Source organism: Marmota monax, unplaced genomic scaffold (genome assembly GCF_021218885.2).
Source record: "Marmota monax isolate L192 unplaced genomic scaffold, Marmota_monax_Labrador192_F-V1.1 WCK01_AAM20220418_F8-fsc00031, whole genome shotgun sequence".
In the NCBI taxonomy this organism is placed as follows: Eukaryota; Metazoa; Chordata; class Mammalia; order Rodentia; family Sciuridae; genus Marmota; species Marmota monax.
In genome coordinates, this window is record NW_026695197.1 from 6,324,380 (window position 1) to 6,612,244 (window position 287,865).

General features: G+C 39.2%; 5 protein-coding genes and 1 long non-coding RNA gene across 14 annotated transcripts; 5 read left to right on the plus strand and 1 right to left on the minus strand.

Moving 5' to 3' along the window:
* The first annotated feature begins 4,431 nt into the window (after positions 1 to 4,431).
* Mapre2 (microtubule associated protein RP/EB family member 2) lies at positions 4,432 to 163,949 on the plus strand. 4 transcript variants are annotated; one of them, XM_046428357.2, is made up of 8 exons: positions 4,432 to 4,494; positions 31,955 to 32,016; positions 95,309 to 95,436; positions 122,393 to 122,538; positions 125,817 to 126,030; positions 150,360 to 150,499; positions 155,172 to 155,330; positions 163,731 to 163,949. In XM_046428357.2, exons 3-8 carry the CDS (start codon positions 95,316 to 95,318, stop codon positions 163,803 to 163,805), a joined length of 855 nt encoding a protein of 284 aa, XP_046284313.1. In that variant the 5' UTR covers positions 4,432 to 4,494; positions 31,955 to 32,016; positions 95,309 to 95,315; the 3' UTR covers positions 163,806 to 163,949. The 4 variants fall into 4 exon arrangements, with proteins under 4 accessions (XP_046284313.1, XP_046284312.1, XP_046284311.1 ...); XM_046428356.2 differs by lacking the exon at positions 4,432 to 4,494 and adding an exon at positions 5,853 to 5,981; XM_046428355.2 differs by lacking the exons at positions 4,432 to 4,494; positions 31,955 to 32,016 and adding an exon at positions 70,301 to 70,554.
* A 24,662-nt stretch (positions 163,950 to 188,611) lies between these two features.
* On the plus strand, positions 188,612 to 189,455 carry LOC124081944 (rRNA-processing protein FCF1 homolog). Its single transcript, XM_046428359.2, has one exon. It carries the CDS (start codon positions 188,656 to 188,658, stop codon positions 189,250 to 189,252), a length of 597 nt encoding a protein of 198 aa, XP_046284315.1. The 5' UTR covers positions 188,612 to 188,655; the 3' UTR covers positions 189,253 to 189,455.
* A 48,382-nt stretch (positions 189,456 to 237,837) lies between these two features.
* On the plus strand, positions 237,838 to 245,430 carry Znf397 (zinc finger protein 397). The gene is made up of 4 exons (XM_046428389.2): positions 237,838 to 237,969; positions 239,649 to 240,143; positions 240,342 to 240,483; positions 242,041 to 245,430. The coding sequence occupies exons 2-4, from the start codon at positions 239,730 to 239,732 to the stop codon at positions 243,087 to 243,089; spliced, it is 1,605 nt and encodes a 534-aa protein (XP_046284345.1). The 5' UTR covers positions 237,838 to 237,969; positions 239,649 to 239,729; the 3' UTR covers positions 243,090 to 245,430.
* Positions 245,431 to 246,978: 1,548 nt separating this feature from the next.
* Positions 246,979 to 262,266, minus strand: Zscan30 (zinc finger and SCAN domain containing 30). 2 transcript variants are annotated; one of them, XM_046428388.2, is made up of 4 exons: positions 261,955 to 262,266; positions 255,605 to 256,115; positions 255,191 to 255,329; positions 246,979 to 249,937 (listed from the first exon to the last, which is right to left on the minus strand). In XM_046428388.2, exons 2-4 carry the CDS (start codon positions 256,010 to 256,012, stop codon positions 249,006 to 249,008), a joined length of 1,479 nt encoding a protein of 492 aa, XP_046284344.1. In that variant the 5' UTR covers positions 256,013 to 256,115; positions 261,955 to 262,266; the 3' UTR covers positions 246,979 to 249,005. The 2 variants fall into 2 exon arrangements, with proteins under 2 accessions (XP_046284344.1, XP_046284342.1); XM_046428386.2 differs by lacking the exon at positions 261,955 to 262,266 and having other exon boundaries at positions 255,605 to 256,666.
* LOC131423581 (uncharacterized) lies at positions 255,885 to 259,090 on the plus strand. The gene is made up of 3 exons (XR_009225310.1): positions 255,885 to 255,982; positions 256,418 to 256,521; positions 256,617 to 259,090. It is a non-coding gene; the product is annotated as an uncharacterized LOC131423581 (long non-coding RNA).
* Positions 262,267 to 273,051: 10,785 nt separating the features above from the next.
* Positions 273,052 to 282,904, plus strand: LOC124081954 (zinc finger protein 271). 5 transcript variants are annotated; one of them, XM_046428384.2, is made up of 3 exons: positions 273,052 to 273,134; positions 273,731 to 273,955; positions 279,651 to 282,904. In XM_046428384.2, the coding sequence occupies exons 2-3, from the start codon at positions 273,907 to 273,909 to the stop codon at positions 281,393 to 281,395; spliced, it is 1,794 nt and encodes a 597-aa protein (XP_046284340.1). In that variant the 5' UTR covers positions 273,052 to 273,134; positions 273,731 to 273,906; the 3' UTR covers positions 281,396 to 282,904. The 5 variants fall into 5 exon arrangements, with proteins under 5 accessions (XP_046284340.1, XP_046284338.1, XP_046284339.1 ...); XM_046428382.2 differs by having other exon boundaries at positions 273,088 to 273,169; XM_046428383.1 differs by having other exon boundaries at positions 273,110 to 273,210.
* The last annotated feature ends 4,961 nt before the right edge of the window (positions 282,905 to 287,865 follow it).

Consider the following 287,865-nt stretch of genomic DNA (forward strand, 5'->3'; position numbering starts at 1 on the left):
CAAGGGGCAGATACTGTATAGATATATAGATATAGATACAGATAGTTGTCTTACTATATCATAATATAATAGTAAATGGGGGGAAATGGCATGGCATGATATCATGGCATGGCAAAATATCAAACCAAAAGACACACTCCCAGTGACCTACTTCCTCCAGCCACACCCTATCTGCCTACAGTTACCACCCAGTTAATCCCTATTAGTGGATTAAACTATAGATGAGGTTAGACCTCTCATATCCTAATCATTTCACCTACGAATGTTCTTGCATTGTCTCACACATGAGCTTGTGGGGAATACCTCATATCTAAACCATCACAATGGCATTCTAGATTTATAGCATTTATCAATACTTTATCTCTTTTAAGTATGTCAAATGTTAGGAGATGTACATAGCAAGTAGAGTTGACATAACCTCAGCCCTTTGGAAAAAGCTCCCAGTTGATTGAAGATTTTATTTTTTTTCACATTGTTATCAGTAATAGCTCCCCTTGTTTGTGGACTGATTTTTACTCACAAAGAAATATTTCAATGTTCTCATGAATATGAAAAGAAATTTCTGTCAAGGGTATAATTCAGATAATGATGAGAAAGCATGAAACAATTTGCTTCTGCTGAATGATTTCATTCTGTCTATGGCCATACCACCCTCAAAGCTTTTGATGTCTTCTCAAAGATTTTGTTCTTTGTATACACACATTCACTCCTCAAATAGAGAATGACCACCAATGTCTTTAAAATTAGAACATTTTCTTTTCTTTTTTTGGAGGGGTACCAGGGATTGAACTCAGAAGCATTTAACCACTGAGCCATGTACCCAGCCCTTTTGTTATATTTTAGTTAGAGACGGGGTCTCGTAAAGTTGTTTTGGGGCTAAGTTGCTGAGGGTGGCTTTGAACTCACAATTCTCCTGCCTCAGCCTCCCCAGCCACCAAGATTACAGGCATGTGCCACCATGCGCAGCAAAATGGAGAACATTTTCTTATGTTGCTATACCCTTTCTTGTTTAACGCTTGGTGTGTTCCCCAGAGAATAATAAAATGGAAGACCTTTCCCAGCAGCTATATCATAGAAGAGCTCAAAGGATCAGGAGTAAACTGAGCTTGGATAAGTCATAAAATGACCCTGACAAATTGAAATTTTTTTGCTTTTAAGTGTTTTCTTAATAATATTGCATAATAACAACATTAATGTTTCCCCAAAGATAATACCACCACATGTAATGGTGCATTCCTTGAACTGGTAGTCTATGCTTGTCTTTTAATATAGCTAGACAGTTTTCAGTTTAATTTTATCCCTATCCTTCCTACATAAAATGGATCCCTCTGGAAGACATTATTCACACTCACCAAGATTTCTACTTTCCCATTCCTTCTAAGTACATACTCGTTAGACAATGATCCGGTGACTTCCTTTGACCATTGAAATGTGAAAAGTGAACTGTGTCCCTTGTGGGTGGAAGCACTTATGTTTGGTGAGCATTTCTCCATACTCTCTTCCCCTGCAATAGTGCTTCTGTTAGTCAGCTTTTCATTGCTGTGCCCCAAATACCTGACATAAATAAATTAAAGGAGGAAAAATTTATTTTGATGCATGGTCTCAGAAGTTTTAGACCATGGTTGACAGGCAACACTGCTTTGGGCCTGAGATGAACATAACACCATGGCAGGAGGGAAAAGAGTGAGGAAGGTTGCTCAGCCCATGGTGGCCAGGAATCAGAGCGTAAATAAGGAACCAGAAACAAGATATAGTCCCCAAGAGCATACCCCCAGTGACCAACTCCCTTCAGCCATGCCCCACCTGCCTATAGTTTTTATCTCCTCCCAGTGGTCCATTCAAATTAATCCATCAAATGGATTAATCCACCGATGAGGTAAGAATCCTCATGATCCAATCTCTTCCCAAAAGTTTCACCCCTGGACTGTGCTACCCTGGGAACCCAGACTTCAACATATGGACCTTTGGGAGAACATTCCAGATATAAACCATAACAGTATTCAAGGAGATGTCACAGGAATGAAGCAGGTGAGAATGAGGAGTTCCCTGGAGATTTTACATGAGCAGAAAATTAACTTGGTTGTATTAAGTCACTGATATTTTCATGGCATTTGTTACTGTGGCATAATTTAGCCTATCCTGACCAATATAATCTCTTACTCAATTCACACTGATCACCATTATGCAGCAGCCCACAGCTGCAGAGGGTGACTGTTATACCAGTAAATCATGTTGATACATGGTTGACTCCAGTCACCAAGGATCGAAGTATTAAAGAAATACTTGAGAATAGCAGGAAGGCAGCTGGGATAAATCATACTGTGTATCCACACTCTTGCCAGGTCCTGGGATTAGCTTGAAGGCCTACCCACAGTCATCTTGGTTTATCACCAAGGAAATATCAGTTTTATGGGAGGAGGGAGTTTAAATAAGACACAGTAAAGGCTAATGGGAAATTCAGTGGAAATGCATAGAAAGTAATTGAAAATGCAAAAAAAAAAAAAATGGGACTTGAAAGCAGGTTAAGAAACTGGTATGGATTCAGAAATAATCTGCACTTACTTTAAAGTTGAACATAAAACATTAATAAGATTTCTGAGGCAAAAAAAGCACAGAGGAAAAAATACAAGAAATGAACTTCAGAAAACACCTGTATTTGGGGGATAAAGAAAGGAGGAAAAGCAAGAAAGGAAGAGATGGAAACTCTAATGACAACACCCATTCATTTTGAGAGCTAATAATATCATATCTTCATTAATAAATTCATTTAAATTTAAATTTCAAGGTTTTTAATGAGGATAAAAAATGTCCTATTCCTTAACAATCCATTTACTCTCTGATATTAAAATGGATTGCCCATCCAGCAGGCAGCTGGACATTATCTGTAATAAAAAGCAAAATGATTTTTAATTCAATGCCTCAGAACCAATTTATCAAGATTTCAAGTAGAAACTGAAGAACTTTTTGGACACATATGATTTTCTCTGCATTACTGTCATGCATTTATTCAACAAATTTGTCCTCTGTGCCTGGCATGCTGTAGGGATTCAGTGTTGCTCTTGTGCTAGCTATCTCAGGCCTGTACCCACTTCACACCCTGCTCCCCTAACAGGCACTTGGGCTTTATGCCAGCTTTGTCCCTTCAAGGACAACCTTGAGAATTCATTAGCCAATATCTTCTGAACCTGGTAAGTGCACCGGCCACTTCACTAGGCACTGTATATGGGTGTTTTCATTTAATCTTAAAGACAATCCTATGAAGTGGGCGTTAGTATCATCCTGATTTTACAGCTTGGGAAGCTTCAAGGTTAAGAAACTTGCCAAAGGTCACACAGCTAGCAAGTGGTGTAGTCATGACTCAAAATAGGGAACCAATGCCAAAGTCTGCTCCCAGCTTTGCTACTGAAAGTTCCAATCCTGGAACTAGCAGCACTGACATTACTCAGGTGTTTGCTGGAAATACAGAATCTCAGGCCTAACCCCAGAGGCACTCAATCAGAATTTGGTTTTAACAAGATCCCCAGGGGATCCCTGTGTAAAGTTTGGGAAGCACCGTGCTAAATCACTCCACTATGAAGACTACAGTTTAATAAATACTAGGGGAGATACATCTTTCCCCCTGAGTAGTAATTTTGGGGAAAAGGTAAATACATGCTCTCCAAGGGCTAAAGGAAAGATTCAGAAAACAATGTCTTGTTGTTTCAAACACTGGAGAGTATTAAGAGCAGCAAGGGTCGGGATCACTTCCAAAAGCCGCAGATACTGAGCTGGAGTTTGAAGCCAGAACATTTTCTCAATTCATTTCATTAAAAATAGGTGCTGTTCCAAATGGACAAGTGCCCACATCAGTAATCTTCCGGAGTTAGCTTATCCAGCCCGGATTTTATTTTCTGAATAGAATCCAAATATCAACAGCATCAACAAGCAGATTTGAAAATTCAATAAAAATATACTATTATTAAATCTTCAATCGTGTTATTTAGCTTAGAATTGCTTAGTTTAATTAATGATGTTCACGATATAGCAGTTTGCCCCTCATTATCAGTTCTGCCCCAGATACAAGCGCAAACAGTTGGTGTAAAGAGCAGCTGCACTCCGTTTGGTGTGTGGACCCCGGTATGGCACAGCCTTCGCAAGCCCTCTCGGCAAGCCACGCCGGCCTCCTGGCTCAAGATCAGCCCAGTTCTTTTCACCACTGACACTTTCTTCCCTGTCACCAGTTCAATCTGGCTTCCTAGGGCCTGAACCAGCACTTTGCAGCGAGTCATCTTGGACCTGCGGGTCCTTCCCCAGCTGGGGTCTCCACCTGCACCCACGCCCCAGGGAGGGGGGCAGGGGGCGCTGGCTGGACTCTCAAGTGGACTAGCCTGGCCGCGGTGGTGGCAGACGGCTAGTCACGTGCGGCGGTTGGGGCGGAGCGCGCCCGGCCGAGTGGGTGGAGAAAACAAAGCCCCCAGCTGTCAGCAGGAGAAGGAGGCGACCGCGCCGGAGCAGGTGAGTCAAGTGCATTTAAAGCGGTACCGCCCTGGCGCACCCAAACACCCTTTGCCCTGGCTCAGTCCCTCCCAAGCTGGGCTCTAGCCGCAGCACCTCCTACCGCCGCCTGGGTCAGCAGCCTGCGGGTTGCACAGCGAGCGGAACTGGGGGTCCCCGAGACCAGAAAGAAGTTGTGCAGGCGTCAGTGTCTTCCCTTCCCGGGTGCACCCGCGGCGCTCCCGCCGGCGGTCTCTCTTTTGGGGCCCCAGCGCCCCGCACCCCAAGAAAGGGGATGGAATCGGGGCTGCCACGCTGGCAGAAGGAAAGTGGACTAGCTGAGGGGTGAGGGCTGGGGCAGTCCAGGATTGGGGGAGCTGGCGTCGGTGAAGGAGGGGATCCTGCAGGTGCGAGCACGCAGTGAACAGCTGGACAGTTGAGGCGCCGGAGCTGAGAGCTGCAGGGGACGCTGGCAGAATCTGCGCACTTTGGGACACACCAGGAAGTGCAGCACACTGGTGCTGGTCGGCTGGGGAGCAACCCCTAGCCCCCGATTCTGCTGTCGCCCCCAGTGTTTCCCTCCGGACGACAAAAGTCCCATCACTTCTCCGATAGGAGTTCTCGCTCCTGGCACCGGAGACTCAAAGAGCCCTGGTGGGTGGAAAAGGGAGCGGATTATTATTTTGCGGCTAAGTGGTTCTTTTGCAGGGAACACCCCGAGTTAGGGGTGAAACCCACGCTGCTTTGGTAAGAAATTCTTCGGTCTACATTTACAGGGGCTGCGCCAAAGCCAGAAGTCCCACAAAGGGCCAGAAGGAGGGGTGGACGCATAAAGACCCTCCCCCTCAAAACCTGAAGCGTTTGATAATGCAGACTTTTGAGACACCAAAAGAGCTAGTGGTATCTAGTCACCCCATGAGTTACTTTGCCAGTCCAGGGCCGGGGGACGTGGGCGCGGGGTGGGCAGAGCTGAAACCTCGCAGGAAGGGGCGCTGCAGCCATTTGATCAGGAGGAGCCTTTGTCTTAACCTCCAGTCCCCTTCTGCTAGTCCTCGCCCGGCCAGTAGCGCGGTGGAGTAATTAATATTCCGAACATTAGCTGTCCCATCACCTCCGCACCAGCCACCACTGCGGTCGTCCCTTCCCTGCGGGTCTTCTCCATCACTTGCTCATGTCCGATCCTTTTCCAAAAAAGAAAAGAAAGTGGTCCAGACCCACTAGGAAAAAGAGGTCACTGAAAGCACTATAATGCATTCAATGCAAAAGTAAGGGTTAAGTGTTCAAACCCGGGCCCGCCTGCGCGTGAGGAGTCGGAAGAACTTTCTTGATTAGCATAGTATCTGCCCTGGAGCTGTGCTGCTAGGCGGAGGTTCGGTCCCAGACCAGGTGAAGCGTGCAGTCTTGTCTCGATTGAGGTCGGAGTAGCAACTGCTTCTAGACAGAGGACCCGTGGTTTACAGTTTTGCGGAGCAGGACACTGTGGGATGAAACAAAACAGAGATCAAAAGGTAACCGAAGAATAGTAACATTTGGTATGCTTTCTTGGACTCTAAATTTGAGGTAGGTTTTAGCAAGCCAATGGGGGGGTTTAGCAAGCAAAAGGAGGAGCCCTTGCTCTTGAGAGTGTCCCTCGTGGAAATGCTCCCTTGGGTTGCTACCTTTCTGGTCTTCCAAACTAAGACATCAGTTAGGGGCTATTGTCAGTAGAGCTTTAAGACAGGAAGGAGTCATGAGCCCATGCAAGGGTTCTTAGACTAAATTGACATGTTTCAATTTATGAGAAAGGCAGTGGTTCTCCAAACCACTGGTTCCCAAACTTTGCTGTATATTAGAATCACTTGGGGAATTTTGAAAAATCCTGGCGTCTATATCAGCTCTCAAACCATTTAGATCAGACTGGGGGTGAGAATTAAGCATTGGAGAGGGGGGGGGAAGAGAGAGAGAAGGCCAAAACATTTTAAAACTCCAGGTGATTCCATTGTAACCCAGTTCCATGTAGCACACTTTGGGAACCATTGTTGCAAAGGCAGAGTTCAATGGCCAGCAGCAGCAAGCATTGCAAGATGCCAGTTTAACTACTTGAGTGGGTGAGAGAGAAGCAATGAAACTAGGGTGCTGATGAGTAACACCCTGGGACAGGAGACTGTCATCAGGCAGCCTGACTGGTGGTGACACCTACCACATCATTTTTCCCTTACCCACCTAGAGTCTGGTTGTTGTTGGAAAGATCCAAGTTCACTGTCAATGCATGGTTTCTGTGCTGTTGTTAGGGAACCAGTTAGAAACTTTCATTCCTGTGATGACTCATGTGTAGCAGGCAGCAGGGAAACCCAGCAGAAACAAACCCAGAGCAGCCTGGTGAGTCAGCAGGCTGCAATCCAAAGCCAGCCCGGTGAATAGGAAGCAATTACAGCAAGTTGCTTATTGACACGCACACATGCTGCACTCCATTGAAAGCACATTTTAGTGTCTGATCAGAATCTGCTTGTAAAAACTGCTCCCTTTTTCAACACCCAATCCTCCCTGCTTCATCTAATGCTCTCTGCTTTTAAGAGGAAGATTCAAGCCAAGCCAACTAGACATCTTGTAATTTCCTTTGAGGAAGGCACATTAAAAAATGAAGAAAATGTAAACTGGTTTGGGTTATTTCAGTTATGTGAAGTAGAAAGGGAGAATTTGTAACACATTTTAATACAAAAAAAATCAAATATTCTTTGTATGTTCATAGGTGATTTAATGGAGCTATTCAACTAGAAAATGGTTATAAAACATTGCATATGAAATTAGTTTGCTATTGACCAAAGGTTTCTTGATTTAAAAAAAAAACTTGTTTAAAGATTCAGTTGAATAAACTTATTATTTTTCCTATTTTTATTACTTTCAGCTTCTTTATCTCTTCCGCTCTTCATTACCATCACTGTATCATTGCTTAAATGCTTTCTTCTGTATCTTTAGCAGTTTTAAAAGAGAACAACAGTGCCTGACACATAGCAAGCTCTCAATATTGTCTGCTATTGAACTTCATTTGAACCTATCTTATAGCACCTATTTGGAATTCTATTATCTACTAGGGGCCTTTATGTCTGTGTCCCCATAGAACCATGCACAAGACCCCTTGTGATATATATGTTGCTTGTGTGTACTGAAGATTATTCAAAAGAGAGGAGAAACATTGGAAAACAAAGCCTTCTAAGTACATTCAGTTTTATAATTTTCAGACATCCATTCTGGATATGAAGAAAGCAAAATCCTGTTATAATTCTTAAGTGTTATAAAATGATAGTTAATTTAGACTTCTATTTTACACAAACTTAGCATTTTGAGTATAACTGATATTTGTTATAACATTTAATCATGCCCTCATGATCAAGGATTCACTTCACAGAACTTCTTTCTCATTATGGAAAAAGTACATATCCCAACTATGGGTGCCTTGAGGAATTTAGTAGTTTAGGAGTGTTATTGCAGAATAGGTTAATAGTTAAACTGCTTTTATTGGCATCTTCTTTCTGCTCTTATTAAAACAGGACAAGTAGGGACTAGGGAGATAGATCAATGGTAGAGCACTTGCCTAGCATGTGCAAGGCCTTGGATTCAATCCCCAGACAACATCAATAACAATTAAAAAAAGAAAGTACATTTCAATAACCAGCATATTAAAAAGTGGCAAGTTGGAAGTTAGAAGTTGGCTGTTTCTTGACAAAAAAATAATAATAATAATAAATGTTAATAAGAATTCCCAGAGGAGAAAAAAATAACAATGTAAATGTATCCATTCTCACTTCTGTACAGCTTAGAAAACAGACTGGGGGTACACATCTAAAGTTGTTACCCCTTTTGGAGAGGTCTAAGATTTGAAAGGTTAGGTGCAGTCTGGAAAAACAGGACTGGTAAGATAAATGCGTATCAGTCAGAAGCTCTCCATCAGAGGATGATATGTGCCTAATTCTGTGATATTTACAAATAGCCCAAAGGGGTGGGGCAGAAAGAAAGGGTGTTATCTCAATTTTAGAAGCTCTGAAGTTTTTGAGAACAGATGAGAACCACCCAGTCTCATTACCTTCAATTAATAGAGCCCTTTGGTCTAAACAACTGGGTAAATGATATTCCAAGATAACATAGGGAATCTAGAAAGTGAAGTGACCAACCAAAGTGGCAATACTATGGTTAGAACACTAGATTATTGACTTCTTCTCCCATGTCTGTTAATTATATGGGTTTATGTTGTGTCACTTAGAGGTTTTGGCTAGACAAGATCCGTTCTAATTATCTCCTCTTTCCTTAAAATAAGAAAAACTATTCGCATATGTCATGTGATTACTGACTTTACTCATAAATAACCTCTGGATTAGGACAACCCCAGTCTGAAACATCTTTAGCTTCTTATCTAGATAACCAAGGTAATATGTTCTTAAATCTTTCCCCAAGTTATAGAAGCATAAACTCTTTTGTTTTAGGGACCCCTAAAGGTTAGTCCCACCATCCAGTGAAATTTAAATGCCTTGTGCAATATCTTCTCTAAGGAGTATTCCAATTTATGCTTGAATATTTCCCTGTAAACACATTCCAGTCATGGGACATCTCTGCAGAACTTTACTGTTGGAACCTTTTGGAACCGCAAAGAACAATCCAATTCTTCTCCACAATTTACCTGCAAACATCTGAAACATTGAAAGGGTTGTATCTGAGCTCAGTGGAGGAGTACTCATCTGGCATGCTTGAGGCCCTGGGTTCAACCCCAGCTCTGCAAAAAATAAATGTATTCTTCTTAATCTGAAATTTAAAAAAAAATCTATAGGATTTCAAATCTTAAATCCACAAAATGTTTGAGGAGTATTCAGAATTATGGTTTGTTATATAAGAGCTTCATAAGATGGAATTACTGGAAAATTTCTTTCCCCAAAATTACTGCTGATGAATTTGATACACAAACATTGACCTTGTATTGAACTGAAACCCAGGGTTTCATCTGTTTCAGGGGTCACCAAACTATGGCCCACCATCTATTTTCATGTGGCTCTCTAGGTAAGGCAGGGTTTTATATTGTTTTAGTCATTAAAAAGAAAATCCAAAGAAAAATATTTGGGGACACTTGAAAATTATATGAAATTCAAATTTCTGAGTCCACAATAAACGTTGATTGGGCCACAACCATATTTATTTCTTTACACCTTATCTATGACTGTTTTTGTGCAACTGCAGCAGAATGGAATAGTTGCACCAAAGATTGTTGATCCACAAAGCCTAAAATATTTGCTGAATATTTATGAAAAACTTTGCAGGCTTCTAAGTTACTGTGACTCAACATGTTCTGATTTAATATAAGCATTTGCTCACCATTTTTTCCCCTTTAGTGAAGATAAATTTCTTACCAAAGAAATCAACTAAGCACTTATCTTCATCTTCTTCTTGTATATTTACTTAGCAAAACCAGAACATTTCAAAGTAGAATATGGAGTTTAGTGATTTGGTCAACTATAAAACTTCTGAACAAGAACAACCTAGTCATGGTTTCCAGAGTTCTAGAAAATGTGAAAATACATCCTTAAGTGAACATTTAGCAAAAGACACTTCCTATTTCTGCAACCCATGAGGGCATTTGTACACTTACTTATTGTGGTGTGTTAAGGCAATAACTGGGAGATATCTTCAAATTTAGAAATTTTTCATTGTCACTTTATACACTAAAATCACAAAAAAACTTGCTTATTTTTAGAAATAGTGCTATTTTTAAAAAATATATATATATATTTATTTATTTATTTTAGTTGTAGTTGGACACAATACCTTTATTTAATTTATTTATATGTGATGCTAAGGATCAAACCCAGGGCCTCACACATGCTAAGCAAGTGCTCTACTGCTGAGCCACAACCTCAGCCCATAGCACTACTTTTCTTTTTTTTTCTTTATTAAATTATTTATTTATTCTAATTTATTGTACACAATGGCAGAATGCAATTCATTTCATATTACACATATAAAGCACAACTTTTCAAGTCACTGGTTGTATACAAAGTATTTTCACTCCATTCATATCTTCATACATGTACTTAGGATAATGATGTCTAACTCATTCCATTGTCATTCCAACCCCCTTGCCCTCTCCCTTCACTCCCTCCCCTTTACCCTACCCAAAGTTTCTGGATTCCTCCCATGCTCCCCCCCCATCACTGTTATGAGTCGGCATCCTCATATCAAAGAAAACATTCAGCCTTTGGTTTTGGGGGATTGGCTTAGTTCACTTAGCATTATATTCTCCAACTCCATCCATTTACCTGCAAATGCCATGATTTTATTCTCTTTTAATGCTGAGTAATGTTCCATTGTGTGTATATATACCAAAGTTTCTGTATCCATTCATCTACTGAAGGGCATCTGGGTTGGTTCCACAAATTAGCTATTGTGAATTGTGCTGCTATAAACATTGATATGGCTGCATAGTACTACTTTTCTAAAATATACATTAAACATATATAAGAAGATCTACATATAGTCACTAACATACTACAGGTTAACAGTATGTCATGGACAACTTAGTTTAAAATTCCCAAATTCAAAAGTAGAAATTCAAATGATAATCTCAAGACTGAAACAATTACTATTAATTAACATTCCAGAAAAATATTTTAAGGAATAACTATTTTTATTTATTTTAAGTTGTAGATGGACACTGCCTTTATTTTATGTATTTATTTTTATGCAGGGCTGAGGATCAAACCCAGTGTCTCACATGTGCTAGGCAAGTACTCTACCATTGAGCTCCATCCCCAGCCTCAAAGAGTGACTATTGATAGGAGCTTTTCTTAATTTTTTATTCTAAGTATCACCTGTCATAAAAGTTCCTTCAGTTAAGAGAACTTCTTTTGATGACTTGTTAATGTCATGACTGGGAGTTTGCAAATAAGTTTCACTTAACCTAATAGGGCAATTTCAAGGATCATCTGGTGTCCCTGTAATCCCTTCCAGACTCAGCTCACCTGCAATTTAGAGACTGAAAAAGTGAAAAAAGTTCTTTTTCACTAAATTAAACACATGTTGTTAATGTGTGTTTTGAGGTACCTGATGTTGGCTTAATCATTTCTAAAAACAACCATAAATGTATATAATCCCATTTTAGGACTACTGATAGAATGACATGTAAATGACTAACTCCTGAGGTAACAACCCACTAGCTTTCCTTGATGAGTAACTGAGGGAGGAGAGAAACTCCTGTGCTGATGGGTAAGGAACCAGTCCACATGAAGTAATCTAGATCTCCCATTTTTACCAAAAACATTTTGTTTAATAGACTTATGCCATACATGTAGTTTTCTCCAAATTAGTTTCTAAATTGAGGAAATAATTCCATTGACTATTTTTATTAAAGTGGGAACTTCATAATTGTCAATTGCTTTCCACAGTCTTATAAATACCATGGCAAGAATAACTATTAGTATTTGAAGGAGGTAGAAGAAAAGAGAATTAGCAAGAAAATGAAGCCATCCATCCCTTTTAATTTTACTAAAGACTCTGAAACTATTAATTTGGATGGCATAGATGAAAATGAAATCAGGACTAGTTTATTCTGTTTTAAAATCTGGTGAATTAGCAACTGATAAGCTAGAGATGAGAAAGCACCACAACCACCTTTCCTCCTTTCAGAGATCATCTCAAATCTGATCAACTGTAATATTAAGAAAAATAATAGGACTGAAGATGTAGCTCAGTGGTAGAGCACTTGTCTAGCATGCACAAGGACTTGGGTTCAATCCCTAGCACTGCAAAAGGAAAAAATAATTCTCATGATTCCAACCAAGAAACCATTATCTTCTTTTTCTCCAAGTTTCTTCAGTTCTCCATAAAGTGGAATAGAGGGCACTCAAATAGAAGTTTCCTTCTTTGCTCCACCTGCCCCTCCCTGAGAACAACCTGTTGGTATAAGTAAGGTTCTCTGTTGGTTTCACTCTCAGCTTGCCTTCTATTCATTTTTTCCCCCAGTGCTGGGGATCAAACCCAAGGCCTTGAATGTGACAAATATAACTTTGTAAAAGACTCATATGAGACTAATTTGACAGCCTATCATAAACAGCACTCTGGGTTGTCCCTGATTAATAACCTATAAATTAGGTGGATCACACTTCCTGGTTTGCAGATCACCAGCTTTGTGCTTCTTTATATTTTATAACAAAATATTTATATGATAAAGCGTATAAATATTGCATCTCTCCATAACTCTAAAACTGGACAACAACTGTCCAGTTTGAGCCTCTGGCAAATTGCAAATTACATTTGTGAAATTTACTTTTTAAATATTTATTTTGCAGGGGGTTACTAGGGATTGAACCCAGGGGCACTTAACCACTGAGCTATACTCCCAGCCCCATTTTTTATTTTTTATTTCAAGACAGGGTCTTGCTAAGTTGCTTAGGACCTCACTAAATTGCTAAGGATCATCTTGACTTGTGATTCTCCTGCCTCAGTCGCCCAAGTCTCTAGGATTATAGGTGTATGTACTGCCATGCCAAGTTTGAATACTTTTTTTAAAGTAATAGATCATTCTTTCTGAGTTTAAACTCTTATTTCTTTATGCCTGCCTGCCTGGGGGTTTTATAGTATTGTATTGTAGAAAGAATCCTAGAATTGGAGCAAGGTCTTCAAATACACTGAGTTTTTCAAGCTGGTTCTATAGCCAACTGAGTGATTTGAGAGGCATTACTTAACATCCTTCACCCACATCCTTCAAACTGAGTTACCTGTCTCAAAGGTCAGATAGCGGCAATAGAATCGTTGTCTTGAGAGGCGCTTTTCAGGATCAAATTATATAATGTGTTCATGACATGATCATCAAGTCATTTAGTGATCTGCTTCACATAGAGCTGGTAGTTGACTAAATATTAATGGATGTAACATGCCTAATATGGAAGAAAGGTGATATACATCTTAACAGTTGCATCTGTGCACTGGGACAGAATGATAGGGCAGGGCTGGAGGTGTAGCTCAGTGGTAGAGCACTTGCCTAGCACATGTGAAGCCCTGGGCCCGAGCAACACAAATCAAGCAAACAAAAAATATATCTTGCAGGCATGTAGCTCCTGAGAAACTTCAGGTTCTTCCTATAACTGGGGAACAGTGACATGCTCCAGAGCACCAAGCAATGAACTACTTATCAGTTATCAAAAGACACAGTATGTTTTGTTTTCTGTCAGAATTCTATACAAACACTCCTGCACTCTTTTCTAAGTTTATTAGCAAGAAAAAATAAAATAGCCTTAAAAACACATTTTTAGGTAGCTTTTATGACCACATGATTATATAATTGGAATTAATCATTAAGTAGTATTTTTATCTTATCCAATCATATGCCCTCAAATTCGACTTGGCTGGGTGGTCATTTATTTATTTAAAATACCCCAGCACACAGAAGAGAAATTCATTTCTTTCTTTCTTTTTTTTTTTTTTTTTTTTTTGCTGTGGGGGATACTGGGGATTAAAGTCAGGGGCACTCGACCATCAAGCCACATCCCTAGCCCTATTTTGTATTTTATTCAGAGACAGGGTCTCACTGAGTTGTTTAGTGCCTCCCCTTTACTGAGGTTAGCTTTGAACTCAAGATCCTCCTGTCTCAGCCTCCCAAGCTGCTGGGATTACAGACATGTGCCACCATGTTGCCTTTTTGTTGTTTTAATAAACAAAAAATCAGTGAAAGTCTGAAAAAGGTGGAAAAGAGGTGTGAGGGGAAGCTCTGCAATCTTACCACCCTCATGTAACTATTACAGAACGTGTCTTCACGTTTATGTAGAGCTCTTATTGTCTACATCCACAACAATATTTCACTTAAATGTTCCCTTAGCATTTTAAACATTTCTGTATTCAGCATAGGGTTTCTATGTCTTTCCTGTGGCTTTGCTAGCTCTTCTGCCTGGGATGACTTTCTTGGTTAATACAAACTCAGGCTGGCTCTTATCTCAGCTGTTATTTCCCCTAGGTTCTTGCTACTCAGGAAGTGTGGTCCAGAGACTAATGGCATGAGCTCCACCTGGAGATCTCAAAAATGCAGGATCTGAGGCTCCTACCCAGGCATCCTCAATCTGAATCTTGGTTCTGTTATCAGAGTTAACATTGAGAAAGGCTGGCTCTGAAAAGCCCTTCCTAACCATTGGTCTGCCCACTGGGCAGGCCCACCCTAACCCATATATAATAGGATACCAGGGACGTTTTCTTTTGTCTTTCACACATTGGTTGCAGGATGTGGTCTTCTCAGTTCCACATCCCCTAGCCTAAGAACAGTACTTGAGAGGTAAGAGTTCGGTTTGGGGAATTGTTTCCTCATTTTCCCACCTCCTGTTTTGTAGATGAATTGTAAATGAAGAGTCCGCTCCTGCTCTAGAACATGGGGTGCTGGAGTTAGAGTGCAGTTCCTTAGATGTGTGCCCTTCCATTGCTGTTTTTACTATGGAAAATATATATGCCTCTCTGCAGATAATATCTGAAAATTCACTGCTAAAACTTTATCACTTCTGCTTGAAATATTTATGCCTGTTAAAATACCAATACCTCTGGGAGGAATTTCACTTTAGGCTTGGTGTGAAGTTTGATCAGTTGGCAGATTTGAGTAAGTGTTTAGGGGAGGAGATAATGGTTATTTCTGTGCCACCTGACAGGAGAAGGTAAAGAACACTAGAAAAAGAAAAATGGCAGAATGCCTGGAAAAAAACTGACAGATGTTAGCTATTTTTGTCTTGAATCATAATATAGTCCCTTTTTCATTTAAGAAAAGTAAACTATGTTTTATATTTGTAAAATCTCAGGACATGACTTTGTCACCATGTCCTGACTCTTATCTATAACATTTTATCTAGCCCTGCATTCAATGTGAACCACACTTGGCAATTTTTTTCCCAAATATTTGTTTTCAAATTCTAGGCAATCACACCAATTAAAGAAAAAAGTTAATTTAAAAAATTTTAAGTAAAATCATCAGTAACCTGCATTAAAAATAAAAATTTTAGGCAGCCAAAATTGACATTTCTAAACTAATATTAAAGCTGAGGCTGGGGATATAGCTCAGTTGATAGAGGGCTTGCCTCACATGCCCAAGGCCCTGGGTTCAATCCCCAGCACCACCACCACCAAAAAAAAAAAAAAAAAAAAGCATGCCTGTAATCCCAGTGGCTTGGGAGGCTGAGGCAAGAGGATTGCAAGTTCAAAGCCAGCCTCAGCAACTTAGCAAGGCCCTAAGCAACTCAGACACACCCTGTCTCTAAATTAAAAAAATATATATATATATATACACATATATATGTATATATATATATACATATATGTATGTATATATATACATATATGTATGTATATATATACATATATGTGTATATATATACACATATATATGTATATATATATACATATATGTATGTGTATATATGTATATATATATACATATATGTATGTATATATATATATATATATATGTATATATATATATATATATATATATATATATATATATAAAGGGATGGCTAAGCCCCTTGGATTCAATCCCTGCTATCCACCCCCATACACACACACCACCTGAGACATAGGGAATTAATCTTTTTATTGTGGAAGGAATGTTCTGTGAACTTGAGGACAATGAGGGAGGAAGGGAGGCTCAGCTCCTTAGCCCCTGTTTTGAAGTAGTAAGAGGCGGATTAAAGTTTTGGAATTAAGTTGTGCCCAGAAACAAGAAACGTCTGTCTGTCCGACAGGGCTATTGTTTGCCTTCTTTGAAAGGAACGAGAGGCTCCTGGTACTGCTCCCTAACAGCTCCCACAATCAGCCACACAGACTGCAAGACTAAAAGGAGTGTAATTATATTCAAGAATGTGTGGCCTTCTTCCCCCTTTTGGAGTCTAGTGCAGCGCTTGCCCATCACCATGGACACCAGCTGCAGCCGACTTGTGAATGTGAGTGAGGTTCATGTCTTTTGTGGAAGAGTGTATTAGGTTGCCTTCTGCCCTAAACTGTTTTATCTGAGTGTCTATCTGCAAAGATACCATGCATGGTAATTTGCCCAGAGCTGGAACCTCAGGTGGGGTTTGTAAGAGTCATCTTGACACCTTTAGAGCAATCTGACGCAAGTGAGGCAGGATGGGCAGAGCAGTCATTGTGTTCTATGCCCTTGTAACATCAAGCTGAGCTCCATTTAAGTCATATTTTCCTGTGGGGATTGTAGCCTATCCCAGTGGAAAGAATTTTTAACAATATATTTCTGTGGGGCTTAGTGCTGTTGCAGGGGTTGCTTTTGCAATCTGAAAGCTATGTAAATTTTTTGTTTTTAAATCTTAAAGAATGGCTAATAACCTTGCTTTGTTACTAGCCTGTTTATTATTACCTAGTTAATAATTTTATATGCCTTTGGTGGAGAGACTTTGCACCTTGATTTCTCCATCTGAAAACATATGCAAATGTTTGTTACTAATGATCATGAGTAGGGACTCTAGAGATTTAAAACTTAACACAGCAGATGAGGGTTGAAGAAATGACAGGGAAAGAGAAAGAAGCAATATGTACCAAAACTTTCAGAAGAAAACAGGAGTTAAGATCAAGAGTGGCTGTCCCTAACTACCCTGCTTAGACCAATTTCAAATTTTACTTCTAAACAATGAGTCTCACTCAAAACCTTTTGCAAGTTAGGCATAACATTCTTATTGTCTTATTATTCACAATAAGGCAATTTTGAACGAATTGTCAGAAGACCTGGGGGCTCTAGTTTGTGCTGTGCAAAAAGTGCCATTCAATACAACTTGGTTCACCTTTGGCCTCCAGTCTCATGACTAGAATGAGGCTATCATAACTTTACTCTCTCCACAAAATATCTCAGTACTCTGAAAGGTAGTTGTTCATTCATCTTATAATAAAATAGAATAGAAAATGCAATGGAAACTATACATTTTTTTCCTTTGGAGAATCCATAAATTTCTTTGTATGCATGAGACAAATATGTAGTTTTTGATAATCCACTAGAACATTGAATTATTTGGTTAAATTGGAATAGGCAGGGGTACTCACAAGTTTAAATGTCCATTTAACAAATGGAGATTGTCATTACAGCTCCTTAAAATCTGAATCAGTGTGATTTCTGGCAAAGCAGATACATTCTTTAATAGTATCTACTCAGAAACCTTCCTGGGCTCATGCTTTCCTGTCTACATGGTAGTTAACATGGTTCCTATTTCCATTAGTCAGTCCGGGTTGAGAAATGAGGTCATATATGCTGGAGGTAATGGAAGACAAGGAAATTGCAGAGCCAGGTCCAGCTTTATGTTGTATGGTGCTGCCTCAAAATACAGGTGGAGGTGAGAGGTTCTGCTTCCCGTGGTTTCCTGTTGCTTCACAGTCACTGGACATCAGAGCTTGCAGAGACAGACAGAAAATATATGTAAGACACAGGGATAAACCAACCTTAGCAAAGCTTTTCTTTTAACCTAATACAAAGACAGTTGTCGTTTTCAATATTGGCCAGAAGTAGGACTCACTGCTTCTCTTACTGTCCTCCTCCCTACTACTTATGTCCAGTGGCACACCAGGAGGGGATTGTGATAAGCAACTGCCTGGGCCATAGTATCCTAGCACTCTGAGCTCTGCTGACACACCTCTTTGACACCTTTCTGCTCATGGCAGGAATGATCAGAGCTAGCTGTGTTCCACCTGCCTTGAATACCTGAACCAGTGTGTTCTGACAGAGGATCTCATGAAGTCCCTACATCATTCTCAGATATATGCCTTTCGTAATTTATACCAAGTAGAATGAATGTGGTTTAGAGCTGCAGACAACCTTGAAGATCATCTCACTTATTCCTATTATTTTCTAGATTAAAAAAAAAAGGCGTGGAACTACTATATATATCACTATACCATCTATACCATTTCTCAGTATTTACCCTGAAGAATTTAAGTCATCTTACTCTACATGCATACTCGTGTTTATAGCAGCACAATTCACAAATGACCAAACTATGGAATCAGCCAAAGTGTCCATCAGCAGATGAATAGATAAAGAAAACGTGGTGTGTATATGTATATATGCACCACAGTGTCTCTCTCTGTGTGTGTGTGTACATACACACCTACAATGAAGTTTTATTTAGCCCTAAAGAAAAATTAAGTTCTAGCATTTGCAGGAAAATGGATGGAACTAGAGACCATCATGTTAAGTGAAATAAGTCAATCTCAAAAAGTTAAGGTCATATGTTTTCTCTCATATGCAGAAGCTAAAAAGGAAGAGGGAAACAAAGGTGGGGGTGGGGGGTGGATATCATAAAAATCAAAGGGATATCAGTAGAGGAAAGAGACCCAGGGGTTGGAGGAATGGAGCGGGGAAATGCTAGGGAGTGATGTTGGCCAAATTATGTTGTTGTTATTGTGTGCATGTATGCATCAATATGTGCAACTATAATTCACCAATCAAAGAAGTGGGAAAAATAAAAAATACAAGAAGAATCAGGAACTCCACACTTAAAAAAAAACAACCTTGGAGATTTTCCTACAAAATCTACCTAGTAATTACAAAAGTTTTCAAGTTTTTAGATCGTCATTTGTTTTTGGTAGTGTTTGGCAACCCATTTGAGCTTCCTCTTGGCTCTCAAGTTTGTTTGATGAGGATGACCAGGGGATGTGTTGGGGATGACAAGGGAAGGTGTCAATCATCCCCATGAGGAGCAAAAAAGGATCACCTTGTGGGTTGGGGAAGAGCAAAATATCAAGACAGCAGAAAATCCAGTTTCTCTAGGGTCCAAAATAATCAATAGAAATAAGTTAAACACTGTTAAGTGGAGTGATATCTTCAAAGCATACAATCCCTACAGCGATGTTATGAATTCTTGTGAGCTATCAGTCAACAAAAAGCTAAAATGAGAAGTTTCACTTGAGTTCAAAAGATGAAGTGTTGGTTTGGGGGTTCTGGTTTTGTTTATTGCTAGACTGCCAACCTTAGATGGCGAAATGGTGGCTAAACTGTGGTTTACCAAGGCATCACATGCTATAGGAGGGGCAGCAAAACATCCACAGAGGCCAGTGAAAATCCTGCCCCAGGAACACACTAGGGCCTTTTTCCTCAAGGCTATGTCTTCAAGACCTCTGAAAATAAGAATTCCCTCCCATTCTAACTGGGTTTTCCCTGAAGTTGATTATATTTTATTCCTGACCCTTTGACATTCTGTTCCAGTTGCCCAAGGCAATGGGTTCAAATTCAACTGTGTAATTATAATAATAATAATAATGTATTTTCCATTTATGTAGAAATTTAGAATTGCTAAAGAATTTTGATTCTCTACAAATAAAATTTTACTGGAAACGATCAAAACTGGAGCCCAGGATTGAAATAGCATGTCCACAGTCACATCATTGGGAAAATCTCAAACATAGGGAATTTTACTGTAGGTCCAATGCTGTTTATACCAGGCAGGTTTACAAATGATAGTTAGATTCACAGGGTGGTCTTCAAAGGTCCTTGTAACCCATAAGGATACTAAATTACATCAGGATCTTAACCTCTAACTACTTCATGTTTCCTATGGAAAGATGCATAATATTTCAAAAATGAGTTGATAAATAAAATTTGGGGACATAACTCACCACATCTGAAGATTTCTGTCCTTCATAGTCACTTCTTTTCTCTCTGGAAATAGGAAATGCACCCAAAGAGGAAATGGTGAATTGTTTAGGAATGTGGTTAGAAAGTGCAGGCAATCTTATAAGTCACTTTGAACCTGGAACTTTTAAGCAGAGTGATGGTCCAAGTACGCTGTACTGTTATGGAAACTGTAATGCAAAGTTTCTAAGTTCTTAGTTTATTATTTGCTTCTCACATTTTGAGTCATCTGAACATCCTCCTATCTCAATACACTGGATATGTGTGTGATGGCTTCAGCTGACACAGTTGTCTACAAAAAGGAATATCACAGTGGCTTCACTTAGGGTGCTCATGTAACAAGATTCAGAACCTGCCATTCAGGTCAGCAGAAAGTATATATTTTTTTTATAACAAAACAAAATTTTGTTATAAGCACATCTCTAATGAATTTACACAGAGTAGTTAATTAAGTTCATATTACCTTGGAAAGAAGAGAACCATTCCTCAGGATCTTGAGATTTGGCTGAGGGGTTAGATGTAAAGAGAGAGGAGAGGCCATAAAACTTTAGGTAACCCAAAGATGGACGTTACCTCCTTAATTTTGATGTGGGCCATCACTGTTTGCAAGGTCTGAGCTGTAACTGAGTTTATTTGATTTGAGATCAGCTGAATGGGCCATTTAAGTGCATATTAAGTTGCCAAAGTAGCAATTTTTTAAAGAGCTCTGATGTAGAAATCAACTCAAGGTGTGGTCCCTAGACCAGCAGCATCAGCATCAGAGGTTTTTAAAAAGGCAGAATCTCAGGCCCCACCCCAGCCCTACTGATCACAATCTGCATTTTAACAAGATTCCCAAGCGAGTCATAAAGTCTGAAGAGCACTGCAATAGAGGAACCTGAGAAGTAAAATGCTTATTTTCTTTTAATTTTTGGAGTGAGAAAAACATAAATGACTTTCAAACTCTGCATACCACCCAGGATAGTGGCAATCATAAATCCCTTTTGTTCTTCTCTCCCTGTCACTGTGTCATTGCATCCACAAACCCGGGGTGTAATTATTAACATATGTGCTGTCACCCAACTAGACTTGAAGCTTCTTGATGGCTGCACTGTGTCCCATTCACCCTTACAGCCTCAGCATCTGTCATGGTGGTTGGCATTTGACAGGTGTATAAGATGGTGGTACTAAGAGTTCCAGCTGCAAAGTCTGGCAAACCCAAGTTTGAATCCCAGTCCTGCCTGCAGCCTCAGTTCATGCATCTATAAGACAGAAATGGCTGGGAGTGGGTAGTAAATGGGCCAGTGTTTGATGTACTTATCCCAGCACTTGATGCATATCAGCTGTTCATAAGTGATAGCAATTGTTCTTATGTGCTCAGTGAATGGTGAACAAATAGACAAATAGAAACCTCATATAAAAACTTGTAAGAAGTTTTAGCCATAAAGAAAGAAGATCAAAACATGGTATCCTGTTGCTTTAAATATATGAAATTGAGTTTTAATAATATGCAAAGGAAGGCTGATCTACAAAAGAGAAGGAAAAAGTAGAATGGGTCAGAATGGATTTTTCACAAATTTTTTGGTACGTGTTATACAGAATGATGGGTATCATTGTGATATATTTTTGCATACATAAAAAATGTAATTTGATCAATTTCATTTCCTAGTACCCCACTATCCTCTCTTCTTTCCTCTAATTCTTTTCCTTCATCCTATTGGTCTCTCTCTTAATTTCATTGAGTCCCCTTTTTAACAATATTTTTCTTTCCTGAGTCTGATTTATTCAGCTTAAAATTATGATCTCTAGTTCCACCCGTCTTCTAGTAAATAGCATAATTTCATAATTTATGACTGAATAAAACTCCATTGTATACATATATCACATCTTTAATCCATTTATCTGTTGATGGACAATTAGGCTGTTCTATAACTTGGTTATTGTGAATTGTGCTGTAATATGTATATTATATGCATATATCTCAAAAAATATGCTGAGTTTATTTCTTTTGAATAAATAACAAAGAATGGTATAGCTGGATCATCTGGGAGATTTATTTTTTAGCTTTTGGAGGAATCTCCATACTGATTTCCATTGTTACTATGCTGATTGACATTCCCAGCAACAGAGTGTGAGTTCCTTTTACGCTACATCCCTTGCCAGCATTTATTGTTATCATATTCTTTATATGCTTTCCACTTTCACTGGAGTGAGATGGATTCCTGGTGTTGTTTCGAGTTGCATTTCCCTGATGGCTAAAGTTACCGAAAATGCTTTTCACACAATCATTGGTCATTTGTACTTCCTCTTTTGAGAAATGTCTGTTCAGTTCTTTTGCCCATTTATCTTTTTTTTTTTTAACATATTGAGTTTTCTGGGTTCTTTATATAGTCTGGATATTAATCTTTGGTTGGAGTTCTCTTCTGGCAAAGATTTTCTCCTGTTCTGTTGGGTTTTTTTTTTTTTCTCTTTACTCTGTTAATTCTTTCCTTTGCTATGCAGAAGCTTTTTAATTGGATGCCATCCCATTTATTCTTTCCTTTATTTCCTGAGCTCTAGGGATCTTATTCAGGAAGTCTTTGGACCTCTATGTTGAAGTATTTCCCCAATTTTTTTCAGAATGGATTTATAGGAAGAGCATGTGATTTGGAATTGGAAGATCAGTGTCTGGGTCCCAGTTCTGTTCTTCGATAGCTGAATGATCTCCCTGAGCCTCAGTTTTTTCACCTAAAGGGGGGGGATTGATAATCCTCTTTATTTTGTGGAGTTGTACAGAAAATCGTTTTACAGCTTGATGTGTAGGAAGGCCTGTGCTATTCATGTTTGGATCTTTACCTCTTAGAACAGTGCCTGACTTGTAGGAGGTGCTCAATGATGCTGGTTTGTCCTGCAGGATTAGAGCATGCACTTCCAGATGGGGATGAAAAGTGGCTATTGCAATGGTTTGCGGCCCTCCAAAGCTCCATCCTAACAGATAAAAATCTCATTCCTTGACATTTCATTTCCTGAGAGTGGGATGACAAGGGGGAAGGCATTAAAAAGGGGGGTGGGTAAGAGAGAAAGTGATGAAAAAAGGTTTGAAAATTTCTGAATTCAAGGTATGGATCTGCAACTCGGTACCCGTGAGAGTTCCTAAGGAAAAATCATAACAGAAACACAAGCAGAGCAAACCTCTAATAGAAGTAGCAAAAGAATCAAAATTTTGAGATCTGCGTGAGCTGATATATATACAAGAAGTCTACAAAGTTCAGAACAACAGTCATACATAATTATGGAAAGAAAAACATTGAATAAATATTTTCAAATTGGTTATCTTAATCAGATTTCCAATAATGTGTTGATTCCCACCCCCCAAACCTTTCAGAAGTGGTAAAGCTCTTAGCAGGGACCACAAAAGCAATGTCACTTGTTACATCAGAGTTCTGGGGTCATCATGTGGCTCAAACAGGCAAAAGCTATGCAAACATGCCTACGCCTTTTTTACGAGTTCAGTCCACTTAATATACTTTCAGTAGACTGCTGAAGATTGTCGCGACCCCTTGCCCGCAAGGAATACGCAACTCGAGAATCTTCTTTCAACAGTTTATTCAGGTCCCTGGATATTTCTTCTTCTTCCTCTCGGGTGCCCCTCCCAGCCTTAATAAAGCATCCCAAGCCCCAATGCAAAGCTGCCGCGTGGAACTTTCTCACAGGGTGATGAAAATTCATGTGCCAACTTTCCCAGATAAGAAGTTGTTTGTCACAGACCACAGCGGAGCCAGCGCCATCTTGTAATGGCGACCATAATCTGCAGAAACTGCAGAAGCGGCTCACCACAAAGATGATAAATAAGAGTATGAAATGATTTTCACAGAGCATAACACTAAAGGAGGAGGGTCATCTGTCTTTTGAGGGAGGTCATGAGGTCATAGCCACCCTCAACACAGTGCCCTAAAACCTTCTTACCATAGTCAAAACTTTATTTTCACCTTTTTAGTATGTTACTGTGTTCCTTCTTTGTATGGCCAAAGGAATAACAGACTACCAAGACAGGACACATGGACAGCAAGGTTTTAGTTTCTACTCTGACCCAAACACTAAATTTGAATCCTGAGCTCTGAAATTGAACCTGAAATTGAACCTCTCTGTACTACTTTCCTGCTACATAAGCATTCTGCTACATTTCAATATCAATCACACACAAGGAAAGGACTATTCTATTTCTCCTGCACTATTTTCAAAGACACATGGTTAAAAATGGATAAAAGGCTAAGCATGATGTATTTTTAAAGTCCACAGAAATATAATGTACATGGTATTATATGTAGTTTGCCTCATGTCATTTTTTTAAAAAGGATCTTTTATCTTTAACATTACACTTTTTTCTTAATATTAGAAAGGGCAATCTTGAGGTTACAGAGATAGCTCAGTGGTAGATCCTTCCCTACCATGTGTAAGACCGTGGGTTCAGTCCTCAGCACCACACACAAAAGGGCGGGGGGGGGGGCGGGGGGGCAATATTAAAAATTATTTTGATTCTGGTTCACATGAGAAGTAGAAGATAGATAAATGAGGATTCCAAGAAAAGAGGGTTAAGCCATGCTTATAGAAAAAGAACTTAATTTATTTTTTATTGTAGATATCATTTTAGGTAGTTTCTTGGGATTATCTTTTATATTTACAGAAACCCAGATCACACAATGGTAAGTTTATAACATAATTATCATTCTCAACATATATCACCCAAATCCTTTTATCAGCAAGCAGTTTTTTAAAAGCCCTTAAATATACAACACGTGTCATTTGGTAATTTGTCTTTCTTAAGGAGAATGAGTCATACCAGACTCAATATCCAAGATTCAGTGTAACTTGACCTCGTTTGCCTGCCAGATACTCTCAGCTGGCTTTGGTTTCCCTGGTGTGCTGCTCAGCTCCATGCTTCCCGGCAGCCAGGCCCTGGGTGTCCTTCCGCTGCCCCTGGGGAAGGCCGGGAGCCCAACCCAACACCACTAATTGACACAGAGCGCTGGAGGCAGGGCTTTCTTGATGGCTGATGTGAGTAGGATCAGCTTCAGGATTAATAGCCCACAACCTTCTGTTAATGCCCATAAGCAGATTTATTCCTAGAAAGCCCAGACCTCCCACGTTATACAATATGATCTACAACTGGAGCAGTCCAATACCATGAGGAGTTTGGACTTCAGAATTCAGCTCATTTTGAACATCCAAAGATAGTTAACTCCTGAGAGGCAAACCAGGCACAGGGCCAGCAGTGCTCCCTTCTGTGAAGGGTTGGGGAGGTGGTAATGCTGTCCCTTTGTGAAGACCGAGCTCTAACCTTGTATTGATTAGAAACCTTGTCACCTAGCTACGCCTCAGTGAAGCCAGACTGAGATGTTCTTTCAATAGCATAGCAGGACTAGAAATATTTTTATCACCATTTTTTTCATTCTGATATATCTTTTATGACCCTGTGGTTTTTATGGCTAGACATAGAAGGAACAATCACTTTGGAGGGACTCTCTAGCTAGGGCAGGTATCCAGCTTCAGTGCCTTGGACATGGGATGCAAGAATTCTGGATTTGTTCATAGAGAATTTGAAATTTTTTAGAGGATGGACTTTTGTAGAAAAAGATTGTGCTTCATCAAAGACTTCAACCATGTCCTGACTCTTATCATAATAAAGATATTTGGTCTTTTCAATGAAAACAAAAACGAGTCATAAAAAGCAGCTGGCTTATGGCAGCTCATCTCTGAGGAGCTGCCTAATGCTCAAAACAGCAAAAGATTACAAGTCAGCATGAAGGGACACTATGCAGACTCCTCTTGTTGTGTTGGTGTTAAAGGTTATGTCTTTATTTATGTGTGTTACAGTTTTTATTTTTGTTAAAATAAAAAAAACCTTAAAGGAGAAAATTCTATTTCTGTGTAAATTATGGAAATTTCTGGGTAGTGTGAACCTGACAATTTTTTGTTTAAAAAATGCAGGGTGTATCAAATTTCTGACTTTGAATTTGAATCAGTATTTTGAATTTTGAGGAAGGGGGGGTGTGGTAAATACAGGAGAAAAATTATTCCAGCAGAGAAGATTCCAAGATAGGTCAGATTGGACAGTGCTGTGTAGTCATTGTTGACAGTAATTTCTGATTGCTAAAATCTCAGGTTAAGATATTTTTCCTTGAATGTGTGCAAAGTGGAACAAGTTCCTGATCCTGTCTTGTCCACTGCCCTGGGGTTTTTGTTTTTGTCTGGAAAAAAAAATAAGAAAATAGAAATGCAGTATCTTTCTCAATTCTAGTAGGTATGCAATCTCTTGATTTAAAAAAAATTATTACATTAACATGTATATTAATATGTAGTTATGAGAAATATTAAGAGCCTATATATTCTTTATCCAGCATCTCCCACCATCACCATGGTAATCTCTTACAAAACTATAATACAAATTCACAATCAGTATATTGACACTGATACCTTTAAGGATCGAACTGTTTCCATCACCATGAGGAACCCTTATATAACCATGCTCACTTCCTCCAACCTCACCCTCTTTGTCCTCTGGACACCACTTATCTGTGATGCATTTCTATAGTTTCTTGTTGCAAGAATTTATAATATATAACCTTTGGGGATTGGCTTTGTTCACACAGCATAATTCTCTGGAGGTGCATCCAGATTGTTGTTCCTGTCAATAGTTGAAGCCTAAAATTTCACCCATAGCATTTCAAGGCACTTTAAGTGGTCACTAACATTCTCCTTGATGTCCACTGCTCAATTTCAAAATCGTCACCATGTTTTCGGTCTTTGTAATGGCAGTTCTCACTTTCAGGTATCAAAATTGATATGAGTAACCTGTTCTGGCTTAATAAATCACTCCAAAATATGGTGGTTGGAAAATGAAAGGGGGCAGGAGTTGAAGCCATTTTATTAGAGTGGTATTCCATGTGTCTTAGTTCATTTTGTGCTGTCCTAACAATACCTGAGACTGGAGATTTATTTCACATGGTTCTGGAAGCAAGGAAGCCCAAGATTCAGGAGCCCACACCTGGCAAGGACCTTGGTGCTGCATAATCTCTGGTAGAGAGCAGAAGGATGAGAGATCGTGTGTGTGTGTGTCTGTCTGTCTGTCTGTCTGTCTGTCTAAGACAGACACACAAACATAGGCCAAACTCATTCTTTTATGAGGAACCAATAACCTCTTCCCAAGATATGGCATAATACATTCATGAAGCAATTGAATATTCAGGTTTTTTTGGTTTTGTCTTTAGAAAGCACCACACTTTTTTTTTTTTAAAGTAGCTGTACTGTTTTACATTCTCACAAGCAAGATGTGAGTTATATAGTTTCATTGAATCTTTATCAGCATTTTGTGGTGTTACTATTTTTTAATCTATTTTGATAAATATAGTGATGTCTTAACAGTAGTTTAAACTTTCATTGACCTAATATTTAATGCTGTTGAATGTCATTTTATGTATTTATCTGCTGTCTGCATATCCTAAAACAATTATTTTTTTAAATGTCATTTGAAACTATTTTCTCCTAGTCTCTATTTTGTATTCATATTACTTCACTTGGGCAAAAGTTCTTAATCTTGAAGGAAATCCAATTTATCAGTTTCCCCTTTTACAGATTATGTTCTGGGTATGAAAAACACTTTGCTGTGCCCTGGATTCCTAAGATTTTTCTCCTTATTTTGTTGTTTTCTAAAACATTATAATTTTATAGTTTACATTTAGGTCATGATTCATTTTCAGTTAATTTTTATATCAAAGGGTCAGATTTACAGATAATAGTTGCTGTATTTCTGCCAAGCACCACAGGAAGAAAACTACTGCCTCCCCCAACCCCATCCACTACCACCTGTAAAAGGCTGAATGGGAAGCCTAGACTTCCATCCTTGCAAAGGTGGCATGATGTGGCCAAGAGAGCAAGTGCTAGGGTCTGAGACTCAGTTAAAGCCTGTCACTTTCTAGCTGCATGATATGGGTAAATTGCTCCATTTCTCAGATGCTCAGGTTCTTCATTTATAAGAAGATGGGTTTTTAAAATTTTTATTTATTTTAATTAGGGATATAGAACAGCAGAATGCATTTTGATTCATTGTACACAATTGCAGCACAACTTTTCATTTCTTTGATTGTACATGATGTAATGACAGACCATATGTGCAGCCATACATGTACCTAGGGTAATAATGTTCATCTCATTTCACCATTTCCTGCCCCATAACCCTCCCCTCTCTTCTTACCCCTTTGCCCAAAGTTCCTCCATTTTTTCCCATGCCCTGCCCAGCCATTATGGATCAGCATCTGCTTATCAGAGAAACCATTCAGCCTTTGGTTTTGGGGGATTGGCTTACTTCACTTAGCATGATATTCTTCAGCTCCATCCATTTACCTGCAAATGCCATGATTTTATTCTCCTTTAATGCTGAGCAATATTCCATTGCATACATATACCACGGTTTCTTTATCCATTCATCTGTTGAAGGGCATTTAGGTTGCTTCCACAGTTTAGCTATTGTGAATTGAGCTGCTATGAACATTGATGTGGCTGTGTTACTATGGTATGCTGATTTTAAGTCCTTTAGGTATAGACCAAGGAGTGGGATAGATGGGTCAAATGGTGGTTCCATTCCAAGTTTTCTGAGGCATCACTATACTGCTTTCCAGATTGGTTGTACCAATTTACAGTCCCACCAGCAATGTATGAGTGTAGCTTTTCCCCCAGATCCTCGCCAACAATTTTTCTTGCTTGTTTTCTTGATAACTGCCATTCTGACTGAGATGAATGGCGTGAGATGAAATCTTAGAGTAGTTCTAATTTGCATTTCTCTAATTACTAGAGATGTTGAACATTTTTTCATACATTTGATAATCGAATGTATATCTCCTGAGAAGAGTCCGTTCAGCTCCTTAGCCCATTTATTGACTGGGTTGTTTGTTTTTTCGGTGTTAAGTTTTTTGAGTTCTTTATATATCTTGGAGATTGGTGCTCTATCTGACATGCGTGTGGCAAAAATTTGCTCTTAAAATGTAGACTTTCTGTTCACCTCATTGATTGTTTCTTTTGCTGAGAAGAAGCTTCTTAGTTTGAATCCATCTCATTTCTTGATTCTTGATTTTTATTTCTTGCATTTTAGGAGCCTTGTTAAAGAAATCAGGGTCTAATCCGACATGAAGAAGATTTGGGCCTACTTTTTCCTCTTTTAGGCACAGGGTCTCTGGTCTAATTCCTAGGTCCTTGACTCATTTTGAGTTGAGTTTTGTGCATAGTGAGAGAGATGGGTTTAGTTTCATTTTATCACATATGGATTTCCAGTTCTCCCAGCACCATTTGAGGAAGAGGCTATTTCTCCAATGTATGTTTTTGGTGCCTTTGTCTAGTATGAAATAACTATTTATGTGGGTTTGTCTCTGTGTTTTCTATTCTGTACCATTGGTCTACATGTCTATTTTGGAGCTAATACTATGCCATTTTTGTTACCATAGCTTTGTAGTAGTTTAAGGTCTGGTATTATGATGCCTCCTGCTTCACTCTTCTTGCTAAGGATTGCTTTGGCTATTCTGGGTAGATATATATAATAGATATATATAATATTCTGGTAAAATAAGAGTATTTTTCCCAATGAATTTCGTGATTGCTCTATTTCTATAAGGAATGATGTTGTGATTTTTGTAATAAGATGGCTTTGAGGATTAAGTTAAGTATATGCAATGACTGGTGCAAAAGATGTTCCATAAATGATCTAGCTCTTCTCCAAATATATCCATTGCAGTTGCTGAAAAATTAGCTATAGGCTATTGTGAGAAAACAAAGGGTAACTGCATACAGAAAAGCCTAAATCTTCTAAGGGTTAATTAACTGGTTTATCGAAAATCTAGGAACCTCATACTCCTAACTTGGCCTATACTTGGTGTAGTAACATAACTTCTGGGTACAACTTAAAGAAGGCAGATTCATTCAGTTAAAATTTCTGAAAGATTGGAACACTTAAGACTAGAAACTCATATGGATGGGAACTGAGTTTTTGAAATCTAATTTTTGGTTTATCAGATACCATTAAATTTTGGGAAGATATGAAATGCCCATAAAATTAAATTCTGGTATAAAATGTATAAAGAAATTCTACCTGTTTTGTCTAAATTTTAAAAAATGGAGTTAGTTTTTATAAATTTACTTCTTAGAACCATTTGTGTTAAATCTTCTGGTCTCTAAACAAGTCAAGATATATAAATTATTTCTGAATTCCTTAAATACTTACAGGTTGAGGATCCTTCATCTAAAATGTTTGGAAACAGGTGTTTGAAATTTAAAATTATTTGGAATATTTGGAATATCTGCATATACATAATGAGATATTTTAGCAATAGGACCCAAATCTAAACATGAAATTCATTTGTACTTCACATATACCTTATACACATAGCCCAAGGTTAATTTTATACAATATTTTAAATAAAATTGTGTGCATTAAAGTTTTATGGTATGTAAATTTCACTGTGGTATCATGTCAGCCCTCAGAGTTCTGTATTTTGGAGCTTTTTGGATTTGGGGCTTTTGAATTAGGGATGCTCAATCTGTATAATATTAACAATTCAGCTGTCACCTTTACTTTTATTCTCTCAACACTTAACCTTTTGTTGTTGTTGTTTTAACCATCTCTTCTTTCCCTTATTAAAAAAATATATAAAATGCCTCCTACTTCCCTTAAAAAAAAAAAAAAAACTTCTCCCAGCAACATTTCCAGAACTTTGTCCAGTATTAATCACATATAGCTCTGCCACAGATATTTTATTTTTATAACTGATTTTAAACTATATAAGGCATTTCTCAAGTGGTCGTAGACAGAAAATACAGAAGCACAATGTGCAGGATGAGGGCTCAGGTGGAAGGTGGGAAGGGATCATTTCTAATTTGTCTCTTGGGGTGGTGGGAAAGACAGTTAAGGCTCATGCACATATGCATATCAGGTCATTTTTAGCAGCATCTGATTGGACCATAAGCAGCCTCTCTGGTAACCATCCACCTTTCCTAACACTAGACCCTCAAAGTATAGAGCTCCTGCATATCTCAGCCTCCAGAATTACATTTTTCCTTCATCACTTTTATCATTAAGTCAGAAGATTTTTTTAAAAAGAGAATTTTTTTAATATTTAGTTTTTAGTTTTTTTCGGTGGACACAACATCTTTGTTTTTTTGTGGTGCTGAGGATCAAACCTGTGCCCCGCGCGTGCCAGGCGAGCACACTATCGCTTGAGCTAAATCCCCAGTCCCCAGAACATTTTTTGGAGAGAAATCGTTCATATAAAGAAAGTAAATTTTCTGTCTGTATGTTTATTTTGAAGTTAGATCCTGACAATTGTTTTTAATGCTTATCCTGTCAAAATAAAACAAGATCTTTTTTTTGACCAGATCAAGCCCATATTGATACTAAATATAAAACCTGCAAATTAAGTTGGGGAAGGCAATACTCTGATGTTGACATTTGATATCTCACTAGAGGCACTGCTTTCTGGGTTATCTGCTAATGTAAGTTTCAGCACCTCACCTCAAACTTTGGGGTGGGAGTGTTGAAGGTTAAGTATATATTTATTCACACACACACACACACACTATATATATATATATAAATGAAATTTCTCTCGTAAGACTTACATTACACTAAATCTTCACAAACTATCATTTGAATTGATCTAATGTAGGTTGTGAAAATAATTCTATTGTTTGACAACTTAATTGCTTTTATATGATAAAATCAATGGACTTTGGATATTTGGGGTGTGTTTTTTCTGTAATGTTCTTTTCCATTGCTAGCCACACCCAATGAACTGAATTATAACTCTGTTCCTATGTTTTTATCATATTAAATGATTTCTCTTATTCCTTGCATTTTTACTATCCCAGTGTCCCATTTCCCAGAGGAACCGTTCATCTCGACAGCCAGGGAGAGCGCCTGGATGCTCAAGGTAAGGTTTGAATATAAATTATTTTGCATGACTCCTTTTTGAAGGTTAAATTAAAGCCAGTAGTATTATTGCCTACATAACATTTATTTTCAAGTTTCTGGCATACAAATAGAGCCAATATTTGAGTAAATATGCCCCACTTAAATACTATTTTTCAAACTATATTCCACTTCGCAACTATACGAAGGGCTAATTAACCACTATTAGCAATTCCTCTTAAAAAATGGTCAAGCAAATTAAAGTTTAATTTTGGAGATCTTATTGGTGATAATCAGAGGGGAAGAATATCAAGATACAGTCAAATTGACCTCATGATATTTCTAATTATTAATGAAAAAATGATTTTTACTTGATTTTACTGAACAGCAAGGCAACCGCTTTGTTACCTGAGGAGATCATCTTGTGTCAGGGGTGAAGACCCAGAAAGCCCCCCCCCTTTTTTTTTTTTTTTCCAGTTTGGGATTTGTCTTTGGGAGACAATCATTTGACCTTCAGTTATTTCCCACTGGTACACTCGGTCTCTGTCTAAGAATGCCTTAAAGGTTCATCTCCAGGAGCTCTCCAGAACAAAGAAACAATTAACTGAAATTCCACCAGATGGCAATATTTGGAAAGCCATTCAGAGGGATTTCAAAGCTGGGAGCAATTATTGTTCATACAGAGATTAGCTTCATGAAGTCTAATGTCCTAGATTCCATCAAAGGTGCTCTAAACATCTTTCATTTTATTCTTCCTTCCACAACATTATTATTATTATTTAACTTTAAAGAATAAGGGTGGGGAGTATGTGTTGTTCTTTTGCTTCAAATTCTAGAATGCTAGAAACCTTGTTTTTAAATAATTCTCCAAACATCGTTAGTAAGTATTACAGTCTCAAATCAGTGGATAAGATAACATATTTGCTGTGGTGTGTCATTGTGAGAAATGCTATGGGTGATAGTTATTTAATAACTTGAGGAATCTAAAGTTCTTCCCCAAAGAGTAGCTTTTTAAGAAGTTGCCTTGATATTAAACCAAGAATAACTTGTGGGTACAAAATTCTTATTTGTATTGATTTAGAATGATTCAGGGTTATTTAAATAAGATAAGTAAACTCTTCCCCTTTTTGTTGAATAAAAGTAGAAATCCTAAGCCCTGCATCCTATCCAACAGCATTCTCCAGGGAGTCAGAGCAGGCTTTAGGGCCTGCTCCTCCCTGTCTTCAATGTTGGCATGTTTGAAGAAAAAGTAATAGGAAATAGCTCATCTACATAGGGTGTCCCTTTATAAGTCCCCTTGTATCTGTGGATACAGGATGAATACTTCTTTGTAAACATACAAATAGTAAATATTTCATGCCTTGCTGTCTGTAACAACTATTTAAATCAATGTAGGGTAAGAACATCCATAGACAATACATAAATGAATGGGCGTGGCTGGGTTCAACCATATTTTATTTGTAGAATCAGACAGTGGGCCATTTTTGGCCCATGGACCAGTTTGCAGACCCTCTCAGCTAATAATTGAGGTGGGTAGAAGATGGTAGAGAACCTAGAAGACATTCCTTTGTTACTTGCTCTCTTTTTTTGCATGTTTCTGCAGAGTTGTAGCTTTCTTTAACCCTCTCAGAAATTGTCCAAGTTGAGCACCACTTGGATGACATATGTGGAAACAGAAGCATTTTGGATTTCAGGTTTTTTTCAGATTTTGTAACATTTGCACACATAATAAAGAGATATTTGGGGGATAGAACTCAAGTCTAAACACATTTTTTTTATATACACCTTAACATAACCTGAAGGTATTTTTTATACAGTGTTTCTAGTGCCTGCATTTAGACTGTGTCTCATCATGTGAGTCAGGCTGGGAATCCTTGTAAATGTCACATCAGAACTCAAAAAGTTTCAGTTTTTGGAGCATTTCAGATTTTAGATTTTTTGGTTTAGAGATGTTCAGTCTGTTAGTTGGTACTGCCCCCAACGTGCACGGGTAGCTGAACTTAAGGTCACTCGTATGAATTTCCAGGGACACTTAATAAAATGCGGACATACTTTACCTTTAAACAGTTTCAAGATGGCTTCTCTGCTCTTGGCCTCAGGCTCCCCAAAAAGGAGAGCAAGAGAAAGTCATGAGAGGCTGGCGAGAGAGAGCAAGCATGTTTGGAAATGGGCTTTTATTGGGGGGACTCTTGTTCTATCCAAAAAAGTTCTATCCAAAAAAGACCAGAAGGGGTAGAGTTACAAGGGACAGGTGAGTGTAACTCAACCCCAAGGGTGACACCTATATCTGAAGTCATTCCTTTTTCTTTTCAAGCTGGGACAATGCCCAAGTCACCACCAAATGTAGTGATTGGTCAGAGCTTCTTGCTTCAGGACTGGAAGGCGTGGGTCATTCAGAGTGGCTCCCCACAAGTTGATAGTTTTCTTGAGTGGGTAATTCCCTCACCAGTTACGTAGTTCCTGAGATTTCTTTGCTGGGCCTAGCTACTTCTCATCTAAATCTGTTTCTGCACTGAGTAGCAAGTACCTATGCTTTATATCTTATGACGTATTTGGGTGTTGCCTGACTCCTGGGGTTAAATACTGAAGCAATAGCTAGTTATTAGGCAATTTAATTTTATGTTTTGGTCTTTTTAAACAACATAAGCATACTGAAGAAAAGTTACTGTTGACTATACCAATTTTTTTTTAAATTACATAATAAAGTTAAAGGGAACTTTTGGGGAAAATAATTTAAATATCACCATCCAAAATAATTTTTCTCCCATTTTTGCATATTTGCTTTTTCTATAAACATTCTATTTTTCCACAGTGGAAAAACATTTGTGAACTTTGGATATTACTTGGCATTAGTCACAGAGTCTTTCACTTTTGTGGGTCATCAGAACTATAATTAGAATAGTAAAGTAATATTTTATCTTATCAATGTACCAGAACATATACCTTAATTCTTACTATCTTACAAATTTTTACTACCAATTTCCATATAGGCTTTGCTGTTGTTTTAGTTGGTTTGATTCATGTCACTTTATCTATTTCCTAAGAACACAAACTCCCAGAGTATGGAGGACATGGCCACTGAGTTATTATGACTTTTAATCAAAGATAATGTATTTTTCCCAAAAGGAAAAATTTACAAGCATATGCAGTTCTAGGGTACGAGTGCCAACACAACTTTTATCACAAAGAGCATTTGATTTATTGAATAATACTTATTAGATTTCTACTCTCTGCAATGCACTATGCTGATTGTTTGGAAGTGTGTGTATGAGGGCATGACAATGTGCTCATTCCATATTTATTGTGTAATTACTATGAACTAGCTATTATCAGGTCTTGGTGGATACAGGATGAATACAGGAGCAAAAAATGGCTTTATTTGACTTTATTGGAGAGCTAAGATTTATATATATATAAAACATAGAAAATGAGATGCATCATGGAAGAAATAGTTAAAATATCATGGAAATTTGGGAGGACGGCTACCGCTCCCACCAGTGCTGACAACTGAGGTCTCTTGCACCAGCTACCGGGGGCGTGGCTACAGGAGGGCAAGCAAATTCGCTGGGGGATCTCAGCCCCAAGCTCTACAAACTTAGGGTCTGAGGGAGGCAAACAGGGAGAGTGAGCCCAGGTGTTCATGAAAACAGGGCTCCCAGGAGCAGCAGACCTGGCGTGTAGCCAGTATTGTGGTGAGCGCCACAGGTGAGCACGGCCTGGCTTGAGGAAACACAAGACAAGGCCCTAGACACTCAGGATTGGAGACCCGCCCAGTCTAGGAGAAAGGGCTGCTGCACAGTGAATGGTTCCCACCTATTGAGAGGAGAAGCTTGGCCCAGTGGGCACAGCTCCACCTACTGGAAGAGAAGTTAATAGAACTCTAGGACTGCATTTATTATTATTATTATTATCATTTTTTTTTCTTTTCTTTTTCTTTTTTTTCTTCTTTTTCTTTCATTTTCAATTTTTATTTGTTGTTGTTCTTTAATTTTTTTTCAATGTTTCTATTTTTTTAATTTTTTTTATTTTATTATTATTATTTTTTTTAATTTTAATTTTCATTTTTTATTATCACTATTATTTTTGTTAATTTTTTTTGTCTTTTCTTTCTTTCTTTATTATCTAATCTTTGTTATTCTTGTTTCTTTTGTCTTTTCATTTCTTTTCAATCTTCTTATTCCCCCTTCCTTGAATTCTACCTGCCTACTCTCATTCTCTTTAGTGACTTCTTCCCTTCCCTTCTAATATCTTTCCTCTCAAGCATCAAATAAATCTATAAGAGTAAACAGTAACTCAGCAGTCAAACAGAACAAGAAGTAACATGAGCAGCATAAAAAAGCAAGGAAGAAAAGGACTACAAACAATGAAGGACAGCCTAAATATTCAGGAGGACCTAGAGTCAGCAGAAAAATGGTCATATAAAGAACTCAAGGAATACCTTAGACAGATGGAATGGAACCTTAAAGAAGATACGAGACAGCAAATCCAAACAGTGAAAGAACACTTTGAAAATGAATTACATAGACAGATAAAAGAAGAAGTTAAGCATCTTTATCAGGAGATTGAGATTATAAAAAAAAACCAAACAATAATTCTAGAAATGAAGGAAACGATAAACCAAATTAAAAACTCAATTGAGAGTATCACTAACAGAGTGGAGCAAGTAGAAGCCAGAACATCAGATAATGAAGACAAAATATATCATCTTGAAAAGAGCCTAGCCAACTCAGAAAGGCTGGTTAAAAACCACGAGAAAAACATCCAAGAGATATGGGATAACATAAAGAAACCAAACCTACGAGTCATTGGGATAGAAGAAGGTACAGAGATTCAAACCAAGGGAATGAGTAACCTGCTGAAAGAAATAATTACAGAAAACTTTCCAGAAATAAAAAAGGAAACGGATATACAAATTGTAGATGCATACAGGACACCGAGCACACAAAATCACAGTAGACCAACGCCAAGACACATTGTTATGAAGATATCCAATATACAGAACAAAGAGAAAATACTAAAAGCTACAAGAGAAAGGAGGCAGATTACATTCAGGGGTAAACCAGTAAGGTTAACAACGGATTTTTCATCACAGACGCTGAAAGCGAGAAGATCCTGGAACAACGTATTTCAAACACTGAAAGACAATGGATGCCAACCAAGAATTCTGTATCCAGCAAAATTAAGCTTCAGGTACGATAACGACATAAAAATCTTTCATGATAAACAAAAGCTAAAAGAATTTGCAGCCAGAAAACCAGCATTGCAAAGCATCTTGAGCAAAACACTACACGAGGAAGAAATGAAAAACAATAACCAAAACCATCAGTGGGAAATGCCTCTATAAAGACAGAGGGTGGGGGGAAAGCTAACCATGGAGAAACAAACTAAATTAAAAAAAAAAAAAGAAGATAAATAATCAAACATGGCTGGAAGTACAAACCATACATCAATAGTAACTCTAAACATTAATGGCTTAAACTCTCCAATAAAGCGACATAGGCTGGTAACATGGATTAAAAAAACAAATCCAACAATATGCTGCCTCCAGGAGACACATCTGATTGGAAAAGACATACACAGGCTGAAGGTGAAAGGTTGGGAAAAAATATACCATGCACACGGTCCTCGTAAGCAAGCAGGGGTGGCCATCCTCATATCGAATAAAATTGACTTCAAGACTAAATTAATCAAAAGGGATAAGGAAGGACATTATATACTGTTAAAAGGAACCATTCACCAACAAGACATAACAATTATCAATATTTATGCACCAAATAATGGTGCTGCGACGTTCATAAAACAAATTCTCCTCAAGTTCAAGAATCAAATAGACCACAACACAATAATTATGGGTGACTTCAACACACCTCTCTCACAATTGGACAGATCCTCCAAACAAAAGCTGAATAAAGAAACTATAGAACTCAATATCACAATCAACAACCTAGACTTAACTGACATATATAGAATATATCAACCATCATCAAGTGGATATACTTTTTTTCTCAGCAGCACATGGATCCTCCTCAGAAATAGACCATATATTATGCCATAGGGCAACCCTCAGTAAATATACATGGGTGGAGATAATACCATGCATTTTATCTGATCATAATGGAATGAAACTGGAAATCAATGATAAAAGACGGAAGGAAAAATCCTACATCACATGGAAAATGAACAATATGTTACTGAATGATCAATGGGTTACAGAAGACATAAAGGAAGAAATCAAAAAATTCTTAGAGATAAATGAAAATACAGACACAACATATCGGAATCTATGGGACACAATGAAAGCAGTTTTAAGAGGGAAATTCATCGCTTGGAGGTCATTCCTCAAAAAAAGGAAAAACCAACAAATAAATGAGCTCACACTTCATCTCAAAGCCCTAGAAAAGGAAGAGCAAAACAACAGCAAATGTAGCAGAAGGCAAGAAATAATTAAAATCAGAGCGGAAATCAATGAAATTGAAACAAAAGAAACTATTGAAAAAATTAACAAAACTAAAAGTTGGTTCTTTGAAAAAATAAATAAGATCGACAGACCCTTAGCCATGCTAACGAAGAGAAGAAGAGAGAGAACTCAAATCACTAACATACGGGATGAAAAAGGCAATATCACAACAGACACTACAGAAATACAGAAGACAATTAGAAATTATTTTGAAAACCTATATTCCAATAAAATAGAAGATAGTGAAGACATTGATAAATTCCTTAAGTCATATGATTTGCCCAGACTGAGTCAGGAGGATACTCACAACTTAAACAGACCAATAACAATAGATGAAATAGAAGAAGCAATCAAAAGACTTCCAACCAAGAAAAGCCCAGGACCGGATGGGTATACAGCGGAGTTTTACAAAACCTTTAAGGAAGAATTAATACCAATACTTTTCAAGTTATTTCAGGAAATAGAAAAAGAAGGAGCTCTGCCAAATTCATTCTATGAGGCCAACATCACCCTGATTCCGAAACCAGACAAAGACACCTCAAAGAAAGAAAACTACAGACCAATATCTCTGATGAACATAGATGCAAAAATCCTCAATAAAATTCTGGCGAATCGGATACAAAGGCACATCAAAAAAATTGTGCACCATGATCAAGTAGGATTCATCCCTGGGATGCAAGGATGGTTCAATATACGGAAATCAATAAATGTTATTCACCACATCAATAGACTTAAAAATAAGAACCATATGATCATCTCAATAGACGCAGAAAAAGCATTCGACAAAGTACAGCATCCCTTTATGTTCAAAACATTAGAAAAACTAGGGATAACAGGAACTTACCTCGACATTGTAAAAGCTATCTATGCTAAGCCTCAGGCTAGCATCATTCTCAATGGAGAAAAATTGAAGGCATTCCCCCTAAAATCTGGAACAAGACAGGGATGCCCTCTATCACCACTTCTATTCAATATAGTTCTCGAAACACTGGCCAGAGCAATTAGACAGACGAAAGAAATTAAAGGCATAAAAATAGGAAAGGAAGAACTTAAATTATCACTATTTGCAGATGACATGATTCTATACCTAGAAGACCCAAAAGGGTCTACAAAAAAACTACTAGAACTAATAAATGAATTCAGCAAAGTGGCAGGATATAAAATCAACACGCATAAATCAAAGGCATTTCTGTATATCAGCGACAAAACTTCTGAAACGGAAATGAGGAAAAACACTCCATTCACAATATCCTCAAAAAAAATAAAATACTTGGGAATCAACCTAACAAAAGAGGTGAAAGAGTTATATAATGAAAACTACAAAACCCTAAAAAGAGAAGTAGAAGAAGATCTTAGAAGATGGAAAAATATACCCTGTTCATGGATAGGCAGAACTAACATCATCAAAATGGCGATATTACCAAAAGTTCTCTATAGGTTTAATGCAATGCCAATCAAAATCCCAACGGCATTTCTTGTAGAAATGGATAAAGCAATCATGAAATTCATATGGAAAAATAAAAGACCCAGAATAGCAAAAGCAATTCTAAGCAGGAAGTGTGAATCAGGCGGTATAGCGATACCAGACTTAAAACTATATTACAGAGCAATAGTAACAAAAACAGCATGGTACTGGTACCAAAACAGGAGGGTGGACCAATGGTACAGAATAGAGGACACAGAGACTAATCCACAAAGCTACAACTATCTTATATTTGATAAAGGAGCTAAAAGCATGCAATGGAGGGAGGATAGCATCTTCAACAAATGGTGCTGGGAAAACTGGAAATCCATATGCAACAAAATGAAACTGAATCCCCTCCTCTCGCCATGCACAAAAGTTAACTCAAAGTGGATCAAGGAGCTAGATATCAAATCGGAGACTCTGCGTCTGATAGAAGAAAAAGTTGGCTCCGATCTACATATTGTAGGGTCGGGCTCCAAATTCCTTAATAGGACACCCATAGCACAAAAGTTGATAACAAAAATCAACAAATGGGACTTACTTAAACTGAAAAGTTTTCTCTCAGCAAGAGAAACAATAAAAGAGGTAAATAGGGAGCCTACATCATGGGAACAAATTTTTACTCCTCACACTTCAGATAGAGCCCTAATATCCAGAGTATACAAAGAACTCAAAAAATTAAACAATAAGAAAACAAATAACCCAATCAACAAATGGGCCAAAGACCTGAACAGACACTTCTCAGAGGAGGACATACAATCAATCAACAAGTACATGAAAAAATGCTCACCATCTCTAGCAGTCAGAGAAATGCAAATCAAAACCACCCTAAGATACCATCTCACTCCAGTAAGATTGGCAGCCATTATGAAGTCAAATAACAACAAGTGCTGGAGAGGATGTGGGGAAAAGGGTACTCTTGTACATTGCTGGTGGGACTGCAAACTGGTGCGGCCAATCTGGAAAACAGTATGGAGACTCCTGGGAAAGCTGGGAATGGAACCACCATTTGACCCAGCTATTGCCCTCTTGGACTTTTCCCTGAAGACCTTAAAAGAGCGTACTACAGGGATACTGCTACATCGATGTTCATAGCAGCACAATTCACAATTGCTAGACTGTGGAACCAACCCAGATGCCCTTCAATAGATGAATGGATAAAAAAAGTGTGGCATTTATACACCATGGAGTATTACACAGCACTAAAAAATGACAAAATCATAGAATTTGCAGGGAAATGGATGGCACTAGAGAAGATTATGCTTAGTGAAGCTAGCCAATCCCTAAAAAACAAATACCAAATGTCTTCTTTGATATAATGAGAGCAACTAAGAACAGAGCAGGGAGGAAGAGCAGGAAGAAAAGATTAACATTAAACAGATACATGAGGTGGGATGGAAAGGGAGAGAAAAGGGAAATTGCATGGTAATGGAGGGAGACCCTCATTGTTATACAAAATTACATATAAGAGGTTGTGAGGGGAATGGGAAAATAAACAAGGAGAGATATGAATTACAGTGGATGGGGTAGAGAGAGAAGATGGGAGGGGAGGGAGGGGGGATGGTAGAGGATAGGAAAGGTAGCAGAATATAACAGTTACTAATAGGGCATTATGTAAAAATGTGGATGTGTAACCGATGTGATTCTGCAATCTGTATTTGGGGTAAAATTGGGAGTTCATAACCAACTTGAATCTAATGTATGAAATATGATATGTCAAGAGCTTTATAATGTTTTGAACAACCAATAAAAAAAATTAAAAAAAAAAGAAATTTGGGAGGAAGGAATTAAAATATTATGGAGAAGGGTAGAAGAGATGCCATTCACCTCAAATCATGAAGGTAAGTTGGTTTTGGATACTGAGGGTTGATGTTATTTGACCTTCACTCCATAAACACTGAGTGCCAACTGTTTGCCAAGTTCTTTGCTAAGAGCTGGAGATAGAAAGGTGAATAGGACAGAGCTCTTAGTGCATACTGTCCCCTGAAGCAGAGTCTGGAAAATAACTGTAGATGTGATAAGAAGGCTAGTGAGTCTGGCAGAGGACATATGGGGGTAGCCTGAAATGGGGATTTCCTTTAATGAAGTTCTTTGGCTGCTCGCTTTTGGCATAGTCTTCCTTATCAGGTATTGTCAAAATCTGTGGGAAGGCTGCTTCTGGAAGTGTGCAGGCTGTTGTAGTTAAAGTTGGGATGGCAGTGAGTCCCCTAGTAAGTTCCTTCCTGAGAGTGCACAAAGCTTAGACCCAGGATGAGCAAGACCTTCATGCTGGCCTCACCCACTGAGAACTAAAGCAAATCTCTAAGAATCGCAGAGTCTCGGTGTGTTTTGCTTTTCTAACAGTTGCAGTCTCAAATGACCATCTAATCCAAATCACTCATTTTAAAGATGAAACTCCTTGGGGAGGAGAGTTTGACCTTCCTGGGGTCAAACATTTGGTGACAGAGCCACAGTACAGAACCTTCAGATTGTGATTCTCATAGTTCTATGCTACTGGTTTAATTTTTTTTCTGCCTCATCTGTACCATACAGGTAATAAGAACCAGAAAGAGGACGAGCCTAAGCAATAACTTGTATTTTGCCCATCTCATAGTACAGCCAAAATTTTTAATCAAATTTTTAATTTAAATCGTGATGAATGGATAAGTGATGGGAAGAGAAGGAAACTTGGAACACATTCTTAGATCTGCTACTTACCTCCTTCAAAACCTGGGCAAATGGCTTGACCCCACTTTCCTCGTCTTCAGAATAGAGACATAATACATCTTGAGTTGTGAGAATAGAGGTAATATAAGTGCTGGATGTATCAGGGACACTCAGAAAATCTTTGTTCTTTCCACTTCCCTCCTCAGAGCTACCAGTTCTTCATAGAGTTCCATCTGTTTATTAGTGAGGATATCTGATAAAGATTTGAAATAAACAATGGCATGAGAGTGCATGTATAAAACTCTAGGGCAGAGCTTAATGTTCTTATGTCTGAATTCCATTAATTCTGCTTAGAGAGTCAGATGCTTTTGTTTATGGTTCCTTTCTCCTTCTGTAACTTATATTCTGTGGATGTGTTGGTAGGACTGAAGTATTTATTCGTTCATTTTATCTGTGGTTTAAAGTGATTTGTCAAGCATATATAGATGAATTTCTAAGTAAAGAAAATGGCTAAATATTAACAATCACTGAATGTAACTGAAGGATATGAATGTGTGCTATACTGTTATGCAATTTTTTTATATCCTGGATGTTCAAAATTCCCTAGGTCAAATTTTTTTTAAGAATTACATATTAAATATTAATGAAGCTTCTACCATGGTTCCCATTACAGTGCAGGGGGCAGAAGGCACATTGGAGGCTATTCAGGGTCTCAGCCTGCATGAAGCAGGGTTCACTGTAGGAAATATTAATGAATCAAGCAGTTCTATTGCCAGATGCTGAGTGCTGTGGAGGAGAAGGGCAGGATGCTGTGGGAGCCCTGTGCAGGGACAGCCAAGGAAGAATTGGTATGGGAAGGTCAGATGAGGCTTCTGGGTTCATGGACATCAGCTCTGAGACTGAAGGGAAGAAGGAGCTAGCCATGTAGTGGAGAGAGTATATTGCAGAGGAGAGGAAATCATGTGGGTAGAAAAAGCAGCCGCTTCAAAGATCTGGAGAGAAAATAGGAGAAGCATATGGTATGTTGATACAATGGAAAGAAGTTGGACAAAGAAATGAAGCAACCAGCAAGTGGTAAAAGATAGGGCTGGATGGACAGGAAGGTCCTTTAAGACCCCCTCTCGGGGATAGTGGGAAGCAGTCACCTGGAGCCCACGGGTTCAGTGACTCCCTAGGAGTTCCACCAGTGGCAGGACTGTGGTAGGCAGATCATTGTGCTGGGTGTCTGGCATGAGTGAGGTTTTTGCTGATATTATTTACTAAGATAGCAAACGTGGTGCCATTGATATCCAAGAGGCTGCCTATAGGGATTTGGGATATAAACCCTAAGAAGTGAAGTATGGTTTTTGGAGTCATCAGCATGTTAGCAGAATGTCACATGTACAGATAAGATTGCCCAAGGAAAGCATAAAATGAGAGTCCAGAGTCCATCCTAAGGATTGCCATCATTTAAATGATAAATTAAGAAAAACGTTCATAGCAGCACTGTTCACAGTAGCCAAAATGTGGAAGCAATCCAGGTGTCTATGGACAGATGAATGGATAAACAAAACATGGCACATACAACACTGGACTTTTACTCAGCCTTAAAAAGGAAGGGAATTCTGACGTATACTACTCTCAAAGTTCATTAATAGTGTAGCAAGTTACATGAAATAAGCCAATTACACACACACACACACAAAAAAATATATTCTGTGATTCCACTTTTATGAGGTACCTAGAGTAGTCAGATTTATAGAGACAGAAAAATGTTAGTTTCCATGGTCTTGTGGGAGGGGGAAATGGAGAGTAAACATTTAGTGTGTAGAGTTTCATTTTAGAAGAATGAGAACCTTCAAGATCTGGGCAGTGGTGGTTGCTTTATGTGGATGTACTTAATGCCATAGAATGTATACTTACAAATGGTTATGATGGTAAAATTTTATGTTATGTGTATTTTATCACAATTTGAGAGAGAGAGAGAATGAGACTGCTACAGATTAGCTAAAAACAGGAGAAGAACCAGTTGAGTACGTTATCATGGAAACTGAGGCAAAAGTGTATTGTAAGAATGAGCAAAGGGTCGATACATCCAAATGGTCCACTAAGGGAAAGTGAGGTAGTGATTTTGCTGAGGATAATTTCAGTGCCATGATCAGAGTAGAAGCCAGATACAAAATTGAGGGAGGGAGAAATTGAGATGAGGAAAAGGTATTTAGATAACCCTTTAAGGTATTTGATAAAAATGGAGGGCAGTAGGGACTTTGTGGGAGAAGAGCTGACTCAAGGCCAAAGAGACTAGAGGTCTTCAAATGCTGCTGGGGAGGAGTCAATAGAAAGGACATGTAAGGATCTGGCAGAAAGTTACAGACCAGGTCTCTGAGAAGGCTGTGGCAATAGGCAAGGACACACCCCTGCATTGCCACAAGCAGGAGAAGAGTAAGATGGCTGCCCTTCAGGTTAATTTGTAGGTTTGGGAGTGGGAGTTCAGGTTCTGTGCTCAGGACTTGAATAGCTTCTGTGAAGTCAGGGAGGCCATCTGCTAAGGGAGGAGAAGGTGATAGGGTTAGGGATAAAAGGAAATGGAAAAGTATTGAAATGGCTGGCTGATGAATAATGACAGCACCGACTGACCAGGGAAACAAAGATATGGAAGCATTGAGACCTGCCAGGTTTGGAGGCGTTGAATTTATAGTTGTGCTCTTCTTCCAGACAGCTATTTTTTTTCTCCCTTCCAGCCAGGCTCAGCAGTTCACATGAAATACACGTACCTGGCAGATGAAAACCATAAAAATTTCTTTTGGGGAAACGTGGAAATACATTTATTGTTTATAAAAAGGGCAAGACATTTATTCCAAAGTGGCCTGATTTGGGGGAAAAGCCAGCCAGCGTCTCATTGGGGTGTTCTTCTGCCCAGAGGAATCTAAGCAACCCTAAATCTTAATATCTCAAATAATTGACAAATAATAAAACACAAACACTCAGTAATATATTTACAAAAGCGAAGCCCCCTGATGGAGCTAGTCCACATGGGTTCTTGAACTAGACAAAAACAAAATGGCTCTGGTTTATTTATGGGGGCCCATCAAAGGCAGGGGTAAGGTTTCAAGGGCTGTCTTGTAGTCAGCAGGTTGACTGACATCTTGGCAGGTCACACCCATCTCAGGTGCTGTGTGGGGTCTTGGGCAGAGCTTGAGGGGGAAGTTCACCTGAATCAGGCATTCAATCCCTGTGGGGAGTGCCCCAAGGAGTCCCCAGTATCAGACTTATCTCCTCAGGAGGCTACTATGCACAACATAGTCCACACACAGCCCACAGACGGCTGATAACAGCCTAACACTTTATTCATCCTCTTCAAAATGTTCTAAGAGCCACAGGGCTGGGTTAAGAGTTGCTGACTTCTTGGTTTATAATGAAGTTAATACTTGTATAAGGATTATAAATAATTCACCTGAGTTTTCTGGCTATGTAAATTACTGAAGAGCAGCCTTAAAAATTTCTGAACAGTTTATTGAGTAGTCTGATGGCATTCTACTACCCCACACACTACCTTCTCACAAACTTGTATCACTTGTCATGGGTACTTGTGGCCCCAAAGGCAACTATTGTGTTGTATAGAGAAATAAAGGTTAAGTAAACCTTTGGTAAGTTTAATGCATCATATACCTCTATAGACTTCTGCCTTCCACATAGTATACCAGGATCCATGTAAGTAATTTTTGCTAGCAAGAATGCCACTAAAATTACTGCAGGTGAAATATCAAAATTTTTCTTTACAAGTGGGCTATGGTATGTTATTGAAGGCTCACAGACTGGTGCTGGAATGGTTGCATATTTTGAGGCCCCTAATCAATAAATGTTTTCATTTTCCTCACCACACTTCACTTTCTGGCTTTACTTTTCTGGTCTTGAGGATTAACAAGAATAATTCAAGAATAAACAAAGATGATAGTCACTAACCTTGTCATTCATTTTCCCCATTGGTACCCTAGACTTTCGAGCAGAGTGATTGAATAGGGCTTTCTATAATGATAAACATACTTCGTATCTGTGCCATCTCATTTGGTAGCCACTAGTCGCAGGTGCCCACTGAGGATACCAAATGTGGCTATGAAATCAAGGAATGGCATTTTACATTTTATTATAATTAAATTCAATGTAAACCACAGGAGGTCAGTGGTTTCTATATTGAACAGCCACTGTAGAAGCCAGATTATATAGAACTGGAATTTTGAGCATAGCTTTTGAATATACAATAGGACCACCCCAGGAAGCTCCCTCCAGTCTGATGTGCTCAGAAGTCTGGCCTGGTCCTGTGATCAGCAAGTTAGTAATGGTCGAGGGATTCTGATCAATGTGAGTTTGGAAGAAGGAGTCAACTTTATGCCATGGTGCATAACTTTATGCACCAACTTTAGCCATGGTGCATTCACCTTCGTTTCTTCCTAAACTAACCCCTGAGTCCTGTGCACAAAGGGGAAAATGTGGATGAACAAGCATTATTTGATGCCTACTGCATACTATGCATTTTGGTAGCAATTTTACATATCTTGTCTCATTAATTCTTCTATGTCCCATATGAAACTTGTTTATGCACCTTACAAATGAGGAAATTGACTTCCAGATAGGTTACTATCTTGTTGTTCAAGACACATAGCTGAGTAAGTTGTAGAATCAGATTAGAACCCAAGCAGGTGTTGGGTTGCTATCTGTACTACTGGTATTCTCAGCTAGATGCTCATACTTCGAACTGCTTAAGAAGTAGAAAACCCCCAGGGTTAGACTGGAGGTAGGGGACAGGTAGTGGAATGCAAATAATTTGCTTCTCTGAGTGTGTGTTTTAATTTGAGTTCTCTTAGAAGTTGAACTTGTATTCCTCTCTCCTCTCCCTACTGTCTTCCCTCCCTTCTCCACCACTTGAGTTGTGTTGACTATGTTATCCCTTCATGGAAATGCAATTGTTAATGCCATAGAAAATATACAATTGGGTTAAAATTGCTCAAAACACAAAGACACATTCTAGCATTTTGGTTGCCATGTAGGCAAAAATCTCAAACCACTTGGTACTTGGATGTGCTTATAATTTATGATAACTATATTTATCTGTAGCCATTTAATGAGACATGTCCCAGAATTCAAATGCTGCCCCTGTGCCTTCTCAATGTCTCTTACATGTGTGATATTTTCTTCTTCTTTAGTATTTTCAAATTTTTCACTATGAAAATTGTAGAAATTGTGAAAAGCTTACCATCCTATCCCAAGAAATCATTTGTTGTTGCTTATTGTTTTAATAAATTTTGTTTTGTATATTTAAGGTATACAATCTGATGTTATGGGATACATATAGGTAGTCAAAAATTAATATAGTGAAGCAAATCAACATACTTATTATCTCAGTTACCATTTTTTTTTTGTTTGTTCAATGCTCTTGCAACAAAATCTAGTTATTTAGCATGATTTCCATATATAGTACAATTTTATTACCTAAAGTCCTTTTTGTTTGTTTCAGGGATTGAACTCAGGGGCTCTTAAACACTGAGCCACATCACCAGCTCTTTTTTTCATATTTTATTTAGAGACAGGTAGTACTGTCTCTAAATAAAATATGAAAAAAAGAGCTGGTGATGAAGTATGAACTTTATATTTTAGACTTTATATTTTACTTAGGGCCTCACTAAAGTTGCTGAGGCTGGCTTTGAACTTGTGATCCTCCTGCCTCAGCCTCCCAAGCCTGTAGGATTACAGGCATGCACCATTGCACCCAGCACCTAAAGTCCTCTTGAACATTAGCTCTTTAGAGTTGTTTCCCCTACATATCTGCTACTTGGTATCCTGTTTTATTTTTTCTTTTTCCTTCTAATGCTCATTCATATAATTTTATGTAATTGTTACCAGACGGTGTACATTTTAGAACTTTGCTCTTTTATTTCATTTTATCTCGAGCAGTTTTCTATGCTGCTGTCTGTATTTGCAATTGTATTTTTAATGCCTGTAACATATCTATAAGGTTATATACCATTATGTATCCAACTTGCCATTGTTACTCTATGGAGTCTATTTCAAAACTAACTTTGGTATGTTTTTAACTTATGGGTTATAACTGACTAAATAATACCCCTGAGGGGTGGTCTGAGACCCATGTGTCTCCACATCCCCCTGTGAATGATTTTTCAAAACATTTATTTTTTAGTTGTAGGTGGACACAATACCTTTATTTTTATGTGGTGCTAAGGATCGAACCTAGTGCCTCACACATGCTAAGTCAGAGCTCTACCCTTGAGCCATCTCCCCAGCCCAGTTTTTATTATACTAAGGAATCCTTAATTGGGTATTACTTCCGATTTTTAAAGAAATTCTTCACAAGAGTAATTTTTATTTTCCAAATACAATGTTCTCAAAAGCAATGGATGATACATTCTATTTTAATTTCCTCTCAGACCGTTGGCATCATCTGATACATACTTTCTGTGTTCTGTATAGTCTGTAAAACCAGCATGGCATCAGGTTGCCTGGTTACTTGTTCTGGGAGTGACACAGATTATCAGCATCCTTTATCTCAAATATCATTCTGCTTAAAATGTGTGTGCTGACGTGTCTGCCTCTGTTCTAAAGTTAGCCATGCTTCATTTGTCAAGAAAGCAATTCAAATGAATCTAGATTATCAGGCTAATATTCAACTACACTAGGGAGCTTGAGTGGTAAAGGTCAAGATAAGCTTCCTAGTACCTCCCCAAAGGATTTGCTTCTAGGCCTGCAGATTTTTTAATCTTCCAGCCAAACTCCAAACCCTGCTCTAGATGCTGACTTGTTACTCAGTTTTGGTTTTTCAAGGAACAACTACACTCTGTGACTGCTTTTTAGAGTTTCTCCCAGGCACTCTTGAGTTCTCATCATTGTTTTTGCTCTTGGTGAGTGACACGTTTCAGGCCTGTGTGAGTTAATGCCCTTCATGCACCATTACTTTGGTTTATAATCTGAACTGAACCATTAGCATCCTCTTCCAGTGTTGGTTTTAGAGAAAAGGTTTCCTTGGTTTGTCCAAAAAAAAAAAAAAAGTTTTGAATGCTTAGAATATTGTGTAATGACATTATTGCCTCTAGCCAGAAGAACCCTATTTCTATAATAGCATCTTAGGATGAAAATATCCAACCACTCCTGCTTAAGGAAATATTTTCCCTACAATATAAAATGAAATAGTAGCACAGCTACTCACAGCTATATTTAAATAAATAAAGGCTGCATCTCAAAAAAATGTTTTTGATGTTTTACTGTATAGTGAGGTATCAAAACATGAAGCATTTGTTTTTAAATTTTAATTCCATTTATGTAAAATTATTTTGAATTACATAAGAATGATAGAGGAGAAAATTCTGTTTGGAAAAATTGTCAGTTCTGGTTCAAAGAACAGAATCATTTATCTGGTTGGTATTCACTAGATGCTTTTTTTTTTTCTTAAAATATTTTTAAAGTTGACCTTTATTTTGTTTATTTATATGTGGTGCTGAAAATCGAATCCAGTGCCTCACACATGCTAGGCAAGCACTCTACCACTGAGCCACAACCCCAACTCTCATTAGATGCTTTTAACTGACAGAATTTTGGATATTTTAAGATGGTCATAAAAGGCTTCAGAAGAAGTCAACTTTGAAAAGTCTACCTCTGTAAAATGGAAAGTTAAAAAAAGAGAGGACGTTCCAGGTAAAGAATGGAGCATAGACCTTCTTAAGGGATTAGGAAAAGATTGATTTTAATGTAAGCAATGGATGATTAGGAGAGAAAGATGAACAAGGGTCAAATTTTGCAGAGGCCCAAATACCAGATGAAATATGAACTTTATATTTTAGACCTTATATTTTAGGAAATACTGAATATGAGGCAATGTTCTCTAAAAAAAAAAAATCAGTGTATAAATGCCACTTTTTTTATCCATTCATCTATTGAAGGACATCTAGTGGGGTTCCATAGTCTAGCTATTGTGAATTGTGCTGCTATAAACATTGATGTGGCTGTGTCCCTGTAGTATGCTCTTTTTAGGTCTTTTGGGTATAGTCTGAGAAAGGAAATAGCTGGGTCAAATGGCAGTTCCATTCCCAGCTTTCCAAGGAATTTCCATACTGCTTTCCAAATTGGCTGCACCAATTTGCAGTTCCACCAGCAATGTACAAGTGTACCTTTTCCCCACATCCTCGCCAGCACTTGTTGTTGATCGACTTCATAATGGCTGCCATTCTTACTGGAGTGAGAAGGGCAGCAGAATAAAATAGACACTAGTATTGCTGTATGTATAAACGTGGCTATATAACCAATGTGATTCTGCAACCTGTACACTTGGAAAAATGAGAAATTATACCCCATTCAAATGTATGATATGTCAAGATCATTGTATTGTCATGAGCAACTAATGAAAAAGAAAAAAATCAGTGAGTTTTGGCAATCCAAACAGTTTTGCTACTACCTTCTCTAGTTCTTCAATTAGATTTGATTAGTTTGTACTATATTCATGTGTGGCAATACCTAACTGAGCCACATAAGCATGTATAATTAAGGCATGTTGGTAATAAAATATTTTTTAAAAAATAAAAAGGGAACCAATCTATGGCAGTTCTGGAAACCTCAATGGGGATCATAAACTAAAAAACTTCTAGGAGGGGTTGGGGATACAGCTCAGTTGGTAGAGTGTTTTGACTCGAATGCACAAGACCCTGGGTTTAATCCCTAGCAACACACACACACACACACACATATATTAAAAAAAACTAGTAAACTTCTAAAAGATGGAAAAGGGGTAAGATTATGTGATAAGTTTTAAAAAGAGCAAAAGAAGAACAAATATAGGAAGCAAAAAAAGGGAACAGCTCATATAGGTGAAATAAGAGAATAGAAGAAAATAAAAATTATAATGGTTTCCCTAAATAGATAATGTTTTGCATTCATTAAACTCTACTGCTCTTTCCCCCATCAAAATAAGTTGGTCAAAATAGGAAAGTATAAAAGTTCTTGCAAATTAAAAATGTAATTATCAAATTAAAAATCATTAGGACTTCCAGAGTATAAAGCAAAAGGTGAAAAAAATGGAAAATATGAGAAAATTATTAAGGGCACAGAAGAAATACCTAGAAGATCCAGCAGTCTTTAAAAATTATTAAAAGACATAGCAAAAAAAAGCAGAAAGATCAGATTAAAAGAGGCCATTAAATATGAAACAGGGTAAATTAAAAAAAAAAAAAAAACCATCTTCCTGGAATTCAAGAAGAGATCTTAGAGCTTCTGTGGTCGAGACCATGGAACTTCTTTCATAGTCCTGAGGGAAGTGAATAACTTATAGATGAACTCCAGAAAAATTTTTTTTTAAAAAAAGAAATAAAGGATAGTATCACTACCTATTAAACTATGAAACTATTGGAAGAATGCAGTTATATAAAAATATAAGAAATTCCAGCCTATAATGGAGAGTCAATGGCATTATTCCTTGGACTAAGTCAATAAATATAATTTTAAGAATGTCACTTAAAGTTGTAATGGTATGTCCCAACAGTAATACCAAAGGAATTAGTCCAAATGAGATAATAGGTTCCATGAAGAATGTCTTAAAAAATAGCCAAAGCTATTCTAAGCTCCGCCCCCCCCCCAAAAAAAGCAATGCTAGAGGCATCATGATACCTGAATTCAAATTGTACTACAGAGCTATAGTCACAAAAACTGCATGACACAGGCATTAAAAACAGACACAGACCACTGGTACAGAATAGAAGACACAGAGATAAACACACAGAGTCATTTGATCATTGACAAAGATACCAGAAACATACATAGGAAAAAGTGGTGTTGGGAAAATTGCTTATCCATATGGAGAAGAATGAAATTAGACCCTCATCTCATCCTGCACAAACTCAACTCAAAATGGATTAAAAACCTCAGAATTAGGTCAGAAACCATGCAACTCCTAGAAGAAAACATAGGGTCAATAACATATAGGCACAGGCAATGACTTTCTCAATAGGACCCCTGAAGCTCAGGAAATAATTCCAGTAGTTAATAAATGGGTGGTACCAAATTACAAAGCTTCTGCACCGCAAAGGATATAATTAAGAATGTGAAAAGAGAGCATGAGTATTTTTTATCATAAGATGATGATATATGTTTCTTCAGCCCCCCCCCCAAAAAAATAATAGTTAAAAGTTCTAGGAAAACGAAAATATATATGTCGAGATTCAGATTTACTTAAAATGAAGTGTGCTTTTAAATAATTAATGCCATATGGTACAAAGAATCTGTTTGACTTTGATGCTTTTATTATAATATTATTTTGCTTGTGAGACTTAAAATGATAGAATTTTTTCTTCTTTTTGGAAGGTAACACCACTTGATTCTTGAAAGAATAAGAAATTATGTAGTCATAAATGCTGTTTGCTAGATTTCACATTTAGAAGCAATCTATAGACAAAACAAAGACAACTGTAGTCATAGATCAGAATGTAAATGTTAATCCTTTTATAAAGGAAATACATATGCTAAAATCACACAAATTAAAAGTAGGGAAGCCTGGGAGGAAACATATAATGGAGAGTTAGTGGCACTGTTCCTTGGAATAAGTCGAGAAATTTTTAAAGAAAGTTTCTTAAAAATCGTAATGGTTTCAAAGCCAGTCTCAGCAACTCACTGAGGTCCTAAGCAACTTAGCGAGACCCTGTCTCAAAATAAAATAATAAAAAAAAAGGCCTGGTGATGTGGCTCAGAGACCCTCTCCTCTGCCCCCCCAAAAAACGTTGTAGTGGTAACTGCTTTAAGGACTAAAAATATTATCAATAAAAGTGAGAGAAATGGGAAGTAACAAAAGTATGTTAAATTTCTTTCATAATGGGAAATAGATACTATGTTAAAAAGTCAAGGATAGATTATATATGAATTTTTTTAAAGAAATGATTGTAATCATAGAAGAGCTATATACAGAAATAAAGCCCACTAATTCCATAAAATGAGATTGGGGTAAAGGAGACATTTATTTTTCATATTATATATTCTGCTCCTCAGTTTTTAAATATGTGCACATTACCTTTATAAACTACAAAAAATTTTTATATAGGATGACTCAAAAGAAAGGGAGAGCAGAGGCGGGGACTCTTGGAAGCTATTCTGCTTGCCTACATTTTAGGCATATGAGTATGGTGGAAACAAGGTTTGGGAGGATTGATTTGGAGGTTTGGTGATTGGATACTTGAACAGGATGAGTTTTGGGAGGGGAGGGGAGGGGGGATAGTAGAGGATAGGAAAGGTAGCAGAATACAACAGTTACTAATAGGGCATTATGTAAAAATGTGGGTGTGTAACCGATGTGATTCTGCAATCTGTATTTGGGGTAAAATTGGGAGTTCATAACCAACTTGAATCTAATGTATGAAATATGATATGTCAAGAGCTTTGTAATGTTTTGAACAACCAATAAAAAAAGAAAAGAAAGAAAGGAAATGGAGAAAGAAAAGTAAAACATGTATAATGAACCCCACATATCACAAGCTGAATGTTAATCAAGGTCAGAACAGACTTAATTCATCTGTTCCCCATTTCCTTTTTTTTTTCCTTGTATTTTAAAATAAAAAAAAAAAAAGAAAAGAAAGCAAAGCAGAGTAATTTTTCCAGACTTACTGACGGGGTGCTCTAAACTGAAGTTACTGACAAAATGATGCCCAGAATAATATATCTATTTTTAAGTTACTGATGCCTTACTGTTTCTTAGTAATATTTCTCCAGAAAGGCTGAAAAGTCAAAATGTAGCTAGTAATATTTATAATAATGTCAAACTTTTGTTACAAGAATATGATAGCCCAAATATTTTAATCTAATTACAAGTATTATATATCATAGTATTAATTCATTACACTAAACGTATTATACTAAAGAACCATCATAGGCCATAGTCAACAAGTTCAATAAGAACAAAATCATATCATCTTTGGTCAAAATTTTCATACATAAAACAAAGCATTGCTGCTTTAGGCTCACTCTGTCAGGTATCTTTCAGTAGTTTAATTTGTGACACAGGGAAAGTTTCTAGGTTGCATTAGAAGCACTCACAGGCCGGGTGCAGTTTTGCATGCATGCCTATAATCCCAGAGAGTCAGGAGGCTGAGGCAGGAGGATTGCAAGTTCAATGCCAGCCTTACCAACTTAGCAAGGCCCTAGGAAACTTAGTAAGACCCTGTCTAGAAATAAAATAATAATAATAATAATAATAATAATAATAATAATAATAATAATAAAAAATAATGAAGGGTGCCTGGTGATGTGACTCAGTGGTTAGATCTCCTTGAGTTCAATCTCTGGTAACCTTCCCTGACCCCCGCCCCCGCCCCCAAAAAAAGCAGCACTCACAATTCGAGGGCTATGAATATTTGTTTTCAGTTCCACCCTCCTCTGGTACCATCAGCTGGAATTTTTGTAAACTTCCTGGTCTTGGTAACTATTTACTAAAGGTTTTAAAATTCCTAATTTGAACCTGTGAAAAACATAGAGATCTTTTCCAACCCATTTGTAAGTTTCAAATTCTGTCCTTTTTCTTGCTTTTTTTTTTTTTTTTTTTGGTACCGGGAATTGAACCTGAACCCAGGGGCACTCTGTTGAGCTATATCCCCATCCCTTTTTGTTTTTTATTTTGAGACAGGGTCTTTCTGAGTTGCCTAGGACCTTGCTAAGGTCCTAGCTTACTGAGGCTGGCCTCAAACTTGCTATCCTTCTGCCTCAGCCTTTCGAGTCACTACAGATTACAGGTATGTACCATCACGCCCAGCCCTCTTCCTTTCATTCACATCCAAATCTCTTCCTCCTCTCATGGAATATCCATTGCAAATATTTGCTGAAAGCCTTTTGACTATAAATGCCATGTTTTCTAGAGTGAAACAGAACAAAGCATTTTTTTTACAAATAAAAATATTTCAATTCTACTGACAACTATATAACTTGCTTTTCTCCAGCAAACGGAAACAAGAACTCTGAGATTCATAAAACTTAACTAAGAGTATCTGCAGAACAGAATCCAAAAGTTCACTTAACCTCCATTTCCCATTTTAGAGAGATTATAATCATGCAGAAACTTGGCTCTCACATTTGCCTACTGATTTTCAAGGGGAATCAAAAAACATCTTTTAAGTAAATTCAGCATGTATCTTTATCCCATATGGATGGCAACATCTCTCTGCTATAGGGTAATGTCTTTTGCCAGCTAAGTCAATACTTAGAAACTGAGAGAACCAACTGATTCTTTTAGTTTGCTGTAACTGTTTTTTCCTTCATGTTGTGAATGATTACAGTGATGAATTTAAAGGATGGAAATAAATGATCCTTTTGCCTCAAGGAAGAGAAATGGGAAAAATAAAATATGAAAAGTGATGTGGGCTAAATATAAATCTTGGGACTGCATGATTAGGAGACACTAGGGAGTTATTCTTAAGTCGTTTTCGTGAAATCCAGCTTCTCACCTTGATCAGTACTAGCAAGCCATATTTCTTAATCGTAATGTGTCCTTCATAGAATATCTGTACAGTGCATGACATAAGCATGGATTTGCAGCTGTTTTATAACCGCTGTGAAGTTTTCTGGCTCTGCTCCATGGCACTGTGTCCAAGCTTCGGGAACTCTTCTCAAGTACTGTAGATGAGGGAGGAGGCCACTTGCACAATGATTTACTTTACCCAGAGTCGAGTGTTTTGCGTGCAGAATGTGAGGCTGCTGTTCCGCTGGTTATGTCCAAAGTGACCAGCCAAAGAAACGTTTTTTTGAATTTGTCATCCAGCCTCAGAACTTTCCCTCTGTGGAACTTTGGATGTTCTAATCATCAGTAGGAAATAGCAGCACTAGAATTCTTTATTTCTGCCACCTGATAATTCCCTATGAATCTTTAAACCATTTTAATTTCGCCTTTGATGGTATAATGTGATTGTAGTCAAAGCAGTTGTAAAGATGAGATGTGGTGATTGAATGTTCCAGACTCTCTGTCTTCATCCTGAAGGGACAGGGACTCTCAGGAAATAACTCATATCCCATTGCATTTATATTATCATCATTCATTTGACTACATTGCTGTCCTCTTCCTAGCTTTTTAATGAAGCAAGCTGAAGTTCTTTCTAAATGGTACTTAGAGGGTTAGCACTCTCACTGGACACCATCCAATAGGATATTGAGATGGACAATCTATCTCTGTAAAAACTTTTGTGAAGGATTCAAAATAGAGGAAGCCTTTGCTTATCCTGATACTTAGAAGGCAGAACTAATATTTTAGGTTGGGAGACAACCAAATGAAATCTCACACTTATGGTAGAGGTTAAATTTCTTAGATTGTATAGGGCTATGTTTTAATCAGCTTTTTTCACTGCTGTGACTAAAAGACCTGTCCAGAACAATTGTAGAGGAGGAAAAGTTCATTTGGGGACTCATGGTTTCAGAGGTCTCAGTCCATGGACAGCTGGCTCCATTCCTCAGGGCTCCAGGTGAGGCAGAACAACATGGTGGTAGAGTGTGTTGGAAGGAAGTGGCTCACAGGATGATCAGAAAGTAGAGACTCTGCTCACCAGATACCAACCATATACCCCAAAGGCATGTCCCCACCTTCTCCAGCCACACCTACCTAACTTCAGTTACCACTCAGTTAATCCTATCAGAGGATTCATTTACTGGTTGTGTTAAGGCCCCCATAACCCAATCAATTCTCCTCTAAACCTTCTTGCATTGTCTCAGACATGAGCTTTTAGGGGCACCTCACATCCAAACCATACAGGGTATAAGTACCAAAAGTGAAACTTGGAATTTTTATCCTGAAAGTGATAGGGAACCATTGAAGTATTCTGAAAAAGCAAGGAGAGAAGATAAATCTAGTAGTGAAATGTCAGATTCTTTGAGAAGCAGGAGAGGAAGAAGGAAACTTCTCTTGAGAGACTCCTGAGCTAGGTATGAGGAGGATGTCTGAAGTAGGCTGTGATCTGTGGGACAGGGAGGGGAGGGACATGCATGTTCAGAAAGAAAAGAACAGGTGTGGTGATTGAATCAAAAAGATGGCAGGGAGAGGGAACAGGGTTCTGAGGATTCAAAACTGAGTGCTGATTATGGGTCCAGCTCAAGTAGGAGATCTGGAAGGGGAGCCAAGTAGGGGAAGGCTTCCTTGTTAAATGTACTATTTATTGTCCTAATCAATGCCACCAATCTAGCTTCTGCCTCTGGCCTGCTTGTTGGGTAAGCTAGAGAATGTAGTGATGAATATAGACACCACACGACAGGCCCACATTTCTCCAAGATGCTTCTGGAAACCCAAATGGAGATTTGATGTTTTGAGTTGCTCTCATGCATCTCTCCCCAGGGCAACTGGCTTAGTCAGCCAGAAACATCTGCTGATATTTTTGTCCCTACCACATGGGGTCAGGTTTGTTCTTTCTGCCTCCCCAGAAATATTTAGTAGCTCTACAGAACCACTGGTGTTGTCCAAAAAGCCTTTCATTTGTGTCCCGCTATCCCTATGCCATAGTGGCCAGGAACCTCTTTGTGACTTTGGCCTCTAGATCTAAAAGGGAGCAGGCTCCCTCTACTCTCAAATTCCCAAGCTGACCGGGGGTATGGCTGGGGAATGAGGGAGAGAGCAGGGTCCCTCCTAGGGACACTTAACAGGCCCTGACACCAGTCTCCAACCAATCATGAAGTCTGAGTCTTTGAAGGATTTTAAGCTCTAGATACTTGAAAATCAGATTTTTGAGGCTCACAACTTTTTCTTCCTTGGGTTATTTATTCCCTGCCATGAACAGACTTGTAAAAGTCTGTTTTAAAACTCAATACCTGAATACTGAGTGTTTCCTTTTTCTCTTGTATTTCTGTTTAATCATGTTGAGGATGTGGGAATTGAGAGGGTAGATTAGTGTGTGTGTGTGTGTGTGTGTGTGTGTGTGTGTGTGTGTGTGTATTTTCTAAAGATGGCTTCCATAGGGTCTTCCATTCCACATGATTCTCTTACAATGTGAGACTGACATTCCTCCTATGTAGGATATAAAGAGGGTCAGTCTGGGTGAACCATTGTAGCTACCTTGATCAGAGATGTTGAAAGCAGTGCTCTGTGATTTCCAAGACTAAGTTTTAAAACTGCCATGCTCTTCTGCCCACTGTTTAGGGGCAATTATACTTGGAATGCAGTTGCCATTACTCTGAGGAAATCCAAGTCTCATGGAGAAGGTCTATACAGGTGTTCCAACCATAGCCCCAGCTAAGGTCCCAACCAGAAGATAACATCAGTCACCAGTTATGAGACTGAGGAGGCCTTTAAGATGACTTCAGCAGTAAGACTCCTTCAGACTACAGTGGCATGAGAGACACAAGTGAGAACCACCTAGCTGAGCCCAGTCAACCTCCAGAATGACAAGAGACAATAATAAACCAATTGCTCTTGTTTTAATCTGCTAAGTTTTGGGGTGATTCATTATGCAATAGAGAACTAACAGGGGGGTGTTGCTGTTATCAATTGCTGCCTAATGGACTACCTCAAACCTATTAACTTAAAATAAACCTTTTGTTGTATCTTTCGGTTTCATGGATCCAAGATTGAGCAAGGTCTTGACTGGGCAGTTATCTCTGATCTGTATAATGTCAACTATGATACTGGGGCTGCAGGAGGTTCTTCAATTGCATCTTTGGAACCTTGATGCTCAGTGTGATCTCTTTCCCTCGGCATGACATCTCATCCTCTAGGAACTTTCCACATGGCTCCTAGTTTTCCATAGCATGCTGGTCCCAGGCCAATCAGACTTCTCTCAAGCAGAATCTACCAGCCATTCATTTTAGGTTCTAGGCCAAGAACAGTCAGCATCATCTCTACCAAAATCTATTCTCAAAGCTGCTAGAGGGCCAGCCTAGATTCAAGGGAAAGAGAAATCCAATTTCTTGAAGGGATTGTGGCAAAAAAAAATGGTGACCACAGGGAACAAAGCAGAGCCTGCGTTTGTATCTTAAAATGTTACTTCCTAAATTTCACACCCCTATTCTATGGATGAAGAAGATGAAACTAAGTTGTATAGTTGACCAAGGTTCTACAACTTCTAAGTACCAGCACCTGAATTCAAATTCAAGTTTGTATCAATCTAAACTGTGAACTGTTTCTACTTTGCTTTTCTTCTGTGCAAAATATAGTAAGGATACACTTTACATTGTATTTTAATTCTAAATTACTGTTGTTAATAAGGAAGACTGGACCCTACCCTCTACCCCCAATACATACAAGTTGCAGCTCTAATTGTAGAAGATACTAAAGAGTTATTGGAAATGGCCTGGCTTGCGGGATAGGCCTAGCTCAAAATCAACCCTTAGGGCCAGAAGGATAGAATATTGTAATTGGCAAGCTCAGTTAGAAGCACGGGGTTTAAAAAAGCTATTCCATGAAGGAGGACCAGGAAAAATAATATTTACATGCTATTTACCCTGCATGTTGTTACTTCTCATTTATAATGATTCTGTTGCACCCTCGAAGGCTGAAAGGATCCTCCTTGAGATGATGGGAATTTGGGGTTGGGGAGATGGGTATGAAGACATTTACATGGCTCCCATCAGCCCATCTGCAGACTCACTCTGTCGCCATTATATGTTAAGGCTGAGGTCCCTTTGGATTTCCTAGGGGTCTGATTCCTTTATATAGAAAGCAAATGGAAGCTTCTCGAAGGTGGCACTATAAGTGAACCCTTCGTGCTCATATCTTACAGACGTTGAATAAATGGGAATTGAGAACATGAAAATACCTGGCATTCTGAGTGCTAATTAAAGTATTTCCAATGAGGAAACAAAATATAAGCTCTAATTAAAACTTTTTTTTTTTGATGGAAACTTAGTCTTTCTTCATGATTTCTAGTTGCATTCCTTTTTTTTCTTCCCATAATGAAGTAAGCTGCTTTAATTTTCTTTTTAAGAATTTTATTTGGATGAGGTCAGAAATGGAGGAATTTCTCTTCCGTTACTCACATGCCTTCCCAGCTGCTGGCCTCGTGTTCCCTCCACACACTCTAGGGGAGCCATCCGCCAGCCATAGCCCTGCTGTGGTGCACACCAGACTTGACAGAGAAGCCCTAGACTCTGGAAGCCCCTACTCGCTAGGGTCCCTGATGGCCTGGGTTCTAAGTGACACTGAAATTCTGGAGGATCCTGATCCCTGACAGAACAACATTTCTTCTGCCCTTTCCGGGCTTTGTGTTTGTATTAAGGAGTCTCTGCACTCAGTTTGGACTTTTCAATATCAAAGTCAGCACTAAAGCCCAGTGGTTTGGTTGATATTTGAGAACCCCTAAGGAAATCTCTTGGAAGCCTCTGAGTCTTCTGGAAGGTTATTGATCTGTTAATGGTACTTAGCGTCTTGTCTCTTCATTTTTCTTGCCACCCAACGGAGCCCAAGGTGCCTTTGATCCCTTTTTAGGTGTCCTATACCCAGTCACATCATCATGATGCAATTTTAACGTGGAAATAAAAGAGGAGAAGAAAGGAATTTCATAAATGTGGACACAGACACATTTTAGTGAGAGCAGTCAAATAGGCATGTCTGTAGCTGGATGGTTGAACTCCAGCAATCTTGGCATCATGTAAATGAAAACAGATTTTAGCTCTGACTACAAATACAAAAGAAAAAATGCCTGCATCCCTTCTTCTAGAAGGCATCAAAGAAATGGACCTCTCTAGCTGAGGCTGAGAAATAAAATTAATAATCACAGTAAACAAGGGTAAGAAAATTATCTATCACATATCCTGCTAACCCCAAATCCTTTTATTTCTTCCTTTTCCATCAACATAATTTATAATTCTCCCCTCTACATCTACTCCCTCACTCCGTGAAGATTGCTCTCCGGGCAGCCTCCTAACCCTCACTTCTTTCTGTTCCCTGCCTCTCAGCCTTTCCTGGCTTTACCGCCTTGCTCCCTACAGGGAATTGCCTTGGTGTTGTGGCCTCTGGCTTCTGTCCTGCCATCTCCTCTGCTGCCTCCCTACCCAGATTCTGCATTCCTCCTCCCAGGTTAATCAGACCCTAGGAAGGCAGGCTGACTAGCAGAGAATGAAGCCTTTGACATCTGGCAGGTGCGTTCATGCCCACTTCTGACACTTCCAGGCTAGTGACCTAGCCAAGTTACTTAACTAGTTACTGCCTCTGACAAATGGGACTTAGCATAGCCCCTTTCTCATACATTTCTTTGAGGACTGAGACACCTACTCATTGTAAAGCCTAGCACTGGACCCATAAAATGTACCCAAATATTAGGTGTTGCTCTTACTATGATTAGAGAATAGTTCACATCTGTGCCAACACTGCTAACGCTACTACAAATGAATGGTTTCTAACTTCGGTTTTCAGCCAAAGTCTTTACAATGTTTTCTTTCAAAGCCCTACACATTCCTGGTCCTTCTGTAATCTTTCTGACCTCAGCTCCTTCAGACTATCTCTCTGCCCCCTGCAGTGTGCATACATGCAACCCACTCTGCTGCAGACTTCCTTAAACAAGTCATGCTCCCACCTCAGGGCCTTTGAACTGGCTGTTGTCTCTGCCTGGAACATTCTTCTAATATCCACATGGCTGTTTGCTTCACCTCCCTCAGGTCATCGACTCAATTTCACTATTTCAGGAATGTTTACTCTGGCCACTCCATTGAAAATTATAACATCTTTCTGTACTCCTTGCCTCTCCCTTCCTCAGTTTATTTTTCCTGTAGAATTTGCCACCTTCTGACACACTGTATTTTTAAATTATTTTCTGCCTGTTTCTTCACCCTACTACATACACATGCTTGTATACTCGAGTGTAATGTCCCACAAAAGAAATGAATTGTCTGTTCACTTCTGCATCTCCAATGCCTAGAACTAGTTCCAACACATAGTAAGTGCTCAATAAATATTCACTAAATAAATGATAGAACCCTAATGCAAACATTATTACCATAGCGAATCTTTTCCGAGTTTCCCCAAGCATGGTTAATTTCTTTTCTGAATTCCTATGTACATTCTTCAATTATAGCATTTATCACGTTGTGTTTTTATGGAAAACATATTTAAAGCTCTTAAATTTAACCAGATGGTATAATTCAAAAGCACGTTTTTATTTCATAGACTGAACTTCACGTAGCCCAGATTTGATTGAATGATTACAAAAATCATAATGCTCAGTGTTTTTAAACTGTTTTTAAAATGCACTCACATTGTGTTCTCTGAGTTATTCCACAAAATTAAATCCAAGATTATGGAAATCTCTAAGAAAAAGCAAATTAGAAAATAAATTCCAACATACAGAGAATCTTACCTTATCCAATGGCATGGTCTGTGTTTTGACAAGACCCAAACCTTGCTATTTTGCTAGCATTTCAGGAGGAGACTTGCAAAACTCTGCCTCTGAACATATCAGCATAGCTATCTATGTGGCCGATAAAGAATCTCGAAAGTCAGGGAATGTCAAAAGTCAGTCCTGGAAGGATGTTCCTGTATAGATTTTTTTCTGAAGTGGGCCTTCTTCATCTGGGAAAAAAACATTATTCATCAATGTTTCTCAAATAAAATGCTATAAATGGAAGAAAGAAAGAAAAAAGCCAGGAAGCATATGTGTCCATAAAATTCTCATTAGATCCAGAGAAAGAACTAGAAAATCATCAGAGTCCTCTGGAATAAAGGTAGTGAGCAAGGATCAATATAAAAATAAATACATTTATATGACACAGATGTAATTTCAGAGCCAATATCATTGACTGGCCGATCATGTATTCATTCATTGCTGTCACGATCATGTATTCATTCATTGCTGTCATTTTGGGTGTGGTGCATATTTTAAACCATTGATTGATAGACTGTACCTGCCACTTCCCACTGGACATTATCTTAGGACATATGCATGGGGAAAGGACTTTTCCCAGGGGAACAGAACTGACTGCTAAGTGGAATCTTCTGTCTGTATTCCGAGGTGATAATGATCTAGGGAAACCCCCATCTGAGGTGGTGTGACAGCTGTGAATGCCTTTGACAGTGATTATAAGCTTCAGTGAATACACTGTAACCTGGGAAAGGCATTCTTGATGAGTAGGGGCTTCTGGGATGGAACCAGGATTAACATTCAGTCCTGGCTAGTAAATTTCATATCTTTTCTGCTATTATATTTGGATTTCTCCAACACAAGACAATGTAAAAAAAAAAAAAATCCCTTTCCTAGATGAACCTTATGTGTTGGAGAAGTAGAGAGAGAATTACTTCTGCTGACATGCGATTACTGGAGTTCTCTGGCCCAAGTTCTAGAGAAATGTGACTGTGCCATATGCCAGGAACTCTCAAAGTTTAAAATTTAGATTGGGGTCCAGTTTGGTCTTCCATGATTGGACCTATGTGCTGGGACCTGTTAATGGCTTCCTTTGGGGCTATAGGTCTCATACCTATGGCTCTGTGTCCTCTGGTCTGGTTTCAAAATCCTACTCTGCAAACATCCACTTAAAATATTTGTTTTTCTTTTTCTTTCTTTCCTTCCTTCCTTCCTTCCTTTTTTTTTTGTGTGTGTGTGTGTGTGTGTGTGCGCGCGTGTATTGGATCCTGACCCCACGAGAATAGGGACTCAAAGGTAGGATCAGTTTGTCTACTGCCTAACAGCTGCTTAGTAATTAACATGTTGGCCCCTTCTAATATTGCTGGGAGCATTCCAGTGCAAATACCTGTTGATTCCCATTCAACCATGTTTGATTTGATTCAAATTTTCATAGCAAAACTATGAAACCAGTATTAATACACCTACCTTATAGATGAAGAAACTAAATTTTTGAGATGCTGATTCTAGACATGTGACCCATGATTTAGTATCTCCCCCTTCCTTGAATATCTTTAGTCAAAAAGTCATGAATTTGCAAAGAATTGGTTTTCCTACTGTCAAGATTTCTTTATTTCTTTAGTGACTATCGATAGGTCTGATCTGAAATCAACCTCTTAAAAATATCTTTGAAAACAACTTACCAACATTGTATAAATACTTCTTTGTTCTTATCTAATTCAAATTTTCAGTGGCATTTGGTCCTAGAAACACCTTGCCCTCCACTGGTGCACATGCTCCCCCTCCCTCCCTGCTTCCCTCCTCCCTCTCCCTCTTTGTCTCTCTTTCTCTCTCTCCCTGAACCTGTTTCTGCCCTGGGTCCACTGAAACCACTCCTTCTTGTGACTTGTTCCCCTAATCAAAAATCTTTCACAGACTCCTTTTGTACATTTCTCTTTTGTCACTCAGCTATTAAAAATTCCATCCCAGGTCTTGTCTTTCTTCCTGAATGAGAGTAGCCACAGATTCAGTGATCAATTATGAGATAATTACCTCCAAATAATATATATCTCCAACACATCTCATAAGTTTAATGCCCCTGTATTTCCTTATTCAAGAAATACTTAATGATCGCTCACTACACATGAAGCCCATTGGCCACTAGGATTTCCTATTAGCATTTCTCTATGTCCCAAACACATGAGAACCGAAGTTCCGAAAGAACAATTCAATCTGTATTCCTAAGCTAAATAAATGGTACTATTATCTACTTGGTCACCCAAGCAATATACTTGGGATCCATTTAAGATACCACTTTCTCCTTCAGTACCCATGGTTAACTGCCACCCACTGCCATACCCACATGCAGTCAGTCCTAGCAGCTATACACTCTGACTATCTCAAATTTGTACTTTCTTCTTCACCCCCTTGACCTCCATTTGGTTTAGGTCTCCATCAGTTTTTGAGTTACTTTAATCTTCAATATTTTGTCCACACTGCTACCAGCATCAAACCTGATTGATACATAAATTTCACCATTAATTTCTCTTCCTGCAACACTTTTGTTTCTAGATCATCTTCAGAATTAAGGTCAAGTTCCTTAGCTTGGCCATAAGACCTTTCTCCCCAACATTGTTACTTACTGCATACTCTGCTTCCTGTCCATGCTGAACAGCCTACTGGTTCCAGTCACACCCTTTCCTACCTCTGTATCTGGGCATATTTGGTCTATCTTCCCTCTGCACTATCATTCCTCTTTAAAAGTGGCATTGTAGCCTAGGGGATAAACATGAAATTTGGGGGCAAGAATCTCTGATATCCAGTCTTGGACAAATTGCTTCTCTTCTTTAAGCTTTAATTTTATCCTTATGGTTGTTTAAAGAATCAAATCAGACATGGTTGAATAAATGAATGAATTATGTATTTATTTAATGCCTGCTATCTGCCAGGCCCTGCTCCAGTAACTGAAGATACAACAGTGAACAAAACCGTTGAAGCCCCTTCCCTAAGGGAATTTATATTCTATCTATTGCATAAGAAGTGAACAAGAAAGTTTACTGTTATTACTCATCCAAAGTGGTATCATCTATCTGGGGGAACATGTCAGACTAATCCCAATTTCCATTTGGATGTTGGCACTCATTTTCCATGGTCCTGTACTACCATATATGATATCATTATTATAGCATTTGTAATCGTTAGAATTGCCAGTTATTTTTACCTTACTCACCCACAACCCTGGAAGTGGTCAGAGCCTGAGATTATTTTTTTTTCTTGTTTTACTAGCTCTGAATACATAAGAAAGCCATTTATAAGTGTTAAGTAATGAATGAACATTTTTGGGTATGCCCAACATATTATTTTAAAATAATAACATCTACCACTAATGAGAATTTGCTGTGTGCCAGCTGCTGCTAAGAGCCTAAAATGCATTATGTAACTTACCCCACAGCAAAACTATGAAACCAGTATTAATACACCTACCTTATAGATGAAGAAACTAAATTTTTGAGATGCAACATAACTTGCCCAAATCACACAGTTAGGGAGTGGTGAGGTCAAGCCCAGGACCAGGGTCTATTTAAGTCCAGAGTTCCTACTTTAATCATGATACAATCATGGGCAATTGGAGATGTAAGACAGTGGCTTACAAACAATTTTTAAGTAAACCTGTGTGCATAAAACAAAGGTTGAAAACACAGACATACAATGACATTTTAGCTACCCCTTGGTCCCCACCATAATCTCTGTAACTTCTTCACCCTGCTGGTGGCTGGAGAAACAGAAGCAATTTGAAACTGTCCAGTTCTCAGTGTTACAGCCTCTTCCAATTTTATCCATCTTTGGATGAACCTTTGATGTCTGTCCTTTCCTAGCCCCTCTACAAGATGGTGTCTGGAGGACTGAATTGGGACTTGGGGCTTTTAGCAACACAAAAGGTGGGGGGGATTAGGGGCCTCCTAGTCTCATGCTGGTTCTTAGGTTTGCATTGTGAGTGTGCAGAAGAGGAGCTCTTCTGACCCCCTTCAGGGGCATTCTGTTGGGGCTCTGTGCTACACCCTTAAGCTGTAGTGTCTTCCTTCACAGGCCTAGCAGTGTATAACTTCCTCAGAGATTATTATTTCTCTTTTTTCAGCTCTGACTGCAAAGTTTCACCCTATGGACCTAGGTTAAAATATCCCTTTGCCTCTGTTGTAATGAAGCCCCTACTGCCACCACCACTGTCATAAACTCAGCTCTCTGATAGCACCATCCATTCAACCTCCTACTTATTCCCTGCTGGGCAGACAGAAACTTCTAGATACCTGCCACAGGTCATGCTTCTCCACTTCAGAGTCAAACTCAAACCTACTCTTTCCGCCATACCAAACCACCATGAACCTGTAATGTGATGAGACTGCACCTCTTTAGAGAAGGGAGATCTGTACTATGAGGGCTTTACCTCCTTAGGAAAGGTGTGTGTGTGTGGGGGGGTTCTTACTATGATGGGCTGCAGCTCACTTAGTGAGGGAGACAGTTGCTGATCCATTTTTTTCAAGGTGGTTGTTTCCTAGATTCTCAAATATGGAAATGAAGTAAAAGAAAGCCCTTAGTTTTGGCTTCGAATTCAGCATATTTTTCTGTTTTTTATCCCCAGCCCTATTTTGTATTTTTAGAGACAGGGTTTCACTGAGTTGCTTATTAGTGCCTTGCCATTGCAGGGGCTGGCTTTAAACTCTCGATCCTCCTGCCTCAACCTCCCCAGCCACTGGGATTAGAGGCATGCACCACCACGCCTGGCCCAGCCTGGTTTTTTTTTAATTTTTAATTTTTTAGTTGTAGATGAACACAGTGCCTTCATTTACTTATTTAAATGTGGTACTGAGGATCGAACCCCAGTGCTTCACACATGAGAGTAAAGCACTCTCCCACTGAGTTACAACCCCAGCCCGTCTTCAGCCTATTTAATGTCTCCCTTCTAAAGTAAGCCTGGTGGCCCGTAAATGGGAGAACACCACTCTTCCCTATCTTTATCTCATCCTTCTGTATACTCAGTTGAGTCTGGAAAGGATGGGATCCCTCCTCCCCTTTCCCGCCTTTTCTATGCTTTCTATATATCTACACCATCCTCCTTCCCATTCCCAAACTGGAATTTGCCCTCCTCTTTTCCCCTGGGCTGAACTTGAGAATGGCTGCCAGGTAACCTGATTTATGGGGAGAGGAATGAAAACACATCTGTTTAATATTTTCAAATTATTACCCCTGTTACCCCTGCATCTCTGAGGGTAATCACTGGTCTCTGGAGCTCTCTGGGTCCCTTTATAGTAGTGTGGCTCAGAGCAAGCATAGAGGAAGATTTACAAGGGCTCTTAGATACCTCCCTCACCTGACTTAATATCCCTCCCTTTCAGCCTATCAACCAGATTCTTGGCCATCATCTCTACTTTCATGAGCAGCCTAGAAACAAAGTGGGAGTATTCACTCCACAAAATTAGTGGGTATAATTAATGAACTATAATGAATTCTGACAGATTTAGTCCTTATGATAACATTAGTTATGTCCAACATATTACTTAAAAAGGTGATCATGGAAAAGTTAGCCGAAGATTCCTAATCGAGAAGCATACCCAAACATGTTGAATATTTGATTTGTAGACTGTGCCCTTCAACTTTAAACTGTCCCCCCAAAAGGGGAAGCTTTTGTGAAAGAGAACTAATTAATAAGGAAATTGACAACAGTGGTAACAGAAATAGTAAGAGGAAGCATGGTTCTCTGCAGCAGTGAGTGCATTCTGAGCCCCTTTAGCTCATTGTGCAATGTGAGACTTGGTATGTATCTCTTGTATTTAGATTTTTATTTGGGTACTTTGTTAAGTCTTAGGTCAGAACTGGATCCTGATTGTATGAGAAAGAAAAAAATTCTCATGTAAATGGGGATGTGCATGAAGGAATCAACTTGTGCACTGTGAACTAACTGGAGAAGCAGAATAAAATTATTAAAATAATAGCCTAAAAGGAGAGAATAAAATAGAAATAAAAGGGGCCCCCCTTGTTTGAAATTATCATTACCATCTGGTTTGTGAAACATTTGATTCCAATTCCAGAAGCTTGATACCAGAAATAACTTATAACCAGGGACATATGCTGGAGAATTGTCAGGAATGACAGAGTTTTTAATATCTGTATCACAAAATAATGAAGCTGATAAAAGTCTACAATATTGGGGAGGAATGAACCATACATATCCTAGGACTTTCTGCCATACGCATTCTTGCCGTGTCTTTCATACCCAAATTCTTCTTCCCTTTCCACCCCATGAAAGTTAAAAACCACTTCTGATAAGTAGATAATTCTTCAGACTCTCTTCTCTGGAGGAAAGTACTGGACATATTTGGGGTCTATACAAAATCTACAATCCATGGATTGTCTTTCACAGTGGTCATATTGGGTGTGATTCTTGATTCTTACCTCAATATATAATATTGGAGTAAACATTATAGACAGATCACTACTATTTAGTCCTATAAGATTAAAAAAAAAGCATGTCACTTTTAAGTTCCAGTTCACCCCTTCCTATATGACCTTCAGCAATTTACTTAAATCCCACTAGTTTATTCATTTTAAAAAATGGTTAATATTAATACTATCTCACTCATGGGCAATGTATTGGAAAACAACATTTCAATGACAGAGAGCAGCTTGAATGTTAAGAGCTTCCAAATACTAAATGAGGTGGTCGCTTATTTAATTCACATGGAAACAAAATAAATGGCACAGAATCAATGATCTGTATCAGAAGGCAGTCTAAAGATTTTTGAATTTGAGGGTTCTGGGTAACTGTGATCTTATAAAACAGTGGTTATTTTTAAAAACCCTCTTTAGGGATTCTTTATACAGAAAATCTCGTAATTTATGGTCTTTGATCCTCACATCATTAAAGGCTACATTGATTAGAAGGAAATACAGTTTATTAGGCTTTCAGATTTTTTGCTTGAGGAGGTTGCTGCTTTGAAGAGTAAGGGAGGAACCTAGACATTTTTTAACCCCTCTAGTCGGATACCTTTTCTCGAAGGTGGCCACTAGGCCTTTTTTGGATTTTTTCCTGAAACATGCCCAAGTTTAGTTCTGATGGCATAAGAACTTGGTATTGAAGGAGTTAAAGGGTCTCCCACACCCCTTTGCATGAATCCTTCTTTTGTGTACACAGCTGCAGTCGGAGCACGGGTCGGAAAGGAAATGGTTAGAGGAAGAGCTGGTTTTCAGACAAGGCGAGTCTGCAAGGGGGGCTGCGGGGTGGCCTGGGGTTTTACATGCCAGATGTAGGCCTGCCCGGTGCCTGCCTGGAGCGGCTGGCGTGGTCACGCCGCGGCCCTGTGTGAATTGAGGCGAGGTGATGAGTTAGCGGGTTGCTATGGCGACCGGCCAGTCACGTGACCCGGGTGCTGTGCCGGCGCTCTGACGTCAGCGGCCGGGAGGGCGGGACACAGGAGGGCGGGGCGGGGCGGGAGCTGAGCGGGGAGAAGCGGGCGAGCAGGCGGCAGGCACGGTCCGTGTGCTGAGCAGGCGAGCGAGCGGGAAGACGCAACCACCTTCCTCACCAGCCAGCCCACAGCGGTTTGTTCCCTTTCTTGGGAGTGCGCCAATGCCTGGGCCGACCCAAACCCTGTCCCCAAATGGCGAGAACAACAACGACATCATCCAGGATAACGGGACCATCATTCCTTTCCGGAAGCACACTGTGCGCGGGGAGCGTTCCTACAGGTAATGGGGCTGGCACCAGGGCAGCGCCGGGCTGGGGACCCTGGCTGGGGAGCAAGGAAATCCGGCCGTTATATAATGGAACAGATACTGCCCGCCACCCAGGCTGCAGACGTGCGTTTGTGAAGGCGGTTGCAATCATTTGGTATCTGTTTTCGTGTGTCATGTTGGGTATGCATCGAGGCTTCTCGATTGCAGATGGGAAGCATTTTGTGAATAGGTTGGCTGCCTGCAAGGGGTCTCCCTCCATCTCTTCCCTTCCACATTGATAAAAATGCATGCTATTTCCCCCTCCTCTCCAAAGGGAGACGGGCTGTAGCACTTCCTTTCCTCTTTCCCTTTTAGATTTTAAAGGAGCCATTAGGTAGCGGTGCCTAAAGGCAGAAAACAAATGGGTGGGTGTCGAGAGAAAAACGTTTGTGCTTAACCTGGAGAGTGTGCGGGAAAGATGGAATCCTCTAGATTAAGCTGCAGTCTGTGATGTTAAACCTCCAGATTGATGGAGCTTTGTAAGAATTCTGCTCGCTGATTGGTGCAAGGATTGACAGCAGAGGTCACAGTGTCAGACATTCACCAAAATTTTCTCCATGGAACCCTAGGTTTATTAGAAAGAGACTAGACTGCAATGAATCTGAAAAAACATTTGGGCACTGTTATGTATTTTCCTAGGAGTTTATGGCCTCCGCATGGGTGGGGGAGCCCTTCCTTCTTATTGACAGTAGAAAGGTAATTCCTGGTATTTTGCTGAGGTCTGATTTGAGGATGGGAATGATCTTGGTCATTGTATTGTGAGCCTTTTGATTAATGAGCTTGCCTGTATGGTTGGCATCGTTTTTACATTAACATATCTGGCAATATGTTCCCATAGATAAGCTCATTAAAATTGTTTGCATTGTTTGATAAGGATAACAATGTAATGGAGAATGCAGCTAGGGTCTTAGGCAGCTCAAGGCCAGACTTAAAGAGAGACTGATAGCTTCAGTCATATTTCCTCAGAAGTTCTTTTGTACTGGGTTAGTTATTTTTAAATGTTACCTTGATAACCGCAAACAATGCTTTTGCTTTGAAGCAGAGCACACATACCTCTAAAGCGCATCCTCTCAGCTAGTGAGCAACAGGAAATAACTCTTTTTTTTAAAGACTTCATCTAAACATTCAGATGGTTTTACAAATGGAATATTCTGTGTATTTAAACATTGTGTATCATAAAATAGGGTCAAAAGCACCCCAACTCCCTTTCTATTTTACCAAAGACACATACTGTTTGTTGACTCAAAGAAAAAATTATAAGCAACCTTTGCCCTGTCATCTCTGGCAGTTACATAAATACTTGGAGTTAATTTTGGCTGTGCCCATGAGGTCACCCAAATCCCATGCCTTATGGTTCCAATGAACGTGTTGACATGGTATCCTTACAGATTTCAAATGCTTGTTATTCTTTTATTGTAAACCAAAATTGGTCCAAAACTTCCAGGACTCTCCTTTTACAGACCCAGTAGTTGGAATGTTGGGCACCTTCTTACCTTTCTCCTCTGTGAATATCCCAAAGCCTAAAAATTGAATTTAAAAACAAAAACTTGAATGTGCTTTTAAAACACATTCATTTGAAGTTGCCTTATAAGTAATAAATTTGATGAAGCCCTCACTTTTTAAATGACTTAATTCCTGCTATGTTGGTAGCAGTTGCTTTTTAAGATGGAGTTCCAATTTTACCACGTGGGCCAAAGGAAGTTGCCTAGTTGGGTTTTATTACTCATATGAACTAACTTGAAGTGGCAATGGAAAATCACTTGACAGAAAGGTTAAATGTAACCTTCTTGTGATAAATTATTGCTTAATAATACAATTGCATTTACTTCTTTAATTCAATCTGTTAATGATTTCCATTTCTTGAATTATTTCCATTTTGCTTGATGTGTCCCAATAACAGTACCTGAGATTATATAAAAAACAAAACTAAATTTTGATTATGACTGATTGAACAAATTCTTAAATCAGAGCATCATTGCATTTGTCTTTTTTATAATAGGGTTACTGGATGCTATAGCAAGAGATGCTATAGGTTAAATGAAGATGGAAGCCTCAAAAATTGCATTTGTATTGTTATTTAAAGGGTGCGCTTGGAGACAAATACACTGGGTATTTTCCTTGGTCTGCTTCTCTTTCAAAGTGGATGACCAATGTAATATAACTACCACTTATTTTTTTGGAGAGTCATAGGGAAGGAAAAATGTGACACTTTTTTTTTTTTTTTTTTTTAATGAAGGAAGCATTCCATCATTATTTTGGCATCCCAAGACTGGAATAATATAGCCATTTATTTGCCGAGGAAACTTGGAAGGCAAATTGAAAACCATAGTAGAAATTTAACCAAATGAAAGTTTTACTTTAGCTATAGTCTTGGGATAGCACTCACCAATGAAATGTGCTTGGAAATTCTCTTTGGTGTTGCTTGGGGAACCTCGGGGAGCCCAGGGCCCTAGCGAGACCAGAAACAATTCGTTTCTTGGCTGCTTTACTAACTCCTAGGTAGGCTTCCAACAGGCCCTTTATCTTAGGCTTTTTTATCTACCTTTGCTTCTTACATATAAGGATATGCAATCCCATTCTTTGAGATGTTGTGAGGTTGACTTCAAATATTAGAAACAAAGAATCTCTTAAAAGAGCTATGTAAATAGGAAAAGAATGCTGTTATTACTGAGAAAGGGATTCTTCCAGGTACTCTTGGACAGGAACACACCTTACCTTGCTGGCAGCACAGATGAAAGGAAAGGAGAACAGGGCAGTGCCCCTGAGCCCTGATATTGGACTAGTGGTCACTCTTCTATTTTTATAGCATATGTACCAGATTGTTCACAGGTGAAAGTCGGATATGGTCCCTGACCCAGATCTTGGAACTCAGGTGTCAGTGTAAACAGAACCCATTTTCACAGCTTAGAGTAGAATAGGAGGCAAATCATTAAGGGAGCTAGTGTCCATTTGATGAGAAAAGCAAGTTTCCTTTATAGAATGACTCCTGAATTAGTAATTTCAATGGGAAAGAGCCAAGTGCCAAAATGGCTCAATCCAGTCATGTGCATGTTTTCCCGCTCATGTCCACTGTCGTGTTATCACCTTCTCTGCCCCGGCTTCCTCATTGTACTGAGGAGCATTAGAAAGCCTTATATTTTAAGAGTTGCTTAAAAAATAAATGTGGTGAGGGCCATCTGAGGCGACACTGTTGAATTCACAGAGCGAATGAGTCGTGCTCTGAGTCTCCCTGGAGAGGATCCTCCCCATAGCTCTGTTTCGTGCAGATGCTAGTTGAAAAGGAGATTTATTAACTGGCCCTCATGGCATCTTTGTTCACATATTCCAGGCTTTTGAGAATGCATGTGTAAGGCTAAAAAGGACTGTTTTAAAATGGGTGTTTGAACCTGTAACTACAATAGCATGTTTTCTGAGTACTTAAGGGGGAAAAAATAAAAAGATTACCTGGCCCCAGGGGATAGACTGTAAAGAATGGCAAAACTAAAATACAAGCTTAAAACGTTGACCTAAAACATCAGGCTATGCCAATAAGACAAAAAAATGAGCTGTTTCTAAGGAAGACAGAGAACTGTCATTTGTATAGACATATAAAAGATGGAGGCATGAAAATGTGTTCCACTCACTAGAAGCTATTGTAACGTGGCTTACTTTTACCAGAACATAGATTTCAGATCACGTTCGCCCAAACCAGTAGCTATAGACAGCCAAAGTCCAACTTCACATGCGTCCATTATGTACCTATTAGTACCATCTGCGTTTAATACTGCCAAAGGAGGTTTCGGAAAATATGATTTGGTGTTTAATATTTTTCTTAGTGTTTGTAAAAGTCAGAGAGTTACTTGATGTTTTGCTAGGTGCCCAACTTTGGAACTGCTTTTCAGGGTCCTCATCAGAGCTTTTGTGAATGGGATGGTCTTTGGTGCACTTGTCCTTGGGGAGAGGTCCACCCCTGCTCTGTAGCTTGTTGTCATAGTATCTGTTTACAGTGCATGATCTTAGCAGAGCAGTTGTGTGAGATTATACTCTGGAATTAGAAGGTTGATTTCCTTATGCAGCATCTTTTCTGTTTTTATAGGTCTCCTATTGAAGCTGAAGTAAGTCCTTAGGTTAATTAAGTGGACAGAAAATATCAGGTCTAATCTAAATATTCCATTTGGGTCAAAGAACTAATTCAGTAAATGTTTGAGAATATACTCTGGCCAAAGTCTATGCCAGATGTCCCTTAAGGACCTTGAATTCTAGCAAAGTCAGATATAAACAGCTCCTTTTGTGGCAAATTTACATTGCTGTCAATATTTTGCTTAGTCTGATAGCAAAAGTGGTTTGCATTTCCTGTGCTCACAGTGACTCAAAGTAAGTAAAGATATTCTCAAGGAGAGTATGTGGTACGAAGCTAAAAGTTGGTGTGGGAAAGCAAATATATTGGTGAAAAGAGCATAGGCTATGGAATCAGAGTTTTCTCATTGGCCTGGCCAGGTGCATGGTGGGCAATGGTGGGGAAAAAAGGCAGGAGCATTGAAAGATAGACTGGGTAGTGGGAGCCTAGAAATAGGAAACCACTACAAGTTTATTACCTGATGGATAGGATAATGGGGCAGAGGTGTGTTCTGGAATAGTCTGCTGTTTTGAAATGAGAGTTAAAAGGAAAGTGGAGTCTACCAGTGTTCATCCATTCAGAGAGGCCTGGAATTACTTAGGGAATAAGTAATTCTCACTGGTACTATGAGAGAATTCCAGACCCCTAGTGTGCAGGGATCAGGATAAGGTAGATAGATGGATGTTCCCTGGCTCAGGACATCTCTCCCTGTGTAGAAGGACTTCATAAAGGCACTGGTACTTAGGTCAGAAGTGGCTTTTAAGGGGTGGCTAGTGTGAAGTACTTACACTGTTCTGATCCTCCCAGACCCAGAATTAGGGTGTTTGGCACTTCACTGTGAAGGATCATGCCACAGGAGCTATAGATGAGGCTGGTGAAGCTGCTTAGAATGCTCCACGAGACCCTGGGCCAGTTCCTCACAGTTAGAAGGCATTACCTTGATGGCAGCTCCTGAAATGGACTGAGAGTTTACCCTGGGTCATATTGCTAAATTTTGTCAGTTTTACTTTAAATGGATTTGTCCTTCTCCTGTGAAAAGTGAAATATGTTAAAATATATGTTAGAATCTCTTTCATTCTTCCTAACTTCCGGGTATTTTTCAGTTATCTTCTTCTGGAACCCTAAATTGAGTGTCATACTCAGCCAATATGTTAAATGTTATTTCACTAAGCCCTTTAGCTTATACTCCATGAACAACCTATCGGCAACTACAATCCTATTTCTTAGCTCATTTTAAAATTCTGATTACTTATCTTAATGTTTCCGGCCCTTGGTGTTTGTTCATTGAGAGACTCCTTCCAAAATGCAAACCTACAATTCACATAGGGAAAAAAAAAAGTATGACTTTTGCCTTAATGAAGCAAATAGAGTTCTCTTAAGTGTTTTTGTGAAATGTATCTCCAAAGATATTAATTTATTTTGATGAAAAATAAATCATTAGTAAGGTAAAGATCAAGCAGTGTTTTATAGGCCACTAAGAAATAATTTCTTTATAGGTTACTTAAAAAAAAATACTTGTACATTTTCAGTTTCAAATCTCCCTAGACTAATCAGGCTTTTGCTCACTTGAATCAGGACAGACTTGCTTAAAGTATTATTTTGCTTTTGCTTTGTTGTGTTTTTAAAGGATATTGATGACAGATACCTAGAATGATGGAGCTGATGGCTGCTTTTAGTGATGGTATCCTTTAATGCTTAGCTAATGTAAGAGAAACTTGTTCAGCAAAACCTTAGTCTTTCTATTATTTCTAGGCCTTGCTTGGTTCTGGCAGGTAAAATGATTCTGCCCATCGAATCTGATTTTGGCCATGACTTTGGAACAGAGAAGGAACAGGCCAAGCGATCTAAGAAGGGAGAATACAGACATTGTGTGAGTGTGCACGTACACCTGTGCACTCGCTGGTGGAAGTCTATAAAATTGTGATCTTTTTCGAGCATGTCATTTTGATAGAGACACTGTACTTCCTAAAGGCATTGTGGCTCCCTATAGCATTTCATAAGGCAGACCTTGTGCAGATTTGAATTTTAACAGTGCACAGAGTCGATCCTGAAGTTAGTGGCCAGTTTTAGTTATTGCATAGGCTAAAAGGGCAGTGTTCTTCTTGGGAGGCACACTTTAGATTTCTGTAAAACCATTTCATTTTCTTAGGAGTAGTGTCTGTTTTGTTTTGTTTTGTTTTGCCTTAAAGACATTAATTCCTTGTTCTTAATTTAGTGTTGGCCTACCCTGGCAAAGCCCTGGGAGGTAATTCATCAGAAATGCCAAAGGCATTGACATCTCTGGGAGGCTTTCATGTTCACAGTTATTCTCTGATTATAAACAGTGGTATGCTTCATTTAAGAGCCCTCTGTGATTCCCAGCAAGGTTTGCATTTGGTGCCCCACAAATTGGGAGAAAATGGAACTACCGAAATAACAGGGTATACCCCTCCTCCTGCCTTCCATTTACTTCCTTTTCGAAATGACCAAACATGTTTCAGCTTGCTAAAAATGGGAATTTTAAAAAATTCCCACTGTTGGAGTTTAGACCATTATCGTTATATGTAAAATTCAGACCACAATTGTTCATTCAGCAAACTTAACCGAGTTTCTTCTGTATGCCAGTCCCCATGCTGGGCTCTTGGAATACAAAGAGAAATGCAGAGCCCTTCCTGGAAGGACCCTCTAGAGGCCTGGGTGTAAGGCAGAGAGTGCTGGTGGGAGGGGTCTGAGAGGTGGGGTGCCCACACCTGGCCAGACAGCACCCAGAGTCTGTCTGGTTTTTTTTTTGAGTATCGCTGTTGTTGATTCAGAAGTCTTCAGTTAGTGTTCACTTGTCATAATAAAGTAACTTTGTGATTACTGTGCCTATACTTGGTAAGGGCAAAATTATCCTCCTTTAATTTTTCCAAAACCTTTCAGAAACAAAGCAGGTAAGGATAAACTATGTTTGTGTTGTGCACCCTACCATGGCCTCCATATATGTTTTATTAATGTAGACTTGAGGCGCAAATTTGAGCATTTTTGAATGACTTTTGTAGCAGAAAGTTCACATCTCCCTTACAGAAAGTCACTTGAGGTAAAAATAAAAGACTTATCTATTTTGATCTCTCAATTTTTATGAGATGTGTATTGGCCACCACTAGGTTAAAAATAGTGCATTATTGTTTACTGACTTATGTGTAAATAGGAAAGTGAGACTATCTCCATATTCACTTGATGTACTGCCTAGAGAAACTGAAAACATAGAAACTTATAAAAATGGGAACTGGGCAAATTAGTTGCTAAGTGCCTTTTATGTGTTCTTTTTTTCTAAAAAGTTGAAGCTATATAAATGCATTGCCAAATCAATCAGTGACATGTCATTTAAGCACTTTAATAGCATGGATTTTAAATTTCAATGAGTTTGAATTTTAATGAGTTATACATGTTGAACTGTTAGAAAACATCTCAAACTATTCATGGACTTGGGAAATCACATGAAGGATAGTAAACGTTTGCCTAATGCAAGGACCATTCTTACATTAAAGCATCATAAGTCGCAGATGAACAGTGCTCTCCCAGCATCTGCCCCGTGCAGCCACTGAAGTTTCACACGTCCCTGGTCCACATTCTGTTTCCTTCTCCCCAGCTCACACACTGGAGCAGCCTCTGTTGTTTCTGGTGATGTGTCCAGCCTGCTTAGTATGCCCCGTGAATCCTGCTCTAACTGCAAAATAATCCTCTCTATTATTTAGAGAGGATTATTTTTCAATATCCTCTTTGCAGTTTTATTTTCTTCTCATTTATTGAGCACCTGCTGTTTGTCAGGTAACGTGCAGGGCCTCACCACAGTGAGATTACAGGTAATTGCTATTTTTTAGACACTCTTGACTGCAGCCCCTGCCTCCTGCAACTGGCCTAAGCTCCCTTCTTAGTGTAGTTAAGGAGTAGTATTTGCCCTTCGTGTAACCCCCACCCCCAGATCCTGTGATGATGGCCAGGAAACCAGCCATCTGCATTCACCATGCCTCCCCATGGCAGCCTCCTCACCCACCAGGCTGGTAAAGTCTGCATAGACCCCAGGGAGACTGACCAGTTAGGGAAAAACAAAGAGGAGGAGAGCTTCGCATACATTATCCTTATTGTAAGGACCTGCTCACAGCAACTGTGAAATAGAGACTTGTGACCTGAATGCCTCTTCTAGAAAAGGAGGAAGCAGAAGATGGGGTCCCTGTGAGGGTAGGAGGCAGGCACATGCTTCCTGCAAGAGAGTTTCTTGGGATGAATGTGCCAACCTCCCTTCTCCTCATCTCTCTCTTTCTCTTTGTTCCTGGGCAGAGTAAATCTGCCACTCTAACCCTTGTTCTTCACGGAAGGAAGAAAATGATAAGTGCTATGTGAGCCTAGGCAGGGATCTGGTGACAGGAGGAAATGGGACCAAAGAGGCCCTCCCCAGTCTCCTGCTGGGGCCTGGAATGCACAGGAAGCAGGTTTGGTGTTTGGAAAGCTGCTTTTTTTTTTCCTGGAAGTTGACAGAATTGTCATCCCACTGACTTTAAGGTGTTCATATTAATTGCTCTGTATGAAGAGCGTCTTCCTCTCACTCCTGTTCAAAGGTTGTTCTGGATGGAAAAGATGGCCTGGAGCATCCAGCACCTCCTTTGCTCTTTCACATGAATGACCTAAGATAAGCCTAATTTTCCTGCCGTGTATATGGAATAATAACAGCACCAACTTCACATGGTTCTTATGTGGATTAAATGAGATAGAATATAAAATACACCAAGTGGTGTCTGGGTACGAAAGAAATTCCTTAAAGAATGTTAGTATTATTGCTTGTAGTTTAAATTCTACTCTTTTACCCTGTCTTTATAGTCATCTATGATTTTTGTGTTTTAATTACCTGATATGATACCTGGCATATAACAAATGTTTATTAAATATCCAGGTCGAATCTGGAAAAATTCAAACCAGTTATATTGTAGTCTTCCCCTTATCAACTTTGTTAAGAACTGATGTCAGTATCGTAGTAATGCATCCATTTAAAGTGCATGATTCAATGAGTTTTGGTATTATATGCCCCCAAGTCATCACCAGTCAGGATATAGAATGTTTCCATCACTCCACCACCCCAAAATTCCTTGTAGCCTTTCTCTGTTCATATCTCCTCTTTCCATAGCCACAGAAACCACTGACCTGCTTTCTCCACAGGTTCGATTCAGTTTTTTTTTTTTAATAAATGAAATGCAAAGTTCATGACTGCTTTGACTTGGCTTAATGAGTTTGAGATTCAGCCATAGCAATTTTGTCTGCAGTCTGTTACTCTTTATCGCCGAGTAGTATTCCATCATATGGTAGTGCCATATTTTGTTTATCCATTCATCAGCTGATGAACATTTGAGTTGTTTCTAGTTTTGAGCAGTTATGAAGAAAGCCTCCATGAATATTCATGGATAAATCTTTGTGGGGACATGTTTTTGTTTCTCTGGGGTAAATGCCTGAGAGTAGAATGATCAGATGATATGGCTGGTGTTGAATTTAAGAAACTGCAAACAATTGTTCAAAGTGATTGCGCCATTTTAGAGAGTCCATTCCCTGTCTTTGGCAACACTTGGTATATCAGTATTTTGACTTTTGACTGTGTTTGTGGGTGTGTAGAGGTATCTCACTGAGATTTTAATTCATATTTTTCTGATGACTAATGATGTTAGTCACCTCTTTGGTGAAATGTTCAAACCTTTTGACTATTTTTTAAAAAAAGTTAGGTTGTCTTATTGTTATAAGAGGACTGTGAAAATATATTCTGAATGCTATAATATAGTTTTGAAGTAAATTTTAATATATCTGGGTCTTATATTCTGAACCTGAATATAAACCTCTCCAGAAAAAGGATAGTTAATTTCTACCTGGTCTTGTCCACAAAGACCTTTATAGCAAATAGGTCACGTCTACTAAGTTCCCTCGTCTGAAATGCTTGGGAACAAGAATGTTTCTGATTTGGGAATATTTCCATAGGCTTTCCTGGCAGAGCCCCTCTAATAGAAGATGTTTTGAGCATCATATCAATGTTCCAAAAATTGGATGCTTCCTCATTTTTAAATTCTGGAGCATTTCAGAGTTTAGGTTTGGGGATTAGGGATGTTCAATCTATACATACTAAACAATTGTAGTAAAATACACTGCAAAGTAGTAACAAAACAATTATTTTAACTCAGAAAAAAATTGTAAGTCCACTTTAAAAGTTTCATATGTAAGTTTTTAATATAGGACCTGGGTTTTCTTTGGGGTTTTGATAAATATGAAACACTCTTTTAATTTTGTGGAGAACACTATAATTATGTACATGCTCTTTTCTTATTTCATGTCTTGATGCTAGATCAAATGTCCCATTATTAAGTTTAAGAGGAAAATGTGTATAAAATTTTTTCTTTAAATGTGACAAGGAACAATTTTATGGATTTAAAATCTTACCCAGGATAACTAAGCATTGAATGCCCCCTCATTTTTAAATTCTGAGACAGACATGCCCCAAATCTACCTGACTGTTTGCATTCTGTTTAAGTTGGTGGGCTTTTTGTTCTTGCAAGACTCTCTTAGGAGGTTTACATGAAAGGATCTACTGAGGGTCCCTGTTATCTTGACAGAGTGGCCTACTTGTTTTCAGAATCTATTGGGAATCTCTCCAGCAAAATCCCAGTATCTTAACCACACGTTTCAAAAATCTAAAGATACTGTAAAATGTAAATTCATGTATGATTTCACAAACGGCCTGGACCTACTGAGTAGATTTTGTGCATGTAACTTATTTCCTTTATCATTTATTCATAATGACTGCAAAAACCTTCAGGCCAAATTTCAGGTGAATTACTACCTTCCCTGAAGGCAGCAGTCTCTTGCTCTCCAGACTGGTTGGTGATTTTCTGTGTTCTGGTTGGAACTGAGCAGGCCACAGCCACTTGAGGATCAGAGGAGAGTTGAGACTGTTTTTTTGCTTTAACTGAGGAGGTTCCATGAAAGGAAGCCAAATACTATTAGACAGGACATCCTGTGAGTCCCTTAGTTTACGATGTCCAAGGACGGGACTTTTTTAAAATAAGATGATTGCTTGCTTCCTTTCCTGTTAACTAGGGAGCCCCGACTGAGGATGTCCTTTTGGGATTTAGGCTCTCTAGCAAACAACTAACCCCCATAAAAATCACTTGAAGACTCATACATTGGAAAAATGTCCATGTGTTCATATATGAGCCAGTGATCATTTGGTCTGTTAGCATTTAAGCAACCACCAATCCTGTTGTCGTGAAGTAATAATCCAAAAGAAGGGACATGATCAAAGTAAAAGTTCTTGAAATTAACCATGCTAAAATAAAATTTGAGAGTTAGGTATATTGTGGCATGCCTACACAATTAAGTACAGTACAAACATGTGAAGAAGATATGAGAAATGTCCACAATAACAGAAACAATCTGATTGCTTCAAAAGTATGTATGGATTTTCTTGGTCTCCTAGAGCTTCTATGACAAATTTTACAAACTGGGTGGTTTAAAATGCATCCTCTCTGAGTGCAACTAGAAGTCTAAGACCCAAGGTATTGGCAGCACCATGCTCCCTCTGAGGGCTGGGGAAGAAGCCTGTCTCTTCCTGTTTCTGCTCGACCATGTGTTTCCTGGCTTGTGGTCCCAACGTTTCATTACCCCACACCTTCTTCCACTTGTGTTTTTACACGGCTGCCTTTGATTAGGACACCCACCCCCATCTAACATGATCTCATCATATAAGTACATCTCTAACAACCCTGTTTTCGAATAAGGTCCTATTCTGAGCTTCTAAGTAGACATGAATTTGGAGGAGATGCTCCTCAGCTCTGTGTATAGATATATGTGTATGTAATGGGTCCTTTTTTAATATGTGTATATAAAAAATACATTCATATACTTCCCTACCACACACACAGGAGAGGTTTACAAAGAAACAAATGTGTTTAGAATAGTGCAATAATATGGATATTTTTAATTTTTTTGTAGTTCTACTTTTCCTATAGTGAAAATGCATAATTTTTAATATAAAATCTATTTCTTAAAATAAAAAGTAGCACCTCAACATGTTTTTTATTTTTAATTTTTAAAAATTTTTTTGGTTGTAGATGGACACAATACATTTTGTGCTGGGCAAGCACTCGACCACTGAGCCACAACCCCAGTGTTTTCTGTTTACCAGAATCCCACCTTGAATTAGTTATTTCTTTGCCTTATCAAAGCATTATGGAGATAATTTAACCTTAATTTTAAGTAAGAATTAATCCTCTATAGCATATATGCACGTATAAATATATGTAATGAGTCAGTGGATGTTTTATGGTATTAAATAAACATTTATCATGCTTACCATTATGATAATTATAGTAATAGCTAAGCCTGAAATAACATAAAGTAAAATAGTATTTGAGACATTGAGTCAACCCGTGTGATATCAAGTTTTTAGTTTAAGTTCAGAAAGCCAAAAAATGGATATGACTGTTACTCAATTGCTGAATGGAAAGCTAATTACTATAATATGATTTAAATACTCTAAGTCAGATTAATCCTAGGAACCTAGAAACGAGACATGGCAACTGGATGGAGGCACTTTACCAGATTTATGAATTTCATCTGTTCAAATTGGCTCAAATACTGAGTACCTTTTAACACATATCCACTCTAGAACGGACTTCATCTGCTCCCTCTGTGTATTCTTGAGACAGTTTTGTCTGTAATATCATTTCTAGCTATGTAGTCAAAGATAGTCTTCTCATAAGTAATTTCCTTTCTCTTAATTATCTTTGAATGTTTTCTTGTCAATTATCGTCTATCTTTAAGAATCCCAAGTTTAATAAAGCACTGTCTTCAGTGGAGACCACTAATCCACCACGTGTTAACTACTGCAGTCCATTAAATGTCGTCCTCTGCTCCCTGAAGTCCTCACACCACAGAGCTGCAGAGTCAAAGGGAGGCTGCAGGGCCAGCTCCTCTCCTTCCACTCCTCCCCAAACCAAGGGTCTTACCGCATGTCCGCCCCACTGTGGTTTCTGTGCTTGATTCAGTTTGAACACAGCACAGTTCTTGAGTGTTCAGTTTCTGCACTTCCCTTTGAGAATTGTAGTGCTTGTACACTAATGCAGGAAGTGTAACTTTTGACCAGTAACAAGACAGTGGGGAGGAGAGCAGATAAGTACTGCAGCTTGAGGCTGTCTGCAAGTGTGCATGTGCACACATTTGTGTATAAACCAATGTTTGTCAGGGGCTGCTATATACTTAAGATGCAAAAATCTATCAGTCTCTATTCTTCATTCCAGCAAAGTAATAGGAAATGAGTGTATTGATTTTAAAAAAGAAAACAACTCTTCTTTCATTCTAGAATACAAAATGGCATCTGATTTCCTAAACAAGAGTACAAGGGAAACCTAGTGATGAGAAAAGAAGGATGAACTCTAACCCTGGGGTGAAATTGTAGAAAGTTAGGGGAAAATCTCTGGCTGAGATGAGAGAATCATCTGGGAAAGGAACTTTTGGCAATGATGCCTTGGGGAACTAGTTATGAAATAACGCTGCTGATTTTTGTTAGTATTTCCCCACAGCTATACCAGTTTGCCTGAGCATCACTAATCTTAGCTATAGCAATGACCAGAATTTCCATTTGCTATTCCTCAATATGTAAGAGAACCCATTTTGTAATTTGTTGATTGTTCCATGGGGGTTTGGTTCTTAGAAGATGATTCATACCTTGACAGCTAAAGGTAAGAGTTGAAAAGTTTAATGTTACACTATTCCCCAATTTGAAATTTTCCATTTTGGTTGCATATCAAGTCTACTGTGGAAAGAATTAAGCATAGAGAGGGTGTAGATAGGACTAGGGGGGGATATGGATGTATATTACCCAGTTTGGAGACAAAAGTCACTGGAATATTTTTTTAACACTGGCCTTCACTTACATCATTTATTAGTAGGTTTAATTTTATTGGTACTTCATTTCCACTTCAGAATGTCTTCATGAATTTTAAAGTGAATTTTACTACAATAAAAATACAGACCTTTGGATAGGCACCAGTCTCTAAGAGTAAGATGCCAGGGGATTTTTTTTTTTTCCTTTTTGAATGAAATAGATTGGTACATAAGTACCAATCTGAAGTCTTTTATTAGCTTTGAAAAAAATTGTAAGCTGTAATATATGTGGTCTCTGTCCACTTTGACTAATCTGCCACGAAAAGCAGATTGGGAGATTTGGGTCCAAAATATGCAGTAACTAGAAATGTAAAATGTGGTGATTCCTAAAATATTAGCATGGCTTATGTGTTACAGCTGGCAGCTTTTCTGGCCAAAAACTGTTCCCAGCAATGAACTGAGTAACTAGTCCCCCAAATCTCTACATTTTAGGCTTTTCTTCATGGAAACGTATGTTTAAAAATCATCTTGGTTAAAATGTAAAATGAAGCCTTGGTAAGAATTTAAAAAGGAAAAAATGGTTTTATGAGGGCCCACACCTGTGTCCTCATTTGGAGTTCTTTCTCTTTCAATTTACTGTCGTGATGTAATAAAGACAGAGATCAAGGAGGGATTTGGTTGACAGCAAGAATCCTAGAATCAATCCCATACCCAAATCCCATGTCTGCCACTTAATAATCTCAACTGGGCAAGTCATTAAATCTCTCTGACTCTATCTTTTCCTACATCATGGCCTAACATGCTAGCTATTGTGTTGACAAAATGAGACAAGGCATGTTAACTTGTTGACTCTTGTACCAGGTGTGTGGAAATTTCTCAGTGAATGCTGGCTACTGTGTCATCTAATCTAGTCCTTCTGCTTTACCACTGGAGACAAGGAGGTCTCAAAGAGTGGAGGCGCATGTGTGCAAGTAGACCCAACTGCGTGGTGGGAGCTTGGGAACTAGAAGCCAGTGCCCTGGATTCTTGGGGCAGAGCCCCCATGAAGCTGCACAGCAACTAGTGAGCCTCTCATATCTGGGTTCCAGTCATAAAAAATGCCACATTACTCACCTTTTTTTTTTTTTTTTTCCTAAATGAAGAAACAAAGTCCTTTAATCTACTCAACCCCCAATTTATTCCCTCTCTTAGCTCACATGGTGGTCGGGCATGTATTGACACTTGCCCCCATGGTATGACTTTAGGCACTCTGTCTTCTCCACACAAAACTCTCCCCAACTCACCTTCCTTTAGCACTGATTCAGTTTTGTGTGCCCACTGTGCCAGACATTGCCCTAGACCCAGGAGATATATAATAAATAAAATCCAGGTAAAGTACATGTGTTTCCTAGAGTTTGTATTCCAGGGGCTGGAGTGTGACTGCCCAGATAATAAATAAGGTAATCCCTGATGGTGTTGGTATGAGGAAGGAAAAGACAGTGTGCTGTAGGATAATCGGAGGAGGCCCTTCCTAGAGTGGGCAGAGAGGGCTTGCTGAGGAGTTGACATTAGAGCCGGACCTGAAGCCTGAGATCCCAATGTCAAGTGCCAGAAAGAGATCTTTTTCTTTGCATAAGCCCTGGAGCCCCCAGTTATCCCTAATGATTAAACTTGAAGCTGTCATCCATCATTTGTTTCTCATTATGAGAGCAGGAAGATGTTGAAGATGCTGAGTACCTGGGGGGAAGCCAGCACTGCCAAGAGCACAGAACCAGGAGCTGGGTCCACCCCAGGACTTTGCCTTGCAGCAGCCACACACTTTTCTGCTCTATCTTATGCACCTGGTTTTATGCAGTATGGACTAACAACTGAACATGGTCACCCACCATGGTGGCACAGTAGCACCCATGTCCTGAAGGGTTGACCTGGGGCCATTCTGGGCGTGGGTGACTTGGGGCCTGACTAGAACTGACTTGGGATCCTGGGAGAGGCTAAAGGTCAGAGTGAGAAGGAACAAGGCCAAGTAGGGCTGGGAAAGTAAACAGAAGGCATATGGTTGTGGAGAAGTGGATGTACTGCAAGCCAAGAGAGGTAGGCGGGGTGCTGAGCAGAAGTTGGTGCCCTGAGGAGACCAGCCAAGCCTTGTGGCATGGGAACAAGCTCCGGGTCATTGGAATTATTTTCAGAGCATGGATGAAGCCACCCACTGCTTGAAACAGATGGACATTTAGGCAAATATAATCAGCTGCATTTCTGACCATATGAAGGAAAATATGCCCATTTTGTGTGTGTGCTTGGAACCTTAGCCTTTTACACTCTCATTATGTTTCATTCATATCCAGGGGACATCATGAATGCCACAAAGAACTTTTTTAGAGTTCCAAAATTTCCTCAATTTGTGGATAAGAGCCAAGTTTTCATTTCATGAAAGGGCCTCAACTATTGACTTTATACTGAGTTAATAATCAAAACAAACAAAAAAATCCACCTATATTTGCTGTCCTGAAAGTTTTATTCTTTTTTACTGCATCAACAAGGAGCCAAACCAAGACTGCATTCAAGGACCCACCTTATGGAAGTACTTAATGAGGTTAATTTAGACTATTAAAATGGAGCTATTTAAAATGGGGTTAGATTTTCAAGTTTTGAAGGAAAATTTTGGAATCTCATTTTGTAGAAAGAAATCTGCATTTTAGTCATATTGTTACTTTTTAAAAATTGTATTAGAATGCTTGGTAATGTGGCAAGAACTTAATTTGTTTTAAAAAATAATAGCTAAGGCATCGTGAAAGAGTGGTATTTTTCTGTTTGTCTCTGGTGGGTGGCAGTTATTGAAACTAGGACTTCTGATTGTCAGACTAAATGGAATTTTGTATCTACATTAAAAGCATTATCATTAAGCATGGATGATAACAAAGTGCACATTAACACTGTAATGATAGGCAGTCTAGAAAAAAACCTGTCATAGAGCAGGCTGCCCAGCCCTCTGATAAAACTGAGGTTTATCTAATTTTTCTCAAAGCAACTAAGCATGAAAGTTCCTTACATTGTTTTTGTTCACTAGTTTTGAATTGCAGATGCTTAATTGTGAGTGAAAAAGTGTATTTTAAAGTCCATGTTTTAATAAAATGTGTATTTTCTCATGGGCAGTGTCCCAGTGTTTCTCTATCGTTCTTCTATGAAGTCCTTACTGTGTTCTGACCTCTGATTCCCCAGGAGGCCCTGCCCAGAGGAGTTAGTGTGGCATTGTCTGTCTAATCCTATCACAGAGCCATGGAGCCCTGTAAAAATAAAATAGATGCAAGTCCGCCCACAGCCGACTTATGTGTATTATTACCTGGAGACAAGATGACCTCTCAAATTCCCATCGCAGCCCTTGAATCCTTGCATATATCAATTAGTCCACAAGTGAAATGGAAGCTTTAATACATGAATTTAAATGAGACTTCCCTAGTTTCTATAATCTCTCCAGGGAAATTTTATCTTGAGAAGGTTTGTCTTTCAATGTTACCCCTTGGACTCTTTATTCCATCCCTGTCTGTCCTCAAGCACTTTCTGTCTGCCCCCACATTTGGGTCACAAATGAGAAAATGATCAATTGAGAATGGTCTGGCAATATTCTTGGCGAAATGTTTAAATCCCACCCCTCTTGGTATCGAGTTTAGAGAATGAATTATGCACAGATGAAAAGCGGGGAAGTTTCTGGTTCAGGGGACACATTTATACTGTCACTCCCTATGGATGCCCAGTTCATTATTAGGGAGGCCTTGGGAGATTGAACATAAGCCTTTTGTTAGAAGGAGGCAGGAAGGAGGCAGGACCTGTGTTGTTCCAAGGCTTTTCAGAGGAAAATTCTCATATATGAGTTAGACTGAAGCTCTTCATTACCCCTCAGGTTGACAACATATATTCTGAAGCAGAACTGGTCTTTTTGAGAGCAACTCTTGGGGTTTCTTCCTTTGACTCAGTATTTAATTTGTGGATATAAGTGTACTTTTTTTCCTTCAAAATATTTAGTTTTTAAATTATTTTAGGAAGATGTCACTTGTAAGATAGGAAATACCCTCTTTTAAATGCTTATAATATTTGTGAATACTTAGAAGTGCTTACAGAATGGCTGTTTCTATTAGAATAATGTAAAAACAGTTCTTTCTCAGTGAAAAACCATGTAGACAAGTACACCTGAAATAATGCACCTCCCCTTACCTCGTTAGTAGGAACTGGTCAGTTTTGATGATCATAAAACTTTAAACAAAGAACACTCTGTGAGGTGTGGGAATTAATAGTGTGGCCTTGACCTGGAGGTATGAGTCCAGCGGTTGGTAAAGGAAGGGGATTGCAGGTGCGTCTTCTGTCTTGGCGTATGTGAACCCATGGCATGAACAACTGAGATGCTTCAGAAGGAATTCTTGACACCTGGTCAGCCTAATATGGCTTCCAGTGAATCCCTGCTATTTTTAAAAAGAACTTAAGAAACCATGTGGGTTGTAGATTCTTAGAAAACCCTCACAAAGTCCAAGCTCAAAGAAGTGTCTCCCAAGTGAAGGAAAAATAATATTCCTTTGTATTTCTTTTCCAGTGTGCACTTTGTTTCATTTATGTGAAATTGAGTGAAAAGTGTATTGCATGAATTTTTCTTCAGCTGTTGGTGGTGGGTTACCTCTCCCAGTGATGGGAGAACATGCTGAAAATAGAGATTGTTATGAGAGAAGAAAGACAGTGATAAATATGGGTTTTGTCAGTGCAAAATATGTGAATGGAATATCTTGGCATAGAGTGGGCTAAATTTTCAGAACACTTCATATTTAACATGAAGTTTTCAGTTGAATATGGACTCCTTAAGAGAGTGACGTAAAGAAGGTAACTTAAGTCCAAACTGCCTTAAAGGTTCAACCTCAGACTGGTTTAAGGTAAATCTAAGCCGAATGGGGCCTGTGTCCAGAGCAACAGACAGGAGATAACCACACATGGGCTGTTCTTCTACAGATGGTCATGTCTAAACTTGGCAAGCCTAGCAGACTCAGACTTCAGTTGTTAAAAAAAAAAAAGTCAAAATCAAAATAGGTTCCACATGCCTCATTCCCAAAATTAATTTCTCAAAGCCTTTTTCTTATATCCACATACCCAAAACAGGTCCAGAGATAGGATCCTGGAATACCTGGCCTATCATCTGCCCTTCTAGGGGGAAAAAAACCCAAACACTGTATTATCTTCCAAAAGGAGTGATTAGTGAAAGTTTGAAGGAAGAAAATGAGGAAAAGGGGCCTCCTCCACTTTTGGACAGTTGTGATCATCTGTTTGTCTAGGTTAGAGTGGAAAGACAATGAATTACATAAGAAATCATTTCAGTTAGCACACACAGTGCTGGCTATGACATTTTACGTATTTATCTAATTTTGAAGAGACATTCCTCTGGTGTAAGTCATGAACATTGCCAATTTTTTTCCTTAGACAAAATTGTAGAATATTTGGCAATTGGGGATAAGGCCCAGGACTGGTAAGGCAGTAGGAGTCATGTTTTGGTTTCCACAGTTTGGGGCTTGCCAAACCCTTATCCAGGCTAACTTTGCTCAGTAGCCTAACTCAAGTCGCATTGACTCACATAAAATTCCTTTTGTTTTAGTAAGCAGAAATGCAATGTCTAATTTGCTCAATAATTGCTACAAAGCATAAATTTGCTGTGCCTCTCCACCCCACCACCAACAGATGTCGCATACAGGATGAAACTGAGCAAAATCAGCACGTTGGTCCTCAGCCTCAGCCTGTCTGAAGCCTGTCGGTGGTCACTATTTACACAGGCCAGAATTGTGACTTTGCTTGCTGGAGTTATGAAGAGATTTCTGGTTTTATTTCTCTCCCCGGTTTGCAAAAAAAACATATTGCCACCTTCCTAGAAAGGTATTCCAATAGTCACAAAAACTGTGTGTAAATATATTGCAATTTTTAGTTTTATTTTCAAGTAGGAATAATGAATGCCCATCCATTTTATAATGCAGTTTAAATACAATATTAAAATATGGTGACTTAGGAACCATAATGCTAAGAGTTTGTCACCCCATTTATTTACTTTGTGTCATTACTTTGTGTCATTACTCATCACATAATGATCTGGTTAAGATTCTGACCAAAAGCTACAGTGTGAGGACAGAGAAATATTTATGTACTGGAGGCCAGGTGGCAAGTCATTTAAAAGACACGCTGAACATTCAAACTTGAGAATAAGCCTTACATAGTGCAATGGCTCTTCATTCTGTAGCACTTGGTATCACCTTACTTTTCATAGCCATTCATTTTTCTTGCTTGAATCTTTGGAAATTAGTAAATTTAAAAATTAATATTTCAAATCATTATTCTGTTTACCTTCAGTAGGATGTCCAGGTGTTTGGAAGTTTTCTCGGGGACTAAGAATCCTGGACTAAAGTTGGGTCTTTTAATTAACTGATTATGTGACCTGTTAGGTCATACTCAGCATCCTTATTTGTAAGGGAAGAATATAATTCCTGTCCTGCTTTCCTCCCAGGATTCTTTCAAAGATCAAAATGGGAGCATGGGGGCTGAGCACAGTGGTACATGCCTAGAATCCCAGCCACTACTCCTGAGACTGAGGCAGGAAAATCCCAAGTTCAAGGCCAGTCTGGGCAATTTAATTTAGCAGGAGGTTGTCTTAATAAAAAATAAAAGGGATGGGGATATAACTCAGTACTAGAGTGTTTGCTTGGTATATGTGAGAACCTAGGTTGGATTCCCAGTACTGCCAAAAAAAAAAAAAAATCAAGGAATTCTATATCTATACTGTGATGTGAAAATTCCTTGTGTTATCCACACAGTGTTTCTGCAAACTCGGCATGGAGAGGTGCTGTTATCTTTATTTTGCCATACAGATTAAGACCTAAGAAATTATACTGAATTCTTAGGATTGTAGAGTGTGTTCATGGAAGGCTAGTGCTGTATTTATTCTCCCTTGCCTGAGTTTAATATTTGGAAAAGTATGTTAACTTCTTCGAGCTTTTTAGTCACCTGATAATTTAAATTTGAATATACTGAAAATTGTACCTGCATAGAAAGAGAGGGCTGAAGGAATTGCAAGGAGCAAGGACATGTGGCAGGCCAGGGACAGGATTCTCTTTACTCTCTGGCTGCCACCTGCCTTGTTGGAGGTTCAGAAGGGCCCTTCCCCTTCTGTGGAGAAGGCTTCAGACCCAGAGGCCTCAAATCACTAGGCCTGGCATGTTTGGATGGGCTAGCAAAACAGCCCCAAAGTCAAATGAATGTAGAAGTATCATGTTGAAACTCCGAGAAGATGGATTATTAGAATATTCTAATCAGCATGGGTGGTGAATAGAAATTAACTATATTGATCCCATAACTATTAATTTGAAGAAGGTACAAAGTCTGTTTATTGTGTTGCCAGTGTTTTGATTTAGGAAATGTTAATACTTGTTAATACTCCTGGCTTTCATTGGCTTACCCTTCTCTTGTTCTACCTTTTAACCTGGTTTTTCCCACAAGTCCCTACACATAGCGGTCCCCAGTGTGGGTCTCCCAGGGACTGCATCTGTTGACTGGAGCAGGCAGTGGTGGAGGTTAGAGTGGCAGTTCTGGTGACTTACTGACCTGAGTTCTGAAGCACAAATCCAGAGCTGTTTTCCTTGTTTGCCAGCTTTTCTTAATGAACTCCTTGAAGACATACAGTGCCCTTATCTGCCTTTATGAAAGGACAGTTGTCCTTAGGTGAATGTTATCAATAAGACCTGGAGGAACAGGTGATTCATTGACAGACTTCAGCCATTGACTTCTTTCTTCCTTGCTCTCTTGGAGTTTTAAACATTCCCATAACTCTTACACCTGTCCTTTTGTTGGATATTTTTCTACCCCTTTGTAGTCACAGAAGTTTTACTTGGATATAGATTATCTTTCTAAAATATATCTGAGTTTAGTTCTGCTTTTAAGTCATTATGAGCAAACATTTTCTTCTTGAAACTTAGTAGGAAAAACTTCACATCAGCTCCAGTGAAGCTCAGGGGGCAGGTTGGCTGGCAGAACAGGTTCCACTCAAAGCAAGCTTTGAGGAAGAGAGAAGATACTTTTCCCCCCCCTCAAATGTTCATCTTTAGGGACTGGAGTGGGAAGAAAGCTTTTATTAGGAGGTGGGCACAGTGGCACAGAAAAGCAGGAAATATGCATTGGTGAATGCAGTTTGGCTGTGTCAATCTGAAGCATGGCCCATTCTCAGTTCCCTAGAGCCCTTCAGGGTCAGGGGGCCCTTGGCCTTCATTCTCAGTATGAGGAGGTTCAGAAGTTAAAGCAATTTGGAACTTTTAATTTCAAAGGGGATCTGTTTCAAGCTCAATTTGGTTTGGTGCCATCTAACGTAATTCTGGGCCTTGACATCTCACCCTCCATCAGAACATTGCCTGGAAGTGCAAAAGGTTCTCATTACTGCACAACGAAGAAGAGATTAGAAAAGTACATCAACTGCTAGCAGTTATGCTGTAGATGAAAACGACATTAAACAATTCAAAATATTTTATGTTTTGAATTATTTCTCCTAAGGTTTTACATAATTTATATAGATGATAAAAAATTGATTGGATTTTCAAAAGCAAATGGTTTTATTTAATAAATGATAGACTTAGGAAAATGGTAGACATTATTAACCAAAAATATTTTAAAACCTTTAATAATGGTATGGAAAAGCAGTATTTATGGAATCACATTATCTGTGATTCCAGTGCTATGAAATTTTTCAGGTTTTCAGGAAAAGAGAATTTATAGATAAGGATGATCCTGAGGATGGGTAGATGGATGCTTATTTGTTTTCATATGTATTTATAATGAAATCTTCATTTAGCACTTTGAAGTAGAAGTCAGATTTCTATTGCTTTAATGAGAGTAAATAACTCCAAGCACAACTGTTTTATAAATATAATGATTTTTTTGTATGTAAAACTTAGTCTATAGATACTGATATCCTTTCTAGTCATGATTAAAAATATTACTTATGTCTCTAAATACTATTTGCCACTGCAAGGAAACAGAGCCCTTGGACAAATGACTGGTTCAAACTGAGGCAGGAAAGATACAAGTTCATTCTGCAAAATCTTGTCATACCAGAAAGCAAGAAAGTTATCAAAGACTCCTAGGATCTTGTCAAAAGAACTTAAAACCCAACCTGAATATGCTCTTGTAACCCTATATCAATAAAGATATAAATGGACTGAAACGTATCAAATAATTTTCAATCATAAGTTCTTAATTATACTTCAAAACATTAAAACCTCATTGGCCATGTTTGGAGAGTATTAGGGACTACCTCAGTGTTTTGAGAACTGGCAAATAAAGAGACAGGTGTCTACTCTTCTTTCCTATATAATCTGAACCTCAGGGTACTTAAGAGGGAAATTTCTCTTTATAGAATTATTCCAGCTAATAAATCAAGAATGAATGATATATTATCACTTTGAAGTTTCTAATGAACTATTGGATTGAGACAAATGCTAATGGCTTACAGTATAACAGAAAGTCAGATGTTGTGTGCCTTCTAATGGAAGTCCAGACTGTGCATGAAGCACTAGAGCTTGAGTCAGATCAAGTCTCTAGATTGTGTCAGCAGTTTATAGGAATGCAGAGGACAGAAGAACCTGTCAAGTAGCATGTTAAAGCACACTAGTGGTATGCAGTGAGTGAAGTCCCGATTTGGAAACTACCAAACAACCCAGTTTCTTCAACATAAAAAACGTTCCAAGGAAAGACTAGAAAGACTAAAGAAGAACCTATAGATAAAAGAAATTTTTAAAAAACATATCACAGAATAACAGAGTTGAACTTTGTTTGAATTCACATCCAAACAAACAGAAACAAAATTGTAATGCTTGTTTGATTGTATTAAATAATTATTTTAATTTTGGGTGTGATAATACTATAGAGGTTTGGTATTTTTAATGTCCTTGTCTTTTAGATTCACACACTGAAATATTTACAAGTGAAGTGATATGCTTGGCATTCATTCCAGAATAATTTGGCTTGAGCAGTCAGGGGTGAGATTGTCAGAGGGGAGTTAATGGGATCATAAATGAAACAAGATTGGTCAAGTATTGATGATTGTTGAAGCCAAGAAATAGATACAACTAGTTTGTTTTTCTATTTTTTCTTTTGTGCATATTTGGAATTTCCAAAATAAAAGTTAATGTATATGTGTCATATATATGTATATTTATGTACACACACGTATAATATATATGCACACACTTATATTCTACAAAATTAATGAAAACTGCAAAGTTGATTCAGGTTTAAATATTAAAAATACTTTGCCCATTCTAACAAATGTATAGTGGCAAACTCTGAGACACTTAACATTTGCAAGTACTTGTAGTGAAAATACTATGAAATATATTCAACTAAAAGATTACTTTGCTATACACTACTATAGACCTTATAACTTCTTAATGATTACACGTAGACTTAAGATCAAAAGTGAAACTTCAGATTGTGCTCTTAGTTAAGAATCTCAGATCCTAAAGACCTTTTATGTGTAGTTGGGGGAGATGTACAACAATATTGCATGAAAAAAATGTGAACTGTAATTCTAATATGGCAAATATGTAAACTGGAGAGAGAGAAAGCAAAGCTAAAGGGCTTAACCAAGGCAGGACTTTTACATTCCCTAAAGCTCCACTAGGGATCCTCTTCCTGAATAGCTAAGTGTCTTTTATGTTTCTCACTTAACTTTTTCCTTCTAGGTAAATAAACTTGTTTTTGTTTGTTTATTCCTAGTTGGGGAATGGCAGTCAATGTGTATTCTACCTCGATAACCCAAGAGACTATGAGCAGACATGACATCATTGCATGGGTTAATGACATAGTATCTTTAAACTACACAAAAGTGGAGCAGCTTTGTTCAGGTAAGAGAACATCTTTTAAGTATTTGCCTTAAATGTTTACTGTCTTATGGAATGTGATTTTATGAACCAAAAACGATACATTTGGGGTAGAAGAAATATCTATATCTACTAAAGGGAGGAAACTCAGGTATAGCTAAAGAACATATGGGAGAAAAATATTTATCAGCATCTAAAAGCATAGAACTACCCTGCTGAGTATCATGAGTAGTCTCTAGCTTGGTCTCTATAACAGCTTGCATTTCTGTGACCTACGTGCCTGACAAGAACAACTTAGAGCAAGGAACGTTCTTTGGAGATCACTATTTCAGAGGTATCTGTGTATAGTGGGCCAAGTCTATTGCTCTGGGCCCAAGGGAAGTGGAAGGGCATGGTGGAGGAAGGCTGCTCACTGTTCATCAGCCTGGTAGCTGAGGGAGAGAAGGGGAAAGGGGCCACAGGGAAGAATAAGCCTTCCAAGGGTGCCCCTTCGTGTACTTCCTTCAGCCATGCCCTACCCGCCTACAGTTACCACCCTGTCCCTTTAACCAGGATGGACTGATTAGGTTACAACTTTCACAGTCCAGTCATTTTACCTCCTAGCATTCTGCATTAACACAGAAGCTTTTGGGGGACATCTTGTATCCAAACCATAATAGTCTAATAGCCTCTTCTTCATCTTCTGCCTGCTACCACATTTACTGCTCCAAACAGAGTGAGTTTTGCAATAGCCTTCCTTAAAAATCTTCAGGGCTCCACACTGCCCTTCCCACAGGGTAAAATTCAGACTTCACATCACTGATAAAATCCTTTCCCTTCTGGCTGTGACGTACCCATCTTCTTAATTTCATCTATCACATCTTCCCCGCAAAACACTGTTTCACAAAACACTGTTTCCTAAAGACTCCTTTCGTTTGCTATTCAGGACTTTTTTCCATACTCCCTTTGTTAAGAAGGTCTTTCTCCTTCTTTTTGTTTGTGATAAAATCTTGTTCACACTTTAAAGTCCAGCTCACCTGCCACCCACTCTGAGAAGCAATGCCAGGCTCCACTGTGTTCCTGAAGCATTGTGCCCACCCCTCCAGAATAACACTTGCTGTGTTATAACATCTAACTCCTGCTCAGTCAAGGGAGTTCTTGAGGACAGGCCTGTCTTTTTGTCCAATGCCTGTGACATCCCTTATGCCTGATACCAAGTCAGTCTACAAGGAATTAACTGAGTTAAACTTATATGAAAAAAAAATAAAGATATAGTTTCAGTAAGTGGAATCCTGTTGTAAATTAAAGTGAAATTCCATGAGACAGATTAGATAACCAAGGAGTCATCAGTTTTAGCTGATGCACTGGTATTGGACATTCTCCTCTTTCCCAGTGGATCATGTTTTAAAAAAAGATTTCATGCAGTGTAATCAGAATTTGGAAAGCCCTCAGTAGTCACTTTCAGATGATATCTGAGTCCACCACCCACCAGTTTTTGTACTTTCCCTTCTCCAAGTCTGGATTTGATCAGAATACTCTAGAGGACTAACTTTCAGGACTCTTGACATCTCTTCCTCTTGATCATTATCCCAACCAGCAGGCAGTGAAGTTGGCTAGATCCTAGGGATTGCCTCACCCACCTATCTGCCTGCACCTCAAATATGAAGAAGCCCTGTGACTTATGAGGTTAGGAGTAGGGACAACTAATCAGTTCTCTGCCATTCAAAACAAGCTAGAGAAAAAGCAGACTTAGGATGATATACTAAGTAATTAGAGAAGAGGAGGGTAAAGAGGGAATCCATAATGGCAGGAGGGTTCCTGCCTCAGGTCCAGCTGCTGCAGTGGGTAATAGCCCATGCCACTTTTATATTGCAATTATTTGTGAAGGTGTTCCTTTCTCTGCAGTGCCTGACTTGTAGCATTCCCTCAGCAATGCTCAAGCTAGAGTGAATGAAAAGCAGTTTGCAACACTAGGAAGCAAAGACAAAAATGTGTATCCTACCCACAAAGTGGGTGTGTATACATGTGGATAAGGAGAATGGGTTTGGCTAAAGAGACATGAGAAGGAAGAGGCAATAAGGAAACGAGTTAGAAAATTTCTACTCATGGGCCTTAAATGTTAAAGGAACCCATAGGAGCTTCTGATAAAGAGTTCATTAGTAGCAAATGAAATGAGAACAAATAAGGTTTTTTTTTTTTTTCAGATACTGTAGTAAATGATTGTGACCAATATACATAATCTTTGCAGATCTTTAAAACTTCCCAGATGGCAAACTTAAAAGAATTTCAAAAAGCATGGATGCAAGATTCTTACACAGTTATCTTAGAGCGTTGGCAGACGTTTGTCACCCATTTGCAGCTGCATTGCTGCTGTCAAGTGTGGCTTGATGAAAACCTGAGGGCGCCATTTTGATCACTGTTGAACAGTTCGAATTTCCTTTGAGATGACCCGCCAGCTACCTAAAGTTACAAGGCTAATGGTTCAGAGAAACAAATTTAAAGCTTCTTTTCTACTCTGGAACATGTTTCTCACCATAAGAAATGTAAACAGATGAACAGGCATGTTCATCTCCAGAGCAGAGAGACCCAGGTCTTTATTTCAGGCAGTGGTTTTCTCAAAATATAAACTGTGGACCCAATGCACATATGGTCTTCTGGGGAGCTGCTGAAAATGTGGATTTTTGGGACTCTTGACCTTCTAAGTCAGTACCTCTTTCTTAGGCATGAAGCCTAGAAACTTGAATTTTCAAGAGCAACCCAAGGATTTTTGTCTGCAGCCAAGAGCTTGCAATACATTTTTGAGAAACCCCAAACTAAAAGTGAAGTTAAATTATCTAAAAGTTACCTGGCACAGTTCCCTTATTTATTATTTAATCTGTGACTTTTGTCTTCAGCAATGGCATTTAACAGGAGGAAGCTATTGTTCTATTTATTTATTTATGAATTTACTATTTATATCCTTCGTTGTTCTGGAAGACATTCAAGGCAGTGCTGTAAGACTAAGAACAAATCCATATATTGTTGACCTAAGTGATGTATTCTCATCTTACTTATGAATAGTCAATTTTGGGGGGGGGGGTAATATTTTTTTCTTCAGTTTATTTTAATTCCTTTTAACTTACTATATAGGATTTTATTTTAATAGTATGCTCTGGAAACACATTCACAAAATTCCTTCACATATGTAAACTGATTTTTTTTTCCTTGTTCAACATCATTTCATACCCTTTCCTAAAGATTTATGCTTCAATGATAGCTGATCCCTTTCGGCTGCTGTTGCATTGTACTATTCCCACCTCCCCACTTATTTTTTTTTTTTCCATTTCTAGTTAAGATATTTTTCCTCCAGCTCAATATTAAATTATCATCAGCTTTTCTTCTGTTCATAAAGAGCTGGAAAATACTGGCTTACATTGAGTTGTATTGTTTTCAGAATTTTCTGCCTTTATATAATTATCATTTGTTTCCACATAAGCATTTTTTAAAAACTCTTTAAAGGAAAGATGGTGTAACAAGGTAGAACACTTGGAAACATATTATCATAAGTTACAAAACAAGGAAAAGATATAACCTTATGAACATTTTCTTTGAACGTTAAATCTTGGTTATATTACATGCATATTTGGTCTGCATTTATTTCCCACGAAAAGGATCCATTAAATTTTGAGTAAAAGCATGGACTGTATAAATGGAGTTTAGAGTATCAGTGGATATATACATATCAGTTATATACAAATCATTGTGGATTCCCATCATGGAATGGAGGATAGAACCATATTATTTGCATTCAGTTGCTTAATAAAATTTATAGGGCTTGGGGGGGATGGGGACACAGATTTTTTTTTTTTTAAGTCCCAGCTCGAACCAGTTTAAGAGATGTTTTAGGACATAGTAAAGAGGGTGAATGCACAGTATGGTGCTAAAAGTCCTAAAAACAGCTTTAGCAACTTGAAACTCTGATTGTAGATGATAGAAAAGATAGCGGGCAGTATGGAGCAGAAGATGCAAAAGAAATGGAGACAGGAGCCTGATGGGATAGAAGGAAGGCGTCTTTCCCTTTCCTCACCCCTGCCCTCAAATACCAAGCCACCTTTGAAACTTCTTACTGACACCCATTTTTCTGTGTCTGTATCCTCTCCCCTAGGCTGGCTTTAAATAGGGGGATCAGGATTTGATTGGGTTTCAATTTGTGCTTCTCCAAATTGGTTCAAGCTTTGTCTTAGACCAAGTTTCTGGTATTTTCTTCTCCAGGAAAGCTTCTGAATCTAGCTGATGATAGAGTGACATTTATGGTTCTAGGTATGTGTGATGGCACTGTGTAAGCGGCTAGGAGGCTCGCACAGGTATGGCCATCAGGCATGCTATGACCTTGGGAACATAGTCCTCTGGGTTTTGTCCTGTTAGCAGTCATTGCTGAGCCCAGCAGAGTATTCTTTTGTGTCCATTTTTGGCTATAGATGTGTGCCTGTTAAATAGGTTGATCCCAGCCTAGCATGGTGTCCCCTGTGCCTCCTCTGTTCTGTCCGCAGAGACCTCTGTCAGGAGAACAGGTTAGTGATGAAATCAGCTCAGAGGCTAAATTTAGTAGAGCTGCTCCTGCTGGGTCTCTCATATTGAAACCAACTAAGGAATTCGGTCCATGTCTGTAAGCCTAAGAGTTTACTCAGCTTTATAAAACCATAGATGGTGATTTTTCTATAAGAAAGTTAAGCCTTCTCAAATTGTGTTACTGTTGTTAGAGAGGTAATGGCACTAGGTAGTTATTCAGACTTAGAGATACTATGTAGAAGGGTTTTGTTTTTGCTGACAACTTTTCTCCCTGATTTTATTTGAATTAAGCTAATTTTGAAATCAGTTTCCTTAGTCTCAGCAGACCAAGTAATTGGAAAAGAAGAGAGCCAAAAGTGAGTCTGGTGATGGCAGGAGGGTCCTGCCTCGGGTCCATGCGCTGCAGTGGGCAGCATATTCGGGTGTCCACAGGTGCACTGGCTGAAGGCAGGCAATTTTTTGAGCAGAATATAGGTGACTAAGGGTAATTTTCCTTATGAATTTATATATTTACATGTATATTGACACTTGGATACTGAAGATAAACATGAATTGGAGTTTTTATTGGGATTTTCTATTTACTACCTTTTGTAATGCTATACACCATACTAGGGGAAAGTGAGTATGCATTCACCTTCACTTACCAGACTGTCCCCACACATTGTGTCTTCCACACATGGATGATCCAACTTTGCAAACAGTCACACACGCCTTCACTCATTATTGTGTTCAGCTCTAATAACAAACATGTTTCAAGCCCTTCCTCCGGGTAGGCCTTGGGGACCAGATGATAAGTAAGATGTAGCCATTGTCCTGGAAGCCTTCACAGAACTCAAAGGAGGAAATAAGTGAAGGGAAGTGGGGACAGGGGTCAGTGAAAAAGGACTTTCATTCAGATTCTTGGGAGTGGCTTGGTACTCCTGGATGACAGAGTGCCAGCATTCAGGAGCCATCTCAGAAATGCTCTTCTTCCACTGGAGATAGCAAGTATGTAAAGAAAACGTGTTGGGTCTTGAGTTTCTTCTACTGATAGACACAAGTTAGTGTAGCCTTTGTCTTCAGACATGGGGACTCTAGTCGGTAACTAAGGCATTTGTTTTTGTAGATACAGCCCTTAGATAATACGAAGTTGTCTTTTCTAAGTGAAAGGGTTTTCCTGATGATCTCAGCAGAGTAGTATGTAAAAATTGATTTTATTCTACTTATTTGAAGCAACTATGCATACATGTGGGATATTCTCAGGAAACCATAGAACTGCTAACTTCTTTGAGAGGAATGCAACAGATATTTTAAATTCTGTTAACTGCTGGGGTCTCTTAACTGGGTAAGTGTCCTGTGACTGCATTAGCATTTAGGAACAGACTTACAGCTACAGCCCAAATCCTGTTCTCCCAGTTTCTGCAGGGGTTCTCCAGTGGTGCAATAAATACCATAAATGAGGGGAAATTATTATTTTTTTTTTTAAAAAAAAAGCAGGCTAGGGAAGCAAAACAGGGTAGGGAAAATAGATCACATGAAATGTAATGATTTTGTTAAAAGTTGGCAGTATATATACTTTTTTGATGTTGTTGTTTTAAATAGTAACACTTGACAGTACAATGATCATGACATATCATACATTTGAATCAAATGGGTTATAATTTCTCATTTTTCTGAGTGTACAGGTTGCAGAATCATATTGGTCATACAGTCACGTACATACATACAGCAATACTGGTGTCTATTTTATTCTGCTGTCCTTCCTATCCCCCCTTCCCCTCACCTCCCAAAATCAAGAACTCATAATCATAATGGACTTAATATAGTTAACAAGAACAAAGCAAATGGGTAACATTATGAGGCCATAAAATGTCGTTGCCTTTGTGTATTCTTAATAAGATTATAAAAATTAATAATTTTAGAAATGTATCCTGTATTTTCATCTCTTATTACTTTCCCTTATCTGGGAAAATTCCCAGAGGACATAGATAACCTGGGGGCTTTTGAATGTATCATGTTGCTAATTCACAAACTCTATGCTCTATCTGCCATAGTAAGTCCCTTGTATTTCTCCTGCCCCTAAACAATGAATGGATGTAATTGTGAGTTTAGAGATGAGAACTGTTGAAGTTTGGGATGGATCATCAAAAGAATGGGGTGGGGGTGCAGTTCAGATGAGGAGGGTTCAATGATGTGAGTATCTGAACCTCAGCAGCCCCAGAATGGACTCCTTAACTTCAGAACCTGCAGCTCTGACTCCAGGCTCCAGGGACCTTCCATGCTTCTAAGGTTTAAGACTCATCTGTAACTCAATTCTAATTACAGATACCATTAGAGCCCCTTCTCTTCTGATTTCATCTCTGTTTTATAAGATGCTTACTTTTAAAGCACATGATGGCATGCTTATTTTGAAATCATTATCCGAGATCTATAAAAGCTAGTTTCTCAGTAAGAAAAAAAAAATGTATGTTCTAACATATTGAAAGTTATTTTAATTTTTCTCAAGATGTCAGTTACTTCACATGATGGATATGTTCGTTACAAAACATTATTTTGAATTCATATTGCTAACTTTTCTTTTCCTTTCCTCCCTTTCAGTTCAAAACATCTAAAGTCTTTCACAGGAAGAGTGTAAATTTTGGGGAAAATAGTCACTTCCTTTTATAAATGAATTTATGATGACTTAAACACCTCATATGTTTGTCTGAGGAAAGACTTAAGAACTGGAAAAACCTTCAAATGTTTTCAACAGATAAATGAGGATCTTGGGAATGTATTCCTACCCTTCCTTTGCTAGGGAAGCTAAGGACCTCATTTTTTTCTTTGGGTCTTTGTCCCTTGAATCTAAAACATACATTTTGGAGATTTCACATTTCATCTGAAACAGTCCAAAAACCCAAACCCAAACCCACTTGTTTTTATAGCTCTGATTATTCTAACCAGGCACACAATACATTCCTTTACACTTTAGGGGCATAATGATGTCATAAAACCTCAGTTTTTATTTCTTTCTCTCCACCAACCACTTTCATTGTGCTCTTTATATGTGTTGTTTCTTTTAATTCTTAAAACAACCCTATAAGGAAGAAGAATAGGAATGATTTGTTCCTATTTTACGTATGAGGGCAAGAGCTCCCGGAGGCCAGGTGTTCCCAGCCTCGGCCTTGGAGTTCAACCTGTGCTCTCAGTTCCGTGTATGGCAGCATGCTTGGGGTAGAGGGCTCACTGTGTGTGCCCACATGGATGCATTTCTTATTGTTCTAAACCCATTTATCAGGAGTCCATTGAATAGAAGAAATAGAGAAGTCCTTGCCCCCATGCTTCACGTACTAATGGTAATTCTTCTAATGACAAGGTCTTGTCTTAATCCTGGTATTACCATACCAGGATTCTAGTTTGGATATGAAGTGTCCCCTAAAGACTCATGTCTCCAAGGCTTGGTCATCAGGACAGCAATGTTCATAGAGCTTTTAGGAAATGGATGGATCGTGAAAGCTTTAACCTCATCAGTGAATTAATCCATTTGATGGATTAATAATTTGAAGGACTCCTGGGAGGTGGTGCAAACCATAGGCAGATGGGATGTGGTTAGAGGAAGTGGGTTACAGGGGCCATGCCCCTGGGGGCTGTATCTGGTCCCTACCCTCACCCCACCGCTTTTTCCCTGCTGCCATAAGCTGGGCAGCTTTCCCTCTTGTACACCCTTCTGCCATGATGTTGCCTCACCTCAGGCCCAAAGCTATGGAGCCAGCACTCCATGGACTGAAATCTCTGAAACTGTGAGCCAAAATAAACCTCTCCTCCTTTATTTACGTCATGTATTTTGGTGACAGTGACGAAGATGACTAAGAACTCTCAAGATGAACTTGCTTACCGAAGGAAGACACACACTAGTAGAAATACATAGGTGTTGGTTTCTAGTCTTACAGAAATCCTCCTTGTTCCACCCACCATGAGTACAGTGGGAAAGAGCCACCCTTTCTCTCTGCCTACTCTCCTGGCTCCTGCTCCTGCTCCTGTTCTAACTCTAACCCCTTTTCCTCTAAACAAGATGAGGTGGCTCTGGGACTTTACCACTCACCTCAGAAGAACTTGTCATCTCTCAGAATTATTTCTTGCCACAAAGAATAACCAGGATAATGCATGTTCTCCTGGAGATCCACACATGCACATCAATATATGATCTACCACTTGTACCCCAGGAGTGAGGTCCTTATGCTAAACCCAGGCTTGCTCTAACAAATTTAAGAGGACTTCACATTCATATTTCCTCCTTTCTGTGCTATTTGGGAAAATAGAACATGTTCTAGAATAATTTTGGTACAAGATTGATCCCCCAGAGGATTTATTCATCAAGGTATCATTTGTTTTCCATGTATTTAATTCACTTCAGGAAACTTAAATTGCAGTAGCTATCTTAAAAGGCTCCACTAGCTTCTCTGGGCCCTTCTTTAATATGAAAAGTTGATGTTTTCTTAGTCTTATATATAAAAGGATGTGCTAATGCTGCTACATCTAAGAGAGTCACCCATTTTTCATCTATTTCTTTTTTAAAATATTTTTTAGTTGTCAATGGACCTTTATTTAATTTATTTATATGCAGTGCTGAGAATCAAACCCAGTGCTTCACACATGCTAGGCAAGTGCTCTACCACTGAGCCACAACCCCAGCCTGCCATTTCTTATCCATTTCTATCCTGTCATTTCCATAGCTTCAGGGTACCATGTTTAAACCTTTTTCACATAGGAATTCTAGAAATGCCAGTGGTTATAGTAGCAGACACTGGTAGCACAGTAGAAAGAGGAGTTGGGCACCATCTCTAGTTGTGTTAGTTAGCTTTCTGTCACTATAACAAAATACCTGAAATAATATATAAAGAGGAAAGGTTTATTTTGGCTCACAGTGTTAGAGGTTCCCAGTCCATGATCAGTTGGCTCTATTTCTTTTGGCCTGTGGCAAGGCAGCACATCCTAATAGGGGCATGTGGTAGAACAAAACTGTTCAATTCATGGCCAAGAAGCCAAAGAAAAGAGGACAAGGAATGGGCCAGGGTTCTGCCCTCAGAGGTATGCCCCAATCACCTAAGGACATACCATGAGGACCCAACCCAGAGGTTCTACTATTTCCCAATAGCACCACATTGGGGGCTAAAGCTTTAACATCTGGGTCTGTGGGGGACATTCAAGACCCAAACTGTAGTACCAGTCATCAAAACCTATTCACCAACAACCACAAGAACTAATTAGAATGCAAGTCAATCTGCTATTGAGCTCCCATAGTTGGTATAGTGATTCAGTTCTGTACTGGGAATAAGAAAAGCATCAGAAAGAAGGTGATGATTGGACTAAGCTTTAAAGAACAACAAGTTTCTATTCAAATGTAAAAGGCAACAAAAAGGACATTTTAGGTAGAAAAGTTTGATTAGGGCAGAGAGAAGGTGCAGTGTTTTATGCATGTTAAATGCATGTGTAAGGTGTCTATAATTTATATATGAGGATTCAAGGCAGCCAAAGAAAAATACTGGTGCTTCAAATTCTAAGTATTCGTAGTATTCAATGAAATGAAAGATTATTTCAGTCTAGAAAAAGCTCTTTGTCTTAGCCTTGTTTGGGCCTTTGGCCAAATAGCCATGCAGATTTAGTGAATGGTTAATAAATATCATGAAGTTGAACCCGAGATGTTATTCAAACTAGGTTTTTAATGAAGAGTAGGATTCAGGCTGAGAAGAGGAAGATGGTGATTTTAAATAAAGGCACCATTTAGACCATTTTTATGTTGTACACATTGCTTTACTTATCCCTGCAATCAGCAGATATTTACTGGGTACTTGGAATGTGTCAGAGGACCAGGAACTAAGGATCAGCAGTATGCATAAAGCAACACAGATCATACCCAGCTGGGACCTGTTCCTTCACTCCCAACGTTCTCATTGAGATGTCTCTATCCAGAACATTCAAATTCCCTTTTTTCAGCTTATGCAAGTACAAAGCAAAGGTAGAATAAGATCCCTGGACAAAAGTAGGCATTTAGCCTGTCTCACGGTTGGACGGTTTGTAACACTAATGAGCATGTGTGCTCAGGATTGTCTGAAATATTAGTAGACCTTTTCACTTCTATACAATAAAGATCATCAAGCTAGCAACGCAAAATTCTGTTGATCTTCAAAAGAAAACATTTACTCTGACCTACTTTTTTTCTGGACTGTTTTTAAATTCATAGTTTATCAGACATGTAGACACTATGTGGGGAAAAAGAAAGGAAGTGTCAGAAATCTCTGGCAAATGTTTGGGCATGTTGGAATCGCATACCTTAGAGTCACCATCACTCTGCAGATTGGGTTTTTCCCATCCTGAAACCATGACGTAATTCTGACAGATAGCAAGTTACCTCTCTTTATTTGTCCCCTCCCTTCCAAGGGTGTGTTCTTCCTCAAGTATTCACACTTAAGCTTTTATGACCAAATTATTTGACAATAAGAAGCATGTAAATATGCCACTAAAGCCAGCTCAATTTCCCAAAGTTTCTTTTCACATTCTTCAGGAGGATGATCATCCTCCACTTTAATTTTTTCTAGATTACATTTCACGACAATTCATGGAAGAAGTTTACAGAACTATAGAAGGAACCAAATTTTAATAAAAACATGTCTATCAACTTTAAAACTGTGTTAGAATCCACTGGTTTTTTTTTTGAAAACCTAAAGACCTTTCCCGCCTCTTTCTTTTTCCTAAATTATTCCATTCTTCTTTCATTTCTACAGTGTCATATGATTAAATCCCTGAAGCAAATACTGTGTGGTCCTTATACTAATTTGAATTCCTTCTCATACTAGAATTGTGCTTAGAAATCAAAGTGTTCTGGGATTCACCTGGTAAATATAGAGAAAGCATCTCATTACAGAACAGTATTCTGTTGTGTATCACAGTCTATGTGAATGTTTTGGGGTAGCTGTTCCCGAGTTCTCTTCTAGTTTTGGGGGGCTTCCTTTGGTTTGTGCCCTGTTCGCTGGACTTGCTTTGATCTTAGACCCACTCTCAGGGAGCAGTGGGGAAGGAATACCCTCCTTGGGAAGGAGGCATTTGGGGACATTGTTGGCATGGATAACAGCTTGTAGACTGGATTGGGAGCAGTGGCAAAAGTAAGATGTCCTCACCTGCAAGCCTGAGGGTGGGGGACAGTGAATCAGCTCTGGAGAGGAACCCTGAAGCTCCAGTCCCAGGGACAGTGACCTCTACCACAAAAAAGAAGAGACCTAAAAAAGGGGTTCCTTGTATAGAAGTGGACTGCAGGTTTGTGCTGGCCCATTCCTAACCTCTGTACCAAAAGCCTGTCCAGGATCTACCATACCTCAGTCCGTACAGCAGCCTGGTGTGTAGAAGTATTGATAGAATGATGTCAGGAGACATTCCCTAAGAACATGGGAAAAGTGTTTCTGCTTTAGGTTTCTTACCCTTAATTAAATTTGCCCCTAAAATAATTATGTCCTGAAAATTGCAGCTTAAAAATGGCATTGTGTGGAAACTCTTCTCAAAAGACACAGGTGCTCAGAAGTCAGCATGGGTTCCAAATTAAGCTAAGCTGCTTTTGCATTTGAGCAGTGAGCATGGCTGCAGCCACCTTCCCAGTGTCAACTCCCACAGCCTCCCTGCTTCCAGCCTCCACTTGCACAAATACACCTTACACAAGCAGAATGCCTCCTTTGAAGGCCATCTCAAATGCCGCTTCACCCTGTCTTCCTCCTCACCTTCAATAAGGTGTGAGCTCACCACCTTTTCAATTTGCAGAGCGTTACTGAGTCTTGGACTCACTGAGTACTCGTTTTAGGTCTTGAGTGTTAGGGTCAAGCTCCTTGAGGACCCTAACAATCAGGAAAGTTTAATTTGGCTTTATCTGTTTGATAATATCGATTACTCTTTCTTAGATTTTTCTTAGGCAACTCTCTGAACTAACTCCTTTAGTATGTGTCTCTGCCACATAGTTTAACGTTTACAGTTTTATTTTTCTGCTAGTTTTTTCATGTCTATTTCTCTGGCTTCTCAAAACTAAGACTTGGTTCTTTAAGTGTAATGTCATATTGATAAGGATTTGATGTTATTTCATTAATTAATAAAGTGACATCCCACTGTGCCACCTACAGAGAGCATTTCTTTGACCAGTAATCACAAAAATTAGATAGGGACTCTCATGTCCTTTCAGACTCAAGAATTTCTTAATTTAAATCTTCCTGTTTTACCTAGTCAATCATGTATTTCAGTACTTAGAAAAACTTTGTTCATTAAAGCAGAAACGTAATTCAAGCAAATGTGAAAATACACAAGAACCACACGGAGAGAAACTGCCTCCTGATGTCACAACTTTATAGAACTTTCTTTTCTCGTGGCCCTATCAAGAACCCTGAAACCCTTCAGAATGAGTTTCACGTGTACCTAACTTGTTTTTCATCTGTAATAAAGGCTTTTTCTGTCCCCTTTCCTCCTCTGTCTGGAATGCCAAATTCTAATTTTAGCTCTATTCTCGGACTCTGGCCTCTGGGACATCTTGCTACTAGTTTCAGTATCAGGCTCCCTGGAAGCCAGTGACATTTTGTCCTGTGTACCATGCCTCCCTTCTCCAGGGCCCCTCCCACTTCCTCTTTCTTGACTCCCTTGTAGAAGTCAAATCTAACCTGGGAGGCAGTGTCTGTTAGCTTGCTCAGGTAAAATCTGATGAGTATGAACCAAAGGGAAATCAGTGGTGTGGGAACTAGGGGTAAAGCTGAGCGCCTTAAACTTAGCAATGGACAGGAGACTTTCAAACCAGAGAGGTGACTCTTGTCCTGCCCCTTCTTCACTCCTTCACTTGTCTGAATCTTCTTCTCTATTATGAGGTTTGAAGTTTGTACTCTCTTCTGAAAACACTAAAACACAAGTGTAAGCACTACCACATTACAGGGTGATTACAATTTAGCTGAATAAAACAACTGTGACTAGACCAGTTACATTTCAGTGTTACTAGCAATGTTCTAGTTTTCAGGGCAGAGTTACAATCATTAATTTCTACGAAAATTATTCTCACAAACACCTCTTAAAATATCAACTCTCTGTACATATTGTAGATTTCTATCTGTTATCTCTGGTTTTTTCTTTAAAAATTATTTTTAATAAAAATATTAATTCCTTAATCTTCTTCAAAGGCTGTTTGGCAGTTGGGTTTTTACTTCGTTGAAATTTCCTTTTAAAAGAGGAAAATATTTTTTGTTTTTCCATGATGTTTCTGAGATGGACTTTTAATTCAGCTCAGTACATTGATCTTAATACCTGATTAGCTTGTTACTGCAGGTCTTTTACTGTTGTTCTGCAAGTCTCTATACAATTCTGATCCAAAGGCAACAACACATTTTTAAAAGTCTTCTTGGTTCTTGAAGGAAGATTGTAAACAGAGGATGCTGATACCAGTTTATTGCAGCCATATAAGATTCTTATAAAGGTTTTCTAGCATACAATTAGTTAAAAGCCCTCAGTTTGTTGTTGTTTTTTTAATCAGATGAAAGACAAATCACATGATTGGATAAGGCCTTTTAATTTATCTCCTGATACTCTTAAAAATTCATCTGCCTGAATAATAGTTGCTAGCTTATTGCATTTTCTGTAAAAGGAAAGAGAGGAGAATGTTCCTGGACAGCCCACTGCGTGTTGAAGGGGAATGGGTAGGGTGCTTTTTAACACTCTCAGCAATTCACCCAAGCCCCTCTGTCTGCCATTGGGTGTTGACATCTTCTTGCTGGTTATTGCTCCTTTTCCTCTATGTGGGACCATTTGGAACTCCACTTGTCTTGGGGAGCTTATTTGCAATAGGAATGAAAAGTTTCTGACATAACTTCAAGCCGTGGGATGAAGTGGGAAGCTCAGTTTAGGACCCTGGGAATTCAAAGGAAGAATCTCAGTTGAAACCAGATTTCTGAACTCTTGATCTTTATTTTTGCCTTTGTGACTCGGGGGCAGGTAAGGTAAACAGTGTCCTAAGTTCATGTTAACAGTGCGAAATAATACTGTGTGTACCTGAAGCTGTCAAGCTGCTGCTCAGTGCCAGGAATGTGAAAGATGCCTGGAAAAACAACCTGGAGCTCCTACTTATTTAATTATATTTTTGTTGGATTGTAGTGATAACAGCTGAACTTTGGAATTTTTAAAGTTCTTTAAAATGTTAATCTTTCAGAGCCATTAAACTCTTTGAAACCTTTGCTTTGTGAAGGTAGATGTCTGCTGATATGCTGGGAGTCTGTGACCCTGTGTATTTTGCAACCTCACTTTCCTCCTCAGTAAGCCTGATTCCCCAAAGGGGATACTGTCCTCCATGTGAGGTTTGGGCTTTGGCTACATGAGCTTCAGTTCTGCAGGAGCATCAGCACAGGCAATGACAAGGCTGAATGCAAAAGGAAAGCTGGAATGATTCAGTGATTATGGTGGAAAACAGTATTCTAATACAAAAGATACTTTGAATTGTTAATGTCCAGCTGTTGAAGATGCCAGAAAATATTTATGTCACTGACTATGTGAATGTCAGGAGCTCAAAGAGGAGTCAAGAAGATAAAGTGACCAGAACTGTAATTCGGAGAGCGAGTCCCTGGGACTGCACCTCAACTGCGGCAGCATGCTGGTGTCCCCTTTCATATTAACTGTGACAGAAGACGGTGATGGCTAGAATCGAGAGCCTGGCAAACATCTTAGTCATGAGGATGAAACGTCACTGTCTCCTAATTAGCAGAAACACTGAGGGGCCCTTAAAAGAGAAGTTGGTGACAGACTGAGAATTAGACTATAATCTAATTTTAGAGCTTGGAGCTCTATCTAACCCCGACGTTTTGCAGATGAGAGTACTGTTGACTAAGAAGAGTGTGATGACATGTCACAGCCATTCAAATGGTGAAGGCTCAGATCCAAAGGCCAGTACTCCAGTGATCCTCTCCCATCCTCATTGATATTAGCTGGAGAAAGCACATTTTTACAGGTTATTTACCTCTGATTCCTGTAATGAGGGCTATGACTGCACAGATGTATCTAGTAAATTAAAGTTGTCATCCTTTTCTTCTAATCCTTCATCAATACCAAATAAGAGGATGGAAAGTGGAAAGTTGTAACTAAATCCCTTGATGATATGGGCATCTTTGTATAATAGTTCCTTGGCCTGTGAGAAAATCAGATGGGCAATTTGAGTAGCTCTTCATGGCAGAACCCAATATGCCTTGATGGGTTCTCCATGGATTATATCGATTTCTGGAAAAGTACTGAGATTTGTTAGACAGTAGTAAGGTGTGTGACAGAGAGAATATACATATGAGCGGTGAAGTTATGTACAGAGAGATAAAATGCTTATTTTACATATATATACACACACATATATACATATACACATGTGAATATATATATGAAAAATGAGATTCATATTATATATGAAAAATGAGATTCATATATATATGAAAAATGAGATGTGTGTATATATACACACACATATATATTCATATATATATATATATATATATATATATATGAAAAATGGGATTCTTATAAGTATATACATACCAACACATTAAATCCTAACATTCAGGTAGATCTCTGCTGATATGCTGGGAGTCTGTGACCCTGTGACCCCGTGTATTTTGCAACCTCAGGTTAATGATCCAGACTGTACTATGAATGTATAAGATATAACCAACATCCTAACATCAGTCCAAAAGATTCATACGTCCTTTTTCAGTTTTCTTTGTAATTCCTTTTTGAATTATAATATGGAAAAATTTCCAAACTCTCATTAAATTTTGAGAATTTGAATTCTCACTTATATTTGCCCATAAGCAGCGCAGAGAAAAACAAAACCCTTTATAAAATTGAAGTTCAGGTCAGAGTTGAAAATCCACTCTCCTGATTATTACCTGGATGACTTTCTGAGCCTTCTTCCCAAGTTTTTAAAACAGGATAATGCAATAAAATTATCCTCCAAGGATATCATGGGGTCTAGAATGATAAAAATAGAAGTGAAAGCTCTAACAGATTTTATATGAATTTGAGTGTTTTTGTTTTTTTGCATTTCTCATATGTTCCATAAATTTATTATTGTTGAGTGATGTTTTCTTTTGTCTGAAAACTTAAAAATATTCACTTTCTGATATTCCTCTACTGTTAAAGTCCCAGAATCTAATGAAAATGAGTGTCATTTTGACTTTTTCATCATCTCTTAAACTGAAATCATGTACTCCCAAATCTGCTATGTGACATGTACTCCCAAATCTGCTGTGTGAGTGTTCATTTGAGCTCTGCCTCCCTCATACAGTTACCCCAACTGTTCATTGTGTTCCTGCCCCCAAACTTGTTAGCCCCATTGTGTCACTTTTGATGTGTACAAGTTCTTAGGGCTTTAGGCACAGACATAGCATGGCACTGTAGAACGAATAGCTTCCTGTTTTTCCCTGTGCTTATTTTCAGAATCTTGTCACTTTCATAACTACAGGAGTAGCACCTTGAGCTGATGAGCTCAGAGTGTAGCCCATCATAGTCAGCCTTCTTATAAACACAACATCTTCCCATTTGGATTGTTTTGAGTGCATTATCTTATATTGATCAGTCTTTTGAAGCTTGTCTCACATTTCTGCAGACTCAGGCTCCAGAGTGGTTCTTAGTTTAGGATTTTTGATTTTTAATTATACCCCTATCAAATCTTAAAAGAATTTATAGTAACTGTTCTTGTAATGCATCTTACTTGGGAGGTTTTTAACATTAGGGTTTGCTATTTACCAGCCCTTGTTGAGGTTCAGCTGCTACAACTGCTGACCTTCATTCATTAACCAGATATTTATTTATGCCAGGTACTATACTAAATGCTTAGGTACAAAGGGGACCAAGATAGATTGGGTGCAAGTACTCTTGAAACTCACATTCCATAGAAGATAAACCACAAACCAATATATGTATGAACAGTAAAATGCTAAACATGAAACAGAATGAGAAGGCAAGGAGAGACCGGAAGACCACTTCAGATGGCATGTTAAGGGAGGGCTTCTCTCAGGAAGTGGCAACTGAGCTTTGATCTGAATGGCAAGAAGGAAGTAACCACATGACATTCCAGATGAGACAGTGTGTAAAGGTCCTAATGCAGGAGCAGATCTGAAGTGTTCGGGCACAGCAGGGAAGCCAGTGTCAAAGGAGCTTCCTTGAGGGAAGTTGAGCAAGAGGCCTAATCACAGGGCATTGTAAACCAGGGAAGGAGTCTGAATTGTGTAGTGGTTTCACAGAAAATGACCATGGCGTTCTTAGCAGGAGAGTTACATGATCAGAGCGAAGGCAGCGTTAGCGCAGTATGATGAAAGTGGGATCCGTGCAAAACATAGATCACGTTATTCCCAGGATAATGAAATAACTCCAAAATTTGTATACTTACTGATGCACAATCTGATTTGTGACTGAGACTTCTTGGACAAAGGCAGTGCATCCTCAGTTTTCTAGTTAGTTGGTACCTATTTTGTCTGATTAAGGAAAAAATTGTGGAGTTTGAAGAATGAAGAAATGGTCAAAGGGCCAAATTCTAGGAAGACATTGAGTGAGATGAAGACAGAAAGTGGGTAATTTGATAACAGAGATGAGATGCTATGGATGACCTTGACCAGAATATGGTAAGGTGCATGACAATTGAATTGATATTGAATTGAGTTGGATGGCAGATGATGCAATGTAAGCAGGGGGACAGTTTTGTCCAGAAGCATTGCTGTGAAGAGGAGATAAATAGTATAAGAACTGAAGGATAATGAGGGGTTGAGGAAGGTATTTTTGTTTTACTTTGTCAGAGTCAAATGATACCATGGCATATTTGCAGGCTTTATGGATAGTCTATACAGAGGGAAATTCACATGATGAGAGAGTGAGGGCAATTGCAGGGATTGGTAATGAGAAGGTGAGAGGAGATGTGATCCAGAGGGTTGATAGCAACCCAGAATACTTTGATAACAACCAATCTTGTTCATTTTAAGCCCTGGTACAGTTTCTTGACCCAGTATTAACCCTTAAAGATAGCAGAAGTTAATTTCAAGGTACTGTTTTCATGATATATCTTAGACATTTCCCTTAAAAGATCTATGGAACCAGAAGCTGAAAATGCCCAAATGCACATACCCAGAAGCAATAGCAACAGGCCTTCAGCGTAGTCCCAAAGGTCAGTAGGATATTTCTTAAAAATTCTCAGGGACTTCTTTAACTCTAGAGAAGATGACATATACTACAACACTTAAATACATAATATGCCCTTCAATGGAAATGCCAATGTGATCTGCCCTTTCTGCATTGCTTCTTAAGTAATAGCTATGCGGTTTTAAATGAAAGTGTCACAGTTCAGATTTTAAACCTAAAGGAACCATGCTAAGAAAAAAATAGGACACAAAAATTAGGAGTCTTACTTATAAAAGAATCACAAAGTATTTATGAATCTGAACCAATTCTATAGTGAAAACTGAGCAAGCATCATAAAGTAGGACTTACTCCAGGAATCCAAAGAAGATTTAGAATTGGGACATCATGAATTTCACTGATCATATTAATAAATCAGAGGAGAAAAGCGTTTTTATTATCTCCACAGCTGTTGAAAGGATAATAAGATTCAGTATCCCTTCCTGATAAGAAAGACTCTTGGTAAAACATAAAAGACTATTTCCTTAGTATCAAAAATCCGTGGCCAATAACAGACTTAGAGGAAGAACACAATATTCTCATTAAAGAAAAGAAGTGTGAATATATAAATATACACATATACATATCATGTGCAACAGATACATCATTTTTTACATTATGATTTATCCCCCCAAAAAGAAAAAACATCTGAAAATTAATTAGAACTCATAAGTTATGAAATAAATGTTTAAAAAATCAGTTTACAGTAACCTAGATGAAATGGACAAATACCTAGAATGATGTAAACTGCTGAAATTGACTCAGTAAAAAAGAAATAAAAATTTGTAATAGACCTATATAACAAGAGATTGAATTAGTAGTTACAATAGTAACCACAGCCCGGTACAGTTGGTGCACACTTACAAACCCAGTGGCTCAGGAGGCTGAGGATCGAAAGTTCAAAGCCAGATGAGCCTCAGCAATTTAGTGAGGCCCTAAGCAACTTAACGAGACCCTTTCTCAACATAAAAAGCACTGGGGATGGGCCAGGCATGGATTCGGTACACCTATAATCCCAGCAGGGAGACTCAGGCAGGAAGATGGAGAATTCAAAGCCAGCCTCAGCAACAGCAAGGCACTAAGCAACTCAGTGAGACCCTGTCTCTAAATAAAATACAAAATAGGGCTGGAGATGTGGCTCAGCGGTCAAGTGCCCCTGAGTTCAATCCCTGGTACTACCCCACCACCACCACACACACACACACAAAAGGGCTGGGAATGTGGCTCAGTGGTGAAGTGCCCCTGGGTTCAATACCAAGTAAAAGTAACAACAGCTCTCCAAAAGAAAAGCTCAGGTCTAGAAGATAACTTGAATGGGTGAGTTGTACTTAGTATTAAAAGAAAATTTAATAACCAGTTCTTGAAAAACTTCCACAAATAGAAGCAAAGAGAATACCTTCCAGCTCATTCTGTGAATTCAGTAATGCTCTGATACACAACCAGAGATATCACAAGAAAACTACAAAGCAGTTATCTCTTATGAATATAGACCAAAAAATTTCTCAATGAATTATTAGCGGAATAATTCAGGAGCATCTACAACCTGATCAAATGGAATTAATGAAAGTTGGTTTGATGAAAATCAACCATCATAACACATTACATCTGTAGAATAAAGGACAGAAGCCACAGGACAATCTCAGATTCAGAAAAAACATTTGACTAAATCCAAATGCTAAAAACAATTAGCAATAGAAGAGAACTTTCTCAGTCTTATAAAGCTATGAAAAACCTACTATTAACAAAATACTTGGTGGTAAAAAATTAGATGCTTTTCCCCTTAAAACTAGGGAAAAGACAAGGACACCCACTTTTGCCACTTCAATTTATAATTGTACTGGAGTTTCTAGCCAGAGAAACTAGGCAAGGAAAAGAAGCAATACGCATTAGAACTAATGAGTTAATTAAGATTGCATGATATAAGATCAGTATCCAGAAACCAGTTGTATTTTCACATAATAAGGAACAATCTAAAAACAAAATTATGAATACACATCCACTTACAATAACATCAAAGAGAACAACACACAAGGACTGCATTTTAACAAGAGAAGATTATTTGTACACTGAAAACTATAAAGCATTGTTGAAAGAACAAATAGAAAGACATCCCACATTTATGGATTGAAAGACGATGTTTTTTAGATGGCAGTATTTGCCCCGATCTACAGATACAGTGAAATTCCTATCAAAAATCTTAGCTGCCCTTTTCATAGATATTGATGAGATTGTCCTAAGAGTCATATGAAAATGCAGGGGATCCAGACTAGCTGAAACAATCTCAAAGAAGGAGAACAAAGTTGAAGGATTAGTTTTCATTTCAAGACTTACTACAATGGCATAGCAATCAAGACAGTGGTAACTGGCATAAGGACAAGTAGTGAGAATTGAATTGAAATTCCAGAAAAAATATAGCTAATTGATTTTCAACAAGCGTGCCAAGATAATTAAAGGGAGATAGGATAGTCTTTAAAAAAAAAAAATGAGGGCTGGGGATGTAGTTCAAGGGGTGGCGCGCTCACCTGGCATGCACAGGGCGCTGGGTTCGATCCTCAGCACCACATAAAAATAAAATAAAGATGTTGTGTCCACCAAATATTAAAAAATAAATATTAAAAAAATTCTCTCTCTAAAAATAAAACATAAAAAATGATACTGAGAGAACAATACAAATATAGTAAGTATAAATAATATAAACATGATTAAATGGTATAATAAATATAAATAAGTGAAGTTGGACTCAATCTCATATCATATACAAGAGTTGACTGGAAATGGATCATAGACTTAAATATAAGAAATAAAACTGGGCTGGGGATGTGGCTCAAGCGGTAGCGCACTCGCCTGGCATGCGTGCGGCCCGGGTTTGATCCTCAGCACCACATACAAAGATGTTGTGTCCACCGAAAACTAAAAAAAAAAAAAAAATATTAAAAAATCCTCTCTCTCTCTCTTCAAAAAAAAAAAGAAAACTATACAATTTTTGGAAGATAGTGTAAGTGTATATCTTCACAACCTTGGATTAAGAAGTGGTTTCTTTCTAGATAGGGCAGAGGGGTGGAAGGGAAAGGAAGGGGACAGGGGATTAGCAAGGATGGTGGAATGTGATGGACATCATTATCTAAAGTACATGTATGGAAGGGCTGGGGATGTGGCTCAAGTGGTAGCACACTCGCCTGCATGCGGCCCGGGTTCGATCCTCAGCACCACATACAAATAAAGATGTGTCCACCGAAAACTAAAAAAAAAATAAACCTTAAAATTCTCATTCTCTCTCTCTCGCTCTCTCTCTCTCTAAAAAAAAGAATGGTTTACAAAGTACATGTATGAAGACACGAATTGGTGTCAACATACTTTATATACAACCAGAGACATGAAAAATTATGCTGTATAAGTATAATAAGAATTGTAATGCATTCCATTCTCAATTATTTTTTAAAAAATCAATTTAAAAAAAATCATTTTTTAAGAAATCAATTTCTTAGATATGACAATAAAAGTACAAGTGAGGGCTGGGGATATAGCTCAGTGGTAGAGTGCTTGCCTCACATGCACAAGGCCCTGGGTTTGATCCCCAGCACCACCAAAAAAAACAAACAAGCAAACAAAAAAAACAAAGCACAAGTGATAAAAGAAAAGATTAGGCAAATTGGATTGGATTTATTCAAAATTATCTTGGTCCTCAAAGGATACTATCAAGAAAGTGAATCCACAGGAGAGAATGAATATCTGTGAATCATATATTGAGAAGATATCTAGACTATAAAAAGAATTTTTATAACTCAATAATAAAAAGGCAATTCAATTTAAACATGGGCAAAGAATTTGCACAGACATTTCTCCAAAGAAGTTACACACTTGGCCAAAAAAGCACATGTAAAAGATACTCAGTATCATTACTCATTAAGGAAATCAATCTACAACAACAGTGAAATACCACTTCATATCCGCTAGGATCGCTAGAATAAAAATAACAGATGTCACAGCTGTGGAAAAATTGAAGTTCTCATACATTGCTGGTTGGAAAATAAAATAGTACACCTGCTTTAGGAAACAGTTTGGCAGTTCTTCAAAATGTTTAGTACAGAGGTATCATATGACCCAGCAGTACCCACTTCTAGGTATATGGCTGAGATATACCTACAAATTCCACCAAGAATTTATACATGAACGTTCATAATAGCATTACTTAAAATAGTCCAAAAGTGAAAGCTACCCAGATATCCATCCACTGATGAATAGATCAATAAATTCTGGGATATTTATGTAATGGAATCATTTATGCATTATTATTATTCAACTATAAAAAGAAATTTCTCTTCATGCCACAACATTCATAAACTCTGTTTTCTTTCCTGAGTGAAAGAAAGCAAATACAATGTCCACATATTATTCCATTTATATGAAATCTGTAGAATACGCAAATGTGTAGAGACAGGAAAGAGATTAGTGATTGCCAGGGCAGAAGGGAAGGAGAGAATATAGAGAGGCTGCTAATGGGCATGAAGTTTCTTTTAGTGGTAATGAAAAGCTTCTAGAATTAGACAGTGAGTAATGGATGTACAAGTCATTGAATATATTAAAATTCACTGAATTGTATACTTTTAAAGCTTGAACTTCACAGTTTATGGATTTCAGTAAAGCCGTTATTAAATAGCAAGCAAATTACTTATGTGTTTAAAAAACTATTATTTTCTGTGTGCCATGGATAACAAATTAAAGATTACAATGGAAAGAATAAATGTATGATGAAATTTAAGAAAGCCTTGAGAAAGAGGAGAAATTTATACTACAGATAGTAATACAACATATAGAATTTAAATAAGAGTTTAGAGCTATCACAGGAACATACCAAAAAACAGTCAAGAAAAAGTTCCAGTCTCACGTATTAGGAAAGTAATACATACAGAGCCACATCAATGTTTATAACAGTTCAATTCACAATAGCTAAGCTATGGAACCAACCCAAGATGCCCTTCAACAGATCAATGGATAAAGAAACTGTGGCATATATACACAATGGAATATTGCTCAGCATTAAAAGAGAATAAAATTATGGCATTTGAAGGTAAATGGATGGAGTTGGAGAATATCATGCTAAGCAAAGTAAGTCAATCCTAAAAAACAAATGCCAAATGTTCTCTCTGATAAGTGGATGTTGATCCATAATGGGGTGGGGGGGGAGGAGAGGGCCATGGGGAGAATGGAAGAACTTTGATTGGGTAAAAAGGAGGAAGGAAAGGGGAAGGGATATGAGGGCAGGAAAGATGGTGTAATGAGATGAACATGTGGTGTGATTCTACATTGTGTACAGCTAGAGAAATGAAAAATTGTGCTGCATTTGTGTATAATGAATCAAAATGTATCCTGCTATTATGTATAACTAATTAGAACATTTTTTAAAGTAATGTATAGTACAGTATGGATGGATAGTGCTCCTCACCAGTGAGGAAAGTGGATATTACCTTTATATGATGGTGGTTGGGCTGGGATTGTGGCTCAGTGGCAGAGTGCTTGCCTCACATGTGTGAGGCACTGGGTTCAATCCTCAGCACCACATAAAAATAAGTAAGTAAATAAATAAATAAATAAAATGTTTTTAAAAATGATGGTGGTTAACACCTACCTGGTTTTATCAGTTGGCATTTGGGTTGAAATAGCAGAAATTAATCATGATCAGATTAAGCAGAAGAGAGATTGGGTAGCTCAGAGTCAGTGGAAAGCCAGGCCCAGAAGATGAGGGAAGCAAAGGATGCTAAGGAGCTGGGAATGCAGCCTTCTTTGTGCCACAGGAATAGGATGGTTAGCATGTCCCTATTCTGCTGTCCCTGCTCAGGACTCTAGACATACCACTGCCACCATGAGTAGTTCTGTTTGTCTCTGTGTATTTCTATCACTCCTTCCACAAGAGACCTAGGCAGAAACATCCAAGGCAGAGCCCTGGTCATGGGCCTGTGTCCTTATTGCTGGATCAGGAAAGGGAGGCCTGCCCATTTTCAGCTTCTGTGGGACATCTCCCCAGGTAGGAAAGTGCCCAAATGCAGGGGAGCCAAAAGTGACAGATTTCCACTAACATTTGGGATGACTAAAATTAGAATCATACTTTATATCATAGACCAAAATATTTCACATGGATTCAGAATTTAAATGTAGAACTTAAGATCATAAAAGTACTTAAACTGCATATGAATATTTATATAATCGTGGTTTGGGACAGTTGCTATGCATGATATAAATATCAGAAAGCCATTAAAAAATATTGATAGAGAATATTCAATGACCCAGAAAGGGAATCATGATTTGTATAGTTAAAAATGTACATAAAAATGATACATGATTACATTCTAAAGTATTATCACATTTAAAAAAAAATAACCTCTGCCCAATGATTAGATACACCATCCAGTGTATCTCTTGGATGGTCATCTTAAAATTGATTTTTTTTCTTCCTTCCCTCTCTATATTGATTATTTTTTCTATAATCTGGATTTTCTTTTTAAATTTGAAAGATCAGTGATTTGGTTGGTTGGTTTGTGAGAATATAGAATATCTGGGTCTCCATCGGTAAATCCTATGCTAAACACTATAAAAGTGAAAATAACTTACAGAGCGGGTAAAGGCAGTTAGTTCAACATTCCCACCTATGTAAAGTTAAAGTGGCTGTTGGAATTTGTTCCATCTGGTGGTACTTTAGAAGGCAGACCGAATAATTGGATAATAACTGTAGGAATGGTCCCCATGTCATGATGTTTCTTTTTCTACCTCCAATGTTTTGGGGTTTGGTTTGTTATATTCTGTTTCTAAGAGAACCCACCTGCTTGACAGGAAACTGACTCGTTGGTATTCAGGGTGTTGGCATCTGTGGAGAGCCAGATGCAGGCACTCTGGAGATTTGATTATGGCCTGCATTTCATCCCTTTATGCTTTTTCCTACAAAATACAAGTTGCCCAACATTTCCTGTTCTACAACCCTAGATTGTGGTCTTGTTCCCACTTATCTGGGATTCCTGTCTCAGTAAAGGATGCTCTACATCTGTTTGGCAGGAGAGACAGAGTGGGTCTTTGCCATCTGAAGGCAAATCACTCACATACAAGGGAGTATCCTTTCAGAAGCCTTGATGTTGTTAAAGGATAAGGGAGGCCATTCATGTTCCAGAAAGTCTGTCAGTTGCACATTATTGAAACAGACCAAGAGATCTGGAGATAGCAAAGAAAGAATGAACTTAAAAATGGCTACTTGAGGGGCTGGGGTTGTAGCTCAGTGGTAGAGCACTTGCCTACCACGCAGGAGGCACTGGGTTCAATCCACAGCACCACATAAAAATAAAAGTATTGTGTCCATCCACAACCGAAATATATTTTTTAAAATGGCCACTTGTTCAAAGTCTTGCCATTCAATTGCTTTTCTTTCTTGCAAAAGAAAAAAAAAATCATTCTGACTTTGAATTTCTTTAGCTAAATGCCGTTAGTCTTTTGCTATTAAGAAGAGATGTACAAGTAAACATGCTCTTTCTGGTATTTTCTAACTGAGACTCGTGTTCTAAGAGTTCTTCATATTAAAAAAAAAAACTTTTCCTATGACTATTTTGTCAGGGGACTCATTGAACATTTCTGTCATGTTTATTTCTCAGTCATAAACAGCATGACTCTGAATTTCTGTAAGTCTCAAGGTACTCCTGTCTTCATCTTTCATGTTAATATGGGCACCCTGTTGATTGGTATACAACTGTTTGGGGCATTCAATGGCTTAGTGATGCATTTTTCATCCCTGTTATTTTGCAATATGGCTATAGAACAACTTCAGCATATGTGTATTTTTGAGCTATGCATTTTGTAAAACTTTTGTAGTATTTTCTGTTCTTTTTCCTCTTTTTTGATGACATCGATTAGGTAGTATCCAAAAGGGGGGGGAGGAGTATGTTCCTTTTCCCTGGTGGAAGCTAGGAGGAGTTACTCTTAGCCTGGCTTCCCCTTGACTTCAGTGTATGAGGTTCTCCCCCTTGGTCTTGGGCCCCGGATGCTCTGGTACATGCAGTGTAGCACACAGGGTGAGGAATGGGGAAGTGGCAGGCTCTTCATCACTGAGGCAAAATCCTGTCCCCCTAGCACCTAGTCTCTGTGGACAGAGAAGTGTAAGTGTAGTGATTAGAAGGACACACATGGCCATGTGGGCTCTGCTTTGAATGATGTTACCTACAAGCATGTTCATTTTCTTGCTTACCAATCCTTTGTCACATCTGGGTACAGCCAGTCTCACTTATATACTTTTCTTGTCTCTTTCTAGGAGCAGCCTATTGCCAGTTCATGGATATGCTTTTTCCAGGCTGCATTAGTTTGAAGAAAGTAAAATTTCAAGCGAAGTTGGAGCATGAGTATATTCACAATTTTAAACTTCTGCAAGCATCATTTAAGCGAATGAATGTCGATAAGGTAGGAGACTCACTTGTACCTCTGTAAAATACACTGTCTTTTCCTTAATGTTGTTTTTGACGAGAAAGAACAAAAATCTGAGAACTCATCAATAGGATATATGTCTTGCTACCTTGACAAGTTGGGATCTATGCATAGTGTAAAGCATCAGTCCAACTTTGTATGTTTGTGTGAGGTTTTAATTTCAAAAGCTTGTGTAACCTTGTAACCATTGGACTAAAAACTCTCACAGGAACCACAGATGTTAAAATTGTTGTTATAAGCTTATGTTTTTGTTTGCCAGGTGTTTCTGTGGTTGTGCATCTTATTCCTTTGGAAAAACAAGTTACAGTGGGAATACCATGGGTTTGAATCTCAGCTCCATGACTTGAGCAAATTATTTAAATTCTTTCAGCCTGATTTTACCCATCTATAAAATGGAACTAGAAACCTCACACCCATATTTATAGTTAAAATAAGAGAATGCATGCAAAAAGTGTTCAGCAGAGTATATGCCCTCAGATTCTCAGTGTCCATAAATTTTCCTTTTCCCCCCTTTGAATTATAATTTATTCCTAAAATGATACACAAAGATACTGAGTACTGTTTTCCTCAATAAGGGACTATTGCTAAAATGCTCTTTTTCTGTATGTTTACTGTTATTCAAAACATATTTAATTCATGTTCTGTATTTAGGGTATATCTCTTAGGATGGTTAAGCTTAGAAAAAATGAATTTTGAAAAAGGGAATGGAGATTAACCAACATGGGAGAAATGGAAAACTTTTCTTTGCATAAATAGTAATAATAAATAAGCTATGGCAATAAAAATAAAATAACTGAATCATAAGAGAGAACTTTAAAAAGTTTGAACTATATATTTAATTAAATATAATTAATCTCTTTCTAAGTAAAAAAGCATTCTTAATCAAAATGTTAAAAAAATGGCTTCTTGTTTTCTCATAATTTTTATTTCAAAATATACACTCTGTAACATTTTAACCTTTTGGAGTATTTTCAACCTACTTTATATCCTTTGCTGTGGTTAATTTCCAATTAGTTATTTCCAAAGATATTTAAAACCAAAGCTATATAGGTTCTCTTTACTTAAATAAGTTAACAATGCCACTTATGTGATCTTCATTAATTTTTTTAAGCTATGCTGCTACAGTCAATGAAAAAAAAAAAAAAAAACAAAATATCCATCCAAGGTTTATTGGTGGAACCTGCTATATATCAAATAGTGGGCCCATATCTCTCTAGAAGTTTGCAGAGAATGGATGAGAAATTGTTAAGAATGTCCTAGAAAAATTCTTACAGTAGAAGAAGACTGGAATTGATGGACTTTGTTAGACTTTCTAGCTTTAACATGTCATAATTTGATAAAAAAAAAAAAGTCCTATGAGGGTCGGTATTATGTACCCCTGTTATGCCTGTCACAGTGCAACAGTATATCAGAAGGTGCTGAGCAAAGTTTTGTTTACAACCTCAGATTTTGAACTTATGCCCCTGAAACTTTTCATTTTGGCAGAAAATGCAAACTGAAGTCAATAGAATTAAGGGCCTTCTTTTAACCACTAATATACCACCATCACATAAAACTATAAATTTGCACATGTCTGGCAACAAAGTAGAGTAGGGTGTTTAACTAAAGACCTTATGCTGTAAGAAGTCTCTTTATAATAATCCATATTCCCATGAACAAAACTTTGAAACTCATACATAAATAAAAGGTAAAAATTCATCAAACTGTCATGCGTAGAACCTTGTTAAAGAGAAGTGAGAAGAGAACAAATTGGCACCAAAATCTGTGGTACCAGGAGCTGAAAGTTTGCTTCTCTTTCATCTTTCTGCATTGGGCTTAGTTTCAATTTTAGCTGCATAAATTTTTTTTTTGAAAAATTTATTACTAATGATTTTGTCTAGAGGGTAACCTAAAATGCTTATTGCTTTTTTCTTTTAGTTGTCATTATGTTTAAGGTCTTTTTGCTTCCCCCTTCCCTTTGCATTGCTGTGGATGCACCTAGGGCTTTGAAAACTCCAGGCAGGTGCCCTACCACTGAGCTACACCTTTAGCCTTTTTATTTTTTGAGACAAGGTCTCACTGAGTTACTAAGGCTGGTCTTGAACTAGGAATCCTCTGCCTAATCACTACCTTTTTTTTTTTTTTTTTTAGAATGTTGGTGGTATATAGTTCTGAGGTGGCAAAGCCTTTCTGAAGGTTTAATTTGTACAGCTTCCATTTGTATTGTCACACAATGAAGCCATGTTTTTTTTGACTGGGTTTCTTCCTGAATCACTTGATTATCTGTGCCCCCCCCCACACACACACACACAATATCTAACTCATACCTTGTCACTTTCTTGTGGGTCGCCCTCACCTAGCATTACCACCTGGAGATATAGAAAGTAAAATCTATTGATGGCACAGTTTGGAGAACTTGGTACCTTTCCATTTTTGCTCAAAAATAGTGGCCCACTGAAGCAGAGCTAAGCAGTAAACTTCGTGTTTTCCTTGTTATGATTCCAAAGGTTCCTATAGGGCCCTCAGTGGGGAGTACTGTTGACTCTTTAGGTTGCAGTAGGAAAGGTTACCCCATGAAAAACTGACCTTCCTGCCCATGTGAGTGCTATGCACCTCCTCCTTCCGTGACCCCATTAATCAACCTCCATCACTTTTCCCTCAGACTCCCAAGGCACATTAGCTATGCTCCTGGGTAGCCTGTGCACTACCAGGCCTTGTATTGTGGTTAACTATTTTCATACTAGTCTCTTTCTACCTTGTAAATGAGCTCTGAGAAAACTCATTTTGTTTCATATGAACCTTTAGATTGGTGTCCATTTTTATTGACTTGAATCTTATTAATTTGCATGCTCTACTGACTATAATCCTCATAAGAATTTATCCCAACACAATTGGGCCAAATGTTACAAAGAAATGGGAAAGCTCATCAATCTTGACAGCACAACATCCCAGGCCTATGTTTTTAGGGGAGATGCTTTGACATTAAATATCCTATAAGAGACATCAGCCCCTCTTGACTGTCCCTCTTTTGTCTGCTTTGTTCAGAAGTATTAAGTATTTCACGAGAACCAGCTGTTGTTTTCAATAAGTTCTTTAAAATGATGAGCTTTATGTTAATTCTAGAATACAGCTTGCTGAGAAGCTGGGGCGGGGGAGAGAGATCAGTGGTCATGAATTGCAGGCAAATAGGAAATGGTTGCATTTGAGGAACACTTCAGTTGGACTGATTACCAACAAACCTGAGCTTCCTGGCTCACAGTGATTCTATATTGCAGGTAATCCCAGTGGAGAAGCTAGTGAAAGGACGTTTCCAGGACAACCTGGATTTTATTCAGTGGTTTAAGAAATTCTACGATGCTAACTACGATGGGAAGGAGTACGATCCTGTGGAGGCACGACAAGGGCAAGATGCAATTCCTCCCCCTGACCCTGGTGAACAGATCTTCAACCTGCCCAAGAAGTCTCACCATGCGAACTCCCCCACTGCAGGTACCGTCACAACAAAACTGGAGATACACTCTTATTTCAGAAAATGGCTCAGACCCTCCTGGGCTTCACTGGGTGTTTGTGATTGATTTGACCCAGCAGTCAATATTTTAATGCTTTCGGATGATTTTTTTAGCATTGACTTACTGACTGCATTTACCTTCCTCTGACCCATCTGTCATAAGTCTAATGATCTTGATTTAAGCTATTAAAAAGCAGAGTCATGTTATATCACTGAAGCGTGGTATTAAAACAATGCTCCAGGGTATAGATTTCTTTTTTTAAATTTGAAGTAGTCTGTTTAGATTTAGAATTAAACACTTTTACTGCTTAATTTTTGGCCGTACAGACCACAGTGTGAACTGATTTATACTGTTATATTTGGATCCTCATCTCTAATTCTTCAGAGGAAATTTATGAATGCTGCATCTATCTCCTGCAGACGTAGTGCCAATTTTTACTGATAATGTGAAACAACACTTCATTTTTTATCCACCTTTGTCCAAAAATGAAGTCATTCACCATGATTAGCAGAAACTTAAGGTTTTTTTTTTAACTTTTGTTCATGTAAACCTTTTTAAAATTTTATAAATATCCGTGACATAAAAAGACTTTGCCAAGCAAAACGTGTTCTTATAAAATTGGGTAATTATCATTAGCTCCAGTTGGGTAGTGAACAGTGAAACAGTGATACCCTCAGAAGCCATTTGTTTCCATGCCAGTGTGGAACCTGATGTTCAGATGTGTGAAATCTGTGACCTTAATTTTGTAAATAATACAGATTCCTTAGTTATGGCCAACACCCATCAGAGTGGATTAGAAATTGTTAGCAGTTCTAGGGATGTGGTAGTAGCCCTGTAATCACAGTTTCTCTCACTGTGAAGAAGGCTTTTTATTTGTTTTCCTTATTTCTGAATTCATGACTATATTCCAGGTAAACTAAGACCTTTGGAAATCTGTCATTATTTTGTTAGTATTTTAAATCTTTTATTTTAAAAAAAATATTTTTAAAGATAACATTATTAATATGCATATTTCCCTGTATATTAGATGAATTCTTATTCATCTGGATCAAAATAGTGGTAAGGAAGAGGAATAGACAACTTTGGGAGATATTTAGGGGGTAAAATAGACTGGATGTTGTTAATGGATTGATACTGGGGTTAAAGAGAGAAGGGTGTCAACCATGACCTCTTGATTGAGGGTCTTACTCAGGAAGGGTTGCTAGAGGACCAGATTTAAAAGAAATTGTAAGTTTGTTTTCAGTGTACTGAGTTTGAGATTCTCTTGGAATATCCAGCAAGAAATCTAAATAGGCAGGTTTTTTTGGTGGGGGCGGTGTTTGTATGTGTGTGTTTTTTTCTGGAGCTCAAAAGAAGTATGGGTTAGAGGTGAACATTTGTGAGTCTTCCATATATCTATGCAGTAGAATCTGGATGTAAATACACAAAGGGCCTTGAAGAAACTCTTGATGTTTAATGGTTGAGTAAAGGAGGAAGAGCGTGCATGGGACACAAAGAAGATGCAGAAAGATTATAGGAAACTAGAGAGTGAGTGGTTGTGATGAGGAAGGAGAAAGAAGGGAGCAGAAGAATCAACAGTATTTAAATCTTCTAAGAAGTCAAAATGAGGCCTGATATTGGATCACTCAACTTGGAGGTCATTCACTGGAATAGTAGAACAAGGACTGGATTAAAGAATCCAGAGAAACTAAGATAGTATCAAAGTCCAACCTTGGAGCCATAGAGTAGATGAGTTATATAGATTAGGAAAACTAAGCACAGATCTTTGAGAACACACACATATATGGGGGAAGAAAGAATCAGCATCTGAGAAAAAGGTGAAAGTGAAGAAAACCAGGGGAACTCAACATTAGAGAATAAACAGTAGGAAATTTCTAGAAAGAGGGTCACCAACAGTGCTGAATATTAATTGTGGAAACATCAAATAGGGTAAAGCCTGAAAATAGGCCAAGGAGGTCTGACTCCTCGGAGGTGATTAATAGTCCTTCAGAGAACTAGTCCAGTAAGACAGATTCACCAAGGGCATGTGGAGTGTGTAGGTGAGCTGGAAGAGTAGATTTACCTTCAACAAATCTGTCAGGAAGAAAAACATTAAGGGAAATAAAAACATTTGGTTGTTGTAAGAAAAAGAGCTGATGGCAGCTTCAGGAAGTAAGATTGGAGGGAGAATGGTGTTTGTTCCTTTTTTCTTGTTTTTGTTTGCTTTAAGGATAAAACAAAATATTCCTATTTATGAGAGAAGGATCCATGGAAAAGGAATAATTGAAAATAGTAAAAGAGGAGAAATTAATTGGAGAAGCATGGCCCTGAGGCTGGAAGGAGAAAAATAAGGTCAAGGGCATAGATAGAAGGGCTAAAGGGAAAGGGAAGATTTATTTTTCTGGAGCAGAAGTGATGGAAGAGGTCAGATAAAAATTAAGCCACAAGGGGTTTGGGAAATAAGCATTCATGCAGTTCAGACGGGCCACATACTTTTTTTTTTTTTTTTTGACCTTTTATTCTAATTTGTTATATATGACAGCAGAATGCATTACAATTCATATTACACATATAGAGCACAATTTTTCACATCTCTAGTTGTACACAAAGTATATTCACATCATTCGTGTCTTCATACATGCACTTAGGGTAATGACGTCCATCTCATTCCACCATCTTTCCTTGGCCACCTACTTGTGTCAGTAACTTTCATCAGCCTAGGAGCTGGAGTGGAAAAAGGGGGTGGTGTGTACTTCCCAGAGTCGGCAATTCAGGAGGCACATGGAGTGGGAGGACAAGGAGGTGAGAAAATCAAGGGTGGCTGGTATTTCTCCTCTTAATGTCATTTCCTATAGCTGTTAGTGATGGACAGATTGGTCTTGAAATGCAACTGCCATTTTTTTTCACGTTTTTTTTTTTTTTTTTTTTTTTTTTTTTAAATTTTAATATTTATTTTTTTTTAATTTTTGGCGGACACAACATCTTTGTATGTGGTGCTGAGGATCGAACCCGGGCCGCACACATGTCAGGCGAGCACGCTACCGCTTGAGCCACATCCCCAGCCCTTTTTTCACGTTTTTAATAGTGGAATTGGATAGACCTCCGAATATTTTTCTTCCACAATCATAATGTGTCCTTAATTTTTTTTTGCCTTGGCTCCAACACTCCTACTCCCCAAACAGAACTGTCATTATGCCGCCTTGGCCTCGTTTTCTAGGAATTCCCTTGCTTGTCTCACAAAAGCCACAGAGAAACTTGTGCCATTTTGATAGAATATCTATAAACTTGAAAGAGAAGTATTTGTTTTCCAGAGCTTAACTTCTCAGGTGACAACACTCAGGAAACATATGAAAGTCAACAGATAATAAATTCGGGTTTTAATGTTCCAGAAGGCAGTAATTCCTGAGACTGTGTTCCTAATAACTTGACCATGTTTACCTCTTTGGTCTTAATCAGGGAGAAAGGATATTTTTTCTGGAATCAAATTAATTATTCCCTTTTTAATAAAATATGTTCTAATTATGGGGCAGTGTGGAAAGTAAAATTATACTGAGGGAAAATTATAGCCAAGTATACATAAGATGTAAAACATTACTTTTCCAAGCTATAATAGGAGAAAGGCTCCCATAAATGCATTAAGACCTCATTTTTCTAGAAGTCATGTATCCAGATATTGGGAACACAGCCAAGAAAATATAAGCCAAAATGTCTTCTCAGAGTCAGAATAGGTGTTATAAAATCTGTGCTGTGAAATTCACACACTTTGCTCATGAGAGAGTTTCTAGGATACTTATCCAGTCTCTTTGCTCTTTCTTAATTTAGAAATAGCTATAATAAACATGAGGATATGGTTTCTCAGCACATAAGGTATTAGGGCAGGAGTACATAGGCACCAAGAGAGAGCACAAACAACAATAAAAGAAGATCCAGAAATCTTAAAACCTTACTAAAGAGCCTAGTAGTCTAGGATCTTTATTTAAAAATTGAGCATCTCCATGCCTCTGAGAAGCCCACAGTGTGTGTGATACCACAGATCTCATGGGTCCCTTCAAATTCTTAGGATTCTGTTATAATTCTCTTTATAATATTGACCCTGAATCATTTTCCCCATGAGCTGAGTACAGACTCTAAACTGGTCCTCCTTCCTCTGTTCTAAAACCATAGGTCTGATTTTTGTCCATTCACAATTTAGGATAAATTAAAGTGCTTGATGAGATGAGATTCAGCTATCTCAGAAATTCACAGTGGTGCCAAGTCAGGAACATTTAGCAGTAACTCTGTTCCCAAAACCTTGGTCATTTCTTAATTATTTGCATTAATGGAAACAAGCCGTGGATGATAAAATTGAAAACAGGAACCAGTCCTCAATTTTTTTTTTTTTTTTTTTTTGGCTTTGGAATACTTGATTGATCTTGCAGTGGATTTATCTCTTCCCCCAAATAGTTCCTTGGGCTAATATTAAAATTAGTTTGCATGCCCTGACTGTTACAAATGAATAGCAATAAGTGGAAGCTTCAAAGCATCTTATATGACAGAGAGACTAAATTAGAGTGGAAAAAGTGATTGTGGGAAGGATTAGCCATACATGATAATTGAGAGTACTCTGTCTACATAAGCAAGGGAAAAAAATGTGTTTTTACATCATCCAGATGGCTTATATAACCCCACTCCAGAGGAGATTTGTTTGTGCATCAAATAAATTCCAGATACTTAGTGCATTCTGGTTTTGTGTGAACATGCTTGATTTTTCTGCCGTAAAATCTTTTCTTCTATGGATTCAGGGAAGCCATATAATAGTTTGGTGTCTGGGTATAGTAGGGTGACTTTATTGTAAGCAACTTGAACATCAGCAGAGGTGTCATAGGAGGGTAGATGGCCTCCAGGTAAGTTTTATTTTGTGTGTTTTCGAAGGAGTTGCTTCTTGAGTTGGTTTTGATCTGTCAGCCAAGAGCATACATTAAAATGTACATTTTTATAATAATAAAGTGCATACATCATTGTGAATCATGATGTTTATAAATTTATTGCTCTAAGCCATATCTGCAACTTGAGATAGCTGTCTAGGGAGATGAGTTTTTATGTGTGAGCACTTACTAAACTTAAAAGAAAATTCAAAATTATGGTTTCTATAGCAACTACAGCTTAGACACATTGCAAATTCACATACATTAATGCATTAAAATCAAACACCCATATATAAATATAGTGTGATGAATTTAGAGTTGCTATGGGAGTTGAGTCTGAGCTTTCTCTTTTCCTTAGAGACTTCAGTGTTTCAGCCTTGAAAATCAGGTTAATGGAAATGCTTGAAAAGTAGTTTCTAAAAGAAAACAACTAATAGAACAAAGTATTTGAACAATCATAATTAAATTCCTAAATGTAAATTTAAATAAATCCTGTGTTTTTCAAAAATGATACTGGCTGTAGCTCAGGGGCAGAGTGCTTGCCTAACATGCGTGAGGCACTGGGTTTGATCCTCAGCACCACATAAAAATTAACAAAATAAAGGCATTCTATCCATTAAGAAAAAAAAAAGATACTGAATATTTGAATACTCTGAATTACCTTTGATTTTGGATTCTCCAAGACTAGTCATACAGTCTAAAAATGTAACCATGTTTTTTCATTTATTTTTTAGCAGTGTATAAGCATTTGTAGAGCACCTACAATCTAAATAAGCATCACTACTCACCTTCATTTGAGAAAGCAAATTTGGCTTTACTTTTTTGTGTTTTGAAGAAAGGCATTGAAATATAGCAGTCAGGGTGGGTTTTATCATCATTCTAATCTTGGCTTTGTGTCTCAGAATATTGTCTCTCACCAGGTGTGGTGGTGTACACCGTTAATTCCACCAGCGGGGGAGGATGAGACAGGAAGATTGCCAAATTTAAAGCCAGCCTCAGCAACTTAGCAAGGCCCTAAGCAACTAAATGAGACTCTGTCTCAAAATAAAACATAAAAAGAGCGGGTATGTGATGAAGTGCCCCTGGGTTCAATCCCTGGTACCAAAGAGAGAGAGAGAGAGAGAGACTGAGACTCTTTTGGTCAATGTACCACATGCATTTGAAAAGAATGTGTGCTCTATAGTTGTCATATAATGTTCAGAAATAAAGATGGTTGATAGTGTTTTTCAGATTCTGTGTGTTTGATGAAGGGTTTGGTTTTGTTTTATTTTGTTTGTCTAGTTCTAATAATGGCTACAAAGATAATGTTAATTCTTCATGCACTGATTGATTGTGGAATTGTCTGTTTCTTCCATTCTCCCAATTTTGTGTTCCTATTTTTTGTAAGGCTCTGTTACTAAATACATACACATTTACAATTAAGTAATCCTATTGAATTGACCTTTTATTTCTTTGAAAATAATTTTTGTCTTTAAGTGTATTTTATCTGATGATAATAGAACCACTCCAACTTTATTATACCTACTGTTTGCATGATGTCTTTTTCTCTGATAGACTTTTTACCTATCTTGTCTTTACATTTAAATTATATTTCTTATAGACAGCATATAAGTGGGTCTTGCTTTTCTATTCATTGTGGTATGGTAGTCTTTGCCTTTTAATTAGACTATTAAGTGCATTGATACTTAGTATAATTATTGATTTGTTTGGATTTATGTCTACCAAATTACTATTTGTTTTATTTTGCTGTTTCTCCTTTTCTGTTAGCTTCTGGATTTTTAAAATACTTAAGAGTTTTATTTTAATTTATTTAGTGTCTTTCTAACTATACCTTTTTGCATTAATTTTTGTGGTTGCTCTCAGAATTATATGTATTCATATCTTTTCACAGCATACTTAAAATGAACATTGTAGCCCTTATGTAAAATATGGAAACTTTGCAAACCCCCTTCCCACTGTCCTTTTGTTTTGGTTATTGTATATATTACATCTACATTCATTATAAACCTCACAAGACAATCTTATGACTTCTACTTTACATTCACATTGTCCAGTACACAGTGTCTTTTGAGTACTTGAGACGTCCTGTATATATAAAATTCATGCTGGGTTTAGAAGACTTTAAAAAAAGGAAAAAAAAAAAAAATATATATATATATATATATAATAATTTCATACTGATTCCATGTAGGAATTATATTGTAGATATGTATTTTTCATATGTTAAAATTGATCTTTTTTAACTTTTTGATGTGACCACTGGAAAATTTTAAATGATATTGTTCACACACTTCTAGTAGGCCGTGCTTCTTTAAACAGTCATACATATTATAAAGAAATAAGAGGAAAAAAATAGCCTATTTTTCATATAGTTACCATTTCTCATTTTTTCATTTCTGAACGTATGAGACCCCTACTGGTTTCAGTTCTCTTTAGACTGAAGAACATTTAATATTTCTTATACTGCAGGTTCAGTGGTAACAAATTTGTTTTTGGATTTGCTTTTTCTGTCACTGTCTTAATTTTCCACTCATTCTTAAAGAATATTTCTACTAGATAAAGAATTTAAACCAGTCATACTGTCTTTTTTCTTGAAGCACCTTAAAGATATTATTCACGCTGATAGCCTCCAAACGTAAGCCATCCTTCTTCTCCTGTACGTAATATGTCATTTTCTCTGGGTATAGTCAACTTTTTCTCTTTATTGTGTTTCAGAGTTCATTAAGCTTTCTGAATCTGTAATCTGTCTGGGGGAAATTTTCAGCATTATTTTTTCAAATATGTTCTTAGCTTTCTTCTTTACATCTAATCTTCCTAGGACTTCATTTACCTATAGGTTAGATCTTTTGAAATTATACCACAGTTTTCTGAAGCAGTGTTGACTTCCTCCCCAGTCTTTGTTTTCTGTCAATGTATCTTCAAGTTTATCCTCTCCACCCTATGGCATCTCCATTCTGGTATTGAGTACAGTACTCATTTTAGCTATTGTATTTCTCAGTTTTTAACTGTTCTCTTTTAAGGCCAGTAATGTAGATCAGTGGTAAAGCACTTGCCTGGCATGTGTGAAACTCTGGGTTCAATCCCAGCACCACAAAAAAATAGGTCAGTCTTTAATTTTTCTTCTTTTTCTTTCTCTACTGAGTTTGCCTACTTTTTCATTTGTTATGAGCATATTTTCCTTTCATTCACTGAGCATACTTATGGTCATTGCTTCAAAGTTATTGTCTGCTAACTCCACCATCCTGGCCACCTTGGGGTGGACATCTGCTGATTGTATTTTCCTTTGGGAATACATCATATTGTCCTGACTCTTCATATGTTGGAATAATTTTGGATTATGTCCTAGATATTGTGAATACTAAAGCTTCAAAGGATGTTGATGTTTTGATTTAACAGGGACTTACTTTGATTAGAGTCTAAGGGGGTATGTATACTCAAGAAGTTAAATGCCACTCAAGAGGTCCTAACCTTGACCTCCAGCCTGTGCCTTTGGGTAGAATTTCCTTGGTCTTATTTTTGCCAAGAAGCAAGTCTCCATTTACCTTTGGAGAAACTCCTTCTTTTAACCACTGATATTGGTCTCACCACAGAGTCATCATTTACTCTAAGAAATACATTTTCCCTTATCTGCTCTTTACTGGGGTAGTTCATAATAGCATGTGACTTCCCAGAGACCGGTAGGGAAGGCAAAGGCACCCTTCTTGTCCTTTCATGATGAGATCATCAAGATGAGTCATTCCCGTATATCTTACAACTTCCCAGCAAGGTACTTGCTTGATACTATCTCCTAGTCCCAGTCACCTAACAACATCCCCTCCTGCTTACTACCTACTTACTGCCAGGATCAAATGTTCCATTCTCAGAGATAAAGCCATATCAGCCCAGTCCAAGGAAGAGATACGTTTCTTTCCAGCACCATAATTAACAAGGCATCTTTTTGAACAAAGGTTATGTAGAATGATGTTTGTGTCTTTTCACTCAGTGCCTGTCCCATGTCAGCATTTGTGTCCCTTAGGCCTACTCATATTAAGAAAACTGTCCCATTGCTAAACTGCATACCACTTAGTAGCTGCTCCCTTAGCTACATCAGTAAGACCTGGAGAAGATGTTAAGAATCACTTTAATGGCCTACATAATTAAATTCTTAGAGGAGACTCCCTTCTCCCCAGAAGGAGAGGGATGTGGTGGTTTTGTTCTTTCAGTTGCCTATCATTTATACAATATACGAGGGACACTGATAAGCATCAGGATACTTTCGTTGCAAAGAATAACTGAGCCCACATTTTCCTACTATCACAATCTATTTGAGCCACTGTAACAAAATATCATAAATCAGCAGATTCAATGTCTGGTGAGGACATGTTTCTCATAGACATTTCTTGTACAGGGCACCTTTACATTGTGTTCTCAAGTGGTAAAAAAGGGAAACTCCCCAAGGCTCTTTGTCAGAGCACTTAATCCATTCCCCAGGGCTGCCCAGAGGACCCAATTGCCTCTGAACGACCCACCTCTTGAAATCATCACATCGGAGATCTAGCTGCAACATGGGAATTTGGGGCAACACAAGCATTCAGACCATAGCACCTACCTGTAATGGTGACAAAACCACAGCATAAAATGTGAACAGTGCTCTATCTTACCACCATCCTAAATATCTGTGGGTTTGGTGTTTTTTTGGGTTTTTTAAATATTTATTTTTTATTTGTAGTTGGACACGATACCTTTATTTTATTCATATATTTTTATGTGATGCTGAGGATCAAACCCAGGGTCTCGCATGTGCAAGGCGAGTGTTCTACTGCTGAGCCACAACCCCATCCCCGAGTTTGGTGTTTGGGGCACAGAGAAGAGCAAAGAAGCAAGAATAATTCAGGATTTTCAAATAGGAATCTCCTGGGAGAGTCTTTGAAAGAGGCATGCATTTTTCATTTCTATTCCAATTTGGTTGCCTACTGAGACAGCATTTTTAACAGATGCTATTAATTCATTTTATGATTTTTAATTATTTTGACTTACTAGAATCAAAGTATGTACATAGTTTTCTTTAAAACTAGAATTTTGTGAAGCCAGAGATCAAAACCTATGAAATGCTGTGCTGTTATTGTTTCCACTCTTAAAATCTAAATCTAATATGAATAGAATTTTTCATGAAACTTAGGGGAAAGGAAAACATTTAAAATGTACAGGAAATCAGTAATACTAGCAAATATTTATTGAGCACATACTAAGTTCCAACTATTATTCTAAGCACTTGATTGGTGTATTAGTTCAATTTAGCTTTACCACAATCCTAAAAGATACAATTATAATTTTAGAATCTAGAAAACTAAGGGCCCGAGAGGTTCAGTGATTTACCAGAGTCACTAAAAGTAGGGTACTAAAAATTTGAAGCCTAATACTGATTCCAGAGCCCACACCATTTGATCATATTGCCTCTCAAATATGACAAATACTCTTATTTTCTCCCTGCACTGTATTGAACCACAGTAAATTTTCACAAACTGAATTCAAATTGCAGGGTGCAAAGAGGAAATGAAAAGCACTCAATGTTACTGATCCTTGAAACAGCAGAGCACACACACTGCTATTGGTGTGGCATTTACCTTTTTTAAAATAAAATTTTAAAGTTTGAAAACGTTCCCATTCATCCTCTCAATAGGATTTAGAATGAGAAAGAGTTGCTGTATTTTATCTGCATTTATAAATGAAGGAAATGTGAAGCTACTTGTTCCAGGTCTCTTATCAGCCCTAAAGCAGAAATGTGGATAAAGCCCAGAAGGCTGAGCCCCAGATTAGTAGGATTACTAATCTCTGGTTTCTTAATCCTTCAATTCATATATTTCTCTGGACAAATGGTCCAAGGGATTTCAAAGTGAAGAGTAAGCCCCTGAGACAAATTTGGCATTATTTCCTGATTCCTCACACAGCTGTCTGCTGAGAGGGCTGATGGCTTCCATTGTTGTCCCCTCTGCACTGGGGGAAGCAGTGGCTCTAGTCCTTTTAGAGCAGCGCGGGTCCTTTCACAACAGGCCTTGGGTCATTCTTACATAGCCGCTCCCTGGATATGAAATGTTTGCTGACTCCGCAGCTAAACCCATTGTCCTGGCTGGGTCAACCCTCTTCTCTAAAGGTACAATAAGTTGCTGTTTTGCTTTTCAGCTTGACAGGAAACCTTGTCACTTTTCGAAAGAAACTAATATCGTAGTCACCGTCAGTTTCCTTGAGCAGAATATCACAGATTGCCCAAGAACCTATTTTTCTTTATTATCAATGCCTTTCTTTGTCACTTGGTATTTTGGGCAGAATATAAAACAGTTCTGACCTGAGGAATTGTCTAGAATTTCTTTGAATTGGATAAACTAAACTGTAAGCCAGTTCTGCCCTGCTCGGTCAGTGTTTCCCCATTGGCTGACCCAGAGGCTCTCACGTGCTGTCTGTCAAGTTGATTTAACTGGAGTCACTGGCAGTGTTCATTTGGATCATGCCACCATGTGGCTGGTTTTGAAGTCTCCGGCCATCTTCATCACCTGAGAAACACCTTGCACAGTAACACTGTCACAGAGCACTACACAGGAGCTCAGAAAATATTTCTTAGAAGAATAAATGTGTCCTACTTCTTGGTTTTCCTTGCCCTTTTTGTGAAAGCTCTGCTTGCATTCTCATTCATTCATTTAGTCTCCCAACAATGTCTGCTGTGGCCTGCAAGGGACTCTGGAGACTGGTGAGCACAGGAAGGCTATCTAAACTTGTCTTGCATGATCTCTTGATGTTTCTGGGAAAAGTGAAGTTCAGCTAAGACTTAAGGAATGAGTAGAAGTTAGCCAGATAAAGGGTGTGGTGACAAGCATTCCAGACAGAAAAAAACAATGTGGAACTCAAGAGAATGTGCTCTGTTCAGTGAAGTGCATGTTGTTCTGTGTGGATGTTTTGAGATACTGGGCTGCAGAGTCAGACAGGACCCTTGTTATTACCTTAAAAGGAACAGAGAATCACAAACTTAGCAGCACAAAACAACATACATGTGTTCACGAATACTAAAGTCCAGGCACAGCTTAGCTGGGCTTTCTGCATTAGGGTCTCACAAAGCTGCAATCCAAGTGTCCACTGGGGCTCTAGTCTCATCAGAGGCTCGACTAGGGTAAGATTCACTTCCAGGCTCCCAAATACTTGACAGTTTCCTTGCAGCTATAGGATCAGGGCTTTCATTTCTTGCTGGAAGCTACTCTCAATTCCTAGAGACGACTCCTCCCTCCTTGCATTTGGGCTTTCCGACAGAGTGCTTACCTTGTGGCAGCTGCTTCTTCAAGGCTAGTGGAGAAGGTCTCACCAGCATGTTCACCAGCAAGACACAGGCGTGTGTATCATAACATGCTGGTGTGAGTGGCTTCCCACCACCTCTGTTGTGTAGAACCAGTCACAGGTTCCCACACCCCCTCAAGGAGAGTCTATTATACAAATATGTGAAGACCAGGAAGCAGAGGTCATTGGAATACGGTGAGGGGAGTCACTTTAGAGTCTATTGGTACAGAGGTTTACAGAGTTTATAATGGGAACTATTACAGGTCTTTAAAAGCTTTAAGCAGGAATTTGTTCCACCTTACAGAGAAGGCATTAGAAGGGGGTACACTTACAATTCAAAAGACTAGCTAGCCACCTAGGAGAGGTGGCCTAAGTGAAGGTGGTAGCCAGGTAGATTATGAAGGTATGATCACAGCTTGATGATTATGGGAAGTAGGGGCCAGGAGGAGACCAAGGTCAAAAGATCCACTCGTGCCTAGTTGGGCTGTTGGTTGGGGAAGCAGAGAACCCAGGAAAAGGAGCATTTTCTGTAGGTAAAGGAGAGCGGACGACTCTAGTGGCCCTGCTCCCAGCTCTCACTTCCAGCTCTGATTTGCTGTGTGGGCGCAGACCATGACTGTGTGCTGGGACGGATGGTGCCACTGGAGCACAACACCATGTCGTGTCGACGGGCACTCTGACTGAAGTTAAAGGACTATACGTCATAAAGTAATTAAGTACTTGGGCTCCCTCAAAATGGCCATCTTGCTTGGTAAGCTTCTTGCTCACGTGAGTGCTACATGCCAGAGGTAAATGGCACCAGGGTGGCATCTTCGTGGCAGTACCTGTGTGTGTCTGTTCTCCGTGGGCTGCTCAGTGTGCTGGGCTGTGATTCCACCATAAACAGGCAAAGGGCTCCTGATCTCACTGTTAGGATTTGAGCATGTGGGTTTTATTGAGTTAAAGGGATCCTCACCATTTCTGTTGCTAAGAACAGTTAAAAATAAGATTCTAAACTCAGGCAGTCATTGGATTTGGTATGTAATATGTTTCAGATCTTAATTTTCTATCAAAGCGCACAAGAGGCATGATAAGCCAGTAGTTGATTGAAAAAAAAAAAAAAAAAACAAGCACACCAGATTGAAATAACTACTTAAGAGTCAGAATTTTTAAGATCGAAGCCATTCTAAAATGTGCTTTCCTGAATTTTTTTTTCCCCTATGAAAAATTCTCTGAAACCAGAGTGACTCAAGTAGAGCCTGGAAAATACTGGAGAATCACATGATGGCTAAAAATAAGCACATCATCCCCAGCAGGGACAGTAAGCAGGGCAGAAGTAACTCAGTACGTGAGCGCTTCCATTTGCTGCCCATCGTAGGGCCTGGTCAGCCTAGAGGGTCCGGAGGGTCCCCGGAGCTCTGCTGGCTCTGCGGCAGCAGCCACACTCTCCAGAGGCCCCTGACCTGCAGCATGCCCTGCTGCTGGGCTCTCCCGGGGCAAGCCCTTTTATTGTGCTGTGCGATGACCCCTGAGCGCTGGCTGGGAGGGACACAGGCTGACTCATAGCTCTTAGCCCTGCCTGTTTTTCCTTCAGCCCTCCCCTTGGAATCAATGGCAAATGCTATTGATTGCAGAAAATGTCTTCTTTGTTTTCTCTTGTTAACATTGCAACTCAGAGACTGTAAAATTGATGGGCATTTGGTGGCTGTTCTGTGGGGGTATACAATAGGGTTTTTTAAAAACATCACAACTTTACCAAAAACAAAACTCATCCTGTGCAGACCCAGAGGACTGACTGCAGCAGCCTCCTACCTGGCCTTTCTTTCTGCCTCTACCCTTGCAGTCTGTACTCCACCTGGCAGGCAGAGTGAGCCTCTTCAAACCAGCTCAGGGCATGTCTCTCTGCACTGGCATCTGATGATAGCCTGTGAGGTCCATTGTGACCTGGCCCTGCAGCCAGGTATGTCTCTGCCTGCATGATGTGTGCCCTCTCTGCTCCTGGCCTGGCTCCTGAACAGGTGAGGCAGAATCCTGGTACTATCTTTAGGTCTTTCCTTCACTTGGACCACTGTGCACCTGGCTGTCAGATGGCCACCTACCTCACCTCCCTCAATTCTGGGTTCAGATCTAACTTCCTCATCACACCCTTGAAGACCTAAGGATTACTCTTGCCTCTGTCCTATCCCTTGTAGTGATCCTGGAGTTGGTACAAGAGTTGTTGGCCTCTGTGACGAGTGAGACTTTGGAGCCAGGGTGATCCTGTCTGGTGCCTCTCACTTCCTTGCTAGGCTGCTAAAACACTTCCACCCAGAGAAGCACCTGACATTACCTTGCTGGTGCTAGGTGCTCCTGACTTCCACTCTGAGCAGACTCACATGAATGTAGCCTGTGGAAGCCCCTCAGGTTTGAGTGAGTGGTTGAAACTGAAGACCAAGGTCCTATGTAAAATCACCTCCTACCCACCCCATCCTGACTCTCCTTACCCTACCCTGCTCCATTTTCTGCTTTTCCCTTTCCCAAAGCACTGGTTTTCTTCTTTTCTCTGTCACTTACTAATTTATTGTGTTTTGTTTATTGTCTCCATCCCCCTGTTAGAACATGAATTCCACATGAATAGGCATCTTTTGTGCTTACTTCATTATTTTATCCCCAGTGCCTATTAACTTGCCAGGTATATAGTAGGGGTTTGATCAATATTTGTCACATGAATGAACGAACAAACTAACAAACAAAATAATTTAAGAAGGAGCACAGAGACTTGAGCTAGAGCAAACACTGATTTTTAGTACCATCAAAGAGTACATGGAGTGGGGGATCCTAGGCCCTGGAGCCCACTGATAGGTTATAGGCTCATCAGTTTTTATGAAGTTTTGTTTTTGTTCTTTAATAAAAGTCAGTCTCATTTCCTTATTAGCAGTTTTGTTGTTATTTTGCAAGTGTCTAGAACTGGGAAGCCAGTGTTCTTTTGCATCATTTGTTGAATCAAGTCTCTTTTGCTAAGTGAGAATAGTGAGTAGGGCTAACATTTATTGAGCACTTACTATGTGCCAGGCTTTTGTAAAAGACTTTTCCAAGTATTCCTCCAAAGTTTGGGGAGCAGACACTATTTGTTATTTGTATCTTAAACCTAAAGCAAGCAGTTTGGCAACAAAAGTCAGCCCACTCAGCAAACAACAGCCAGGATTCCTGTGGAGGCCTCAGGGCAGAGCCCCACTCTTACCCACTCTCCTGCCTCCCTGGAGGTGGGTTGAAGGAGTTCAGTCCCATGCCAGGTCTTCATCCCCACGTCAATATGGTTCATGGCTCATGCTTGCTGTGCGGAGCCAGCCCAAGCTGCCCACTTTCATGAGCTGACACTAAAGTAGTAAAAAAGAATAGCCAGACTTTGCCATTGGCCGCATAGGTAAGGACAGAGCCATAGGGCCATGAACTGCTAATTTCAAAATAAAAGAAATGCCCTCTTAATGATCTTCTGAACCAGGATCCTGGAACCCTGTTAAAGTTCCATTAGGACCAAACTCTGGCCACGAAGGCGGGTTTTCTGTGTGTGTGTGTTTTTGTTTTTGGTTTTTGCCTTCAGAGCAGGATCACAGGGTGTTCAAAATGAAGGTCTAGAGCCATTTTTTAAGGAAAGGCTCAAGTCTTTATTATGTCAATTTACAGTAATGAGAATTGTGTAGAAACTGTCACTCACATGCAGTCTGATGGCTCTGATGTCAGTCACTAAGTCCCCATAAGTTCTCTTCTTATGGAAACTCTCTTCTCATCAGTCTGGCCCAGATGCTTTTCCCCAGTTTCAGTTCTGTGGGGTTTCAATGAACAAGAAGGGGGTGGGGGTGGAGTGGGGAGAGGAACAGTCTCTCAAAGCAGACAAGTTGAGGATGACCAGAAGAGCAGTGGCTTCCTGAGTGCGCACGCGCTCATGTTTTTAATGTCTCTGTGGTTCTTGTCAACAGTATTAATGTCATATTTTTAGTTCTTCTGTTTATGATTTTGGCAAAAGGAACCTAGTAAATTATGTGAGGAGAATTTCTAAATTCTAGCAGAGCCCTGGCCCCAAGGTTAAAACCAAGTACACTGCTTTTATTTGCTTCACCCTTCTGAATCCATTGAGCCTCATGAGCCCAAAATGTAGCCTTTTCCATAAACATGAAGCAAACTACTAATTATTGACATTAGACACAGTGATCGTTGGGCTTCACTAAGGCAGTGAGTCAGACCACTCACTCGGCTGTTTTTTTACAACTATGGTTAAAATGCCTTAGAATCACATTTATGCACCAAATCCTAAAGGCAATAATTAAGACACGACTGCTCAGAGACTGGCCATGTAAATCGTGACCATATCCAGTGGGTAGATTCAGAGAATTACAGGGACTTTTACAAATTTATGTCTATTTTCCTCTGCTTCTGAAACTCCTTTTTATTTTGAAAGGGAAAATTGAGGAGGGAGAGAAAAGCTTGAGGGCAAAACAATTGCTTATAAAACAGGGCTACCACTAATTATGTTTTCAGGACATCATTAAATGCAGCTTGAAAAAAAAATTGAAATGTTTGATACGTGAAAAAAAAAATCTAAATCCGTATTGTAGCCAGAGTAGCAGCCCTCTCTAAAAATTATTACATAAATTTAAATTATATCAATATAATTGTGTTGTTTAAATTATCTAAATGGTTTTCTGCATAAGCACCATTGAGGAAAGAGGCATGGGAAGGCACAGAAATAAGCAGGATCCCCTGGGAGAGCGGGGCATTCTGGGAAGAAGAGGAAGGCAGCTATTGAGGACTTGGGTCTCTAAAACCAGTGTTGGACTCTATACAGGACATTATTGGGACACTTCGCAATACTGAAATATAAACACTAGCTTATATAAAAGCATGATACCAATGATAAATTTACTGACATTGATAAACTTTCTAATAACTTCTTTATAATAGTGGCCCAGGTAAGTGGGGAAAGACTACCTGGCCCCTGAAGCTAGATATACTTCAGAGTGTGATTATTTGAAAACAGATAACAGGACCTATAAAGCACATAAAAACAGTAAAAATAGGGAGGTCAAAAGATCTCAATTTTTTTACAGTTAGCATTTCTTTATGTGACAACCAGAGGGATAAATTACTTCCGTGTCAAATGGTAGCTTGTGATGTTTGAAGGGCTCCCTTTCATTCTTCTGAAGATGAGCTTTTGGTTTAACCCTGAATTCTTTAAAAAAAAAAAAAAGAAAGAAAGAAAAAATTTTTCCTGTTTATTCAGAAGACATAAGTGTACAATTAGCTAGTGCCATATCCTCACTTATCATTTATTTCCCTAGATTAGTTTCTTTCCAATATAATCAGAATTTCCAAGCCCCCCCCCCAAATTTTAAATGTCAAATACTCATTACTTAGTTGAAGTTATTAAATTTTTCAAATTCGTGTTCTCTCCCCTTCCTCCTTGTGTTCATCCTGCATCATGTCACCGTGCAGGACACTGAAGGCTGTTCCTCCATCCCTGTGAGTAAGGTGGTGGAGCAGTGAGAACACCAAGGCAGACTTAATGCCCTCTTTCTCATCTCAGGGCATCTGTAAGGGGCATCCACATGGGCCAGTGTGACAGATCCGAGGCCCTGAGCCCCAGCTGACCATATGAGATCTGAGAAACAGATGACATTTTTAAAAAATATTTTCTAGTTGTAGATGTACACAGTGCCTTTATTTATTTATTTATTTTTAATGTGGTGCTAAGGATCAAACCCAGTACCTCAGGGCATGTCCCTCTGCACTGTGAGGTCCATTGTGACCTGGCCCTGCAGCCAGGTAGGTCTCTGCCTGCATGAGATGTGTCCTTTGTGCTCCTGGCCTGGCTCCTGAACAGGTGAGGCAGAATCTTAGGTCTTACCTTCACTTGGACCCTGTGCACCTGGCCGTCAGGGGGCCACCTTCCACATATTCGGCAAGTGCTCTACAACTGAGCTGCAATCCCAGCCCCGCAGATGACATTTGAAGGCCTAGACTGGAACTGCAGCAGCTGAGAAAGTCAGACCGACACAAATTATATTGAGTTGGGCTCTGTCCATAGCACGGATGTGCTTCCTCCTGTGAGGCTGTGTGGCAGGAACAGCACGAGCATCAATAACTACAGCAGCCCCACCTGTGTAGAGCGTGTCACCCCGGCCCTGTCTCACCAGCCAGCTTCCTCCACTCACCTGATACATGGCCATGCCTGGAGATTGGCCTGCCATGGCCCCTTCTTCTCTCCAAATAGTTCAGTTTTCTTCAAGCTGCATTTGATATCCTGAAAACATAAGGTAGCCCTGTTTTCCAAGCATTCTGCTTCTGATTCTTCCGTTTTTAAGGCAGAGTATAAGAACATGAGTGAGTCTCATGACCAAGCTTGGTCATTGCAGCCAGCCACACCAGAGTCACTGACCTGCTCATGAAGAACTTCCCAGAGTGAGGAGCGTGTCACATGCTTGAGGGAAGCTCCTTCCTTCCATGGGCTGTTTCTCTCAGAAGAGTGTAGCAGAGATGGGGACAGCCCAGCACAAACTACTTGCCTGCTCCCTCCTAGAGCACCAGCCCTCCCAGCCCGTCTTCCTGATTCCCCATGTGAGGGGCCTGCATAAAAACCCAAGGTGATCTTGAAAGGAAACCAAGGAAGGGATCTCTGTCAGAGGCTGGCACCTCTGGTTTGGTTTTCTTTGTGTATTTCTGGCTCTTCCAGTTGGTGACTTTGACATCGGCATCAACTCCTCCAGCTTGCATGGTGTCTTTAGCTAGAGTGATGCCTCTGCTAGGAGTCATTTAGTAGATTCTAAAACCATTATGGAGTGTGTCTGGGTCAGACATTGGCTAGGGGATGTGGAGTGAACAGCAAACAGATGGAACTCCTGCATCGTGGAGTGTGCCTGGTGGGAAAAGTGAGCATCAGAGAACAATTATACCATGGTGGTTGGTGTGACCTCTGAGGAAGTAGTTCTGGGCACTGTGGCAGCCCAGAGGAAGCAAACTCTAAGCTGAGACCTCAAGGGTGGTACATCTAGTCATTCAAAGTAGGTGGGGAGGGGGCAGGAGGCAGGGGCTTTCATCAGAGGGAACACAGCCCAAATCACACTGGACCATCCTGGGGTCAGAACACTGCCTTATTCCCAAGAGGTTTGAGGGTGCCATGCCTGGGAATTCTTAGGTGAGCTTCTGGAGAGCAGAGGCTATATCTTAGTCATTTTAGAAATGTCCATAACATGGCCTTTGATGGGCACTTAATAAATATGTATTTATTAAAAGAAGGTATTGGTCATAGGTGTTGGCAGTACTTGCTTTTAGACTGTTTTTATATTAAAGTGGGATGTATTGCTCATAAGAAGGAACCAGAGTAGGATGCATCCCTGGGATGCAAGGCTGGTTCAATATACGGAAATCAATAAATGTTATTCACCACATAAATAGACTTAAAAATAAGAACCATATGATCATCTCGATAGATGCGGAAAAAGCATTCGACAAAGTACAGCATCCCTTTATGTTCAAAACTCTAGAAAAACTAGGGATAACAGGAACATACCTCAATATTGTAAAAGCAATCTATGCTAAGCCTCAGGCTAGCATCATTCTGAATGGAGAAAAATTGAAGGCATTCCCTCTAAAATCTGGAACAAGACAGGGATGCCCTCTCTCACCACTTCTGTTCAACATAGTTCTCGAAACACTGGCCAGAGCAATTAGACAGATGAAAGAAATTAAAGGCATCAAAATAGGAAAAGAAGAACTTAAATTATCACTATTTGCAGATGACATGATTCTATACCTAGCAGACCCAAAAGGGTCTACAAAGAAACTATTAGAGCTAATAAATGAATTCAGCAAAGTGGCAGGATATAAAATCAACACGCATAAATCAAAGGCATTCCTGTATATCAGCGACAAATCCTCTGAAATGGAAATGAGGACAACCACTCCATTCACAATATCTTCAAAAAAAATAAAATACTTGGGAATCAACCTAACAAAAGAGGTGAAAGACTTATACAATGAAAACTACAGAACCCTAAAGAGAGAAATAGAAGAAGATCTTAGAAGATGGAAAAATATACCCTGTTCATGGATAGGCAGAACTAACATCATCAAAATGGCAATATTACCAAAAGTTCTCTATAGGTTTAATGCAATGCCAATCAAAATCCCAACGGCATTTCTTGTAGAAATAGAGAAAGCAATCATGAAATTCATATGGAAAAATAAACGACCCAGAATAGCAAAAACAATGCTAAGCAGGAAGTGTGAATCAGGCGGTATAGCGATACCAGACTTCAAACTATGCTACAGAGCAATAGTAACAAAAACAGCATGGTACTGGTACCAAAACAGGCGGGTGGACCAATGGTACAGAATAGAGGACACAGAAACCAATCCACAAAACTACAACTACCTTATATTTGATAAAGGGGCTAAAAGCATGCAATGGAGGAAGGATAGCATCTTCAACAAATGGTGCTGGGAAAACTGGAAATCCATATGCAACAAAATGAAACTGAATCCCTTTCTCTCGCCATGCACAAAAGTGAATTCAAAATGGATCAAGGAGCTTGATATCAAATCAGAGACACGCCGTCTGATAGAAGAAAAAGTTGGCTACGATCTACATACTGTGGGGTCGGGCTCCAAATTCCTCAATAGGACACCCATAGCACAAAAGTTAATAACTAGAATCAACAAATGGGACTTAGTCAAACTAAAAAGTTTTTTCTCAGCAAAAGAAACAATAAGAGAGGTAAATAGGGAGCCTACATCCTGGGAACAAATCTTTACTCCTCACACTTCAGATAGAGCCCTAATATCCAGAGTATACAAAGAACTCAAAAAATTAGACAATAAGAGAACAAACAACCCAATCAACAAATGGGCCAAGGACCTGAACAGACACTTCTCAGAGGAGGACATACAGTCAATCAACAAGTACATGAAAAAATGCTCACCATCTCTAGCAGTCAGAGAAATGCAAATCAAAACCACCCTAAGATACCATCTCACTCCAGTAAGATTGGCAGCCATTATGAAGTCAAACAACAACAAGTGCTGGCGAGGATGTGGGGAAAAGGGTACACTTGTACATTGCTGGTGGGACTGCAAATTGGTGCAGCCAATTTGGAAAGCAGTATGGAGATTTCTTGGAAAGCTGGGAATGGAGCCACCATTTGACCCAGCTATTCCCCTTCTCGGTCTATTCCCTAAAGACCTAAAAAGAGCATGCTACAGGGACACTGCTACATCGATGTTCATAGCAGCACAATTCACAATAGCAAGACTGTGGAACCAACCTAGATGCCCTTCAATAGATGAATGGATAAAAAAAATGTGGCATTTATACACAATGGAGTATTACTCTGCATTAAAAAATGACAAAATCATAGAATTTACAGGGAAATGGATGGCATTAGAGCAGATTATGCTAAGTGAAGCTAGCCAATCCCTAAAAAATAAATGCCAAATGTCTTCTTTGATATAAGGAGAGTAACTAAGAACAGAGTAGGGACGAAGAGCATGAGAAGAAGATTAACATTAAACAGGGATGAGAGGTGGGAGGGAAAGGGAGAGAGAAGGGAAATTGCATGGAAATGGAAGGAGACCCTCAGAGTTATACAAAAGTACATACAAGAGGAAGTGAGGGGAAAGGGAAAAATAATACAAGGGGGACAAATGAATGTCAGTAGAGGGGGCAGAGAGAGAAGAGGGGAGGGGAGGGGAGGGGAGGGGGGATAGTAGAGGATAGGAAAGGCAGCAGAACACAACAGACACTAGTATGGCAATATGTAAATCAATGGATGTGTAACTGATGTGATTCTGCAATCTGTATATGGGGTAAAAATGGGAGCTCATAACCCACTTGAATCAAAGTGTGGAATATGATATATCAAGAGCTATGTAATGTTTTGAACAGCCAACAATAAAAAATTAAAAAAAAAAAAAAAAGGAAGGAACCAGAAGTGCCCTCACCCACTCCTAGTCTGGTGGCTGCCTTCTAAGGGCCTCTGGCCCATCATACTGTCCTGCTTCCTGTGCCTGTCCCTCCACATTGTTTGCTTTACCCAGTCGGTTGGAGAATCTACGCAGTGGAAGACAGAAGTAATGTACCAGGAATGTTCTGTGTGGGCTCCTACAGAGAAGAGGGGTCCTTGCAGCTGTTGCAGCTGTGTTTCAGTAACTAACAAACCTCAGTTCTCTAGACTCCTTGGGACACCCTCATATACAGGTGAGGTTTCCAGGTCCCTGTGGATTGACCCTTTAAATACGTATACTTCCTTAAGTCATTCTCAATTTAATATTTTTATTTTAAAGTGTATTGGCCATTTTCCCGTGTTTTTAAAGAAGAGTTTTCATTTTTTTCTTTGGAACAGAGGGGTGGTATTTGAAAGCTGTCATACTGAGGTGCTTCTCAAGGGTGTGTGTGTAACTTGCATCTGTAACTAATGACTCCAGGCACCTGAAGACACACAAATAAAAATTTTATAGTCTTCCTGTTGGCTACTTTGTAATTAGGGTATTGGTTGAAACTTGTAACTGTTGTCACATACCTGCCTTTATGACCTCTTGTGTCTTTCTAATCTGTTAGAAAATAGAAAAATCGTAAACTGTGAAGTTGGAAATAAACTGTAAAATTGAAAACCACATAATCACTTTTTATTTGCTCATTCATGTATTTATTTAGACATTTGTTGCTTCACCAAATGTGTGTTCAGCCAAGCGTTGTGTGATGCACTGGGGTGGCAAAGATTAAACAAAACATGTTCCTTGCCCTTCAAGAGCCTTCTAGAAGGGAAGGGTGTAGAGGACTATGGTGGCAAATGGGGCAGGGGAGCACACAGGAGGACACCTACTCCAGTGGAGTGGTGGAAACCAGAGCTGCCCTCTCCCTGTTCAGAATAAAAGGGAAGGGGACTGAATCCCCAGAAATGGTCCAGAAGTTCTTAACCCATGAGCACAACAGCTTCTCTGCATGTACCTTGTACTTCCCTGTTGGCTACAGCCATTCCCATGTCTGTGCCATGTTCTAGACTGAGTCCACTATGAGCTGATCACAAGACAGGCAAGGTCTTCCTGATGTGATACTCGGGGGATCACTTGGATAAGGTACTGACCCCCAGAACTTCCCACTATAAAGGGCACAGTCCCCTTTTGTAGTAAATAATTTAAATGATAATACCTTGATATGTGGGAATGTCTTGATCCCTAAAAGTCTCTCATCTGATATTTTACTGTTCACTGGACAAGCCTTTTGGAGTTAGCTATGGATGTTACAAAATTGTGATTTTTCTATTTCTAATATTTTTTTCTACTTTTTTTTTCTACTTTTACTGATGGTGTTCTGTAAAGATCTTATTCTTTGTCTTCCTTTGTCTTCCCTCCCATTATGAACTGAGGAGTTTTTATGTATGTAATGTATTACAGTGAGTTACAGCCATTATTCTTTAAACTGTCTCAGTGTGGCCATTTGGGACTCCTTCAGGTTGGTCCCTGGATCCTTGTGAGCACATCCTTGAGCACATCCCTGTTTTTTGGTACAGGGTGTCCTAGGCTCACCTTGTGCATTTCCTGCCTCACCCCTGGATCAGCCATTTCTCAAGAAGCCCTTTTGTTGCAGAATAATATTTAGAAATTAATATTTGGGCATCAGGATACTCACTGCTAGGAAGATGCCATTACTTCTAGACTCCTTTCGGTGACTGAAGCTAGGGAATATTTTAAAAGAGAAATGTTTGTATTCATGTTTCTTCTTTTTCAATGTTTCTTCCAAAGTGTTAATCTGATGTAGGTCCTTGGTCAGAAACTCAAGGTAGTAATTTCAGATTTTCTAAAAACCTTTTCTTTTTAAAAACTTGGAGTTCTTTTGTAACTATTATTCTTATCTCTGGAGAGAGAAGGGCCTAGAACATACATCCCTTGTTACTTAGGAAAGAAACTGTTCTCATAAAAATTAAATAAGTTGCCCAAGACAATGATACTATGGTTTAATTTTGTGTACTTTTAAGCATTTTTGTGGCCCTTTTGTAATGGGAAGGGATCGCTGCAATCTTTTTGCTTTTTAGTGCACTTGGTTTGTATCTAAAACAACATATCAAAAAATCCATGTTTAATGTCGCCAATGTTTATAATTTGCTCTGATTGCTTTCAGGTGCAGCTAAATCAAGTCCAGCATCTAAACCGGGATCCACACCTTCTCGCCCCTCCTCTGCCAAAAGGGCTTCCTCCAGTGGCTCAGCATCCAAATCTGATAAAGATTTAGAAACACAGGTCATACAGCTTAATGAGCAGGTAACTCCTATCTCTGGATCCAGTGACATGTGTAAGGGGCAGGGAGACAGACCCCGACTGGCCTTAGGCAGGGAAGGGATGGTGAGGCAGAATCAGTGGTGTCAAGCAAGAATAAAAGGAATTGCTTAGGAAGGGAAAATTAGTAGCTTATGATGAATAACAGATGTTAGTCATAAATTTCAAAGCTTTACATTAAGAGAGGGCAGATGACTCAGCCTTGCTCCTCCTCCCCTATACCTCAGTGGCCATCCCGAGCTCCAGGCTGAGTAATCCTAGTATAGACATGGCCTACCCTGCCCACTTATGGCCAATCTAGACAGTGTTAAAGGCTGCTCCAGTGTGTGGTTGTCTCCCTCGCACCACCTCCCTCGCCTGTCCATCCATCCTTCCTTCTTTTCTTTCAGCAATTATTCATTGAACCTTTTTCTATGTGACAGATACTGTACTTAGTGCTAGTAATTTAATGGTAGCAAGATTAGGTTCATTTTCTTTTCTCAGAACATACAGCAGTTGCACACAGTAGGTTATTACTTAAGCAAAATAAAAAAACTCCAAACTTGGGGATGGGGTGCAGCTCAGCTGTAGAGCACCTGCCTGGCATGCCTGAGGCCCTGGGATTCACCTCCAGCACCTGAAAAAAACACGTCTTTCCACAGTGGCAGGTGTTGGATGCCCTAGAAACACTGAACTCAAAACTGGGGGAATATGAAAGGCTATAGCTGTGTTATAAGTATAACTTTTCTTCTTAGTCTACAGCTCTTCACAAATTAAATAAATATACTTCTGCTGACTTTGAAATAAAAACTTGAGTATGTAGCCAGGCATGGTGGCGCACACCTGTAATCCCAACGGCTTGGGAGGCTGAGGCAGGAGGATCGTGAGTTCAAGCCGGCCTCACTGGTGAGGCTCTGAGCAATTCAATGAGACCCTGTCTCTAAATAAAATACAAAAACAGGGCTGGGGATGTGGCTCAGTGGTCGAGTGCCCTTGTTCAATCTCCAGTAACAAAAAAAATTAACAAAAACCACTTAAGAATGCTTTTTAACTAGCACTAACCAACTTTGCCTTAGATTATAAGTAGTTTAAAGGTAATAAAACAACAAGGAGTGAAGGACTCCCTGCAGAAGCCAGGGACCTTGGCAGCTTTCTTCCCACCCCTCCACCATGGCAAGAGGAACCTTGACTCCAGGTCCTCAGGCGGTTCCCAGCCGTGTCCCAAGCCAGTTTCCAGTGATTAATCTTTTTCTTGATGAGCCAGCAAGAGTCTGGAAACTGTTTTTGAGGTAATTGTATACTTGCAATCAAGATTTTAGTTTAAAAAGCAGGCAGTTGCTTAACTAGAGTGCTTCTGTACAAGTCCAATCACTTCAAGGAAAAACTCTAAGTCATCTGGGAGGTAGGACTTTGACCTAAAAACTGTGGAATGTTCTAGACATTTGCTTATTCTCAGTTTGTGCCTCGGGACAGTTTCCAGTAGTAACTTCTTCAGGTAAAAAGACAGTAAGGTCAGCAGTGATGAGCTCCAGGCCACACACAAGCAACTCAGCCTGAACTTCGAGAGAATTGGGCTTGGGTACTTTGGATTTATTACTCTTTTCTCCTAAGGAACACAGATTTTTTTGCTTTGCCATCTTGTGTTCTTTGTGACTCCTCTTCTCCCTGACTTCTCCTCCCACCACATCCAGGCCTCCAACCCCCAGAGCAAATTCTGACCACGTGGATGCCTCAGGGTCCTTCCTTTCCTCCCTGTCCCTCACAGCCTTGACCAGCCAAACCACTTCTTCTCCTTGGATCTGACACTAGGCTCCTAATAGCTCTCAAATCACACAAAGAGACTCTCATTCCTAGACCCCCATTCCCAGATCCCCAAACTACCTCAGCTAAACTGTCCTGCCATTCAAAATGCCACTCCAGAGAGGCCAGAGGGAGAAAAGAGAGAACCGTACACCAGCCTTCCTTCCCCTTGTCATAGCTCTTAACTTCCTCCTAAGAAGCCTCGCTCCCACTTCTTGCCCCCTATTGCCTTCATGATTAGGAGGACCAGGCCTGGCCCCCCTGTCCCTCAGAGGTAAGGTAGGACACACCCTAAATTGGGAGTCCTTCCAAAGGTTTACCGAGCACTTATTTCACCAGTGATCTGATTGCTCCCTCCTTTGGGTGTCCGTGAAGCCTACAGGAACCCCCTCCCCACAAGCCTGGTGGCAGCCCCACAGGCAGACAGGGTTGGAACTGAGAGCACCTGGGACAAGGAGAGACCGAGTTGGAAATGCCTGGGCAAAAGGGTGAATTACAACAGTAATAGAGAAAGTGACAAGTGTCGTAAACTAAGAATTTTCATGTACTTGGCCTCATGCCTTTATTCAGGCAATATCCCATGATAAACTATAAAAGTAACACAGTGCTAGACAGCTCCAGTGATAGAAATGAATCAAAAGATGTCAGAGAGGAAAAGCCATAAATAAAATAATTAGGAACTCTTCTGGACAGTGGGTGAGCCAACAGGAAGTAGGTTGGAATCAGGGACTGCTGGCAGGAGAGGCTGGGCATTGAGTAGCCCAGGCAGAGACCGTGGCTGTCACATGGACTACAAGGCATGGGAGGACCTGTAATCTGTGGACACACTAAGGGGAGTTGGGAAAATTGTGAAAAGAAAACTTCCCCTCCATGGCCCTCGACCTCCTCCATAACTCAGGCATCCCATGTCATATGGCATCCCGTGTCACATGGCATCCCATGTCATATGGCATCCCACCACCTGGGGATCAGACTGGTTTTGGTCTCTGTGAGCAGGCCTGTGAAAATGGAATTTCAGTTGCCAATTGCTCTTTCATCATATAACCCAGCTGCTGTGAGATTTTACTAAGGAATGTATATAGCCAAGTACCGCTCACCTAGTACCCATGGAGTGCCACAGAGCCCGACTCAGGCTAAGTATTTCTATAGAAGCCACAGCTATTTTCTTACAATGCAAACCACACCATGCTCAGGATGTAGACAGACTTAGTTTTCATGGGTTGACTGTGTTCTTGTCTGAAATGGAGCTAGTGAGTGGGGGTACCCCTGAATTACCACAGGTCCATCTGTGGCACCAGCCCAGAGCTGAGATGCATTCTATGGCTGAGCCCAGAGAAGGGGTTGGTTTGTTTAAAACAGGAAAGTATTGCTAGAACAAACTTTTTTTCTAAAATTTAGTCTGGTTACCTTCAGTTTTTGCAAATGTCCCAAATATACTATTAGCAGAAATGAGAGTTAAAAGTCAGTGAATGGAACCTTCACAGCTTTATCAGTAGGTACAGAGCAGCCTCCGTGAGGTTAACGTTCAGGGGCCATATTCCTAAGACTTCTAGGTGGATCTGAGTTTACATAAATATAGATGAACAAAGGATAAATATATATATATGTATGTGTGTGTGTGTGTGTGTGTGTGTGTATGTATAACATATATGGGGATTATAAGAGACCAGGAACAGAGTGACAGTTTGAGCCTGTATGGAGGAGGGTGGAGGCCTGAGATTTGAAACTTGATCTTTTCCTACCCCTTTGATATTTCTTCACCCCCAGGTGCCTGCATTGTTGAGCCAAGGTCCTCCCCATTGTTGGCCATTATATAATGTCCATAGCACTGGAGGGTCCTTGTACCAGTGTCAAAGGGAATAAAGAGGAAGTGAGAGCTAGTTAGGTGAGGGAATGGTGCTTCTGTCCCTTGCCACTTTCAGTGATTCACCCAAAGCCAGAACCAGAGAAGACAGATCCACACAGCCCGGCTGAGACTCGTCCAGTTTTCCTTGGGCACCAAGACCCACTTACTCAGAGTATTTATCCAGTTTGGCTCAATCTCATTTTGAAGGGATGAAAATTTAGGGGTGGATCTAAGGAATAATAATAAATAAATAATAATAAATAAATAATAAATAAATAAATAATCTAACCATACTCAATAACTCTCTTGTCTCTCCGTTCCTCCATTCTCCCATTCTCTATCCCTTCATGGGGGGAGTGTTTTTGTCTGTCTGGGCTGCTACAACCAAATACCATAAACTGTGCATGACTTGTATAAACAACAAATTTATTTCTTACGATTCTGTCAGTTGGGAAGTCCAAGATGAAGGTGTCAGGAGATGCACTGTGAGGTGAGGGCCCATTCCTCATAGATGGCACCTTCTCGTTGTATCTTCACATGCTGGAAGGATTAATGCTCTCCTTTGGACCTCTTTCAATAGGGCACTAATCCCTTTGTGAAGGCTCCATCCTTATGACCTTGTCACCTTCCAGAAGCCTCACCTCCTAATACCTTCACACTGGGCATTGGGATGTCAACATGTGAATTTGGAGGGAGACACAAACTTGCAGATCAGAGCAGCATGCTAGGGGAAAGACGCCATCCAGCCCATGTTAGCAGGAGAGGAAAGGTTCCCACAGTCTAGCTGAAACCGCAGGCAGAGGATCACTCTGACCCTGGTTAATCACTAAGTTGATGGAAGGGAATGAGCAGTGTGCTTCTGAGATGGGACATTTTGGCCCAGGCTTGGGCTCAGGTGACAGCCCTATTGCTCTACTCTCAGACTTGCACATTGGTTATTTCTGTCTCTTTACATGTTTTGGGTCCCCATATTCAGGCATAGTTGTCACTTATTATTGTATATTTTTGGATTCTCCATCCTCACTCTTGCAGGTACATTCATTAAAACTTGCCCTTGAAGGTGTGGAAAAGGAAAGAGATTTCTACTTTGGGAAGTTGAGAGAGATTGAGCTACTCTGCCAAGAGCATGGGCAGGAAAATGATGACCTCGTGCAGCGACTAATGGAAGTACTCTATGCTTCAGAAGAACACGTAAGTGCCAGGAGCTCTCAGCCCCTGCATCTGAAATGACTCTCCTGGTCAAACTGCAATGGATCCACCTGCCTTAGAGTGCTTCCCTAAGACCTCAGTGAGAATTATAGCTCAATTAATGCACTTGATCTTCCCAGAAGAATATGCATCATGATCCACTGACCCATGCCTGTGGAATATGTGTCCATAAGTTAATCTGAGAAGAGATGAGTGCATAGTGAGGCCCAGGAGTGGGGAGGCAGCTGAGAAAAGCAGCCATATCCCAAGAGATAGTGTGAGAACCAACCTGAGCAGTAAGAATTTGTAGAAGGGCTCCTATTTCCTCATGAAAGATCACAGTATGGTTAAAGGAAAATACAATGTAGGTCCCATAAAGCCTATGGGTTTTTTTCATAGCTAGTTGCCTTGGTTACTCATCATCAGGGTAGAGCAAAACTGCAGAATGGCCCTTTGTTGAAAAGACTTCTAGATGGCCTCCTTTGCAGGGAAGGACCTGCCACCAGGGTTGCTGTTCATGAGCAGATGTGCTGAGGGAGACCCACAGTGTGGTTCTGCCAGGGGGACAAAAAGCAGGAGCAGGGAGAACGGTGATGTCACAAAGCCAGGAGGGGAGGGGGTGGGACAAGTGGCAGAGACTGGGGAGAGTCCCCCTAGTCGCCTGTGCCTGGAGGAAGAGGCCCAGCACCCAGGGGCAGAAGTGAGAGCCCAGTGGAGCTTGACCTGCCACCGAGCTGAGCTGTGGAGGGCCAGGAGGATTGGGCTCCAAGCATCTGAGGCCGGGTTGAAGCTGGTGCAAGCGTTCTGGTTCTGACTTGCAGGCCTGTAGATGTGCAAAGAGCACTGTGGTGGGGTCACAGTGTGTGAGCATTACCATGGGACATAACAGCCACCAGCAGGCTTACTTTGTCTTATTTCAGCTGAATGCCCAGCAAATATTTACTCCCTTTATGACCTAAAATCCTAGCAATGAAACTTTCCCGACCTGGAAAAACTGTGCTCAGATTTGGGGGTTCTCCACTATTGTTTTCATTTCCCCTGATATTTTGTTTTAAACTTCTTTCTTGGTGGCCAGTAGCTTAGAATGCAGATTTTTGAAGCCCTGGGAATCTGCCTAGTTGGGCCCCCAGAGGACATGATGGTTGAGGACATGTGGTTCTGAGTGTTTTCATATCTGATGGAAGTAGCGAGAGGCTGGTCGTCTGGCCTGCTAGCTAGAGGAGAACTCGCACATGGGCCTGGGTCTCTCCAGCAGGAGAAAGAACATGATTCTAAGCCAGATCTTGTCCCAGGAGGGAGGAGTCCTTGCACAGGAGCATTGACACATGAGCTCCAGATGAAGAGCTGCATTCCTAGCTAAGGAGATGGAGGGCAGCCTCCCACAAGAGTCCTTGCCTCCTGGGTGTGATTTCAGGGAGTGCTGCTCAGATGACCACCCTCTGGTTGGTTCTGCCATTTCCATCACCCACACCCTCACCCCACACACTCCCTGGCTGCCTGCTTGCAGTGTGTGGACGGTCAGGATGCAGACACCTGGGAGAGCAGTGTTTTAAAGCCTCATCAATCATTAAGACTGAGTCTGTCAGGTCCTTTTCTCAAGCACCTGGGATGGGGCAGATGGAAGAGGGCCCAGGGCTTTATATCTGTTAGTTTATTAGCTCCTTTAGTTCTCTTGATAACTTATTACGTAGACATTGTCATCATTCCATTTCATAGATGAGGGGAAACTAAGACAGTAGAGGTCTTTCCCAAGTTTATGAGCAGGTAGTCGGAATATTGAGTTCTTATTCTCCCTTCTCCAAGCCTGAACCATGTTTTTTGGCTGTCTTGGGTGGGCTACTTTTTGTTTTGGTTTGCTTTTGGTGCTGGGGATTCAGCCCAGGGGGCACATGCATGCTAACTAAGCACTTGCTCTACCACTGAGCTACCCCTTCACCCCTTTTAAGTGGGATTGTGACAGTAGCAATAGTGAAGAGTTAGTGCATATTTAGCATGTGCTAAATATTATGTTCATATTCTGTATACATTTTTCACCCTAACCATATCCCTATGCAGCAAGTACTGTTACTTGCATTTCACAGATGAAATTATTTGCTTAGCAACTCCAGTTAGTAGCACAAGATTTGAACCCAGGTTTATGTACTTAAGAGCCCCAAATCTTTAGGACTGTTACCTCCCTCTCAGCATATTGGATGCCATGGGGCAGGGAGAAGTCAAAGTAGTGCCACTTGGGGAAACCTCAAAATAGCCTGTCTACTTAAATCTTCAGTCAAGCACGCTCTGTGTGTGTAGGAGGAAGTAGTCAGACACCTCCCTGGATTTCTCCAGATAACTCCCTAGTTTCATTTTTGTTAAATGAGACTCCAAAAGTCTTATCTCTGCCTCCTTCTCTGGGCATACATCCATTTAAGTCCGTGGAGAACTTCTGTTTTCTTCTGACTAATGGGTTACTTTTCTCAAACCACCTTTGTGTCATCTCTGGCACTCTGCTGCTATCTTCAAATAGAAATGTGGTGAGGAAGGGAGAGAAGAAAGACATTGGCATCACTACTTAAGTGTATGCTAAGAACTATCCAAAATCCAGGAAGAGATTTACTTAGAGTAACCAGGCAATTTAAATCTGTAAGAGAATATAGACTTGAACTACGTGCATGGGTTACCAAAGCAAAATCTTTATGTACAGTTGCTGGCTTAATTTTTCTGGTTCCAGTATATATTTCATTGCAACTTTGTGTCTGGAAAACCTATAGAAACAGGTCAGGCTACACTGAGATTTCTGTGGAAAATAAGGGTTTTGATTTGCAATATGCTAGGTATCCATGTTTAGACTGTGGCAAGACCAAGGTTTGATTTGGTTTGGTTTTCTCTTTCCACATTTTTTATTGGTACATTGTAGTTGTGCATAATAAAGGATTTGTTAATTTGTTCATACATGCACACAATGTAACAAAATAATTTGGCTAATATCACTCCTCACTGCTTACCCCCTCCCTTCCCCTCCTCCCACCTCTTCATCCCTTTCTTCTACCCATCTCCTTTTGATTTTCATAAGATCCCCGCAACCTCCCCTGTCTTTTCCTTTTTCCTCTCTAGCTTCCACATATGAGAGAAAACATAGGACCCTTAATCTTCTGAATCTGGCTTATTTTGCTTAATATGATGGTCTCTAGTTTCATCCATTTTTCTACAAATGCTATAGTTTCATTTTTCTTTTATGGCTGAACAAAACTCTGTTGTGTGTATACACCACATTCTTTTCCTTATCCATTCACTCATGAATGCACACCTAGGCTGGTGCTATAGTTTGACTATTGTGGATTGTGCTGCTGTGACCGTGGGTGTGCATGTATCACTATATAGTATGAGGACTTCAGTTCTTCAGGATGAAGAGTGAGGAGGAGATGCTAAATACTGAGGAGGGAAACCAAGGTTTTTTAAATTTTGGTTTCTGAATAGGAAGGGAAGACTGCTGTGCCTGGACTGTGTGCTGAGCACTTTCTGTAGACTCTGCCAACTGTGAGCACAGACATGCACACGTGGTTCTGCTTATAGAGGTATACATAAGAACCTCGGGAGCCATAGGTGGACTCTCCTTCCTGCATCCCCTGCCTGAGGCTCAAGGAACTGTCCAATACACCTCAAAACCTTCAAGGTTTGCCTTCCTCCCTGAGGCTGGTGAGTCCTGCCTCTGGGACAGCCTCCCAGAAGCACCACCAGTCTCTGCACTGGGGCATGAGCCTTAAGAAAGCTTTGACTCCTGGCCACTGCCCATGTGGGTCATTGTCTGCAAAGACATTACTTTTGAACAAGTGGCTGTGATGCCACTGCTGCTAACTCTCTGAATTGTCCTTTTGCCCTGTCTTGCTCCTGATACTGTGTCCTGTTTTTAAACTATTTCCATACCTGGGTGGTGAATAGGTCACACTCACATGCAAGTCCGATATACATGATATCTGGGAGAAAATGTCAGTACTTTGTCAGAAAATGTCAGTACTGAGATGATGGATTATACAAATCTGAAATGACAGAGGCTTCTGGTTGGCTGCCTTTTCCTCCTGAAGGTAAGGGAGGTGCTGAAGAATTGAAGGGTAGACAGTTGGGTATGCTCTCCAATTTCAGGTAGGTGTATTTGCTGGAAGGGGAATCTCTTCCACTAAGTGATGACTGGCTTCTGATTCTTATAGTCAAGCAATCCCAGAATATAATGTTTGGAAGGTAGAAAAATCTAGCTAGAAGTTTTGAGCAGGGGAGTCAACAGGTAATTCATTTCCCAGGTGTAGAAACCCTATGGAAGTTTTCAGAGCAGATTGCCAGCCAGTTGTCCAGTGCCTCTCTGTCACATTGTCATTATCTTTTCCCTCCATATTTAACTTGGGCCCACAGGTATGTGAGCTGAATCATTGGCTATCTGCTCCCTTATGGATTTTGACAGCCAAGGTGCAATAGCTTATAAATAGCTGCTTATCTCCTGAGGTACTGTCATGGAAGCCACTTTAAAAATGACCTAAAGACTTTCTTTCTCCTCAGCAGTGTTTTGATACAGGCAGTGTTTCTGTCACTACAGAGTCTGTGCATTCCACTGGATAAAGCAATGGCTGTGAAGGAAAAACACACAACCCCTCCCACAGAAGAGCCCACAGTCCCTGGAAGGAAGACAGGGACACAACTAACTGGAATCTGTGCCTGATTATAATAAATGTGATAACAGAGACATAAGTCAAGTTGTGGGGAGTACACAGAAACCGCCTAGAGGGCCCAGCAAAGATGTCACAGTGAAAATGGCTTTTGTTGGATGTTCAAGGATGGCTAGGAATATCAAGTTAATAAAGCTAAGGTAGGGTGTATTTCAGGCAGAGGGAACTTGGATTAAAACAGGGAGGAAAGAAGAGCCAACCAGGGCTGTCGTAAGTAGTGAGTGGGAGATGAGGCCGAGCACCACCCCCTACATTTGGAAGCAGGAGCTTCTGGGTGAGCCTCCTCCCTCCTCTGCCCCCATTCTCTTCCCACAGTGGCCAAGACCCTTCTTCAGTACTTTCTTCCAACTTCTCTAACCCTTACAATAAGAATAAAAAAAAATTCACTTCACTCACAGTTCACTTAGAGAGATGTAATGGATTGAAAGGAAATAGCAGAATTGAGCAGGTGTCACTTCAGTTCATTGGCTCCATATTTGACACAGGTTTTACCTGAGCATCTACTTAACATGTGGATTTAAAGTCTTCATTTTTATATGGATCAAAGAAAAAGGTCTTTTGTTTTTCCTCCTGGGAACCTATGAAAGCGCACAAAAGGCTGGGCAAGCTCAGATGTGATATGTAGTATTTCAGAATTATAGATGTATTCTGCCAAACTTTCCAGTTTCCTTAACTTGCACCCCAAGCATTAGCAACCCATTGATAACTTGGAAGATTTGTTCTTTATTGCCTGATAAGCATGATCTGGGGTCCATGGTTCCTGCAGATATTTGATATCACAAGCAGTTTCCTGTGGCTAGGACTTGAGCCTGGTGCTCTAGGGAGCTGCCCTTGCCATCTGGGAACCACAGAACCATAGACAAGGGCAATGGACCCACCCCCCTTCTTTAGCATGTTTGGGAAGAATGCCTGCAGAGGGGCCTCATGGGTGGGTTCTTAGTCCTGTAGCTTGTTAACAGATTTAACAATTCCTTGAATCCAGGTCTTCCAATTGCAGTTCTTAGTTAATTCCATTATCCCACAGTTAACTCCCAACTGTGACGAGCTTTTCTCTAAAACGTAAAACAGATCCTCATTTCTGAGATCTTCCCCTCATCAATGTAGAATGCACAAAAGCAATTATGTAAAAAAAGCATGCTTTATACCAGCTGAAGTTAGAGCGATATAGTATGAAAGACACCACACTAGATTCAAGAGTTAGGAAGAATGAAACGACATCCCTCACCCAGGGGAGTCTCTGAGCCAGAGTGGAAAGGAAGACGGCCATCCTGTAGAAGCACACACAGGGCTGAATCCCACATGCCCTCTAACAGAAGCAGAAACAAGGTTTCAAAAGCTTGGAGAGAGGAGCTGTTACTGTGGCGTGGTGGCAGGGAGAGAGGTTTCAGGGAGGAGCAGCATTTTCAGAAAGTGGAGGAGCCGGGGGCAGAATAGCCACTGGGAGTTCCCAGGCACCATGTCTATAAACAACCCACCAGCATGTCGTCTCCATGAGGAGAGTACCTGTTCTAAGACCAGTGCCTGTTTTCTATTTTGTGCCACCCCACCATAAAATAACCTCCTATTCCTCATGAGAGGACCACCCTCACCTGTGCCAAGCAGTGGGCAAAGCCAGCAGCAGAGGATACTGCCAGGAGTATAGCCACAGCATACCCAGGGGCCCCTGGGATCGTCTGACACTACAGATTCAGGACTCTGCTCTCCAAGATCAGAGAGCATCTGCAGTTAAGGAATCCAAGTGTGAGGATCAGAAAAACAGAAGTGGTCAGAGAGGAGGATATTGGGCCTTACCCTTGGTGGCACAATTTATGGGGTACCCAGGTATGGTTAGGGTTAGGGGAGAATTCACCTTTACCAAATAATGTGCCCATTGTCACAGAGTTAAAGAGACATTACTAAATGTAATCCCAGGTTTTTAATACAATGATGTCACTTTCAACTGTTGGTTGTCACAGAAAGGGGTTTTTTTTTCCTTAATTATTTGTGCTTAATATATTCCAAAGAGTTGTCTCACAAAAGAAATCATAATCACAGCTCATATTTACTATCTACTAAATACTCCTGCGTTGGGTTCGATTAATCCATTGATTCACTGATCAGTGAAACACTGAAAACTCTGCTACGTGAGTACCCCTATCCCTGTCTCAGACAAGAAACTGAGGCACAGAGCAGTTGCGATATATTTACAGCTGGTAAATAGCTCCAGAGTCTCATGCTTTTACATTATACAGCCTTTCAGAAAAGACTCAGCATATGATCTTGGCTGATAGTCTGGTAGTCTTGGTCATCTATACTTGAATCCTCTGAAACCTTCCTCTTGCCACAACACATATTGCCTTCTGTACTGACTGAGAAGGGACATAGTCGAATGAGCCCCTACTCCTGACCTCAGAATCTCAGGATGCAGTGGACGAGGCTGAAAAATTCAAGACAAGATTACAAGTCGGTTTCATAGCACAGGAAGAGCAGAGTGCTGCAGGAGAAGGGAAAGAGATCATTCTGGCTCAGGGTACTGGAGAGATGACCACACTCTATTTGAATTGGTTCTCAACCGTTTTGTCCTGAGCTACAGGGAATATGGGTCAGATAGGAAGGGGGTGGGTGGGTTTGATGGTTCAGGAGTCTGTGTGCCAGGTGTGAGAGGACCTGAGCACATCTCTGTGTGCTGGCACACATGCCACACTGCACCATAAAACCGTGTGCTGTTATTGAGGGGGCAGTTAGCTGCTGTTGGTTAGCTTTACTCCTTCAGCTTGGATAATAAAGAGCTAGTTAATTCTTAATGAGGTCAAAAATTGAAAGAATTTACATCTGTGGCTTAGTTGGTAACCATGATACTCTTCACCGGGTTAGACAAATGAATAAATAGATATTGGAAACCAAGTAGAGAAACACAGTCAGGGAATAGAAAGTAAGCAAAGACCTCAACCACCCTGAACAGATATCCCAAAGTCCTTGAGCCAAAGCTCCTAAGCTCTCTGCTAAGAGGGGTCTATTTGCCAGGGGCAGCCCATGAAACATGGCTGCTACCATTTCCTTCCCCTCAGAAACTCAAACAGGTTACTTTTGCTGGTATCTCAGCCCACATCAGATTAGTAACCTATTGTAACAAAAAGGTCTGGCTTCAGGCAGACAAGAAGAAGGAAAGCAGGGAAGGAACCCGGAAGTGGGTCAGAAGCACCACATCCTGGACCATTAGTGTAGGGGCAACCGTCCTACACAGGCCTAGGATGCTGTTTTATGTTCATTGTGGTCATCATGATGCTGTAGAGTCATTGTGTTTAGTTGACTCTCTTACAAAAGGTGGGAAAGTGGGGCTGGGATTGTAGCTCAGTGGTAGAGCACCTGCCTAGCACCTGTGAGGCACTGGGTTCGATCCTCAGAACCACATAAAAATAAAGATATTGTATTCATCTACAACTAAAAAACTAGGAAAATATGTGATGTGTTCTCTGAAGTTTTCCTTCTAAAACAGTTGGAAGAAAATTGGGGGGCTCGAAGCCTAACGATTGTGCTTTCTAGAATGACCATTCTTTGATGGCCCTGCATGCATGTTGACCACTGGGATCTGGGAAACCTGGAGGGTTGTATCCAAGCCTAGTGTTCTCTGCAGCCCGGAGATGACACACTGCGCAGTGACCTTGGGCTGGGATCCCTCAGGGCCTCAGACCATAAATTATCTCAGCTGAAACTTCTCCCTGCCTCACAGGAGGGCCACACAGAAGAGCCGGAAGCCGAGGAGCAAGCCCATGACCAGCAGCCCCAGCAGCAGGAAGAGTACTGACCCGTCTCAGCAGCTCTTGACACTTCCATTGTGCGTGGGAACTTTTCTTCTGGAGAATTGGAACACGTGCAGCCTCAAGCTCAACAGAAACCAGTTGTTCCCAGTCTGCCGTTACCATCAATACACTGTTGCGTATGCCAGCCACTGCGCTTGGTTCCCATTTCCTTTGCCAAGATGCATTAGCTGACGGTCATTCTGGCCGCCTACCTGAGAGATCATAGGGTCACATACCTTCAACTTCACCATTTGGCTGCTTGAGATTGGTTCTGCTCTTTTCCTCGTTTCTTTCCAGAACAACTTTCCCTACCCCAAAACCACTTCCACCACCACCACCCCTTTTTATCCTGGTGTGAAACAATGGTAATTTGATATATGGTATTTATATTGGCATTTCTCAACCCAGTGTCACTAGATGTCACACGCATTTGTGGTGCTTTGATGTTTGCAAGTCTAACTTCTGAACATAAATTTGGTCAAAGAATTGGAACAAAGGGAAACAGATACTTGATATGAAAGCCATAATGACAGTGACTTGTGTCATGAGGGGAAACATAGGGTCAGTTTCTCCCTCTTGTCACAACACTAAAGGGAAAAAAAAATGGATTCAAAACTAGGACTTCAGGGCCCAGCAGTGTTCATAGAGCAGCATGTTAGACAACCATACAGTATGTTGTTAGTTTTGAAAGACATTTACTCAAGGAAAACACCATCTCAACTTTGCCCTCTCTCCGCGTGCCCCTCCCCTCCCATCCTCCTCCCCTGGTTCCCATGTTATTTTCTTTCTCAGGGTCCTCTTTGGTGGGCAGCCACTCTCCCAAGATGTTGTCATCAGTAATCTGCAGTCCACAGGGGGTCTTAGTAGGTGCAGGTCCTCCTGGCTGGTCCCTCTTCCTCCTCGTGTGGCTTTCAACCCAAATCCTGTCATCCACACTAAGGGATCCCTACTAAAGGATAACTTCAAGTGTGCAGCCCAAGCTCCAGGGTTCTGCATCATATTGCACACTGGCTGGAAGGCTGGAAGTGAAGACCTAATTAATAGGAGCATAATTCCAAGGGAGAATCCTGATTCTGCAGTCTGGTGTTAACACTGGAATAACAGCACAGAAAAACCTATGACTCTCAATATCTTCTGGAATAAGGAATTTCCCCTCTTTAACACAAGGGCCCTCCTTGTCATTGACATTTGCTAAACCATGGCAATTCATAAACAGAGAAACATTAATGAATTAAAAGCATTCCTTATTTTTTTAACTAATATTTGCACATTTTCTTAGTCTCTTTCCAAATCTTTGCCTCCCTCCTCCCCCACACACACCTTTTGACAGATGGTATCCCTTCCTGGATCATTCAGTTTCACTTAATTTCTAAATTTAGGTTGACTTTCACTTGTTATTTGACTTAGCAGGTGCAACAACAACAAAATGTGCCCACCCCACTTTCCGCTTAACTGAAAAGCTTAAAATAAATTTCTGAATTGTGTATCATCAAGCTTTGAAATTTCTTTATTAAGTGATGAAATACCAATTCTAAATTCTGGCATTGAAGCTTGGCACCAAAAGAAGTCTTTCCAAAATAAATCTTTTGCAGCAAAGTGGTATTTATTGAGTTCTATGTGGAAAAGATGGCTTGTATTTTTGAGATTATTACAACACACTGTGCAGAATTGGACAGATGTTTTGTGGTGTTTGGTTTCCCTTTCTTCTCTCTCCTGCTCACTCTGCACACAGCGGCAGCTCATTTCTCTGAGGCTGGAAAGCCTGGCTCCTGGCAGTGACATCCTCCCTCACCTGGTTACAGGTAGTGGCTGTGCTATACACAGTGTCTTGCTTAACAGTGTGTTGCCCTCCTGAACCCATTGTACTCGCTGATGTTTTACAAATAGCTCTTGTAAAGAGGCACAATAAATAACTCCTTTCAGATACTTCGGTGGTTCCTAGGCCGCCATTCATCTTCCCCAACATCTCAGTAGTACCCAGTGCCAGGTGGTTCCTGTCACGTAGATGTACATGAATGTGTACCAGAGTGTCAGGATCCAGTCTTCTCCAGAACCACTTGTTAGTGTGGAAATTATACTTTCCACAAACCTCCCTGATGACTCTTGCTGGAACCACTCTTGTTCTCTCCAGCTCCCCAACTTTCTTGGCTAGAGACATGTTAGCCTGTAAAGAATACCATAATCCATTCTTCCTGATGATTTGGAGCAGATTATTCATTCATTTAGAAAGAGCCATAGATTCTCTGTCCCCATCTTAAACATCTTCTGCTGTGCTTTGCCAGGATGATGTCCCAGATGCTTTGGGGAATCTTTAACAGCTGTGTTTTGGAGTCGGTCTTGGGCCGCAACCCCTGCCTCTGTATGACCACCACTTGTTTCCCACAGATAGTGGGACCCCATCGCTCTTTCATCCTGTCATTCAGGACATGGGTTCCTCCGTACCCCACCCCCAGTAGCATGTCATCATTGCTAGGCAGAGAGGTATTCCTTGCTGTGTGCCCTGCTGCTGCTTCTCAGGAAGATGGATTTCTTTCCTCGTCCTCCCCTCTCACCCACTGTTGGCTGGTTATAGCACTTCCCATTGCTGCTGTCAGATTGGAAGTGATTGAAGCAGGGGGCAAAGAGAAAGCTCATGCTCATTCTAAGCAGAAAAGCAGGAAAAAAAAAAAAAAAAAGACAAGACAAACACCCTGTTGACCCGAGAGAAGTAAACTCCAGAAGGAAACCAAGAATTCCTCCCTTCCCTGGTGAGTATTTCCATTATTCCGTTAAGGTTTAATATGCATTCAGATTACTTTTACTAAATAGTACACCATAAAGCTTTTGTTATATATTAAATGTAAACTGAAAGGAATGTAAACATATGTATTGTTAATTATAAATATAGATAAGTAATGACATAATAGATGAAAAAGTCTTATTCAGATGTATCACATTCATTTTACATTACCCACCTATTGTCGCATGGTAGAATAGTTTTTTGTCTCTGAATATGTGAATAACTTGACTTGCGTTGATCTTTTTACATATTTAATAAAAAAAAGTATATGTCAAAATCTGCCTGGATTTATAAATTCTTTCCTTTTATACCAAAGATCCCTTTTCAGTGCTTTTCAGAGCATGTGTATATGGGAGATTTGTGTAGATTCAAATATCTACCCATAGTTGTTATGATTTACACAGGAAAAGAAGATGTCTTTGTATTTATTATGACTAATTATTTCACCAGAATTACAGGTTTATATTTGATATGACATCTGTAATACCTTTTTAAAAACTTTACCAAAAAATATAAACATAAAATGTTCCACTTGCAACCAAACAAAATCCTAGCTCTGGCAGACCCAGCCTCTTCCATCTGGACAAGACTGTCCTGGGCAAATAGACTTAGAGAAGCAGGCAGATGTTTCTAAGTAAAGCTTTGTGGCAAAACTACTTAGTTGACAAAAACTCTTTGAATGAGTGTGTTTGTTGAATTTAAAGGGTGATGATTTAATTTAAAGGGTGAATGATAATTTAGAGGGTAATCATCAGCATAAGCTCTCCATGGAATCCAAAACCTACAGACACAGGAGTGGGTGAAAAAAAAAAAGGAATGTATTAAAACTGGTCCAGTGAGCCACCTGCGGAGACTGTGGAACAGTTGAGCATCTTTTGAAGACCTTGGAGCCTGCAAGTGACTTGAGAGGCCACCAATACCCTTTTCACCCTGAAAGATATCAGCTTTGCCTAAACTGCTTTCAAGCACCACCTAGAGGCCAGTTGTGTTCCTATACTATCTTTTGGCAACTCCTCCATTCACTTGCCTTTAGGCACTTTTAAGAGTGGGAAAATAATCTGAGACAAACATACTACTCTTCTTTGCCATCCACATCCATTTGTCCCCAGGGTACATTGGTGACAGAAGCCTGCAAGCCTTTGCCTGGGTTATGAAAAACTCATGCTCAAAGCACACGTGTTTTTCATTTACTTCATCAACGCTGGTACTTTAAACACTGGATCTTAGACTTTTGTGCACAAATAGTCAAAAATATAGAGAATTGAGCTTATTCAAGAGGTATGTTGGTAGACTGTAGCAAACCTGTCATTGTTGGTTCAAATGTGATAAAATAACATGAGTGTTAGTTTTTCATCACTGTGACCGGAATACCTGATGAGAACAACTTAGAGGAAAGAATCATTTTTGGCTCACTGTTTCAGAGGATTCAGTTCATGGCAGCTGGGAAACAGAACAAGATAGGGGGTTGGGATAGCTACAGTTCCCCACATCATACCCCCAGTGACTTCCTCCAGCCTTGCCCCACCAGCCTATAGTTTTTACCACGTCCCAATAGTCTTCACAGTATTCATCCATTAAATGGATTAATCCACTGATGCAGTCAGAGCCCTCATGGTCCAATCTTTTCACCTCTGAACAAGGCTGCATTGCTTAACACTTAAGTTTTGATGGGTCGTTCTCGAACCAAACCATAACAACATGCTTGTTCTATTTGACTAAATCTGAGATCATCTCTAAAATGCTACTGATACTATGGGAAAGCTTCTAAGTCCAGAGACAAAATAAACAATTGTGGAATCCCACTGTTTGAATTATAAAATGCCAATTGGTTTTCTAAACACATACAACTTAGTGTGTTTCTTCCTTCTGACTGTGAGAACACAATTACTGTGATCATGAAGGCTGCTACCACTAGTAAACATTACTGACCCATTTATTTTCTCAGCACTAAGGCAATTCTGCCCAACAGCACAAGTGTTGGATCAGAGTATCTCCTTGGATGTCTGACAACCTGTTTTCCTGAACTGTGAACTCATAAAGGATGTTCTTAAAAGAACTTTGACTTGATTTGATAAAGAGAAGCAAAGCCTAAAGAGAAAATTCACTGATTCCTGGAGGACCCTCATGTGGCACCAGGACTTGGGGTCACAAGACTGCTCAAGGCCAGACCTCTGGGCTGTCTCTCAGACCCCATGTCTGTATAGGTGGATGTACATAGAAAGTGCACTGTGGAGGCTGAGTTTGCATCTGTGTTGTGTGTAAGGTGTATGAGCAGAATGGAAGGCCCAACTGAAGGTAATTTATTGGATTTTTTTTTCTCTCCAATGAAAGAAAATGTTAAACATTCAGCTTGCCAACTTTTAATTTTTTGAACAGGTTTCTTGTAACCCCTTTATCAAAACTGGGTATAAATTTAGTGTTTTTAAAGGGTTATGACACATTAATGTTCTTTTAAATTTTTTATTTTCAGTAGTAACTAATCCCAGTACCTCAATGTATTCTTTTCCAGAAAATAAAGTTACATACACACTTCCTTCTGAGCAGCAAATTCCCCTGATCTCTTTACCCTGTGGCATTTCTTTAGGTCTTGAAGGTTATCTGTACAAAATTAAAATTTTTTGAAGCTATGTTTCTCTTAGTCAGTAAAAGGTTTTGGTCAACACTGACAGCTTAAATCAATCTTTAAGATTTAGAAAATAATCAAAAGTTCCCATAAATATGTTCAGAATTTTATTCTGACCCAAATTCATGGCTTACTAGGATGCTCTCTTCCAATCTGATATGGATGACTACCTACTACAGGAACAGCTTTTTAATAGCTTGAAAGATTTTTCAGAAAAAGACCCCAGAAAATGAGTTTATAACTTAATTCTTACAGGCTGAGTTGTGTCAAGATAAGCGCTGAGGTCTCCTTCTGTGGCAGACATAGAAGTTGTCATCACCTGAGCTTAGAAAGCAAATGTCAAGTGCACACCTGTAATCCCAGCAGTTGGGAGGCTGAAGCAGGGGAATTGCAAGTTTAAAGCCAGCCTCAGCAACAGCAAGGCACGAAGCAACTCAGTGAGACCCTGTCTCTAAATAAAATACAAAATAGAGCTGGGGATGTAGCTCAGTGGTTGAGTGTTCCTGAGTTCAATCCCCAGTACCTACCCCCCCCCAAAAAAAAAAAAAGAAATGTAAATTCTTCCTGGGAAATTTTTCAGTTTTTCTTGAGACAGTGGTTTTGAAATCTCACAAGATGCTGCCCCATCATACCTAAGAGATCATCACAATATCCACAGTTTTGTTTAGTTTCACTTTTTCTACAAATTTGGATTCCACTAAGTTAGAATTAGAAGCATTCCTTTTAAACCAAAAATTTAACCAACACAGAGTGGATGGCTATGTTTGTCTCAGTCATGGTAAATATAAGTTGTCTTTTTTGAAAAAACAATGATGGAAATCAAGAGGCATGTTATGGCTCCACAGTTTTTACTGAGCAAAAACTAAAGTTGTAGATGACGCCTAGTTAAAGCACATGATTTTGATTTCTAGTAGCCAGTTTACATTCAACTTGAAAACTACCTTGAACTGTAGTACACACAGTGCATAGCAGTATGAGCCTCATCTGGCTGCTAAGAAGAGAATGGTGGTCACAACCTATCATGCTTCTGTTCAACACACTGCTTTCCAGGCTGCTATGAGCGTGTCTTGCATCATTTTCTTATGTGTGTGTGCTCTATGCTGCATTCCACAAAGCAGGGGGTAAAAAAATGAATCTATGCACAAAACCTCCCCCAAATTAATGGGTGTTCTTGTAGCATTAATCTGATGACAAGGTTTTGGAAACCTAGAATGAGGCTCCTCCACGATTGTACCTATCAAAGTTGGAGCTACGCAACTCTGCACTAGCTGCTCCCCTTCACTGGGAGCCCTGTTACGTAGTTTTCCTTCTGTAAGAAAGAAAGGAGATCTCTATGTCCGTCAAGTCACTTGTTCCTGTTTCAAAAAATAGCCCAGAGGAGACCCGATCATATCATTAGTCCCAGACATGGCCCAGTAAGGACAGCCCTTACATAATGAGGTTAGTGTGAGGCAGGAACTACTTGCTCCCTTTGTGGGACAGGCAAGGTGAGAGGCTAGGCCCAAGGGGAGGGGATGAGGCAGAGACTAGAGGGACCATTGCAGGATGACCACACCATCCCCACAAGAGAGAGGCTCCAAGCATCTTCCCGTTGTGCAAGAGTCCTTGGTCCTTTGGCCTATTGCCATTACTTCTCTGGAGAAGTCATGCCCTGGAGACCAGAGAACAGACTGGCTGCTGCTTCACAGAAAGGTGTTCTTTCATGGTCCCTTCTTCACTGAAAAAGACGTTTAAGTGTTGAACTCAATTGGCTTCCCAAGAAAGAGAAGGGGGACATTACCATATGCAGCCTTCCTTTATAACATTCAGTAAAGCTGCTAATACTACTTAAGAAAGACCCCAACAAAATTTAAGCTAAAAGCCCCAGCGGACGGGAAGAGTGAGTATTTTTTTTTTTAATTTTCCAATTTAGCTGTTTCTAAAAGTAGAGCACCAACTCAACGACTCTTTCCCAGACATTATTACTGTATGTATGTATGAGACTATATGACCAAGGTGATTCTACAATATGTATACTCAGAAAAATGAGAAACTATATCCCATCTATGTATGATAAAGTATATAAGTGTATTCTACTGTCATGTATAACTAATTAAAACAAATAATTAAAAAAGAACTTTTTCCTCCTAAAATATATCACTATCCTTAAGTTATCCTAATGGAACTCTACAGAAAGAGACATCCTGGATCCATTAAGTTTAGGTTACCTGCTTTAGTCTAAAAAAGTAAACTAAAGCCATTTTTTTAGGCACTTAATTACATGTAAAGGAATCAGAACAAAGAAATTAGGAAGGAGGGAAAAGATAAAGACAGTGGCCTTACACAATCTTCTTGACTCTCCTAGGACTAAAGGGATCACAAAGTTACCTCTGAACTTTCTGGTAGCCAACATAGAGAGAAACAAAATCATGATTCAAGTTTAAATGCCCTCAGATAAGGACAAGTCATTTACATAGAGGTGCAAATACTTAGGCCTGGGAGAAATTTGTGCATGGCTCCTCCTAGGTAGAAACCAAATGAAGTAGGGAACATTAGCAACATATCACAGCACATAGAATGACAGTCTATTAGGCCCTCTTCCAGCTATCCCTGGGGACATCATGCTCAGGTACAGTTCAGTAAAAAGCAGTCTACCAGAGACCAAAGCTGTACAGGTAACAGCACCCAGGGCAAGGCTGCATCCTAGGATAAAGGTGCAGTATTAGAGGGTGGTGGGAAGACAAGCTCTACTTCTTTAGTATGGATTCAGGTGGACACTGACTGACAGGGTGACCCTCTCCTGCCTGACGAGTGAGTACTAGAGGGCAGATGCTGAATGTTGTTGACCAAGACTCAAGCTCGGTCAGCAAATCTAGGGTGGGGCTGCTCTCAGGTGACAGTGGGAATCCTTACCAGAAAGCACTGCCCCCTCATGGGGACCCAGAGGCCAGCCAGGAGCAGGGGCACAGCTTTCCCCAGAAGTATAGTAAGAGCAAGACTTAAGTGAGTTTATTTTTGCTAGCTTGGTTTTTCATTTATCCTCGGCAATTTACCAAGAGGAAAATTTTCAGTGAAGATTACAAAACTATTGGTTTTCCTTCCTGTCACCCTCAAAATTACCCTGGAGAAATTCCACTGACAATTGGCTTGTTTTTCAAGTCAAAACGTAAGTCTGGAGAGGAAAAGGGGATAATATTTTAATAAAAGTTTTACTATATCTATAAAACCCTTTGGTCACAAAATGGTTTCACACATGATAATCATGTAGAGGAGAAAGAGAATAAGCTTTGAAAATTATCTGAACCAGATTCAAATCCCAGTTATGCGACTTCTAGCTATGTGATATTAAATAAATTTCAAATCAGTTCTTAGCTTCCCTTGCCTCATCTGAATATATAGATCATACCTACCTTGCAAAGTTGTTTTGAAAAATAAATAGAAGTTACGTATATAGAATACCTTGCACATAGTAGAGAATTACTAAATGATGACTATTATTACTAATTTTGGTTTTAATAGCCATCCTATGAGGAAGGTGATATTATTAACATTACTTTGATGTTAGACACTTCAGTACTGCTCCTGCTCCCAGCACTGCTGCAGAAGGAGTGGCCCTAGTCATCATGCATTACATGGTCCAGAGCAAGCCTCATATCCAGAGGATGTCAGTATTTAGGTGTGTGCTCGGCCTCAGAGGATGCAGACAATGCAGAGAGAAGGGGACCACAAGGAAAGTTTATGGCATACTGATGTTAAACATAAGCCGTTGCTCTGAAATAGAAAAAATGACGAAAGTACCCAATGAAATAGAGAGCAGACACTCAGGAAATAACCAAGGAATATTTTAGCTAAGACTTTCTCAGATTCAGATGCTTAGTTTTAAGAGGCCACATGTATGTGTAAGAGGTAACTTAAGCGGTAACTTAACTGCATCTCTTTTCCTTGCAATCCAAGACATTCTCATGAGATTAGGATCTTGAAAGGGAATAACTTGTCCAAGTTTATAGAACAGAAGGGGTCTTCAGGACAGTTCAGTGCCAAGCCCAGCTGAGCTCCTGGCTGACAGCCAGCTTACCTGCCAGCTCTGTATGAGAAGAAGCCGTCCTAGTTTCCACCTCCTTGAGTCTTCAGAGGACTCTGAGCATTCATCCATCAGACAGCAGCCACAGCAGAGACCCCAGGAACTGTGCAGCTATTCCATGGGACCATGGGAGAGAATAATAAATTGGCTTAAGTCACAAAGTTAAGGAAAACATGTTACACTGCAATAGATAAAGGGGACAATATAGATGATGAAGGACAGATTTTATCTTGTACAGGCATTATGCAAAAAAGAATGTAAACCAAGACACACTTCTACTAGAGCAGTTGTAGAATAATTTGGACACATCTCTTTGGTAAATTTCATAAGATGTAAATGTAAAATGAGGGAATTTGACTAGGTGATTTCTCAGACCCCTTCAGAGTCTTACAAATTCTGATTCTCAATAAACTGCACTGAATTCTGATTCTTAATAAATTGCATAACAAAAAATATGGCCCCTAAGAGATAGTTCCAGTGGATAGAGATGGGGGGGTTCATTCAAGTAAAACTATTATTTGATAGATTCCCGCTTAGTAGATCTCAAAAAAAAAATGTCATTTGAATTGAAATGTCACTTTCATGGGTACTTCAATTTACTTTGTTTTTTTCAGTTATTTGATCTGAGGTCACTTCCTATGCAAATGATAGAAAGAAGAGGAGTCATAAACACTGATAGGCCCAAAGTGAATTTTCAACATGAATTTATTTTAAAAGGTGTGGAGGGACTTAGTTATATTTTGTTCCATCACCTTCCTTTTACAGTTATACCAAAATCCCCAAAGCTTTCCAGCCAAAGGTTCCTTTTAACCAACCTGCCATCTCTTAGCCCTCCCAGAGCTGTTGAGCAGGGGGCAGCCACAGATAAGTCATGTGTTACATACACACTCACATTTTGTATCACCACCTCTCCACCAGAAGGACATAGCCTCACCTGTCTCCACAACATTTAGGGCCCTTTTTTTTACTCCCCACAAATACACACACACACACACACACACACAGACACACACACGTCATAGCCATGGCACAGTTTTTGAAGCAGTAGATGGGACAAGTGTCAATTTGTTCAGCTTCTCCAAAGGTCCTGCAGTGGCAGGAGGACCACAGAGCCTGGAGAAACAGAGCCAATGAAAGGGCTCTGATGTCACTTATCTGGCCAACATCACTCTGCACTGATGGTCAAACCAACACATGTCCAGGTGACCAGGGAGGTGGCGTAGGCAAAAAGACTCATTAAAAGTCACCATTATCTATAAGCTTCCCTTTCTTCCTGCCCTGACCTCTCCCCCAAACTTCCTTCTCCTGAAAATGCCTTCTTTGTATTGAGTACTAGAAAACCTGGGCTCTTTCCAGAGGGGAGGTTATGGGAAATGCTTCCTTTGGACAGATTTCTTCTTTGCTTGTGATTTAAAAAACAGCTCAGGAGTAATTTAAAACACATATTTTACTGGACATACTGTTCACTTTCAACACAGAAATCAGACTACATTCTTTTCTCTGTATTACCAACTTCTGAATATCCAAGGAGGAAACCTAGCCATTGCCTCATTCATCAGGATAATGGCTCCCAATTGCCTGGTGAAACCCACAGCTCACTCTGCTTTAACCACCTTTGATGACAAGCAGTGGCAAAGATGGTTATTTTTATGGTTTTAATGTGTCCCCCCAAAAGCATATGTTGTAAACTTAATCCCCAGTGCAAAAGTGTTGGGAGGTTGGACCAAATGAGAGGTGTTTAGGTCATGAGGGTGGAGCCCTCAAATGGATTCATGCTGATTATAAAAGGCTTTGAAACTGCGAGTTTGATTTCTTGCTTTCTTACACCTATGTGAAGTCTTCTGCCATGGGATGACACAGCCAGATGCATGTCCCCTTAACCTTGGACTTCCCAGCCTCTGGAACTATAAGTAATAAATCTCTGATCTAAATTAATTACCCAGTCCCAAATATTCTGTTTTAGCAGACTAAGACAAAGACCCAGTAGGTGGTCAGTTCCTAACACTTTTCCCAGTGATTCTTCTCCTAGCCCCACAGTTAGATAAAGCCATCCTTGAAGCCTGGCAGATTATTGAGTTCTTAATTGAAACTTATTCAAATGTTTCCTTATCTGGAACAGAAATAATAACAGTAGCCCAATTGTATGTCACAATGTGGTATGTAAGAGACAATAAGTAATAGTTATATACATGAGCATTCAGCACAGTGTATGACTACCTACACATATTTATTAGTGAAATTACTTAGCTAATTTCTAAACTTTTCACAACCAGATGTAATGCACCATACCATATAGAGTGTTTGGCTCCCCAACCTAATCTAGACCTAATCTGATACAATGAAGGTTCACGGTACACTTACTAATGAATTAAAAGTGTTTATATATAATGCAGTTATGAAGATTTAATAAAATAATTATGAAAGAGTTTAACAATGTGCCTTGTTTTAGTCAGCTTTTATGTCTCGGTGACCAAAAGACCCGACAAGAACAATTAAAGGAGGAGAGGCTTACCTTGGCTCATTTCAGAGGTTCAGTCCAGAGTCAACTGACTCCATAACTCCGGGCCCAAGGTGAGGTGGAACATAGTGGCAGAATGGCACAGTAGAAGAAAACACTCAGGACATGGCAACAAAGAAGCAGAGAGAGACAGAGAGCTCTGCTCACCAGGGACAACATACAAACCCCTGAGATTAGCTGTGGAGGGTGGATTTGATACTGTTTCTCTGAATCCATGCCTGAGACAAAGTGTGATGTGAAAGGGAGATACTTTGAACTTTCTAGAGAAAGACAGCCATTCAGAGATAGTGTCTACACATGTGCTCCTTTTTAGATTCCCCACAACTACCATTTTCAATACTAATTGTAAATTCCTGCCTCCCCTCCTGACAGTTTACCTACTTGCCATACACTTAACTCTGCTGACTTATGTTCAGTCCCCAGAAGAACAAGGACTTCCACAATTAACTGATAGGTGATAAGCCTCCTGCTCAACCCTAAGCAAGAGAAATCTTTGGATCTACACATTCTATATTGTTTCTTTTGACATAAATGGAACTGGAGATTGTTATTGATTCTTGGTCACCTACGGTGTCTTAGAAGAGACCTGTGTTACAACAGGTTTTTCTTGAAGGCCATTATCTCTTAACACATTATATCATGATTACTGGTGTTGAAGCCTGTGGTCACACTACCTTCTAATTTAGGGGTGAGACCATTTGTCCACAAATGTAACATCCCCAGCATCTAGCAATGTTGAACACATGGCAAAACTCAGTTTACCAAATAAAAATAAAAGAAAGGAGGGAAAGATACAGTGATAGAATTCAACATCAGAGTTATTTCCTATAGATCCCTTTTGCCCTCCTATAACACAGAGAATAAAAATTTAATTTTATATTAGAGAAAATTACAGTCCAGGAGATCAGAACAAGAGAGATGAAAACAGAATTTGAGAAAAAAACAGAAATGTAACCTGACTCTCATAAGAATAGAAATTAACATCATGAGTTTTAAAAAACTACCACTCTATCATATATTGAATTCCACCAATAAATATTAGATACTAATTATATATAACAGTTCATTTTAAACTTTTCTTACACAAGCCTCAAAACCAAAACTAAAAGACTATGAACAATTTTTTTAAAAAGTAGAGTTAGAAAAATAATTAAAAGGGCTAGAGATGTAGCTCAAGGGTACAGCATTTGCCTAGCATGAGTGAGGCCCTGGGTTCAATTCCCAGTACTGCCAAAAAAATAAAAAATAAAAAAATTTAGAAACCTTCTGCACAAATGATTCTCAAAATGTGATCCCAAGACCTTGGGGATCCTCAGAAGCCTGTTACTGAGTCCTTGGAATCAAAACTGTCTTCATGATGACACTAAGATATTATTTGCTTTTTTCATTCTTATTCTTCCACTGGTATACAATGGATCTTTCCCAAGTTTACATGGGGTGTGGTATTGAGAAACTGATGTGACTCCATTTTTGAGAAACCAGCCTCTACCTCAGAGCAAAGCCTGTCCAAGGAAGGGGGCATGACCCTTGTCCTTGGAAAAAACCCACAGAGCACTCCTAAGCACATACCTATCCTGCTAAGTTTTTTATCTACAAATAATAGGAGAGATCTGCAGCGCCAGGTGTCCCTGACTCAGTTAGGCTAGGTGAGGACCCATAGCAACCCCCTTGCAACCACCAATCAGCATGAGACAGGGAAAATACCTGGGATGCCAGATGATCCCCCAGTAGTTTATGGTTGATAACATGTTGGGAAACCATGTAGTGCAGCATGTACTCCCCTCATGGTTTAAACCAATCAGTTCTAATGAATCCCCCTATTGTACTAACCAATCACCCCTACTCAACTTGTTCTGGCCAGTGAATGTGCTAATCAATGTTAAGAGTTATTGTTTGATTTTCCCGTGGTATGGAATGATTTGCTGTGTGATGTTGTGATGCATAGAGTATCCCCCCAAAACCTATAAAATCTCACTGAACAAAGGACCAGGACTCACTCCCTGGGACTGTTGCATCAGAAACAGTTGTGAGTCCAGACTTAAGCTTGCAATGAAGACTCTTGTGTGATTGCATCGGATTCGGCTCCTGGAGGTCTATTGGGGTCCCACGAATCTGGCATTACAGTATCACAGCAGACAGAATGCAGAAGTAGATACTATAGTCCAACTGGAAGGAGGTAGTGTTTCTTGTAATTACGAACAAGCAGGTTGAGATTGAGGAAGAGTTGAATGCTATTGGATGGCAGGTACTGAAAATGGAGATGTCCTGCAGACATTTGGAAATATGAATTGCAGTGGAGGTGAATGGTCAGAACAAATCACACAGATTTGAAGTTTAGCCCTCAGTAGCAACATGAAGCATCCCAAATGTGAGTAGGTCCTCAAAAATAAGTGAATGTGGAACATGAAACTGTTTTTCCAACAAGAACCTGGGAGAAGGGATACCTTTTGGAGTGGGAGATGTTAGGAAAGGCCCACACAGGAACCAGAATAATGCAGCCTGAAGAGTATCTAAGCATGACAAAGCCATTGTATGGGTGGAAGGTAGAAGGAAGAACAAAAGAGGGAAGGAAGAAAAACAGAGGGATAGCTTTGAGGAGGATTGATTGGTCAACAACATCAAGTCCACAGAATAGTCAGAAGTGATAAATTCTGAAAAGTTAATGGATTTGACAAGAATTGGGTCATTGTTTGCCTTAAAAGAGAATTTTTAGTAGAAAAATGCTCGTAAAAAACAACACACAAAAACTTCATGGTGAAAAAATTCTCAAAGTCAAAGGAAGGAAATAAAAAGGATGAGAGAAAGAAAAGAAAAGAAAATTCAGCAACACTGTCTATTTAAGCCAAGATCACCTATATATAGACATGAAGGAAATTCTCAAAGTTCTCAAGAGCCACTGACAGTGCTAATAAAGTGAAGGCTGATAGGTATCAGGACCACAGGTGCTGATCTTCAAACCACCCTGCCCATAAGACTATTTCCTGGCCCATCAAAATGAAATCCTAAGGAATCTACATTAGAAAATATTAGGGTTATGAGGTAAAAGTTTAAAAGATATATTCTGATCAGATGTTATTTAAAAGGAAATACATAGATTTGAATAGACTTTCTTCTGGCTATGGAGTATAAATAACAAATCCAAGTAGCAGAATTTCATATAGGAAAAGGAATTGCTATGACAACTACAACTCAGCCTCCACAGAAAATATAAATAGGAACCAGAATGAGAAAATTATAGAGAAATGTGATTTTCTCTGATTTGGAAACAATTTCAACTATAATTCTTTAATTCTTTATTATTCTGCTTGTTTGGCTCTGGAATGAGAACATGAAAATACCCCTCAATTTCAATAACTTTTTTGTATTACAAACTAAAGAGCAGACCATCATTTATTAAAATCAATCTGAAAACCCAGACCATCTAGAGACAAGACTCGCTCCATTAAAATACCCTTCTTGCCTCCACTATTAACTTCTGATATTTAAAGAATCACACAACATTAAAGAATAGACTTCATTAAGCGCATTATATTGCAGGTCAAATAGTGAAGGCAACACAACAGGGAATGTAAAATCACTGCATCTTTCACTACCAGATCATAAAGCTTCAAATCAGTTGTAAGGACCCAAGTTTTTTACCTCTTCCCTAGGATTTACTTTTAACTAAATTCCTGACTCCTTCTATTAGGTTGCTGATTATTTAGTTAGTGAGTAAATGTAGACCAGGACAGGGTTCCATATCCTCAGCTCCTCTTGGGATAACCAAGGTACTTTCTGGAGCCCAGTCTTCTAAAGCCAGAACAATGAGACCCACAAGCCCAGTTCAGTATCCAGTGATTTTATCTTATGCAGAGTGCATGTGCCTTAAGATATTTTCATTGAAAAGTAAGTAGGGTGGCTACACAGAGATCTGCAATTAGCTGGTTTTCAAAGCCTATCTAGGGCCCTTAAGAGTTCTGCTCCTTCCTGCCCTTGAATACTCACTAGCTCACTCCAGCATCCTCAGATACCTTGTGGTAACCTTATACCCAGTTTTTTTTTCTCTGTGCTCAGTCTTACTTCTCATCTGTCTGACACCCCACTAGAGCTTCGGCCTGGATGCTGTCTTTAATCTGCCATGTCTCTGTGCTCTGCAGCCCAAGGGCCAAGCCAGCGCTGCCCTTCCCCTAAATCCATATCTACCTTCAGACATTGCAATCTTTTGGCACTCCGAGCAATGTCTTTGCAGGGTCAGGTGATCTGAACATGGAACAGATCTAACTACAGGTATTCTCTGACAGTACTGAGCTTCCTCCTGTTCCACCCAAATCCTTTTCCAGGAAAGTGACATTAGTGAGATCTTATGATCCCATTCACACTGGAGAAAGCAACACAGAAAGGAATATAAATCTTCTAGGTTGCCAGCTAGAAAGTAAGGAGAGGAAACAAGAAGGTTGGAGACACCAAAGAGAACAAAACATCATAAAAACTATCTTTCTTTAAGGTCTCTTCTCCTGCTAGGCCTTACACGTACATTCACACACACACACACACACACACACACACACTGCACAAACACACATAAAATGCCTATTAGAAGATTTTCTAGTGGTTATGCTAACTCTAAGTCCAAAATTCTTTCATCTTTGCTATACAGAAGTATTTGAGCTAAATGTTATCTTTTAAAAACATCAATATCCTGTTAAGCATACTCTGGTTTCCCTGCCTCTCAGCTGTTTCTCCTCCCACCTCTGATCTTCTACCACCCACTAAACAAGAGATAAGCCCATAACATAGATGAGAAACGAGGGTGCAAGAAGTTCTGGTGTTGCCTTTAATCTACTTCACTGTTGCTTGTGCCCCAGGCTCAGCTGAGAACAGTGATCTCTCTTAGGAAAGATGTCTCTCTCTAGACACAGGACCTTGGTCAAGGAGAATTTCACCATGTCCATTTCTTTTTCCAAAAAAAAAAAAAAAATCTAAGAAATTGGAAACTGCCATAAAACTAGGGAGTTTCACAGTTGAACTGCAAATTCAGACTATTCTGAATCAATAGTCCTTACTCTTTCCTCTAGTACCTTCTATTTTACCTTTTTTGGGTTAACTTTACTTGTAAAGTCTGTGCATAGTCTGCATAAAGGCAAAAATGCATAAAGACTTATAATGGCAGCCTAAAGGGAAAAAACAGATATAAATAAAGATTTATTATAATTCCACAATGATAAGTTGTACTAAAGTAAAAATAATAGAAACATTGTACTGTCATATTATAAAGTTATATAGTTCTTTACCCCAGATACATTAATTGTTGCCTGTACTGGTAGTAGAACCACTAACATAAAAATTGGTGGTAGTATTATTATAGTCCATATATGTTATTTTAGAATGCCAGCTAGCACAGGTTGTTTGAGTTTTTTTAGACCAGATGCCCGGCATTTCTAATGAGCACATGATAGAAATTTTAAATTTCAAAGAAAATGTCAACGTCAAAACAATAAATGATTTTAAATATTCCTCCCACATAATGCTGATTCTATATGCCATGACCAAGTGTTCACATGCAATCATCAACAAGTTCACTGGCACACAGTGGACCAGATGTGATAAATCCCAAACGACTAATTCAATAATCAAGCTCTTCAGGTAATGTCCCTCCTTAAAGGACTGAATTAAATGCACTAATAGAGCAACTACTGAACTAATAGAGCATCTAGGAGTGACAAAAGGCTGTGGAAGTCATATAGGACAATTTTCCATCCAGTGCATGAGTCTAAGATCCTCACCATGTAGTCACCTGGATGGCATGCCACAGTGATGCCAGTTACCTGGATGTACTGACCAATAGCTCACTACATCCCAGGAGTGGCCACCATTCCATCTTGGACAGCCCTGACTATTTCATGACTAGTTATAACTGCCAGAGTAAACAAATCAGTGATTGATCTGAGGATACGATATGTGTTTATTTTCCTCAGTAACACAAATAAACAAGAATGTCTGCAATCAAGTAAAGCTAAAGGGCGTACAAACATAATTTGTTTAGACTAGTTGAAGCAGATTAGGTCACAAGGCCAGCAAAGAAACAATGCATAAATCATATAAATAGGCACACATTTTACATTCACACTGTGCTGTGTGTTTTCCCTTTAAATAAAACACAAACACACACACACACACACACACACTTTTAGATGTGAATTCAGTACTGATAGGTTCATGGAGCATTTTGGCCAAAGGAGCTGGGTTATAGAGTCATGGATATACTGGATCCTTCTCCCACTAGCTGACCTAGAAAGAGGTATATTACAGTATGGAGCTAAAACAGAGCAATGTGAAAGTTGCTGCACTATTCAGATGATTTGTGAAATTCTCTGAAATGGTGCAAACAAAAGAGAGAACTAACTTTTATGTAGAAAATCAATGCACTGTGAACTTAAAATGTGTTAATAGATGATATCTCACCCATGCTACAGACATTCAGGTAATGAACTGACACTTATACTAGTCAAAACAAGAACAGTTAGGAAGGCTATTTTTTTAGCTTATAAATGACTAATTTTTCATCTTTCATATTTTTGTTTATTTTTCCACATCTTTTCTCAGAGGGAAGGTTTTTCCCTCAAACAGTGGAACAGATTAAGGGTTTGTAATCTAAGTAAATAACCTAAATATATCTTTTCTCCGTGTACATACACAAGATTACAACTTGTATGCTCTGAGTTTAATGAACACTACAGTTAGACTGTTTCCCATTAAAAGAGAAGGGGAGTAGGGCAGAAATTCAATAAATGTTCAAGTAAAATATAGCCATCCTAACATCTGTGTCATATTAGAGGAGACACAAGACAAAACATTGACTCTTGAGGTTAAATCTAAATTTCCTGCTGCAGTTCTGAAAGAGCTTGAGTGTCTAGATCAAAAAAGCAACAAAGAAAATGGAACCCAAAGGTATTAAAGCATGTTTCAAAAGCTATTAAATGCTGACAGTTCTTTCTTTCTTTTTTTAATATTTTTTAGTTGTAGATAGACACAATACCTTTATTTATTTGTTTTTATTTTTATGTGGTGCCTGGGATCAAACCCAGTGCCTCACACATGCTAGGCAAGTACTCTACCACTGAGCCACAACCCCGGCCCCTGACATTTATTTCTATCAAACACCAATTTAGTCAGCAATTACGCAATGGCCACCAATAAAAAAATCAGCAAGAATTCTGCACAGTGCTCAAGACTTTTTTGTCAAGTTAGGAAAGACACACCTGGGGTCTGTATGTCTTAGGAGGTAGCAAAGTACCTCTGACTCACTTCTCTATGGGATGTTACTATATTTCCTCATCTTCCTCTCTAGTAGTTTGTGGGGTTTTCTGGGTTTTTTGTTTGTTTGTTTGCTGTTGTTTTTTTGTTTTGTTTTGTTTTGTTGTTTTGTATGAGGATTGAACCCAGAAATGTTTTACCACTAAGCTATCTCCCCAGTTCTATTTATTTATTTATTTATTTTAACTTTGAGACAGGGTTGCTGAGTTTGGCCTTGAACTTGCAATCTTCCTGCCTCAGCCTCCTGAGTCATATTACAGGCATGTGTCACCATGACTGGCCTCTCTATCATATTCTTACATCACTCTTAAATTTTAAAAGATAGTATTTCACTCTCTTTTTAGAATCAATCAGTCTTTAATTTCATAACCCACACTGCACAAAGAAAACCCAAGCCTTTGATGGAATAAAGGGCAACAAGCAAGAAATCTCACACACACACAAAAAAAAAACCATGTGGTCAGAACCAGGACTCAGGGGACTGTCCTCAAGTCTATAGTTGGGAGTCTGCAACCTCTTCCTTCTCAAGCTTTTCAGAAAGTAATGTTAATCTTCTGTGTGGGTATATGGAAGCTCATGTAAAATGCTGGCATTGATCAAAAGTATACACACAAGTGTATACGCCTGCACACACAGACACACATATGAAGAGTTTGTTATTTTGAACAACTTGGAATGAAAAAGCCACTCATACAAAATACTATCATAGAATAAGGTCCATATCTCCAAATCTTACATGTTAGAAAAACTTCCTGAGAATCTCATGAAGATTCTGGTTGAATTAAAGAACTGAGATTAGGAAAAGTTTATGATAAAGTCATTTTAGACAAGCCTTACTATTAATTTATTATTTCAATATCTAAGAAATCTAGATTCTACGTTTGATTTTCAAATCTTTTATTAACCTTCTATTATAGTCCCCCAAATCCTATTATTCTTTAAACGACACTAGTTAATCCTGCACATCTCCTTGGCTGGCTTCTGCCCTTGATGTTGAAAGGTCTCGGGGCCCAGCTCTTGGTTCTCTTTTCTGTAATCACTGGCCCCTTTGGAGAGCTCATCCAAGCTACATATGCCAGGGACTCCCAAATTGACATTTTCAGTTCAGACTCTCTCCTAAATGCTAGACTGCTATCAACTGCCCATTTAAAATCTCCAATTATATATCTAATAGGCATCTCAAGGTTAACAGGTCCCAAATTGAACTCCTGATTTCTGTCTACCCCATCCCATGATGTCCCTACAGGCTTCCAATTCTCAGCTGATGACAATTCCATCTTCAAGTTGCTCAAGACAAAAACCTTAGTGTCATATGTGATTCTCATTCCACATTCAATCCACAGGGGGGGGGGGGGGGGGGGGAACTATATTGGTAAGAACATCATCAAGAAAATGGCATATCCAGAATCTAATCCATTCCCTATCACTTTCATAGCCATTATCCTAATGAAGGTTCATTATTTCTCATCTGGGTTACCCCAGTGGCTTCCTAAATGGTCTCTATTCTTTTATTTTTACCTCACAGAGAACCAAGAAGATCCTCGCTTTAAACACCAGTGATACTACGCCATTCTTCTGCTTGAAGTCTGCTGTGACTCCCCATTTCGCTCAGATACACACAGAAGTCCTCACAATGGCCTTATTTCCAACTTCTTCCCCTTGGTCAACCTGCTCCTATCAAAATGACCACCTGCCTATTCCTACTGTGTCTGAGACACGTTCCTCCCTCAGACCCTCTCCCAGAATGCTTTTTCCGCAGAGCCACACACTACTCTCACCTCCTTTAAGTCTTTGCTTCACTGAAGTCCCCTTCTTAGTGAGGCCTGTCCTGAATACCCACTTAGAATTGCAACTGCCCTCCCTCTAGTGTTCCCATTCTTTTCTCCCCTACCATACATTATCTTCCCCCTCTAAAGTGTTTATCACCTTCTGACATACTGTCTCCTTTATTTATGTTCTGTCTCCTCCCAACACACACACACACACACACACACACACAGAATGTAAGCTCCATGAGGGCAGTGATATTTTTGTTCTCTGGTATATTCCAAGTGCCTATAAGATAGTCATAGAGTTGACATTTACATATTTATTGGTTAAAGTCTACCACCCCACCAGTTTGTCCATCCTATTGTCCTAAATTTTGTGTCATTATTTGCCTTTTGGAGACTTTTTTCCTTGCCCTCTCTTCTCTGAAGAGAGGCAATATAAGTACCCCTCCTCCTCCCTTCAAAACAAAATAACTCAACTCTTCCAACTATGTCTCCTCTGGACATTTATACACTTAATAAAGAATTTTGCCAGTGCTTTGTTTGTCAGTTCTGTAAATGTAAATTCATACATACATAAAACTAAACTTTCAATTCTTTATCCTGAAATAAATATCATTTTTAATAATTTGCTGCCTTTAAAATATTATACTATTATTTAAGTAAATGATACAGTAAGAATGTTTAGTTACTCCTCTCTGCATATGATGAAACAAACAAAATGCAAGAAGTACCATGTATCAAGGGCATTTTCAAACTTGGAAGAACTATCGTCATTGGAATTTTTGAATGTTTCATATCTTCAAGAGATGCATCTAGAGAATAATTTCAGAGAGTTCCTTGGCTATAGGACAAATACTGAGATGCTCATAAATATTCTTTTGTGAGAAGCTCAAACCCATTTTTATGGGTTGAATTGTGTCCCCCCAAAAAAGATATGTTGAAGTCCTAACTCCTACTGTCTCAGAATGTAACATTTTGATTAAAAAAAGAGAGATAGTCAAGTTAATATAAGGTCATTAGGGTGGACCCTGATCCAATAGGAGTAGTGTTTTTGGAAAAAGGGGTAATTTGGACATAGAAACAGACACATACACAGTGGAAAGATGATATAAAGACACACAGAGAAGACCATGTGAGAACTGGAGCTAAGGAGCGCCTTTGACTACCAGAAGCAAGGAGAGGGGCATAGAGCAGAAACTTCCTCAGCACCTTCAGAGGGAGCATGGCCTTGCTGACACCTTGATTTCAGATTTCTGAGCTCCAAAACTGTAGAGCAATGAATTACTGTTGTTTTTAAGCCACACAGTTTATGTGTCCTTATGACAGCTGCCCTAGAAAACTAATATACTCATTGTGAGTGCAATCCATTGACTGAGCCTGGTTAGATACCTACATTTTGAAGTTATTCAGTTTGCAACATGTTCCATGAAACTGAGGTTCTTTGACCAATTGTCTTTATCTGAAACTGCTTGGTAATATTACTTTACAACCATTTCATTGATAAAATATATCATTGGGAACAAGAGAATTGTCTTTCCCAGATATTCCAAGAGAGTATCATTCAGTGCCCTTTTATTTCTCCAGGCAGGCTAGCCTACAAAGCTGAAAGTCAGAAAACATTCTGTACTATCAATTGGCAAGAATATAATTGAACTGGATTTACATAAGGGGAAAAAATTTGGAAAAATCATTCAATGTTTCCAATTATGACTAAATTCAGTCTACTTGGTTCAAATTTTAGAAAAAAAAAAGTCAAGTTTGAATTATCTGGACCAACAGCCTACAGTCCCTTACTTTCTGGATCAATATACAATTAAATTTTGACTTTGGCAGCATGGTCCAAGCCATATTCTAAAAGGGGAAAACACAGGAGCTATTGTTTTAAAGTTAATGCTTCCCGTATAAACTCAGCTCAATTCCACTGCAGGCTAAGACCCTCAGATTATTAGACCTGAGGTTATTTCCTAGGTGTGGGGATAAGAACTGAGCTCCATCTGGGCAGAAAGAACTTTGAATTACTTACCTCCTACCATGTCTTCAGATCTGATTAAATCTGCCCAGTCTCTTTTCTTCCTTGAGATAAATGTCAAGAATTCATTTTGCCTCTACTGCAAGGTTAATAGGTCTAAAAAAAAAGAATAATTGAAGTTTAAAAATGTCTGTCAGACACTGGATATTTTCCAGTAAATGAAGAATCACAATTAGTAAACCAGATCACAAATGAATTATTAACACTGTAAATTTAAAAATAATTCTAACATCTATTAAGCCATTTTATTAAAATGCCAGATGTTTTCTAGATAATAATATCTAACCATCATAAAAACTCTGCAAGGAAGACTTTACCCTCCATTTTAGTTAGGGGAAAATGAAGTTCAAAAAAGCTAAGTGGCAGAACAGAAAATCTCCTCCTAATAGAAGAAAAAGTAGGCTCAAATATCCATCATATCAGCTCAGGACTTGACTTCCTTAACAAGATTCCTAAAGTGCAAGAAGTAAAATCAAGAATCAATAAATGGTATGGAATCAAACTAAAAAGCTTCTCCACAGCAAAGACATAATCAATAACAAAATGAAGAGAGAGCCTACAGAATGGGAGAAAATCTTTACCGCATGCACCTCAGATAAAGTATTAATTTCCAGGATATAAAAACTCAAAAAACTCAACACACACAAACAAAAAAAAAAAAAAAACAAATAGCCCAATCAATAAATGGGGTAAGGAATTGAACAGACACTTCTCAGAAGAAGAAATACAATCAATCAACAAATACATGAAAAAGTATTCAACATCTCTAGCAATTAGAGAAATGCAAATTAAAACTACACTGAGATTCCATCTCACTCCAGTCAGAAGGGCAATTATCAAGAATATAAGCAACAATAAATGTTGGCAAGATGTAGGGGGAAAGGTGTACTCATACATTGCTGGTGGGAATGCAAATTGATGCAACCATTCTGGAAAGAAGTATGGAGATTCCTCGGAAAATTTGAAGTTTGCTCCAGTTATCCCACTTCTTGGTTTTTACCCAAAGGACATAAAATCAGCATACTACAGTGATAAAGCCACATCAATGTTTACAGCAGGTCAATTCACAGTAGCTAAGCTATGGAACCAACCAGGTGCTCTTCAATAGATGAATGGATAAAGAAAATGTGGTATATATACACAATGGACTATTACTCAGCCTTAAAGAAGAATGAAATGATGGCATTTGCAGGTAACTGGATGGAGCTGGAGAATATCATGCTAAGCAAAATAAGCCAATCCCCCAAAAACAAAGCCCCAATGTTTTCTCTGATATGCACATGCTAATTCACAATAAGGAGGGGGCACTAGGGAAGAATAGAGTTACTTTGGATTAGACAGAGGGGACTGAAGGAAGAGGAGGGGTAAGGAGGTAAGAAACATAGTAGAATGAATTGGACATTATTAACCTATATGCGTATATGATTACACAACCGATATAACTCTACATCATGTGCAACCAGAAGAATGAGAAGTTCATACACTTCATTTATGTATGATGTGCCCAAATGTATTCTACTGTCATGTATAACTAATTAGAACCACTGGGGAGGGGGGAGCTAAGAGGCAGAATTAGGATTTAAACCCAGACCCTCCAGGCTGAAATTAAACTACCCAACAGTTAGCATTACAAACAGCCATTCTCACTACTTTCCAGAACTTTATTTATATTCATCTTTAAATTTCTGAGTTTTTATAAATTGGTATTGCGAAGCAGTATATAGATGTCGTAAAGTGTCGTGTAATTGGTGTATTTGGAAGAACGGGTGTGCGGCTTGAACATGGGAAAGCAAAAGAAAACAAGAAAGTATGCGACCATGAAGCGAATGCTTAGTCTCAGAGATGAGAGGCTTAAAGAAAAGGATAGATTAAAACCAAAAAAGAAACAAAAGAAAGATCCCAGTGCACTGAAGGAAAGAGAAGTCCCCCAACACCCTTCCTGCTTATTCTTCCAATATAATACACAATTGGGCCCACCTTATCATATCCTGGTTGATACCAACTTTATCAATTTTTCCATTAAAGCCAAACTGGACTTAGTGCAGTCAATGATGGACTGTCTGTATGCCAAGTGTATCCCTTGTATAACTGATTGTGTAATGGCTGAAATTGAGAAATTGGGGCAAAAATATCGAGTGGCTTTAAGGATTGCAAAGGATCCCCGGTTTGAACGATTACCATGCACGCACAAAGGAACCTATGCAGATGACTGCTTAGTACAAAGAGTAACTCAGCACAAGTGTTACATCGTGGCCACAGTTGACCATGACCTTAAACGAAGAATCCGGAAGATCCCTGGAGTTCCTATCATGTACATTTCTAACCACAGATACAACATCGAGCGTATGCCAGATGATTATGGAGCCCCTCAGTTCTGATTCTTACAAGACAAAGTCCTCTATCTTCTTTCGACTAACTTTCTCAGTTGCCAGTTCAGTAAACATGCTATAGAATATAGAATAATTCCTGTAGCATGAATTATTTGCTCTGTTATGAGCTAAATATGATTAAATATACTCACTTCTTGATGCTTTTTGAAAGTGATATTTTGTAGCCTTTAAAAATTTGTTGCATTTTTTAAATAAATCATATGTTCCAGTCAAAAATAAATAAATAAATAAATAAATAAATTGGTATTGCTGTGATCCTGTGATACATATGACAGGACAAGAGCTCAGAAATGATCAGGGACTTGCCAAGGTCTCACAGTTAGTGGACTACAGAACTGTAATCAAATTCCAAAGCTTTTCCTCTCAGTAATAGAAATAACTTCCCTCATTGAACACTGTTCCAAGCTATTTAGAACCATTAATAACCCATCCTAAAGGTGGAAATCCTTATCCTCATTTCCAATAAAAGGAAGACGAACTTAAGAGAGAACTAAATTTTTTTGTGTCCCAGAGTTTTTGAGTAGCAGAGCTGGAATGCAAGCCAGGTCTGTGTATGACAAGCGCACATGCCTTCTACTGCCCAGCCTGCCTTACCCAGGTCATTGTCTCTCAAGACACGAGGCTCACCTTCAAGGACCTATTAGATCAAAGGAGAGCATTTGAGGTAGCATCAAAGATTAAAGTAAAACAATTCATGACACATTAACAAGAGGAACCAATACAAGTCCAAGGTAGCAAAACCCAAGTTCACATCTCCATTGCACAGAGCAGCAAGCGTCCTCTGTGTTCCAAATAATTATAGTTTTAATTTGATTTATATTAGTTTAAATTAATTAATTTGTGTATTTATTTATATAAATGGAAACCCCAGCAGGAGGTGGGACAAATACATTGCAAGGAATAAGCTAGGTATTGAGTAAGAAAGACCAATATGGGGAATTTCTATGTTGTATTCTTTAGTTCATTTTCAGAGGCTCATCCCTTCCTGTAGCCCCACACACAATGCCCAGGTGTAAGAGAATTCCCCTGCCACTAGCTGAAATGCTGACTTGACAGGAAAGGAGAAGGAGGTTCCTTTTAAATTCAAGCTATTAACCCACGATTTCTTCTCCCATGGATGAAAACTTGAAGTCCCTTTACTACACAGGCAAAAAGGAAAATAAATTCACAGGACAATACAATTAAGCGTTACAAAGTGCTTCTGCCTGCATTTTCTCTTTGGATCTTCACATCAGCTATGGGAGATGGATGAAGTCTACATGTAATCCTCATCTTATTGACAATAAAAGTAAAATCCAACTAAGTCACTTATTCAAGATGATAGAGCCAGTAAAATATAGACTGTAGTTCAGTCAGGTGTCCTGTTGCTAAATTTCAGGTTCTCTTCACTCAGCACATGTTCTAAACTCCTTAAGAAGTACCAATTATCAGGCTGGGGATATAGTTCAGTTGGTAGAGTGCTTGCCTTGCATGCACAAGGCCTTGGGTTCTAATCCCCAGCACCACAAAAAAAGAAAAACAAAGAAATATCCATCATTGTTTTATTGTTTGGGGAACTAATTTTACCTAGAGCTCCATCTGCTACCACTACATACGCCAGTCTCTCCTTCCCATTACCCACCCCCTGCCCTTTGTTGTGGGCTTCCCAGTCCCTTTACTTCCATCCAAACCCTCAACAAGCATAATCATAATGCAAACAGGCCTAAGTGGCCAAGGACACTGAGGAAGAGTTCCAATAGGTCCTTAACTTTCATAGCCCCACAATAACTACTGTTGCTGTCATGGCATGGATCTAGGACGTCCCCCAAAGTCTCATAGGTTCAGACATGGGGATTTGGGGAAGTGATTGAACCATGAGGACTCTGACCTCATCAGTGGATTAATTCACTGATGGCTGAATGGACTACTGGGAGGTGGGACCTAGTTGATGGGAGTGGGTCCCTGGGTGTGTGTCCTTGAGGACTATATCTTGTCCCTGACCCTTCCTCTCAATCTCTCTTCTTCCTGGCTGCCATGAGCTGAGCAGCTATACTCTGCCATAATGTTCTGCTTCACTGGGATCCAAAGCAATGGAGACCACTGACCATGGACTGAGCCCTTTGAAATCCTGAGCCAAAATAAATCTTCCCTCCTCTAAGCTATTCTTGTTAGGTATTTTGAATATCTTATTCAAGATCACAGGGTCAGTAAAATGTAGGCTACAATGAATTTCTGATTAACACAACTGGTATATGACTACAGCAGCAAACTAATAAAAGTATTGATGCTACAAAAGATAATAATCATTTATTGAGTTCTGGCTTATGTCAGGTATTTTACACATCTAACCCTCTCCAAAACCTTACAAAAAAGGCTACCACAATTCTGAAATACAAAAAGCTCTGAAACCCCAAGTGTTATTCCCTAAGTATATAGCGAATTCTTTTTATAAAATATTTTTGTTGTCAATATTTATTTATTTATTTATAGTGCTGAGAATTAAACCCAGTGCCTCAGACATGCTAGCTCCACCAAATTTTGTATGTTGAAACCATAGCAGAGTAGCTTAAAAAAAAATTCTCCTAGACCAGATGGCTTCACTGACAGATTCTACCAAATATCTAAGGAAGAAAAAAATCAATTCTATGTAAACTTTTCTGGAAAGTTGAAAATCCTTTCAAACTCATTCTATCAGGTCATCATTATACTAATGTGAAAACCAGACTGTGATGTTGGAATCAATGAAAAACACAGAATGAATATCCCACAAGAAAAAAGATGCAAAAATTCTTTAAATTTTTAGCAAATAAAAATCAGCATATTAAAGGGATAAAATATATCATAACCAAGTAGGCATTCTCTCAGAATACAAGGTTGATTTAACTGTTAGAAATAAATCAATGTGGGCTGGGGCTGTAGCTCAGTGGCAGAGCGCTTGCCTACTATGTGTGAGGTACTGGGTTCAATCCTCATTATCACATAAAAATAAATAAAATAAAGGTATTGTGTCCATCTACAACTAAAAAATATCTAAAAATAAAATAAAATAATAAATAAATGTAAGCCAGGCATGATAGTGCACACCTGTAATCCCAGCGGCTCAGGAGGCTGAGACAGGAGGATCACAAGTTCAAAGCCAGCTTCCTAATAACATAGTGGGCCCTCAACAACTCAGTGAGACCCCATCTCTAAATAAAATACAAACAAGGGCTGGGATGTGGCTCAGTGATGAAATGCCCTTGAGTTCAATCCCCAGTACCAAAACTAAATACATACATAAATAAATGTAATACACCACATTAATAAACCCAGCCACCAATGGGCAAATTTTGCAGCAGGTAGCAAATGGCTTTGATGCCTAGATGAGGTTTTGGTAGCCCTGTCCCTAAGCAGTCTTGTGCTTCCTCTAGACACTAAACATTCTTCTATGGTTGCATCAAATCACACAGAACCATCATTACAAGCTTAATGAGCTCTCATTACCAACACTTCTACTAAGCTATATACTCTACAAGTTCAGATTATTGATTTTTTTTTCTCAATGCCTGGTGAGATGTCTTTGGTGCCTAGGACTCAGCAGGTGCTCATGATAAGTGGATCTGAAGTATGAGACTCCTTAATTTCCCCCAAAGACTTCAATCCTGGGCATAAGCTGTAGGAAGAGAACAAGTGGCAGGAATAGGAAGATCCACAGGTCTCCCATGTAGAAGAGCACCAGACAGAGTTTCTGCTTTCTTGCTTCTAAGGTCACTCTGTCACAGAAGAGGGCTGCTTAGGAGTATGATACATTCTATTCAAGCCCAGAAGTCTTACACTGCACCACAAGGCCTCTTCAGCCCAAACCTTGACCTCCTCTATCTGACTACCCACCCCAGACTCCCATGAGCATCAGACCCAGCTCATCACCATCCCACAAACCTCTGTGGTCTTCTTCATTCCCTGATTCTGCACAGCAGAATCACCTCCAGCCAGCTGGCTGAACCAGAACCAGGTCTTTCAAGACTCTTCACCTCAATCATTCCACTTTCAGTCGTGTCCTTTAGATTCCAATTCTGTCATCACTCAGCACTGTCTACTCTGCCCAGAAACCCTTCCCTGACCCCTGGAGGACTGACACACCCCTCTTCCTGCCTTCCCGAGGCACACCTGGGTCATATCCAGTGTCCCACTGGACTTGAAGTCACTTTAGATCCTGGACCACATCTTAATACACAGACTAAATGACAGTTTGTGTAGAAATGATTATTGAATCAATGAGAACAAATGATCCCACAGCCATTGTAAGCCCTGCCCCCAGCCAGTACTTCCTAACCCTTTCTTTTAACATACTGCCTTTTAACATAGTGTAAATTAACCTGTTTCTTTTATTTAGTATCTCTTCTTCCTCAACACCCCCTTTAATGTAAACTCCAGGACAAAAGTTATTTTGATTGTAGGTTTACCCCCTTATACCAAATGTATAGACTAGCACCTAGCACTTAGTAGGCACTTACTAAACATGAACAATGACCCTGCTGCTTAGCTAGGTTCAGGTGGCCATGGCATTTTCTCAGCCATAATTCTCCTAGGTTCCTAGCAATACAATCTCCTTCATTGCCATCTTCTCTCACACAGGACACACTTTCCTCATTTTCATGGACAATAGTTTATTTTAGGGTGTTGGCAACAGGTCCACCCTGGCCCCTGGAGCCCTACCTCCACTAGTTTGTTCTGCATGCCAGTGTGGCCAGCTCACAAGGCCATGGCGAACTTGCGGTTTTTCTGTTCCTGCTTGTCCGTCTGAGACATATGTATCCCACGGGAATGCCTTGACCTTTTCTGGTCTGATGGACTTATTGTTAAGGGAGGTTTCGGTACCTGACAATAATAGATGTTAAAACTAAATTTCTCCCCCCTCCCTCCTGCTTTTGGGTAGTTTTCCACTTCTGCTGCTTGGGGTATAAAAAAAGGTGTGTTAGCAATAAAGATTATTATTGACTCCTGGATGAAGAACCTTGGTGTCCTGTGTGTCTTTTAACCTCGCCGTCCCTCGCCGGACTCGGCTCCCTTGGCCGGACGCGGCAATTGGAGGCTCCCACCGAGATCCGGAAAGCAGGGGTAAGCGGACGGGGCTCACCTTCTAAGAAAGAAGGGGGAGGATTGGTTTAAAGATATTTTAAAGAGACAGGGTACGTACCATGGGTAACTCAACAGCGAAGGTTCGTCTGGCCAACGAACTGAAAGAGCTGTTAAATACACAAGGAACAGGAATAAAAACTAAGACTGCAACCGAATTCGTTGAAATTATTGCCCAGGCTTGTCCTTGGTTTCTGACAGGAGGATTTCTTAATAATAGTGACTGGGACCTGGTGAGGCATGACCTTCAGAAATTATTGAGGGACCGGGGCTCGGACAGTGTCCCAGTTGCCACCTTTTCCTTATGGAGGTTGGTAAAGGATGCTTTATTAACAGATAAAGTAAAGATCAAGGATCAGCTTGCTGAATGTGAACAGGCCCTTAATCAGGTGCAGGAAGAGCAAATGGCAGAATCCTTAAAGGATGAGGGTCCCCTTGAGGACTCGGGCTCAGGGGGTAGGAAACACCTCCAGATTTCTAAGCCCAAAAAGGATCCTGAGGACCTCAGTTCTCTCTCTGAGGAAGAGGAGGGATTAGAAAGGGAGATAGAGGAACTAGAACATCGCCTTAAAAGGGCAAATGTGAGGGTGCCTAGGGCCCCCTCAGTTGCCGCACCTCCTCCCTATAATCCTGATTGGAATGAGGACGCCCCTACTAGACGGGCGGGGGTCCACTGGGGTTCTAGAGCGGCTCAGGTTTTTCCAATGATTGAAAACGCCGATGCTGATGGACAGCCGGCCAGAGCCCATGTCCCCCTAGCCTTCAAGGACATAAAACAGCTTAAGGAGGCGGTCATTAATTATGGACCTCATGCCCCTTTCACATTGACCCTCTTCGAGTCTTTCTCAGCCAGTCAACTGATACCTAATGATTGGCAGCAACTTTGCAGGGCTGTGTTATCTGGAGGGGATTTCTTATTGTGGAAAAGTGAATATCATGAAAGGTGCCGCGAGCTGGCTCAGATTAACCTGAATGCGGGCCATCAACGGCGAAATGCTGAAATGTTGACAGGAACTGGGCAGTATGCCACCATAGGCCAACAAATTAATTACGACCCAGGTGTTTATGCTCAAATAGCCTCAGCTGCAGTCCATGCCTGGAAAGCCCTGCCCATTTCTAAGACTGAAGCAAAAATTTCCAAGATCTCTCAAGGACCCTCTGAACCTTATTCAGACTTTATAGCCCGCCTAATGCAGGCTGCAGGAAAAATATTCCCTAATCTAGAACAGGCTATGCCACTTATTAGACAACTGGCATATGAAAACGCTAACACTTACTGCCAAAATGCTATTAAGTCCTCCCGGGCCAAAAGTATAGATGACATGATTCGAGCATGCAAAGATATAGATGGGCCTCATATTACTGGTCAGGTTTTGGCTGCTGCCCTTAAGACTGGAATGCAAAAAGCTGATAACAGGGGAACCCGCTCTAAGGGGTGTTTTAAGTGTGGGAAAGAGGGACATATAAGGAGAAACTGCCCGGAAAGGAGCGAGGGTGCTGGCAGAGGGATGCCTGGACTTTGTCCTAGATGTCATAAAGGAAATCATTGGAGCAGTGAGTGCAGGTCAAAATTTGACATCCAGGGTAACCCAATACCGTCGGGAAACGGGAGCAGGGGCCCGCCCCGGGCCCCGGAAGCCAAAGTGTACGGGGCAGTGCAGGGACAGAACAGTGCCCCAGGGAGTGGGCGTCTCCGCCGCCTCCCACTGACCAACCCCTTTCTATCTGGGAACTCCCCAGGGGAACACCAGGAAGCGCAGGACTGGACCTCAGTTCCACCTCCCGAGCGGTATTAACTCCCCAAATGGGACCTCAGACGCTGCCTACTGGGGTTTTTGGACCCCTGCCAGAGAGGACGGTGGGACTAGTGTTGGGACGAGGTAGCGCAACTCAGTGGGGCTTGAAGATTCTTACGGGGGTTGTTGATGCTGATTATCAGGGAGAAATAAAAATAGTAGTAGAAGCTACCCAAGGAATTGTTATTCTTCCCCCCGGGGAGCGTATAGCTCAATTGCTGCTGCTACCCTTAGCTTCCATTCCTGGGCACACCCTCCGTGGGTCCCGGGGCGACGGCAGCTTTGGCTCCACTGGAACTCCCCAGGCCTTTTGGGTAGCTCATTTGGATTCGCGTCCCAACCTGACCATTGAGATACAGGACAAGGCTTTCAAGGGAATACTAGATACGGGGGCGGATGTCTCTGTCATTTCTGAAAAACAATGGCCACCTGCCTGGCCCCTCCAGAGTCCCTCGGCCATATTACAGGGGATAGGACAGACCCGACCAAAAAGAAGTGCTTCCTTTTTAAAATGGAGAGATGGTGAAGGACATAGTGGCCATTTCCAGCCCTATGTAGTGACTGGACTCCCCACGAACCTTTGGGGGAGGGACTTGCTTCATCAAATGGGGGCTATTCTCACTACCCAGACTTTGAAAGGAAATAATGACTTTGTTAATGATGCAATGCTAGACATGGGATGGATCCCTGGAAGGGGACTAGGAAAGAGACATGAGGGCAGAATATCACCCGTGGATCCAGCAGAACAGGTTACCCGGCGGGGAAGAGACCGGAGAGGACTGGGAAATTTATCCTAGGGGCCACTGAAGTGCGGCCACCTCCACTGTCCATTACTTGGTTATCAGATGACCCTGTGTGGGTAGAACAGTGGCCCCTAACTAAGGACAAATTACAGGCCGCTTCCCTATTAGTTCAAGACCAGCTTAAGTTAGGACATGTGGTGCCCTCTACCTCCCCTTGGAATACCCCTATTTTTGTTATACAAAAGGGGTCTGGGAAGTGGAGACTTCTTCAGGACCTACGAGCTATTAATAAAACTATGCAACCCATGGGACCCTTACAACCAGGGCTACCCTTTCCTACTGCGATCCCAAAGGATTGGCATCTTATTGTCATAGATTTAAAAGATTGTTTCTTCTCTATCCCCTTAGACCCACGAGACCGAAAGCGTTTCGCTTTTTCCTTGCCTTCCACAAACTTTAGGGAACCTTACCAACGGTATGAATGGACTGTCCTACCTCAAGGGATGACTAATAGTCCTACAATGTGCCAATATTTTGTAGCTGAGGTTTTGCGACCCTTTCGACAGCAGTTCCCACAGCTCTACCTCATTCATTATATGGATGACATCTTACTGGCAGGGCCCAAGAAAGAAAGGCTTCTTCAATCTTATGAAGTCCTCCAATCCCTTCTAAAAGGGGCAGGGCTGGTCATAGCACCCGAAAAGGTGCAGTTTCAACACCCTTACAATTATTTGGGATACATCATTAATAACATAGGAATCTTTCCCCAGAGACCCCAGTTCCAGATAAATCAGCTCAAAACTTTACATCAGTGGCAGACATTCCTCGGAGAAATACAGTGGCTGCGCCCGTCCTTTCATATTCCAACTGGAGAGCTCAAACCCCTGTATGACCTCTTGCGAGGAGATCCTTCTCCTACGTCGTGTAGAGTACCTACACCAGAAGCCTTACGAGCACTGAGGCTAATAGAAGAGGCTCTGCAGGACATGCAGATTACGCAGATAGATTATTCTCTGCCCTTGTCATTTATAGTTCTACCTTCTAAAATTACTCCCACAGGAGTGTTCTGGCAAACGGGTCCCATTTATTGGGTCCACTTGCCGGCTTCTAACCCCCGGGTATTGACTCCCTTTTATGAGCTAGTTATTAACTTAATTTGGAAGGCTAAATATTTGGGTGATGCATTGTTTGGAAAAACCTTTGACATACTTATTCAACCTTACACTCAAGATATGATACACAAGTTACAACAAGAACATGACCTTTGGTGTCTTTTCCTGTGCAGCTTCAAGGGTCAGATTGATAATCACTTCCCTAAACATAGACTTTTGGAGGGCTTTAAAAGGTGTCCCATTATCTTCCCAAAGATTATGAAAAGGGAACCTATTCCAAAGGCCCAAACTGTATATACAGATGGGGCCAAAAATGGATTTGCCGTCGTTTTTGATGGATCTCAAATTCTCCGACAACCTGTGTCAGGTCAGTCGGCCCAAAAGGCAGAAGTTGAAGCTTTAATCATAGCTCTCAAAGTCTATAGCTCTATTCCTCTTAATGTATATACTGACAGCTTGTATGTAGCCAATCTGGCTCTAGTCATAGAAACAGCATCATATATTGGAAAGCAATCCACCATCACAGAACAACTACAGGTAGTTCAGCTTCTCATTTGGGCTAGACGAGATCCTTTATACATTGGCCACATCCGAAGCCATTCAGGGCTCCCTGGACCTTTGTCAGAGGGCAACGCAAAAGCAGACGCTGCTACTCATGCTGTTGGCCTTTCCTGTGTGACGACCAAATATGATAAGGCCTTACAATTCCATAACAAATTTCATTTAAATGCACAGTCTTTACGCTTCCACACAGGATGTTCACGAGACCAAGCTTTACAGATTGTCTCATTATGTCCAACCTGTGCACCATTTATTCATTCTCCTTCCCTTGGGGTTAATCCAAGAGGACTACAACCTAATGATGTCTGGCAAACTGATGTTACACACTTCCCTAGCTTTGGTAAGCTCTCCTTTATACATGTTTCCACTGACACATATTCTGGCTTCATTTTTGCCACCTTACATACTGGAGAGAAGGCTAAGGACGTAATCAGTCATCTTCTAAAAGCCTTTTCCTCCATGGGCACCCCACGATGCCTCAAAACCGATAATGGTCCCGCATATGTAAGCCAGGCGGTTCAACGGTTTTGCACCCAATGGGAAATTAATCATAAGACTGGAATCCCTTATAATCCACAGGGACAAGCTATCGTGGAACGAGCCCATCAACATTTAAAAACTTATTTACAAAAAACAAAAGAGGGGGAGATATACCGGAATTGTCAGGGACCACAAGCACTTCTAAGCATAACCTTATTTACTTTAAATTTTTTACTCACTGACACTGGAGGGCGCACGGCTGCACAACGCCACTTTTCCCCTCCCACTGTACAAGATGCTCAAATAAGGTGGAAAGATTTATCCACCGGAAAGTGGCAACCCCCGGCTCCACTCTTAGCTAGAGTGAGGGGAGCTGTATGTGTTTTTCCCCCAGGAACTGAGAAGCCCATTTGGATCCCGGAGCGCTGCACCAGACCGGTGAATGAAAATTCAAGACAAAATGAAGTTCCCAAGATGGCTGATCCTGCCGCTGTTGTTCTCACCCCTTCAAGTGAGTGCCGAGACACACCTCATGAGCTGGACCCCTCTTGTGGCATTCCTTCTGGACAGGTTTGCTGAAGGAGGGCTTGACCCCCCACCTGGGAATATTCATGAATATCTTTTTGGAGCCCCTTGTGAGTGTAAGGGAGGGCCCCGGCACTCGGCCCCCTCTGGTTATATCCAGAGCATTGATTGTGGGACTAAAGTAGCCTACATGGCGGCTGAACTCAATGAAAACATCGGAGGATTTAAGCAACCAAAATGGGTATGTGTTAATAAGCCCGGACTTGTTGTCCCTAATCCGACTGAGACTCTTGGAAGCTGTCCCGCCACTTGTCATTACACCCCGGCAATGCACATCTCCTGTTATACATCGGCCTCAATTTGTGTTAATAATCAAGGAAAACAGTATTTTGAGGCCATCCTAACTAACACCCGTGGAGAATGGGGGACCACTTATAATTATATTCCTTTTCTTGGTGACCGGGGAGGGGAAGGCATCACGACTCGGTTAACGGAGGCGGGATGTGAGGGCGTCGTGGGTAAACCTTCCTGCTGGCCCATGCAGGCCCCTATCGGAATCTCTGATGGAGGGGGACCCACTGATGCTATCAAACACCTTCAGGTGATTAAGCTTTTAAAGCCGGAGATCCCTAAGCCTACATACCACCCCTTGATATTGCCCAAATCCCAGTTTCCTGATTTAGATGCCAATACATTAGATATCCTAGAAACTACCTTTTCTTTACTTAACAGTTCCAATCCTACATCATCCTAGATGATGTGCAAACCCTGTCGGGAACCATTAAAGACTTACAAGACCAGATAGACTCTCTAGCAGAAGTAGTTCTTCAGAACAGGCGGGGTTTAGACTTGCTTACTGCCAATCAAGGGGGAATTTGTTTAGCCCTTGGGGAGAGGTGCTGTTTTTATGCTAACAAATCTGGCATAGTTCGCACAAAAATTAAACAACTCCAAGAAGACCTAGAAAAAAGGAGGAGGGAATTATTTGAGAACCCTCTCTGGACTGGACTTAATGGATTTTTGCCTTATCTTCTTCCCTTATTGGGACCATTGTTAGGCCTCCTTCTAGTAGTGGCAATAGGACCCTGCATTGTAAATAAGATAGTACAATTCATTAAGGATCAAATTAATATCTTAGCCTCTAAGCCAATACAGGTTCACTATCAACGCTTGAAGATGGATGATCGCCTCTCTGAGATATACTTCAGACCTATCCGAAGATGAGTGTCCTCCTTAAAAGAAGAACTCCTGCCATATCTTTTCTCTATGCATACCTCTCCCTCTTGCCTTCCTGTATTAGGATCTTTGCTGTCTAATCTCTCGGTCCAATCACATCTGCCATTCGGCGGTGATGGTCGTGGGTCCCGTAGGTGGAGACGGTTAAGCGTTCACCGCAATAATGTCTTGATAGGTCATAACACCTTGAGCTGATCTTGTAGTACCCAGTGACGGGCAACTTTCACGCTTGCTGTGCGACCTAAGCCAGGGAATCGGGGCCTTCCCAGAGACGGGTAAGCATCGCAAGGGCTGTGAACGACCTAAGACAGGGGCTACTTGATTCCCACTGGCATACAAAAAACAAAAGAGGGGGACTTGTTGGCAACAGGTCCACCCTGGCCCCTGGAGCCCTACCTCCACTAGTTTGTTCTGCATGCCAGTGTGGCCAGCTCACAAGGCCATGGCGAACTTGCGGTTTTTCTGTTCCTGCTTGTCCGTCTGAGACATATGTATCCCACGGGAATGCCTTGACCTTTTCTGGTCTGATGGACTTATTGTTAAGGGAGGTTTCGGTACCTGACAATAATAGATGTTAAAACTAAATTTCTCCCCCCTCCCTCCTGCTTTTGGGTAGTTTTCCACTTCTGCTGCTTGGGGTATAAAAAAAGGTGTGTTAGCAATAAAGATTATTATTGACTTAAGAGAGAACTAAATTTTTTTGTGTCCCAGAGTTTTTGAGTAGCAGAGCTGGAATGCAAGCCAGGTCTGTGTATGACAAGCGCACATGCCTTCTACTGCCCAGCCTGCCTTACCCAGGTCATTGTCTCTCAAGACACGAGGCTCACCTTCAAGGACCTATTAGATCAAAGGAGAGCATTTGAGGTAGCATCAAAGATTAAAGTAAAACAATTCATGACACATTAACAAGAGGAACCAATACAAGTCCAAGGTAGCAAAACCCAAGTTCACATCTCCATTGCACAGAGCAGCAAGCGTCCTCTGTGTTCCAAATAATTATAGTTTTAATTTGATTTATATTAGTTTAAATTAATTAATTTGTGTATTTATTTATATAAATGGAAACCCCAGCAGGAGGTGGGACAAATACATTGCAAGGAATAAGCTAGGTATTGAGTAAGAAAGACCAATATGGGGAATTTCTATGTTGTATTCTTTAGTTCATTTTCAGAGGCTCATCCCTTCCTGTAGCCCCACACACAATGCCCAGGTGTAAGAGAATTCCCCTGCCACTAGCTGAAATGCTGACTTGACAGGAAAGGAGAAGGAGGTTCCTTTTAAATTCAAGCTATTAACCCACGATTTCTTCTCCCATGGATGAAAACTTGAAGTCCCTTTACTACACAGGCAAAAAGGAAAATAAATTCACAGGACAATACAATTAAGCGTTACAAAGTGCTTCTGCCTGCATTTTCTCTTTGGATCTTCACATCAGCTATGGGAGATGGATGAAGTCTACATGTAATCCTCATCTTATTGACAATAAAAGTAAAATCCAACTAAGTCACTTATTCAAGATGATAGAGCCAGTAAAATATAGACTGTAGTTCAGTCAGGTGTCCTGTTGCTAAATTTCAGGTTCTCTTCACTCAGCACATGTTCTAAACTCCTTAAGAAGTACCAATTATCAGGCTGGGGATATAGTTCAGTTGGTAGAGTGCTTGCCTTGCATGCACAAGGCCTTGGGTTCTAATCCCCAGCACCACAAAAAAAGAAAAACAAAGAAATATCCATCATTGTTTTATTGTTTGGGGAACTAATTTTACCTAGAGCTCCATCTGCTACCACTACATACGCCAGTCTCTCCTTCCCATTACCCACCCCCTGCCCTTTGTTGTGGGCTTCCCAGTCCCTTTACTTCCATCCAAACCCTCAACAAGCATAATCATAATGCAAACAGGCCTAAGTGGCCAAGGACACTGAGGAAGAGTTCCAATAGGTCCTTAACTTTCATAGCCCCACAATAACTACTGTTGCTGTCATGGCATGGATCTAGGACGTCCCCCAAAGTCTCATAGGTTCAGACATGGGGATTTGGGGAAGTGATTGAACCATGAGGACTCTGACCTCATCAGTGGATTAATTCACTGATGGCTGAATGGACTACTGGGAGGTGGGACCTAGTTGATGGGAGTGGGTCCCTGGGTGTGTGTCCTTGAGGACTATATCTTGTCCCTGACCCTTCCTCTCAATCTCTCTTCTTCCTGGCTGCCATGAGCTGAGCAGCTATACTCTGCCATAATGTTCTGCTTCACTGGGATCCAAAGCAATGGAGACCACTGACCATGGACTGAGCCCTTTGAAATCCTGAGCCAAAATAAATCTTCCCTCCTCTAAGCTATTCTTGTTAGGTATTTTGAATATCTTATTCAAGATCACAGGGTCAGTAAAATGTAGGCTACAATGAATTTCTGATTAACACAACTGGTATATGACTACAGCAGCAAACTAATAAAAGTATTGATGCTACAAAAGATAATAATCATTTATTGAGTTCTGGCTTATGTCAGGTATTTTACACATCTAACCCTCTCCAAAACCTTACAAAAAAGGCTACCACAATTCTGAAATACAAAAAGCTCTGAAACCCCAAGTGTTATTCCCTAAGTATATAGCGAATTCTTTTTATAAAATATTTTTGTTGTCAATATTTATTTATTTATTTATAGTGCTGAGAATTAAACCCAGTGCCTCAGACATGCTAGCTCCACCAAATTTTGTATGTTGAAACCATAGCAGAGTAGCTTAAAAAAAAATTCTCCTAGACCAGATGGCTTCACTGACAGATTCTACCAAATATCTAAGGAAGAAAAAAATCAATTCTATGTAAACTTTTCTGGAAAGTTGAAAATCCTTTCAAACTCATTCTATCAGGTCATCATTATACTAATGTGAAAACCAGACTGTGATGTTGGAATCAATGAAAAACACAGAATGAATATCCCACAAGAAAAAAGATGCAAAAATTCTTTAAATTTTTAGCAAATAAAAATCAGCATATTAAAGGGATAAAATATATCATAACCAAGTAGGCATTCTCTCAGAATACAAGGTTGATTTAACTGTTAGAAATAAATCAATGTGGGCTGGGGCTGTAGCTCAGTGGCAGAGCGCTTGCCTACTATGTGTGAGGTACTGGGTTCAATCCTCATTATCACATAAAAATAAATAAAATAAAGGTATTGTGTCCATCTACAACTAAAAAATATCTAAAAATAAAATAAAATAATAAATAAATGTAAGCCAGGCATGATAGTGCACACCTGTAATCCCAGCGGCTCAGGAGGCTGAGACAGGAGGATCACAAGTTCAAAGCCAGCTTCCTAATAACATAGTGGGCCCTCAACAACTCAGTGAGACCCCATCTCTAAATAAAATACAAACAAGGGCTGGGATGTGGCTCAGTGATGAAATGCCCTTGAGTTCAATCCCCAGTACCAAAACTAAATACATACATAAATAAATGTAATACACCACATTAATAAACCCAGCCACCAATGGGCAAATTTTGCAGCAGGTAGCAAATGGCTTTGATGCCTAGATGAGGTTTTGGTAGCCCTGTCCCTAAGCAGTCTTGTGCTTCCTCTAGACACTAAACATTCTTCTATGGTTGCATCAAATCACACAGAACCATCATTACAAGCTTAATGAGCTCTCATTACCAACACTTCTACTAAGCTATATACTCTACAAGTTCAGATTATTGATTTTTTTTTCTCAATGCCTGGTGAGATGTCTTTGGTGCCTAGGACTCAGCAGGTGCTCATGATAAGTGGATCTGAAGTATGAGACTCCTTAATTTCCCCCAAAGACTTCAATCCTGGGCATAAGCTGTAGGAAGAGAACAAGTGGCAGGAATAGGAAGATCCACAGGTCTCCCATGTAGAAGAGCACCAGACAGAGTTTCTGCTTTCTTGCTTCTAAGGTCACTCTGTCACAGAAGAGGGCTGCTTAGGAGTATGATACATTCTATTCAAGCCCAGAAGTCTTACACTGCACCACAAGGCCTCTTCAGCCCAAACCTTGACCTCCTCTATCTGACTACCCACCCCAGACTCCCATGAGCATCAGACCCAGCTCATCACCATCCCACAAACCTCTGTGGTCTTCTTCATTCCCTGATTCTGCACAGCAGAATCACCTCCAGCCAGCTGGCTGAACCAGAACCAGGTCTTTCAAGACTCTTCACCTCAATCATTCCACTTTCAGTCGTGTCCTTTAGATTCCAATTCTGTCATCACTCAGCACTGTCTACTCTGCCCAGAAACCCTTCCCTGACCCCTGGAGGACTGACACACCCCTCTTCCTGCCTTCCCGAGGCACACCTGGGTCATATCCAGTGTCCCACTGGACTTGAAGTCACTTTAGATCCTGGACCACATCTTAATACACAGACTAAATGACAGTTTGTGTAGAAATGATTATTGAATCAATGAGAACAAATGATCCCACAGCCATTGTAAGCCCTGCCCCCAGCCAGTACTTCCTAACCCTTTCTTTTAACATACTGCCTTTTAACATAGTGTAAATTAACCTGTTTCTTTTATTTAGTATCTCTTCTTCCTCAACACCCCCTTTAATGTAAACTCCAGGACAAAAGTTATTTTGATTGTAGGTTTACCCCCTTATACCAAATGTATAGACTAGCACCTAGCACTTAGTAGGCACTTACTAAACATGAACAATGACCCTGCTGCTTAGCTAGGTTCAGGTGGCCATGGCATTTTCTCAGCCATAATTCTCCTAGGTTCCTAGCAATACAATCTCCTTCATTGCCATCTTCTCTCACACAGGACACACTTTCCTCATTTTCATGGACAATAGTTTATTTTAGGGCAGCTGCTATAACAGCTACCAAAGGAAACACTTCCCATCTTAACATCTGGAATACTCACTTAGAAAGCATTTGAACCCTTATGCGCCAGGAAAATTACCTTTTAAATTTTTTATGGTCCAATAGTAAAATCAAAAGAAAGTACTATTTTCAAAAGGCATACAATGAGGGATCAGTTGGAGCTTGAAAATTCAAATGCTTTCAAATTTTAATATTTAAAAAACTTAGTTTCAGGAAATATTAAACTTTGGCATTTTTTCCTAAACCAGTGATAGAAAAATCATCTTTGTTTTTATAATAACAAAATCAAGGTTAGGAGCTACATACAGTCAACGAAATCATGTCATCTTTTATGTTATCCTAATTATGTTCTGTTAAGTTTTTAAAATTCATATGGAGTCTGAAAGTTCACAAAAAATGATTTATTCATGAAGTTCTACATGGAAGAGATAAAAAAAACTAGAGTGCTTTTAAGTACTTACCATGTGGCAGACACTTTAGCTATGACCTGCTGTTTATTCTCATGACCCTGAGATATTGGCCTGACTAGACCCATTTCAGAGTTGGAAAAAACTCCAAATCAGAGTAATTGAGTAATTCTTGAAATATTTAACCAAAGAAAACTTCTGAAATTAATCTGGAAAAAATTAACAAGATTTGACAAAACTAAATGATGGGTAAATGAATGTTCTGGTGATAAAGAAAGATGAGCTACCCCTAAGCAGCCAGGAAAAGGGTATCTGAAAAGAAAGAGAGGAAGAGAGGAAGGGGGGGGGTCAAACTTCTAACCCCAGCTGGTCCTAAGGACAGTTCCTTAACAGCCCCTAGACACAACCAACCACAAAAGTTACTTCCTCTTGCATCAACAGACCCTCACCCCTACCTTTGCACTAAAAATAAACACTTGGAAATGGCTTTTCTCAGATTTGCTGAAGAAGACAAGGGGGGATGAGGGGGATAGTTGATTTGCCCCCTTCTGAATCCTATATTTACATGTCATCCCACCCATCACCTAGGGACAGATAAAGCCCATAAAAACCCCTAGACAACGGACACCCACTGGCAACTGTCTCTTGGGACCCTTCCCTTTCAGAGGCTATGCCTTCCTTCGATTACTCTAATAAATCCTGCTACTTTGCCCTCATCTTTTATGTTCATGAATTTCATTCTTTGCATTCACAAGACAAAGAATCCACCTATCTATGCTTCCATGTTATACTAGTATATAATTCTAGGTGAGTTTAAGATATTTAAGAATAAAATAATGATGGCAATAATTTGTCCATAATACAGTGCTAATTGGGGACAGGGCCCGGATTCAAATTCAAATCTGTCTGATAAGAAAATTCATGTTTGTCCTACAATATTCTGCTGCCTCCTTAAAATGGAAACTTATATGTGCTTTAACAGTTTATAACCAAGTTAAAAGACCTGCAAGTTAAGTGTAACTCATCACCAAAGAGAATTATTATTAGCTGTACTAATAATACAAATGAAAAATACTTGTATTATATTTCATAAATTAGTTCATATACCACCTCCTTCCCAATGTTTTTGAGATGGTTCAATAACCCTAGGCCAGGATATTTATAAACGTACCCCCATTCCTAAAAAGCATTTTAGGGTATAGCCTATAGGCTTAGAACAATCCTCTCTATCTTGCAACCAAAGAAAATTAAACATAAGGAGCACTAAATTCAGGAAATATTATGAACAAAGAAGGGAAAGTAAGCAAACTAAAGAGAGTAGATGGGTAGGAGGTAACTGTGAGTGAGTTCTGGAAGAAGAATGGGAGAGAATTGTGAGACTCAGGGGATAAGAACAGGAGAAAGTGGGAGAGAAATGGTTATATTTAAAAAGGAAGCACAAAAAAATAGGCAAGATATGGTTAAATTCTGGAGATGGAGAAAGACAAAAGAGGACATAAAAGGAATATAGAACAAGAAAAATAAAATTAGAGGAAAAATAGAGACAGAGGAATAGATAAAATGAATGACATGAAAATAAAAATTAAAAATTAGAGAAAAAAATAGAGACAAAGAAATAGGTAAAATGAATGACATGTAGGAAGGCAGACACCGCCTTCTCGTCGTTTTATAAATTAGTTCCATGCCCTGCCTTGTGGGTTTTTCCCTCCCTTTCCTGACATTAACAGGATCAGCAACTTTGAGTGATACATTTTGCAATAGCAGAGTAATAAATTGAAAGCATCAGTGAGCAAACAGACCCCTCACAATGATAATTAAGCTCTGAGGAATGCAAATTGAATTCCCATATGACATAATACTCAGAAATGTGGCACATGGCACTGAAACATGATTTTGGTCTGGAACCATTTTCAGTGAGCCTCCAGACCACAGGCTGCTGTTACTGATTTTATTTCTCCCATCCTTAGTCCACCAAGCTGAAGATTGGAATCCAACTCCATCTTTACTACTGAACAAGCAGGAGGAATCTTCATGAGCATACCCATAACCCCACATGCACCCACCCTAGCAGCACTTATCCCCACAATGAGCTGAGTGTCACCTCTTACCAGCACAGCACATCAGCGTCAAGGTGCACTGTGCCAAAAGTGGTTTTCTCTCTGTGTTTCAGCGAATTTTAAAAATCACATTTATAATGTACGATGTCAGATCCTTATTAAACCTGCAGCTGAAATAGATTTTTCTTCCACACTCACTCTAGATTCCTTTCTTGTAAATAAATATTTCTTTCTAAAAAGATGAAAGTAAAAATCCATAAAGCTGTAGAAGGAGATTTAGTGAAAGTATTATCTTCATTTGCCCAATTAAGCACTTGTTCTTCAAATGGGGATTAGTTAAAAATTAAAATAAAAAATAAAAAAACAAGAAAAAAGGGAATTTTTTAGAAGTTTTAGATCAATTGCAGTTAGATTGATTCCATAAGGATTTAGGTTAAATCTTTAATGTGTGCCTACTTCTATCTGGGTTCTTTGGCCTATCTATACAGCGCTCTAATTAAAACTTCAACCACATACCACATGATCCACTAAGGTAAAAATAACCTTTATGTATAGGTAGTGTTCCTAAAGAAAAGTGGCATGAACATAGAAGAGTAAGCCCAACTCATCCACTCTGCCATTATTTCAACCTCCTATCATGAAAACAACCAAATGCCAACTTCCCACCATGGCCCTGGGAACTACCTGAAGACATACAATCAACAGAGTCCCTGATCTTTATTCCTCATCCCCTGTCCTCCCTCTCTGCAGCCCCGACAACACTGCAGCCTCCGTTGGCAGGCCTCACCCCTCTCTACAACGGACTGAGCAGCCACTTGAATGGCACATGCTGGTGGGGAACCCTGAGGGCTGCACCCTACCAAGAGTCAGGGGAGGAGCAGATGCTAGCCTCCTACTACGGACTAGGAAGCACTGAATTTGAATTCCAATCCTCCAATTACTATTTATGTGGCTATGGACAATTTATTTAACCTCCTGAACCTTCAGTGTCCTTACTCTTAAAATGGGGACAAGATCTGCTTCACCCGCAAGAAATAAAATCAAGAATTAATAAATGAGATAATAAATGATCACTGGCCTGAAAGAGAGGAGATATGGACCCAGACATGGCTCTGCTAGAAAACCCTAAGCAAGCTTGGCCTCTCTGATCCACCATACAATTAAGTGGTTTTATTAACTCAAAGATCTCTGAAGACCCTTCAACTACAAGTAAACCGTGAAACATTGTTCAATTGCACAGATGCTAAAAAAGCTTTAAGGAGCCCAACTGGGAACAGAACTGACATTATAACCTTGTTTATATGGAAAAATGAGCTCTGAGCACTGACAACTGGCTTACAAGTGAACTTCTGGAACAAAATAAATTCACAATTTGAAAACTGAGTCACTATGATATATTTCCACAACAACAACAACAAAAATTTTGGTGAAGTTAGGAAATATCCTCCATGGTTTTCTAGAGTTGATTTTTTTACAAGATTTGTGCCTGGATTCTGGATGAGGTACAGGTTGCTCTCCAGTTTTCAGCTAATCAAACCATCACCATTTCTAAAGACAAAACTATTTCCCCTCTGACACAAAGGTGTGTATGTGTGTGTGTGTGTGTGTGCATTTGTGTGACACAGTTTTATTTAAAATCTGATACCATATGTAATTCTTATATGTTATAAAAAGCATATTGAATTCTTAGAGAAAGACTTTGAAATAGCCAAACACTTTTATTGCTAATCTTTATTTTCTTTCTCACATCACTCTGGCAATAACTGTTTAAAGTAAAAATGGAAAGTGTGGTATATCCCTTACGCAGTTTCAGTAAAGGCAATGAATAACTAACACTCTCCAAAATTAAACAATAAAATTAAGAGACAGTACCCCTCACTTGTCCTCCCCAAAGCAGGGAATGCATGGATACACAAAGGTATCTTTGGGTAGCATAAGGGAGCGTAGAGAGCCCCTGGAGTTTTATTTCCATAAAAGTTTGGAATTTATACAAGAATTTATACTTATCAACCTCTTAATAGGGGATAGCTCAAATGAAGACAGAATAGCACCCCCAGGAACCTGATGTTAAAACCTCACATAGGGTAGCTCCCATCTAACTTCTGAACACCAGTTCAAATGCTGCCTGCATTCTACAGATAGGTTCTCTTTACTCTAGGAGATCTGACAAAAGAAGGCCCTCTTGTCACAAAGGCAAATAAAGAGACCTCGATATTACTACACTGGAAAATAATTTATTGACACCATCGCCAATCCATGCCCTTCAAGGTCCAAAAGATCCCATGCTCTTCCTGCTCCCCAACCTCAGCAAAAACTTCTACTCCACAGGACAAGTGCCCTGCATATTCATGACACCCCATCATGGCCCAGTGGATCACAACTTACTGAGTGGCAGTGGCACCGAATTTATCATCAAAAAAGAAAAGGTTGTAATGGCCGTACATGTAAATACAAATGTAATGGTTTTAATACAAAGACTGTAAATGCTGCTTCCAATGAGACTGCATAGCTGTTTGTTTTTTAACCTAAAGTAATGTGATGACAAAATTAAACTTAATTCTTTTCTTTTTAATTTTTTTTAGTTGTAGATGGACACAATACCTTTATTTTATTTGTTTATTTTTATGCGGTGCCAGGGATCGAACCCAGTGCCTCACGCATGCTAGGCAAGCACTCTACCACTGAGCCACAACCCCAGCCCCATAAACTTAATTCTTAATTGTTCCAGAAACAGGAAACATTCTCCATAGAACACTACTTGAAGTAATGAAACCAATGCCTCACAGACACATAGAAATTCCAATATTCTTTTTATAATCTATAGTTTGTTTCTCTATACCAGATTTTTTCTTCTTTTTTTCCTTTTTTTCCAGATTTTATTCCAGAAAGGATTTGTGATAATCACAATGCTTCATTATCATGAATAAAGACTCATTTTGTTTTTTTCAAATGCCATGGAGTTTGCTCTTTAGGATAAAACTACTCTGACACTGGTATTTCCTGGCATCTCTGACAGTAACTGAAGTCAGGCAAAGGTGTTAACAAACAAACCAGGGTTGGGAATCTCTGGATTGACTGCCCCTCCACCAATGATGAACAGGTAAGAATATGTCAATGTACATAATTCCAAACCTTAGGAAAGGAAGTATCGAATTCAATGGCTACAGTGATCAAATTTCAGTGGGGGTCATTTTCTTTTTAAAAGAAGGGAGGCTCAAACTAAAAAGAGACACAGGAAGGATCTGATGCTTCTAATGGAAAAATGGAAAGTATGTATAATAAAGAGCTAAAATGCAGTGGTAGAGGGTAGATGATAAAAAATAACCACAACAACACAGGAAATCACAATTATGAAGACATGTTACTCTTAAGAAATTCTCTCACAATCTGCCTTCTACAGTGAATGAAGCTATTAACACTGTTAAGAAGTTAATGCTTCTCCCATTCAACAAAAATCACATGTTCTACTCATTTGTGTTTTATTATGAGGCATGCAGATGTTTTTTCAAAGACTATTTTAAGAAACCACACTTACCAACAAAAGTAAAATGAGTTTTCCATAGGTAAGCTTCAGAAAAAAATTCTCACACAAGGGCTGAGGATGTAGCTCAATGGTAGTACACTTGTCTGGGATCCTCAGTACCTCAAAAAAAATTCTTTTTAAAATATTTTTAAAATCACACAGTTTTTCAGAAACTATCTGAGGTTTCAGGCAGTTAATGTATTAAAGTATTTAGTGGCATTTTGTATCTTATAGACTTTCTAGAAGTTATTATTATTAGATAAGAGATATTAACATTATCCTCTGACAACATGAGGTATTCATATAAAATTAAAAATTTTTTAAAGGTAAGATGTATTTTGCAATGGGATTTTAATTGTTAGACATCTGTTAGGAATTAGATTGGGGCTTCTGAGATCAATATGACCAGGTACAATGCTGGGCCAAGTGACAGCACGAGATGTTGCCTCCCCTCTGCAAGAGATCAAAACAGCCCCTAGAGGATCTTCATCTTCATCAAAAGATCTTTGAAAGATCAAGACCTGAGCAGGCATCCATTAAAAATATGGTTTTGGAGAATTAAATGATATGGTGATGATAATGATACCAATGAAATAGCTAGCTCTTATTGATCATTTCTCTGAGTGAAGCATCATACCAAGGCCTTCATGTAAATTGATTCATTTAATTCTCACAACAACTCTCTAGGATAGGATCATTAACGAATTTTACACATTAGGCAATAGGCTTATAATGAAAGAATAACTTTTCCCAGGTACACAGCTGAGGAACAGCATTGCCCCGGGACACAAATTCAATAGGGTCATTGTGCTAACCTCTTCCTTTGCCCCTCCATATAGGGAGCAACGGCCAGGCCAGCGTCTCATTGGAGGGGGGGGGGGTCCCTCTTCCTGCTGAGGAGGGTGAAGCCACCTGAGAACTTAAAGCATAAAATAATTAGTGAAGAACAAAAGACAAAAGAGTCAGAAATGTATTTACAAAAGCAGAGCCTCTGGTAGATCCAGTCCATATAAAAGCTGAACTAGACAAAGGAAAGATGGCTCCAGTGGTTTATTTAAGGGAGTACATCAAAGGTAGCGATAAGATTTCAAGAGCAGAGTCGTGCTTCCTGATGTCTTGCAGTCAGCAGGTTGATTGGCGTCTTGGCAGGTTACACCCATCTCAAGTGCTTGTGGGACATGGCAGAGTGGGATAGAAATTCACAATGTGTCAGGGCACATTAACCAGAGGAAAAGTCCACAGGTCATTCCCAGACACCAGATGTTCATATCTACCAGGCTCGATGCGTGCTGGCCCATACACAGCCCATGGTGGCTCACAACACCTCCAGATATCCAATTTGATAACAGCAGGTTAAGTCAAGCCTGTATGTCAACTGGAAAAGAACTGGTAGAGGGAAAGTCTTCAAACTAATTTAAAGGTATCAAGAAACATGCAGCCACTCAGCAATGTACTGATAATGTGCAGTTCATTCTCCCCCCTAATCTCTGTGCCAGGTGGTGGACCTCTATGAAGTGAATCCTTGGGCATCCTTGCCTTCTAGATTCCAATTGTTTGGACCAATGGGAGCTGAGGCAGAAGATGAGGGAGGAATCAAAGAATGGGTGCTTAGTTCCTGGGCTTTGTTCCTGTAGTCACTTCAAGTTGTCCATGTTCCTCAACTGAAGATCACTGCTTTTCTCAGGATGGCATTCTCTATATAACTGTCCCCCTCAGAGTTCAGGGATCCAGTTCCCCATCCCTTCATCCCTTCAAGCCAGAGACAAAAACATTTATATTGTTGCTACCTCTGAGGTACTGAACTATCTGATGTGATTTCTCTCTACTCTTGTGATATACACTCCCTGTTTTAAATCCCCCATGAAGTACCTGATTCGAATATATCAGTTGATCCCTGCTGGGACCCTAACCAGTATAGTCTGCTTCCAAATATCATGCTTTCAACCACCAGGTTAAACTACCTCCTAAATTACTTGAGACTCTCAGGTTTTTACACTCTAGGGTAAATTTAACACAGTGTTACCTTATTCAACTCTGCAAGGTCTCCTGAAATCCAAGTTAAATTGTTTCCTTCACCCTCCCCCTTGCTTCTTTAGTTCTTTCTATATCATGTTACATTCAAATTATAGTTTAAAACTAGTTTAAATATTAATAAATACTTATGAAATCAGTCATTGCCAAAGAAATTTCATTTCTCAAAAACTGCATGCTTGGGGCTGGGGTTGTGGCTCAGAGGTAGAGTGCTTGTCTAGCGTGCATGAGGTACTGGGTTCAATCCTCAGTACCACATAAAAATAAAAAAATAAAGATATGTGTCCAGGTATAACTAAAAAGTAAATATTTAAAAAACTACATACTTTTGGGGTCTCAACTGTCTAGGACTTAGTTTTGTTTCTTTTATGAGAATCTGAGAAGTAGAATAAAGATTCCTATGCATATTTCCATTCAACACTTTTAAAACATTGACTGGCAAGGTATTCTCCAGTGCCTCTTTCTCTTCTTACAAGGACACTTATGACCACATTTAACCTTAATTACTTCTTTAAAGGTCCTAACTCCAAGTACCATGACATTCTAAGGTTTCAGGGGTGGAGAGGTTAGGATTTCAACAGATGAATTTTGGAGGATACAATTCAATCCATAACAGACATATCATAGACTTTGTGGGTTTCACCTTTTTATTATTGTTACATGTATCTTTATACATATGTGAGTATATCTGCAGAATAAACTCCTAGAATTATTGAGTCAAGAGAACATTTACATATCTATCACCAAATTGATCCCCAAAAGTTCTGTCAAATTTAAACTTCCACCAACAGTGTATGACAGCAGTCATTTCCTTGTATATTCAATACATGCCCTATCATGAAACTATTTTCATTTTTGCCAATCTGCAGATTTAAAAATGTCTTATTTTGATCTGCTTTTAATTATAGGTAAGATTGTTTTTACAGTATATATTTTCATAAGATGATTTCATTCTTTCTTCATACCTGCTATCACATTTAGTGATTAAAAGATTACACTCTATATGTTACTTTAAGGAATCAAAAATTTTAAATATCTTTGTTCGAATATTACAGGTAAGTATTAAAATCGTGGTTCCAATATATCTAAGCCAGTATAAAGAAGCATGACCACACATGCTTTGCATAGAGACTGTTGTAAGTAAGTACTGCTGAATAAAACTGCTCACTGATTTGCAATCCATCATCAATACTAATAAAAACAAGCTTCTATTTATCCATATACTGTTGAATGGCTGTGTGTCTCTTGATAACTTGAAATTCATATAAAGACTTTTTCCTCTACTGATGCTTTTCCAGTTGACATGGTAGGCATGACCTAGCCTGGTGTTTTCAAACTGTGTTGAAAGAAACAGTTGTTTTTCATCTTAAACTTACCTAGAAACATTTGGTAAATAAATCATATTTCTTTTATAATCTCAGACTAGTGTAGACTCAACGGGTCTTGTACATCACTGTATCTTTAGTGTGTCTACAAGACATAGCCCAAGAGCAGCCTCCAGAGAGGAAATGGGCATGCAGTAGGATCAAGGACAGGTTCAAGTGAAGAGTCAAGATGGGAAGAAATGACTATATTTGCTATGGAAAACAACATTTTTTAAAAAATATTTTTTAGTTGTCGATAAATCTTTTTATTTATTTATTTATTTATACGTGGTACTGAGAATCAAACCCAGTGCCTCACACATGCAGGGCAAATGCACTACCACTGAGCCACAGCCACAGCCCCAAGAAAACAACATTTTAAAAGAAAAATTTCCTTCAGGACTTTGGAATGAATGCATTTTCTAGGATGTGGGCCCCATAGTGAGGGAGAAGATCATTTTCATATTTAATAGAACTGTCCCTGTTTCCTAAGTGCCTTCTAATAGCAGCAGCAATATTTATGAGTAAATACACCAGTCAATTCTGTCTTCCACATGTAAATCTGAAAGTGCATATTAAGATTGCCATGTTTCAGGATTTCATCATGTTTTTGGCAAGGATGTGCACACATAAGGAGACCTTTTGTTAAACCACATAACTCTGATCTTGTTTATGAGCTCTAAAATTAAATTATCTTACATAAATGCTCAGAAGGTAATTTTCATATTAGCCTGAATGGTCCATAGTACCACCACAAAAGATCCAGTCACAATTCATTCTGTGACATTGGGCAGCCTGTCAGCTTCATTGGTGGTACAATGTACTGCCTCGTGGGAGTTTCATGACCTACAGACTCTCACGCATTTGGGGAAGGAAAGAATAACTGGAAGCACTTTTGCCAGATTTGTGGCAAAAAGCATTTACTATTGACTAGAGGAAATTTATCAATGCAAAAGAACGAAGACTATAGTGCAAAGCCTGCAAACATTTTCCATAAAGGGCCAAATAGTACATATTTGAGATTTTGCATGCCATGTGGTCTAGCTTTACAGCAACTACCAAACTGTGCTTCTGTATCATGAAAATGCCCATAGACAATGCATCAGTGAATACTCATGGCTGTGTTCCAATAAAACTTTATTTACATAAAAGGGATGGCAGGCCGGATTTGGCCTGTGGGCCACAGTTTACCAACCCCTCCTCTAGCCTATATTGATGCCTCTCATTTTCTGGGCATTTCCTTTATAAACATACATAATCCCTATGTGCCAGACCCTACTAGGCTTTTAAAAAATAGTGTATTTGATCCTCAAAATCTCTCAGCTATTATTGTCTTCCCCCATTTTACAGATGAGAAAACAAAGGCACAAATAAGCTGAGTAAACTTTTCCAAGATTGTACAACTAATAAGGGTAGAGCTAGAGTCCAAACCCATGCAACTGTTGTGAAAATTGTCATAATTCAGGTAGAATTAATGACTAACGAGATAAAAACATGAAAGTTTCCACTCTGTGAGGACACAGCTAGAAGGTACCAACTATGAACCAAAAAGTGGCTTTCTCTGGACACCAGATCTACTGCCACCTTGATCATGGACCTCCCAGTCTCCAGCACCACGAGATATAAATTGTTGTTGTTTACAAACTGAAAAAAAGAAAAAGAAAAATTTAACCCAAGGTTTTCTTATAACACAAAATTATGGGTCATCTGGATGAAAAGGGATGGTGTTTATCCCTGTAAATAATGGAATACTATATGAGGTTTGGAATGTATCTCTTTATAAGCCCGAGTAAAGCAAACAGATCCAGATTGTTGGTGTTCTGACAGTATTAAGGAGAGGACTTTAATTTTAAGTTGCTGCTTGCCTAACATTGTGCATGATGATTTTGTTTTTCCTCACCATGCATCCCATCATACCAGCTGGGTTTTTCTTTTGATCAAAACATACCTCTTTTCATAGGATTAAAACCATCACCATCCCATATAATTAAGGAAGAAAGTAAACTGAACATTCCCTTTTGGAACATGGAAAATCCCTGAAATTGCCAAAAAGAATTTGAAATGCTTTAAGATTGAGATTATATACTCACTCAAATCAGCTCTTTCAAATCAGCAATCATAAATTACTAGCTTTGTGCAAGGATTTAGAACACAAGTACAACTAGAAAAGAGGTTATTCTCTGAAAGAGCCCCTGGGAAAGGGAAGTGGGTGTTTTCACAATCTCATACAAGTCCATAAACTTTTGTATGGCCTTACTGCAGAGAAAAAGAAAATCTACTGTTTCTATTTGTTCAAATGCTTCAGCTTTCATGTCCTGTGAGAACAGAGAATGCTTGACCCTGGGCGGGGGCGGGGGCAGGGGTGCTCAAATCTTATGCAGGACATTTTGTGTTAAAAAAAAAACAAAACAACATATATTGTCATGCAACCATGTCTTTTTACTTATTAGGAAACGCCACTATGGCATTGTGACCTGGATCGCTAATAAGCCCTAAAGTTTTTGTTGATGGGAAAGATCTTAAAGGAGTAACATGGGAGCCCTACTGTATGCCAGACTCTGTGCTAGGAAATGTAATATAAATTATTATATTAAGAAATAGCTGGGCTGGGGTTGTGGGTCAGCGGTAGAGCACTCACCTAGCAAGTGCGAGGCCCTGGGTTCAATCCTTAGCACCATATAAAAATAAATAAATAAAACAAAGGCATTGTGTCCAACTACAACTAAAAAATAAATACTAAAAAAAAGAAATAGCTAACTTACAATATTAGTTTCTGTCCTCAAGTATTGAAGACAGCATGCTTAGGATCATTTAAAATATTTTCTCCTTTAATTGCTGTTTCAAAAACTTTGGGAAAGTATTTCTTTCTTTTATACTAACAACTTCACTTAAAGCAGGCAAAGAAATCTTTCTCCTGATTGAGGTCAAGTATTGGGCCTGCCCGTTTTACAGCTGCCTAAGAGCAGTAGAACCTCTGCAGCACTTTCAGTTATCCCTCCTTTCCATCTCCCAGTCCCCATTACCAAGCAATGGCTTTCAATATGAGGACTCTTGTGTGTTCATGACTGTGATAAATGAGGCGTGGCCGAAGTGGCTTTGCAAGCAGCCATAATATACCCTGGAGAAGTCATTTACATAATTAAATATTGCAGCATCTGAACATGGAACAGTGTGAGACCTACCCCTGCATCTGAGGTACTCCAAAACAGTGCCAGCCACTTCCTGGAGCTGCCCAGTTAGATGGCACCTCAAGCCTTGCTTCTCCACCTTGTCCTCCCATCGACCTGGAGAGCTGTTTCAAACACAACGAGATGCTCTCGCTTCACATTTCTCACCTTGATTTTGCTGAGAACTCACTTTTCTTGACTTAAACTAATTTAATCTTTTTGTTGTTTTTCTGTGTAATCTCAATCTTTTAATCTTTTGTTGTTTACTGTGTTGAGATTGGCTGTCTTTGCTTACTGTTGTTTTAAGTTTTGAAATAAACAATATGGTGGTTTGGGGGCTGGGAATATAACTCAGTTGGTAGAGTGCTTGCCTTGCATGCCTAAGGCCCTGGGTTTGATCCCCAGCACCAAAAGAAAAAAATAAAGAAAAAGAAAGGAATTTTGACTATCATCATTTACTGAACACCTATTAGCCAAATATCACACTGTTTGCTCTATTTAGAAAATTGTTATTTACTTTACACAAATAATTCCATTTTCCTCATATAATCCTCATAGCTACCTCATGAGGTACATATTACTATCCCTATTGGACAGAAGAGGAATCTGAGTATTATCAATTCAGTTAGAAATGGGTAGGATAATGATAATGATTCAAATCCAAGTTTTGACTCCCAAAACATACTGTTCTTAACCATTAAGCCATACTGCCCACTGGGTAGCCAACATAAAATGGTGCATAAATGTATCCTCATAAATTATCTCCAACTATATATTTAAATTATGTCTTTTTTAAAATCATTTTTTGTAAAGCTAAATTTAGGCTCTGTGGATGCCACAGAGAATTTTACAAATGCTCTGGATCCTCCACTCAGGGGAAAAAGCACACTCCATATATTTAACAGATCCGACAGCTGCCAACTTTAAGAGTGTCTTCCTGATAATTCCAACTCCTTCTCAGTCACAGGCTAATGTTGCCAGTTACCTCTCTGCAGAGATTACTAGCAAGCCCTCATTTTTGTGCTTTTACTTTCTACTGAAGTGAAATGTAGCATTTCCATTACTGCATCCTGGCCATGATGCAGGGAAATGACTCACAATAGTCTCTCGTATTGCTGAATCCCCATGTCTTCAACAGTGACGTTAAAGGTGGTGTGACCTTTTAACCCCATCAACCTCAGAGTTGTGTGTTGTTTTGCTACTGCTGGTACATTTTCCCTCCTGTTGAAACAGCCTTGATTTGTATATTACAACATATTAACAAGGCACAATTCATTTTCCTAGCATAGTAACATTCAGAGAAAAGGGTTGGACCACAAGGCATAATCAAAATACTTAGGGGAAGTGAGATATAAAAGGCAGTCTAGAATTGTATGGTAGTTAAGAGTCCAAGCTTTGGACTAAGGTGCTACAGCTTCAAGTCTGAGTTCTGTCACCTACTTTCTGTGTACCTTGAATAATTTACCTTTATCTGAATTTCTTAATCTGCAAAATGGGGAATGATAGGATACCATACATCCTGCATGGTGTGAGTTGGTGTTGATGATATTAGATGAGAAACTCAGAAATCTTGATACTGGATAATGAGTACTATTTTTATATGTTTTTTAATATTTATTTTTTTTAGATGTAGATGGACACAACACAATGCCTTTATTTTTATGTGGTGCTGAGGATCAAACCCAGATCCCGCCCATGCTAGGTGAGTGCTCTAATGCTGAGCCACAATCCCAGCCCCTATTATTTTAAATAATTTTCAATGCACTATTCTCTGATATAATTTAACAAAAAGATATTTAGGCCAGTAGACAGTTTCTACACATATTTATCATTGGTAAAAACAACGTGTAGAATTAAACTATGGACTTTTGCCCATACTTAAATGGAAACCCAATCAATTGAATTTCTGATTTTTAAGGAATTTGGGTAATAAAAATGCCTAAAGATGAAATTATATGACTTTAATAATTTGGAAAGATTTTTCTGTCCTTAGGAGTATACTGATATATCTTAATCATTATTATATAATAGACAAGCATATGTATAGGGTAAGAGGGGTTACCATTTGATAAAATACCATTTAGTCTTTTACTATAGTAAAATATTCTCTGATGTATGCTTTTATTAAGAAGTCATCTGGAAGATTTATTTTTAAATGATATTGAGACTTTAATGGGTTCTCAACGGATGCTTACAGAATGAAAGGCCATGTAGAAAACAATAGATGGCAGTCAGTGCCTGAGCACCTTTATGCATTCTCTCTCGTTATTTCTCATAATTTCTAGCAGGATAAAGATTATATGTCTACTTTATGTCTGAATAACTACATGTTAGAAGATTTAATTTCTTTTTTTGTTTTTATTTTTTTTTTTAGTTGTAGATAGACACAATACCTTTATCTTATTTATTTATTTTTACATGGTGCTGAGGATCGAACCCAGTCCCTCACACGTGCGAGGCAAGCTGAGAAGCCGAGAAGCCGAGGCAGGAGGATCTCAAGTTCAAAGCCAGCCTCAGCAACTTAGTGAGACTGTATATCTAAATAAAATACAAAAAAGAGCTGGGGATGTGGCTCAATGGTTGAGTGCTTCTCAGTTCAAACCCAAGTACCAAAAAAAAAAAAGAACAGGTACACAGAACATGCTCTTTCTTGAAAAAAAAAATGGGAGATTTAAAATTTAAAACATAGAAGGTAAAAATTTAGTAGAACTCTGATCTAAGGTAACCATTCAATTAAAAAATGCAACACATTTTCTGGCTTGTAATGTGGCTGCCAACCCAAATTAATTAAAACATCAGTTGCAAACATAACTTGGCAATTTACTTACTTACTAATTTGAATAAAGCATCACAGAGGGCACATGAAAATTTATGCATAAATCAAGAGAATTTCTCCAAATTTAATGAGTCATATTTTTTAGGAGATAAGCCATAGTTAAAAGTTAGTTTATATGCCAATTAAGGAAGCTATAATCATAAACAATTTGCCTATGCCTGGAATAAAATTTAATAAATCTAGGATCATTTTCGTTTCAACTGTGCAAAGAAAATAGTGTAACTTATTTATGTAATTATTACCAAGAAATTGGGAAGAAAGTATTCAAATTTAAGAACTAGAGTGCAACTTTAGCATCAACTGGCACTCTAATATGAACTAAAAATTCAGGCACATATTGAATTAGTAGTAAGTACTACTAATAAGAAATAGGTGCCAATTTAGCCTTTGAAAATATCACTTCTAGAGCCAATAAGGCCAATGAGAGCTAAAGATTTATGGGTTTTGCAAAACCTCATAGAATAAAAAGAATAAATAAATTTAGTAGAACTCATTGATTTCATCACCTTTTATGTTAGTTAGCTTTTCATTGCTGTAAATAAAATACCTGATAAGAACTACTTAAAGGAGGAAAAGGTTATTTTGGTTCATGGTTTCAGAGATTTCGCCCACAGTCGCTGACTCCATTGCTCTGGGCCCCAGGTGAAGATGCACATCATAGCGGAAAGGCGTGGCAGAGGGAAACTGCTCATAATATGGTGGTGGGAAACAGAGAGATGGAAGGGGAAGGGGCTGCAGGAAAATGAAGACCTCCAGGGCACACGTCCTGTGACCACCTCCTCCAGCGACACCCCACCTGCCTGCAGTTACTACAGGTGATGGACTGATGAGGTCACAGCTCACAAACCTAATAATTTTACCTCTAAATATTCCTGCATTAACACAGGAACTTTGGGAGGACACCTCATATCCAAATCACAACATCTTTACAACCCAGGCTTCTCAAAATGGTGCCAGATCCCCTTTGCTGTGTAAGTAGCTGAACTTAATTTTTCTACTAGGATCAAATTGTTATCAAAAACCAGAAGTTTAGGCATAAAAGGAAGTACAATGTCTAAAGACAAAAATATGCAAGTCTGTTATAAAAGCCAAAAATAGCACCTAAGTGCTTTCTTTTATTCATGAGACAGTGTCGGAAATTACTGACAGAAACGAACCAGTTAGGAAATCTCAGCCAAAGCCAAAGATTTCTCTAGAATTCAGTCTTCTCTCTTGAGTGTAACTTTATTATGCAGCCCAATAATGAAGTTCAGAAACCAAGTATTTTTTATAATTTTATGATAATGTACAGACATAATCAATGCTATAAAAATTGACCATGTTCATAGAAACAAAATCACAGTACTCTGCCTCTGAATATAACAGAGACAATGGAAACCTGTGACCTGAGCAGTAGTGGTTAAGTAGCACCAGAATTCAACAACATAGGAAGAGATTATGAGAGCTCAAGAAACTTCTCATGGATGCTTAAGCATTCATTTTTTTCAATTCTTCATTTTTTCCTTAAATGTCCTAAATTATAAATGCACTAAAGAAAGTTTAAGAAATAAAAAAAAAATCATCACCATTATCTCTGCTACCTTAATTATCATTCATAATATTCCCAGATAGTCCTTTTTTTCAGATATACAAAACTCCTTACTTTACTTCAGTAGGACTATATCACATGCAACAGGCATGTACAGACATAATCAATGCTATAAAAACTTGCTTTTTTTCACCTAAAATGTTTCTTCAAAAGGATTTTATATTGGTATGTAGACCTGTTTCATTCTTTCTAAGCTACATGGTATTTCAATGTGTGGATATAATATGATTAATTTATCCATTCCCTACAGAATAACAATCATTTATAATTTTTGCTATTATAAATAATACTGCAACAAGCATTATAGCACTTAAATCTTAATTTAAGTCAGGCAAAGTGGCTCATGCCTGAAATCCCAGCATCTGGGGAGGCTGAGGCAGGAGGATCATGAGTTCAAATCCAGCTTCAGCAACAGTGAGGCACTAAGTAACTAACTGAGAACCTATCTCTAAATAAAATACAAAAAAGGCAGGGGGGTGGGAATGTGGCTCAGTTGTCAAGTGCCCCTGAGTTTGATCTCTGGTGGTACCCAAAAAAGAAAATTTGTAATTCAGATATGCATTTATATTGATGGGATAAAGTCCTAGAAGTGGATTGTCTTTAGTTGAGGTTTTATGTAATTAAAGTGATAATGACCATTCAATTTTGCAGCCTGGATATTTTACATTCTGCACAGTAAACATTTTCCATGTTGCTTATATCCTCCAAGTTAAAGTTTTAATGGTTTACCATTTCTTATCCAAGTGATATACCTACCCTTTCCTCTGTTATTGGATAGTTTAACTGCTTCTTATCACTTGCTTCCATAATGAATGCAGGGACTATTCATTCTCAGACCTTGGATCTTGCCCTAGGCCTTACTCGGACCCTCCTTTCACTGAATTACTCTTCACAGAGAAAAGTATCTTCATTCTAGAACATGCTTCATGTTCCTATGACTCTCAAATTTCCTAAATTGTCCAAAGTCCAGTTTCTAAACCTTTATGGCCTCTTCCCTTGGTGTCAAGGATGAAAATCTGGGGAGGGGTGGAGAGATATGGAGCTGAAGCTTCTCGCTGATTCTCCATATGCATACACATAAAGCCCTTGTCCCATAGAATTGAGCCAGGAGTGTCAGGAGAAGGAGAGAGCAGTCCCTGAACCTCCATTTGTACTCTTACCCTAGGTCCTATAAATGCTGGTGGCTCTGCCATGCCTTCTCCCAGACTCAACAGAGTTCCCTAAAATTGAACCACTGGGTTAAAAGTAAAACAAGCAAACAAAAAAAAAATGTTTTTTATTTTACAAAATTATACATAACCTTACCTCTTTTGTACCTCAGCTTCATGTACTGCCAAAAATTATCATTGTCAAATTTAAAGTCCTAAGGCATGAAAGGCAATTTGAAATTGCCAAAGAGCAGTGGATGGGAACAAGCCAAATTCACTTCTGATTCTACCCTAGCAAAACCTAGGAAAGCAGGGGGCAATGTACTTCTGGCTTTTCCATCTTCAGAAGCACCTCTTCTGGGGCTTGGGTTATGGCTCCGTGGTAGAGCACTCTCCTTGCACATGCAAGGCCCTGGGTTTGATCCTCAGCACCACATATAAATAAATAACATAAAGTTAAAAAAAAAAAACAAGAAGCACCCCTCCCTATTCTATAGGGATATTCTATCCTGCCACATTCTAGAAGTATTCTCCTATAGCTTTGTTACATTTATATCTTTAGTACATCCCCCACATTTGTATTTGTACAAGCAAAGCAAAGAAATGCACACCAAACTGTTCACTGGTTATATAAATTTTGCCTTTATCAATGGATCCAGTATAATATATATGTGTGTTACTTCTATGTTGCTTAATAAAAGGAAAAAAAGGAATACTGTCTATCTTTCAAAAATAGTAAATGCAAACATGACCATATTTGCTGCCAAACTGAAAAAGATAATAATATAATTCATTTGGGAGTATTCAAATGTAATTAACAAAAGCTGAGTATCAATTCACGTTCTAAATATCCGGTCCTCATAAACCTTAAAATAACAACAATATTTTTCTTTTCTCTCAAATGGTTTAACCAAATGGAAGAACAAAAAACTCATATTCCTTTCAAGATAAAATTAAACTTAGTCTAATTAGTAAAAGAGGCCAGACCAGACAGTGATAACCAAAGGGAAAACACACACACACACACACACACACACACACACACAATTAAGCAAGCAGATGGTCACTTGCAATTCAATGAACAGACACTTTTTGATTTGAATTGATGGCCCAGCTAGGAAGGTCTTTAGTTTAAGCTCTTCCCTTGAGAAGCTTTGATGGCTGGACTCTAATGATTAAAGCCCTTCTCTTCCCAGAATGAGCTTCCATAACTCATAAAAAGCCTCATGCTTGTATCAGGCAAGCACAGACCAGGGATGTCCTTCAGATGGCATGCTAACTTACTCTTGACTTTCCATCTTGTAAAGATCCTTTTTTAAAAACAAAAATAGAAGCAATCATACCTTGCTTAAATAATTTTCAATAAATGCCTAAGTCAATGCCAGCAAAAATTTGTTAACAGCCATATGAAGAATCAGGGCTCAGGACAAAACCCAGATGGAAATGAGTGAACTCAGGAAAGAAAAACAGAGCACTGATTAAAGAAGGTGACAAAAGCATGCTCCCATGTATTTCTCAATTTGGTTTAAAATGCACTCACCCTGTACCACTCATGATCATCTCTAAAAGGCCTTTCCTAGTGAAATGTCCATCCAATTCAAAAAGTGTCTATTTATTAAGTTTCAAGTAGCTATTGTACACAGAAAAAGATCTCAAATAAAACCATAGATGTTTCTGGCAAGATATAAGTAAAACACATATATCTTTAAGTATTATCTTTTCATGTAAACATCTACAAAAACAAGATGAAGAGACACATTTTTATAGAGGGGATTATGACTCAGTCTAGCTATGAGTTTTTCGAGGAGCTAAAGCTCAAAAATTATAAATAAAATAATAAAAACTGGTGGTATAAAATATCAGTCTCAGGTTATTGCCATAATCTCTTGGTTTGTGTTTTTGTTTTATGTTTTTCTTTTTCTAGCTTAAAAAAATTATATATATCATTCTTTGTATTAAGCCCCTTAAAATCCAGAGTTTCCCAAATACTATTTTCCCCACTTAATATCCCTTTCACTAGCAGAAAATTCTAAATTAAAGATTTACAAATTAAAATACAAACTTCTTTTTAACAAATAACTTTACAAACATGTTAAACAGGAAAAGGAAGTTAGAGTTAGAAATTGGGAGGATATAAGAATTTTTGCTTCTAAAGGATTGAATACGACTGCCAACAATTTCGTGGTTTTAGCTTCTTTCAAAAGGAAGAATGTGATAATAGCTCCTGGGTGGAATAATGTTGGCTGGACTTGATTAAATCTATGCTTAAAACTTATAGAGAACAGCTTGGACTGCAGAGTGTGTGTGTGTGTGTGTGTGTGTGTGTGTGTGTTGTGTTTAAAGAAATAGCATTGCATTTCATGTTACTGTGGCCTTGCCAGATTCAGGGCCTTTTGGGAGTCTGGCACTAGATTAGACACTAACAAAGCAAGCTGTAATACCCTGGGTAATATGAGTTACATAACTCCAATCGACTGCAATGAGTGTCTCACTAAAGCTCTGCACGTGTAATTTTGGAAAGGAGTCCTAAATAACTGTAACTTCCTTTCCCTTCACAAAGGGCTATTTTATTCTGATCCCAGAAAGTAATCAGTTCAAAAAGAAAAAGTAACAGTGGATACATTCAGCTGGTATATTTGTATGTGTTCCATTGTCTTTTTATTTTGGTAAATAAATCATTTTACATTCTCTGGAAAAGCATCTAGATTTTGATTCCAGTATCTAAAAATTCACTTTTGATATTTTTCAAGTGACTTCAGAACATATGATTTTAATACCACTGGAGATAAATCTAAAATACTTGAAACCAATCAACTGTATGTTGGAGAGCTCCTTGACTGTTATCCAAATCTGAATACACATACTACTAAATATTTACAATTATTCCATGGCTTTCTGATCCTAGAACAATGCAGGGTAAATGCTTTCCTCCCGATTCCTCCTGTTATGTACAGCTAAAAATCCCTGTACATTATATATAAAACACACAAAAATAATCTGTAAGAAGAAAGAAAAGGCCAACTGGCTTTGGACCTCCGGATCTAAGAAAGATTCAGTGACAAGTGCTTTGGAGTTTCTTTTTGCTTCTTTATACTGATTTGGAGCTTAAAAAGCCAGCAACTCAAAAACATCAGTAAGCACAAACAACAACAACAACAACAACATCTCTAAAGAAAAGCAAGCCTCCTTCAGTCAAAGGACCTAGAAAGACAGTCCAACAGGAAAGAAAGCTTTTCTAGACAATCACTACTTTACTCAAACTAAAAGGAAAATGGTGATCCCATCCTCATTAGCAATGCCACATTACATTAAAGGAATATAAAATATAAGCTAGATAAAAATGTAGGTAGTCTATTTGCAGTGGAGAAGTGGTGACTCTTGCAGTAGACAGGTGATTAGTGGAAAAAATAACAAACATCTACAGTTTATTACAGTAATAATCTAAAGTTTGTGAGAAAGATTCTTTTTTTTAATTTTTTATTGTTGGTTGTTCAAAACATTACATAGTTCTTGATATATTGTGAGAAAGATTCTAACAGTCCTTTGTGTGCCTGTGTGTATGTGTATTTGTCCATTTGTTAATTTGTTTTATTAATTCATGCATTCCATACTGGACACTTGCCCTCTCATTGTAAAGAAAATCAATTTAAAAATAGAAGGGGCAAGGCACAGTGGCACACACTTGCAATCCCGCAGCTTGGGAGGCTGAGATAGGAGGATCATGAGTTCAAAGTCAGCCTCAGCAAAAGCAAGGCACTAAGCAACTGAGTGGGACCCTGTCTCTAAATAAAATACAAAATAGGGCTGGGGATGCGGCTCAGTGGTTGAGTCTCCCTGAGTTCAATCCTTGGCACCAAAATAATAATAATAATAATAATAAAGAAAAAGAAAAGCAGAAGGGAATCATATTCTCAAAACTTATAAACCCACAGAGATGAAAATCAGTTTACAGAACATTAACTTAAAATATAATACAGAATTATCATATTATTGGCAAGTGATCATAAAAAGCAAAAGTAATAATTCCTAAGACACTGACTACTAAATCCAGAGAGATTATAAACGTACACATTTCCACTATGAAAGCTTTCTGTCCAAGCTTTAGTTATTAAATGATTTTCATCTTAACCATAGAAAGAACACAGTTTTATAAATTTAAGTATTTTTCCTTAAGGGAAGAAAGAGAAGAGAAATTTACAATGGATAACTTACATTTTATGTAGAAATTTGACAACATAAAACTGGAATTTAAATTTTCATGAACTTTATAAATTTAAGTCTATATTTGTCAACTAAGAATCTAGTGTACCTATAAAAGAATATTAATATTAATTTACTTTGTCTTTTAATTTCTATAATCCATATTGGGGTTTAGAGTTCTTTCTCCATGTTCCCAAAGCATTCTCCATATACTGTACTTTTCTTCTTATGTTCTAGAGCTCTGTTGATGATCTCTTGTCTCATCCTCTACATGGATTTCCAGAGGGCAGGACCCTGTGTCTTTTATTTACAGAAATCATAGAACCTAGTAGAGTGCCTAGATCATTGGTGCTTGATAAATATTTTTAATTTAATTAAGTCTCAAAAATTAAGAGCTGGTGCTGGGGACATAGCTCAGTTGGTAGAGTGCTTGCCTCACATGCACAAGCCTCTAGGTTCAATCCCCAGCACCACAGGAAAAAAATTAAGAGCTATAGCTCATATATTACATATCAATGACCTTTTAAATATCCAACATTTTTATTTAGACCTAAGTCATATAGTTTCTATGTATGCCATCACTTAAAAAGCAAATTTACAAGATTAAATAAGCATTAGAAAAACTGAATCTTAAGAAATTCACTATAAATTTCTAGCAAACAAATTCTCCAAGGCTAATTCCTTTATCTGTTTGTATAACTAAAAAGTAGTTGTGATCAAGTTTAATCTTTCACAATATCTTTGCATTCAAGTCATCTATAAAAAGTATTCAAGGGGCTAGGGTTGTGACTCAGTGTTAGAGCACTTGCATATGTGAGGCACTGGGTTCAATTCTCAGCACTGCATATAAATACATGAATAAAATAAAGGTCTGTCAATAACTAAAAAATAAATTTAAAAAAAGAAAGCATTGGAGGGCTAGGGCTGGGCCCAGTCGTAGAGCGCTTGCCTTGCATGTGTGAGGCACTGGGTTTGATCCTCAGCACCACATAAAATAAATAAACAAAATAAAGATAGTGTGTCCTTCTACAACTAATATATATATATATATATATATATATATATATATATATATATATATATATATACACATACACACACATATACACACACACATAGAAATGTAAATTATAAAAAAAGAAAGTATTTGAGATTATCTGGTTCCTTGTGATGCTACATGACTTTTATTTACAATTTAAATATTAATAAATTTTTTACACATTGAAACCCTATTTTCCACATTCAAAATGTGTTACTTGTTTCGAATGAAAAATTATATTGCAGCCTCCATCAGGAACCTTTCAAACCGTCTTGCTTTATATGACCAGGTGGTGGCAGCAGATTCCATGGAAATGTTTCAAGATTTTCTATCTTCAGAACAGCCACAGAATTCCTGGACTGTGGAATGTAGGGTAGGAAAAAAAAAATCTATTTATTCTTTTGGCTCCAGCCAAACTGAATTTCCAGGACAGTAGAGGTTATGGAATGGTTTCAACCACGTTACAAGGAGATCCAGTGTCATGACCATTGTTAATTACCATTTGCTTACTAACTTATAATAGGTATAATACAACGCAAGATAACAAGGTCCCTGCCACACCGGAGAAAAGGGGTAAAAGAACCAGGGGGCCTTCAGAAAATGAGAAATTTTAAAATGCTTAAGTAATCTGAACACTTCTCATTTGCACAATTAATGACATTTCAAGGTAATAAACATGGTTACAAAATGCAATATATTTTTGCTGTTTTAATACTAACTCTTCACATAACTATTACTAACATAGAGACTAATAACTAAAATGCAATCAAGTACAAAAACAAACAATGGTTTTTTTGGTCAACTAATTTGCTCATTCGTTGTATAAGTAAAAATGGAAAAATGTATCCAATGACATGTACTTCTGTTTAGATTGACAGTCAACATCTTCATACAATATATCATACCTGTAAGTATATCCTTTGACAGACTAAAACATATTGATAAAATTTTGGACAACTTAAATAAACAATGTTGTTTATTTGGTTTGATTAGATTCAGTCATTAGCAGAATGCATTCATTTGTATATTTTCCTAATTCCTAATATTTGATTCTGCTAAGTTGTCATGCTTACATAAACAAACTGTTAGCTGATAGTGTAAGAGTCCTTCATTTTCAAGCTCTGAGAGATCCTGATATGCTTTCTATTTAAAGGGTTGTTGAATTCTTACTTCTCATGTGGTTTCCTAGGAAACTGAGAAACCAGTTGCTATTTAAAAACAAAACTAAACTGACAAGTCTAGTCAGTTTTATTTATTTATTTTGGTACCATGGATTAAATCCAGAGATATTTATCCACTGAGCCACGTTCTGAGCTCCTCCCCACTCCCCACCCCCTCTTTTTAAATTTGAAACAGTGTTTCACTAAGTTGTTCAGAGCCTCCCTAAGTTGCTGAGTCTGGCTTTGAACTTGCAATCCTCCTGCCTTTAATAGCTAAAAACAAAGAAGTTATCAAAGACAATATTCAGAGGGAAGTCAAGGAAATTAGAATAGAACAGCATGAGAAGAATAGGTAAAGAGTGTGGTTCAACCAAGGAATCCTCACTAGTTTTTGTAGTTATTTGATTGTATTACAATTAGTAGTATCTAGGTAAATAATTTAGTTAAATGTAAAGGGTTAATATAATAAACAGTAAAAATACACACATATTAATTATACTGCCAAATTGCAAATAATTTATTTGAAACTTATTTAAAATTATATAGGGCATTATTAACCACTAAACTTAGAAATGTGTCAAGGTTATGACTTCTTATTTCAAATAGAAGTTCATGACTGGTTGTATATCATCTTGCCATCTATAGTCAGCTAGTGTTCACTGATGGCTTTATGGCAGCCCAGCACTAGAAGATGTATAGTCATTTAACATCTCTCCAACTCTACTACGTAGTTCACTTAGTGAGTGTGTTCAACCAATTATTAGATCTTTCTGTGCCTCAACTGTATGTAAGCAGTCTGGAGATTTGTTCAACATTTGTCAAAGTGACAATATCATAATGATAATGATGATGCTGGCTTGGTTTTCTAAAAAAAACAAAGAAAATTTATCAGATAAAGAACGTTTCTGAAAAAAAGTAATAACTATACTTTAAGGAATTTTTCTACAAACAAGTATTGTTAATTTTTAAATAAATCAGAGGAGCAAATCATCAACAGCATTTCCTGGGCAGCTGAGGAATGAGGAAGATTTCACAAGGAAAATAAAATAATAAGCTGGTCTTGAAAAATGCTGAAGATTTCAACCAAAAGCAAAAATGTTGTTAAAGACAATATTCAGAGTGAAGACAAGGAAGTTGGATAGGGCAGGATGAGAAAAAATAGTATATGAACTTTGGTGCTTGAGGATACAGAGTGGATAATAGCTGTGGGCCAGAAGGAGAAAGATGTTGGATGATTTGGTAAGTGTATTTGCCCTCGGTTCTGTGGACCCAGCAAGTCAGCTGTTTATTGTTTGGATGTGAAATGTCCTCCAAAGCTCATGTGTGAAACAATGCCAGAAGGTTTAGAGGAGAAATGATTGAGTTATGAGAGCCTTAACCTCATCAGCGGATTAATCTCATGATGGGATTAACACACACACACACACACACACACAGGGCAGAACAAAAAGAAGGAACCTGGATCCTTCATATATTGTCAAGACACTGAATTAACCAACCCTAGGAATGGCCTTGCCTCCACTACATATACTTATGTAGAATTTTTTTAAAAGGTTAAACAATACAGATATTTAGTAGAGTTTCCATTATTTCAGCTGAAAGCATTTTAACTGATAAAACGCTCAATAATTTCATTCCTCAAGAGTAGCTTCTCAATATAACAAGGTATGGTACATTGGATGCTAAAATAAGTGCCACAATTTCTTCTTAAACTCAAGCTAACTGCTCCTCCCATTGAATGATGGACACTATTTCCTCTTTCCATGAATCTAGTCCTATCAAGGCAATACAGTGGTGGATTATAATTTGAGTTCCAGATCTAGTCTTTGAAACAAGTAGGATCTTCCCTGAGTTAAATTGGTAACATCATGATAACAGTAATAGAATACAGTATTATCCTCAACTATTATTGATACTCTACAATTTTACAATTGAATGTTTGAGATCTTGGAGTCAAGGGATCATACTAATGGCCGAGTCAAAGGATCATGCTAATGGCTCACTCAAGGTTGTTTGCAGATCCACTATTCCAATGTTTTTTCAGGAACTGGGAGTTTTTATTGTAGACCTCAAAACGGGCTTCAACAAGTGTGTTTTGCTTTCTGCCTATCAGGGGATATCTCCACTTAGCTACTTTCCATCCCTACAGTACTAAAAGCTTAATCCCCAGTTTCTTACTTTCCCTTCCCAATCCCCCTCTCTCCTTCTCCTCCTTATTCTTCTCCAAGAAAGGGGTCTTGTGTGGTGTACCATGCCTCCCATCTTCTAAAAAATCATAATAAACTCTTCTTTCACAGGTAGTTGTCTTTGGGTCTATCTTGCTAAACTTGATTAAACAAATCCTGAGTGAGTTCATATTAAAATAGTCTTAGTATTAAAATTGTCTTATATACTTGAAAGATTCTTTGAATCTTTCAAATACTTCTGCTCATTTTAGCACCAATTTTTTGTCTTATATATATGTATATGTGAACTCTTTCATTCTTTTATCCAAATACCTATATAATACTAGGCTGCAGTCAGTGCTCAGATAACATTGGAAAACAAAATGTCTGCTCTCATGAAGTTTATACTCCAGAAATCACACTAGTAAGAGAGGTGAAGGAAATATCTTTTATTTCATTTGAATCTCCACTTTTCTTCCCAGTTCCTCATATGTATACTAAGGCTCCACAATATTTGCTGAATGAAGAAATGATCATTTCCCTTACATGTGCAGAAGACTTTCTCCATCCTTTATTATTGATAGCAGCTTTTAATCAAAATATTTTCAAGGGGCTTATATCACCTGATGAAGACCATAAAAGCACTTTTGAATGATATAGTAATTCTCTCAAATGGATGTTACCAAATGAAGAGCCTTATTCACCAATCATCAGCAATGCCTAGGGCAGATTTTACCTAACAATTATCAAAACCCATCATTAAAAAACAGAAACAATTATTAAGAGTATGTGAAGGGGGAAAAAACAAAATAATATTTTTCTACCTTTAATTCAACAATTTATGAAACAAAAATTTTCACATTAAAACAGGCTATGTAAGATAAAGGGATGAAATGTTAAGGAACAATTTTTTTTCCCACTGGGGATTAAACTCCGGAGTGCTTTTACCACTGAGTTACACCACTGGTTAGTTTATATATATATATATATATATATATATATATATATATATATATATATATATATATAATTTATTTGAGACAAAATAAAATATTTTATTTATATATATTTATTTTTAAAATAAAATATGTATATTTTATTTTGAGACATTCACAATAAGTTGCTGGGGCTAGTTTTGAACTTGTGATCCTCTTGCCTTAGTCTCCTGAGTCATTGGGATTATAGGTATATGCCACCACACCTAGCAAGAGATGATCTTTGAGGGCACTGATGTAATTGAGAACACAGAAAGTTAAGCCACATAAGTGGAAAATTGTTGGCTAAGACTCCACATGGTATTCAGTTGCTATCCCCAAACAGAATATTAGCTCTAAATCTCCAGTCTAGATCTCTTGCAAATAAGTAATTGATTTATGTTTTAACTACATATACCATATTATAAGGAATGATTAGAATCTGAATTTTTTCCTAGTGTCTCATTTATTACCTAAAGAGAATCAGATTATCTCTCTTTTTTTTTTTGAGAGAGAGAGAGAATTTTTAGTATTTATTTTTTAGTTTTCGGCGGACACAACATCTTTGTTTTTGTATGTGGTGCTGAGGATCAAAGCCAGGCTGCATGCATGCCAGGCGAGCGCTCTATTGCTTGAGCCACATCCCCAGCCCCAGATTATATCTTAAATAGATACTACCATTGCTTGCTCAACATTCATTGATTTATCCCCTTTTCTACTATTGGGGCAAGCCCCAAATGGCTATTGTTAGGCTCCCTCACTGAATCTTCCAGTGCACTGTTATGTTTTATGTTATGTTTTTAGTATGCCAAGGCCATGAATCAGCTAAGTTATGGTTAATGTGTAGTCAAGGTCAGAAAAATTCTGATTCAGTATACCTGTACTCGAGGTCATAAACATTTGCTTGTGAGCATGTGTGCACTGATCTAACCAATTGGCGATGTTACTTCTTTGTTTGAACTGTATTGCAATAATGGGGCTAAATGGAACTGACTGGGGCAAAATGGAACTGGCTGGGGGCTAAAGCTGAAGTTGAAGGAGACTGGAGGCTGTTACCATCTCTGACTAAAGCATGTCCAATATCCTAACTGCGTCTTATATCTCTCCCACCTGCTGGGATTATGAATCTGTTTCCTGGGTCTAAGCCCTGGCATGACATCTATATTTTAATCATAATAAAATTTCACATATCCTCCCCAAAAGTCTGTGCCCTTAAGGAGTGGCTGAACTTGCTCCTTAGTTCTGCGATGTGATCTTAATTGGTCTAAGCCCATTATGGAGGCCTTACCCACCTTACCTAGGCCTAGGCAATTTAGCTAATGAAATATATGAGAGGAAAATCTGTTGTGGAAATATGGTTTCCTTAGTCTTAAAAGGGAGCAGAAGAAAAAGATGACCCTTTTTCTGCCTCAGCATCTTTAATCAGGAACTGAGAGAGCTACTTTAGTACCATAAAGGACACAAGACACACTTAAACCAATACACTTAAAGATGGCAGAACAGGGTTGGGGATAGAACTCAGTTGGTAGTGTGTTTTCCTTTCCTTGCATGCACAAGGCCCTGGGTTCTAGTGCCCAGCACTACACACACACACACACACACACACACACACACACACAGGGCAGAACAAAAAGAAGGAACCTGGATCCTTCATATATTGTCAAGACACTGAATTAACCAACCCTAGGAATGGCCTTGCCTCCACTACATATACTTATGTAGAATTTTTTAAAAGGTTAAACAATACAGATATTTAGTAGAGTTTCCATTATTTCAGCTGAAAGCATTTTAACTGATAAAACGCTCAATAATTTCATTCCTCAAGAGTAGCTTCTCAATATAACAAGGTATGGTACATTGGATGCTAAAATAAGTGCCACAATTTCTTCTTAAACTCAAGCTAACTGCTCCTCCCATTGAATGATGGACACTATTTCCTCTTTCCATGAATCTAGTCCTATCAAGGCAATACAGTGGTGGATTATAATTTGAGTTCCAGATCTAGTCTTTGAAACAAGTAGGATCTTCCCTTCCTCCTTGACTCTCTAGGAGGCCAGCTTAGGCTAAGAAATCTTAGCTAAACTCCTGAATAATGTATGACAGACTAGATACCTGTAGAGAAGCGCTGGGGAGAAGAATCAAGTAGCTCTAGCGAAAATGCAGCAACAAGATCCCAGCAACATAAGATCCATCTTGGACCTTCCAGGCCCGTTAAGCCACCATATCTTGACACCTCATAAAGCAGAGACTAGCAATCTCTACTAAACATTGCCTGAATTCCTGGCCACACATTGTGAGCAATAAAACATCTGCTATTCATAGTCTCTAATCTTGGAGTCACATATAGATGTAGTGGCATATAGATAACTGAAACACAAACTAGCAGTATTTTCTTGCTTTTTAAAATAGCTGTTGTTCAAATGTCAAATGTCTTCTTTGATATAAGGAGAGCAACTAAAAACAGAGCGGGGAGGAAGAGCATGAGAAAAAGATTAACATTAAACAGGGATGAGAGGTGGGAGGGAAAGGGAGAGAGAATGGAAATTGCATGGAAATGGAAGGTGACCCTCATTGTTATACAAAATTACATATAAGAGGATATGAGGGGAAAGGGAAAAAAAATCAAGGGAGAGAAATGAATTACAGTAGATGGGGTAGAGAGAGAAGATGGGAGGGGAGGGGAGGGGGGATAGTAGAGGATAGGAAAGATAGCAGAATACAACAGTCACTAGTATGGCAATATGTAAAAATGTGGATGTGTAACCGATGTGATTCTGCAATCTGTATACAGGGTAAAAATTTGGAGTTCATAACCCACTTGAATCAAATGTATGAAATATGATATGTCAAGAGCTTTGTAATGTTTTGAACAACCAATAAATAAAATAAAATAGCTGTTGTTGATACCGCCAGTTACTGGTGACAAGTTCTGCTTCCTCAAATGTTGAAGTTTGAATATTAGAAGAGCATGCCGAGACAAGGAATGTAAAATATAAAGTAGGGTTTATTTAAAAAGGGGTAACACAGACTTTTCCCCTCAAATGAGAGGGAAGAGGGCCATAGCTGTATCCTGGTATCCTAAGAAGCGAGGTTTTGAGCCCTTTTTATATGTCCTAGGCTTCCTTTGTTCTCCTGCCCTCTTCCCCTTATCTGTCTCCTGCCTGAGAATGTGACTAGGCTTGGGAATGCTCTGTGGGTTGGCCAAAATGTGGGAATCAGGTGGGCTTAAGGTGGAAGGGCAGGATGGAGCTGCCAAGGACACATTAATTATAGCTTCCTACTGGGAGGCACAATTCCTGGGACCTCCAACCCTACCAACAGGTTGGAGCAGAAGAAAGGGCTTCGATGAAATTAACATTTCAATCCATCAGGGGACAGTCTCCAGCTTGCCAGACTCAATCAAAATTGGCCTCCTGGATCCGACCTGACTCCATTTACCTATCTATACTGACTGCCTGTCTAATTCTGGCTTCAATTTCACAGTGATTGAGATTATTTATTAACTTAGCGCTGAATGCTAAAGAACGTTTGTTTCCAAATAGCTTTGGTTTAAGTGTGTTAGATCACAAAGAAAACTTAATTTTCTATGTATATATCACATTATTATTCTCCTTTTAACTAGCATTTACAAATAATTACAAATAAGTAAAAAAAAATTAACCAATGAAGTAATAGTCTCAAAAACAATAACACCTTAATTTCAAAAACAGGGAAAGTCATTTCTCTGAACCATAAACATGAGAAGGAAATTTGGGGAGGGGGGTGTTGGGGTGCACTGGGGATTGAACCCAGGAGCGCTTAACCACTGAACTATATCCTCAGCTCTTTCTATTTTTTGAGACAGGGTCTCTCTAAGTTGCTTAGGGCCTCACTAAATTGCTGAGGCTGCTTTGCCCTTCCCATGTTGCTGCCTCAACCTCTCGAATCTCTGGGATTACAGGTGTGCACTACCCCACACGGTGAGAAGGACTAACCTCAAGCTCACAAAGTGAAGACATGAGGCATCATTTTTTACCTACAAATTGCCGACTTTCTTTTTAATAGCAAGATTAATGCCAGCTTTAAAAAAGGGAGGGAAAGCCCGCACTGGAGACGGTAGCCTGGGACCTGAGTCTTTAAATTTTGGGGACTTGAGTGTAGCCCACAGAGCTGTTGCAAGGCTGGTATGGCACGCTTAAAGATCAATATAAGTGATTGTTACTTTTTGTTCTGCTCATTCATCCATCCGTTTACTTTTGTCAGAGATCATGGAAAAGAAGTGGAAAATCAGTCTTTTCTACAGGAAAATCTGCATACTTTGCTAGAAAATTGGGAGTGAGACGAATCGGAAATGACGTCACACCCACTACGATCGGGGAGCGGGAAGACGGGGTTCAAGCAAGCAAAAGCGGCCTCAGACAAGGAGGCCACCTACGGTCCGCTCAACCTCGTTGGCATCTCTGGTTCTGCCAGCCCAGCGAACCCTGAGCAAAGGCGGTGGGAAGAACAGAACCCGCGGCTCTGATTGGCTACCCTCGAGAAAGGGGCGGGGCGGACGGAAGCTCCCGAGGGCGAGCTAGCGGAAGGCCGAGATGCAGATTTCCGGTCTTTGTGGCTCGCCGCTCTGGGTCGAAGCTTGTGCCCTGGCGGCTCCTGGGCTTCGCGGTGAGGGACACGGGCCCCAAGGCGGAGGGAGGGTAGGGCTGGCGCCCTATTTGGGTGCCGGGGCAAGATGGAGGCGTTCCGCTCTTCGGCTTGCCCACCCCCGGGTCAGGGCAAAGACTCCCGAGAGTCCTGGGGAGGCAGCAGAGGCCAGCACTCAAGCTCCTGCCTGCCAGCGGAAAGCAGAGTTGTGCCTCCACCTCCGTGACTTCGCAAATGCTGTGGTTTAACAAGGGATATAAAGAATAGGAAGGCTGAGTGCAGCCAGGCTAGTTGGTAAACCAGAGATTCGTAGTCTGCATATTCTAATTAGTTTCTAAAGTTACCGTAATATTAATAATTTTTACTGTATCCTTCTGAATGAACATAAAATAAAAAGCATACGCTTCTGTGGCTATCCTTCCCATCCGGAAATCAGATCGTGTTTGGTCTATATCTCAAAACTTGGTATATAATTGTTACTACGTTTCGTTTATTTTTAAATTTTTGCTCCCAGAATAGCCTTAAGCTTTTTGACAGCTGAGCCTGATCTTTTTTGCATCTTTTGTGTCTATATCTGTCATGTTTTTGAACTCATGATAAGCATTTTACAGTTCTATCTTTGTTGATTCCTCAATAGATTCATGAACTAAAACCTTTTTACCCAGTGCCACCTCAGGACAGAGCCTGTAATAAGTGCTTCAGTGTTTGGTAAAGAAATTAAGTGAATAAATGTGATCAAATGGAAAATATCCTGTAATATTTTTTTAAATATTTATTTAGTTGTAAATGAACACACAGTATCTTTACTTATTTTTATGTGGTGCTGAGGATTGAACCCAGTGCCTCACACATTCGAGGTAAGCACTTAACCACTGAGCTACAGCCTCAGCCCCCTGTAATATTTTTATTTAAGTCAACTCATGTTTAATTTGAATTTTTTGAAAATGTGCTATTACTACCTTAAATGAAAATCAGCATTACCTGCTATAGATAGAAGCTAGCTAAAAATAAAAAGTCAGCATCACCAGCTGAGGTTGTGGCTCCCTGGTGGAGTGCTCACCTAGTGCCTGTGAGACACTGGGTTCAATCCTCAGAACCACATATAAATAAATAGAATAAGGGTATTATGTTCATCTACAAATAAAATTTTTTAATTAAATTCTACCTAGATGTTATTACCCTTGGAAGTCAGTCTGAGGTCTATATTTTATTTTTAAAAGTAAGTAAGTTTTATATACATGTTAAATCAAATTTCCCTCCTTTGTGTAATCATGATTGAGAGGGAATTGAAAAGGAAGTATTTATCTCACTGTGTGAGTCATGTTAATGTTTCATTCTTTTGCTTCTAAAAATTTTAACAGTATGGGCTGGAGTTGTGGTTTAGTAATAGACTGCTGACCTACACATGTGGGGTGCTGGGTTCAATCCTCAGCACCACATAAAAATAAAATAAAGGTATTGCATCCAACTACAACTAAAACAAAATTTTAAAAAAAATTTATCAGTAGTAGAAATTCTAGAGAGTAGGAGACACTGAGATGTAATGATTTTTTAATGATTTTTAATTGATCATTCTATTGTTGCTTATTAGACTCAAACCTGTTCCCTTTAAATGTTCTTTGAGTTATTGATCTATATTATTACAACTTCCTGAGACTTTTTTCCCTACCATAAGTTAACTGTGATTTTATATCCTTTAGGAAAGAAGAGATTACCCCCAAAATCTCTCACACACAGAACCTGGTTGTACTGAGGTTCTTGCTAAGCTGTTTCATTCCAGAATGGCTGTGGATTCCAGAGCAATTTCAACTCAGATACCTCAGGATCATCAGGAACAAGAATTAATACTAGTGAAAATAGAAGATAGCTTTTCTTGGGGTCAGAAATTTAAACAGAATGGGAGTATCCAATCCTGCCAAGAATTGTTTCGACAACAGTTCAGAAAGTTTTGTTACCATGAGACACCTGGGCCCCGGGAAGCTCTGGGCCGACTCCAGGAGCTTTGCTATCAGTGGCTAATGCCAGAATTGCACACAAAGGAGCAGATCTTAGAACTTCTGGTGCTGGAGCAGTTTCTGAGCATCCTACCTGAGGAGCTGCAAATCTGGGTTCAGCAACATAGTCCAAGAAATGGGGAGGAAGCTGTGACCCTGTTGGAAGATTTGGAAAGAGAATTTGATGATCCAGTGCAGCAGGTGGGAACAGACAGAAGTCATGTGCTGTGGGAAATGCAATTTACAGCCTGGAGCATGTAGTATCATAACAATAGGATAAAAAGTTACATATCTCTTGAACCATAACCCTGAAGTATATCAGAGCTATGCCTCTACTCTCACAAGGTCTGTTTTCCTAGAGATTTTGCCACAAAGCTAACCATATTTTACTAATTTCAGGTCCCAGCTAATCCACAGGGACCAACAGTGCCATGGAAGGATTTGACATGTCTAGCAGCATCCCAAGAGTCAACAAACATTCAACTCCAACCTTTAAAGTCACAACTGAAATCTTGGAAACCCTGCCTTTCCCCTAAACGTGGTGAGGAATAGGAACTTGTCTGGGAACTCATCAAACTTCCAACACATGAGCATCACTGCTGTTATTCTAAACCAGTGGTGCTCACTTTAGGAGCTTTGTATTCAGTAATGCACATGAATTTCAGTCAGCCCTCCTTGTGTCCATTTCCTTATCATTCATTCATTCATTCAAACTTTATAGAGTGCTAATACATGTCTAGTACTATAGTAGGTACTGAGTCTTACTTTCAAGGAGCTTTCAGGTCTAGGTGGGTGGTGGATGAACAAAAAGACATTTCTAGTATAGTAAGTTATGGACTAAAAGTAGGCACTGGGTACTATGGGAGCACCAAAAAAAATGGCACCTAATCTTAAAGGTTCAAGGAACACTTCCTGGAGAAAATCATCTAAGATTTGAACTATGTGTAGAAGAAAGCCAGGCAAATAGGCAGAAGGATAAGTGTCCCAAGCAAAGGCCTCAGTCTTGGAGGTGAAAGAACAGAACTCATCCTAGAAAGAGTAGAATTCAGTTTGACTTGCGAAGAGAATTAACAAGGGAGGAGGGTTGAGAAAAAATAGAGAAGAAAATGGGATTCACATATACAATTTCTTTAATAGAGGGGTATAGTTGAAAGGTGTTGGAGGAAGGAGAGCCATGGTTGAATTTGTAATGTAGAATTTAGCTTTAGGGTAGAGAATGGATTTGAGGGAAGCAAGACTAGAGGCCTGTTAGAGTCTTATAATCCAAGTGGCTAAAGTAAATAAATCATCATGTGTTATGGTGAGGCATAGGGAAGACCAAAGCTGAAAACTGTTCTTCAACATTAAAATTGCATTGCAGTTTCTGGTCACTGTTAAAAGCAGAGTATGAGAGAGGAGTTGAAGGTGTTTCAGTCTTGAATACCTGGGTAATAGTGGTGTTGTGTTTTAACTGGGAAAACAAGCAAATATATCTGATGATATACTTAGTTTGGAGCATTTGAATACTTAGGAAATAAGCACAAAATGGATTGGGATATGGGGAAGCATTAACTTACAATATAAGTAGCAAATGGAGCCTAGGGGATAGAGAGCTTGTAGAGTAAGGATACATTAGAATCCAGGAAACAGAAAAAAAGAACTGAAGGAAGGAACACTGGTGTTTGAGTTATTAGCCTAGAATCTGAAAAGGAATAGTCCGAGAAGTCAGTCAAATATGACTGGAAGGAAATGTCTCTAAAAGGCAGATGTGGTCCTTAGTATCAATGCTACAGAGATGCTGACTAAATAAGACCCTAAAATTACCTACTGATTTATGTAGGTATCAAGTTTGTGACCTTGATGAGAGTAGTGTCAGTGGAAGTGGTGGGTATGAGCAGTTAGGTAAGGCAGAAACTAGATTGCAAAATGGAGATGAGAACATGTCAAGAAATATACTGTGAGTTAGAATGAGGTTGCTTGACAATGTAAGCAAGGAAGAGACATGGACAGTGACATCTTTGTAGGCAGACCCTTCAATTTTCTCTCATAGAAAATGAATATAGAGAGTGAATGGAAAACTTTAATGTGTTTTTTGTTTGTTTGCTGTTTATCATTTCAGATTGTGAAAACAATGAAACAACAACACAGGACATTTCAGGAGAAAATTCACAGGGATTCTCTCGGGAACCTTCATTTGGAGTGGTTAGTGAGCGTGAAAGCAATTTAGACTGGCAACAAGGAAGTGCTATGGGGCAGAAATTAAGAAGATCCTCTCCACACGGGAGTAGTTGTAGGCAGGTGATTTTCACACACAAATCTTTAGGAAAGAGAGACCATCATGATGAGCCTCAAAGATGCTTGATTCTAAGTACAAACCCTATAACAAGTCAGAAAGTTCCTTCAGAAGAGAGACCTTATAGATGTGATGTGTGTGGGCACAGTTTCAAGCAGCATTCATCTCTAACACAACATCAGAGAATCCATACTGGAGAAAAGCCCTATAAATGTAACCAGTGTGGGAAGGCCTTTAGTTTAAGGTCATATCTGATTATTCATCAAAGAATTCATAGTGGTGAGAAAGCATATGAATGTAGTGAATGTGGAAAAGCCTTCAATCAAAGCTCAGCCCTCATTAGACACCGGAAAATTCACACTGGTGAGAAAGCTTGTAAATGTAATGAGTGTGGTAAAGCCTTCAGTCAAAGTTCATATCTTATTATACATCAAAGAATTCACACTGGTGAGAAGCCGTATGAGTGTAATGAGTGTGGGAAAACCTTTAGCCAGAGCTCCAAGCTTATTAGACATCAGCGAATTCATACAGGAGAGAGACCGTATGAGTGTAATGAATGTGGGAAAGCTTTCAGGCAGAGCTCAGAACTGATTACCCACCAGAGAATACATAGTGGGGAGAAACCCTATGAATGTAATGAATGTGGAAAAGCCTTCAGTCTGAGCTCAAACCTCATCAGACATCAGCGAATTCACAGTGGAGAGGAACCTTATCAGTGTAATGAATGTGGCAAAACCTTCAAAAGGAGCTCAGCCCTTGTTCAGCATCAGAAAATCCATTCTGGGGATGAAGCTTATATATGTAATGAATGTGGGAAGGCTTTCAGGCACAGATCAGTCCTTATTCGCCATCAGAGAGTCCACACTGTAAAGTAACTTGTGAATACAACGAATATTATAAATGCTTCAGTAAGATTTTTTATCTTTGTTAGAAATGTTTTTCTTGGAGCAAAACTCCGTAAAGGTTAACTACTAGGTCTTGAGTCATTCTAAGGCTTTATGCAACACTACACAGAGCTAGTGCAAATTGTTCCTTAAAAGCTTTTTCCTGTGACTAATGAAAGCAGAGGATGGAAGAATTATTACTTCCAGCTTTTCGCTTACTGTTAAAAATACTCAGGAAATATGAAAAGCAGGAATGTGACATTGAAACCTCATTTTCTATGAGAATGTCTTGAAAGGGGTTAGGGACTCAGGCTCAGTCACTGCATCTGATTGTCAATGTGCCCCCACTTTGGGAGAGAGTGGACAGCATAAGGGACTGTTTGTTTCAGGAAATCAAAATTTTTTATTAAATCAGAACTGACAGCAGAAAAAAAAAGTGGGGAAAGTTTTATCAGTGTTGAGTCCAGGGCAGGTCAGAAATTAGATATGCATGAGAAGAAATAATACAAATTAATGTATCCAACAATTTATTTTGTTTTTGAGAATTTTCTTTGTACTTGAGACTTGAGATGCAATGGAAGATCAGGCATAATCTCTGTCATGTAATGGGCAAGGCAGTCAGTCATGTAGTAGCACCATGGTGTGGTCAGTGCTATGTGACTCAAGGAGCTCTCAACTTTGGGTAAGGGAATAGGGGAAATGACATGAAAGATGAAAGGACTTAGCCAGGGGGAAGTGTTCATAGTAAAAGGAGCAACAGGTAAAGGCCAATGAAGCATTTTCTGTTGAGCTCTTTTGAAATGGAGTCATGTCCATAAGAAGTGTGGGTAGAACCAGTCTCTGAAGCACAGTGCCTAATGCAATATATGAGCCAATCGAGAAATTTCTGTTTAAAAAGGAAAAACCTAGAATACTTGGAGTGAATAGCTTTGTCTTGGTTGATATGACCCAAGAGAAAGGGCTAATATGTGGTTTCTTTGCCCAACCTACAGGCTAGGCTAGAATTTCTATGGAGTAGGTGGAGGAAGTGGAGGTTAAGAAAGAGCCTTGGTAAATGTTAAGATTCTGACTCCCTCTCCTAGGTATGAGGACACCTTTGTTACAGTATTGGAACTGTTGTCAGGTTAATCCCCAAGTCCCTGAGTTGGAATCTGCCAAATCATTCATTTTCAAAGCTCTGTCCTTATAAGTTCTAGTATACTTCCTTGGACTTGGGTGCTTAAAAAATATGTCAGTTGCTGGGTCTGTGACTTACTCTCTAGACACCTCATGTGTGATATTTCATAGCTTTTGCAAAGGAAAATGACAACAAGTAACAACTGTGATCAGTCAAGACTTCCCCTCTTCTGAGGAACCTAGCACAAAGAAGCTGGTATTTACTATAAGGTGGAAAGTTGTACAGGTTAATCAGCAATAGACATGACCCCATTCAAAAGACCTAACAGGATAGAGGAACAACATACCAAAAACAGATGTGTGTAGAAATCCTCTAGAATCTTGTGACTAGAAAAAGAATTCTAATGAGAAGCAAAGAGAATTAATACTCCTATTGGAATATAAGTAGGCATATGGTGACTAGTAAGAATGACAGCACACCTAACGTCCATTTTTAAAGAGAATATGAGAAAATGGAAGAATAATATGAGTTGGAAATATGGTAAAATGTAACAGTACATGGTGAGAGCTGCTCAATTCATTTTCCTCTTTTTCCACAAAGATAGCAGAAGGAAAAAATACTCCAGAGAGCTCTTACATGTAAGAAATGTAATAGGTATTTGCTAAGGGCTCTGTATGTATACATTATTTATTTCTCTTTTTAGCCCATGTTCTAGGCAGATGAAGTGAAGGCTAAAGGTCATGTCTAGAAGGTAGAACTCATAACCCTATGTAAAATCACTGTGCTATCTTCCCATGAAAAACTTCTAATTGAAAAACTAGCATTAAAATAGGCAAATCACAAAAGACTAAGTGCCAAGGGACAATACATGTATGTCAATCTTATAAAATGTTCATTGAAGCAATTGATATGGCACTTCCAAAATTGATAAGAGATTCAGGGAAATTGGGACTCTATGCTGGTGTCATGTGAATAGACAATATCTTAGCAATCACTACCAGAAGCCTTAAGCATTGCCTTTGGACTTTGAAATTCTATCTGAAAATAAATATACTTCAGAAACCATCATGAATGTACAAAATCTTAAAAGCTGTTAAAATTTGTTGATTAATGTTGAAATAAAGCATTCATGATAGATTGTTAAATATTATAATTGTACTGTATGACCCCATGTAAAAAATATATTTATGCATTAAAAATACTAGAAATGTGCAATCCCAGTGGTTGTCTCTGGGTTGGTGAGGTTATAGGAAATTTAATGTTTTCTTGTGATTTTATATATTCAAATTTTTCTGCACTATTTAAGGCTAGAGGACAGGATAGGAGGGTGTAGCTCAGTGGTAGAACACATACTTATTAGCATGCACAAGACACTGTTTGATCCCCAGCACCAAAAAACTGGAAAGGAAAAAAATTAGGAAAACTCAAAAAGAAGTGCAGGATATTGGGGAAATATTATGAAAAAAATACTTGCTTTCCACAGCACTGTCCTTTCCAAATCTCAAGTTTGTTAGCAAAATTAACTTATCCTTGGTTTTATCACTGATTTTTTTTTAATGGCAGACTTACCCATTTTACATTTTGTTTATATATATATATATATATATATATATATATATATATATTAATATATATTTAATATATATATTAAACAAGTCCTCTTAAAATTATAAATCCTGTACAAATAGAAGCCATTCCCTAAAGACTTACGCTTGAAAAAGGGAGTAGCCAGCCAGGCTCAGTGGTACACACCTGTAATCCCAGCAGTTTGGGAGGCTGAGACAGGAGAATTGCGAGTTCAAAGCCAGCCTCAGCAACTATGAGGCACTAAGCAACTCAGTGAGACCCTATCTACTACAAAATAGGGCTGGGGATATGGCCTCAGTGGTCGCCGTGAGTTCAATCGTTGGTACCAAAAAATATATACATATAAAAAAGCAGTAGCCTTGTGGTCAAGACCTTTGGTTGTAGGTGTTAAAGGAGCTGAAGAAGATAATCCCACAGTTGAAGAAGCTTCAACATTTCTGTTTATTTAAAGAGGCACTGTTAATAAGCTATCAAAGGAAATTTTTTTTTCTTTCACTAGCCTTTTCTGGGAAAGAAAAATAATGTTCCCCCTGCTCATGGCTGTCTTGTTTATTTTGCACTAGAAGCAGTCTGGAGGGAAAAATGTCTGCCTTAAATGAATTTTAAATGGATTAAAAACAGAAAATGTACAATTGAGGCAGAGTATTGTTAATATTGGTTTCTTGCCTTCCCTTTCTCCCTCAGTTTCATAGACTACAACTAATGGTTGTCTGGAAGGATTGGAAATTTGAACCTTGGCCATGGTCTCTATAAGCTTCGATTTCTATTGTAGACCTGCTGAGTGAGAAGAAGGACATGATGGTTTCCCAGGTCCTTGGTCCTATCCAGCAGTTAATGTTGAGGATTCTAACCTGGTGTGTATACCACCACCACCACCACCCCCAAGAAAAGGAAGAGTCTTAATTCTAATGGATTAAGAGATGCATGTGTTTAAAGAGATTCCCTAGTAGTCTCATTCTCATGGTCCTTCCAACACCACCACCAGGTGTCACCTCTTATGACTTTGCCAGTGAACTGCAATCATAGAGACCAGATAGTTTCCTGACACTTTTTGGCCCAGAATATAAAAATTGAGAATACCAATTCCATGAATTATTCCCACAACCTCTTTATTTCCTATCTTCCACTCCTGCTAGTGTTCTCCCTATTTCTGAATGAATAATTTCAAAGCAAAACTTTAAAACTCAAATTTTATTACATCTTGCTTTACATTCTCATACTGAACAGTTAAAGGGTATACTCAACATACAAATGTTAAAATTAGTAACTTTTATTTACAATATTTTTGCCAAGAATGTTAGGATTGGAGAAGAAAACACAAAGTACTCTAAAATGTCAAGTGTTTCTATGGGTAAAGGGATTGTGGGTAATTTATATGTTCTGTATTATCAGCATTTACAATAAGGAAAAACCATCAAATGCTGTTTAAAACATTAAATCATTTGATTGTCACCTACAGGAAAAGGCAACTCACTATCCCATGTCTTATGGTTGATCTCACTCAGTGACAACTGCGTAAACTTTGGGCACAAAGATCCTTCCCAATTTCATCTCTATTACCCACAATAACTATGAACATCAAGTCTTCAAAAATGTTTTTAAGGGCCGGGCATGGTGGTGCACACCTGTAATCCCAGCAGCTCAGGAGGCGAAGGCAGGAGGATTGCGAGTTCAAAGCCAGCAATTTATCAAGGAGCTAAGCAACTCAGTGAAACACTGTCTAATCAAATACAAAATAGGGCTAGGGATGTGGCTCAGTGGTCAACTGCCCCTGAGTTTAATCCTTAGTACCCAAAAAAGAAAAAAGTTCTTAAGTATTAATTGCCCTCAACAATTGTAGGTTAATTAAAACTGCCAAAGTAAAAATAAAAATTAGGAAAGTATAATTTTGAGGAATCTGGTTAATTTAACAAATATTTATTGCCCTCAAGTGGCTTAGAGTTTGCAGAGCTGGTGCTGAGGGTAAGGGTAAGGGAATGAAGAATATAGGGTCTGGGAAGGCAAACTTCTCATTTCTGGGTCCCTGGAAGTTTCCCATTTCCTGAGATCCAGGGTCATGAAACACACACTCTAGACCTCACTGTCCCTATAGCCTCCGATGTATATTCTTTATTTGGTGTGCATCATGCCTGTTTCCATAAGATGTACCAGTCTTCTACTACCCTCATTCTGAGTACTTGAAGATGTAATAGTTTATAAGTTCTGTATAGTGATTATAGAGAAAATCCAACACATGTCTTCTAGGCACATGTCCTGGCTTCTTAGCCACAAGTCCTACCAGACTATGACAACTAATTCCTGCTAAGTGAAGAGTCCTGATGTCTCCAGATTCTCCTCTTTTCATGCCCTATATGTCCTATAACCTCTGCCTTCTTCTGCCCTTGACCTGGCTAATTTCTACAGTTTAGGTCTCAACTGAGATATTATCACATCCAAGAAGTCTTTAGAGATCAGGTAAGGTAGCCCTGCCATGTACTCCAGAAACACCCTGGATTTATCCTATCAAAATACTTATTGCACTTTACTTACTTATTTAGTAAATATGTATATTCCATTAACCCTTAACTCTGGGACAGCAATGACCATATCTGTCCCAAATAGCTAAACACAACAGGTGCTTAATAAATAAGCAAACCTGAATTGGCCTTGTAGGAAGCATAGGGCTGTGGAGAGAAATGGGAAGTGGGAACAATGAACCACCATTCCTCAGATAATATTAAACTGCCTTGGATCTTGTTAAAACAAGCCAGGGCATAATTCAACATTTCCCATACAAGTCAACATTTCAGGTAGTTGAATAATTCTTAGTACATGCCTTCACCTACCAAAAGCACAAACGCTGAGCAGGGATCTTATCCTTGCCATCATGTAAGGAGCTCTTTTAGGTACATAATTCTGGACTTGCATGGTGGCAGTTATATTTGGGTTGGTGAGGTAAAGGTGGTATTGATGAGAGACTTCATGCAGATAAAGTTAGGCATTTCTAGAGAATACCCACCATTCTTTTCAAAGACCTGATTTTTAAAAAAAATTCTTTCCACTTAACACTTAACAATCGTAACAATCATGTGGATCTCCTCTTACAGAACTGAACTGGGCTGGAAGGACAGACACCCTACTCTCAGGAAAATTCTATCTTCTGTTGAGTCTCATCCTCAAAGTGAATTTTTTGCATTTCACAATTATACAACTCTTACTCAGACTTAAACTCTGGTGTGTGTCCTTTGATGCTGCATAAGACCTGATCTATGTCTAAATGTTTTCCTACATTCTCTACATTCATAAGGTTTCTCCCCAGTGTGGATTCTCTGGTGCTGGGTAAGGGCTGAGCTCTGATTAAAGGATTTTCCACATTCATTACACTCATAAGGTTTCTCTCCAGTGTGAATTCTTTGATGCTCAATAAGGATAGAGCTCCTACCAAAAGCCTTACCACATTCAATACATTCATAGGCTTTATCACCAGTGTGAATTTTCTTATGTTGAATAAGGGCTGAGCTCCGGCTGAAAGCTTTCCCACATTCCCCACACTCATAAGGTTTCTCTCCTGTGTGAATTCTCCGATGCCTAATGAGCTCTGAGCTGCCCCTGAAAGCCTTTCCACATTCACAACATTCATATGGTTTTTCACCACTGTGTATTCTCTGATGTCTAACAAGGTCTGAGCTCAAACTGAAGGCTTTGCCACATTCTTTACATGCATAAGGTCTCTCTCCAGTATGAATTATCTGATGTCTAATCAGCTTTGAGCTCTGGCAAAAGGCTTTCCCACAGTCAAAGCACTCATAGAGCTTGTCCCCTGTGTGAATTCTCTGTGGTGTAATATCATTTGAGTTCAGATTGAGATTTTCTTCAATTCCATGACATTCAGGGAAACACTGCTCTGTGGGGATTTTCTTGTTGAACATTGCCAGGCTGTACTGTCTTTCCTGGGAAGGGAGCTGACTCATTTTGTTCATTGTAGCACTTCCCCTTTGCTTCTCAGACTTGTCCAGACCGTCCAAAGCTTCTTCAACTATCTGTACTGAAGCAATTTCCCCAAGAAGTCTTCCTGGAGATATCATAGCAGTTGAGGCTACACATTCAATAATTTCTTGCTTTGCTGCCAACATTTTGTCAGCTACCATCTTGCCATCTAAAAGTGTGAATAGAAAATGCAAGTGTCATTTACTCTCCATGTTGAAAGAAAGGAAATTATTGTAGTAAGAGCAGAAACTAAAACAAATGAAATAAGTATTTGCTTATTAGGAGGAAAATTTCTTAAAACTAGCTTCCTAATCTAGGAAAATTCAGTGAAGTGGCCTGGAGTAGTGGGAGGTGAACCCCTGAAGTCAAGTAGACAGACAAGGAGAGTTAATATTGGAGAGGAGTGACAATGAACTAGGAAAGCCCTTAGTTAGAGGTGATAAATAGGAGTATCAGTGAGAAATTATAAAGCTAGGAGATGATTCTGGAGAAGAATATATTTTAGGTAATGCAGGAAAGGAAAATATATGATGCAGAATGATCAGGGTAAAGATGTCTGAGTCTTAAATCAATGGTACTTCTAGCAAAATAAGAGAGAAGGAGATATGATTATAAAATGCTTAGGAGGTTAGTATTGAACAAAGGTAGCTGGTCAAGAACTAGAAAGCATGATGGCAATAGCAGATTCTAGCAGGTTTCAAATGGAACAAATAAATACAAGCAATATAATAAGATGCACAAAGCATGAGAAAGGAATATATCGGGGTTCCTGACTCACTCTGGGGTTAGGTGGGAGCCTTAGGGGTCCATCTTTTCAAGTGTAAGGGATCAAAGAAGGTCGATGGAAATAATTGGCAAATGTGACTGCCTGGATCCAAATCCAGTTCTCATACAACACGCTCCTCTTTTTTTCTAGATTTCTAGTAACTTACAACAGAAACGGGTGATATCAATTGAATTATTTCTAGAACTCTGAAGTTGCTCTCATCCTCCCAAAGTCCTCTAAACTTATATACATTTTACAGATCAGGAAGCTGAGGCTCAGAAAGAGTATGAAAGGCTATAGAATTAATAATTGGTAGAGTGAGAATTCAAACAAATCTGCTTAAACTCAAAGTTTTCAGTTTTTCTCTGAGTTATCTGCCTTCCCTTTGGAATGAAGCAGGACTGTAGATGAACTAAAAAAATAATTTAAAACTCATTTTTTCTTTGGAAAAGTTATGTTTTTGTATGAAAACAAGTCTTTCATTTTATATTCTTTGAGAAAGAAGTAATAGGTTTCTCTGTTAGAATAGTTCTTTCCTTTATCACACCTGCTACCTGTTCAGTGACATGTTTGGTATAAAATCCTTTTAACTAAGAATGTGACCTCTGATTGCTCAATGACAGATACTTTTAGCCTTAATGTTCTTTAGATGATGTTGCACTGCCAATGCAGACCTCACTACTAGTTTGCTGTCTCTTGCCCTTGGCTGCAGTGAGTGTTGGCTCCTCCTATGGTCTGAATATCTGTGTCCCCCCAAAATTCATATGCTGAAATCCTAACTCCCAAAGTGATGGTATTAGAGGGTGGAATCTTTTGGGAGATGATTAGGTCATGGAGGCAGAGCCCTCATAAATGTAACTAGTGCCCTTATACAACAGGTCCAAGAAAGCTCATTGGCTCCTTCTACCATGTAAGTACACAGGTGCAATCTATGAGAGAATGGCTTTCCACCAAACACCAAATATGCCAGCATCTTGATAATGAACTTCCTAGCCTCTGGAACTGTGAAAAATAAATTTCTGCTGTTTATAAGCTACTCAGTTTATGACATTGTGGAATAGCAGCCAGAACTGACAACTCCAGCCAGGTGTGGTGGTGCATACCTCTAATCTCAACTATTGGGAGGCAGGAAGAGGGCAAGCTTGGGCAACTTAGTAAGACCCTGACTCAAAATTAAACAAAAAAGATTGGGAGAGTAGTTCAGGAGTAGGGCATTTACATGAGGGCCTGTGTTCAATTTCTAGTACTATTGAGAAAAACAAAGACAACTCCTAATCTTCCACAACGGCCCCCTTCTTTGGAGAATTGCCCTGGATGATGAAAGCCACTAGCCCAGGAAACTATTTCACCCTCACTGCCCCCACTGCATCAAAAGAGCAACTCTGCAATGCAATCATGCTCTTAAGGCTCCAGAACCTTTCCAAGGATTCAACCAAGATTAAGTTTTACCTAAGACTATATCTTTCTTTGCTTGGTTCCCTTCCTGATTCTGTAAACCCTCTATTAAGATTTTTCCCAAAGAACATGTCCTTAATAAATTACCTGCATCCATATCTCCACCACCAATTCTTCTTCTAACAAGATATACTGTTAGGCTAGTAAAGAGCCTACAAGAAAATTATAACCCAAGGTTGTAAAAAAAAAGGCATAGTGACTCTTATAATCATATCAAGGCAGATCCTTCCAGTGATATAAACTTTATGACTTAGGTGAAAATATGGATTATTCACATTAATTCTTCAGACATCAGCATAAAGTGACTTATCAGGAACCCAGTCAAGTCCATCCAAGACCACACACTTGGACACCAGGCATAAATGAGGATGAGAAATTTTGCTAAGTCCAAAAATGTCTAAAAGACAATCACTATTGCTGATAATGTGATTGAATCTATAACATAATGACATTGTGAAATGAAAAACAATGAAATAAGGTGTAAAAGATAAGAGTTGGGGAGAAAAATCTACTTTAAATCTATATTTTAAAGTAATCAGATCATCACTAAAATATTTTATTTTGTCTTTATCCCTGAACCTCAAGAGAATGTGGAGAATTTGAAACATGACCAGAGAAATGTCGAAATAAACAGAGACAAAGAACACAGGAGTCAGAGACAGTGAGAGGCTTAGTTAGACAAAGGTCAAAGGTCATTTTCCTTATTCAAGTACAAGTATTTTATGAAAGCTCTGCTAAACAAACAAAAGGAACCAAATTGAGGCTAGGAATATTTCATATAGACTTGGGAAATAACTTTAATATTAGTATGCTAGGCTTCTATAAAAAAAATACCACAAAAACAGGCTTAAAGAAGAGGAATTTATTTTCTTACAGTTCTAGAGGCTAGAAGTCCAAAATCAAGTATCAGAAGTTTTGGTGTCTTTCCAAGTCAATCTCTCCTTGCCTTACAGATGGCCACCTTCTTGCTTATTCTCATGTGGTCATCTCAGTCTGTGTTGTTTGTGTACTAATTTCCTCTTATAAGGTCACCAGTTATATTGCATTAGAGCCCATTTAATGACCTCATTTAACCTCTTTAAAGGCCTTATCTCCAAAAAATACAATTATATCATAAGATACTGGGACTCGGGGCTTCAATATATGAATTTTGGAAATATATAATTTGTCCCTTTAAAAATGCCAATAAGAAAAATCCCAAAAGCACTTAAGGAATTATAGTGGAGTCTCTGGCCCCTGAGACCTTAAATAATCTACCCTAAATGATTCAGATAATACATATTTTGAATACCTTTGGCCTCCAGGGGTTGATGTCTTGGGAGCTTGGTTCCCAGTGCCATGATGCAGGAACTGATGGGATGTTTAAGAGATGGAGCTCAGTGGGTGGTCCCTAGAAGCCTGTCCTGGAAATGGATAAGGTATTTTCTCATGGGACCCTGGTGAGTTCTTGTGAGAGGATAGAAAAGCCTGAATCTGACCTTTGAGTCACTTTCACTGCTTCATGTGATCACTTGCTCCTGCATGCTCTCCTATCATGTCACTGCCATGATGCAACACAGCAGAACTGAGCCAATGCAGGTGACATGTACTTGAAGCTCCCAAACCATGAGCTACATAACTTCTTATCTTTATAAAGTTAGCTGTCCCATGTATTACATTATAGTGATGAAAAACCAATTATAATCCATTTAGCTGTTTTAAGATAGGTGATTTGATCATTTTTTAAAAATGCATTTTAATGTAGCTCCTACTTGGTGCAAAGGATACTTAAGAGGGTAGTATCAGGGTCTGATGCATGGGGGAAGGTTGAGAGGGAGTTTTCAAGGACACTTCATTGGATTAATAGAATTGATTACTTTGGTGAATTGCTAAGGTTCAGGATCTGACCTTGAAGTTTGTGTCATTACATGCCTCTCAATCAACACACTAGGTATGGATTTCTCTCTTGGAATAGAATCTTATAAACCAAGTTCATGAAACCGAGCAATAAGGCCATCATGAAAATTACTATGTAATCATCATACAAAACAGAGTGAATTAATGCATTTTTATTATAGCTAAGTTTCATAGGAAGTTAATAAGATTGCTTGATGAAGATGAAATCAGAATGATAATGAAAGTCTTATGACAATAAAGTAATAAGCTGATGTAGCTGGTGCCCCTAGGGATGATGTTGCCTTAATCAAAGTCCTTTTTGTACTAATTCTCAGCACCCATGACATCTATCAATTTATTGCCTCCTAATTTAGAATCTACCCTTCATTGTACTATCTGAAATACTGGCATCAAGCTGGCATGATATGGGTTTTAATAGTATACGGGGCTAGAGTGCCAGTGGAGGAGGAAGGAACTTTTCTTTGTTGATCTGGTGTGCTCTCTCGGTTTCTGCAGTGTGGGGGACAACCAGCAGTGCATACTCCAATGAGTTTCAGAGGCACTGCCCCCCTCAGCAGCTTCCCTGCAAACTCTGTGCCATGTCACTTCCCCATTGGGGGCTTCTGGCACCCATAGGGTAGCTCCTCAGTGAGTGTGACCAGCTGGGCATTTCACTGAACATCTCCAACTAGTGGGTCATGGCTGTTACCTCTCCAGAGAGATCTGGACTTCAGCCCTGGCAGATGGGGGAAAGACATAGCACCCTCTTGCAGATACGTTCCTTCCTTGGGCATTCTGCCTTAAGCCGAGAGCCCCCCCCCCCCGCCCCAATACCTTACTCCTGACAATTTAGAGTTTTAGTATTTAGTTATACCACTTAATGGTTAATGCTAGTTACAGTCCATAATTCTTTTATTTATTTATTTATTTATTTTAATTAAGTATATATGATAGCAGAATATATTCATTGTAAAACAGTTCATAATTCTTAATGTTAAACTTTCTGTGTTCAAGTTTCTGTTACTGATACAGTATTCATCTTCATCTTAGAAACTGCCTTGTTAATGGAATTCAAGTATTATTTTAAAAACAGAATATTAGTCTTTGAACATTATGGTATTATAGAGAATTTATTAAAGACCTTTGTTTTTAACCCAAGTTAAAACAATAATGCAGAGCCAATGGAAGAGTATTTCAAGGCAAATGGGGGTTCTTTCCACAATACTTAGTGACAGCTGCAAGTGACTGTTATTAAGTAAAATGTACCATGGAACACTTGATCGCCCTTACCTCATCCTCAACCCCAAAAGGGTTAAAGATCCTCACCTCTCTCGTGGAAATCTTGGGGCTCCTGAGTCTCACTCCTGCATTGGCTCTCCAAAGACTGCAGAGGGTGACTTAGAGACTTCAGAACTCCTGTGCATGTTGTGTTCTTCCAGATCATTTTCTGGCCACAAGCAGAGTCCTAGAAGTAATCAAGTACTAGCACTGTGATTCTAAGGATGCACAAGAGGAAACTCCCTAGAACAACAGGGCTAAACAGAAGGAATCAGAAACCTATTCAGATATCAGTGAGAAAACAACAGGTCTAAAAATCCTAATGACATGAACCAATGAGTGAATAATTAATACAGTATAAAATAGAAATTGGATAATTCCATGAGGAGTCAATGCGACTCATAACAGCTTCCCCATTAACTTGAAATAGTCAAGCAAACAAACAAAACACCTACTTCTTACCTGTTGCCTTGATTCATCGAGTTCTTTCTCCAACTCTTCCAGCAGAGTCACAGCTTCCTCTCCATTATCTGGCCCCTGCTCTCGCACCCAGGCCTGCAGTTCCTCAGGCAGGATGGCCAGGAACTGCTCCAGCACCAACAGCTCCAATATCTGCTCCTTAGAGTGTGCCTCCGGTTTCAGCCACCGAGAGCAAAGCTCCTTGAGCTGGCTCATAGCTTCTCTGGGCCCACTGGAGTCAGAATAACTAAACTGCCTGAAACGCAGGCGGAAGACCTCCTGGCTCTGGGAGTTCCTCTGAAGGCCAAAGTCCTGCCCCCAAACATAATTCTCTTCTTCAACCTTCACAATTATAAGTCCTTCTTGTTCTTTTGGAGCATGGTAAGCCAATGCTGTGATCTCTTCTGACATTCTGGGAATAGACAGTCTGAAAAAGCTATCCAGCTGAGGCAGAGAAGAGATGGAAACTTGTATCTGAGGAATTCCTTCTGAATTCCAACTCTTCAGGGAGGCCCTGAAGTGGATAGTGCTGGTGTTATACAAGCAAACCATATGCTTGGAATGTAAATACATGTTTTTGAAGGCCAGTTGCCAGGGAATATAGCACTATTATTATTAGTAAGAAAACTTACTAAAAGGGAGCTTCCATATAAATGATACATCTATAGATGATTCAAGAATTTTGGGGGATGTGAAACAAAACTTTAATATAATCAAAACCAATTTGACCTTTGGGAATAATTTTATGCACAAAATTAGGGATAATAAATAGTATTATATAAAGATAAACCTAATTGTGCCCATTCTCCAAATTAGACTACTGAGAATCATAAGCTGACCAAAGGCATACAGCCAGTGAGCAGAGCACTGGGCTCTTCAATCAAAGTAGTTAACTCCCCAAAGAAAGGAACTCACACTTCGTAAGTACCTACTATGGGCCAGGTAGTTTACAAATTCTATTTTATTGGGGCATGACAGTAACACTATGTGATATTTTGATCCCCATGTTTTACAGATGATGAAAGCTTCTTGAAAGTTAATGAATTTTCCCAAGGTCCCAAACCAGTCAAGACATGACCTCAGGGTTGCCTGGCCTCAAGAACGTCTCCTTTTTATTCCAGAATTGGTTAATGCCCAGGACAACCTTGATTGTTACTATAAACTAGGAATAATGATGAAAAGATTAGAAAGGAGTTATGAAGAATGGCTATACATGTACAAACAAGGAAAAGTTATCCTTGAATTTGTCACAAGATTCTGAAACAGCACAAGGAAAAGAGAAAGAGATTCCTTCATCCATTTTTTTCAACAAATACTTGAACATTAACTATGTGCTAGCAGGCATACTAAACAGGAGTCTCAAGATAATGAGTTCTGTCTGCAAGGACTCAGTTTATTTAGTATGTGAAATTGACAGGTAAATACAGATTGATAAATCGAAAGATGATGAGCACAAGAGAAAGACCACTGACCAAGCCCAGGTAGAGAGGGGAGAAGTGTTAGAAGATGTAGCCTATTGAAGAAACTGAAAATGGTTTAGGGAGGCCAGACTAATGGGTGTCACCTCTGGCTATGTCTTAGTATAGAGGCACCATGAGAGATTCATGGAGTCAGAATCTCCGGGGATGGGGCTTAAGTGAGTGTCCCTAAGTGCTTCTAATAGGTAGAAGCCTGGTTAAGAATAATATGTCAGAGCCTAGGGTACAATTAAGGAGAAGAGATAACTATAGGGGAACAGCCAAGCCCTCCAGGGTCCAAGGGGTTGATCCCTCATGGCCACAGGAATGGCTGGAGGATTTATGTGCCCACAAAGAGAGAGAAGAAGAGATAAGTAAGGGTTTGTTGCAACCATTTAGACTATGGGAGTCAAAAAATATAAAGATAGGACACACTGAATAAGGGTTTGGAAGAAAGGGGAATCTAGAAGGACTCAGGTTTCTGGCTATTCCTGGTGACTGGAGGTTGCTGGTGTCATTTGCTGAGCTATTCACTAAGAAAGTTATGTCTGAGGTACCAACAAAGCAGCATTTCCTAAACTCTACTTTACCAGATATTAACAGGTGCTTCAAATACACCAAAACACAATAGAAACTTGGGGATGTTTTTCTTAATTTTTTGCAGAAGAAAAATAATAAATATATTTTTTAGTTCTTATTATGTGATAATTGTAATTTAAGAAATCATAAGATTAAAAAAATAAACAAAAAGGAATCACATGATGCTGCACTGTCAGACCTGTGTACATAGCATTTACCAAGGGCTGCAGCACATCTATGTGTATCCTTAGTGACTATTAGTTTCTGTTATGTCTCTTGCCTTTTTTTCAATGTTTGTGGTATTATTCAATTTTACTATAAATATTATGCCTCACCAACTCATCTTCCATAGGTGTGTGGCTGAAGGAAGGATATAAACTCCTCCATCTCCTTCATAGGTCCACCCTCTCTAAATCAGAATTCTCTAAGATTAGTCCTAAATTCTCCCCTTTTTTAACTCTCCACTTTCCTCCAAGGCTACCTAATCCTCACCTTTGTTTACCATCTTCTAGTATAGACCTCCTATCTGAGCTCCAGACCTATTTACCCACAGTTCTTCACTCCCATCATAACTCCTCTTGAATTTCTCAAATGCATATCAAATAGTACATTCATAAACAACTCATGATTTCTCCCATATCAAATCTGCCCTCTTCCATTGGTTCCCTTTCAGGTAACAGGAATATCTTACCTGGCTGTATGGCCAGAAATCATCCATAACAAAATTCTTTCTTTTACCTCCTTCCTTTATTTAATGCATATTAGCCTACTGATTTTATTGCCTGTCTGCCCGTCCTAAACTCTGCCACCACATATTCATCCTAACTGTCCCATCTGTCATACTTTACAATAACTTCTCTACTGACTTCCCCAATGCACTGTATCCCCATTACTCTATTAATCTACATTGTAACCAGAGTGATCTTTTCAAATTGCAAATCTGACCTGTTCTTATAACCAGTTTTGTTTTGTTTGTTTTTAATGATTTTAAACAAAAATAGACTAGTATTTCTCACAGTATTGTTTATTGATCAAGTTTAACTATTAGTTTCAACTTTAAAAAAAATTTTGTAGTTATAGATGGACAGCATGCCTTTATTTTATTTGTTTATTTTTATGTGATGCTAAAGATTGAACCCAGTGCCTCACACATGCTAGGCAAGTGCTCTGCCACTGAACTACAGCCCCAGGCCCTAGTTTCAACTTTTGATCCCTAATGTGATTGTGATCTTTTATCAGTTGGGCTGCAGATTTGAAGGTTCCAGTGGAGAAGGTTTCCAAGGGGTATTACTCTCTGTCTAGCAACTGATTGTGGCTAATGTCAGGAAGCTTGGCTGGGGCTATTAATAGGAATGCTTACACATTTTCTCTCTGTGTGCCCCTGACCAGTTTTTGTTGTTGTTGTTGTTTGTTTGTTTTTTAATAAAAGCAAAGTACTTTTAGTCAAGGTAAAGCTCTCTTTGACTGCACTCATTGCATTTATCTGGAATGCACTAAAGTATAATCAGAATCTCCTAGATGAGGTCCCAACAATTATATTTGTAATATATTCTGCAAGTGATTCTGATGTACAACCAGGGGTTAAGAACCCTGGATTAGTCAAGGAGACACAGGAGACAAAGTTAAAAAACATTTCTTTCCCTCAAAGCACTTTTTTTTCACTTTGTGAGTGCATATACTTTAGTGGGATCATTTGGTTAATACCTGTCTTATCTATGACTTCACTGTAAGGTACATCAACATTTTTGCTCACTATTGTATCTCCATCACTCAACCCAATGCATAACTCATAACACCTTCTATCTATATAAAAGAATGAACTGGAAAATTCAAAGAGGTAGTGGTCAACATTGTCAAATGCCTAGTATGGACTGAAAATTTTTCCCACAGCATTTCTCATATCTACTATAGCAAGGTGATCTTGCTCACAGAAAGAGCACCAGTTTCAGGGATGATGGTATAGCTCAGTGGTAAAGTGCTTGCCTGGCATGTGTAAGGCCCTGGGTTCAGTACCCAGTATGAGCTGGAGACCAACTTTGAAGTCACACCACCCAATTTAGACTCATGATGCAGTCTCTAACTAGTTGTCCAACATCATTCACCAAATGAATCCTTCTGAAATCCCATTTCCTCTCCTAAACATGGAATTAATAATGTAACATTGCAGAGCTATAGGAATTGGAAACAACAAACAAGTATCTGAGTTTGTGGGCTGGTGTACAAAACATGTCTTTTTATTATGTTGCTTTGGCATCTGGGTACTTAATGATACTGGAGAGACTGTTTCTCCCAGGACTAGCCAATCCCTAGAGATAGTAAACAACTCACCTGTGAGCATACCTTCCAAATGAAACCAACAGTCCCAGAGCCCCACCACCTTCTCTAAAGGGCTCTCATACTCAAGGCCATCACTCCCCTCTACTCACATTTCATGATCAAGTATCAAACAACTAGGAAGAGCCCCTCTCCCCGAGAGTTCACTAAAATTATCCAAATCAGCCAATCCTACCCCTGCTTACCCTGTCTTGATGGTTTCTTCCCATAGAACCCACAAAACAGGCTCTTGCCCATTTCCCCTCATTCCCTCTGCCTCTTGACCAATTGGCAGAGTAATTCCACATGCTTTCCTGTGGAGGCATGCCCCCTTTTCTTGAAAACCATAACAAAGTACATTTTCAAAGGCAATCATCTTCTGATCTGTGGTCCTCACTAAACCTGAACAATAAAATCTACATTTTTAAAAAACTGGCCAAGAGTAGGTACCCAAGACATCATAGATAAGGGTAAATTCCACATCACAAAGTATGGGTTACAGAATAGACTTTATTGGGGAAAATTTGCCAGCCAGCAGTTGGTAAAAGAAAGTATAGGTCCACTGATTCTCCCATCATCCCACCAAGAGAAAGTTTGGAAAAAGGTGTTCTAGTGTTTCAGGGGAGAGCTTCTGCTACCTTCTTATAGTGCAAATTTGAGAAAGCAGTCTTGTCAGTGGGGGTAGAAACCAACTGTTTCTCATCAGAATTCTGGATTTAGGTATTTATGTAGCTGTCTAGCAAACCAGCTTTCTAGTACCTGGTGTGTGTGTGTGTGTGTGTGTGTGTGTGTGGTGTTTGGTGGGTGGGTGAAGCCTTGGGGAGGTGGGAATACTGAGCTTGCCTATAGCCCCTTCCTCTGGAAGAAGGCATTTCCCTCCCTGGTCAGAGTATATCCAGGCAATCCTGCTTGCTGAGGCGTTCGGTTATTACAATGTATCTGCTTTCTAATGTAATGCATTACAATGAATCTATTTGATCACTTAATTGTAACAGAAAACACCAATTGAAACTTTATTAGATTCCAGCATTATCTACCTTTTAAGTGTCTTAATTCATTTCATCTTCACAGCATTCTATGGTGTACATTCAACTGTTTGAAGAGCAACAGAACATATGAAATAATTTATCCTAGGCTATATGGCTTCTAAGTGATATGGTCTGATTGTTTTGAAACCAACTCATCTGATACCAGGGTACATCCTCTTGGATGCCTACTCTGACGAAATATTGTTTCATAAATGCATTCTCCCACCAAATCAAAACGCCCTTTAGAAAAGGGCCAGCATTTTCCCACATACTTGTTTAAAATATTTATCAAGGGGCTGGGGATGTGGCTTAGTGGTAGAGTACTTGCTTGAAATGCATGAGGCCCTGCCTGGATTCGATCCCTAGTACCACAAATCAATTAAGTATAAAAGTAGAAATATTTATTGAATGCCTATCTGTGCCCTGAGCAAAGAGGTATCAAGACAGTGTCTTTGCCATCACATAACTTAAAAATAGCGAGAGGCGCAAGTTAAACAGAAAGCACACTTAATTACCTAACTTAATTGTGATGAAAACTACGAAGGGGAAAGTGGAAGGTGTTCCGGGAGTGTCTGATAGGATCACACCCAGACTGGAAAGCCAGGACGGATGGCTGAGACCTAAAAGCTCGCTTTGGCCGCCTGAGAAGTGGCAGTAAGGAGCCCATCAGCGCCAAGTCCACCTCCTAAACCAGCAGCCGGGCACACAGGAGGCTCGGTGAGTGCTGGAGGAGTCAGTGACCGGTGAATGAGCGGTGGAAAAGATGAACGGATGCGCTGACCGACCGGCCAGCTGACAGCTAACCTCGAGGGGCGGGCCCTGGTACAGCCGCCGGCTCTACGGAGGCAAGCCGCGGGAGCCCAGGTAAGGCGGCGGGGAGGATTGAGGCCGGACAGGGGCGGGCGGGGAGGACTGAGGCCGGACAGGGGCGGGTTGGGAAGCACCCGGGGCCACGCTGCCAGACCTCCCCACTCACCCTTCGCTCTGCCGGCTGCGGGCACCGACCCCAAGGAGGGAGAAAGAAGGCCTCCCGCTGCTTGCTTACCGGAAGTGCGAGCGGGCGCGCCCCTCTAGGAAGACCGGAGGACTGCACCTCCGTGGTCCACACGCCTCTCCGCGCAGGACTAGTGTCCCGGGAAAAGGAGATGGTTTTGAACTCTTGATAAAAAGTGTAATCGGTAGTTACAGTCGGAGCTGACCTTGAGGGTTGAATCAGGTCAGTGACTGGAAGAAAGCCTTAGGTTTTTAAGGCATGTTCTGTATCCGTAGTGTCCTAAACGGAAGTCATTAGCCACGTGAGGCTCTAACTTGAAATATGGCTGGTGAGACGGACAAATGAGTTTTCGTCTTATTTAATTTGAATTGAACACATTTAAATTACTGCATGTGATTAGTGGCTACCATATGAGACAGCAAAATCCCAGTGAGTGAAATGGGATAAAAGATTTTTAATGAAGTAGATCAAATAAATAAGGAGTGTCAATAAAAGACTGTAAAATTGTCTCCCATTTTAAAAGTCCATAAAGTTTATACACAGAACATATTCAGTTTGTTCATTCCCTTGAGGGAACTAGCAACACGTTTATTGGTCTATAAATACCTAATTTTGTCACGGAAGAAGAGATGTCTCCGCAGAAGGGTGTGAGGAGTTCCCAGAGAGAAAAGGGAACTTGACCCAGAACCAGTCTGGGGTTCTTGACCAACATGATGGGAAAGAATTTCAGCACATGCGGATCAAAGGCATAGACAGAGGTAGTAGATACATATGGAGGGTGGAGGATAAACTCAAAATAGAGATTCCTTTGGGGTAAAAGCAAGGAATATGAACTCAAGGGAGAATGCAGGCTATCTCCAGAGGGAGAGACAGCCACCTTTGGTGTGCGGTGCTAATAAGAGGGCCGGTGCTAGAGGGTGGATAAGAGGTGCAGGCAGAGTGGAACTCCACAATTTCATCAGTTTTTCCTTTACTTGCACGTTTCCCTCATTTTATAGGGGCATGCCGCTCAACCTCAAGACTTACAAGTGTGCTCTCTGCATCTCAGTGGTTGTGGACACTCCCTTTAAGGATTCAGTATCTCTCTCTATGGAAAATCCCTATCTCATTTTCACCTTGGGTGGTGCTGAGGATTGAACCCATGGCCATGTGCATGTGAGGCAAGCATTCTACCAACTGAGCTATATCCCCAGCCCTCATTTCCACCATTCTTTAATGAATAGATGAATACAAACATTATCCCGGGGAGAGGATAATGAAATATACCTAAGACAGTTAGTGAACTCATCAATAGTAAACAATTCTCTATCATTTGTTTATTTTCTTTTAAAAATGTTTTAACATTCTGATTAAAACATTGACTTTAGTTAATAATAAAGCAACAAATTTTATTAAATGTAAAATTTTATTAAATTTTATTTAAATGTGTTCAATTCAAATTAAATAAGACGAAAACTCATTTGTCAGTCTCACCAGCCATATTTCAAGTTAGAGCCTCACGTGGCTAATGACTTCCATTTAGGACACTATGGGATACAGATCATTTTATGGAGAATGTTAATAAAAGGGGAACCTGAGGCTGGGGATACAGCTCAGTTGGTAGAGTGCTTGCCTCACATGCACAAGGACCTGGGTTCAATCCCCACCTCCAAAAAAAGGGGGGGAGGCAGGGTGTAATATGGAACTTCTGTGCTATGTTTGCAATAATTCTCTGAATCTAAAACTGTTCTATTTTTTTAAATTATTTAGAAAAAGCCAATACATAAGTTAAAGATGAATTTTTAATTATTTGTTTGTTTGTTTGTTTATTTATTTATTTATTGAGGGACCTTGGCAACTTAATAATGAGATCCTATTTCTAAATAAATTTAAAAGGGAGGTGGGGACTTGGCCCCCAAGATGAATTTTTAAATTGAAGGATATGGAAATAAGTCCAAAGACTTTTTCTCTAAGCTTTTGTCATTGAAAATCCCAGGCCTCAGCCAGACCAAAGGAACACAAAAGGAACCCCCTCCAGACTGGCACTTGACAGGGACCCTCGTGAGTCACCTGAGGCCAATACTATAAGCCCAGGGAAACTCCCTATATTCACATTCCTGTTCCACCCTAAAAGAAGCCAAGTAACCCAGACCCTAGCTTCAGCCACCTGCCATTTTCTGCCCTGAAAATGAGCCACACCAGGGTTCCACCAATTGACTCTGATGCTAAATGCTGAATAAAGAAAAACCTGCTGATGAGGTTTGCTTCCTATCTCTTGACTTCGTCATGTGGGCATGTTATTTGTCCTAACAAAAATATTTTAATTGTAAAAAAGATAAGAATGGGAAACTAGGGACAGATGCTGTTTCTGTCCCCTTTCATTCCTGGGGAGGTCCAATAAAACGCTAGACTTCCTCACTATAACATTTGTGTGTCTTACCTGCTCTTTTTCTTTTGTTTCTCATCTACATTTTTTTGTGACTTATTTTCCAGATCTTTAATTCTTTCTTCAGTTACATATAATTTGCTTTTAAACATATCCCTATTTCTGTTATGCATTGTTTTAAAGGTTTTTAAATTTTTTTTCAGTGGTAGATGGACACAATACCTTTTGAAAGGAAAGTGACCACAACACTCGGAGCAACCAAAAGATCTTTATTGCAGCAGTGCAACAAAGAGAAAGGAAAGAAGGAAAGAGAGAGAGAGAAAAGAGAAGAGATGAACAGGGAGAGAGCAAGAGCAAGAGAGAGAGAGCGCGCGTAAGAAAGATAAAGAGCAAGAGAGAGAGAGAGCAAGAGAGAAAGAGCAAGAGAGAAAGAGCAAGAGAGAGAGGGAGAGCAAGAGTGAAAGAGCAAGAGAGAGGGGGAGAGAGAGGGAGAGAGGGGGGCCTGGCAGGAGGGAGTTTTTATAGCCCAAATCTAATGGGGCCTCTGGGTCTGCAAGCTGCCTTGTTGGCCCAAGGCGGGTTGAGTGCTCAGCCTTAAGCAGGACTTGACACAAACAGGTGATAAAGGACCAGATAAAGGGGGTTTGAGTGCGTGGGCTATCTTGCAGTCAACATCTGTTCAGCCTGCCCTGCAGACAACACAGTTCAGCCTGCTCTGCACCCAACACCTTTATTTTTATTTTTTATGTAGTACTGAGAATTGAACCCAGTGCCTCATATGTGCTAGGCAAGCACTCTACCATTGAACTACAACCCCAGCCCAGTTTCCTATATTATTTTTATATTGCTTTTTATATCTATGAAAAAAATGTGCATAGCTGCAAGTTCAAAGCCAGCCTCAGCAACTCAGTGAGGCCCTGAGCAAAAAAAAAAACAGGCTGGGGATGTGGCTCAGTAATGGGTACAATCCTTGGTACAAAAATAAATAAATAAAAGATTTTGTCTCTATTCTGAAGTCATAAAGATACTTCTGCATATTTTCTTCTATAAATTTTATTAAATATTTGCTTTTCATTTATGTCTGTGATATACTTAATTTGTGTGCAATATGAGGAAGGGATCTAATTATTTCCAAATGAAGAATCAAGTATCCAAGAGTCAATTATTGAACTGTCCTTTATTTTCACACTGTTCTTCATGCCAGCTCATCTACCTAGATGATGATAATGATGATGATGATGATGATTTTGTTACTGGGGATTGAACCCAGGACCTGATTCATGCTAAAATGTGTTTTACACTCCCTACCTCTGAGCTAGATTATTTATTTTTGATTCCTCAAGTAGTGTGTGGTGGCAGTTTCTGTAGGCAATTTCACCCATCCACAAAGCTAGCAATTTAAGAATGACAAATAACATATCAAAACTACAAGTCACTCAATATTGCTTGCCAGTCTTACTGTTTTCTAGCTGGCTCAAACTTTGCACAAAGACTATTTCAAAGCATTTCCACTTTACTTAAATTTTCAGTTTCTATCTTCACCTTTATTCTTAAATGATGCATAACTCAACTTTTTTTTTTCCAGTGAGTTTAAAAGCTTTCAGCCTGGAACAATCTCAGTTTCCCACTCACCTACCTGATCTTGCACCCATCTCTCCTGCAACTTTTCTATTAGCATGGAAGGAGGGTTCCTGGTATCTCAAAGACCTATTCCTCCACCTGTCCCAACCTCTTCTTCAGCTATGCCATCATCCATACTCCTTCTCTTCCTCTTCCTTCTCCTCTTCCTCCTCCATTTGTGGTTCTGGGGATTGAACACAGGAGCATTTTACCTCTGAGTCCCCAAGTCCCCACTCCCTCTTAAATTTATTTAGAAATAGGATCTCATTAAGTCTCCAAGTTCCCTCAAACTTGTAGTCCTCCTGTCTGAGTCTCCTAATCCCTGAGCAGGCCACTGTATGTGGCTTCTTCTAGATACCTTCTAACCACCTTGTTCACTGTTTTAGTAAGCTTTTTCACTGCTGTGATTAAAGGATCTGACCAGCACAACTGTAAGAGAAGAAAAGTTTGTTTGAGAGCTCACAGTTTCAGAACTCTTAGTCCAGAGAAGGCCAGCTCCATTCCTCACGGCTTGAAGTGAGGCAGAACATCATGGCGGTCAAGAAGTAGAGAGAGGGGTTGGGGCTGTAGCTCAGTAGCGCTTGCCTTACATGTGTGAGACACTACTCAAGACCACATAAAATAAGTAAATAAATATTGTGTCCATCTACAATAAATATTTATCCATCAAAAAGTTTTTAAATAATAAATAAGTAAATATTTATATTTACTATTTATAGTAACATCCTATCACCTTTGCTGTATATAGAGATTTAGTCAAGGGAATTGATAGCTCATCATCTTAGTCATTTTCTGTTAACCAAAAATCACAGGTTTTGCTCACATTCAAGGGGAAGGGATCACACACAGGTATAACTAATTAGGGGTAACCATAGGGTATCTCCTACAAGTACTTCTTACATATCCCTACTGCTCTGCATCTTCACTGTTACCATTCTAATCCAAGCCACCACCATCACATGTTCACACTAAAGTCAAAGGTGTATGTCATTGCCCTGTTAAGAACCTTTTAATGGTTCCCCAATTGTTTTTATGATCATATTCAACGACCCATTCTGGCTGCTGCCAATCTCTCTAACCACACTTTTAGCCAGAAATGTTCATTTAACACATTAAGCCTCAAGTTTTCAATTCTGCAAATATAATAAATATTCAAATATTATTTCAAAATTACCATAAGTAGTATATTTGTTGTTCACTTTAAGATATTATAGGTGTTCCATACCTGGGATGATGGGGCAAAACAGGTTAACATGTTCTAGCCTTCTTTTTTTTTTTTAAATTCAACTTTATTTTTTTAGTTATTTATAGAACTTTATTTTTATTTATGTATTTGTGGTGCTGAGAATCAAACCCAGTGCCTCACACATGTTAGGCAAGCACTTTACCACTGAGCTACAACCCGAACCCCCTGTTTTAGCCTTCTTATTCCCCGACTTTGTCAACTCATTTTCAAAAAATATATTACAAGTCTAAACATGGACACCTGAGGAACTTCCAGTCCTAGAGCCTAAACATGGACATGCACCTTTGGAACTTCCGGATCCAGGGGCCTAAACATGGACGTGCACCTGAGGAACTTCCGGATGCTATGGCCTAAACATGGAGGACTGAGGAACTTCCGGATCCAAGAGCCCAAAGATGGATGTGCACCTGGGGGCCTAAAAATGGACGTGCACCTGGGGAACTTCCAGATCCGGGGCCTAAACATGGACTTGCACCTGAGGAACCTCTGGATCTGTGGGGCTAAATATGGACGCCCGAGGAATTTCCAGATCTGGGGGCCTAAACATGGACACCTGAGGAACTTCCGGTCCTAGAGCCTAAACATGGATGTGCACCTGAGGCACTTCCGGATCCAGGGGCCTAAACATGGACGTGCACCTTTGGAACTTCCAGGTCCAGGGGCCTAAACATGGACGTGCGCCTGAGGAACTTCCGGATCCGAGAGCCCAAAGATGGACATGCATCTGAGGCACTTCCGGATCTGGGGGCCTAAACATGAACATGCACCAAGGAACTTCGGGATCCAAGGGCCCAAACATGGACGTGCACCTGAGGAACCTCTGGATCTGTGGGCCTAAACATGGACGCCCGAGGAACTTCTGGATCTGGGGGCCTAAACATGGACACCTGAGGAACTTCCTGTCCTAGAGCCTAAACATGGACGTGCACCTGAGGCACTTCCGGATCCGGGTGCCTAAACATGGACGTGCACCTTTGGAAATTCCGGATCCGGGAGCCTAAACAATGAGGACTGAGGAACTTCCGGATCCAAGACCCCAAAGATGGATGTGCACCTGAGGAACTTCCGGATCCAGGGGCCTAAACATGGACACCTGAGGAACTTCCGGTCCTAGAGCCTAAACATGGACGTGCACCTGAGGCACTTCCGGATCCGGGTGCCTAAACATGGACGTGCACCTTTGGAAATTCCGGATCCGGGGGCCTAAACATGGATGTCTGAGGAACTTCCGGATCCAGGGGCCTAAACATGGACACTTGAGGCACTTCCGAATCCGAGGACCTAAACATGGACATGTCTCTGGAACTTCTGGGTCCTTGTGCCTATAAAGGGGAGGGCGTGACTCTCAGAAGGGATGTGGTACATGAAGAGGAGCGGAGCATGCGGCCTGTTGGGAGGCTGACTCAGCTGTCGCACCCTGAGCTTGAATGTGACAGTGGCCTCACTTCCAGGCCTTCCCTTGGGTGTCACTTCCTCCCCTTCCAGGCGGTGCCGGGAAGGAAGTGAGACCAGGCGCAGGGGCCAGGCCCTGAGGAGGGACACCGTCTTTCTCCTCGCTTAGCCAGGTGCCCAGCCTGGCTGGGGACAGGGACGTCTTGTGACACTGGCTGTCTCCTGCATCCCTGCCCCAGGACCTCAGGGTCCACAGGCGGGGACAGTCGTTGATTCTCCCCTGGCCACTGACCCTCAGTCCCGGGGTCTGCCGAGGGAGGGCTCTGTCTCCCAGAGGGTCAGGGGGCCCCTGTGACCTGCTGCTCCTACCCACCATCATCCTGGGCGAGCACAGGTCAGGACACCAGACGCTACTGAGAGTGACATCTCCTAGATGGGAGGCTGGGGACTTTGCCTCTGTCCCCAGGCCTCGGACATTGGATGATCCCCCCCAGAGACAGAAAATAACCCCACACTGCCCAAGACTTACTTTTAAGCTTTGGGTTCTGAAATTTTCCTGCTGCCACCTTCTTCGTGAAGCCAGTTTTTCAACAGAGACAATATTCCAGGGGCGGGGGGGTGGGGGGACAACAACATGGAGTTAATCAAACCAAACTGACACATCTGGTCCTCCAAGAGAAATATGGATTGGAGGGAGAAGAGCCATTCTCAACTGGCGAAATAGTGAAGTTCCCTTGTCCTTATTTTGTGTAAAAAAAATAAATAATCTGATGTTAACTCATCAAATTATTTTTGATGAGTGCTTGGCTCACAGGAAAACTGATTCTGTTTTATGGAATGAAGTGTTACCTGATTTTAAAAATAAAAATGAAGCCAATTAGGATTGTTAAAAAATATATATATATATATATATATTACAAGAAAACTACAGGCCAATATTCCTCATAAACATGTAAGATTTATAAACAAAATTTTAGCAACTCAACCTCACCAATATATAAAAAAGGATAATATGTCATGACCAAGCAGGGATTAATACATGAATACAAGTTTGGTTTAACTTCAAAAATCAATGTATGTAAGGGCTGGGCATGTAGCTCAGTGGTAGAGCACTTGCCTAGCATGCACAGGCACAGGCTGAATTTTATCCCCAGTAAGGAAGGAAGAAGGGAGGGAGGAAGGAAGGGAGGGAGGGAGGGAGGAAGGAAGGAAGGAAGGAAGGAAGGAAGGAAGGAAGGAAGGAAGGAAGGAAGGAAATTAGGGATTCATCTTGATCTATGCAGCCCCTTTGAGTTCTAATTGCCATGACTTCCCCTGAGTAACCCTGGTCTGTTTTCCCTGAATAGTTTCCCAGCATACTATAATTTTTACAACCACTAAAGGAATATGTGGAGCTTTATGACTGGTCCCTGGTGCCATCAGTGCCAGAGATGTGCCTGATATCTTTGTTATTGGTTTAAGATAAACCAGGTACATTTTGATTTTAAACAAAGTCACTTTGACCATAGTCCCCTCCCTCCAAACCAAATGACAGGTAGCCACCTGTCTTGCAGCCACCCAAGACATGCTTCTGTCAGTAGATACCCCAGTAAACTGCACTCTATGATCCTGGATATGTCTGCCTCTTTCTTTAGTTTCATAGAGCCAGTTCTCATACACTGGGAACAGTTCTTTCTGCAAAGGTGAATTGCCATACTAACAAGCTAAAAATGAAAAACATATTGTCTTCTTAAAAGATATTTAAAAATCCACCAAACAGTCGTGACATAAATTCTCAATAAACTAGAAATAGAAAATAACTTCCTCAATATGATAAATGATATCTACCAAAAAGTTACATCTAAGATATTCATTCTCTCCAAATTGATCTCTAAATGCAATTCAATCTCAATCAAAATTCCAGGAGATTTTTTTTTTTTTTTTAGAAATTGGCAAGCTGATTTGGAAATTTATATAGAAATGCATTGGAGTTAGAACAGATAAAACAAAAACATTATAAGTCTCACACTACCTGATTTGAGCCTTATTATAAAGCTACTGTAATGAAAAGTGTATTATCATGGGACTAGGGTGCATAGCACATTGGTAGAGTACTTGCCTAAGACCCTGAGTTTGATCCCCCAGCACCAGAGAGGAGGAAAGGGGAAAAAAAAGAAGAAGAGAATTTTTCCACAAAGGTTCAGTGGAAATTCAGAGGAGAAAGAAAAGTGCAGAACAATTGAATATCCACATACAATAAAAGAAACTTTGCCCCAAATCTCAGAGTATGTTTAACATAAAATTAATTCTGGGCTGGCATGGTGACATATGCCTGTAATCCCAGTGACTCAGAAGGCTAAGGCAGGAGGATTTCAAGTTCAAAGTCAGTGTCAGCAATTTATCAAGGCCCTAAGCAGCTTACCAAGACCCTGTCCCAAAACAAAAAATAAAAGAGGGTTGGGGATGTAGCTCAGTGGTAAAGCACCCCTGGGTTCAATCTCCAGTACAAAAAAAAAAAAATCATAGGCCCAAACGTAAAACCTAAAACTCCAAATAATTTCTGAAAGACAAAATATAAGAAAATCTTATGACTTAGGTTAATTTGTAAAGATTTCTTACATACAACAACGAAAACATCATCCATAAAAGAACTAAATTATAAATTATATTCTTAAACAAAATTTAAAACTTTTGGCTTCAAACAACAATTAAGAGAAAGAAAAACAAATTCATGATATATTTGTATAGCATGCGGACAAAATATTTATACAGACACTTCACCAAAGGAAGATACACAGGTGGCATATAAGCAAATGAAACAATGCTACCTATCATTAGTTGTTAGGGGAATGCAAATTAAAACCATGGTGAGATACACAGAGAGTTGGTAAGGATGTGGAGAAACTGGAACTCTCATCCATAGCTGGTAGGAAAAGCAAAACTACACAGCCATTCTGTAAAAACAGTGTGGCAATTTCTTGAAATGTTAAACATACACATGGGGGAAGGGGGAAGCAGATGTCCATATAAACTGTTTTTCTTAAAGGACTCGTAATTTTTTATACCGTTATTTTATTTATTGATTTTTATGTGGTGCTGAGGATTGGCCTCACACGTGCTAGGCGGGCGCTCTACCGCTGAGCTACAACCCCAGCCCCTCCATATAAACTTGTACATGAATGTTCATGGCAGCTTTATTTGTGATAGGGAAAAAAAATAGAAAACCCAAACGCCCATCAACTGGTGGGCTAATGGATAAACAAACTGTGATATATATAAAATTTTATTGTGTTTATATATATAATATATATAATATATATATAAACACAATAGAATTTTATTCAGCAACAGTGAATTATTGATACAGCAGTATAGATAAGGTCAGTATAATAAAGCTCAGCAAAAGAAGTCTACCCCTCCCCCCAAAGTACATTCTAAATGATTTCATTTAAATAAATTTCTAAGTTTACAAAACTTGGAATCTAAAAAATCTATAGTAACAGAAGACTGATCATTACTGGTAGGAGATGGGAATGATAGCCTGATGGCGGTAGGAAACTTCTGTAGTTGACAGATGTGTTCACTGTTTTTGATTGTGATGATGGTTTCACAGCCCTACACATATCAGAAATCATCTTTCTTTCTCTCTCTCCCTCCCTCCCTCTTTTTCTTTCTCCTCCTCTTCCACCTAGCCCTCCTCCCCTCTCCTCCCCTCTTTCTCTTTCTTACCTGGGGATTGAACTCAGGGGCACTCAACCATTGAGCCACATTCCCAGCCCTTTTTTGGTATTTTATTTAGAGACAGAGCGTCACTGAGTTTCTTAGCGCCTCGTTAAATTGCTGAGGCTGGCTATGAACTCGTGATATTCCTGCTTCAGCCTCCCCAGCCGCTGGGATTACAGGTGTGTGTTAGGACGCCTGGTTCCTGCCATTCCTTAACCTCATTTTTTTCCCCCAGTTTTCCAGCCACTAAAGGATTTATTGCTGAGCTTCATCTATTTCTAAGGCAGCGGTTATCAAAGTGTGGTTTCAGGACCAGCAGGATCACTTGAAAACACGGACTTCCATCCCAAACCCGAGTCACAATCTCTGGAGGTGGGGTCCAGAGATCAGTATTTTAAGGAGGCCTCCACGTGATTCTGCTTACCCCTATTCTGAGGCAGGGGGGTGGTGGGGGAGAGCACGGTAAGAAAGTTGAATGAACGCTCTCCTGTGAATCTGATTACGTGAGAGAGGATGGGTTAAAAAGCGTGTGCGAGCTAACGAAGAATTCATTATTCGGTCAGAAAACCTAGCCAGCCCCTGAGAGCTTCCCGAAAGACAGCGGATTCCGACATTCACCTTAAGAATCTACAGACGGGACAGCAAGGGATCTGTCTCTGGCAGAGTACATAGCTAAGGATCTGCTGGTAGCAGCTCAGCGGATGTTCATGGGTTAATTCCAGGGAATCCGACCGCCAACCCTCGGTGCCGCCCTGCGCACGCGCGGCCACGCGCCATAGAGCTGAGCAATCCTCCCAGATTCCTAGAGTGGACAGGGCGATGCCTGGCTCGCTGCGGGTGAGTCTGGATAGGCAGCCGGGGAGATGTTCGAGGTATGCAAGAAGTCGGCCCACGCCAGGCCAAGGTGTCCCAGGTGATCTTGTCTGACAAGCGGTTTCCTGAGTCCATGGAGAGTCAGAGCCGCCAGGGTCGCTCCTGGGCACGGGGAGCTGTCGGTATGGGCGTCGCGTTCAAATGAATGAACGCCAGAAAATTCGGGGAGCTGGTGGAATCACGGGCGTGGAGGAATCCTCGCGAACCAGCCGACCGACCCAGCAAAGGGCTGCCTGAATTTGTGAGTGTTAGAAGGCAAAGGAAGGAAAGCGATCACGTTGGTGATCAGTAGTGACCATTTTGTAAAGGCAGCAAGTAACATATTCTTAACCACTGAGACAAATGCCAAAATTCTCTCCCCAGAGTTCTTTCCAGTTACCCCAATTTCGGTAGAATAACCCCCGATTTTGTTTTACTAGCTCTCGACTTGGAATGGGGAATGTATGTCCGAGAGGGCTAATGCTAGATTCCTGGATAATGGGAAGGAAATAAATGAATTCTAATAGAAAAGCATTTGGAAATTAAAATTTCGGTTTCTCCTTCCCTTCTTTTATATCTAGAGGCTGTGTCTGGTGGACTAGTCTCAGAAATTACATCTCTAGTTTGCACAGTGATTCCCTTCTGAGCCCAGTGGTGCCAAGTTGCCTCCAGGTCTCAGACCCTTTTGTGGACAAGAAAATCTTACAGAAGAAATGATAATTCTCCAGTTGCTCCCTGAGGTGTCCATATTCAGTCCATGGAGATCCAGTTCAATTGTGATTTTCAACAACATCACCTTCTTTCAGGTGAGGAGCAACATAGTTTATCTTAGTGTTTTGAGGGGATAGAATATTGCCCCATGCTGGTTTCTTCAAATAATATTGGTATTCTTCACTACCTATGTCTACACTGTGTCAGGCAATACTATATCTTTTAGTGCTTCAAGCAAAGTCTTGCATCTTTATCAAATTCTCATGCAGTTCCCTTTTTTTTTTTTTTTTTTTTAAGGACACGAGTCATCTATTTTTGCCTTTATGGTCTATCACCTTAGTACCAATCTGTCAATGTTTGGAATGTCCTCCTTATGATCTTTTCACATCATCTCTCTCATCTCCTATAGGGTCAAATTTGAACATTTGGAGTCTGCTGACATGGATCCAAATACTAGCTTTGTCACTGCCTCCAGTAATTTTACAGTTCTGTTTCCCCACTTTATAAGTGTATAATAGTTCATGTCTTGGGGGGTTTCTTGAGAATTGTGTCTATGTATTACTCCAAAATAAAGGACCCCAAAACTTAATGACCTAAAACATCAGACTTAATTTTAAGTTTTTAAAAATATTTTAAAAATATTGATGGCCCTTTATTTTATTTATTTATTTATATATGGTGCTGAGAATCGAACCCAGTGCCTCACACATGCTAGGCAAGTGCTATCACTGAGCCACAACTCTAGCCCCAACATCACATTTTTAAACCATATTATTTCTTATAGTTTGTAGGTGGCTAACTTGAGCTGGGTTCAGCTGGGCAGGTTTTTTTTTTTTTTTTTTCCTAATACTATCTGGGGTCATTCAGGAAGTCATCTAGTGTCTCTGATAGGGCTGGATCTAAGATGGTATCAATCACATGTGTAACTGTTGCTGTTTGTTATGGCTTGGATCATACATCATCAGCAGGCTAGCCTAGACTTTTTCACAGTACTCAAATTTCCAAACTCAAGGAAAGGGAAAGCTCTCTGATACAGAAGCACTTTTCATACATATGTTTGTGTTATATTTGTTAATGTCTCATTGGCCAATGCCCAGTTCCAGAGTAGTTGTGGAAGGGAAGTACACAAAGGTATGGAGATATGATTCATTGGGTTCTGTTACTACTATATGAAATACCATACACCCTAAATGCGATCCTATGTGTAAAGGTTGGAACAGACCTAGTTCGTAGTAAATCCTTTATAAATAGTGGCCACTTTTATTAGTAGTAAGATCATTTTGATCCTGACTTTGTTCAGAAGTGCTACAGGGTTCCATTTCTACATCATGTTACTTCTTTTTCATTTTGATTCTCCCATTGCTGTTGTTTGCTTGTGAAATTTACCTTGCATTGCCATTGCTTTCATTCTAGATCTGGCCTCTTTTTAGTCTCTGAGCATCTTTATTATATTTTATTTTATTTAGTTTCCTGAATTTAGAATTTGTCCTTCCCTAAAAATCTATTACAAGGCACCTCATCCTTTCTGAGAATCAGCGTAGAATTGGGCCTCTTCCTTGAAATTTTGTGTAAACATATTTATCCCATATGTTTATGTTTCTTAGAATGTGTAAAAAATAACACTTTTTTATTATAGAGTTATACAATTATACTAGAGTCCTTTTGTGAAGTATAGAAAAACACAGAACAAAATTTAAACATAACCTACAACTCCACCATCTAGAAGTAGTCATAGTTAACATCAATATATCCTTTATATCATTTAGCTAACTAATTCAACAAATATTTTCCATTGATAAATGTGTATTAATTAATAAAATCATAGCTTATTATTTCTTGTCATGTAATTTTATTAGTTATTGAGATTTTATTTTGTGCCAGGCACTGTTCTAAGTGCTAGGGATATAGCAGTGAATTGCTATATAGAAAAAGTCCATACCCTTATGAATCTTACATTCCAGTGGGGAAAAACAGAAAATAAATAAATGTACATTATGTTATCACATAATTATAGCAGTTACAGAGAAATTAAGCCAGGAGTATTAGGATTTTAGCAGGAAACATGGCTTATTCAGTTGAGTAATTAAGTTTTGTGAGAATGATGGCTAAGATTACAAAAATTATGGGGTTGAGAACAGCCTTGAGCATACAACAGTGGAAAGCCATTATTACATTTAGGAAGGGGAGAGATTGATTACTGTATCCTGGAGGATAGAACCACTTGATATGAACTTTGCCTTTGCTTAAAGAAATACAAGTATAGTTGGCTCTCCTTACCCTGGATTCCACATCCACAGATTCAACCAACTGTGGATCAAAAATATTTTGGGGAGAGCTGGGATTGTGGCTCAATGATAGATTGCTTGCCTGGCATGTGTGGGGCACTGGGTTTGATACTCAGCACTGCATAAAAATAAATAAATAATAAAGACATGTTGTCCATCCACAACTACCAAAAACAAATTAAAAAATTGAGGGGAGGGCTAGGATTGTGGCCTAGTAATAAAGGGCTTGCCTAGAATGTGTGTAGCAGTGGGTTTGAAACTCAGCACCACAAATAAAGAATCAAAATAAAGTCCATTGACAACTAAAAAAATATATATTAAAAATATTTTGGAAACAAACCATCAAAAATAATACAAATTAATGACTACATAGTACTTACATTGTATTACGTATTATAAGTAATCTAGAGTTGAATTAAAACATGGGAGAATGTATGTAGGTTATATGTGAATACTATGCCATTTTATATAATGGATTTTAGCATCTGAAGCTTTTGAAATCCAAGAGGGATCCTGGAAGCAATTCCCTGCAGATACTGAGAGAATGACTAGCTCAGCAAGAAAAAATCAAGGATTTAGGGTGGACAGCTTACCTTTTGGCTTGGTATTTAGCACTAACAGTCTCACATCCCAATAGTCCCTCAGTTTGGGCAAACTAGAACAATTGGTCTCTCAACTATTCTCTTCCACCATGCGACCAGCGCACTGGTTTCATTAAAGAGGTTCTTGGCATAAAAGTTAACTAGTGAGATTGAAATAAAACACACAGACTCAGTTACCTTTTTCTATGACCAGGTCCGAGACGGCTCCCCCTCTGGTTCTCACCTCGAACCACCCGGTAGGGCAGCAAGGATTACTCAGGGCTAGCAGGAGAGAGAGAGAGGGAGCACGCCAGGGAGTAGCCTTTTATTGAGGAACAAGAAATCCACGGGAGAATTCCATCCAATGAAGGTTGAGGGGGGCCGCACTCCAAGGTCAGGGTCAGTGATTGGCCCCCGGGGTCAGTGGGCAGTCACACCCCAACACGGACAGGCTCTCGCACCAGGAGAGGGCCGGGAAAGCTCCGACACAGTTTAGCCAGAACGCCTCAGACCCAAACTGGGAGTTGCCCAGTCACGTGTGAGGATGGCTCCCCACAATTCTCCTACTCTTGTACAAATTTAATTGCAAGCCAGAGCATAGAACCACAGGTTTTGCAGTTTATCAGAATTAATCCCCAGAGCCACAAAGCAAATATGAAGTAGATCTGGAAGGGGCTGGGGCTGTGGTTCAGTGGCAGAGCACTTACACACCTTCTTCATCTGTTGTTTGAATAGCATAAGGAACCCAAAATGGCCAAGAGGCAGTCTTACCTTCAAATTTAACAAAAATCATTACTTTGCTTCATAGTAGAAGCACTTCTCCTTTGAGTACTGGAAAACTCACCAAATCCAAGATTATGGAGATATGAAACAAAATAATACAAATAGATTATTAGGTATATGAGAGGAACCATTCTCTCTCCTTCTCTTTGGTTCCTATACCTCTTTATGTATTTTGGTCATGGAGAAAAAACTTAGTTGTCTTTAGTTTAGGAAATATATTGTGTCCTATAAGACATCACCCCAGATTTAGCCTTTAGCCATTATCTCAATCCACATACTTCTGGATGATGGGGCGTATAGATAGATTCATTTATTACACATATCTGAACTCACTGGTATACTTCTTTCCCTGATAAGATGAGTTATTTGGAGGCAATACTGTAAAGAATACCATAGTATTAAAAATATCATTCTCTTAAGTCAATACAAATTTGTATCTGAACTATGTATTTCGTTCTTTGAAAACAAATTTTTGCTGTCTATATGATATAAGTAGTCCAAAGTAAGGGATCTATCCTCTAAAGGCTAATTTGTTCTTCTCTAGGGAGTGGTACTTTTGGGCTGGGGGTATAGTATTCACTTTGAATATTGGCTGTTTGGGCACATAGCAGTGGTAACAGGAATATCAGCCTTGGAGAGGGGAAGTCCATATTGTTGAAGCCATATACAGCTTCCATTGCTGCTGCCATGACCACTCTGTACCTAAGTCCATTGTATAAGCATTGGAAGAAGGCTGATTGACATTCATATTATGGATCATTATGCCTAATTGTTCTAGGGGCTTCTTTCTCTACAGTAGATGCCTTTTACTGAGGATTCACAAGGAATACAAATATTTTCACATTCTTTGCTCATTCTAGGAAGTCCATCCTCATATTTTGCTTCTATAATCCTCATTTATGCTATTCCAATCTAATTCTTTTAAAGTAACTATATATTCTGATAACCCATTAGTAACTACCTAAAAATCATTGTAGGCATATTTCTTAGACTGTGCTGCCTTTCATGAAAAGTGGACAGATAACCACGTGTATACCTGAAATTCTGTCAACTGGAAAGGTTTGCCTTTATCAATGTATTTGATGCCATCACTAAGTAAGGGTATAAGTAAAAGCTTTGGGCTGGTGCCCACATGCTGCCAAACCCATCTGAAAACTGTTTAATTTCCGCTTGTCTGTTAACTAGTAACAGGGAACTCCTATAAGGCCGTTGAGAGAGAAGTAACAAAACCATATGAAAAAGTAATATGGAATCCAAATCACTTGCCCTTGGAATTTACTGCTAGTTAACTTTACAATGGAATGCTGGGTTTTGCATCATTTTTTATAATCGGTAACAAGTACACAATGGCCATTTGTAATATATAGCCACCTGGAACTCTGTGATCAAGCATTAAGTCTAACAGTGCCCAATAAATAATAAGCCAGGATTTGCTTCACATAAAAAACTCTTGTCAGAAGAGGGAATGGCTCTAAGCAACTTCATGAGACCCACTCTGTCTTAAAAAAAAAAAAAAAACAATGGAAAGGTTTTGATTTCCTTTTCTTTCTTTCTTTCCTTTTTTTTTTTTTAAATTAATACCTTATTTTTTGGCCCAAATAGCCGCACAATGCTGGGTAGAGCCCAGTCAACTTCTTTTCATTTTTCTGCACTCTTTCACACTGCTTACCTTAAATATGTGAATAAAATAAATTGCTTGTGTATTAGCTCTAATTTAGTCATACTTTCCTAATCAAAGTAAATAGGTTTCAGTGTTCCCAGATGTCCTTTAACAATCATACAGAGCACATCTGGTAAGTCACTTCTATAAGTGATTAATATGATCCATTACTATTGTTTCTTCCCAGTTTTCCTCTCAGAGGGTATTTTCAGGCTGGGTGCCATGGCATATACCTATAATTCCAGCAGCTTGTGAGGCTGAGGCAAAAAGACTGTGAGTTCAAAGCCAGCCTCAGCAAAAGTGAGGCACTAAGCAACTCACTGAGACCCTATTTCTAAATAAAAAATACAAAATAGAGCTGGGGATGTGGCTCAGTGGTCAGGTGCAATCCCTGGTGCCAAAAAAAAAAAAAAGAAGAGGGTAATTTCAGCATTCCCATATTGTTATATTTGTAATCTGTTTCACCTGAACTTTCTTACAGCATGGAGAACACTTTCCATTTGGATTTTGTTTATTGTTCCAGATATTGAGACTAAGATCAAAATTGGACAACCAGCTTCAGAGGAAGAAATTACAGCAAAAATTGAAATGTTGACTGAAGGGTTTGGTAACCCCAAAGAGGATGATCTCCAGAACTCTGAAGGCAGAGAATTCTGTGAATTTGGAGATAAATTGAATAAAAAGTATCAGACCCTTTTTAAAAGAAGACAATATAACTGTGAGGAATGTGGACAAAGCTTTGCTTGGAGTACAGGCCTTATTCAGCACCAGAGAACCCACTGGAAAAAACCCTATGAATGTGATAATTGTGGAAAGGTCTTTCGAATGAGCTCAGCTCTGGTTATGCATCAGAGAATTCATACTGGAGAGAAACCCTATCCTTGTAATTGGTGTATTAAAAGTTTCAGTCGGAGTTCAGACCTTATTAAACATCAAAGAGTCCACACTGGTGAAAAACCTTATAAATGTGATGAATGTGGGAAAGCCTTTAGTCAGAGTTCAGATCTTATTATACATCAGAGAATCCATACAGGAGAGAAACCTTATCAATGCAGTCATTGTAATAAAAGTTTTAGCCAGCACTCAGACCTAGTTAAACATCAGAGAATTCACACTGGAGAGAAGCCTTATACGTGTAACCAGTGTAACAAACAATTTAGTCAAAGTTCTGATGTTATAAAACATCAAAGAATCCACACTGGGGAGAAACCATATAAGTGTGATGTATGTGGGAAACCCTTCAGTCAGAGCTCAGACCTTATTCTGCATCAGAGAATCCACACTGGGGAGAAGCCATATCCATGTAATCAATGTAGCAAAAGTTTCAGTCAGAATTCAGACCTTATTAAACATCGAAGGATCCACACTGGAGAGAAGCCCTATAAATGTAATGAGTGTGGAAAGGCTTTTAATCAAAGCTCAGTTCTTATTCTGCATCAAAGAATTCACACCGGAGAAAAACCCTATTCATGTAATCAGTGCAGCAAAACTTTCAGTAGGCTTTCAGATCTTATTAATCATCAACGAATTCACACTGGAGAGAAGCCTTATCCATGTAATCAGTGCAGTAAAATGTTTAGTCGAAGATCAGATCTCGTTAAACATCATAGAATTCATACAGGTGAGAAACCCTATGAATGTGATGACTGTGGGAAAACCTTTAGTCAGAGCTCCAACCTTATTCTACATCAGAGAATCCACACTGGAGAGAAACCTTATCCATGTAGTGATTGCACTAAAAGTTTTAGTCGCCGTTCAGATCTCGTAAAGCATCACAGAATACACACTGGAGAGAAACCATATGCTTGTAATTTGTGCAATAAAAGTTTTAGTCAAAGTTCAGACCTCACTAAACATCTGAGAGTGCACTCTGGTGAAAAGCCCTATTGTTGTGATAGTTATGAGAAAACCTTCAGTCAGAGGTCTGACCTTATTCTTCATCAGCGAATTCACACTGGAGAAAAACCATATCCATGCACACAGTGCAGCCGAAGTTTCTGTCAGAACTCGGACCTCATCAGACACCAAAGAGTCCACACTGGGGAAAGACCTTATAAATGTAATGAGTGTGGGAAGGCTTTCAGTCAGTGCTCAGCTCTCATCCTGCATCAGAGAATCCACACTGGGGAGAAACCATATCCATGTGACCAATGTAGCAGAAGCTTTAGTCATCGCTCTGAACTCATTAATCATCAAAAAATCCACACAGGTGAAAAAATCATATAAATGTGATGCGTGTGGGAAAACCTTCACTATGGGAACAGATCTCATTGATCACCAGAAGATCCACACTGAGGACAAAATGTACCAGTGTGTTCAGTGCATCATAAGTTTTAGCCAATTCTCTGATCTTATTAATCATGAGAAACTCCATTCTGGGCAAGACAGTTTAAATGTGATGAATGAGGGGAAACCCTTCCTGTATACACCAACTTTATTCAGTTCCAGAGACACTATACCAGAACAAAAATCTTATGAATGCTATTGATGGCCATGAAAAAGGTCTTAATCAATATTTAGCTCTTATGCTCAATTTAAAAACAAAACCCACTGGAGAGAAAACTAAGTCAGTTTTTATAATGACAATTTAATTTGAAGCCCATACATTACTAAAATTAAGAAAAAAAATCTGAGGAAGAGTTCTGAGATTTGTGGGAAACCCTTCAGAGTGAATAATTTTTTTTTTTTTTTACCAATTGTCTGTTAGCAACAATAGAAAGAAAATTCTATCTTTGCTATAATATAAGAAAAGCTGTCTTTTATTCAGAGCTCAGACCTTATTCTGCATCAGAGAATCCACACTGGGGAGAGTTGTATCATTGTAAGAAATATATAATAACATTAATGCAGAAGTTATCAAATATTTTAAAATTCAATGTGTAGAGGTGTTTAATCAAAACTCAAAAGGAAATGTATTAGTTTTAGAATCTCAAATCTTTAGTGAGTCTATATTATCAATGGTATATAGAAATTATTTTAGAGAATGTGGAGAAAACAAATCCCTTTCATATCTAAGTTGGCATTTATATAGATGTCTGACAACTAGAGAGTCCTACCTTATGCTCACGCTAGGTATCTATGCGTTCATCGTGTGTGAACACACTATGCTATTGTGGTATTAAGCTTACTAACTAGATATTCCAAGTGCCCCCTTTTCTCAAAAGTTATTTTGTTTTGGTTTGGTTTGGTTTTTCTAGTAAGCATGAGCTTGTGCGAGTTCCTGTACTATACACAACAAATGCTGATTTATTTCACTGTCAGTAATGCAGCCCATAAACTTTAAAATGTGAAATCACTTTCTCACTGCCATTTAATTACAGCTTTGAAATGTGGAACAGGATTTTTAAAAGCAAATTTATTTGTCAAAATATGAAGATTTTTCTATTACTGCTTATCTTGTCATCTATTGAACAAAAATGGTGGCTGTGATATTGTTATTTATAATAAGAAATATATACAGTATTTCCTCTGTATCCACAGGGTATACCCAGTGGAAGCCTGAAACTTTGGACAGCACTGAACTCTATAATGCAATGCCTTTTCCTTCTTAACTAAGCACTTTTCCTGCACTTTGGCTGTAACTTTTACAATTCGAGATGCAACACCAAAGCTAGAATGCGTTTTTTCCATTCACAATTTCACAGGTAGAAGATTCATTCTTACCATAGATCTTAGCAACCTCTGCATACAATTTTTTTTTCTTTCCATAAATAAAAATTTCACCTTTTTACTAAAGGAAGTGTCTTGGCTTCTCTTTGGTATATCCAAATTGCCAGCATTACCACTATTATGCATTGGGGCCATTATTTAGTAAAACAAGTTACTTGAACACAGTATGATATAAGTCAGTCTGTCTGATGACCAAAACAGCTACTAAGTGACTAATCTGGACAATGATTTAGTCAACCACGCCTACATTAATGAAGCCTTTATAAAAGCCCAAAAGGACAGGATTCAGAGAGCTTCCAGGTTGACACACTCAGAAGGTACTTGGAAGGTAGCCCACAGGGCATAGAAGCTCTGTGTCACTTCTCACAGAATCTTGCCCTATGCATCTCTTCCAGCTAGCTGATCCTGAGTTGCATTATTTTATAATAACCAGTAATCTAGTAAGTAAACTGTTTTCCTGAGTTCAATGAACCATTTTAGCAAAAAATCAAACCCATAGAGAGGGTTATAGGAACCTCTGATTTATAGTCAGTTAGTCAGAAGCACCAGTGAAAATATGAACATGTAATATGTGCCTAAAGTTGCTGACAGTCTTATGAGACTGTCTTTAGCCTGAGAAGTCTGAGAGAACTCCAGATAGATAGTGTCAGAATTGAATTATGTGATATCCCATTGCTGGAGTTCAAAAACCCCACATATCTCTCGTAACAGACATGTGTAAGTATAGAGAAGACAGCAAATTTTTCCTGTACAGAAGCTAAAGTAATGACCTACGTGATTAATTTGTATGGTATAGTCTGTCTAAAAATAAAAAGACCTTTACTCTTGTTTTTCAAGTGGTAGCATTCATCAGACTTTTAAAAAAACTATGTATTGATAAAGGGAAACATACATGCAGAATTTTCAACTGAAAAATATAATTTTTAAAAAGACAAGTATAAAAAATTATCCTTGTCTTTTTGGTGTTAGCCATTTGATAAATTCTACTATCACTTTCTTTGATTATCTCCCATAATTATCTAATTAAATATTTTAATTTAATAGATGTTGTTAAATTATGTAGTCAAGACTTTGGGGGGTTATACTCTATGCAAAGAATATATGATCTCTTCTAATAAAGCATGTATTGCTAGTGATTGAAAAAACACATGGCTCAATGTAATCATAAGATGTTTATAAGAATTCAGAGTAGGGGGCTGAGGTTGTGGCTCAGCACTAGAGTGCTCACCTAGCATGTGCAAGGCTCTGGGTTTGTTCCTCAGCACCACATAAAAATAAATAAATAAAATAAAGGTATTGTGTCCAACTACAACTAAAAAAAAAAAAAAAAAAAAAAAGGAGGAAGAGTAGGAAGGATTCCATTCTGATCAAAAAGAAAAGGGAGCTTTGTGGAGCTCCTAAATTTGTCATCCTTTAAGGTGATCACCTGATCCAGACACTTTAATTTTTCATGCCTATAATTTGTGAATAAGTGTTGAATAAGAAATTACCAGATCTATTATCAGATCTATTAGAGTCAGAGACATCAATATTAACTCATGTATATATTGTATACACACAGAGAAAAGCAACTACAGGACATATGTCTATATATGAGTTAGTACACACACTACCCGGCTCTGTTCTCCAAGGGGACCTAGAAGAAATGATACTCCAGTAACTGAGCCTACCCAGATCTTGGTTTCTAAGTATTATTCTCCAGAAAAGGAATCAGGGCTCCTTTGAGAAATGGATGATTCTAGGGCTAGGACACAGAAAGTGTGAGATGAACTTGAATCATCCTGTAGTACAGAAAATAAACAAGAAATCTAATGACAAAAGGATAAAGGCATGTCAGAAGAGCACAAAGCCTTGGACTGGAGTTGTATCTCAGTGGTAAAGCACTTGCCTAGCATGTGTGAGGCATTGGTTCTGATCCTCTGCACTACATAAAGATAAAAAAATAAAGATTGTGTCCATCTAAAACTAAAATACACACACACACGTGAGTGTGTGTGTGTATGTTTTTTTGTTTTGTTTTGTTTTGTTTTTTTAAGGAGCACAAAGCCAACCTGAAGGCGTTTACAAGGTGGAATATACATGAGTCCATACTATAAGTAAACATGGAAGAGAGAGCTTCCTTATGGAAGAATTCCAAATGATATATTTAGATTCTAACCTCCTCCAGGATGTGGGGGACATATCTGAACCCCAGGCCCTCAGAGGAAACTGCAACTATTGACATGCTTCAAAGAAATGCAGCATGGAAAGGGGAAAATACTAACTATAGTGGAGGAATCTGGCAAAAAGTCTTAACGTAGGGTTTCTCAACCTCACACTCTTGATATTATGGGCCAGATAATTCTTTGCTGTGGTGGACCTGACTTGTCAAATTAAATGTTTACTACTATCCCTCTCCTTATCAACTAAATACCAGTAGCAATTCTTTCCTAGTTATGACAATCAAAAATGTGTGTAAAGGCTGGGGATGTGGCTCAAGCGGTAGCGCGCTCGCCTGGCATGCATGCGGCCCAGGTTTGATCCTCAGCACCACATACAAACAAAGATGTTGTGTCTGTGGAGAACTAAAAAGTAAATATTAAAAAATTCTCTCTCTCTCAAAAAAAAAAAAATGTGTGTGATACTGCCAAATTGCCCTTGAGAGGCTTCTCATCTGCCTGAGAAGCAATACCTAAAGATTATAATAACTATTATTTTTTGTAGATATCATGTACCACTTGGTATGATGCAACTAGAAGATCACTTCAGCTCTATAGTTGTTTTTAGCTTGTTTTTTTGTCTTGAACCCAGGGATACTCTACCACTGAGCTATATTTGTGGTTCTTTTCTTTTTAGTTTTGAGAGAGGGTGTCACTAAGTCATTAAGTTGCTGAGTCTGGGTTTGAACCTGTAATCCTCCTGCCTCAGCCTCCCAAATCACTGGGATTAGAGGAATGCACCACCATGCCCAGCTATAGTATTTAAAAAAATAATTTGTAGTCCCAAAATAACTAAAATCAGAAATGAAAGAGCATTTTACTGATAATACTACAAAAAAAGGAATACAAGAGAGTAATAATTGTATACCAGCAAATTGGATAAACCAGATAAAAATGGAAAAATTTCTAGAAACAATTTACTAATTATATAGAAAATATGAATATACCTATAACTGATAGGACTGAATCAGAATTTTTTTTTGCAGAAAAAAAAACAACAAAAAGCCCAGAGCTTCACTGACATTTAAAAAAGAAACACCAGTTGTGTTAGTCAGCTTTCTGTCACTGTAACAAATACCTGGTATAATCAACATATAAAGAGAAAAGTTTTATTTTGGCTCATAGTTTTGGAGGTTCCAATCCATGATTGTCCTTGTTGCTTGTTGCTTTGACCAAAAGTAGTCAATGTCATGGATAGCCAGAAAGCAAAAAAAAAGACCTTGGGTCTCATACTCCCCTTCAAGGGCATACCCCCAATGACCTAAAGACTTCCCATTTCTAAAGGTTCTACCACCTCCCAGTAATGCCATCTTGGGGACCAAGACTTTAACACATGGGCATTTGGAAAACCATCAACAACCAAACCACAGCACCAAAATTTATTAAAATATTGCAGTACAGGGAATACTTCCAAACTCATAAAATGAGTTTGGAAGTTACCTGTTACCAAGCCAGGTGACTGTTAAAACACACACACACACACACACACACACACAGACCAATACCGTCTGTGAATACTGATGCAAAAATATTTAACAAAATGCTAGCAAAAAAAAAAATCAACACACATTAAAGTAAATCAAGTGTATATTGTTAAATCAAGTGGGACTTAATTTTGAAGTAACACGAATAATCTAACAAAAAAATCAGTCAATATATCATGGAACTAAATGAAAGAAAGAAAAGATAAATCTTATTAGATGCTGGTACATAAATCTCATTAGATGCTGAAAGAACATTTTGACAAAATGCAACACTCTTTCATGATAGTACTCATACTGGAATAGAAGCAAACTATTTCAACATAATGAAGGCTGTATATTAAAAAAGAAAAAGAAAAAACCTAGAGTTGACTTCATATTCAATGGTGAAAATATGAAAGCTTTCCTTTAAGTCAAGGATGGCTGCTTTCATCACTTCAATATAGTACTAAAAATCCTAGCCAGATCAATTAGACAAAAAGCATCCAAATTAGAAAGGTAGAAGTAAAATTATCTCTTTTCAAATTACATAAATCTCTCTTTGCAGATGACATAATCTTATATACAGGAAACACTTAAGATCTCTCTCTCTCTCTCTCTCTCTCTCTCTCTCTCTCACACACACACACACACACACACACACACACACACGTCTGTTAAAACTAATAAACTAATGAAACAAAGTTTCAGGATACTGCTGGGGACATGTGCAAGATCCTGGATTTGATCCCCAGCACCACAAAAAAGAAAAAAATACAAAATTAACATCCCCAAATAAGTGATATTTCTACACACTATTAATGAACAATATACAATCATACAGTCTGAAAAGAAGGTGAAAAAAACAGCTCTGTTTATAATAGCACCAAAGAAAATAAAATACTTATGAATAAACTTAACCAAGGTGTCCTGAAAACAACAAAACACTGCTCAAAGACACTTGTTAGTAACTTTCCATTGCTATGACAAAAACACCGGAGAAACAGCTTAAAGGAGGAAAGATTTATTTTGGCTCATGGTTTCAAAGGTTTCAGTCATGGTCAGTTGGCTCCATTGTCTGTGTCCCTCGTTAGGCAGCTGGTAACAGTGGAAGGCTGTGGGGAAGCACAGCTGCTTACTTCATGGCAGCTTGGAAGCTGAGAGAAGGTTTAAGGGGCTGCGGACAAAATATACCCTTCAAAGGCACACCCCCAGTGACCCACTTCTTCCAACCTCCTAAAGTCTCCACCACCTGCCAATAGTGTCATTGGCTGGGGACTAACTCTTTAACACATGAGTCTTTGAAGAACATTTTAAGGTTCAAACTATAATAAAATTAAAGAAGAAAACACATATAAGTGGAAAGATA

What these genes read in the sequence shown, in the direction of transcription:
- Mapre2 (XM_046428355.2), top strand. Translation starts at nt 70,436, where the DNA reads ATGCCTGGGCCGACCCAAACCCTGTCCCCAAATGGCGAGAACAACAAC. An exon ending in TCATACAGCTTAATGAGCAG is followed by an intron (nt 150,500 to 155,171) that starts GTAACTCCTATC and finishes TCACTCTTGCAG; the next exon opens with GTACATTCATTAAAACTTGC. An exon ending in TCTATGCTTCAGAAGAACAC is followed by an intron (nt 155,331 to 163,730) that starts GTAAGTGCCAGG and finishes CCTGCCTCACAG; the next exon opens with GAGGGCCACACAGAAGAGCC.
- LOC124081944 (XM_046428359.2), top strand. Translation starts at nt 188,656, where the DNA reads ATGGGAAAGCAAAAGAAAACAAGAAAGTATGCGACCATGAAGCGAATG.
- Znf397 (XM_046428389.2), top strand. Translation starts at nt 239,730, where the DNA reads ATGGCTGTGGATTCCAGAGCAATTTCAACTCAGATACCTCAGGATCAT. An exon ending in TTGATGATCCAGTGCAGCAG is followed by an intron (nt 240,144 to 240,341) that starts GTGGGAACAGAC and finishes TACTAATTTCAG; the next exon opens with GTCCCAGCTAATCCACAGGG. An exon ending in CTGCCTTTCCCCTAAACGTG is followed by an intron (nt 240,484 to 242,040) that starts GTGAGGAATAGG and finishes TTATCATTTCAG; the next exon opens with ATTGTGAAAACAATGAAACA.
- Zscan30 (XM_046428386.2), bottom strand. Translation starts at nt 256,174, where the DNA reads ATGTATTTACATTCCAAGCATATGGTTTGCTTGTATAACACCAGCACT. An exon ending in TCGATGAATCAAGGCAACAG is followed by an intron (nt 255,330 to 255,604) that starts GTAAGAAGTAGG and finishes GATTACTTCTAG; the next exon opens with GACTCTGCTTGTGGCCAGAA. An exon ending in CCAAGATTTCCACGAGAGAG is followed by an intron (nt 249,938 to 255,190) that starts GTGAGGATCTTT and finishes TCACACTTTTAG; the next exon opens with ATGGCAAGATGGTAGCTGAC.
- LOC124081954 (XM_046428384.2), top strand. Translation starts at nt 273,907, where the DNA reads ATGGAGATCCAGTTCAATTGTGATTTTCAACAACATCACCTTCTTTCA. An exon ending in ACAACATCACCTTCTTTCAG is followed by an intron (nt 273,956 to 279,650) that starts GTGAGGAGCAAC and finishes ACTTTCTTACAG; the next exon opens with CATGGAGAACACTTTCCATT.